The sequence below is a fragment of the Suncus etruscus genome, chromosome 1, assembly GCF_024139225.1.
Source record: "Suncus etruscus isolate mSunEtr1 chromosome 1, mSunEtr1.pri.cur, whole genome shotgun sequence".
In the NCBI taxonomy this organism is placed as follows: Eukaryota; Metazoa; Chordata; class Mammalia; order Eulipotyphla; family Soricidae; genus Suncus; species Suncus etruscus.
In genome coordinates this window covers 178,420,883-178,699,732 of record NC_064848.1, presented here as the reverse complement: position 1 = coordinate 178,699,732, position 278,850 = coordinate 178,420,883, and the positions used below count along the sequence as shown (strand labels likewise).

Below are 278,850 nucleotides of genomic sequence, written 5' to 3'. Positions count from 1 at the left end.
ATTTATAAACTAATTTCTAAGCTTTTGACTCACAAGTCACTGAGATTTCAGAACTAATTTTGTTATTCCATATGACCTCCTCTCCTTACTAGTCCTGTTAAATATATAATTCATGGAAATATTTACAAAAATCCCCATCTTGGGAGTAACTCCTGAGGACAGCTGGTCATGGGCAAAGAAACAAAAGTACAATCCATCAGAATTACATTCTTTTTAGAAACCAATAGTCATTGATATGACACCACATTTTGTATTATTAAATTTTGACTGTACATTCATCCATTATTGGACACTTGTGTTGCTTCCGGGGGGAGGGGGCCATCATGGAAATGCTGTTATGAATGTAAATATACAAATACCACTAAGGCTCTGAATTCCATTTTGGGCAGTAAACATCCAGAAATGGAGTTGCAAGATCATATTATAATTCTATTATACATTTTTTAAGAAACTGTCACACTTTTCCATAATGACTCTACTCTTTTACGTATTTATCAGCAGTATACAAAAGTCCTAATATCTTCACATTCTCTCCAAACACTTATTATTTTCTGGGATTTTTTTTTAAGATTATAGTTATTATAATGGATTTGAAGTGGATTCTTACTGCAGTTTTAATTTTCTTTTAATGATGACAAATATATTTTTACATATTTATGAATCACTTGCATATTTTCTTTGAAGAAAACTATATTTAAATGTTTTTATCAAGTTCTTTCCGTTGGTTGTTGAATTGCCTACATGGTCGTTAATGCCTAACTTGCAGGAAATAGCTTTCTTAAGCTTTTCCTTTGAAATTCATTTAAACCAAATTCTTCTCCCCAGAGATGAATGTTAAGTAAAGCCAATTTTCTTAGCTTTGCTTCTTATATGCAGCTAAATCTGGGAATGTTTTTATTTACTTAATGTGGAGAGTAAAGTAAAATATAAAAAGATGAAGGGTCAGAGAGATAACACAGGGAGTAAAAGGCCTTTGCCTTGCATATAGCTAGCCCAGATTCCCTTTCTGACAATGAACATTGCCATGCTTGACCTCTGAGCATAGACCCACGAGTAAGACTAAAACTGTCCCACCACCCACCCAAAAACAAATAAATATAAAAGATAAATACTATTCTTGAAAAAATGGGGCTCTGAGTATATAATAATATGTTAATTCATACAAAAAACCAGGAAGGGCCAAATCAAAATATGAGTATCAATAGTAAAAAATGAGACAAGATCAATCCTAAACTTCATTGTTATGACACTGTTAAAAGATTGGTCCAAAGAAAGACAAATAAGTTGTGCATACCCTATTTTCCACAGACTGAAAATCTTTGAGTACATGTCAGGAAATAAATAAAAATTGTATCAATTTAGAGAATTAAGTGTGTACTGAGGTTTGAGTGTGAATAGTTAGTGTACCACTCTCATTTCTGAAAATTTTGAGCTTCACTCCACATAACTATGTATAGTTATGAACGATCCACTTCACTCCACATAACTACATATAGGCATGGGAACAACTTTCTTGAACTATACAGTTATCACAAGTACCAAGGTTCTACCTTCTTCTTCTAGGTCTCCATTCTGTTTTTCTGTAAATTTACAAAGACTTTGGTAGCCCAAAAGGTAGAGCAAGGTTCCAGGTGGTTCACCTGAGAGGTTGGATAAGACAAGACTGTTTTCAGGTTTAGAAAACATCTGCCAGTTGAGTGATCAAAGGTTATGTGCTAATGACTGATGATGAAAAGTCTTCTGAATACAAAGGAATCTAGCATCTTCTCTAGGCAAGAAGATACACCAAAGGTCACTTTCCTTCTCTCCCTGAGTCCCCCTCCCAATAGTGATCAAGGCTTTCTCCTGGGTCTGTCTGTACTCAGGGATCAATTCTGGAGAGCTTGAAGGACCATAGAGGTTCCCAGTAATGGAACCTGGGTAAACTGAGCGTCTTATCCAATATACTATCTCTTGGCTCCTGAAAAAAATCATTTTATGTTGAGGAAGAGGAAATGCCTTAATGCTTATCATGTTTTTTTCTAATATTCTAAATACTAAAAAGGACCTTTTCATGACTCTTAGAATCTAAATCATGCATCTGCTTTTACATCTTTACCTTACTAAAAAAGAAAACAAAGGGAAAAGCCCATATAGCCAGAACAGTGACAATAGACTATATATGTCAAGAAAAGTCATAGTTCATACAGGCAATTCCACGAGTACTTCTATTATTCATATCTCAATTCACACTCGAAGTTTTGCTAGTTAACTTAGGAATTAGCAGAAATGTGTCTACAACTGAAATGTATGGCATATTAAGTAGTGAGATGAATGGTAGATATGGAAATATCTTTGAAAAAAATGATAGTATTTAATATCACTGGGTTGGCTCTAATATTTTAGAGATATCTCCCACTATTTTAAGAATAAGGTAAGAGAATTTGAGTAGTATTCTCATTTTCTTTAAGAGACTTGACTTGATCCCTAAAGGATCTTCTATGAAGTTTTATTTAATTTGGCTTATTTTATTTGATTGAATCCAACCATAAGAAAAACAGAATTCTGCCTCTAAAACAATGCATCTGTATATCTAAGTGCTGAAGTACTGACAGAATACCCCCAAAATACAATAAGAGGTGACTTGGTGGAACTTACAGAAAGAGATTATGTAATCTGTTTTGTGTTTTCTTTATTAAAAAAATTTTGGTGTGTGGTTTAATTTGACCTAAGATGTTCTTGGAAAAAAAATATGTCAGAGAGATTAGAGGACATATCCAATTAATCGATCCAATCTCTTAAAATATTATTTAGGAAGCTATGCAAATATCTTAAGCGGTGGATACTGCATGAGGAAAAAGGAGTGGCATTCCTGTATGTTCTCTAGACCTTTTAGAGACATGGAGTTTTCCCTTTGGCCACATATATAAAGCTTTACAAGAAAGGTGATATTATAAAAAATAAAGGTAATGAAAATTTCAAAAGAGAATATGCCATAACAGTACCATGGCAAAACTGAAAGAACTTACCAAATTTACCCAACATTACTGTTGACATTGTTATATACAAACAAGTAAAGGGCAAGATTCCTACCAAAAGAATTAATGTTGTATTAAAGTACTTTAAAAGTTAAGAGGGCTTCCTGTAACATGTAAAAGAAATGACCAGAAAATAAATGGAAGCCAAAGAAAACAATACTTGGGTTTCAGTGAAGCACCAAAACTGCCTCCCCTCAAAGAAGTACACTTTGTGAATACCAACGCAAAGACATGAGAACACATTTCCCATGAATCTATGGCATGATAGCCATTTCTTAAATAAAGGTTGAGTGATAGTGTACCAAGAAGGGCACATGCCTAGCATACAGGACTCACCCAGGTTCAATCCTTGGCACAACAAGTGGTTCCCAACCCTGTCAGGATTGATTTCTGAGCAACAAGAGTAATCCCTGAGTAGGTGTGGTCCAAGAAAACAAACAAAAAACTATAAAAATGACCCTAGACTATAAATTTTTTCTCTTCAGTAAAATGTCTATTCTCCAAATATATATTTAAAGCAAACTCTGAGTTGTGTCCAATTTTTTTTTAAATCTCAATGTTGATCATGACTAAATTATCCAAGAATAATAATGCAGAATTCTGGCTGCAGAAAATTTTTACTCATAAAGTAAGCACCAGGTGATGACTTAGTTCTATATTCAGCAAAGAGTGGCACCAAGAACAAAAAGTTCTAGAAAGCATACACATGAACTCAAAAGTTAAAAGCTTATTTAAGATTGGTTCTGATGAGGTTGTCAGAAATTCTCCTGGGTCTTTGGGAGAATTTTGGTATAAATTTACTCATGGAAAAACAAAGGCAGGAAGTAAATTTGAAAATGATAATATTGAAGTGTTGTAGACATGCAGGAAGATGTTTTTATGGGGATGTGGGGTTAAGGTAAAGTATTTTGGAGAAAACATTGTCTGAGACCTAAATCAGCTGAAAGGCATAAAAGCCTTTGTCATAAAAGATCCTTTTGAGGCTAGGATAAGCCTATGTTGATCTGACTTGTTTCCCAATGTATACGTTTTTTTCCCAACCAAATTCTTTTGCATTTAGTAGTTTCTGTCATTTTCAGGTGACAACCTCCAAACTACTGTGCTCATAGATGAAGCACCTCACTGCTGGCCTACTGCTCATTGGTGATAAACCAGGTAGCACAAGTGGTAAGCTTTAGAATCTTTCTTCCCAAAAGAAACTCAACTCCCTTTCTTCTCTGATGTTTTGCAGTATTTCTGAGATTCTTACTTTGGAAGTAGCACAAAGAGGTTTCATACATACTTGTCTATGTGTATGCCTTCTGCCAGCCAAATTAGCCCAAGAAGGTCATCAAAGAGAATTACAATTACCTCTCTAACTCTGCCTTGTTAGTGAAGCAGGCAGGTAAGAAGGCAGGCAGAGAGGAAAGGGACCCCCAGGGCAATGAATTCTTGATATATAATAAAACCCAGTGACAGGATTGAGTTGCATCATCATTGATGAGTCTCACCTGGCACTACTAACAGACCCCATAGAAAACTGGACTGCCAGAAGCACTGACAGAAACAAACGGCAGAAAGAAATATCAAAAATGATCATTGACTCTCCCCCATTCCCAGTCACACTAACCACAGGAATCATTCCTAGAAGGAGAAAGGGGACCTGCAGGTTGAGAAATCAAAACCTGTAAAAGTCAACTTGTAGCAAAGGAAGGAGCACAAAATGGTGTCTTCAAAGACATTGTCCACATCTCCAACTCTCTTGACATATAGACTTTCATACTTTTAACTCTGGGTTCTCTCTGACTTTGCAGAAGCCTGTGCTCTCCCTTGAGCACATTATTCTGTCTTTCTTTTCTTCTCCCTTCTCTTCCTCAGTACCCCTAAATAAAAAATATTTTTATTTTATGCTCAGTCTCCTCCAGAAATTTTTTTCTGTAGTGAAAGTGATGAACCAAACCCAAAAGGCCTGGATAAGTTCTAAAACTGACTTTTTTTTTCCTGCAAAGAGCAATTCTTTGTCCCAACTGAGTCTATAACTCCCTGAGTAATCAGGTAGTAAGGATTAAGTCCTATACTATTTGGAATAAGTAGACATAATGTATGGCTTGATGACTGTCTAATGGGTCGGGTAGGATTTGGTGCCCTGGCCACTAAAGACTTTATCAGTTCTAGATCTATCCAGTTGCTCCCAAAGTGACAGAAGTGGGGTTAGAGAAAATGGTAGGCTCCCTTCTAGAGTCTTCTTCCCTCCCCACTTCACATAAATCACCCCAGGGACCTTAACCGGCATTATCAGGAATCTTAATATCTAAAGCCATGTTTGCTCAGACTTTGAACCTCTCAACCTATGAATGTCCAGCGGGCCTCATGGCCTTATTCCCAGCCCTGACTTACCTTGCTCTCTTCCCTCTCTTCCAACTCTATTGTTCCCTTTGAAAAAATTCAAGTTTTTCTTGACTTTCTTATTTATTCCTATAAATAAGTGCCAATGATCTCACTACCAGATGAAAAACAAGAATGATAAACAATTCTTAGATTAAAAACAACAGCAATTAAAACTATTCTGAAAATATCAAACCTTTTGATTGCTCTTTTGTTTTTTGAAATTTGTATTAAGATGTGATTTTCTGTAGATAACTTCAAATTTGGGGCAGGAAATACTTGAATTTTCTATTTAAATAAAAAAAATACTATGCCAGAATTTACTACAGTCAGTAGATATTCCTATAATTTCACAGGTCCTTCTTTTTTTACCTAGGAGGTGACTGGTACATCATCTGTCTCTAAATGAGAAAAGTTAACCTTCCTACACTCTCTGGGTTTACTGTTGGAAGCCTTATTGTCTGTCCCTTGTTTCCTGATTTGCAAATGAGAGAGCTGAGTATTATCTCACAACTCATGTAAATTAGATGCCAAGAAAGCTTTTGCAAATGGAAGATGGTATCATCTGTTTTACAAGGGCATTATTCAGATTGACAACCCCACATTTAACCTCCTCTTTTCCTTCTTATGAATTAATAACTCAGCTCACCCTTCTTAAGAAGGCATCTGCTTCATTACAATCAAATTTACACTACACTGGAGGAGAGTCACTGGATTATTTGAGGAAGTTTTTTTGTGGTAACTGGTAAACAGGGACAGGGTAGAAAATATAAACTTTCTTCTGATTTTTGGATACCTAAACATTTATACCTACACACAAAGGCAGTCCTGCAGAACAAGCATGATGCCCACATTTTTCATAATATCCAAGAAATAATACAAGTGAACAGATTTATCAATATGCATCCTAATACATGATGGCAGCCCAAGCTTATGATTTATTCCACCCACTCTTTGAAAATATGAGTGTCTGAGAAATTGCAGGCATCATTTGTTTTGATATATTCTGATGGGCCTATAATGAGGGTCAAACTCTCTCATTGAGAAACACATATGTTTACGACAAGAACATAATAAAGAAGCATGCCTAGATAAAAATTGTTTATTCAACAAGTATTTACTGAACAACTACTGTGTCTTCAAAACTACTCTAAGTGGGGCTGGGTGGTATAGCGGTAGTGCATTTGCCTTACACATGGCTGACCTAGGACAGACCTAGGGTCAATCCTTGATGTCCCATATGATCTCCCAAGCCAGGAGCAATTTCTGAGCACATAGCCAGGAGTAATCCCTGAGTGCCACCAGGTGTGGCCCAAAAACAAACAAAAAAAAAAAAATAGAGGAAATTCAGAAAAAGTGAGGTCGTGTTTACCCCTAAATAGCTCATAATGAAAAGTAAGACAGAAGATACTATGAAACCAAAACAAGCAATTCACTGATTTCAACTGGAGGTAAATGGCATAAGGAAAACAAAGAAAAGATGAGTTGAGGGTAGTAAATGCCAGGGAGGACTTGCTTTTTGAAGGTGATCAGAAAAGTCCTCTTGAAGAGATGACATGGGAAGTGAGAGAGGAATGATAAACAGAAGACAAATATTCAACTAACAGGTTCAAAATTCTAAAATACAATTATTTTAGGACATCCTGAGAGACCAATGTACCTAGAGACTTAAATGTACCTGATGACGTAAAGTCACTGAAAGCACCCAAATTCATAAGAACTTGTAGAAAGACTTTGTAGAGTTTTCAGCTAGAGTTGGTATCATTTAAGTTTTGAAACATTATTAAACTATATGTCAAATAACCAATTTTTCTGTTGGGTAAAAATTGGATAATGGTGAGTTGAGTAAGGTATTCTACTAAGGTAGCAACAATGCAATTTAGATGCGCAATCGTCACAGAATAGAGTGTTTGAAAAAAATAAGATGTTTTGATTTTGAATTAGTAACATCAAAATCAATTCTTGAATCTAAAAGTAATAGAAGCTGGGAGAAACAAAGAACTATTTTCTCCACACTCAGAAATGTTCAAAGTAGCATAAATAATTGGGGAGGGGGGGAGGACAAAAAGTGAAAAAAAAAAAAAAAGAAAATCCATGATATAATTTGCAACATAAAGAAAAGCAATCAGGGCGAGCCAAAGAGATAGCACAGCAGTAGGGCATTTACCTTGCAAGCTGCCAACCCAAGAAGGATAGTGGTTTGAATCCCAGCAGCCTGTATGGTCCCCTGAGCCTGCCAGGGGCGATTTTTGAGCACAGAGCCAGGAGTAAACCTTGAGCATCACCAGGTGTGACCCCAAAAACAAAAAAAAAAGAAAAGAAAAAAAGAAAAGCAATCATAGAAGACTAAAGAGATAGCACAAAGGTTAAGAAGCTAGTCTTGCTGTTAACTGACTGCAGTTCAATCCCTAGCATCACATGGTCCTGAGCATCATCACCAATTGCACCCTTGGATGCCTCAGAGTATCACTGAAGTGAACCAGTTGGTAATCTTGGGCACCAATTTCTTAAAACCACATATAGAATCCCAGTCCTAGTTAGCAAAAATCACCAGAGAGCACCCAGGAGGAGTTCCCAGGACTTCTGGTCACTACTTAAGAATCTTTCTAAAGAAAAGTTACTTTTTAGTATCCAATACTATTTTATTGTTTCATGATTCTACCTACTTTTTTTTTTTTTTCAAGAAAAGAGATCAAAGGCTACACTGCAAGTGCTTAAAGGCAAACTTAATCAAAAAGGAAGTCCACCACTTGAGACAGGAAGAAAAATATATTTAAAATTAGCCTAATGGGGTTCACCTTCAACTTAATTAATTGGCTAATACAAACTTCTATTTAGTTTTAGTATTTTTTATCAGGTCAGACTAAAGGCTTTCATGAACAGTACCTCATCTATATAAACAAAATAGCCACAATGGCTACTACTGCAGGACTTTTGATTTTGGTTTTCCCTTTTGCATCAAGTTGGGAAGAACAGGTTTTTATCATAGTTCAAACTCCACAAAGGTTACCAAAGGTGGCACAAAGAAGATAGATAAAAAACAAAAATATAAGGCCAATGAGGTTTTGGCAAAAGAATAGATTTCTTCAACCCTCGTTGAAGAAAAGGAAAGAATCAAGGTAGACTATATCTTTATGAAAGAAAAAGTTATTAGAAATCTTAGGAACTAAGAACTCAACTTCTTGAAAACCAGAGGTTTGAAAAGTTTGGTTCTCTGTGGTTTAATAGAGTCTAAGCCTCTTAAAACACATGTGCCTGCTTATGCTCAGTAACTAAATTACTGAATATAAAGATGTTTAGATTATTGGATAATCAAGTCTAAATAGAAAATTGCATTAATGACTTTATGGTGTGGATAAATTAAAGGCCTTCAAAATAAACTGCCTACCATGGCTAAAAAGCCAATTACTAATAAGATTAATGATTATCATGAAAATCACTAGTAATTCAGTAATTCAGTATAACATCTTTTAAGTATTCTTTTTTTAATTTATCTCCATAGAACCCTATGGATTAGATCATATTTTACTCATGTTAGAGATAAGGAAACTATGAAAGAAGGTATCCAAATTTGTTCAGTCACAGTTAAGTGGCAGATCCCAAATTTGAGCTCAAAACTATTTCTTGCCATGTTTGATTTAATCAAGAAAGTCTGTGGAGATGGCCAAAAGGCACACACACACACACACACACACACACACACACACACACACACACACACACACAAATGCTCCAGGTCATTAGCCATTAGGGAGATGCAAATTGAAACAACAATGAGATATAATCTCACACCACAGAGACTGGCACACATAAAAAGGAAAAGAATAATCAGTGCTTGCTCTTGCAGGGAGAAAGGGACTCTCATCCACTGCTAGTGATAACATCAACTGATCCAACCCTTCTGAAAAACAATATGGACATTTCTTTTAAAAACTAGAAATTGAGCTCCCACATAATCCACTCCTGGGAATATACTCTAAGGGCCCAAAAATACAATTTAGAAAAGGCACTTGCACTCTTTATTCAATGTAGCACTATTCATAATAGCCAGAATCTGGAAACAACCCAAGTGCCCAAGAATAGATGCATTAATAAAGAAATTAGTATATCGACACACAATGGAATATCTGCAGCTGTTAGAAAATATGAAGTCAAGGCCAGAGAGATAGCATGAAGGTAGTGTGTTTGCCTTGCATGCAGAAGGATGGTGGTTTGGATCCCAGAATCCCATATGGTCCCCCGTGCCTGCCAGGGGCAATTTCTGAGCGTAGAGCCACACCTTGAGCACTGCTGGGTGTGACCCAAAAATTAATAAAAAAGAAAAAAGAAAATATGAAGTCATAAAATTTGCTTATAAATGGATGAATGGGAAGAGTATTGTGTTCAGTTAAATAAGTCAGAGGAAAAGGAAAAGACATAAAATGATAACAATCATTTGTGGGATATAAAAGAAAGATCCTGGCCTGATTTATATACCAGCTTATGTTGCATTCAAGAAATACTACTAGTGGAGTCTGGGGACCATACAGAGTTTCAGAGATCAAACCCAGGTAGGTCTTATGAAAGGCAAGCTTGTTGCCTATTATACTATATAAACCTGGCACAAAAGTTTACATACTTCTTAGGTGATTTATCCTATCTACATATTTTGCACATGCCTTATTATTTTAAAATCTTATTTGATGAAATAAGATTTTGAGGAATGCAAATGTCATGTTTTATCATGTTGATAAAACATGTTATTCATATTTATCATATTGTGCCTATATAACACACACAATGCAGATTTTTTGCTGATGCTATAAAACTAGTTGGGCCTTAGAGAATCAGTGAAGCTATGTAGGTCCTCCTAGAAGATTCTACAACATAAGCTGGTATATAAATCAAGCCAGGGTCTTTCTTTTATATTCCATAAATTATTGTTATCATTCTATGTCTTTTCCTCTGACTTATTTAACTGAACATAATACTTTCCCTATTCATCCATTTATAAGCAAATTTTATGACTGTATTTCCTAACAGCTGCAGGTATTTCATTGTGTAGATATACCAGTTTCATTATCTATAATATAATAGACAACAAGCTTGCCTTTCACAAGACCTACCTGAGTTTGATCCCTTGAACTCTATATGGTCCCCCAGACCCCACTTGGAGAGTTCCTTGAATGCAAATCCATAAGTAACTCCTGAGCATCACCAGGTATGGCCCAAAAAAGATAAACAAAAATTTGTGTTAACTTGTAAGCCATGCTTACAATATTGATAACAATATTAGAGTCTCAGGGAATAACCTAAAAAATAAAATAAAACAAAACAAGGAAATAGAATTGGATAATACTCAGGTACATATTAAAATATGCAGCATCAGGACTGGACCAAGAGCAATACAGTGGATAGAGTGGTGGGCTTGCATGTGGCCAATCTAGATTTGATCCTTAATGTCTTGTATGGTTCCTGAACCTTATCAGGAGTGATTCCTGAGTGCAGAGCAGAAGTAAGCCCTGAGCAGCACAGGGTGTGATCAAAAAACAAAGAAAATTAAATTAAAAAATATAATAAAATACAATGTGGACTCATGGAGACCTGAGTGTCACCACCTGCACTCCTCTTCCAATCCAGAAAGCTATAAAAGCATGCTTCAGGATTTGATAAACTGCCTTGATGATTTTGTTATTGGTCTAGGCTTCTCCCACATGAGGTTTTATTTCCCTCTTGGCTTAGAAAAATAACCCTCCTTTTTGTGAGTGTCCAGCTTTGAGGCATAATTCTTTTTATATCGAAGGGCAAGAGCCTACCAATTGTGGGATTTTTCTACTCATATGCTTACTTATTGTATATTGACTAATTCATTTTATAAAAAATGGTTTCTATCAGGACAAATGTTGTTGTGACTTTCTATTTGACACTCTCCTTTTTCTCAGGTTACTTTAAAAAAAAGAAACAGTAATGTGAATGTAGTCACCAAACCACAAATTCTGCTATTTAATTAGAGGTTGCAAAGGCAGATCAGCGCTCATAGGGAACCAGCCTAATAGTAGACTTGGGGCAATCCACACCAGCAGCTTCGAGAAGAAGTTTATAACACACTGTTTCAGGAGCAACATAAACACACTATAGAAATTCAGTGGGATTTTCTAAACCTTCAACTTCACTGGGAAAGGTTGGGGATGGGGGTTGATATTGGGAGAAGTGAATTAAGAAGAAATGACAATGAAGTGTTCATGAGAACCATGAAGAAAAGGTGTTAGAAGCAGTGTGGCATTGAATGTGTTAATACTGTTGAAGGATCAAATCCCAGGATCTGACAACAGAAAATATTGTTTTGCTTAACAAGAGTAGTCACAGTGGAGCGATGGAGATACAGCCTGAACAGAGTGAACCTGAAGGAGAATATGCTGGGAAGAAGAGCAAAGACAACATTATAAAGTGCTAAATAATGTGGACATTGGGCTTTACTGTAAGCCTCACAGTGTGTCACCACATCTCTGTGATTATTGGTTATTGGGTGAGAGAGACCTTCAATAATGTTATGCTTTACTTCGAAGAAGGAGTAAAGGGGCACTAGGTAATCAAATCATTATAATTTGCCGTTTTAGATCTTACTAACATGAGAGGTGAAGAGTTAATAATAATAATAATAATAATAATAATAATAATAATAATAATAATAGCAGCTAAGGAATTGGAATAAAACCCTTAAAAGAAGAACTCATGTTAGAGAATTCTCTTGAACTCTTTGCTAATGTCTGGATAGACTGCTGCCCTTTCTTGGTACTCATTTGTGCCCAGGTACACAGAAGAAAAACAGAAGCTTTCACCCACATGGCCTGAGAACAAAGAGAAGTCAAAAGGACAAAGCTTTGTGGGGCTATGATCCTTGACAAGTAGACCTCTGAGCCCTAGCCACAGACTACAGAGCATCAGAAACATACCATGGAGACTGTGATGGACTTGGAGAAACAGAACCAGTAAGAGACCAATGTGGACTTGGAATAGAATCAGTAAAAGAGAAAAGTAGACCAAGGATTGTATACTTGGGAACCAACAAGGAACCATTGTGAGGGTTGGACATAGAACAGGGAGCCAAAACTACCTTCTTAAAGCAGTTAAATAAATGACCACAGCTTCATAAGCATCTGGCATTTTGTGTGCTAATTTTACTCACAAAATGCAAAGACCCACTTAGGATTTAAACCAGTAACAGATAATAGAACAGCAAGTGGGCAAGGCTGTGCAGCAATAAAATTTTATTGGTGGGCAATGAAATTGAAATTTTATATGGTTTCACATTCCTTGAAATATTATTCTTTATTTGACTTTTTTTTTTCCTAACCACTCACAAATGTGGCATGCATGCTTAGCTTTTGAACTGTAGGAAAATAGCTGTTAGGTGAATTTAGACTACAAGCATTGGTATGCTAATGCCTACAATAGAATACCCTTTGGAAAAAGTGATCTGTTGATGGTGGTGAGTAGATGACATGACATCATGACATCAAATCTCCAGATTCAATAGGAATACAAAATTTATGCAGGAGAAAAATATTTTTCTCCCTTGTTTTCTAACTTATAACACTGAACTTAGTGTCTAATAAATGCTTATCAAAAGGTGTGAAAAATAAATAAATTCATTTTAACCTACATTGACTACTAAGTCTCTCTATACTCTAATTCATTCCAGTGCCACATAAACCTACAGATAGTTAAATTAGTATTTACAAAAGTTCTCAGCAGATAATAGAGTAATCACTGGTTTGTGTGCTAGTGTGCTTCCATGCCCTATGGACCAGGAATCAGATATGTGCCTGCATACCCACCTTGCCTGGAACCTGCTGATGCAGACATTTGCCTATATGCTCAAACTTTAGCCTGAAAATCATTTGAGGCTACATATCTAGTTCTTTACAAATAGCCCTTGCTGAGTAAAGAAATTGCCCACCTGAATTGAAAATCAGTTTTCTTTTATTGAAGATCCCCTTCTTAATAAAGACACCTGGCTAGATGATATAAATCCACCCCACAATAAAATAGGTCGATATAAAAGTATGTTTATATATAGGTATATATGCATATACATATGCATAGACAAATATGTATGAACATATACAATCACATACCTATATTATTTTCTCTGTCCTATCATTTCCCACCCCAGAGGCCTACTATCTTGTCTCTTTTTTTTTCCAAGTTTCTGAGCTCCTTTGCTTGATAAGCCCATGAATGGGTAAGCCTTTTCACAATCCTCCAGTGTCTCTGGCAGCTGAAGGAACAGATAACCCTGAGTTTGAGGAATGACAGAATTTCCTTGATCCACAAGCTGACTTGCTAAGCTTTCCGCAACACACAGATCCAGGGGGCTGCATTATCAAAGATCACTCAGGGAGACAGAGCCAGGAAGAGTCACTGTCAGCATAGAATTTCCTGTACAAAAAAAATGACTCAAGGAGCAAATGCTCACAAGGCTTTTTCCCTGCTCTGAACTCACATCACTTACGGTATAAGCCACTTAGAATTTAATCACATACTGGGCTAGCATTAAAGCCCTCCACTTACCTTTTCAGTCTTATCATTCATTGCACACTCTTTTTGATCCTCCACAGCTTATATACGAGTCATATGAATCCCATAACATTTTTAACAACCCTCTTTCTCCTACTTCATTCATTCACTCACTTTATAGTCTACAATCTATGTCTCTCACACTTGTCAACTTTCATCTTCTTTTCTTAAAATCCACTGGTTCTTCTAGACAACTCTGATTACCTTTTCAAAGAAGATTTCCCAGATAACCACGTTGGAATTCAAAGCTCAAGCCCTATCCTTTTTACTTCGTTTCTTCCTTTATGATGATGCAATATCTGTCACACAGAGTGGCATTTCAATGGCAACAGTGCTTCTCAGTCAGATATGGTGCAAATATCTCTGCCAATAATGCAGGAAGAGAAATTAGTGAAGTCCGTTGACTTCTCTGAACTTCTATTTTCTCAGTAACAAAATGCTTAAATATCTCCAACTTTGTTCAAGTGGCAAATAAGACAAATGGAAAGTAACCTGCACAGGTGATCAACACAAGATCATTTCCAGTCAACTCCATTATCCCATTTTATTCTATAAAGAATGACTTAATCTACACAACTTCCTTTTTTGTTCCTACCCAAGTATTTTATATATGGTACCTGATCTGTTGAGTGGAAATCAATTAAACAAGCCTCCTACAATCCAGATTCAAGTTAAACAAAATTAGAATCAGAGAACCATGGAGTAGATGAGTGCCTTGAAAGGCATTTTGTTCCCTTATCTTTCTTCAAACAAATTTCTCACTCCTAATAGCCATACATGTCCTGTGTATGGATCAACATAACCGAATATTAACCATTATTTGATACTAATGTTCCAGGTTCACATAACTGATTTGGCAAAAGATCTTCTCTAGTTTATATGTTTTAATGTGTTAACTATACTTATACTCTGGACCATACTACCTCGGTATATAAATAGAAAAGAAATAGCAATTTTAAAAGGACTTACTATACTTTTCTTAAATTCCTCTATTACTAATTTGTTCTAATTTATAACATCTTTTTGAGAGATGTCATAGAATTTATGACACCTCCCCAGAGAGGGAAGTTTGTGGGAGAGAGGGCACATCCAGAAGTGCTCATAGGCTATCCCTGGATCTGTGCTCAAGAGTAACTTGGTGGTGCCTTAGGACTATATGTAGTTCTTGGGGGTTCAACCAAGTCAGCTGCATGCAAGTCTTACCCTTACTCTTCACCTTAACTTTAACCTTAACCTTAACCCTTTTATCTTTCTAGTCTCTGATCTCATATTTTTTTATTTAAAAATAACTTATTTTTTTGTTTTTGGGCCACACATGGTGATACTCAGGGATTACTCCTGGCTATAAGCTCATAAATTGCTCCTTTGTTTGAGGGGCCATATGGGACACCAGGGGATCAAACCTCGGTCCATTCTAGGTTAGCCTGTGCAAGGCAAATGCTCTATAGCTTGCATCACCACTCCGGCCCCTTTAGATCTCATTTTTAAAAATTCTCTAGTGACTTTAAAAATACAGTTGAAAGTGATGTTTTTTTAAAGTGATGCACCTCCTCTCACATTAAAAAATGTCACATTTAAAAAATAAAACTGTATTGGCACTACAGACAATGACCTGGATTGGACAAACTAGTTTGCCTGGAGCCTAGAGTTGGTCTTATGCCAGGAAACTTCAGGGGTAGGGTCTCCTTGTATTTAGGCCAAGGCTTTTCCTTTCCATGTCCCCCAGATTTTGGTGGGCCTATGTAAACGATAATTGCCACCCTAACACCGTTTTTACTGTGCTCCCTTGACTCTAAACCTTAAAAAAAAAAAAAAACACTTAAATTTTTGAGGTTAACTTGGACTAATATGCATGTGCATGGAAATGTAGGGAGCTACTATGCCTTCAAGTTTGAAAAGTTGCATAAATTGTATGGCTTTGGATTGCTTGGTGTACTGCTAGGAAATGTTATAATGTACTGCAATCTGGGGGCTTGAGGGACAAAGTAATAGTACATGGGTTCTGTTTTATTTTTCTTAATGTTCATTGACTGTAAGTTCAAAATTAAGGTTTTAGCAGGGGGAATTCTTCTGAGAACTCTGTTTTTGGGTGATTGTCCTTCCACTGTATCTTTACTTTGTCCTCTTTCTTTGCATCATTGTTCACATAATTAAAAAAAATCCCATTCATAAAATAATGTCATATTTAGAATCAGTACTAGAAGGACAATGAGGCAAAGTTGCTATGATCTCCCTCCTGTGACCAGTAAGAAGGGAACCTGATCAAAAGAGAAAGAAGATAACTCAAGCGTGACCTATGGTCATCATTCTCAGAACATGTATGACCTTCAACAGAGTGCTCTGGAATGACACTAAAAATGAAGTACTTAGTGTAGGATAGTTTCAATTTGTGAGGAAAGGCAAACAAGGACAAGAGGAGCAAGGCAGGAATTGACAGTCCCACAACTGAACAAATGCTTTCAAAACAGGAAATTACCCAAGAAAATGATCGTATTGAAAAATAGAATCTCCTCAGGCAAAGCAAACTATATGTCAGTAAAGGTCAGTTATTCCTCCTGGATCAGGGTTGTTGCAATGAATTATTTGTTTTAAAAGTGAGTTCCTTAATGTTTGTGTTTATAGATCCTGTTTTCTGCTGAGACTAGGCTGTCTCCTGTGGAGGGAGATTACTGAAGGAAAAAAAAAGTCTAAAAGCAGAAGAAGCATTTCCTTTGACCCAGGCCTGGGAATATTAAATGGTTATTTATATATGCTGTTGATGCTAAGCTTAAAGTGCAGTATCCTACATTTTAACTGATTTTAAAATACTCAGCCAAATGCTTAGTGTCCTGTAAACTATGCTGAAGTTAAGTGTAATAATTTAATGTTTTAAAGAGTAATGGTAGGGTCAGAATTTTTTCACTGACTCTTAAGTTAACCCTTGGTCATCTAGTATGAAGAGAATTATGCCAAATATCGTTATTGAGTTGGGAAGGCATCATTAAATAGTGAACAATAAATATTACAGACTACATAGGTGATATTCTATAGAAGTGTTGAGATATTTTGACATAACGAACAAAAGATTAAGGGACAAACTTCCTGACTAAGATGACAAAAGAGCCCTTTCTAGTTGGAACCCAGAGGGACAATTAATTCTCACTTGAGGAGCATCAAATTCTGGGACAGAAATATCTAGGAAATTGGCATTTGATAAGGAAGAACATCCTGGAAGAAAAGGTGAAAATAAACAACAAATTAAAAGGCATTAATAAAACACAAATCCAGTTGAGAGGATATCAGATTATTTTATTTATTTATTTATACAGTTATTTATACAGTTATTTATTTAGTTTTTGGGCCACACACAGGGGTTATTCCTGGCTCTGCACTCAGAATTACTTTTGACAGGCTCCACAGAACCATAAAGAAACCCAAGCAAATGTAAACAAAAGCAAACAAAAACAACACTCATATTCTAATTACAGGAAGTGAGAAGATGGGGTTGAAAGGAAATAGGGGTCCAATAAGCTATTGTTTTAGGAATACCATTATTAGCAGTTGTTGTGGTCAGGTAAGTGACAAATTGAAGAGATCTGTGATATTGTACACTGAAACATACAAAATGTTATAAGCCAACTTTACCTCAATTTTTAAACTTCTGGTGAGAAGGCCAGACCAATAGTACCATGAGTAGGATAATTACCTTGTACATAGCTGACCTGAATTTGATCCCATATATCTCTGGGCACTGCCAGGAGTGCTTCTTGAGTGCAGAGACAGGAGTAAACCCTGAGTATTACCAAATTGGCCCAAAACAAACAAAAAATCCCCAAAATTCCAGATAATACCTTTATCCTGTCAAATTCTACAATAGTGGTTTTACATATCTAATGCTATGTAATTTTTATTATTTCAAGAGAGATTATTTTAAGGTTTTCTCAAAAATAAGATTGAGGCTTGAGGGACCTTAAATTTTTTGAAGGAACACAATTTTTAAGTGGGAGAGGTGCATTTTGGACTATTTGTCTCAAGCCCAAAACCCAGGGAGTCAGAGACAGGGAAATTAAAGATTTATGTGAGATCAAATTTGTCAAAGTCAAGGAAATAATAAATATATGTATTTCTCATTGACCTTTAAATATTACATGTAACCATACAAATGAATTTATCAAGGAAAAGGTAATGGAAGTGGATAGAAAGGGGCCTTAGGACTTTGGTAAAAGAAAGTGAATACCCTGGCAATGTATGTGGTCTAGGAACATTGTATGCATAAAACTCTACCATTAACTGCGTTCTAAACCACAGTGCCTCAATATAATTGGGGGCCAAAAAAGTAAAAAGGTGGAATCTAACAATTTCCCATGGCTAGCCAATGCACTTACTTTTCTATGCTGCTTTGTGCTCCATTTAGTTTTATCTGTATTGCCTAGCTTTAAGTAGAAATTTCTCCTTTTTATAATAAGTCCAGGAACAAATGATATCTGCATTGGTAATATTATGAGTAGTATATTATTCTAAATATTCAAGCCAAAAGCAACAAAAATGGAATAAAAAATGTAACTTTAATTATCTAACCTTAAAGTGTGCCTGATATACTAGCAGGCCAGGGCCTAGGTATGGAGGGGAACATTGGGGAGAGGGAGGTGAACATTGGTGGTGGGATTGGACCTGATTTATTGTAGGTTTGAAACCCACTATGAAGAACTTTGTAAATTGCAATGCTTTTAATAAAAAAAATAAAAAATAATCAACAATTTTCGTATAATTTAAGGTCTTAGCATCGCTAGCTAACAAAGTTAATCTCATCCACCAGTGAATTAGTGCCACTATAAGACAAATCAACTTTACCAACATTAATTGGAAACTTGAACACACAGGCAAACCCCTGTGATGCTTTCATCTGTTGCACTTTAGCTTCAAACTTCTCCTCAGCATTGGTGTAAAATTAATATTTCTGAGACCGTTTGTAAAAAGTGGAAGAAGAGACTTAAAACATTCCAATAATAATGATAATAATTCTAATAATATATAAATATATTACATATACATGTACATGTAAATATATAAATATATAAATAATTCTAATAATGATGATGATAATAATGAGTCAGTCTAATGAATTCAAAATGCCCTTGTCCACCACCTCTTTGTTGTTGTTACAAAAGAGGCCATGGATTAGCCTGCTCAGACATTCATGGCATTCTATATGGCTGACAAATTATAAAAAGCAGAAATATTATGCTGAGTGAAATAAGTCAAAGGGAGGAGATAGACACAGAATGGTCTCACTCATCTATGGGTTTTGAGAAAAATAAAAAAAACATTTATGTAATAATTCTCAGAAACAAAACAGAGGAGGACTAGGAGGTCCAGCTCCCGACATGAAGCTCACTACAGAGATTGCTGGGTGCAGTCACAGAAATAATTACACTGAGAACTATCATAACAAAATGTGATTGAATGAGGGAAGTAGAAAGCCTGTCTAGAGTACAGGCCAGTGTGGAGTGGGGATAATGGTGATGGAAATGTTGCACTGGTGAAGGATTACATATATATATATATATATATATATATATATATATATATATATATATATATATATATATATATATATATAAAGGCAGAAACTAGGGCCGAAGTGGTGGTGCAAGTGGTAGGACATTTACCTTACACACACAAAGCTATGATGGACCATGGTTCAATCCCCTGGTGTCCCATATGGTCCTCCAAGCCAGGAGCAATTTTGAGCACATAGTCAGGAGTAACCCCTGAGCGTCACCAGGTGTGGCCCAAAAAGCAAAATAAATAAATAAATAAATAAATAAAAGCAGAAATTCTTTTCAGATATTCAATGTTGAGTGAACATGTACACTTGTGGAATTTTTTTTTAATTTTGTCCTAACATACAATCACTTCTTGGGTTCTGTTTCTTGATTTTGTATTTGCACCCAAACCTTCCTTTTAACTAAGCTACCTAGGTTACTTTGGCTATCCCCTAATTCCACATTTGATTCAGAAAGCACTTTATTGGAGATTTTAATACTAATTTCTTTCCTCTCCATTATTACCTAAAATCTATAATCTCATCACGTTTCTCCCTTTTAATGTTTAATGCTGTGATGACTGTTACTGATTTGGACTAAATTTTACCCCAGGATGCCCAGGGAATAAATGTTTTTATTAAGAGTATAAGAGAAAGAAAGCCATTCTGAAAAATAGCAAAGATTCCTATGATTTCCCTCTTGAGACTCATTGAACGGAGAGCTGAGCTGGCTTGTGGTTATTATTTGATCAGCTAGAGCTAATCTGTGTTGATGCCTGCTGCCAAGTCCTGCCATTTGTGTGTGATTTCTCTTCTACTAATACATAATGTATAGATTTGTATATAGGCAAATCACTCCTTCTGCTTCAAGGAAGCAAAGCCAAACCAACAAAAATCTTAGCTTCACTACAGAAAAATTAAGAAATGGAAATATATGTTTTTGTAAGAGTAAGGACCTAGGGAAAGAAGTTCAGAGAGCAAAGAAAAAAAGAAAATAAGGGACAAGGATAATTGGAGGCTAAAATTACCTGGTTGCTATGTGTAGAGAACATCTGAACAGAACAAAACGGATTCACATAAAGCAATACTCAGAGGATTCCAGGATCTTGGCATTCTCATTTAAAATTATCTGATGCAATAAGATATGTATTTGGCTCTATTGATCCAAACTAAAGTTTGGCATGAACATACACTGGAAAAATTATAAGTAACAGGCTGTTCTGAAGAAGATTGTTTCAGCCTTGCTTGAATTCTTCAGTTCACAAGAGATCTGAAAATTGATAGCACAGACACAATGTCTTAATATCCATAGGGGGTTAGCGGATGTGAAATTGGAAAGGGTTGGGGGTACCCTTAAAGGCTGGCTAAGAGAAACTTCTTGAAACTTGTATACTAGTTTATATCTTCCTCTCTCTAGATATTATTATTTTAAAACATATACTATTCCCTTCAGTTATTTACATGTCAAAATGTTACTGCATGTATTATTATTTTTCATAAAATACAATTTTATAGGTGAACTTAGTCTAGAATATTATTTATTAAGATACTCCTAAGAAGCAAATTTGTATTTCTCTAAGAATTCCTAGGTCTAAGTAAACTTATTAACTCCCAGGTCCTAAGTAAACAACATATGTCTAAATGGAAAATGGATAACTGGTTGGATGAACAAATATGTTCTTAAAGAATATTCTGTGCTTTTGGAAACCAAATTATGGACCTCACATATGTGTGCATGTACCACTGAACTACATTCTCAACAAAATAGCAAGTGATTCAATGAATTAAAAAGGACATACAGGGACCGAAGAGATAGCATGGAGGGAAGGCATTTGCCTTTCATGCAGAAGGACAGTGGTTTGAATCCCGGCATCCCATATGGTCCCCCGAGCCTGCCAGGGAAGATTTCTGAGCGTAGAGCCAGGAGTAACCCCTGAGTGCTGCCGGGTGTGACCCCCCAAAAAAAAACAAAAAACAAAAAAAGGACATATATTCAGTGAGAATATTTTCTATGCATGTGGTATAAGCTAATGTTAGCTTTTTTTTTTTCGGCCACACCCATTTGATGCTCAGGGGCTACTCCTGGCTAAGTGCTCAGAAATCGCCCCTGGCTTGGGGGGACCATATGGGTCACCAGGGGATCGAAACGCGGTCCTTCCTTGGCTAGTGCTTGCAAGGCAGACACCTTACTTCTAGCGCCACCTCACCAGCCCCTGATGTTAGCGTTTGAAACTATTAAAATTAGAAGAAAAGTTTTTACAAAATATTTAAGTGAATATAACAACTTTCCAGTATTTAGTGTGAGCTCTTCTTTTTCTGAACAAAGCAAAGCAAAACCCAATGAGATACTTTTTATTTAGCAAAATAAATGAATGACTATATGAATAAAACATTTTAAATTATTTTTTGCAAAATAGTATCTTTGCAAACAGATTGTAGTTGGGTTTTAGTCATAAAAAGAACACCCCTTCACCAGTGCAACATTCCCACCACCAATGTCCCCTCTCCCTCCTTCTTCACCCTGCCTGTATTTGAGATTCTTGAACTTATATGAATATACAGAAAAAAAGGAAACTATAAACATTAGAGTTGACACGATGACATGAAATTCTGCTAAATTACTCTATTTAGAAGATATAATTTATGAAAACTTTAATAGAGAACTAGCATTATAAAACAGTCATTACTGGTTTGTCTTGCACATGGCCAACCTGAATTCTATCCACAGCAACTGACAAGGTCCCCCCAAGATTATGGAATAAACCCTGAGCACACCCCAATGTGCCAAATATATTCTAATGCCAATGTACTCTGATGATGAGAAGAAAAACAACTTTTAGCTTATAAAAATCAAACTTTCATAAGATAAAATACTATGATGATATGACATAACAGAGAAATATATTTGCTAGGAACAAAGCTCAGTATAAGAGAACATGTCACTCAAGTATAAGGCCCTGGGCTCAATTCCAAACACCACATGTACATTAAAACAGAGATACGTTTTGATGCTTCATCTACTAGCAACTTCTAGGTATTAAATATTTTTGCTATATACTTTGTGTGACTCATTTAACATTTAAAAACAGCCCTAAGTTGAATATAATTATCACCATTTTTAAATTGTAAAAAGAGCTGACGATACAGTACAGGAGAGTAAAGCACTTGTTTTATATGCATTTGATGAAGATTTGATTCCCTGAATCACATCTAACCCCTAGCAGGAATCAAAGAACACAGGGCTATTAATAATCTCTAAAAATAGCTAGTTTAAAGCAAGCCACTAAAGTCCCCTAAAAGTAAAAACAAAATAAACACTTATAATGGGGGTGAAAGTACCAACCAAAACTGAAGTATTTTTCTAAAGTAATATAGCCAAGGTGACAAAACTGAGACTTGAATCCAAGTCCATCTAACTCCCAAAGCTGGCTAAAAGAAGCTTCTTCAAACTTGTAAACTACTTTATATCGTCCTCTCTGAAGATTATTATTTTAAAGCATATATTATTCCAAGCTTTTGAGTTGAAAGTACCAAATGGAGTATGTTTCCAGAAGTACAAGTGAATATAGAAAATTAATGTTTTGCTTCCTTACACTAACCCAGACATCAATTTAATATTTAGTTCCATATCCCAAATGACTGTGTAAAGGTCATATGGTGAGTACTAGGGGTAAAATGGAGAGAAAAATCTTTAGTCCTGTCCTCAAGAAATTTACCATCTAGCCTAAGAGTTAGGCCTAGAAGCACAACAAAAAGTAATATAGAGGTCAAGGCAATACTGGTGCTATAACTGAGAAAATAACTGCCTGTGTATAAAATAAAATATTACATACATTAAATAAGCAAAATAAAAAAGAAAATAATAAACAATTTTCTCATGGAACCAAAAAGTCACTGGGGACTCCTATTGGAAATATATAAAAGCAAAACTAAACAAACGGGAGCTGAACCTCAAATTGAAAACCTTTGGTAGAGTAAAAGAAATCACCACAAAACTGAAACAACAACTTATTCACTAAGAGATTGTTTACAACATAAATAAGACAAGACACTAATATCTGAAGTATATAAAGAATTAAGACAACTCAAAAAAAAAAAAACACATAATCTCATAAAAAACATGGGCAGAAAGATTTGAATAGCTAGTTCTCCTAGAAGATGCTCAGGGGAACATGAAAAAGAATCTGGAGTTCTTTTTTTTTTTTTTTTTTGGGCCACACCCAGCAGTGCTCAGGGGTTACCCCTGGCTGTGGCAGGCACGGGGAGACCATATGGAACACCGGGATTTGAACCAACCCAACGCCTTTAGTCCTGGATCGGCTGCTTGCAAGGCAAACGCCACTGTGCTATCTCTCCGGGCCTTTTTTTTTTTTTTTTTTTTGGTTTTTGGTTTTTGGGTCACGCCCGGCTCAGGGGTTACTCCTGGCTCTATGCTCAGAAATCACTCCTGGCAGGCTCGGAGAACCATATGTGATGCCGGGATTCGAACCACCGACCTTCTGCATGCAAGGCGAACGCATTACCTCCATGCTATCTCTCCGGCCCCTTTTTTAAAAAAAATTTTTTTTTTTTTTGGAGTTCATTTCTTAATGGGAAAATGCAAATCAAAACCACAATGACAAGATTCTCTACCAAGATGAATGGAAACACTTGTTAGTATTTGAGTAGTTAGAGGGTTGGAACAAAAGGAACTCTGGGACTTTGTTGATAGGAATATTAACAGTGCTTACAGTATGGAAAATGGAATGGCAATTCCTTAAGAAACTAAATAATGGGGCCGGAGAGATAGCATGGAGGTAAGGCATTTACCTTTCATGCAGAAGGTCATCGGTTCGAATCCCGGCGTCCCATATGGTCCCCCGTGCATGCCAGGAGCAATTTCTGAGCGCAGAGCCAGGAAAAAAACCCTGAGCACTGCCGGGTGTGACCCAAAAACCACAAAAAAAAAAAAAAAAGAAACTAAATAATACAAGAAAACTCAGCTGTACCATCCTGGGTATTTATCCATAGAAAAACAAACACTGATTCAAAAATATATATGCATCCCTATACGAGTACCCCCTTATTCATAATATCCAAAACATAGAAACAACCTAAATGCCCATCCACAGATGAGTAGGTAAAGAAGTTTTGGTCTATACACTCAATGGAGTATTACATAGTTTTCATAACAATGAAATTGTCCTTGTGCAACAAGATGGATCAATTTAAGGCAATTATGCCAAGTGAAATAATTCAGAAAATGAAAGAAAAAAATGATGGTTTCTTTTATATGTATCATCATAAAGTAGCCAAAGCAAATAAATAAATCAAGAACAACAAAAATTAATCAGATTCTTTGCAAAATAAAAATAGTAGAAAGGGAAAGGAAGGCTGAGAGGAAAATGTAAAGAGATCAACATAATCATAGGAAGAGTACTAGAATATTAGTGGTGGGTTTCCAGTCCTCAGAGGGGACTTTGGTTTCAGAGGCCAAGCAGGCAGGACTCTGACAAGATACTTCAAGCTTTTTTTTAATTATTTTTATTAATTAATTAATTAATTTTTTTGTTTTGGGGGCCACACCCGGTGACTCTCAGGGGTTACTCCTGGCTCTACATTCAGAAATCACTCCTGGCTTGGGAGACCATATGGGATGCTGGGGATCCAACTGAGGTCTGTCCTAGGTTAGTGCATGTTAGACAAATGCTCTACCACTTGCACCACCGCTCTGGCCCCACTTCAAGCCTTTTTTAATAAAGAAGGACAAGAATGAGTGTAGTGAAGCCTTGATATACAGAGGTGCAAAACAAGAATCCGGAAACTTATGACGTAGTCTTGTAAACCAATGATAAATCAATAAAACGTTAGTTAAAATGTACTCCAAGTTGTAGATTTCCTTTGAAGGTTATAAAAGCTGAAGGTTATAAAACATTGATATTTGAAGCAAATGGACTTTCCCAGTTATATTTTGTTCACAGAAAGATCGAAATATTAATTAATATGCATGAGTACCCTTTATGTATTTCTTAATATTAAGGATTATTTCAGCTCTCATGCAGGATGTATTGGCTCTGGTCATTAGCACATTCTCTAGTGAGCAGATTTTACAAGGGAGTCATGCTTTCAATGGGGAGCCTGCTGAATAACTCCCACAAACGCACTCACATAAAGTCTGACATCCACCAGATGATTCCAGTTCACTGTGTGCAATCTGAAATTCAGCAATTGCCTCCAACTGAGAAAGAGTATAACTTTCCATTATTGTTTCTGTGCTTTCTGAAGCAGGGTATTGGGCCTGTCATATGATAGATAAACTTCTCTCTTCATTTATTTTCATCTCATTGTATGGAATATTTCCTATAGAGGTCTCATGAGGGGAATGCAGGAAGCTGCTACAGGCACTGATCATTTGATTCTTTTGCTGAGAGCTCAAAGAGGGTCTCATTGCAATGGAAGAACTACAGCTACCCTCCAGAGTAACTGACACTTAGCATGGCACTACAATGACACATTCATACATCTTAATAAAGTACCAGACATTAATCTATTAGTAGCAACTCAAAGAAATACTCCAGTGGCCAAAGGAGTCTGGGTATGTGGTAAAGACTAACAAGATGGACCGGAGAGAGTATAACAAAGAAGTTTAGTAATAACATTTTCAACCCCACAAGCAAAGAATTCTTTATCTTTGAAATTAAGAAGAATGGTTTATACTAAAATAATTGCTTTTAGAAGAATCAGTGGAATGTAGTGAGAGTTGAAGGATGGGAAGTTGCTTATAAACCAAATGTGCATTAAAATATTTCTCCCCTTCAATACTTGAAGAGACAGTGCAAACAACAATATCCCAGCATCTTAGAATATCAACAATAAAAAATGAAGATAACATTATTTTAATGAAATTTTATATTTTAATTTAAAAAATAGGGGAAGACACATGGCAGTTTCTTTGAGGCCTAAATTTAAATCTATTTCTATATAATGGATAAATTCAAGTGAAGGGTAGACCAGTGATTTAATAGCAAGAACTTAAAATTGGAATTGAAAGATCTTTATTTATTTATTTATTTTTTGGTTTTTATGCCACACCCGTTTGACGCTCAGGGGTTACTCCTGACTATGCACTCAGAAATCGCACCTGGCTTGGGGGGACCATATGGGACGCCGGGGGATCGAACCGCTGTCCGTCCTATGCAAGCGCTTGCAAGGCAGACACCTTACCTCTAGCGCCACCTTCCCGGCCCCGAAAGATCTTTATTTAAATCTCCTTCTTTGCTTTTGCTAATAGCATGACCTTTGACAAATAACTAATTCTTTCTGAAATTAAATGAAATAATAGATATTAAAATTAATGCATGGATGGATAGATGGATGGGAGATCGAATGGAACTAATAGTCTCTAAGTAGCATATTGATTGATCTGTTTATCTATTATTGATATGTCAATATATGCATCTCAGTTTCACATAATGAACTTTTCTTCCTAAACTTTTTTGTATAAACAGCTTATTGATAAAGGACTTATCAAGTGTTTATCTTCCCTGCTGGAGTGATGGCACAGTTGGGAGGGCATTTGCCTTGCATGTGGCTGACCTGGGTTTGATCCGAGCATCCCACATGGTTGCCTGAGCCTGCCAGCAGTGATTCCTGAATGCAGAGCCAGGAGTAACCCCTGAGCACCACCAGGTGTGGCCCCAAACCCATAAATAAATAAATAAATAAATAAAATAAATAAATAAATAAGTGTTTACCTTTCCAGAATAAAACCACCTGAGTGGGGTCATTCTTTTCCTTGAAGCCCCCTAATCACTTTATATATGTATGTATATATACATTATATATATACATATATATATACTCTGTGTTCTGTATATATTACTTTGCAAACATTTTTACATCTATTCATTTGTGCAAGTCTCTTATACTCTATTAGAATTATTGACTTGTGAGGGGTCTAGTGATAGTATAGTGGATAGAGCATTTCTCTTACATGCATCTGACCCAGGTTCAATGCCCAGCAGCCTACAAGGTCTCCCAAGCACCAGTAGGAGTAATTCCTGAGTTGAAAGCCAAGAGTAAAACCAGAGTATATTTGAGTATAACCCAAAAACACAAGAAGAAAAATTTATTGATTCACACAGCATTTACGGGAAGATTTCAGACTAAATTCTTCATTGTACAAGTGAGAAATTCAAGGTTCAGAGAAGTCTGATGATTTTCCTCAAGTCATGCATCAAAATGGTGATTGAACTGGTATTAGAACCAAGGTTCCTCTTCTTTCCCAAATAATGCTTCTCTCTCTCACATTCTCATCATAAACTATTCTTCAAATAAGCATCCAAGGATAAGAACAGGTTTTGCCATTCATGCTGTTTATCTCTAAGATTCTGTGCATTGCCCTGCTACCTAAATGACAAAAGGCATTTGAAACAGTCAGTGTTTATAAATTGTCACATTCAGAAGTTTGAGAAAATATTCCTGATGATTAATTCACCTTGTAAATCTATTCTTTCTTTATTTTTTACTGTCAGAGATGCAGTTACATACTCTATAAACTACTTTTACATCCATTGCACACCAGATCAGTCTGGAACCCCTTTGGAAGAAACTAAGTAGAAGACTAGTACTGTTACTGGTCTAAAAGAATCAAGCAAAGGCTTAGTAGCTATTGTGCCAATATTGTGGCATTAACTTCTGAGAAAATAGTTTTATGTGTTGACCAGCAAGGATACAGAGGCATTTACTCAAATTTGTCTCCCCAGAATTGGAATTAGAAGTGAGATATAGGGTAAAAGATAGTAAAGCAAATATGAGTAAGTTTTCTTTGCAAAAGCTAATTGGAGGAACTTTGAGCAGGGCAAGAAAAGTCTTTAGGAGCTGGAGTGGTATCACAGAAGTAGGGCATTTTCCTTGCATGTGGTTGACCCAGGAGGGATGCAGGTTTGATCCCTGGCATCCCGTATGGTCACCCAAGCTAGAAGCAATTTCTGAGTGCAGAGCCAGAAGTAACTCCTGAGCACCACTGGGTGTGGCCAAAAAAGGGGGAGGACTTTAGTAGATATTTTCTATGGGATTTTTGCTTCGAAAAGTCATCCCACCACTCCATATTTTTGCAAAGTTACTGTTTTAGGTAAGCATCTCCTCATCTATGCATATGCAGTTCTGTTGTTCACCTGAAGCACACAATCCTATTATCTTCATATGGGCTCACAAAATAACATATAAAGATTTTTTTGAGAATGTACAATTTACTGATTTTGAAAAAGAACATGTGAAATAGTTATTAGTTTCTGCTTCAATTAGCTTTAGTCTATTCAGTTGGGAGGTAAAGTGTCAGTTTTACCTCATATCACAGTTTGAATAAATGGAGTGTCAGAAAGGTTAAATAATATTTTAACCACACATAAGTACTTATTTTTATAGCTAGTGCACCACTCATGTTTTTTTGACTGAATAATTTTGTATGCTCCCACTGCACTAAATGCATCATAGTCAAAGGTACACTTTAATAAAATATTAATATTGAACATATGTACTGTTTGGTCAGAGTTCCATAATTCAAAAGTGCCTAAAACCTATCCAAAAAAAAACTTTAAAATATTTTAAAGGTAGGGAATGTAAAATTCCTTGTCTCAGATTAATAAGCCATAGGCAAAGTATAGGAAAAGAAGCCTTAAAAATAGTCTGGGTCAAGGATTTTTTCCCGTTTTCTCCACATTTTGCTGGGCCTATGCAAACAACGGTGATTGCCACTTTCACACCTTTACTACTGTATTTTGTAATACATATCCTTTAAGAAAGAAAAAAAAACAGCTTAATGAACTTAAAAAAAAAGTAACTGTAGTAAAGCACCTGTGTCAAATAGAGGCAGGGGATGGGAAGGAGGTGGGGGACTTAGGGGTCGAAATGTTGCACTGGTGAAGGGGCGGGGTGTGCATTTGTGACTAAAACCCAACTATAATCATGTTTGTAATCATGGTGCTTAAATAAAAAATGAAAAAATATTTAAAAAATAGTCTGGCACCGGAGAGTAGCATGGAGTTAAGGCATTTGTCTTGCATGCAGAAGGTTGGTGGTTTGAATTCTGGCATCCCATATGGTCCCCTGAACCTGCCAGGAGCAATTTCTGAGCATAGAGCCAGGAGTAACCCCTGAGCGCTGCCAGGTGTGACCTAAAAACCAAAAAAAAAAAAAAAAAAAGTCTGAGGTTTAAGAAATTTTCATTCTAATCACCTGGAAGATGGAGATCCCCAGTCTCCTTTGAAAATCCTAAGAAATCACCCTAAAGCAATTCACGTTAATTTGTGTTAACTAGTTATTCCTTAATGCCCTCAACCAATCAGTCTCTAGAATTAATTATAAGAAACTTGGCATGGAAAAACTAGGCAGTAAACTCACTACTTTTTTTGTGACATCAATGTACAGATAACAACATAACAAGTGGCTTTCTGGAAAACCAGTGAAACAAATATCAAAGTGTAGTATTTACTGACTTCTATATTGCAATAACACTCCCACTTTAGCCAATTGATTTCAAGCTACCAACGTGATACCAGTCAGATTGTAAAATATCCCTAAATTTAACATTTAATTCTTACAACTCAACATACTACTGCTAGGTAGCTCTGGTTCACACTTCTCAGCCCTGCACAAGTTTGGTAGGACAAAAAAGTCACTATTCAGAGTAAGTGGTTCTTCCAGTCCTGAAAAACAGATAATTGCATCCCAGAATTTTTAAAAGTTTGGTCAGTGAACTTGCCAACATAAAGATAAAAATGTATACCTTCCCTCAAGAATTTTTAAATTATAAAGATAATTTAAAGAGAAAATGATGTGAGATAAAAATATAAATATTAATTGATTTTTTCATAACTATTATGACATATGTATGAGGTGCTAAGCAGTATGATTACAGTCAAGTGAGAAAGCTGGATGGATTTATTCAAGTTTTACATGAGGGAAAAAATTTCGCAGTAGAAGGAACATAGAAAGAGTTGAGTAAGAAGAGTAAGCTCGGAGTAGTGTGAAACAGTGATTCGAAATCCCTTCAAATTAGAAAATCACTTCAAATCAGTATCACATGGAAATAAGTTAGCTTCTAATACAGGGATGGTAATTTGGTCAATGATGAATATATTATTAATGATGCAGCAAAAACTTCAGAATCATTATATTTAGCTTCAATTACATTCCAGAGAATAATAACAAATACTGAAGTTTGGTTTGGGAAAGGGGTTAGGGAACCATACCTTGTGGTATTCAGGCTTTAAGTTCAGAAATCATTCCTGGTTATATTTGAAGGAACATGAGTAGGAAGGATCTAACTGGGATTGGTTACATGCCGTCAATCACCTAAATCTTTGTGCTGTCTCTCTAGTTCTAACATATGGGTTCTAAAATACTTAGATTTTTGTTCTCCATATTTATGAACAACCAAAAAATTAGATATATGTGAGGAGAGATGACAAGAAAGAGGAAAAGGTGGAAATCTAAAAGAAAGGAAAAATGTATTATGCATCAATTAATTTATTGCATGATAATCTTTGTTGAGTTGGCTTGACATCCATAACTGTTGTCCAGTCTTGTTGACAACCCTTTATTTCCATGCTAACTGAAAAACACTTGATACTTGTATGATAAAAAATTACCTATAACCCCTTCTTAGAAATTCTCTTGATGAATCTACTTCCTCCCCCAAATAAACAAATGGAAACAGATTATGTTCCTTCCATAGTTGGCTAAGAATTATTTTTCAAGAGTCTTAGCAGAAGGGTGAGTGGAGTGGAAGAAAGAATTTTCATCCATTCAAAGAGCCTCTAAGCCATGAGACAAAAAGAGGTCATTTTGTACCATGGTTTCCAACTCTAGCTATAGATATAAATACCAGAAGGAGCTTTTTTTTTTTAAATGTAGAGCTCATAGAGTTTTAACTATGATGAGCTGATATGCAGGTAAGAAGTTACAGTGAGTACAGAAGACACCAGCTGGTGTTGTTGTACAGTCAATTGCAGAAATCACAACTCTAAAGCAGACAGTCTCTTTATTATTTATGTTTTCTTAACATGGTTTGTCTAGAATAAAATTGAAAAGTTAGAGAATACTCTTTGGATGGTAAGGACAAGAAAAATTATAAAGGGATTTCTGAGAACTCACAATGCCAGGAGGAAAATAAAAATCATTCTCTCATCCACACATTATGGTAAAATTATTTTCTTGGTCCAAAGCATCTGCAATGTTGGAGAGACTCTGAATTTTGAAATGCAATGACAGTAAAGACAAGAGTAAATAAGATTGTCAGATCATGAGGAAAGGACATTTTCTTTGATAAATATAAATGATGTAACCTCTCAGTCATATTTTTTAATTACATGTTTTGCTTCTTAGAAATATCCCCATCGCAGAACATTTTCAGGAATATATCAATTGTATATTTTAAATGTTTTTAAACATTGTAAGAACATTGTAAATGCACTATGCATGCTACAATTAAACATTGGAGGTATCTTATTCTGCCAGAGGATGAGGGAGTAGCTTAAACTATTGTTAAGAAGAATGTTGAAAAGCTAAGGAATATATTGTCACTACCAGCAAAGGTATGTCTCCATTTATTAAGGAAGCATGCACCAATCGTGGCTTTTGGCTTTCCTGGTGCAGTGCCTAATTTTCCTCCCAAGAAATATATGCCAGAAGGCCCATTGGAGAACTCAATCATTGCCCCTTGTGTGGATCACTGGCAATATTTCTGTCATACTTCTTACATGGTAGTGACTTAACATTTTCCCTTTAATTTGTTTCTGCTATACTACAGAAATTCAGCCATAAGTATCCTGCAGTCATTATAGGAATTTCAGTACCAAAGAAAACTGCTAGAAGTTCCCTGCTGGCTTAGTATATTTGCAACTCAAAGTCCAGCCAGCTACCTCTCTTGAAGGCCAAGTCAAAACAGCATCTTCAAGACAATGGTCTTCTTTCCTTGCCTTTGAGCATAACAGCAAATGATTTCTGTCCCAGGGACTTTCCCTGTCACTTTGAATACCTGTTTACAAACAGGTTTGGTTAGTGTAGAATTGGGCTATTTTACTAGGTATAATTATGTACCCCTTTCTTTAGTGTTATTCTCTATTACTAGATCATAGGAAGTGGATCTTAGCCCCTAGCTAGAATACTATTTCCATCAGGTTAAGAATATTTGGTATCAGGAGTAAACCAGGATTCCTGCTATCCCTTAATTTACATCAGTAATGACACCTAGGGCCAGGAACTTCTTTGATATGTAAGAATTTAGTCTTCCTTTTATCCTAACTCCTAACTGAAACCTATTCTATTCTAAGGTTACAAAACACCTAAAGCTATGTGTATTTGTTCTAAACAATGTACATTGCATTCCTTTCATGTTATGACTGCCTCTTTTTCCCTTTATATACTCCCTTGCCTGAAGATTAAATTTGTTGCACTCTTGTCAGAAATGTGTTGACCCCACACATACTGCATGTGGTATCATTATTTCATATTTCATATTCGTCCATTTCGTGTACCCGCTTCCCCCAGTGAGGATTAACGGACCCCACTAAGTTCTTGCTTAGGGACGCAGCACATCTGCAGCAATATATCTTTAACTAATTATGGCATTTGTTGACCTTTAACTTTTAGAGGTTAAAGAGACTTTCAAGTATCTTTGTTTACACTAAAATCTCACTACTTTACTAATTAGAAAGTTCTTGAACTTAAATTCCCTTTTCATGAAGCAACAATTCATTCCCAAGAGGGGTTTTTGTTGGCAGAAACCCTGCCATAGTACTTGGATGGTTCAATTTCCTAAAGAGACAAATATTGACCTCTACTTGTATCTCAAGGCTCCTTCCTTCTCCCTTGCCTCATTCTCATTCTCCAGGAAAAAGTGAGCCAGGCTTCAGAGAAGGAATTGCTAAGGGACGTTCAACATCCCTTAACAATTAAGAGCCTGACCTCTCTTAAGTCCCTTTCCCCGGGGGAACCAGGAACATTGTGGATTTCTTCCAAGTGGGCAGGTGCTGCATAGCTCTCACTTCTGGGTCCCTTTTCTCAATGCCAGGCCAGAGAAAAACCATAAATCAAGGTATCTTGGTCTCAGGGCTAAAGAACTCTTTACACAGAAGGTCTGTTAGTATTACTTTTCCTATTAGCATTGGGAATTGTGGAATTGGCAGTGGCTTTAGGGCAAAAAATGCTTAGTAATTCTGCACTTTCAAGGCTCTTAATTCAGACAAATGGAATCTGTATTTTCACTGTTTATTTCCTTCTTATTTCCAAAGAGCAACTTGCTCTTTGAGTCCATTACTGAAAAGTTTTAAGGACTGTCTCCCCAGCATCTGCCTATTACTTTGCTATGACCAACCTATAACATCTGTCATCTCTTCCCATGAATTAATAGGTCTGTAATTAAAAATTCAACAGAGAGCTCACAAATTAATTAGGGCAAGAAACAGCTAGGTGAGCAGCATGGAGCATAGATTTGCCGAAAGAAAAACAAACTTCATGTAAGACAAGTGAAACAGCAGGTCTTTGTCCATTTCTGCATCTTCTGGACCCTGAACTGCATTTTTCAAATCTATAACCACTTTGTGATGGTGGTTCATCGAAGACTACCATGGACTGACATCAATACTGTGCATTGATGTTTAATTTGTTACGTAAAATGCAATTCAGAGGAGCTTATATCTCCTGCTTAGTGAAATAAAAAAAGAAATTTAGAGAGATCAAAGTAACTTGTGGTTCACATATGGGTTTTCTTTATAGCTACATACTCTGTACATAGAAAATTCTTTCATGTTTTCTGGAGTTGGAGCTCATAGGCATAATGCATGGAGACAGGCCAGTGCCGTGATCACAAACAAAAGAATTACATGTAGCTCTCACTAGCCATCAGACATTGGACAAGTCACTGATACTTTATTTACACTTTGGTATCTAATACATGATAAACTTTTAACTTGTAGGTATATTATTAATTCAGTTTTACCTAAACAATTATAATAGTGAGGTCTATTTTTGTCTCAAAGGGGGTAATTAAAGGTTTTAGATTAACATTAAAGTACACTGGGATTTATCAAAATGTTTCCTAAACCAAGTGCCAGGTTTTGTGCAGATTTTGCCAACTGACAATGTTTTTAAAGAAAGGGAACATCAGAGATCAAATATCCTTCAGCATAAATGTAAAAGATGTATTAGAAAATCCAAGAATTCATCCCTTTGAAAATAAAACCTTTCCATTTAACTAGCTACAAAGCTGCATTTTCTTTCCCATAATGTGGAAGAAAAGAACAAAATTTTCCTCCAGAAATCTGTTATTTTAAGATTGGCAGAGGAGAAGGGGACCATAAAACACTGTCAGACATGACAAGGATTGAATTAAATCCCAGGGACTGTTACGAGCCATGTGAAGGGCATCTGTGGCCAGGGATAACTGGACATAAAAGCATATTGATTAATAACATAACCTTCCTTTTAACTTGTTCCCAGGCAGCCCAGAATCCTTCACTGCATTCAGGTGAGAAATATGAAAAGGTTTCCCCCTAGATCCTCAATAGAAGCAACAACTAGTATAAACTATACTTGTCATGGAACAATTTTCACCATATGGAGCCCTGATGCCTCACTGAGCAGCACTGAAGGGCCGGAAGGGGATACACAATCCTGTTTGTTTCTCATTGAAAGCCCTCAGAGAAAATGTGCATTTTCAAGAGAAATTTACTTGGACTTATTCAATCTATACAAAGACAAGACAAAAAGTATTAATGGATGGTTAACAAAGAAATCTTCTTAACATCATCAATATTTGTTGATGAATATTTGATGTCCAACTCGGATCCCCAACTCCAGGCAGAGAGAGCCAGGCAGACTCTGTGGAGTTGTTAGAACTAGCAATTCATTTAAGTTACTGCTAGCAAAGGGAAATCAGCTGTGAAGTTACATATAGAAAATAAGAATAGAAAGCTTCTGGGAACCAGTAATAGCTAGGCTACATCTGGGAGGTAGTATACAAACTAAGGCTTTGTAATGAAGAGATAGTTCACAGATTAAAGATCTTGTATAGAGCCCCCCTGAGAACCACAGGACTGATCCCTGAGCACAGTCTAAACTAAAAACTAAGGTGTTGAGTTTTTTTTTAGGACACAAATTTCTTAATATTGTTTGTGCTATCAGGACTTCAACCTCAAAACTTGCGACCCTACTTTCCCCTACTCAAATGTGAAAATGGAGGTCATCAAAACTAGGGTAGCAAAATGAGCATAAAAAGACCTTCACATAAAGAACATAGGATGGGACATATGCTAAGTTACAGCTATAACTTCTATAGAAATAAAATGGCACTTCAAGTACCATTTCTCTGTATAAAAGATCCAGAGTTGTGAAGCCTAGATTTAACCAGAGTTTTCTTTGCTTCCCTATCATTGTGTTACTTGTTCTCACAGGTACACACACAGACCTGGCTTTAACCTTCTGCTATGAGAACCTTTCACTCACACCTAAACCCAATCTTCTATGCAACGTTAATTCCCATTTTATATTCTCTTGACACTGTATCCCCACACTAATTTACCACTTCGATTGAATGTTACTATCATTTACCAGTCAGTTTCACTGACTTGAACGTTAATTAATTCTTTATATAAAATTTAATACTGTATAAGTGAAGAAAGGAAAGAATATATAATTTGATAAAGATACAAAAGGAAGGTCTTTCTCCTCACCTGTCTCCCTGGTCATCTGTTAATGACCTACTTCCTTGATTAGATCTACCTTCCACCTCAGCCGGTGGTTCTGAGGTGAAATGGCGGGTAAACAGCTCGCAGACAGTCAGGCTTGTGGAAATATTAGCTTTATTCGGTGGACAAGACTGAAGTCCAAAGTCTCAGCATCAGTTCCAGCCAAAAAGCCCCTCGCCTTCCATAGACCCTTGCTTTTATCCCCCAGAATCAGGTACCACCCAATGGTGGGATCAGATACCACCCAATGGTGGAAGCAGAATCAGGTACCACCCTAGGGTGGGGGCAGAATGCCAGGTCACACCCTAGGGTAGGGCACAATCACCGATCAGGGTAGGATCAGTAATATCATAATCCTATAAAATGTTTAAATACACAACTATCATCATCAAAGTGTAGCCTCCCCAGGGCATTCTCTGTCTAAATGTCAAAGTTTACCCAACTCTAGATATATTATATTCATCAGGAGTTTAGACTTGACTTTTCTTTTTCTTTTTTTACTTTAGACTATGCCATCTTGCAGTCACCTAATTCCTAGTTTATGTCCATTGTTCTAAATGACCATCTTCCATAGACCCCGGCACCACCATCACCACACATACACTTCCTTTTTAAAGACCACTGCCAAAATAAGACCTAGGAAGAAAAAAAGATATATCAGTGAGCTGCAGTAATGTGATTCTTTCTGGAGAAGCTAGCTTAGGAGACAGAATTCTTAGAGCCCTACCTCCCACTCCACAAAGGCCTTCCAGACTGGCCAGCAAAGCTTTCGGGAGATTTTGATAAATTAAACAAGACTGCCCTCTTATGGTTAAAAAAAATTACCACTATGGAATGCTTTCTATTTCTCCACACATAGCTATTGAAATATTAGTGATTCATATAACACTTTACTTTTTAATTTTTTTCATTTTTACTTTGCTTTTTTTATTTTTTTATGTTACATTTTATATATATATATAATTTTTATTTTGACCAAAGTGGCTTACATATCTTTCACAGTAATATTTTAGGTACATATTAACATTGAATCAGGGGAATTCCCATCACCAAATTTGTCCTCCCTCCACTCTCGTTCTTATCTTGCATCCCATATCCCCTACCCTTACCCCCCGGGTTGCTAGAATAAGTGGTCCCCTCTGTGACTAGCTTACTACTTAGTGATCATACAACTGTTTGGTCTTGGTGCCCTCCAGCTATTTTATTTTTTCACTTTAATAAAAAATAAAGTCTAACTTTTTAAGTTAAAATAAGTAAGTAAATTATGATTTAAAAACTATTCACAATAGAAAATGATTCAACATTGATTTATAATTGTCCTCAAGAATTTGTGATGGTTCCAGAATTTATTGTTTGTTTGTTTATTTATTTATTTATTTATTTATTTATTTTTGGTTTGGCGACCACACCCGACAGCACTCAGGGGTTACTCCTGGCTCTGTGCTCAGAAGTCACTCCTGGCTGGCTTCAGGACAATATGGAATGCTGGGAATTAAATCCGGGTCTGTCCAGAGTTGGTCATGTGCAAGTCAAATACCCTACCACTGTGCTATTTCTCTGATTGGTTCCAGAATTTATAGGCAGTTGAAATAATCCTTTAATCCAGTGTTTCTTTTTGTTTCTATATATAAACATATTTATTTTAAGATATGTTAAATAATAGACATACATATACTATAATATTCATTATTTTTGTATTTTTCCTATATTGAGTCAAGCAAAAGTAAGAAAACTTTTTCTTTCTTTTAGTTTTTGGGCCACACCTGGTGATGCTCAGAGGTTTCTCCTGGCTATGCGCTAAGAAATCGCTCCTGGGTTGGGGGACCATATGGGACATCAGGGCATCGAGCCAGGGTCCGTCCTAGGCTAGCGCTGGCAAGGCAGACACCTTACCACTTCATGCCACCGCTCTGGCCCCAAAAAGTAAAAAAAACTTTTATAACAGTACAGAAAATTCACTTTTTTTTACAGTATGTCAAAATTATTTTAATAATAATTTAAGCAACGTGGTTACAGAAATGTTCATAGTTGAACTTCAGTCATAGAATGTACACCACCCTTCACCTCCAGTATTCCCCATTTCCCTACCATCCCCAACCCCTGCCTGTTTCTGGAGCAGGCATTCTGCTTCTTTCTCTCTGTCTCTCTCTGTCTCTTTCTATCTCTGTCTCTCTGTCTCTCTGTCTCTCTGTCTCTCTCTCTCTCTCTCTCTGTATCTCTCTCTCTTCCCACCCCTTAATGGCATTATCCTTTTACACTATTGCCAATGAAGGGTATCATGCATTTCATTTTATCCCCTCTCAGCACCCAGTTCTTATCCAGAATGATCAGTTCCAACTATCATTGTCATAGTATTTTTCAATGCAGTTTCTCTAACTGCACTCACCACTCTTGTGGCAAGCTTCAGATCCTGAGCTGGGTCTCCCAGCCCTCATTTCTATTGTCTTTGGATATTATTCATCTGTGGGGTATAAGAAAAATAAAAGACAGTGTGGTCATAATAATTAGCATGTTTCATTCAAGGTCATTTATTGTATTTGTCTTACATAGAAGTTTACACTGGTTTCTTCATATATTCATTCATTGAGAGGAGACTTAGAGGAAATTTTGAAAATTCTCTGGTAGTCTTTTTCTCTAACTTTTAAATTTTCTGATGCATTTCACAACTGTGGAGAATTGTAATCGATCTTCAATCAGAGATATAAATATAATTATGAGTGTCAGGCAGGTGTGATGTCTTTTGTTAAATTGCTGGTAGCTGAAGAGATAGTAGCAATTTCTTGTTGTTTCATTTCTCGATGTATTAAAGACCATTTGAGAAAGAAAATGAGTCTGCTCAGTGCCTGATAAACCTTACATTGACACATCCTTGTAAGATCAATAAAGTGCCAACATCAAAACTTGTAAAATGAATTTTAACAATTAGGAGATAATATTGAGAGACAGTAGGGAACACTTCAAGAAATGCTGTATTAGCAGTGGTTCTTGGTGACATTTTATAGAAGAAACACAGGATTATTGTTTCTCTGAATCCAGGAGAGACATAGGATAATTAGAGTTTGTAGGAAAATAACTCATCTGTTTATTAGTTGCATTCATATCCCTCTGCTATACAAATAAAAGTCATGTGTGTAAAAATTACCTAGGTTTAATTAGTCTCAAAGGTTACTTACTTAAATAAACATGCAGTAAAAATTTTGAGTATTGATCAGAAGGCAATGTATCATAGTTTAATTGAAAACTTGTTTAATTTTAGAAGTTCATAAACTAATGAGGTATTTTACAAGAGTTTTAGATTTAATGAACTATGGAACATCCTTGCGGGGCAGCAGTCATTGGCTAATGTAGCAATAATAAAACACCATTCCCTGACCTCTCCAAGCCAGAAGAGGGAGAGACAACTATAAATATGTAAACAAAGAAATAAAGCTATTTCAAATGGAGTAAGAACAATGAGGACAATAAAACAATAATAGGATAAGAGGGCTTGGGCCAGGCAGAAAGGAGACTTGAGATCAGTTCTGTAGAGACAGTTGAGTCAAGAGTGAAGCCTCTCATCATAAAAGAGAAGATAAAAACTGTGTCCCAGAAGAAGTCCGTGTCAACAATGATAAATGGTATGGAGAGGAGAGTAAAATTCAGGTGTCAAGAGGACTGTGCTCAGCATTAGTGAGACAATATCCTGTAAAAGGGTGCAGAGCTGGGTGAAAGTGTGTGGAAGGTCAGAGGAAATGTGTGATTCTGGAAACTTAAATATGCATCTTTGCTGGATAAGCCTGGGCCTAAGATAAACTTTTGCATAGGGCAGGTCTTGTCTAAAGGGCAATAAAGTAATAGAGGCTATTTAGGGCTTATCTAAGGTGATGTAATATCAAGACTTTCAAATGGGAAACAAGTAACCAAATAATTAGTAAGCTAATTTCAGATTATAATCAATGTATAAAGGGCATGAGCAAAAAGATGTGGCAAAAAGTCATCTATTTTAGGCTTTAGAATTATTGATCAGCAGCCAAAGAGTGTCCACATGTTCTTCTACTCTTAATATGGAATTAGTTTGATCCATATAGGTAAGCAAGCAGGTTATGTAAGAATAAATTGCCTGTCAAAAATCACAATGCTGGGCTGGAGTGATGGCACAGTGATAGGGCATTTGCCTTGCACATGCTGACCCAGGACAGACCTCAGTTCAATCCCTGGCATCCCATGTGGTGGTCGCCCCAAATCAGAAACGATTTCTGAGCACATAGGCAGAAGTAACCCTGAGTGTCACTGGCTGTGGCCCAAAAAACAAAACAAAACAAAATCACAGTAATTGAGTGAACATTCAGGGGGTTGAACCAAGTTTGACATCCAAATTAAATGTTGGGTTACCCATCCCAGCCTCAGCTACCCACCTCCTTCAAGGCACCTGCAAAACAAACCTCACAGAGACATTTCACTGGGGCTACTCTTGTCCCACTCCAGCCCAACATTCTATTTCTGGATTTTGCATTTTTCAGAGCCCTATTCCCACAAGATCTTTTCTAGATAATCTGATAGACAAATCATATAATTTTCAAAACCCTGATAGAAACTAAATGTGTTACAGGAAACAATTTGATGCATGTAGGTCCTAATAGGATCTCCTTTGCTCAGTAAACACCTGGATATTTAAATAGTGGCTTTCAAGAAGATAATATTAAGTCTCAAAGACTGTCTTCTGGAGAGCAGAAATTTCAGGTTACATGCTGAAAAACTAGAAGAAAAATTTCCTAGGTATTACTATATGCTAAGGACCATTTTAAAGTGTGATCTATACATTATCTTATTATTTTTCAAAATAACCCAATGAAGCTTTATTATTTGAGAAATGGGTTGTGAAGCCAGATAATCTGACATTCAAATCTGACTAGATTTCCAAGGAAACACAAGAATTAAATAAAATGCCCAAATCAATTGTGAATTGGTGAGAGGCTAACATGATAATACAGTGGGTAGGGCTCTCACACTGCAATTGTTCTTGAAAGGGTTTTATATGGATTTTATCCCCTGTATCCCAAATTGTCTCATGAGCCCTCCTGAGCACAGAGCCAGGAGTTATCCTTTAAATACCACTAGGCATAACTCCAAAACAAAACAAATATATAAGATAAAATAAAAATAAAAAAGACTAACTCCTCCATCCCAAAGTGAACTGGTGAAATGTCAAACCCATAGAGCTAGTCAGCTTAAATCAACATTTTTTACCTGGGTCCATAAGATACTTGAAGACCACCTAAGATATTTCAAGGGCCACAGAAAGGGAAAACCACATTAAATGGGGAGATATTATGAGACTAGATGGATAACAGGCAGGACTGGCTGGTCATGAGAATAGAGGGCATGAGACTGGGAGGGGCAATAAATAAGATAGGGGCATAGGAAGGGAACAAGGTTGAAAGGAAGGAAAATTACAATTATCAGATAAAGACTGAGAAACACTGGTCTAGGTTGTGAAAACATTGATTCCATAGGTCTGTTTTCCAGGTAAGTTTTTGGGTTTTAGGTTTCATAAAAATTCTTTGCAATGACAAACCACAAATGTTTTATTAACTTCTCTTATGATCCTCACACTTAACCTACATCACTGATAACTAGACTGTAATAGCTTTTGTATGGTTTAAAGTTCATGGGTAAATGTTTTTTAAGTCAATCAACAAACTGTTTCTTGGTATTTATTTCTAGAGGAGGAGCTATGGGTTAGATGAAGCAGATACCTCCCTAGAGAGGTGACCAAGTTCTGGGTGCTGTTGAATGATGACATGGTTATGAGCCCAAGTGTTTTAATCAAAGAAACCCTACATTCATCTCCTAATTTGGAAAAATGAAAATGATGATTCTTATTTTAAGGAGTTACTATATGTTGAAGTTACTAGGGCACTTTATCTAGTGATGGCACCTAAGGGAGTCAAAGGATGAGTAAGCTGCCTTCATCCTTTCAGTGAGTTGGCCTCTTGGAACTTTGAATTTAGCAACAATCCATTGAAATAGAACAATCTTTGGATCCTTGGAAAGGAGGGAAGAGAATGTGTGGTGTTTGAGCTGAATTCATGGTAAAAGTGAAGGAAAAAGTATGGGTACCAGAGAATATTGTGGGGATGGTTGCAAAGAATCTCTAGGTATGAACCTACAGAGGAAAAGCCTTATAGTAAAATATGCCAGGCTTATACTGGTTGATGTTTCCATGCTTAAAGCTAGGGAGTCTTGGGACAGAGGCTTTTTTTCTCTGATTGTCACATGTTCTTACCTATAAGATAATAGGGAGAAAGCATATGTGACATGTCCAGATCTGACTATCCCCAACCCTGCAAAAAAGCTAAGATATTCAAATAAGAGGAATCAACTGCTTTAAAGTCTAATGGAGGACAAGTTAATTTTTCAGGCACATCCACTTGACAAGTTCAGTCCTTTATTCTCCAGGCATCATTTATTCATTCATTCATTTCCTAGAACCCACTTTTAAAAAGTGGAAACCAATCCAGGTTTCCTATTATTCAGGGTTCTGCCCTTGACAGGTAGTAAAACTTAAAGGTTACAATCAGTTTTTGGATCAGACAGTTTAATTGCAAGGAGAATGTACAAAAAATGTTTTATTTTGGGGAAAAATATAAATAAAATGGGTGAATAATGGCACTGGTTTCATATATTATGGGATCACATGAGTTATGAATATAAAGTATTTTAGAATATATCTAGAAAGTAGTTCTGATTCAGAAAATATTGACATTCTTAAACAAGTACAGGAGGAAGTTGGGATTTTGTATTAACACAATATATTACTATCCCTATTCTCAATTTTTTCAAGTGATCTCTGGTGACTCAAAGAGCAAATTCACCTAGTGGTAAATGCATTTTTTTAATTAGACAGCTATGATTTAAGCTCTAACCAAACCATTTATTAGTTTTAATTTCTGATTCGCATGTGGTAGTGCTGGGAGGTAGGCTGGGGGTACTTGTTCTGGCTCATTGCATGGGTATATCTCCTGGCTGTGCTCACAGGAACACAGGGCCAGGGATTGAGCCCAGCACTCCTACGTGCAAAGCATGTGCTTCAACCCTTTTGAGCCAGCTTTCTTGTCCTAGCTTTTTCTTTCTTAACCTCACATTGTTTATTATTATTTTTGTTTGTTTGTATTTTGGTTTTTGGGTCACACCCAGCAGCACTCAGGGTTTACTCCTGGTTCTATGCTCAGAAATCGCCCCTGGCAGGCAAAGGGGACCATATGGGATGCCAGGATTCGAACCACTGTCCTTCTGCATGAAAGGCAAACACCTTAGCTCCATGCTATTTCTCCGGCCCCTCACATTGCTTATTTATAAAAATGAGTCAACTGCTGCTACCTTTTTCCAGATCTATGAAGACATTTTAATATCCCTTTTCCAGGCCCTTAAATTAGCCTTTTAAATAAAACCATTTCCTTTCCTTTCACCTAATACTCAAATAAACCTTTTTAGTAAGTGTTCTTAGAATTGGAACTGTGGTAAGGTTATTTTGCTCCTAGTACTCTGAAATTTTACTCTCACTTCTTTCTGGGATTTTGTCCATTCTCAGATCTTCCACCTGCTGTGAATCTTATTGGATTCTGCTCCCAGGCCATGTTAACCTTGACTGAATTAATTTTATTCCAATAGAAGCAAAGCACAGAGAGACAAGGTGACAGCCACAACACTTTCCCAGGCACATAGAAGTCAAAAATGTATCTTAAAGAGCTGAGCAGGCAATTCTCATTAACTGGGTTTTGTTTGTCTAATTATAACATCTGAACACGCTCTCTGGTGCCATGAATTCTATTCTGTGCTTTAATCCTTAAATTTGGGGAAATAAAAATGAAAACATTCTCTCACATATGTAGCAGAACTTGGGGCTCGAGTGATATTAAGTACAGTAGGTAAGATGCTTGCCTTGTATTAAGCTGGCACAGGTTCGATCCCTAACATTCCATATGGCCCTGCAAACACCAGTAAAAGTAATTCCTGAGTGCAGAACCAGGAGTAGCCCCTGAGCATCTGAGAGTGCCTCAAAGAAGGGGGGGCAGGAGGAAGAGGAGGGGGAAGAAGAAAAGGGAAAGGCGAGATGAAAAGGAGGAGAGGGGAGGAGAAACAAGAGGAAGAAGAAAAGGAAAAGAAGGAATAGAAAGAAGAGGAAGAGGAAAAAGAAAGAGCAGGACGAAGAAAAAAAGTATAGGAGGAAGAGAAGAAAGAGGGACTGTGTTAAAAATCTGACACTGGTGAAGGGAAGTGTTCTTTACATGACTGAAACCCAACTACAATCATATTTGTAATCAAGGTGTTTAAATATACCACCAAAGTCAGGAGTAAGCCCTGAGCATCGCCATATGTGGATCCCCCACTCACACCCCTAAAATTGCCTGAACAGTTTTTTCCTCATTCCCTGATGGAAAGCTACTTAACTGCCTAAGCTAAAATGGATTTTCATTTCAAAGTCTTGTGACTGTACAAGAAAGCAAAATATCTAGCTGCAATCTACCAAAGAGGTCAAGTTTCAGAAGTTTTTACTAAGACAGCACGGAATGTAATGGTGACTAAGGACTTTGGTGAATGGCCCAATCTGAACTAGTTACTCCTGCTGGGTAAACAGATGAACACACTTAGTTACAGGTAGGCCTAGATCCTCTGAAAGACAAAAGCCATCACAACACAAAGTGCTTTGTTCTAGAATTTTAGAATTCTAGCATTAGTTTCTAGAAAACATAGAAATAACAATGGGGGGGGCAGGGAATCCTTTGACCTGGGTTTTGGTTTTTATCTAAAAATACTTAAAGTCAAGGATATAAATCAGTAGACCCCTTTTATCTCTCTCCTCACCGTTTCCAGGGCCACACCAGCAACCAGCTGACTGCCCAGGAACAGATGCTGAGACACCAGGTGGCCCTCAGAAAGGCTAACTGGCATTACCTGGTGACTTTGCAAACTCCGGCCTTGATCAGTGGCTGTTAAGCCTAGCTAATCAAATGTTAATCAAATGCACGAGGAAAGGAAATAGATTCTGCCTCTGAAAGCGCTCTTGGAAAGAGGTAGACTTGCTCCAGCTCGGATTTACCTTCCAAAGAGCCCTGAGGCGAAACGTCCTTCCTGCCAGCACCAAAGGAAAGCCTATATTCTCCTTGCATGGGTGGAAAAAAACACAGCTCCCAGGAGGGAGAACCAGGAACGAGTGTTTGCAAGGCAGAGCCAGGGTGAGAGATGAGGGGGAAGGAGGGTGTCTCTCGGGGAAACAGGGACGTACTCTAAGGGCGCCAGCTCCCAGGAGGCCCCTAAACCCGAAGTCAAAGTAGTCTCCATCCCCCCCAGGAGCTTGCCAGGGCCACTAGTCTTGTCTCCCTTCCTCCGGATCACTGGGGGCGAGAGCATGGTGCAGGGGAACGATTTCGAGTGCAATCATTTGGCTTTTAAATATCTTGCAAATGTCACACCCGGACCTAAGAAGTCGACGTCTTTAAGGCGAGGGTCTCTAAGTCCTGCAGTGGCCCCCAAACCACTGGGTCGACGTCTTTAAGGCGAGGCCCCCAAACCACTGGGTCGGGGAGGGCGAGAAGTCCTCCGGGATTCCTAACCTCCTAGGAACCTAGCGGAGTGCGGAGGCGCGTGGCGCGCTGCAGGTGCCTCGGGCGCCCCGGAGTCCCCGCCCCGACGCCCCCATCGCTCGGTTGCCGGGCGCCCCGCGGCGGCGGGGTAGGACGTACCGCCTCCGCTCGGCCCCGGGAAGGCTCGGGAGAAGAGGAGGAGCCAAGGGCCCCGAGCGAGCGAGCCAGCGAGCGAGCGATCCAGCGAGCGTGCGGGTGGAGCCCCGAGCCGTGCGCGCTGCGGGTGCCGGCAGACTTCCTGGGCCCGGTTCACCGGGGGCCACGATGGCGTTTGGGAAGAGCCACCGGGACCCTTATGCCACCTCGGTGGGCCAGCTCATCGGTAAGGAGGTGCGGTGGGCGGGCTGCGGGGATCCGAGGGACCCAGCCAGCGCCCCTTCTTCTGATCCGCGAGAGACGGAGTTGGAGTCAAGTTGGAGCAAAACCTTCCCCCCACTTTCCGCAGCTTTCCCAGCCCCCGTCTTTTCCCCCCAGCTTTCAAGAAGCGGGTTTGAACCCTTTCTTGGCTGCCCCTTTTTTAGAGACACCCTCCCCCTTTATTTTAGCAAAAGGTCTCCTCTTGGAGAGGGGATCCCAACAGGTGGCCTTGCAGAGGGCGTGGTAGGGCGTGTTGGGGCGTTTCCCTTTAGAGACGCCCCAAGTCCTGGGCTGGCTCTTCGTAAAGCGCTTGCACTTCTGGGCGCTCGGTTCATTTTGAAGGGGAAAGATAAGGGCTGGGAGGTTGAGTGGTGTGATCACCCTGATAGGCTGGGCTCAGGCCAAACCAGTTTTCTTTGGCGCAGAGCCCTTGCAACCTGTTACTTTTTTTTCTGCAGTAAACAAAAGGAATGGAAATGTACAGTGTTGGGAGTGCAAGGACTGGGAGAGCTGTGGGATATTTGGGGGGTCACCAGAAGCTGCTTACAGCCCTAAGGGAGGAACTACCAAGGTTCCTGGCCCCCACGCATCTCACTCGCTTCTGGCTGTTTATCCACACAGATGTCATTGACTGCACTGTCTGTCCTACCAGTCCCAGCTCCCCATTTTCTTTCTCTGTTTTCTTCCCTTGGGAATCGGGTGTGGCAGGAGTATAATGATGCTAGGAGATGCCTGATAATGTCTGCTGGGAACTTAGTGGGGTGAGGAAATCGTGGGAACCTGGTAATTATAGACCGAGACGCAGATTTGGAAAGTTTGGGCTGCAGCTCAATTCATTGCTTGTGTGGCCTGAAAGTCATCACTTGACACAAGCCTTAGTTCGCAGGTTATCTATAAAATGATCAGATTTATATCTATCCTATTGGAAAGACATTGGAATCTACTGATAGCTTTGTCAATAGAGGGTCTTTTAAATGAGCCCGGAGCTGAAGTGGATTCAGATTGCATTTTCTTAAAATGGGTTAAATCTTGAAACATTTAACTGGTTCAAAGGTACAAGACAAAGGTGATGTTAACCTTAAAAAAAAAAAAAAAAACTCAGGAGTAACCCCTGAGCGTTACCGGGTGTGGCCCAAAAACCAAAAAAAAAAAAAAAAAAAAAAAAAAAAAAACTCACAAATTTGTAGTAGAGAAAAACATACAATTTTGTATTACCTTTGCAATACAACAAAATATTAAACACCTAAAATTGGGCCCGGAGAGATAGCACAGCGGCGTTTGCCTTGCAAGCAGCCTATCCAGGACCAAAGGTGGTTGGTTCGAATCCCGGTGTCCCATATGGTCCCCCATGCCTGCCAGGAGCTATTTCTGAGCAGACAGCCAGGAGTAACTCCTGAACAACGCCGGGTGTGGCCCCCAAAAAACCAAAACAAACAAACAAACAAACAAAAAACACCTAAAATTATGAAAAGTGAGACATTTATTTGCACCACACACTGCCTTTGTAAGTTTGGTTTGGGGCCAACTCCCAGTCATACTCCTATGATCACTGGCTTCTGGGAAGCAAACCTGGACCTTCTGCTCTCTTTGAACTATCTTCCTGACACTCTGCCATGGTTTTTGAAGGCTGAATAAGAGTTTCCTAGGAATCTAGGAGGGAGGAAGTAATTATGTGCCAAACCCATACAAGGTTAGTCAGCTTTGTTCATTGACATGCCAGATTCAAATTCCTAGGGGTTGGGAAGCAGGCTAGCTTTGGGGGTTCTCCCAGCCCCATTATTATTCTTTTCCTCTCTTCACTGCCAAAGCTTTTTAATCTTGTTCTCTTAACTCCCCCTAAAACCATAAGTTTTCATAGCCAGAGAGCTCTTATAGGAAACACATTTAACTCAGTCTCGAAGAGTGGATTATTCTTGAGGGTGACAGCTGTTTATTTTGAGAGAAAAAAATTTCCGTACTTGTGATTTTTTTTTTCTCAAGAAGAATACCAATAAGTTAGAAAAAAAATCTGGGGTCAGACAACGCAGATATTGAATACTGGTTGTACCTGGTAGCAGTTATTAGCTTTGGACGATTTCCTTCATTTCTCTGAATTTCTGTCCGTCATTTCTTATAGTAGGTTAAGTGAAATTACATAAGATAAACTACTTGACTTGGTTTGTTTCAGTAAGTTATCTGCCCTCTGAAAGGTTGGCAGGCAAACGGAGATTTACCCAGTCTGGCTTGGCCCTGCAGCCAGGCATTGTGCCCACAGCTTTTATTAATAGGTAACTCATTTCTGTTGCACTAGCAGCATTCTCAGTGTGAGTTCTGATTGGTTTCTGAATTACTGGTTGTTTTTCAGAAAAGAAAAACGCACGGCGCCCTATAAACTTAATTGTAATTTCCCAGTGAACCCTAGACAGATTACTTCAGGAAAACCAGGCTTAGTTTTTGTTTTTGTTTTCAGTTTTACTGTGCTCAGACAGCTTTTCCTTTGCAGAAAAGGCTACATTTGCTGGCGTTCAGACTGAAGATTGGGGCCAGTTCATGCACATCTGTGATATAATTAATACTACTGGTGATGGGTGAGTACCAAAGTGGGAAAAGGGCAAGTGTCATGCATTTGCCACTGAAAAGAAGAATAAAAACTACCAAGCATTGTCCTCTCCCTGGTTTTCTTGTTGAGTATTTTTTTTTAATCATCCATTATGTACTCATTGTCTTTTAAAAGATGTCAGGTTGAAATATTAGAGTATTTCAAGTTGAAGTATTGGCTTGTTTCAGCATGTAGATCTCACAGTCCTTTCTTTATTTTTTCTGTTTTTTTCTTCATTGCTTCAAATTATGACTCTGACCTCCAAATTCTTTGAAGTTTTTTTTCAAGCAACTTCTTTTTAAGGATTCATCTAGTCCTAATTGGTAATATTTTATTTTTAAGAAATATAAAAATATTAAAAAAAACCCTAAATTCCTGATAGTGATCTGTTTCTGGGTTATTATCAGTATTGACCAGGAAAAAAATATAGCATTTTTTTTCTGTCTCCCTATCACAAGACCACATTTTATTTTTTATTCAAATGCTATCTTGTCATGTTCCTGCCATATTTTTAAATGGCATATCTTTTTTATATACTTTTATTGAGATCAATGTGAATTACAAGTCTATCACAGTTATATTTAAGGTACAGTGACAATAATACATCAGGGCAATTCCCACCACAGTGTTGACCTCCATTCACCCCTGTTCTCAGCATGCATCCCATCCATCCATCCATCCTTAGCCCCCTGGACTGCTAGTGTAACAGGTCCCTTTTGTGTATAGCTTGTTGTAGTTTGGGTCTCTTGATTCTATTGTCATTAACTTTGGGTTGGGTATTTAGGTCTAATTATTTTTTTATTTCCACTCAATGTTTGGGAGACTGCTTGCCCCTGATACCATCCACTGTTTTTCTTCTTCTTTCCTCTTTTTCTTCAACATATGAGGTTGAACAAGATGATTCATTTTCTATGGTTCTGTTAAAAAAAGGTGTGGAGGAATCCCTGTCTAGAAGCTATAAATATGAATTTAAAAGAAGAGAGATAGAGAAAGAAAAACCCAAACAAAACTAAACCACAACAACAACAAACAACAAAAATAAAAGAAGGAAGGGGAGATGGTATGGCAAGGGTTTTGTTTGTTTGTTTGTTTGTTTTTGCATAGGCATAGTTAAGTATTGGAAAAATTAGAGAGGAAATTCCCTTTTCTGTTTTTTAATATAAATTATTTAAGCACCATAATTACGAACATGACTGTAGTTGGATTTCAGTCATAAACAGAACACCCCCCTTCACCAGTGCAACATTCCCACCACCAATGCCCCCCTCCCTCCTTCCCATCCCCTGCCTGTATTTGAAACAGGCATTTTACTACAGTTATTTTAAGTTTAGTAAGCTGTTTTTGTTTCTTTCTTTCTTAAATGATAAGTGTTAAAATATACAGTAGTAACAATGAGAAAGTGGCAATCGCCATTGTTTGCATAGGCCCAGCAAAATATGGGGAAAATGGAAAAAAAGCTTTGGCCTATTTACAAGAAGGCCTCACCCCTGAAGTTTTCTGGCATAAGACTGACTCTGGGCTCCAGGCATACCAGGCTGCCCAACCCCTGAGTCATTCTCCATGTCCCGGTGAAACTTTTCCAGAAATTTCCTTTTCTAAAAGATACAGGGTTTCTTCACCCTTAAAGCATACTGTCATGGGGTCAACTATAGGCTCCAGATATGTATATGGTATATCTTATGTTACACTTTTAAAATACTGTATCTTATGTTGCAGTTTTAAAATTTAGATAATAAAACTTTTCAAAAATACTCCTTTAGCCCACTAAGTTGTGATCTAGTCTGAATTAAGAAATACAGCACTGGGCTGGAGAGATAGCACAGTGGTAGGGCGATTGCCTTGCAGGCAGACAATCCAGGTTTGATGGTGTTTCTAATCCCATATGGTGCCCCAGCCTGCCAGAAGCGATTTCTGAGTGCAGAGCCAGGAGTAACCCCTGAGCGCCGTCAGGTGTGGCCCAAAAAACAACAACAACAACAACAACAAAAGCCCAAAATAACAGTGTTGTTCATTTTCTTATATTTATTAAACTAATAAGTGACAGGATAGTACAAGATATTTACTCAATGTGATGAAAATATACTTTCTCATAAATTAATAGGAATTAGAAATCCTTCTGGTTAGTATCTTTAGTTTTACAGTATTTTCCCTGTAATATTGTTTCTTAGACTTGTTTTCCTCTGTGATACTTTTCTTCATTGACATTTCTTTCTTTGACTATACAAGAAATAACATAATATTTTTCTTTTAAAACAGTATTGTTGTTCTCATTAACGTTTTCAGGCATCTAAACCAAGATTTTATATAGCAATAATCAATGTTGTAGGTAGTATATTTCTAGAATTAGAGTGCATATAGTTCTAATACCTACATAAACAGAACTTTATATAATAAATATTCTATGGATGCAATATAACTAACATTTGGAAGGTAATATGTAAGAAAGAATTTATGTCTTTTCAGTAGGCTGTCTTTGGGGGAAGATAATATATATAAAACATGTATATATACATGTATTGGGAAATTATATCCATACTAAGTAAACATTAATTGCCTGATATAATTGCAAATAATTTCTTATGATAAGTAACTGGAAGTCTGTACCTTTTTGTTGACATTCTCTACAGTAAATTTTAACTCTTGATTTAGTCAACCTTTTAAAATAAATTTGTAATATGTCAGAAGCTTACCTACTATAATTTACCCTACATTTCTTTGTTCACAGTTTGTGAAACTAATAATTTTGAATAAAATGGGTTACCATTATTTTTGTAAAATACATTGCTTATAATCTGTTATGTATTGATAGAGGGAGGTAGGTGTGAACATATTTCTTCCTTTAAGTAATACTCACATAGTTATGTAAATATTTAATTCTTTCAAGGAACCCAGTGATATTATCTACCTCAGAGATATGATGAGACAGGTGTAAGAAGTGATCTACCCAGGTCACATAGCAGAACAAGGACCTTGATTTCTCCTTTGCCCATTCCTTGCTCATAATGTATTCTGCTTTTCAGAAATTGTGTTCAACAGTGCTTAAGCTTATGATATCTTTATTTCCCTAGGCCAAAAGATGCAGTAAAAGCTTTGAAGAAAAGAATTTCCAAAAATTATAATCATAAAGAAATCCAACTGACATTGTCAGTAAGTACTTTAATAATATATAAGATCTAGATTTGGGCCATAGTTGACAGTACAGTGAATAGCATACCTTTGCACACAACAAACCCATGTTTGTTCTGTGGCACCAGCAGGAGTTATTCCTTACTTCAGAGCCAGGGGTAACCCCTGAGCATTGCCAAGGGTGGCCCAAACACCAGGAAAAAAAAAAAGACCTACAATTTCCCAAACTATAGTTTTTTTAGTTCTGGTTTTAAAAATGTTTATTTATGGGTATGTATATTCTGAGAACAGTTTAGCTAAAAATTTGTTTTTAAAGTCGAAACTTTTTTTAATGAATGACATTTCACTGAGACTTGGAAAGTTTGAGTGTTTACTTGATTTTAATAGTATTTATTTTGTGGTAATAAATTTGTTATGTAAAAAAAAAGTAAATACTATTTTTCCTGGTAAGAGAATAGAAACTATTGTTTAAAAACTAATGGTTACTGAACTGGTCAAGTTTGTGTGTGAGAATGGAAGTCTTAATAAGATTTGTCCTTGATAAGATGTAGCTCACTGCTGCATTTGAATAGCTGGGTGGAATTCTGAGGGATTTGTAACTAACTTAATGACATTTTTAACCAAGTTGAATTGGTTGGTATAATTTGGAGAATGTTCTTTGATTGAAGCATTTGTCCTGTGTGAGTTATGTCATCTGTTTCTATGTCCCCCAATCCTTGGCCATAGGACCTTGCCAGTCATCTTGGTGAGTTATTCTTTTCCTTTCAGTGCTCTGCAAGCCTTGCCTGTTTCATGAGAGTGCTTGACTTTCGACTTTCTTTTGCATGCCTTTGTTTCTCTCCTCAGACCCAAGCCCATGCTGGGTTATGGTTATGGAACTCACAGCCACCATCCCACCTATCCCACTGCTTAAAGGCTTTGGCAGAGCCAGAGAAGCTTTGGGCTGATGAAACCACAACTCCTATGTTCTGATTTCACAGGGGAGAAAAATTATTTTATTTGAAGAAGTGCTGAATGGGAAGAAATTACTTAAATGGTTTTGAGTAAATCATTGAAGAAATCCTTCCAGTTGGTCTCTGAATGTATTATAGAGGTGTTTGCACATTTTTTTTTCGATTGTTCCGTTGTTCTCAGGACTTCATGTGGAGGAAACTCAGAAGTCAGGCAAAACAATAAATATGGTAGTGGATCAATGATGGAAATAAACCTTTGCCTGGTTCCTGAGTGATGCTTTCAAAAACCCTGTGAAGTGATTATGTTATTAGCTCCATTTATGGAGGCAAAAACTGGGTCTGAGGTTAACTGATTTCCTTCATCTTCACATAAGATCTAAGTAACATAGGGAAGATGGCAGCCTTATCCTGGTATCAGAGCAAATCAAGCTTCTTGAAATGTCCAACTACTGTTTTATTTTTGTTTTTGTTTTTGTTTTGTTTTGGGGGGCCACACCATGACACTCAGGGATTACTCCTGACTATGCGCTCAGAAATTTCTCCTGGCTTGGGGGACCATATGGGACACAGGAATTGAACTGAGGTCTGTCCTAGGTTAGCTGTGTGCAAAGCAAACGCCCTGCCCTACCCTACCTCTTGAGCCACCACTCAGGCCCCTGTTTTTTATTTGAATCTTCAACTTCATGCATGTTGCAGGACCCATGGTTGATGTGATTGACTATAGGCTGAATGATAAAATGCCTCCCCGCACCTACCTATTCTTCTAGTACCCATAAAGACTTAAAAGCTATCAGAAAACAGTGTAGAATTGAGGTAAAAAGATAGAGAGTTGTGGAATGAAGTAGACTTGGGACATCTTAAGACTATTGAGGGTTAGCTAGCATACAGCAGTGGTAGTAAGGAAGGTAAGAACAGAAGATTAACCTAGTTCTCCTATATTTCACTCAGATAATTATTAGTTCTTCTTAGAGTGTTTTACTCTATGGATTTCCCTCTTTCTCTAGTACTCTTAGCCTCTTTGTCATTTTGGTGGTTGTTCCAGTCCCTCTTCCCTCCTCCACTACCATAGGCAATGAGCTTGACTGTCTCTCATAGAACCAGAGGTATTTTAGGGTATTGTCACCCTTTCTCACTCTGCTCTCTAGATTCATTCTCTTCCTTCCCTTCAAATATTTTGACCTCTAAAACCTTGCTATCATCCAGCTGTTTATTCCCATTACTTGTTCACCCCAGGTAATTGTACATCTTCTGCTTTAGCAGAACAAAAAAACCTAAACACTTAGTTAAAATAAAGGGGAGAGTCATAAGTTGTGGGCTGGAAGATAATCCCCTAGAATGGGCAATAGGTTTATAAGTTCCAGAAAGATTGCCTAAAGACTATATATATATTGGTTTTTGGGCCACACCCAGCGGTGCTCAGGGGCTACTCCTGGCTGTCTGCTCAGAAATAGCTCCTGGCAGGCACAGGGGACCATATGGGACACCGGGATTTGAACCAACCACCTTTGGTCCTGGATCGGCTGCTTGCAAGGCAAACGCCACTGTGCTATCTCTCCGGGCCCAGACCATATATATTTTTAAGGCCATACAATTTGAATTTGATCCCCAGCACCACATGTCCCCATAGCATCACTGGAGTAACAGTGGGTGGCCTGCAGCATATCTGTGCCTAGGCATTAAGCCACTTAGCATGGTTGTCATCGGGAGTGGTCTCCCCAGGCCTCCTGAGTTTTGCAGATGAGTATTTAAGATGCCAGATTGATTTTAATATTAACTCAAACCAGACAAGGAGATATTTAGCAAGAATATTCCAAAGTCTGTCAAAGTTATATAGTTATGTCTTCTTTACAGTTACTAAATGATTCCCTGTTATTGGCATTTCTCTCTTACTACCTTTAAGGGAAGAGAAATGACCAGCATGTTCTTTGAATTATCTTTCATTTGGGATCCTCCAATGTCTCATTAGACTGGATTCAAGCTTTGGTGGAATCATTGTGTGATTTTCTACCGTCCTTGGTCAGTAGAACAGTCCTGTTGAGAAGCCATAGTCAGTATTTTATTACCATGTTTCTCTGCAGCAAGCTTAGTCTTGAATGAGTTCATGGGCTAAATCTCAGCCAGGCTCTGCTCCATTCCAGAAAGTTGATAAACAGGTTTCTAGGAATTCGTGGAGCACCACTGAGATGGTGAGTTTATAGGGATTTTCAAAATTTCAAATGTGCTTTGGACTTCATTGTATCCTTTATTTCTGGGATAATGAGCTCATATCTTGGTGTGATCTTTGACTCTAATGGTCCCTAAACCTGGTTTTCTGGGTTTGGTTTATTAATAACAGTGAGAAGTAGAACTGTGATCAGTTCTCACATTATCTCATAGACAAGTACACAAAACTGAGTTTAGACATAATGATATGACGCAATCTGGTTTCTCATTGGTTGAATGACGTACACAAGTCATCCCTTATTAGCATAGGCCAGGAGTGAGTCCTGAGCACCACTGAATGTAACCATCAAACCAAATCAAAACTAAACAAAGCAAGACTCAAACCCTTCTGATTTTGAATCATAACTTACTAATTTTGAATAATGACATTCATTTTTCAGCATGCTGATTCAGAGTAGAGGATGGGCAGAGCCTTTCCCAGCAGCCCAACACAAAGTAAAATCTCCCCCTAGATACAGCTGCCCCATGCCGGGGAATCCAAAATACATGTCTTTGGGATATGAGAGGAAACTGGAACATGTGCATTCTGTCCAAATTCTAGCCCCAGTAAAAATGGATTTTTTCCATAATCATTATATACAAGTGATTCTGAACAAATTACCAAAAGTTTTTCAAAAGCCTTTCCAAAAAGAATACTTTAATTGGCAAATCAGCTTGTTCACTACTGATAGGAATTTATCTATGAAACATAATGATCGAATAAGTTACCAGTTAGGAATACCTTGCTATGTGCCGAAGGGTGTATATATTTATTTCATTAAAACTGTCAAAATTAGCTTCCAAAGGGAGACAGTATATCCACTGAGTGGATGGACTATTCTCTATTCTAAGACTTGTTAAAGATATACAATTTTTCCTGGTCAAGTTCAAATAGGGGATTGGTGAAACTTAACATTTTTAACTTCTTTTTAGTATCTTTTGGTCTTTGTTAAGTTTTTTTTTTTTTTATTCTGACGGATCATGGTTTCATGGTTGTCTTATTTTAGAGTTAGATTATTTGAATGTAGAAATTGCACCAAAACCCAGTTTCAAAATGTGTAAAAGCTCTATATTTAATTTCTCCTACCTGCCACTGTAGGCTTTAATGTTTTTGTTTTGTTTTGTTTTTTTCTCAGTAGGGTGGTGGGTGGCAGTTAAAGAGGTACTGGGATATAATGAAATAAATGATAGAGAAGTAATGCATCCTGACATTCTAGATTCCAGTGGGGGGACAACGAAAATGCTCTAGTGTTCTACCCATGTTAACTTTTCAGCATTTTATATTGAATTTGTGATTTTATGCAGGTTACCTCCTGGGAAGATTACCTACTGTCATAAAATTTGAAGCTCTAAAGAAAAAAAGATTGGTTTTGGGAATATGTAGTAAGAATGTCACTTTTCATTAGATTGGTTAGGGTAAGTGAGACTTGATGGCTGTGTATCTTTTCATACTGCAAAACCATTTGAATGAAACATCACTTTTAAGTTCCCTTTGAAATAGAGGCACTTTTCCTCTCAATATTTTACTAATAAGAACTTATAAGGATTGAAGGGATAGTTGAGTCTGGAGGCATTTGTCTTGCACACACTGAGCCAGGTTCAATCTCCTGCCTCATATATGATCCCCCAAGCAAACCCAGGCAAACCCAAAAGTGATCCCAGGATGGAGGGCTGAGATTAAGCCCTGAATACTTCCAGGTGTGCCCCTCCCCCAAAATAGTAAATACAAAACCTTAGTGTATTAAGCAAAATGACATTGTTGAGCATGTAATATAGGGCCAGTGATGGAAAGTCTTTAGCCCTTTGGTGGTGGTGGTGGTTGGGTGCAGTAACTTTATCATAAAATGCAGTAACTATCATAAACTTAATCATTAATACTATTGTAACCATATTACCTAAGATAGTATTTTTTTTTTTTTTTGGTTTGTTGGGCCATACTCATTTGATGCTCAGGGGTTACTCCTGGCTATGCACTCAAAAATCGCCCCTGGCTTAGACGCCAGGAAATCGAACAGCAGTCCATCTACTTAGCAACCACTTAGCATGGTTGTCATCGGGAGTGGTCTCCCCAGCTTGTAAGGTAGACGCCTTACCTCTAGCACCACCTCTCTAGCACCAGAATTTTTTATTTTTATTAATATCTTTATTTAAACACCGTGATTACAAATATGACTGTGCTTGGGTTTCAGTCATGTAAAGAACACCCCCCCCTTCCTTGATGCAATATTCCCACCACCAATGTCCCAAATCTCCCTCCTCCTTACCCCACCCCACCTGTACTCTAGACAGGCTTTCCACTTCCCTCATTTGTTCACATGGTTATAATAGTTCTGAGTGTAGTTATTTCTCTAACTGCACTCACCACTTTTTGTGGTGAGTTTTATGTTGTGAGCTGGACCTTCCAGCCCTCTTCTCTTTGTCTCTGAGAATTATTGCAAAAATGCTTTCTTAAAAATTATTTTCTTAGGGGCCGGGCAGTGGCGCTAGAGGTAAGGTGCCTGCCTTGCCTGCGCTAGCCTTGGATGGACCGCGGTTCGATCCCCCGGTTTCCTATATGGTCCCCCAAGCCAGGAGCGACTTCTGAGCGCATAGCCAGGAGTAACCCCTGAGTGTCACCGGGTGTGGCCCAAAAACAAAACAAAACAAAAAAAATTATTTTCTTAAAAATATTTTTCTTTATGGAAAGCAATATGGAAATTCCTCCAAAACCTGGAAATTGAGCTCCATATGATCCAGCTATACCACTCCTAGGGATATACCCTAGGAACACAAAAACACAATACAAAAATCCCTTCCTCACACCTATATTCATTGCAGCACTATTTACAATAGCCAGACTCTGGAAACAACCAAGATGCCCTTCAACAGATGAATGACTAAAGAAACTGTGGTAGGAGAGATGAAGTCATGAAATTTTTCTATACATGGATGTACAGAATTTTTTTAATTTAATTTAAAAAATAAGAGGAAGGCCAGAGCAGGTAGGGAGCTTGTCTTGTACACTTGCAGACCTGGATTCAATACTGGCATCTCATATGATCTTTTAGAAACTGCCAAGAACAATTCTTGATTGCAGAGCAAGGAATAACCCCTGACATCACAAGGTATGGCCCCAAAACAAAATAAATGAATGAAAATAAGAGGAAGTATGGTATATAATATCTGTCAATAAAATTAATATTGAAACCTATTTAAAAAGGGATTCATCTGAGTATTTTGGATTTTAATTCTTTTTCCCCTACTGTATGTGCCCTACTTTTGTGTGTTCTAATTGCCTTCTTAGTCATATTGTTAAGACTAAAATTTTCACTCTTCTTTGTATTGTCATTGAAATGACACAACACAACATGGTGTAAGGACAGATTTCCAGGATTGGTCATCTATGGTTTCTCCAGTCTCTGATCCAAGGTGGGAGCGTGTAAAGGAGGGATATGCTTTTATTTTTCATCACTTCTAGATATTTGTTTTCTGTCTGCAATTCTTCACCATCAGCTTATCTAGGATTATTCATTTATTGACTAGATTTCTCATGTTTCTTTATATAAATATTTTCTATATAAGGTAACCAATAATCAGTTACTGATTAGTCTTTCCTGTTTGATATCCTATCCTCCTGGGAATGGTTGGTTACAAACATTCAGTTTTGTTGACTGGCCTTCAGTCACCTTTATTGAGTTCTCTTTTATGACCTACATAGCAGGCAAACTCCATTAGTTTAGCCATTCCTTTTTCTGCTTATCATAAGTACCCTTGATTACTTACTTTTGATCAACTTGTACATGTTTACTCTGAGCTAAGAGCTCTACTTAAATTTTTTTTGAGTTATCTTGGTTTGCTAAAACATAGTGCCATATACTGTGGGGCTTACACAATAAGCATCAATTGCTTTGCTATGGACAAGGTTTGAAGTCCAAGGTAAAGAAAGGTGTCAGAATCTTGGACTATTGAGGGTCAGTTCTCAGGCTTGACCTTCACCTTCACATGATGAAGAGAAAAGATTCTCATTCCCCTCTTCCCTCTTTTCCCCACCACACCTTAAAAAGAAAAGCAGGACTATTGGCATGAAAACAGCTTATTTTGGAAAAGCTGTTCACATAATACCAGCTAGTCTTGAGACATTTTTATATTTATTTAAACGCTGTTATTACAATGTTCATAATACAGATGTTTTTTGCTTTTTAGTTACAAAAATGAGTTCAGGACTTGAGTTTCAGCCATACAATACACAACACCCTTCACAGTGCACTTTTCCTATCACCAATGTCCCTAGTTTGCCTCCTGTCCTTTCCCCTACCCTCTCCCCTGCCTGCCTCTTTCTTGGCAGTTATTTTTCTTCTCTTTCTCCCACTGTCTCAAACACTCTATTTCTCTCTCTCTCTTCCTTTTTTGCTTTTAGACACTGTGTTTTGCAATATTGTTAGTGAAGGGGTAACATGCATGTCACTTTATCACCTTTCAATACCTAGTTCCTGTCTGGACTGATCATTTTCAACTATCATTTCATAGTGCTTTCTTCTCTATCCTAACTGCACTACCCTGCTATTTGTGCAAGTTTCCTACCAGGAACTGTTCCTCCTGGCCCTTGTCTTCATTGTATCTGGATATTATTTCCATACTATCTTAGTTTTATATCCCACAAATAGGTGCAATCATACGATGTCTACCCCTCTCCCTCTGATTCATTTCGCTAAGCATAATACTCCATATTCATCCATATAGAAATAAATTTTATGACTTCATTTTTAATGACAGCTATGTCATATTCTGTTGTGTAGATGTACCAGTTTCTTTATCCACTCTTCCATTCTTGGGCAGTTGGGTTGTTTCTAGACTCTGGCTATTGTGTATAGTGCTGTGATCAACATAGGAATGCATAGGGCTTATCTGCATTGTGATTTTTGAGCTTCTAAGGTATATTTCCTAGGAGTGGTATTGCTGGATCATATGGAATCTCAATTCTTAGTATTTTGAGGAATATCCATATTGTTTTCCAGAAAGACTGGGCCAGTTGACATTCCCACCAGCAGTGAATGAGAGTCCCTTTCTCTTGTTATTCTTGTTCTTTGTGATGTGTGACTTGTTTCATTTTTAAAGACATTAGTGTCACTCTGAGGAGTATATATTCATGTATTTAAGATCTTGCAGAGTACTATCACAGTATTTTGTGATAGAGCTCCCAGTTACTATCAGTAAGGATTAGGATTTTACCATGTGGTTTGGGGGGAGGTAGAAGTACTGAATAACACTGTCAAACTTGCAATAGATAAATATTAACCTATTATTTTCCATTCTGACCCAGTACCACTTCTCCCCATATACATTTCCATTTGAGGTGCTGTCATGTAGAAGAATGGAAATTCTTATTATCATCCTAGTTTCTGTAATCAAGTTGTTGCAAGTGATCTTCCATGAACCAATCTCATCCTAATATAGGCCTTTTAACATCAGACCTATATAAGCGGATCTCTACTAGAGCTTTCCTTTATTCCAGTAACATGGGCTATCCAGATCCCTTTGTAGAGCATTGTTTGAAAATCTTTCCTGTTTGTGCCTTTGTGCACATTGTCTTTCAAGATCAAGATAACGATAAGGGGGGAAAACTGCCTACTTTGTAGTGGCTTCTTTGTACCTTTAAGATAATATGAATGGGTCAGAGCAACAGTATAGCATGTACACTGCCTTGAATGCAGTCAGCTTGGGTTTGATCTCTAGCACCCCATATGGTCCCCAAAATTGCTCTAGGAGTGATACCTGAGGACAGAGCCAACAATAACACAAGCACAGCTAGATGTGCCATCCCTCCAGAAAAGGAAACATTGAAAATAAAGTTTCTTTAATAACTGAATGTTACTGCTCCAGACTTTGTCCTACCTGCTCAATGTACCCAATTTGCCTACATAAAGGTTTGTAACCAAGTACATAATTTCTTCCTCATAGTTCATGTGCTTTGTTATGTGCATATTTATGTATATTATACTATCATATATTATATCTATTATATCATGTCATGTGCACATATATGTGTATATTAATGTATTATACTATCATATATGAAATTATATTGCTTCATACTTATTTGTACTTAGAGTTGGGTTTTTTTTGGTTTTGTTTTTGGGCCACTCCTGTGATGCTCAGGGGTTACTCCTGGCTTTATTCTCAGAAATCGCTCCTGGCTGGGGGATCAGATGGGATGCTTGAGTACCCTACTGCTTGTGCCACCACTCTGGCTCATGTACTTAAAGTTTTTTTTTTTTTTTTAAACAAAAGTGATGTTAAATTGCCTGGCCTAAATTATCACCACTTCTGATAAAATGCTGGTTACACTATAACATGTTATCACCAACAGTTGTTAGGTGACCATAATATATTTGTCTGAACCAACCAGGGCATTTTTGAAAGTGAAAGGTGGTATTGTCATTAGTAAGATAAGGACAATGGGACTATTCCTGGACTATCAAGTATGTACTAGGAAAAGCTGGGACAAATATCTCCTTTCTTTTTTGTTTGTTTTTCTTATTTGATCCTTGGCCTCTTCACCCTCATCTTGCTTCAATCCTTCTTTTGGGTCCTGACTCCCAAAGAAGTTTAACCTCGGAGTAACTATGTTGTGTACTTCCTCATGTACCCCAAACCCAAGGTTTTATAATATCTTATAGTAGGTATTGAGTTTTCTTAGCTAGTTAGAATGTTGTGAAAATTATTTCTCAGCAGGTTTTTTAAAAATATGTACAGGGTGGTTTTTCCTGAGATAATGTTTAATTTTTCTTTCTAATTAGCTTATTGACATGTGCATGCAGAACTGTGGTCCACGTTTCCAGTCTCTGATTGTGAAGAAGGAATTCATTAAAGATAATTTAGTTAAGCTGCTGAATCCCAGATACACCCTACCATTAGACATTCAGAATAGAATCTTAAGTTTCATTAAGGTAAGTCCATGGTATGTTTATGAGTTGGATGATATACACGAAAGATTAGAGATCTAATTACATATATCCCAGTTGGCTCAATGATCCTTTACAAACACAAAAGCAAGCCAGAAAGTGTTATTATACCATGTGATAATAATCATTTCTTAGCATTGGATGGTGAGCTTTTTCTGAAGAATTTGCAGACATTTTTTCCTGCTTTTTTCTGGGTTTTCATTTGAATCTTTGTCAAGTGGGAAAGTCAGTGATATGTGTATTTGTTTCACAAGCATGGAAACTATGTACTGGAGTAGAGGACTGTTTTTACATTTATTTAGCTACGGCTGTTATTTTACAATCTGGCTATGAAGATTAAATTTAGTACATGTCTCCCTCCCAAAATCCTTAGTATCCCTTCCATAGTGTTAATAGAATATTAAAGCATAAGAATTTGGTAATTATAAAAACCCTATATTGATTGTTTTTAAAGATATGCATTTGGTTCATGACATTCAAAGGTAGCTTTTTCTGTCGGAGTAAGGTATATGCCAGTTTCAGAATTAAATTTTGTTTTTTATGTGTTTTTTTTTTTTTAACTTTGGCACCTTCTCTTGAATTCAGAATTGGTCCCAGGGCTTCCCAGGAGGTGTGGATGTAAGTGAAGTGAAAGAGGTATACCTTGATCTACTTAAGAAAGGTGTTCAGTTTCCTCCTTCAGATGATGAGAATAAAATAAGGCAAGAGGTAGGTATTTTTTGGACTCACTTAGACTAAGATACTATATTACCATAAGTTCTTTTCCATCAAAAGGGTCAACCCTAGTTCTATTCAACTTAAGTAAAAAGGTGAATTTGAAGGATGTTTTATTGTCTCATAGACAATATCCAAAATAAACATAAAATGTTGATTATTACCTGGGTCTTTGGAACAACAAATGAAGTTTAGCCTGATGGCTTCTTATTATTAGATTCATTCACTCTTCTAACAGACCAGCCTTTATTCATTTCATAGGAAGTATAACTTCCTAAATTTTACTCCATAATTTAGCTATCCCAGACCAATACCAGACACCTGAGAGAAGTGTTTCACTTGAGTCAGTCCAAGTCAGTTTTTCATGCATGCGAATATCCCCTGAGATTTTAAAAGAAAATCACAGCTTCAAATGGAAATTATATATGAGTGATAGCATAGAGGGTGTTTGCCTTACATGCGGCTGTCCCAGGTTCAATCCCCAGCATCCCATATGTTCCCCTGAGACTGCCAGGAGATATTTCTCAGTGCAGAGCCATGAGTAATTCTTGAGCACAGGTGTGTTTAAAAAAACAAAACAAATAAATAAAAATAGTAGAGGATATGTGTCCTATAAAGAATAATAATAAGGGAACAAAAGAAATATCTAAAGGCAATAGAATTAGGGAGATAGGGGCCTGAGCAATAGCACAGCAGTAGGGTGTTTCTCTTGCACATAGTGGATCCAGGACGAACCTTGGTTTGATCTTCAGTGTCCCATATGGTCCCCCGAGCCAGGAGAGATTTCTGAGCACATAGCTAGAAGTAACCTCTGAGTGTCACTGGGTGTAGCCCAAAAAGAAAAAAAAAAGAATTAGGGAGATAGTCCACAGCATTGAGTTTCCCTGGAGGAGATAAGAGGAAGGAAAATGGGGGCTGGTCCTTGGGATGTTAATGGAGGAAAGCAGACACTGATGGGGTTGTGGTATTGGAACAAGCTATGTTTGAAACTATCATTAACTATATTTTTAAGTGTCTGAGTACAAAGGGGCAGGGGTGTTAGAGGAGGGGTCCATTTTCAAAAGAGAAGGTTGCTTTCAAAAGAGGTGCTGGATAAGCAAGGGTGTCCACTGTATGGAAGCATGTTTATTATGTGTATCCTGCACTTGGGAGAGATGTTAGATGTTCACCCATATTTATTCTCGAGTTGCAAATACTTCTTAAGAATTCCTATCTGTGACACTTTGAATAGCCGATTATAATTCAGCTCGTCTCTAATTACTGTAGCGTGGAAATAATAAGTTCTCACCTGTAGATCAGCGAGTCCAGACATGGTGAGGTATACAATTCAGATGAATGCCTCTTCCTGGAGGCTTTATCCTGAAAGCTCACCCTTCTACTGCTCCTAGTCCTGCTCTATCCTTTAATCTGTCTATCAGCCTCTTCATGATACCCTTCTTCCTCAGAGGCACTACATATATGGTAGTGGCAAGAGACTCCTCAGAAATATTATTTAAGGGTCCTAAGCACTAGTACAGAGGGTAGGGCACTTGTCTTATATGTCTCTAATGCAGATTTGATCCCCAGTATCCCATATGGTCTCCTGAACTCTGCCAGGAGTTATTGCTGAGTACAGAGCCAGAAGTAAGCCCTGATCATTGCCAGTCAAAAAAAATTATATATATATATATATATATATATATATATATATATATATATATGTATTTAAGGTATAATCTGGGAGCTCATTAGATATACGTTATCTTATACTAGAATCCTCATATTTATTAGATCTTTAGATGACATCTTCAATGCACTACTGCCCAGAAATTTTGACCTAGAGTTCCATGCTTTAGACCACCCTCTACCAAGACTTGGAAAATGATATTGATTATGGAAATCATTCCTTTGCAGAGGTGGTATCTTGCATAGGTGGCTTAAAAGGATTTGATGTGAATTTATCAGTGATTTTTAAGAACCAAAAGGGATTTATTTATTTGTAATTTTTTAATAATTATAGTCATATCTTGTTGAATGCTTGCTTTTCTATGGTCATATTAGTTTCTTTAGCTATTTTCTCAAAATATTGTGCAGGGATTTATTGTTGTGCACTGGATTTATTTTGGCTTATCCTTTACCCAGGGTTTTGAAAGAGTAATTTTTCCATCAGAATGGACAGAAATGAGCTGATGTTGCTATGTTAATTCAACTAATTATTTTTCTATATTTTGTATTGTTAGACTAATAAGAGCTCATCAGCCTCATCAACTTCTGTTCCAAGTGCACCAGTTCTTCCTTCTGTCGTTGTTCCCAAGAACTCAACAATTACACTTGTCCCAGAACAGGTAACAGCACCAACGTTTATATTCATTAATGACTTTTCCACATTCTAAACTCTTCACATGCAGTTTATGTATTCTTCTTAACATGAGGTAGAGGTACAGTATTACCCTTATTTTACAGAGGGTAATGTGAGTATACTCATTGATAATATGGAACTTTATCAAAATGAATAAAGTCCATGGATTCTGTCTGTTTTAAAGTATGAGGGTTTTTTTTTAATTTTGTCTTTGCTTGTTATTTTGATTTTGAGCCATACCTGGTTGAGCTTAGGAGCTTACTCCTGACTCTGTGCTCAGGAATTATTTCTGGCAGGGTTCAAGGGATCACCTAGTTGAACAGGATTCAACCTAGGCCTGCCTTATGCAAGGCTAACCCCCTCCCTGCTGTTCTATTGCTCTGGCTCCTAAAGCTTAAGTTCCTAACATAATCAACTAGTGGCTTTTGTGACTTTGTGGTACTGAATTGTGGACTGGACCTGGTGTCAGCCAGATGATTCGTATTGCTCTGTCCTATTGTTTCAGAGAGCTTCATTAGGGCTATGCTCATTATTTATATTCATTATGCTAACTGAATTACATTTACTTGTTTGTTTCTGTTTATCCAAAGTTCAGATGAGCAGTGATTACAAGAAGCTCAAGTCTATTTCACTAGGAGGGGACTGTCACTGAATACTTTGTATTATTGTTATTTAGTATTTCTCATCTTAAATCCATGTGATTAATTCCTCTTAGCATTTAATTTAAGATAAAAAGTATCTATCTCTTAATCCTTAATCCTCTTAATCTCTTAATCCTTCCCTAATGCCATGAGATTTGAAAATTTTTATTTTTTAAAAATTTTCCTATTTTTTTGCCAAGAAATGCAGCTTAAAATTCTGGGTTTTTTGTTTTTTGGTTGTTTGTTTATTTTTATTCTGGTTGCTAGTATTCTTTCCCCTTTTCTAGTTCTTATGATTTCCCCTTGTAACTACCAACAGCATGATTTTTTTCATCTATTAATAGATATTTAAGTCTCCTAGAAGATGACATATTGTACATATTTAAAACAATTGTGTTAAAAATAAGTTTTGAAAGAGCATTTTATTTTCTAGCGATGCCTCCCGGGGGAAGGGAACAAAGTATTCATTCTTCATGTGTCACACTCACTCATGATTATATTGTTCTTTACAGATAGGAAAACTGCACAGTGAATTGGATATGGTGAAAATGAATGTGAGAGTGATGTCTGCAATATTGATGGAGAATGTTCCTGGATCCGAAAACAGTGATGATATTGAGCTCCTGCAGGTGTAGTATAATTTTAAGGTCAATCCCTTAGGTTATTCTTTTCTTTTCTTATTTTAATTTTAATTTTCCAGAGTGTGCTGGTGCACTGCAAGGCTCCCCAGTCTTAGGTTATTCTTTAAACTTAAATCTTAAGGCACTTTACCATTGACTAGCCTGCTGGAATTTAGCCATCAGTCCTTAGACTGATAGGGGTCTACAGAAATTTCTACTAGTCTGCAAAACAACTATTGCCATATAACACATGGTCTGTCTGGACATAATAGAGTGGAGCAAGATAACATTGCCCACAGTGACAAGTACAAGTGGTAGTGTGTATACATTGTATATGTACACCTTTTTGCTAGTCTACTAGATATTTTTCCTTTTACTAACAGCAGATGTTGGAAGTCACTGATTTGTTTCATCTTCCTGCATCTTAGCAGGTCACCATTGTGCTCTTTTATATTAGAAATGTAATGGTAACTTAGACATGCTCCTTAACCATTTATAATAGTTTCCCCTCATTTAATTACCATTTTTAATAATCATCTGGCCTCAGTTTCTAATGGTCTTTAAGTGATTATAACTTACCTCTAATTCAGTCCATTAAATAATTCTGAGTAGCTACAATATAAAATTAATAATAAAGAAGATTGATGTGAGACTCTCCTAATCTTAAAAAGTTCCTTTTTTTTCTAGTGATAAAGATTGTTTAGTTAAGCATTATATGGGTCCTACATGAAAATCTATACAGTGGAATAAAAGTTTACTATTACTGGACAATGACCAGTTTTTCTATGTCTGTTTTTCTATGTCTATATGTTCATATATTCTTTCCTTCAGATAGTTACTTATCAATTTTAAATTTAATATGAATTTTAACACTAGTTTTAGGAGTAGTTATAAAAAAATTGGTTTCTAAGTCTTTTTCTTCCCCCCCCCACTAAATTCAGAACTTTACATGTTTTTCTCTTTCAGATTTCCATCACCTAGGGCTTTATCCTTTCTTTGTTAGTAACATTTTTCTTGATCATTGTTTACTTGGGAAAGAATAAATCATAAATATTTCCTTGTTCAATGCATTTTCCTGTAATCCCTTTTTGACTTAACTAGCTCCTTGAATCTTATACTAGTGGAGTTTTTATATCCATTACTCTCCTTTTGCTTATGTTCTAATAGTTTTCTAAATATAAATTTTGCAGGTACAAATTATTTTTCCACTTATTCTTTGAAAGATACTGCACTAATGTTCTCTTGTATCTAGTGATGCTAGTAAGTAGGTTTCTGACACGTTTGAGTTTTTTGTGGCTTTTAATCATTTATTTTTCTGGCTACAATTTCTTTTACCTTAATATTAACTCTACAGTCATGTATTAATAACGAAGCTATGTTAGGAAAAAATTGTGTTGTACAAGTGTCATAGAGTATAATTACACAAAATAGAATACTATAAATGACTATGCCCCTATGCTTTATAGTATAGCCTATTATGGTTGTTAATGGTATAAATCATTCATCCTGAACTGATACTTTTTTTGAACAACTTATAACTATACAGTGTCTAAGGCTGAGTATATATGCATTTCCCATAAGAATACTGCTTGGGGTTGGAGCCATATGCCTTGCCTGTGCAGGGACACACACCAGTTCTACACAACCCCCATTCATTGCTGGATTATATCCCTGGCGGCTCCTGATCACTACTGGCATTACCTTGGTAGCCCAAGAAACACTGGGCCTGTATACTGAAGAATCAGACCCAGTTGGCCAAGAATTGCCAGGAGTGGCCCCCAGAATCCCTGAGCACTGCATGGGAAGCACTCTCTAAAAGGAAACAATACGCTCTATCCTTCAGAGGCTTTTTTAACCCTCTCAACTTATGTGTATTTTAATTCTGGGGAGTATCCAGCTCTTCAAATATTTATTTTCTATCATTATATCTCTATGCAATGTTTTAAAGAAAAACCTTACAGTTATATTGTTCTTTACCTTAACATTTGGTTACACTTGGCATTTCATCATTGTGTATGTATGTAGGAATATTTCTTTGTGTCATATTTTTCTGAAAGCAGGTTGTCTCTTGAGCCCTTCTAATGAAAGTTTTATCTTAATAGTTGTATTCATCTAGAAATCTATTTGGATTTTTGTATTGGTGGGTTTTTTTTATGACTGTACTTTTCTCATTTTATCTTCTCTAGGATGCAGTTATTTTTTAAATAACTTCTTCATTTTCTACATAGTTTCTCTTTTTTGTTGTTGTTCATTGATACTTTAGCTTGCATTCCACAAATAGTCTGGCTGAATTACTGATAATAATCTTATTTTTGTGCAAGATTCCTGGCAGTTGTACTGTGCCCTAGCTTACTGATGCCAAAGAAAGGATAAAATTGCTACAGTTATTAGCATGGGGTGAGGCTGGAGAGATAAATTGGTAGCTGGATCCCTGAATTATGTGCCTTCTATTTTTTCCTGACTACTTCCAGCATCTAGAAATAATGTCTGTGTATTCATTTGTACCTAGCATTGCTCTCACCTGAAAAAAAATGTCTAGTTTCAGTTGTTTGGTCTAAAATACAGAGATGGGTATGAAAAGGGGTTTTATTACCTGATTATGTCACCATTAGACCTCAACCAAATCTTTATCTCACCTTATTTGGAAGCTTTTAGCACAGAGAAGTTTTCATTGTACTCATATTCCTGGTGTACTTTACTGTGAATTATCTGAAATGTCCTGAAATGTGCTTTTCTCTAGTCTAGTGCTTGAATCAGCTTAGATCATTTTTTTGTGCTGTGCAGGAACTCGATGATTTTCATTGGATTCTTGAGAATATGAGAGTTGTTTCTTTTTTAAAATTTTTTAAATTTTTTTTGGTTTTTAAGGTCACACCAGCAGTGCTCAGGGGTTACTCCTGGCTCTATGCTCAGAAGTCACTCCTGGCAGACTCGGGGGACCATATGGGATTTTGGGATTTGAACCACCATCCTTCCTAGATCGTCTGTATGCAAGGCAAATCCCTACCACTGTGCTATCTCTCTGGCCCCTAGCCACAGTTCTTAAGGAATTTCTAACCACTCTTTACCTACCAGTAATGACTGATTTTGTTAGTATCTCTTGGGCTCATAGGGTTAGAAAATGATTTAAAAACCAGAGTTTAGCCATAGATCTGAGCTTGCTAGGGTCCCTATGGTTGCCTACAGGGTGTGGATGCCCATACTTAAGATCCTGCTTCTCCAGATCCTGAGAGATCACTGGGTCAAGGATTATACTTGACTGTACAGATTGCTATAGGCCTTACTATGGCCTAACAGAGAGGGTGAAACTCAGAAGACAGAATGGAAGACTACAAAAGGGATATAAGTGAAGGACTATGTATAGAAGTGAAATTACAGAAGGTATCACTGGTTATATTGGGATGGCAAGACAAAAGACAAAGTTCTAGGCAACAGTTAAAGTGAGAATTTCTCATTGATCTTCTGCCATCGACTATGGTGGTGGGAGGTAGGAGTAGAGGAGAGAGGACCAGCTGTGTTTATGTTGCAAAATCAGTTGTCTACTTCATTTTCTTTTGGCAATAGATAAATCCACTAGGATAGTAAAGCCTCTAATAGTCTTTGTTTAAATCATAATTTAAAAACTTTAATCAATGAGTGACCATCTATTGGTTCACTATCATGGAAAATTGGAGTAAGATGCCTAGAAAAACAAATGTTTTGTGTTTATAGCTTCTGGAGAATTATATTCGGACTATTGTACCTAAGAACATTATTATATACTATTTTGCATAGGATTCTTTTTGTTTTGTCTTGTATTAAGCCACAACTAGCAATGCTGGCTTACTCATGGCTTTATACTCAGTAATTTCTTCTGCAATATACTGAGCTCTATGGGCTCAAAGGACTATATGGGACACCAAAGTTTGAGTCTGGATCTCCCACGTAGAAGACAAATATCTTCTCACTGCCTTATCATTCTGGCCCAGGAATCATGTCCTCTAGAAACTTATTTGCTATCATTTATATGTATAAAACATTAAAAACATTAATCAGGAGAGTTTCTATATTGTAAAAAATTACACCATTAGAAGATTTTACATATATAAAATTTCTGATATAAGATAGTAACAGGTATGCTGATACATAATATAAAAGTTAAATTAAAAATATTAAATCAAACTTCCCCTAGTGAAAGCATATGAGGTATCATTTATTAGTGGTATGATATTTTTTAAATGGCCACAGAATTATTTCTAATATTGTACAGCCTTTCTAATCTTTTCCAGGACTCTAAAATGAAATGACTTAAGACTTCTTTCTGTTTCAATTAGAAATCTGACTGCAGTTAGATATATTATGCATCTTGAAAAATCCTGAAATCTTGTTTTGTCAGTCTCTGGGTGTAATGTTTGTTTGTTTCTTTTCAATTTGATACCAGTTTGTTGACTGCTGTTTTGGTGCCAAAGTGCAAGTCTATGTGTTGCCTTGAATAGTTAAGATAGTTGGATTATAAGTCAACATTAGAATGAACACTACTCATGTCCATTTCAAGTTGAATGAGTACTGGCATTGGATCAGTTTGAATTTTGGACCTATTAAGATCATTATTACTCATTCTGTGCCTTTCTTGGAAAGTCCACTTCTCAAATCACAACATTGGTTCTTCTAGAGTCTTTTTTTTTAAATCTCATTTCAATTTTAGGCATAGTTGAAAAGGATTTATTATCAAAAGCCAAAGAGATCCCGCTAAAAGAAAATTCTAAGAGCTTTCATAATTATGTATATCACACACCTTTTCAGATTGTTTATGTGTTTGGAGTGGGTTGGCACCTAGAACTGGAATAGCTGGGTCACAAGGGAACTCTGATCTTACATTTTTTTTTCCAGAAAATCTCCAAACTGCTTTCTGTAGAGGCTGAGCTAGACAGCATACCTATTTACAGTGACTGAGAGTGAGGCCTCTTATATACTGTATGTTCTCACTGCCTCCCATTTGGTTTAGTCCATGTGCCAGAGCAATTTACAGAATTTAGGGAAGTACTTATAATAACTGGTTGATTATAAAGATTGTTATAAAGGATCTGTTGAGAGCATCACATCCTCTGTTAATGAATCTTAACAGTCATTCCTTTATAATTTGTTAAGGGAGATCTTATTCTCTAATATTTGGTAAAGGTTTTCTACATTTATAGACTCCATCCCCCCTAATTTTTATAAATTATTATTATTCATCACCCTTTCTGCTTATAATTCTTAATTTTGGGAGGGGGTTGAAGGGCACACCCAGCAATATTCAGGGGTTACTTCTAGTTCTGCACTCAAAAACACTCTTGGCTTTGCTCAGGGGACCACATGGGATGTCAAGAATCGAACCCAGGTCAGTTGTTTGTAGGCAAATGTCTCAACCACTCCAATTTATTCAACACTGTAGTAGTTCTAAGTATGCAAATGGTAATATGCAAATTGAAACCTTTTTCTCTAGCACCTTAGGGTAATGTAAATATTGTAATCCATCTGAATTTTCTCCACTCTTGCTCATATAAATTCTGGAGTTTCTGGAGAATATGGTACATTCTGTTCTGTTCCTATATAAGACAAAGAATAACCTATACAAATGACATTTTCAACTTAAAAAGGATCCAGAGGAAGAGAAACAGCTGAAGAGAGACATGGAATGGTGAATATGAAGGGCAATTTGAAGGGCAAAAGGAAGTTGTTTAGCATATTAGTCTCTGCACAGCTCATGGCTTTGCAGACCACTACATCAGTGGTCACAGTCTCGCTAAATTTGCTAATGTTAGAATCAGCCTCTGCACTTGGAATCACTTTCTGTCATGTCTGTTGGTGCTATACTTTCCACCAGTTAGTCTGTGTTTATGGAGCCATTCACATCTGCATCTTCCATCTAAAATACTGTATACTGAATTTGGCATCCCCGAATTTTTCTTCCAAACCGCAGTGGAGATTTAGATTCTACTCATTAACTGCCCTTGTTCTTTCTTTTCTCAGGCAGCAACAGTATTTTGTTTAGAAGCTCCCTTTCCCCATGACAGAATTCCTTTCATTTGTAAGAGTTTACAAAGATTCTGAAATTGCATCCAGTCTAGTGAGAACTCTGATGAGTGAAGACGATCCGATCACAGGAATGAAATGTGGCTATGCAGGTTTCTGCCTGAACTTTCTTGGCACTGTGCTTGGCATTGCCCGAGGAGCAGATTCTGCTGGCCTCTCCCTTTTCTATCTGGGTTTGCCCCACCTGGTAAGACAGTGAAAGAAAAGAGTAGTCTTATCCAGAACAAAGTGAGCTTTGAGTTTGGAAATAGAATTTGAGGAGGGTTTAAATTCTGAGAGAAATTTGAAATCACGAAAGTCTAGAATTTCAGACTGAGGATAATTTATAATACATTTAAAGGAGAACCTGAGAGTAAAATAAAATGCCATTTTGTCTTCACTGTTCCTACTTCACCTTTCAGAAATGTGAATAAAGTGAAAAAAACTGTCTCCTCTCTTCCTTTCTAGATGAGGCTGCAGATTCAGAAAGGGGATGAGAGCTGGAGAGATAATATAAAGGTTAAGGTATTTGGCCTGCATGTAGCAAACTCAGTTTTATCCTCAGCACCACATGAAGTTCCTTGAACACTACCAGGAATGATCCAGGAGCATAACTAGGTGTTACCCAAACCCTCTGTATTCCACCAACACCCCCCCCCCAAACACAAGGGATCTTGTTCTCTTGAGCTCACATTCTATCCAGCTACCCAGCTAATTTTTCGTGTTGAATCCCAAAATGACTTTCTAATATAGATGTCTTAGTGAAATTTCTTGGGGTCATGGACTACTTTCTAGTTCTCTAGCTAAGAGGATAGCAACTTAAAGGCAGTAACCCAAGTCAGTATTTCTTACAACTAATGCATTTTTAGAGTATGAGCTTGGTCTCTTGAATGATTTCATTATAATTTGTTGAATGCAATAGACTGTTTCTCTGATGAATTAATTGAATGTAAGGTTATGAAAGAAAAAGCTTTGGGGAAACAAAGTATTGACCTTATTGGGAGAAAGAGAAGGAAGAGTCCTGTGGCGTTCATGATCTACTTGAGGATAATCTTGACTATTGATTGGACATTCAGCTGGAATCTGTGATGGAAATGATCCTGTAATCAAATTGGGCTGGGAGGTCTTTAGCATTAGGGCGAGCAGACATATTTTTAATTTTGAGCGGCTAGGTGAAAATTGCTAACAGCTTGGTAGGTCTCTTGCTGTCTGGGTGTGGACTCTTGGCTGGGGAAAATATGTTCTGGGCTGATAATAGGAGCATTGCCATGCAGATAATGTTTCAAGAAACACTATTCAAGCAGACATATTTCTTCCAGTTTATTTTATTGTTGTTGACCAAGAGTGGTGGAGAATGTGGAATGAGTTGAAGTTGGATTTAAAAGTGCAGAGCAGTCTTCTTTCTTAATTCCTATGTGCTCAGGGGACGAGTAGCAGCCATCTGGAAATCAGAAGAGAAATCTCTTAATGAGCATCAGTTTTACTTGGCTATGAAGATTGTGAGCTGACTGTTTAACTCGATTTGACTTAAAGAAGCCTGCCTGGGTTTGGAAAGGGTATAAAGGCGAGGAGGCGGGCAGTTCCTGGACTTGTGTGCTGCATGTCTGCACCACCAGCTGTTGGCCTGTGTTTGACATGCCCCCACAGTCCCAGTCCTGCCACTGCCTGCTGCGGGAAACTTCTGACCCGTTCTTTTGGTCTGGGATGCTTGATCTTCGCACTGTTTCCAGGTGGCTTGGCTGTCCTCTGAGACAGACATCAATTGTGAGGATCACAGTGGGCTAGCATTTGAAGAGGCGTTTCAAGCCCTGTTCTCTAAGCCTGCTGAGAGATGTGCTGCTCCTTTCATGTTTCCATTCTGTCTGCCCCTTGAGTGGGCCTTGGGAAGATCTTCACGTGATCAAGTTTCTATTGATCTTGGCCACAAAGCATTGCAAATTAATTTCTGCATTTTTGGGGGGGTTACAGGCATCTAAAAGCCATTGTATTTCCTTGATCTTGACATTGCTTTTGCAAGGCTATCAGTAAGAAGGAGGGATATTTTTGGTGCCTTTGTTAAGGCCAGAACAGAGGAAGAGTTTCCATTGATAGGGGGTTAGGTTTGATGCTTATGCATATTCTTTGTATTATATTGGGCTCTGAGGAAAGGTGCCAGTATTAAAAGATAATATTAGCTATCTAATTAAGTGTCTAGCAATACCTATCCTTAGGCATCTATAGTACATGCATTGAGTACCTACTACATGCAAAATATACCTGAGGGGTTTCTCAGCTTTGCCATTTCCTTTTTTCTAAGCTGTGCCATTTCTCAGCTTTGCCCTTTTCTATTCTCTAAGGAAATGCTCATTTCCTATTGTAAAGAAAGAAAAAATACTGAGGCTAAAATTTAACTAAAACCCATATCAAGTATGCATAGGGAGGGGCTCTTTGCTCTGGATATCTACAGTCTGCCCTTTGCACTTTAGTAAAAGGCTATAAGGAGTTGGTTGTGAGAGAGAAAGAGACCAAAACATTTCAGAAGATATTTAATGTTTATCTGCCCCTTTCAGAAAAAGGTTGCTCTACTTTCTCTGCTCCTGGCCAAGTTAGGACAGTTTTGGGGGCTGCATTTTGTAAGAGTCAGCCATTAATGTGCTTGTCTCATTTTATTCCCCTTCCCTTTTCCTTTTGTCTTCCAAATACTTTTGTTATGATTTTGTGCAGGTGTAGCAGCTTTTCCCTCTGAGTCTAAATGCCACCTAGTAATAGTTTGATTTATTTATTTAGAGATTTCCTGTCAGGAGTTTTGTAATACATTGCTTGTGATTCTAAATGGTTTTGTGAAGTGTGAATTTTTCAACAGGTATTTCTTGAAGGGGTTGAGAGTTGGGGAAAACATAATAATGTGATGATTTAGCAAGTTCTGATGCTTTTACTTTGAAAGGAAGATTTTGTCCCTGTTTGTTAGTTTGTTTGTTTTTGTCCACTTAGGCTAAGGTAGATTCATTCTAATCAAGGTGAATTTAAAATATAGATATATAAATATCATCTTTATGCTGCTCAAGCTTATTGAATGTTTGCCAAAGAGGAAAAAATATTGTAAAGCAGGGGCCGGAGAGATAGCATGGAGGAAAGGCATTTGCCTTTCATGCAGAAGGTCTTTGGTTCAAATCCCGGCATCCCATATGGTCCCCAAAAGCCTGCCAGGAACGATTTCTGAGCATAGAACCAGGAGCAACCCCTAAGCGCTGCAGGGTGTGACCCAAAACAAACAAAAACAAACAAAAATATTGTAAAGCAGCACTTTTCAAATTTTAGTGTACTTAAACATTTGTGGGGGTGAGTGCTGGAGAGATAGTACAGTAGGTATGTTGCCTGCTTTGCATGTGGCCAACCTTGATTGGAACTCTGACACCTCATATGTTCCCCTGAGCCTCATGACAAGTGATCCTTGAGTGCAGAGCCAGAAGTAAACTATGAGCACTGTCAGGTGTGTCTCCAAAGAAGTTATTTTGAGATCTTGGTTTTTTATATTTATTTGTTTATTTTTAAGGGGATTTTTTTTAGTTTTTCATAGATGATTTTTATTTTATTTTTAAAAATATGATTATTTAAGCACTGTGGCTACAAAATAGCTTGATGGAGTTTCAGTCATAAAACATACACCACCCTTTACCAGTGCACGTTTCCTATCACGTGTGTATCTAATTTCCCTCCTACACAACCTCCCCTGCCTGCCTCTGGGGAAGGCATTTTACTTTTCTTTCTCTCTGTCTTACTCTGTCTCTCTCTCTTCTTTTTTTTAACAATTTGGTTTGCAATATTGCTAATGAAAGGGTACCATGCATATCACTTTATCCTCTTTCAATACCCATTTCTTATCTAGAGTGATCAATTCCGACTAACATTGTCACAGTGAACTGTTCACTACTCTAACTGCATTCACTTTGTGGCAGGTTTTTTTCATGGACTGGTCCACTTGATCTTCATCTCTATTATTTCTGAGTATTATTACCATACTAACTTCTGTTTTTATTATATCCCGCAGATGAGTGAGATTATTCTATCTAACCTTCTCCCTCTGACTCATTTCACTCAGCCCAATAATCTCCATGCATAAGTATAAGCTAATTTCTTGACTTCATTATTCCTAACAGGTGCATAGTATTCCATAGTGTAAGTATACCACAGTTTCTTTAGCCACTCATCTGTTGTTGGGCATCTGGGTTGTTTCCAGTTATGGCTATTGTAAATAGTGCTGTGATGAACATGGGACTGCTTTTCTGCATGGTGATTTTGAGTTTCTAGGAGTGATATTGCTGGATCATATGGAAGCTCAATTTCTAGGTTTGTTTTTTTTTTTTTTTTTCTGGTTTTTGGGCCACACCCGGCAGTGCTCAGGGGTTACTCCTGGCTGTCTGCTCAGAAATAGCTCCTGGCAGGCACAGGGGACCATATGCAATGCCGGGATTCGAACCAACCACCTTAGGTCCTGGATCAGCTGCTTGCAAGGCAAACACCGTTGTGCTATCTCTCCGGCCACAATTTCTAGGTTTTTTTTTTAGGAATATATTTATTGTTTTCTAAAAAGCTGAATCCCTCTACATTCCTATCAGCAGTGAAAGAGTCCCTTTCTTCCCTCATCGTGCCAGCACTGGTGGTTCTTTTTCTTTTTATGTGTGTCAATCTCTGTGGTATGAGATAATATCTCATTGTTTTGATTTGTATCTCCCTGATGATTAGTTATATGGAGCATTTTTTTTATGTGTCTTTTGGCCATCTGCATTTCTTCTTTGAGAAAAAAATATCTGTTTATTTTTTCTCCCCATTTTGGATGGGGTTAGATTTTTTTTTCTTCTTTCTAAATTCTATCAGGCCCTTGTATATCTTAAATATTAAACCCTTATCTGATGGGTTTTGAGTGAATAGTTTCTCTCATTCAAAAGGGAAGTTTTTATTATCCTAATCATTGTTTTCTTTGAAGTGCAGAAACTACTAAGTTTAATGTAGTCTCATTTGTTTATCTTTTCTTTCACCTGCTGAATCATTGGTGTTTTATCATTGAGGATGCCATTAGCTTCAGTGTCATGAATTGGTCTGTCTGAATTTTCCTCTTTGTACCTATGGCTTTATGTCTAATGTCAGGATCTTTAATCCATTTAGATTTGACCTTTATTCATGGTGTTAAAGAGAGACCAGAGTTCACTTTTTTTGCATATAGTTGACAACTTACTCCAACACCACTTGCTGAAGAGGTTTACCTTCCTTCACTTTATATTTCTTGCTATTTTATCAAAGATTAATTGATCATATAACAGGGTGTCAGTCTCAGAATATTCAAGTCTATTTCCATGATATCAGGGTTTTTCTTTATTCCAAGATCATGCTATAAAGTGGATTTTCACTCTGAACCCTCGAGATCTATAGTGTTTGCATTTGATTATGAAAAGGCTAGTGTGGGCCCGGAGAGATAGCACAGTGGCGTTTGCCTGCAAACAGCCGATCCAGGACCAAAGGTGGTTGGTTCAAATCCCGGTGTCCCATATGGTCCCCCGTGCCTGCCAGGAGCTATTTCTGAGCACACAGCCAGGAGTAACCCCTGAGCACTGCCGGGTGTGACCCAAAAAAAAAAAAAACAAAAAAAAAAGAAAAGAAAAGAAAAGAAAAGAAAAGAAAAGAAAAGAAAAGAAAAGAAAAGAAAAGGCTAGTGTGAAGAGAGTTGTCAAGATACTTAAGGCAGTTTTTGGGATGGGACTTTACCGCTACCAGATCTGACCCCACAGTGTGGAAAAGGTATTTTTATAAGTCATAGAACACTAATATCCTACTTCATTCAGTTTGGGGCAGTGGTTTCCAGTCACAGGTTTATGAGGTTGATGTGGATCCACAGGTTAGAAGGTGCAGAACCACTATTCTGGATAGTGGTCCAGAATAGACTATAGCCATAAGAAGTTTTTAAAGCCTGGCTCAGTTTATCTTTGAACATATTCACCTGCGGTAGCTATAAAGTTTAAATATTTAAGTAAAACATAGTGGGAAGATTATGTTGCTGTAAATGTGTGAACAACTTTGGTCTTCTACTGACACTAATAATAGTGTTTTTATGTTTTATATAAGTTTTTTGTTTTTTATGTTTTATATAAGTGCTTTACAGTTGCACAATTCCTCATAATATAGTTTATTTGATTTTTATGCCAGTCCAGAAGGGAGATGTAGCAAGCAGTATAATTTTCGTTTATCAAATTTGGAAACAGACTTGGGTTTTTATTTCCTCATGGCACTTTCCCAAATACCTGGAATTCCCCCATACTTAATCTCTAATCTAACATTACTTTCAGGGCATTGTGTTGTCCTTATGGTACATATTTTTATTTGCATTTAAAATAATATTTAAAAATATTTTGGATTTTGGACCATACTGAATGGTACTCAGGACTTACTCCTCTCTCTGACCTCAGATATCACTCCTGGTATTGCTTGAAGATTGTATTCTAGTCAGTCATATGCAAACAAGCATCATACCTGCTGTAGTATCTTTGTATCTCTCTTTATGTGATTTTTAAATGAAAATATAATTGTATTTCACTCCTGATGAGGGAAGAAGCTACCACAGTTAAATACTTGGTATTTCTCATAGGTGATTCAAGCATGTACATTAACTCGGGTATACACAGAGTAGCTAATAAGCTGTCCTTACAGATCATTTCTAACATGGAAAATGAAATCTTTCTCTTTGACAGAAACTTTATAAGACAGGTCGAGAGATGCAGGAGAGGATCATGGATCTCCTTGTGTTTGTGGAGAATGAAGATGTAACTGTTGAGCTGATTCAAGTGAACGAGGATCTGAATAATGCCATCCTTGGTTATGAGAGGTGAGCTGATGCTGCCCTTTGGCCAACCTTCCTCCGATTTTGTCTTCACCAGTATTTACAAATTGACTGTAAAGCAAACACTGGACAATCTAGAAAATATTTAGCACAAGGCTGTCTTCCTCATAGCATAGGAAATCCTGAGCCCATACTTTTGTGGTCTTTGTGATAAGACTTTCAAGTTGGAGAGTGCCTGAGTCATGAGCATTCTTGAGTCCTCTTGGGCAGTGTCAACAGGGTGCATATATGACAGTGAACATTGCTGTGTCATGCTCACCTCTCTTTCTCTGCACTTGGTCTCATTGAAAGCACTCAAACAGATGACTAACATAAAGTATCTTTGCAAAAGGGAAGTTGGCTCTCAGCTTGATATGAAGAACACTGGAAAGTAATGAGAAGAGGAGGCAATATTTTAACTAGTTTTCTATAAAAAACTAAAGCAGTTCTGGAAGAATTACTATGTGTGGATATGTTTTTTAAATTTTAAACACTGTGGTTTACAAAATTGTCTATAATGCAATTGCTTTTTTATCAACATTTATAAAGTTATTCATGATTGAGTTTCACCCTTAATTTGTGCATGTTTCCTACCATCAGTTTTCCTCCTGCCATCTTCCCTGTCCCCTGCTTTTGGGACAGCTGTTCTCTCTCTCTCTCTCTTCTCTCTCTCTCTCTCCTCTCTCTCTCTCTCTCCACTCTTTCTCTCTCTCTTTCTCCACTCTTTCTCTTTCTCTCCCCTCTCTCTCACCCTATCAGTTTTAGACAATTGTTTGCAATATTGATATTCAAGATATCATGCATATCACTTTATCTCCTTTCAGCACCCAGTTCTTTTTTTTTTTTCGGGTGGTGGTGGTGGTTGGGTCAGACCCTGGTGTTACACAGGGGCCATTCCTGGCTCTGCACTCAGAAATTGCTCCTGGTATGCTCAGGGGACCATATGGGATGCTGGGGATCAAACCCATGTTTGTTCCGGGTCAGCCACATGCAAGGCAAAAATATCCTATGAGGGGCCAGGCAGTGGCGCTAGAGGTAAGGTGCCTGCCTTGCCTGCGCTAGTCTTGGACGGACCTCGGTTCGATCCCCCGGCGTCCCATATGGTCCCCCAAGCTAGGAGCAACTTCTGAGCGCATAGCCAGGAGTAACCCCTGAGCGTCACAGGGTGTGGCCCAAAAACCAAAAAAAAAAAAAAAAAAAATATCCTATGACTGTTCTATTGCTTCGGCTTTCACCCATTTCTTGTCCACAGTGATTATTACTGTCATTGTCATAATAGTCCCTTCTCTGCCCTAACTCTACTTCCCCACTATTTGTGGCAAGTTTCTTACCATGAACTGGTACTCCTGGCCCACCTGTCTTTTGTCTCTGGATATTATTACCATACTCTCCTTTTTTCCATTGTTCTGGCCTCAAACCACTATCTTTTATTTAATATTATTTTTAAGAAGATTTTCATTTAAAAGTACAAAGAGGCTGGAGATGTCACCCAGAAGTACTAGTACCTGCCTATATATGGCAAGGCCCCAAATTAAATATATATAGATATATACATAGAAATATTTATATATTTTAAATTTTCATATTTTTGTCACATTTTAATAATTTATACTTTTATAGTGGTAGTTAATATAAAGAAGTTGTACTTTTGTTTAGTTCTTGACTTTTACTCACTGTATTATTAGTATGTGTCATGTGTCATGTGTTTTCTAATGTTTTTGGAAATCATTATTTTTAATAACTGCATAATTATTATATTATACTCATAGCTTACTCAGGAATTGAACTTGTTTCTAATTCATTTATTCATTCATAAATATAATAGTCTTAGAATCTATTATAATTGGCAACTCTTGTCATTAAGAAAGCACTCTAAGTCATATATGTAAAGTACCCACTTGGAAATGGAAAGAGATGCAGTGAAACAGATGTCTAAGAGGCCTGTTCATTGCGAATGCCAGTGGGACCTCATCCAGGTATAAGAGGAAAAAAGGGTTCTATAAGGAGGTGCCACTTAAAAAGAGCTCTGCAGGCTGAGTCAGAAACTAGGATCAGAGACAGTACAAGGCCAGACTGTATTTTATCATGTAGCTGTTGCTACTATATATTGTCCCACCCTGTTTTTAAGTAATACTGGTACAATTTTGAACATAAGAGCTGGGCCAGAGAGCTAGCAAAGGATAGGACTCTTGAGTTGGGTCACTTAAAACAAATATAGTTTCTGTAGTTTTACAGGGTCATACCTGATGATGCTTAGGCTTATACCTGGCTCTGCATTCAGAGAATATTCCTGCAAAAAACTGAACATTATGATCATACCCCATTTTTTTTCTGCACACAATCTGTGCTGATAATGAGGTGCTACAATGTATACCACAAAGTCCAGCCAGTGGCCATAGTCTTAGATCGACAAGTGTCTATTCATGCTGTCTCCAGTTCCATTTTTTTTTCTGTAGACCTCATTATTATAGAAATGAATGAACTTCTAAAATTACCCCAATTTTTTTCTAATAACACTAAGACTTGACATGGGATCATTTACACTTGTGTGGCTCCTGCAAGGAATGTCCCTCCTATGTGTGGTCGTATTTTAGATGAAACAAACCTGTTGGGAACTACTGGAAATGTGAAATTACATTGTGACTGTGTTTCTAATCAGCGGATGAGAAATGAATCCAATTCTGACAGAAGGGAAAAAATTGGTGAACAGACCTGAATTCTACAGATTATATTTCAGACCAAGTTTTCTTTTCTTCTATAGAGGAATCATAGATTGGTGAAAGTGATTTTTTAATGAGAATCACTTAGATAAGTAAGTACTCAGCAGAGTGTGAGGACTTTAATATATTAAATATACTTCATTGTCCTCTCCATCCATGTCCCATTGAGCCTTTTAATTTACTGAAATTTTTTCACTCAAGATCATAATTGAACCAAACAGTAGGTGAAATCATAGTGATAGGTTTGAGGTGATAAGTTCTTCCATTCACTCACATATTTACTGCCTGAGCTACAGTGATTGCTCCTGTGAAATATATTTTAGGCATTGGGTATAGCAAGCATGTCTGGAAACTTGTCCCCTCTGAGCACTAACAGACACATAGTCCTTGCTCTTTCTTTCCTGTGGTAAGAAATTTTTGGAAGTGAAGAAATATCCATGGAAAAATGATATAGTTTCAGTCAAGCGCTCTGCCTTCTGGTTTTAATTTTTGGAAACTTTCTTACATACCACAATTCCACTGACTAAATATTTTCTGAGAAAGGGGGAATGTGTGTTTATTTGATCTAGCTATGGAGAGATTCAGTTACATATGTGAAAGGCTCATTCTGATTCCACTGTGGACTGCTGTGTCCCAAGCAGTTTCAGGAAATTGTGAGATTAAAAACATTTAATGATTCAGACAGAAATTCTTGCTTTCAGGAAGATACTAGTATGGTGTATTCATTTTCTAAGATTTCTGTAACAAATTACCATAAACCTAGCTACATAGAGCAACAACAAATGATCGTGCTATTTTGTTAGCATTTGAAATAGTTCTCATGGAGCTAAAACCAAAGTATCCACAGGAGCGCTCTTTATGTGACTCCAAATGAAAATTGGTTTCCTTTTGCTATGCCTAGAAACTGCTTGGCTTACTTTCCTTGGCTTATTACCCTTTGATTATCACAGCAACAGGATCTGCTTGATTCTTTCTCATTATGTGTCTCTTTGCTCTTCTGCCTCTTTTTTCTACACTTCATGTCTTTGATGATTGTATCAAACTCATTTAGACTAAGATAACCTTCCTATCAGAAGACAGCTCATGGGCCAGAAAGATAGGACAAACACAAGCCACTGGACTTGTACAGAGCTGACTCCAGTTTGATACCTGGCACTGCATATGGGCCCTTATTTCCAGGAATAAGCCATGAGCATATTTGGATGATCCAACTGTGAGGCAGTCAAATTTAAATGTGTTGAAATTTTTATGAAAATATTAAAATGATAAAATTGAATGCATTTAAATATTTAAGATTAATAAAGGTGAGGCACATGCATGCATTGCACACAGCAGATCCAGATTTGAGCCAATGCTATCCTTTGAGCATCTCTGAGTGTGATCTTGGAAACCCATGAGTACTGACTGCAAGGCATGGCCCTAGGTATTCCTGAGTCCTCCCAAACTGGCCTAGGTAACCCTTTATTTCATGCCAGCACTGCAGGCCTGAGCAACACTACCACCGAGGGCCCTCACATTCAACCTTAGACTAGGAAAGTGCTTTTATGTACTTGAATTAGGTTACAAAAGTACATAAAGTAAAATTTTAGAGCTGTAGTGATAGTGATAGTGGTTAAGGCTGTTGCCTAGCATTTGGCATATGGCTGATCCAAGTTTGAACCTTGGCACCCATAAGGTCTTTCAAATATCAGTTGTGGATTAAAATATGTAATTTTAAAAATATACATGAAAGGCTTATTTCAACTAAGCTTAAAATATATTAAAGAAAAACAGGAGGTTCATGCATCATAATGTTATTAAGAAACATTTCTAAATGATGATTCATTAACTTTAAACTGTTAGCCATAGTTTTTCTAAAGATATTTACCTGCAAACTGTAAAAACAAAAAATTAAATTATTGTATGGAGCTCTGGGCTTAGTCATGATAAGAAAAATATTAAGTTATTTATCATTGAATGTTTGCTTAGAAGGAGAAAAATATCAGGGTCAGAACGATGGCACAAGCGGTAGGGCGTTTGTCTTTCATGCGCTAACCTAGGATGAACCACCGTTTGATCCCTGGTGTCCCATATAGTACCCCAAGCCAGAAGTGATTTCTGAGTGCATAGCCAGGAGTAACCCCTGAGTGTCACCGGGTGTGGCCTAAAAAAAGGCAACAACAACCAAAAAAAAAAAAGGAGGGGAAATATTTCAACCTATATACATGTTCCTATATGCTTATAATCTTGGAAATGTTTAGGTTCTTAGAATTATGTTTTCTTGTAGTAGTGTTTCTAAAATGACTTCATTGGTAAAGAATTTTATCATCTATATCTTGCCCCTGAGATAATCTTTCTGAGATTATCTTACAAACTCTTTTCTTAGAAGACTGAGGATCAGGAAGTCCTATTATTCGATAATAATGCTAAGGCTTGAAACTTGAATTTCTGCCTCTAACCTCACTATTCTTTCAAACTTACTCTCGTATATGACTTTCTCCTAGGCTTCTAGGGTATGGGCAGTAAAATTACATCAAAGTTTGTTCATTTTCAGTGATTGTACTAAGTATCAAGTTAATGGTCTTTGTCTTTAAATAGTTGAATGAGGGCCGGAGAGATAGCACAACCATAGGGCGTTTGCCTTGCACGTGGTTGACCCAAAACGGACTTATGGTGGTTCGAATCCCAGCATTCCATATGCTCCCTAGAGCCTGCTAGGGGCAAATTCTGAGCATAGAACCAGGAGTGACCCCGAGCACCGCCCAGTGTGACTCCAAAACCAAAAATAAAAAGAATTGAATGAAAATAATTTGCTAAATACTATAGCATTTTATAATTTGTTTTTATTTATATTTTTCTAATAAGAGGTTTTATTTACTTATTTTTGTTTTGTTTTGGTTTTTGGACCACACCAGGTAACGCTCAGGGGTTAGTCCTGACTATGTGCTCATAAATCGCTCTTGGCTTGGAGGACCATCTGGGACACTGGGGAATCAAACCATGGTCCGTCCTAAGTTAGCCGGTGCAAGGCAAATGCCCTACTGCTGTGCCACCACTCTGGCCCCTTATTTATTTTTTTTTTATAAAAGTTTTTTTTTTTTGGGCCACACCCGGCGATGCTCAGAGGTTACTCCTGGCCGTCTGCTCAGAAATGGCTCCTGGCAGACACGGGGGACCATATGGGACACCAGGATTCGAACCAACCACCTTTGGTCCTGGATCGGCTGCTTGCAAGGCAAACGCCGCTGTGCTATCTCTCCGGGCCCAGTTTTTTTTTTTTTTTTTTTTTTTATAAAAGTTTTATTTAAGCAAGATGATTACAAGCATGATTGTTTTTGTTTTTAATTCTGACATTTTACTTATACAAATAGGTTTGCTCGAAATCAACAAAGAATTTTGGAGCAAAATATAAACCAGAGAGAAAATGCCAATGTAAGTGAATGAAAGTTTTTTAAATATGCCATTGAAAAGTTTATGGATTTTACTTAGAAAGAAGACTTACTTAACACAACACTTAATTATTTTATTTAAGCACTTGTTTATAAAATTGTTTATAGTAGGATTTTATTCATAGAATGTATGCACCACCCTTCTCTAATGCACCCTTCCTGCCATCATTGTCCCCTGTTTGCCCCACCCTTACCCCTCATTTCTGGGGTAGGCATTTTGCTTCTTTCTCTCTTTCTTTCTTTCTTTCTTTCTTTCTTTCTTTCTTTCTTTCTTTCTTTCTTTCTTTCTTTCTTTCTTTCTTTCTGTCTTTCTTTCTTTTCTTTCTTTCTTTCTTTCTTCTTTCTTTCTTTCTTTTTCTTCTTTCTTTCTTTCTTTCTTTCTTTCTTTCTTTCTTTCTTTCTTTCTTTCTTTCTTTCTTTCTCTATTTCTTTACTTTTTGACACTGTGGTTTGCACTATTGTTATGTGGCTTATTTCCTTTTAGCAGCAACTTCTTGCTCAGTGATCAGTTCCATCTATCATTGCCATAGTAGCTCTTTCTCTACTTTAACTGCACTCTACTCTTTGTGGCAAGGTTCCTACTATGAACTAGTCCTCCTGATCCTCATCTCTGGTGTCTCTGGATATTATTACTATATTGTCTTTTATTTTTCTTATATACCACAAATGAGTGATATTATTCTATATCTATCCCTCTCCTCTGACTCATTTCACTTAGCACAATAACCTCCATATCCATTCAAGTATAAGAAAATTTCATGACTTCATTTTTCCTAATGGGTGCAAAATATTCTATTGTGTAAATGTACCACAGTTTTTTAAGACACTCATCTGTTGTTGGGTACCTGGGTTGTTTACAGGTTTTGTCTATTGTAAATAGTGTTGCAATTAACATAGGAGTGCAGACAAAAACACAGTACTTTAAAAAGAGAAATTAGTTAACAATTTGGAATCATTTTGTAATAGCATATTTTCATAATTTGACATTAGGTTACTAATAAGAAGTCATGGCACCCATGTAGCTGGTGTGATATGATTTGTGTGAGTGTTGTCTATGGTGAGATGAATTTAATGTCTCAACTGCATCCAAATGAGAATCTTTCTCCAAAGTAAAAGTTCAAGGAAAAAGACAGGAGAAGATGCTTAACACGTGTTTTCTGAATTTTGATTTTCTTTGCTTTGTTTTCAGACTACCAGTGAACCTTCTGCCCCATCCTCTGATCTCCTTGACCTAAGTCCTAGCCCTCCCATGTCTCGGGCTTATCTGGGGGACCAGGACACTGTGAATGCTCAACTTTCCAACTTAAGTAAATAAGCCCTTGGTCCTTCTTAGACCAACAGAAGAGCTTGATGTGAAATAGTTGGTTTCATGATTAAATGAAACCTGAGAAGGAATGAAGTAATTTGACTATCAGGAAATATAATTCATGCAATTGTTTGGGTCAAACCCAGTTCAAGAATGGGATGTGTCTGGGGGAGGAAGTTTTTAAGACTCATCCCAGTGACTTAGTATCTCTTGGAATTCACATGGCCTGCTTTTTAAAGATTGTTCAACTCCTTGGCCAATCCTTAAATCTACTCTGAACTCACACACTTTTATCTTTGGGTTTTCCTACTATACTACAGCAAAAGGTAAGGGAATGTTTGATGCAAATGGATAAATTCAGAAACATAGTCCATAGTGTTGAAGTGTAAAGAGCACAGGCTTTTGCATCAGAACTTCTGTTCTTTCATTGCTTAGCCAGACCACCTTTCAAACTTGTCTACTTAGAAACTGAGAATGACAGTTGTGGGAGAGATAGCACAATGTACTGAATTGCATCCTTTCATGCATGTCAGCCTATGTTCAGGGTGTCACTCTAGTAACCCAGCACTATTGGGTCTAGAACAGTATCACATTGTCAGGCCCTAGTATTACCCCATCAGACTTGTACTGACTGCTTTTTTCCCCTTGTATCAGACCTGCACTAACTGTCCCTTCCCCACTCCATTTGTTTTTTAATTTAAAACAAAATAAGGGGTTGTAGAGATAAGTTCATTTGTTACCATGTTTGCTTTGAATCCTACCAACCCTGGTTTGATTGCCTGGCACTATACATGGTCCCCCAAACACTGCCTGCCAGGAGACACTCCTGTGCAGAGTCAGGAATAGCTCATGAGCACATCTGCTGTGGCCCTCATAAATACAGTGCAAAATTTAAGAACAATGTATGTGAAATAATGCTTACATGTTGCATGTCTCAGTCTGTTTTACTTGTTAACCTACTGTCCTTTATCCCAAAAATATTTGGGTAAATTACAAATTAAGATGGGAAGTTGAAAAACTATTTTTTTTCTTTTTCCCCATTTTTAAAATATTTTTCTAGTTAAAATATTCCATTTGACTGAATTTGTGTATTCTAATTTTTATTTATAGTTCAATCTCATGTGAAGTGTTACATTCAAGTGTTGTAAGATTCTATTTGACATTTTCAGATGGGTAGGAGTAATTATTCCTTTTGTGTGTCTCACTTAGGATTATGAGAACAGTTTGGAAAGGTGGGGAACATATATACACATATATAGTATCTTATAAATACATAGATATGTACATATCTATATATTTTAATCTCTTTTTTTGTTCTTAGCTGAACAATATGTAAAATTCTTTCCATTCTGAACCAGCTGGGAATTTTAGAGAAATCAATAAACTCCAACTGCCCCCCACAGCAACTTTTTATGTGTGGGGATGCAGGAAATTTATTTTTCAGTTACCCTGACTAGTACTTTTAAATTTCTGTTTGAGGAAATCACATGATTTTATAAAGATAGAAATATCTTAATTTCTGTATTTTGGTGGTTTTCATAGTTTTTTTTTCCCCAAAACTATGGGGAAAATAATCTAACAATGGATAAAATCTTTTAAAAGTGAACAACAAATTAATTTTGTGTTCTAGACTTTAGCTCTCCGAGACACGTTGTTACCTCCTTGAAACCCAGTCTTCATACACAGGATGATTTGCTTGCCTTGGACAACACAGAAACTCCCCTGTAAGTATATCAGGGATACTCCAGAGTTATGCAATTCTATTCTTAATCTTCAGAGACGAGCGAGAACATGACATCCTAGAAAGAGAGAAAACTTAGGAACCAGGGATTCATGGATTAAAAGTCTCAGCACTGTTTTCCACTAGCTCTATAATCCCCTAATTTGGATATTTACCCTTCCTTTATCTTCTAAGAATACTTTGGTGGATTGTCCAAAGTATGAACTGTGGGATGCTATAGGTATGTCTTCATACAGCACTTAATATTGAATAAACCTGCACTGTTTATTGTCTTTATATTTATTGTTTTTATAGTGGTAACAGAAGATAGGGGGAATATAATGAAAGGAGGGGGAGAAGAGAAATGAGCTCCAAAATTGGTATATAGTGAAGCTCACTAAAAGAAAAAGAAAAAAAATTATTTTTTTGGGGGGGGGGGTTGAGCCACACCCGGCGGTGCTCAGGCATTACTTCTGGCTGTCTGCTCAGAAATAGCTCCTGGCAGGCACGGCGGACCATATGGGACACCGGGATTCGAACCAACCACCTTTGGTCCTTGATCGGCTGCTTGCAAGGCAAACGCCACTGTGCTATCTCTCCGGGCCCAAGAAAAATTTTATGTTAGTGTATAGACGTTCTAATTCTGTAGTGTTTACAATTTTTTTATAATTATTTTATCTGTGCAAAAGATATTAGGCCAGTGTTGTTATCACAGTTCTTCACTTTCAGAAGAAAAGACTTAAGGGATAGATCTTTTCCAAATTCATGTAGCTACTAACTACCAGATTTGGTGAATGTATATAATTTATTTACCAAAAGAAAAAGAATTCAGAAAACACATAGAATGATGTTCAGCTTTATAGCTATAGAAATAGGAGCTATACTAAAAATAATTGTTGACTGCACAGATGGGCAAAAGTTAAAATCTTGGATGAAACATTGCCTGTAGAAAGTGAGATATGATTACCAAATTGACAGTTCTTGGGAAGCATAAATGGCCATATCTGTTAAAATCATTAATGCATTTACCTTTGAATGTGCATTCTCATTTATAAGAAATTATGCTCAAGCACAATTTTACTTAAGCAAAATGCTGGTAACACTTTTTATAACGTTTGGGCAATAGCTAATTCTTGGAAGCAACTCAAATAGCTATCCATTAGGGATGGTCAATAAACATGACTACAATATGTTACCAACTCCCCAGTAGAAAAAAGTAAGCTTTCTCCTGGGAAGCAAATATGGGTGGGTGGGAAGCAGTGAAAAAAGTTGTTTTTACCTAATTGCCTTTGAGTGTAAGGAATTGGGAAATAAAAAATAAAAAAATACTCTGCATAGAGAAACCTAAGAATGTAGCATGCTTACCTAAAATCAAGGACAGGTTGGAATAGCTGGAGTCAAAATTAGATAATAGTGGGATTTGCTGTATATAAAAACCTATATTCTTTTTTCCCCTTTAAAAATATCTATATTTTGAGACTGGAGAGAAAGAGCACAGCTGTAAGGGTGTTGCACACAACTGACCCTGGACAGAACCGGGTTCGATTACCAGCATTCCATATGGTCTCCTGAGCCTGCCAGCAGTGACTTCTGAGTGCAGAGCCAGGTGTGTGTGACTCCAAAACCAAAATAAGTAAATAAGAATATTGATATTTTATGTCAGGCATTTCTGTGATTCACTTATCACACAATATTAAAAGAAGTAACAAGACAAATCTAATCTCATCCCTCCCCTTCCTAGCTCATCCTGTCCCCATCTTGGTCACCACCATGTTGCAGTGTTAGTTTATTTATTCCAAAGTACATTTAGGTAAATCTTTTTTTTTTTTTTTTTTTTTTTTGGTTTTTGGGTCACACCTGGCAGTGCTCAGGGGTTATTCCTGGCTCCAGGCTCAGAAATTGCTCCTGGCAGGCACAGGGGACCATATGGGGCGCCGGGATTCGAACCGATGACCTCCTGCATGAAAGGCAAACGCCTTACCTCCATGCTATCTCTCCGGCCCACATTTAGGTAAATCTTGATGTTTTCTTTACTAAGTCAGAAACAGCATGTTATGCCATTTTAATCTCTTTTCAATTTTTTCAGCAATATGTCTTGGCACAATATGATATAAAAACAAGATGTTTTTATTTTTCAGTGTTTATATCTATGTAAATATAGATTTTTTTTAAGTTGTCCTTGTTTTATTTAAAATGTATGTTTGTCTTATTGAATTATTTTCTGTATTAAAAATACAGAGATGGGGCCAGAGCGATAGCATAGTGGGCAGGGCATTTGCCTTGCAGCTGACGTTGGTTCGATCCCCAGCATCCCATATGGTTCCCTGAGCCTGCCAGGATCAACTTCAGAACACAGAGCCAGGAGTAAGCCCTGAGCACTGCCAGCTGTGGCTCAGAAAATGAAAAAAAAATACAGATGTGGAGAGATAGTATAGATTGATGCAGGTTAGATCCCTTGGATTCCCAAGCAGAGCCAGGAGTGATCCTTGAGATACACACACACACACACACACACACACACACACACACACACACACACACACACACACACACATTACACCTTCCCAAATAGGAACGTAAAACCAGCACCAAAAAGGGATTAGGGATGGAGGAAGGAGAATGAGAAAGGATAATCAAACTGGGAAGGAATGGAGCATAAACTATAAGGGAAGAGGAGAAATAAGCTGGAGTGGATTGTACATCAATGGTTATGTACAGCTAATGTGCATTGTAGTTCCTTGGTTAAACTTATAATCTGTTATACCATACCATAACAGTTGTCTTGGAGGTAAATCTCTATTGAAATTGCTTAGAAAGTGGTCTAAAGTAGTTGATTTTTTTTCTTTATCTTTCATTGAGTAACATGATGCAGAGTGACTGCATAGATGGAATACCCTATGGCATCTCTAAAACTTATAAAAAAAGGTTGTCCTTGATCATTGCAAAGCCCCAAGGCTGCCAGGGCCCAGTAATGCAAGGCTCACAGGGGCCCACCCAGAAACATCAACATGTAACAACTGCCTGCCTAAGATAGAGAAGAGAGGAGAGAAAGAGAAACAAGTATGCTTTTTATTCCTCCTAGAGTCTGAGGTGGGGGGGGGGAGGGAGGAAGAGAGGGAGAGGTGGGGGGGATGAGGGGAGGAGAAGAGAGGAGAGGGGGGGTGAGGGGAAGAGAAGAGAGGAGAGGAGAGGAGAGGAGAGGAAAAGAGAGGAGAGGAAAAGGAGAGGGGAGAGAGAGAGAGGAGAGAGAGAGAGAGATAGAGAGAGATGGAAATTCACTGCTCAGAGGTGGACATGGGAGGCCTTGTTACAAAAGGAATAGATACAAATAGATACAGGCAGCATTTCTCTCATGCTTTATTTCTGCCTTCCCCCCTACACACACCAGTCTGCTTTTGTCATTATCCTGCCCCCCCAACAATCCAAGTTTTTCTCTTTATACCCAGCATGACAGGGGTGTGTCCAGATTCAACAGTCATTATAGTGGTGGTGTCCAAGGGGCGTGTCCAAGTCCAACTGCTATACTTGCAACAGTTGGTAATTTTAATTATGTAAATAAATCTCATGGATTTCATACTCAATGTGTACAAAACTCATTTGGGTAACTATTTTAAAAGCCAAATTGATTGCTGGGGGCTCTCCTCTACGTTTTGGTACATGAGAGACTACCTTGTACCAGGGATAAAACACGGAGTCCGTTGTGTACCAGGAGTACCTTCAAGTTATTTCACTGTTTTTTGCCACTTGAATTAAGATATTGGAATCTTGTCACAATATAAATACCTGTTTTAAATTATGATCATATATATAACATCTGTATATATTGTTGGGGGTATAAATGTCACTGTGAATGATTTTTGCATGAAATCTTTAAATATAGTTTGAGAAATAGACTATTATATCTACTCAATATATATTCATGTATATAGTCATAATATTTATTCAGTAGACTCTTGTCTATTATTTTATTCACATGTTTTGGGAGTGTGGTTCTTTATTATTGAATTTTTTGGGGTTGGGGCCATACCCAGCAGTGCTAATGGCTTACCCTGGCTCTCTGTGCCTAGAAATTACTCCTGGCAGTGTTCTATGAACATGGGGTACTGAAGATAAAATCTGATTGGCTACATGTTAGCCCCTCTTACATTTTATTATGCTCTTATTTCCTTCTAATATAATTTTCTTTTCTGAAGAGTTTTCTTTATCTTTTCTCTTAGGCAGTATATTGACAATGTAAATTTTTCAATATATCATCCTGGTCATATATCATCATGAGATATATGCGAATGTCTTCATTTCATCTTTGTTATTAAGGATACTTTAGTATATATGAAATTCAGGATTGATAACCCTTTCAGTAATTTTTCTACGTTATTCCTTTACTGACCTCAAAGGTTTCTGAGGAGAAATCTACATTCATTCAGAGGATTGCTTTTCTAAAGATTTGTGCTGGTTTCTCTGGCTGCACATTTGATTTAGGGGGTTTTTCCTTTTTTTTTTCCCCAATTATGATCATGTTAATTGCGACGTGTCTGGACATAGGTTTCTTTTTATTGTCTCGATTTTTCAATTTTATTATTAGTTTTTTGTTTTTGGTTCACACTGGTGGCGCTTAGGGGTTGGGTTACTCCTGGCTCTGCATTCAGAAATTGCTCCTGGCAGGCTCAGGGAACAATATAGGATGCCAGGGACTGAACCTAGGTCATTCCTAAGTTGTCTGTGTGCAAGGTAAAAGCCCTACCTGGCCCCTGTCTAAAGTTTTCTGGATGTGTTAGTCTCCTGCGGTTGCTATAAAACTAATTACCATACACAAAATTATAGAAAACCACAGGTATACATTTCCTTATGGGGCAGGATGCTTTAAGTTTGAAATTTACTGCAGCCCTGTGAGAAGAGCAGATTCTCGAGCTTGTTAGTGTCCCAGGATTCCTGAGCTGGTGGCTAATTGCTTCACTTTGTTCCATGTTCACATCTTTTCTCTCTTGTGAGTCTTGAATATCTCTCTGCTTCCTCCACTTTTCTTTTGTAAGATCACATCGTTGTATGGATCATGGCAGGTTGGGGCCTGGAAGGGAGACTTGGGACAGTAGTAGAGCTGATACTGGTGGTCAAAGTTTGAATTGCATGCCCAAAACTCTATTTTTAATATCATGGTACATCACAATGCCTAAATAAATGAGAGGTAGAAAGGGGGCTAGAGGGAATAAAGGGAAGAGAAAAGAGAGGGTAGAGAAAGAACAAAACATGTGCATGCAAGCACTTTGAGAGAGAAAGAGAGAGAGAAATATGTCCAAGATTATTGGATTTAGGGCCCTTGTATAAGACAGGACAGTGTTCCCATCTCCAGAGCCTTAATCACATTTATAAAGACTTTCCAAAAGAAATAAGTAAGCTTACTTGGTGCTCTGTGCTCTGAGATCACTCCTGGCCGTATTGGTGGCATTAGGAATTTAACCTGAGTTGACCGTAAGTGTCTTCCTCACAATATTATTTCTCTAGGCCAAAGATTGAGTAATTTCTTTTGATCTATATTCAGGTTCACTATTTTCTACATTTTCATTTTCTATTGAACTCTTCTGTAAGTTCTAAAAAAAATCCAATTACTGTATTTTTTTTTCTAAAATTACCATAAAATTTCTGTGGCTACTTCTTTTCATATAATTTCTTTTTCTTTTTTTCTTTTTTTTTTTTTTTTTGGTTTTTGGGCCACACCCGGCGGTGCTCAGGGGTTACTCCTGGCTGTCTGCTCAGAAATAGCTCCTGGCAGGCACGGGGGACCATATGAGACACCGGGATTTGAACCAACCACATTAGGTCCTGGATCGGCTGCTTGCAAGGCAAACACCGCTGTGCTATCTCTCTGGGCACTCATATAATTTCTTCACTAAGACTTTGTGCTTCCATTTCCCCCACCAGAGCATTTGCAGTTACTTGAAATGTTTGTATAGTAACTTCTTTAAAGTCTCTTGAGAGAATTTTTGCATCTGTGCATCCTTGACATCAATGTTTGTTGATTGTGTTTTCTCTTAAAAATTAGAATTTTCATTTCTTCCTATACCTAATGGTTTTGAATTGTATCTTGGGCACTTTCAAAGTTATGAGAGAGCATCTCTTAAATCCTGTTGATTGTCACCTTGATGTTAATAGACAAACAGCCTCGTTAGGTTCATGCTATTTTAACCTGCCTTTTGTGTGCCCTGGTTCTAGTTAAATTGTCAAAACCCTGTCAGACCGTTCAAATTTTCCTCACATGTGCACCACCTAATGTTCACTTTAAGTTCCTGCAGTAGCATTGTGTTCTGGACTCTTGTGTCCAGCATCTTATTAGGTTCACAGAGACATGGGGTTGAGCCCAGAATCCCATAAACAACTTTGAGGGCCTCTGCCCATATTACTCCCTCTTTGTGATTTACCCTTTAATTTCTTGGAGTGCCTCTTTTTTGAATCTTCAGTAAAAATACTGAAGCTGGACTAGAGAGAGATTTCTGTGGGCTGAGCATTTGCTTTCATACAGGAGGCCTGAGGCTGACCCCAGCACTACCATGAGTCTGGGAGTCACACCTAAGCACTGCCAGGTGTGGCCCAAAGCCAGAAGTCAAAAGTTGAAGCTTTACTCTCCTATGTAATTCAGGCCTTTGATTTTGTGGATTGGCCTGAATTGTGCTTTGAGATCTGGGTGTGCAAATAGTAAGAGGAGAGAGACCAAAGGATTAATTTCCCCACTCTGGACATTGATAGTTCCCTTTTCTGATCTTTGTGAGCCAAAGGCCTTCTCTTGAAGCTTGTGTCTAACTGAGTTTCACCTTTTGGATGTCTAGACTCATAGCATTGAGCCCAAGGGTACTAATAACTCCTATAATAGTTAAGTTTTGACAATGTTAACATTGACAAAAGTTTTAAGATGGTCAAATTCCAGTTCTTTCTCTGTCAGTCTGTAATAATATGCTTTTCAGTTCTCAGATATCTGCCCTTCATATCCTATTCAAGTTTAATAGTTTTGTTTGGTGGGAGAGAGTAAGTGTATTGACTTCATCTGACCCGGAAATTGCTCCTAAGGTTATAACCTTAGCTCTGTTACCTAGTGCCCTTCAGGAATGGATGGAGTGGCAGCTACTCTGATGGAAATACCCTTTATCGGTTGTGTTACTGTGAGGCAGTTACCACTGCCCAGGTCTCTCCTCTTTTTGGCATTTGGGCATTTTGAGCTACTGGACACTAAAAATCAATGGCAAATGGTACGTGAAGAGTCATTTGGTGGAGTCTGAAGATACATTTTGGATTTTGTTTGACCATCTTATTTTCAAGATTTATGTTCTTACCATAGGGTAATCACACTGTTATCACACTATCCTAGGTTTCCCCAGAGGACCAGCCAAAACCCTGCCCCAGATTCTACCTATGAGAATGTAAGTAATGAAATCTTTCCCTGGCAGTGCACCATCAACTGATTATCATGTTCAGAGTGGAGCTTCCATCATGAATACTGTGTTCTGCCCAATATTTAAATATTTATGAAGTGTTGAAGTATCCCTTACAAAACTTTGCCTTGTCATCTTTTGAATCTTTTAAGATGGACAAGTTGAGAATCTCCCTTAGCATGTTAGAAGGATGGTACAAGAACACAGCTCCTTGAAAATAGTTTGTATTTTCACTTTCTACTTCTTTCCTGACTCCTCTTTGAGACTTGAGACAGGCTCTCAGTCCTGCCACTTTATTGGCATAGTTCTTATCACAGCCATGATGAGGAACATGTGACAAAATTTAGTCTTGTCATTCTTTGCCTGTCCTTACTAGTCTAGCAGTAACAAGTGACATTGTTTGGTTTCATTTTCCCTGTTCATTTTGTTTGGGGGTGGGGGGTATACCCGTAGTACTTGGAAACCACTCCTAGAGGTGGTTTGGGGGTCATGCTATGCCAGTGATTAAACCTGGGGCTTCATTATGCTAAGCATGTACCCCAATCCTTTAAACCATCTCTCTGTCCTGGAACCCCCACTCATTTTTAACTTACCTCATTCCATTTCTTCTCTGCCTCCTTTGCTAATCCCTTCCCACTGCTGCTTTTGGTATTGAAGCCTCAAAACTCAGACTTGACTGTTTACATTCATTCCTCTTTGCTTCCTAGGTCTTGTGTCTGGAAATATATCCAAATTTCCAGATTATTATTATTGTTGTTGATTTTGGGGCAACTCATGGCAGTCATCAATGATTGCTCCTGGCTGTGGATTGTGCTCAGGGATCCCTCAGGGAACTATACAGTAGAAGAGATTGAACCCATTGGCTGTGTACACAACTGCCTTACCCACTGTTTTGTCTTTTTAGTCCCAACCATTTAGATTCAGATAAATCACAAGTGCTGCAGCCCATACTCTTCTAAAACTTAGAACTCTGATCTTCCTTTTAACATTTATACTCGATTTCTTTCCAACCCTACTTTTCCTACAGTATAGCTCACACCAATAAATAGCCTCTCTCAGGTCTGTGGACCCTCCCAGGGATGTCAGAATGTAGCAACCTGGCCCAGTAGCTAGAGAGCAGCCAGAGTGAGAAGAGTAGAAACACCATTGCCTTTTATTTGTGCACATCTCCAGAAGTCAGCCTGGGGGTGGGGGTGGGGAAGGAGGGAGGAGAAAGAGGAGAAAGAGAGGAAAGAAGAGCAGAGGAGAGGAGAGGAGGGGAGGGGAGGAAAAAGCCAGCTAGAGAGCTTGGAGGAAAGGCCTGTAGGGTGGGAGGGGGAGATGTGGGGGAGAGGTAGAGAGAGGAGAGGGATAAAGGCAGAGGTAGCTGCAGAGCAGCATCTGTTCCTCCACTCCCAACTGCCAGGCTTTATTTACCTTTTTATACTTACATTTTTATATACAGTACATACTATAGATATATTTTATATATTAAATATATATTTATAGAGCATATTATAAATATATAAACAATGTAAACATATATTTAAATTGTTTATAAATATTTATATACAGTATATATACATATATAGTAGCTTTTCATAGTTATAGGTGGCATGTCCAGTCCAATTGCCATTACAGGGGAAGAGTGTCAACGTCTCTTAAAGATTCATTGACTAATTCCTTTAAATTCATCAACAAGATCAATTACCTTAGAAAATTATGCTTGGTTTTCCTTTCTTTCTTTTGACTTATATATCTTTAGCCAGGACTTCCTACTCCCTCCAGTTACCCTTTTTTAGCTTGTGTCTCCATCTAATCCGCCCATGCCTCTGTTTATTCTCCAAACTGAAACCAGAAGAATCTTTTTTTTTTTTTTTAAGTAAAATTACATTACTCATCTGCTTTTATCCCTCCTAGGAGTTTTTTTTATTCCTTGCTCCAATTTACTTAGGAGTGTATGGGGGTGGGGGGAAGGAGCGCTTGCTATGCTGATCTGATTATTTTGTTTGTAGCCCCTCCCCTCTCCTTTGGGCTCCTGGTTTCAGAAACTTCAGAGCAAAGACCTTGGCCCTGCCCCCTCTAAGAGCTCCAAGGCTTTTCCAGAGTCAAGGTTGGGTTCAAGGTTCCCTTAGTAAGGAGGCCAAGATTGCTGAATTTGCCCTTACAAGTTTGTTTTCTTACAGCATTGCCATCTTAACATTGATTCCGTCGTGAAAGTGGGAATGTCAATATTAATTATATCATGGAAATGAATATTGCCATAGAAGTGTGGATATTTACAGGTTCATGTTTGAATTATAAGAGATGGTTTGTTGGCTAAAATGTGCTGGGCAGCAAGCAGCTAGATCTATGTAGGATGTGATAGTACAGCAGGAAGGCAATTTACCTTGCACATGGCCAACCTAGGTTCAATCCTCGGCATCCCCTGTGGTCTCCTGAGCAATATTAGGAATGATTCCTGTGTGTATGCTGAGGCAGGAGTTCTGCAGTATTTCCTTCCCCCTCCACCAAAACAAAACCTGTGAGCATGCATTCACTTCTCATTTTGTGGATGTTGTTTTTGAAATGTTTACATTTATTGATCATCTGTCCCCAGGTAGGCTGGGAACTTATGTTGTCCATAAGTGCTGGGAACTTATGTTGTCCAGGTAATATTTGTGAAATAAATGAAGATAACTGGAAGGAAAAATATTTTTAATAGACTAATCTTTACCAGTCCTTACTTGATGTCCCCACCTTGTCTTTCCGTAGTGTTAATTTTCTTATTTAAAAAACTGAAATTTTAAGCATCAAACAGAAGCTGGGCTGAGTCATATATTCTGATTTTAAACACTTTAAAAAATGTATTTTATATGGGAAATTAGGTGCAGTAGGCATGAAACAAGTTTTCATAAATAGTTATGAAAAAGCTAAAGATATAGTTGATAATTACTAATTGTATAAATCTTGGAATAGTGCCACTTGGAAGTGTAGGAGTCTAATAAAGTTTAATGTGGATTATTTATTGGAACACGTGCTATGCTTTCTTCAGTTTCTGGAACATTCGAATTCAGTATTACTCCAGCCTGTTAGTCAACCAAACATTTCAGCAACATCAAATGAAAGACTGCCACCCTTGCCTGGCAATCATCCAGGTAGGTAATTAAGACCTTATTTTCATCTAATATTGAAATTTGTAGGGATAATTGGGTCTGCCAGAGATAGACTGAAATTGAAAATAGATATACTGAAAGTAAAACTTAAAGTTCATTTGCATTTTAAAGCAACATGAAGTAAATGCATGGCAGATATCAGTATGACCAACAGTCAGAGGTAGTAAAGAATGTCTTATATGGCAACGAACATAAATGTCAGGATGAATGAGCCTTTAGTTGAAGTTAGGATATCTTTTTGTAACATATATCTTCGTTATCCTTGAAAGGAGTTTTAGGACACCAGTACATTTGTTGCTAGTTGTCAGTGTTGGACTTTTATATTTGAAATCTAAATCATAAGACTATTAAGTATGACTTTTCAAAAAGACATCTTGTGTATTTATTGGTGTTGTTTTTGCCTAAAGCAATGACAAAAAATGATCTTCAACCACCCAATTACTACGAAGTAATGGAGTTTGATCCCTTAGCTCCTGCTGCCACTACAGAGTAAGTCATTCACAAGATTCTTCTTTGCCTTGGTTCCCTTTGGTAACAGAATGAACAGCGCTAAGTTTTAGTTAGGTTTGTTTAGATTTTGGCATAAATTGATGTCCTTATTAAAAATGACTTATGACAAGGCTGGAGAGATAGTACAGCGGTAGGACGTCTGCCTTGTACTAAGTCAACTCAGGACAGACGGTGGTTCAAATCCCGGCATCCCATATGGCCCCCCGAGCCTGCCAAGAGCGATTTCTGAGCACAGAACCAGGAGTAACCCCAGAGTGCTGCCAAGTGTGACCCAAAATAATAAAAAAAAAAAAAACTTATGAGGTTTTATGAAGGCTTATTAGCTTTTATGAATGGTCTTGTTTTTGGTCTTGTCACTAAAAAATAAAAATGATGGGATCACCCATTAAGAAATAACTGGATTTTTCAGATTCAGTTATAGTCTTCATGGGTGCCTTAGCAGAAAGTTTTTGTCCAGTTTCAGAGTGAGTACTTTTCACCGACTAACAAGTATACCATCATGAACTATAAAGATTATAGTTCTTTGACCACTAATGCCCTCATAAAACTTATATAAAAATTCTGTATCTTCATTACCTATGGGAAAAAATGTGCTTAAAAATGAATGCAAAAAATGTTTGTGTAAAGATTTCTCTTTACTTGAAATTCTTATAGCCAGCATTATTTTTACATAGGCTGAGTGTACATAAATATTTATGGGATAATAGGTACACTAGAGCTTTAATATACTTTGAAGGTTACTCCCGTAATTGTTAAAAATGATGAAAGCAAGCTTATGGAAATCATTGCTTAGAAACCAAAAGTGTGCAGATTGTATCTTGCTTGCAGCTGTGCTTTGGTCTATGCAGAATTTAAAGGAGCATTTAAAAATTAATAGCCAACAGTTAACTATTGGGATAGTTAAAAAGATGTATGGATCTTTGAGTCTTTCTGGATGCTAGAGTAGTACTTTCCGTACATTTTCACATACTAGCTTAGTAGCGGTTGCCATTTACACCCATTCTTTCTCTCTGATAGGTATGAATAGATATTTGCTTTGAAATTCTCATTGCAATAATTCATTCTGAAATTAGTGAATAAATATGTCATTCAAAGTTTATTATTTTTCTTAAATTAAGACTATGAAATTTCCCTATTTCAATAGTTTCCAACTGCTAGTTCACAAGTTACTGCTGCTTAATGCATAGTATACTTGGATCATGTAGTAATGAAGACTTTTATACATACTGATATATTAAAAATAAAGGTTTCCATTTGATTTAGTGATCCACAGAAATATTTTTCACTGATCTATAAATGTAGATTGATTGAATTCTGCTTGATAATGTGTTTCTGCTTCCACATAGGAAGTTAGAAAGCTTATTGTGTTCTAGTTAGTCAATATACCGTGAACAGGTATTAAAGGTTAGAATAGTTAAAAGATACAGTGGTGAATTTTTTAATGTTCTGCCATTGATATTCTTTTGGAGGGGAACAATTTTTGATTTCTCTGAAAGTTGCATGAAGCCAAGCAAACTTCTAAGGAAAAGTATAATCTACTATGATGCCTTGTTTCAGAACTATTTACGAGGAAATCGACAATCTTCACTTAAAAGAAACTCAAGCACATACTGGACACTGAGGTAAAGACAAGCCTTTCCAAGTTCAGTCTGTAAGGTAATTTAACAGAATTATCAGTATATTTAAACTTTGTGCCACACCCACAGCAGTGGTCCTCAAACTAATGCTCCCAGGCCATATATTGTATGTGTTCCAGTTTTGTTTCTTCACTTCAAAGTAAGATATGTGCAGTGTGCACAGGAATTTGTTCATAGTTTTTGTTTTCACTATATAGTCCAGTCCTCCCAACAGTCTGAGGGACAGTGAACTGGCCCTGTTTAAAAAGTTTGAGGACTTAAAAAGTTTCAAAGTTTTAAAAGTTTGTAGTACTGTTTGGGGCCGGTGCAAGCCTTAAGGTGTCTGCCTTGCGCGCACTAGCCTAGGAGCACTAGCCTAGGAGGGTCCACGGTTCAATCCTCTGGTGTCCCACGTGATTCCCCAAGCCAGGACCAATTTCTGAGCACATAGCCAGGAGTGACCCTTAAGCATCACCGGGTGTATTGTGGCCTACAGCTCCATGCTCAAAGACTACGTGGTGCTGGAACTGTACTATGTCTCCTGTATATGAAGCATACTTTCCCTCTGAGCCCTCTCTCTGGTGATTAAAATATGATGTTCAATATTTACATATTGAACATGACACAGTAATCATATTTGCTAACTAGATAAATTTTGCACACACTGAATTTTACATATTTAATATGTAAATACTATTATTCTCCTCTGTATTAAACTTTTTGTTTGGAGCAAGCAGTGCTGAGGCCAATGTGATGCTGGGGATTAAATCCAATTTGTGCATGGCAATTATTTTATCTAGTGTTCTATTTTTCTGACCCTTGTATTTACATTTTTGGAGGGGACCACATCATTTGACGCTCAGGGATTACTCCTGGCTATGCGCTCAGAAATCGCTCCTTGCTTGGGTGGACCATATGGGATGCTGGGGATCTAACCATAGTCCGTCCTGAGCAAGCCTTACAGCTAGTGCCACTGCTCTGGCCCTGATATTTACATTTTTAAAAGCTTATTTCTGACACTTGGACTTTGGTAAGCTAACTAGTACTACACAAGTTTCTTAAATCATTTAATTCTAATAAACTATTCACTAATAAAAATATAAAGTCCATTCTTCATAACCTAAGTATTGGGAATACAGAAGTTAAGTTTTAGTATAGAAATATGGCTAACAAGGGCCAGAGAAATAGCATAGCGGTAGGGCATTTGCCTTGCACACAGCAGATTCGAACAGACAGTAGTTTGAATTCCAGCCTGCCAAGGATGATTTCTTGTCCAGAGCCAGGAATAACCCCTGAGCGCTGCCAGGTGTGACCCCATCAAAAGTAGATGAACAGCAGAAATTTAGCACTGAAGTCAAGGGTTACCTTTTATGTACAGAGAATACATGTTGGGATGAAGAGAAGAACCTATTCTCTTCTAACTAAACGAAGTCTGAATTCTTTCTACTTGCTGTACTAGTCACCTCCATGGTTTATTAATGAATACATGAACACCAGCACCTAGTAACCATATTTATTCCCCTTATTCCCTCACCAAGAGTCTGTTCTTACTTTTCCTATACTGGACTGTAACTAGTTATCAAAGAACTGAAAAAAGAGAAGAATGAAGGTGATTATTATCTTCTTTCTATTGTAGGTGAAAGTGGAAGACCAGCTCACTACCCGCATTAGGAATACCAACACTGTCAAACTGGTAGATCCTCTACAGCTTTCCTGCCCAGAAGACAAGGCCTACCAGCAGTGTATCAACTGTGGTAGAACTCTTCTCCTCTGCAATTTATGGAATAAGAACAGTTCCAGAGTAACATTTTTGGTTCCTAACAACAGCGAAGGCCTTTGAGCTTGAGAACTTTTTGTAACACATATTCCCTTAAAATTTCAGAAGAAAAATTCACTGTATTGAGGCCAAGGAGTTTAATTGCAGCGTTTGTTTCACAGGCCGTCATATAGCTAAATGAGTAGATGAAGAACATTAAAAATAATTCTGAATAGATAGGCATGGAACATAAGAAATTAAAAATTCAGGAAAAATACTGAGTGCCTTCATTTAACTAGAATGTAATCTTAAGAGTCAATTTGCACACATCTTTACAAGTAGTACTCTTTTGTTTAATTTATGTCAGGTACTCTAAAAAGGTAACTGGCCTATATACTGAACTGCCTTTATATGAGTCTTGATGTTTCTAATGTTTCTTATTTTTTTTAAACTGCAGTTTTTCTCTTTGGAACAAAGACTACTGGAAAACATTAAATTGTGAACTCATTTACATGTTGTAAATTACAATAAAAATAAATTACTATTAAAATAAGTTAACAATTTTTTTACAGTTTGTTCACAGAACTTCTGTCAGTTAATCTTTGCAAACTCACACTTACATATTTTAACATTAAAATTAAAACTGTCTCAGGAAATGCTAGACATCTAGTAGATACACATTCTATTTACATTTTATGACATTAAATTTTATAATACTAGAAATTCAGTGATATAAATATAAAATTTTAGCTTGGATTGTAAAAGAAAAAATACAGTTAAATTTTGAAATCATAGTATCAACTGAAGGGCTTAGTGGTTCCTCTTCCATCTTGAACTTATTTAAGTAGTTATTAATAAAAGATAAGAGTAAAAAATTATTTTAGAAATAATCATCAAAAGCTCTGACATAGAGCCTAAAATAAATATCTTTGGTATGGGAGGAAAAAACAAACCCACTTTCTAAGCAAGACTTAAAATATGACAGACTACAGTTATTTAACATCAAGTTTATATATATACACACACATTTCAAAAATTTTTAATCCTATTTACCAAACTTAATATAATCTTTTAAACAGTAATACATTCTTATAGGCATGTAGATTCTTATGATTAAAAACTGAAGCTTTATTCTCAGTTTTAGGTAAACTAGTTGGGGAAACCGTTAATATTTTAAATAAGTGTTCACATAATTGTAGAATATTTCTCCTCTGAGAGAAAACAAGATACATGATTTTTCAAAAATCACAAATTTGAAGCATGTCTTAGTTGTTAACTTCAATTATATCCTGGAACTGGCATGTGCCCCTCCTTTGCTTCAAAAAATGTGTAAGAAAGAGTGATGAAATCAACATTCACCATTTTGGGATCTTCAGCAAATTCAGGATCAATGTAGAAAAATACTGGCATATCTACTTCCTCTTGTGGATTAAGCCTTTGTTCTTCAAAACAGAAGCACTAGAAATTATAGAAAAGTATTTTAGTAATATTCCCATTAGATTACCTGTAATAGAAACCAGTTCCAGGTTTAAAATGGCCTATTCATCATTCTATGACGAATAGCACATTATTTCATTTTAGATCAAGTTTTATTTTTGAGAATTGAGAAATGAGGGCCAGAGCAATAGCACAGCTGTAGGGTGTTTGCCTTGCACATGGCAGATCCCGGATGGACCTTGGTTTGATCCCCAGCATTCCATATGTTCCCCAAGCTAGGAGTGATTTCTGAGCGCATAGCCAGGAGTAACCCCTGAGCATAACCACGTGTGCCCCCCCCAAAAAAAGAATTGAGAAATGAATTCCAATCTCAAACACAGGTTTAGTTTTCTACCTATCATAGCTGGTATAACCAACGAAAAGAGTGCCTGAGTTTTCAAAATTAGTACCCACTACAGACACTGCAATGTATTTAGTACCAAATAATTTTATAGAGTTCTTTTTGATTTTTGGGCTACATTACATGGTGCTCAGAGCTTACTCCTAGCTCTGCTCAGAAACAATGAAACATATCAGGAATCAAATCAGGGTCTTCCCAAGCACCTTAGTCCCCTCTACTATCTTTCTGATCCAGTTTCATGAACTAGCATTTTATAGAGTTTGCATTTTATACCTGTATTTTATTAAAATACTGTCCAGCTTCAAATGGTACAACATTGTAAGTTGAAATTCCAATTATTGGTTTGTCGGTTGGATTCTTTGCTCTGTAAAAAGCCAGTGCAGTCTCTCCTGGCATGACCTGTTTTAAAGAAAATATGTATATTTAGTAGTTCCCTTCTATACCAAATTAATCCTATCTTTTCCATTAGAACAGAACTAATTCAATGTTAAGACTTAACAAAATAAACTGAATTATACTTGCAAATAACTGATCTTCAAATTTTGCATAGATGAGTGAAAAACTAAAGGTCTATTATGTTTAGGTACAGTATCCTCTTGAATATGTAAAGCCTTAAAAACAATCTGCAATTAATGTATTCAAAAATATGTTAATCAGGGGCCAGAGCGATAGCATTTGCCTTGCATGTGGCAGATTTAGGATGGACCACAGTTCGATCCCCCAGTGTCCTATATGGTCCCCCAAGCCAGGAGCGATTTTTGAGCGCATAGCCAGGAATAACCCCTGACATCACAAGGTGTGGCCCAAAAAGCAAAAAAAAAAAAGTCAATCATATCATAATCTAAACCTAATACTTACACCTGAATTTCATTACTAACAATTCTGTTTAAAGAGTTATCAACATTAAGCTCAGAATAAATTTTTTCACCTGAGTAATATTCTGATTGAAAATTACATTTATCCAAACACTTAAGTTATATTTAACTTTTAAGTTATATATTTAACATTTAGTATTGTTTTGGAAAACATAGCAAATAAAGACTTTATGAACAATCTAGGGCCCGGAGAGATAGCACAGCGGCGTTTGCCTCGCAAGCAGCCGATCCAGGACCAAAGGTGGTTGGTTCCAATCCCGGTGTCCCATATGGTCCCCCGTGCCTGCCAGGAGCTATTTCTGAGCAGACAGCCAGGAGTAACCCCTGAGCACCGCCGGGTGTGGCCCAAAAACCAAAAACAAACAAACAAAAAAAAAACCTGAGCGTCATGGGGTATGGCCCCAAAACAAAGAACAATCTATAGGATATTCTGCTACTCTTACAGATAGTAATTTAGTACTTTCTATATGCTGTACTTGGAAGTAATAATTTTATTATCTATAAAGACCTCAATTATTGAAGAAATACAGTAATGTTTACTAATCCAGGAAAACACTAATAGGTTTCCTATAAGATTATGACTGAGCTTTTCTATTTCATCAGGTCAAGAAATAATTTCAATTAAGTCCTCCAGGACTTTTATACTCTTTCTGAGGTAGAACACGAATACTTAATATGATTATTTCAAAACTCAGCATCTTTTAAACAAAGAGATATATGTTCAATGTAAATCAATAAATACTTTTCAATGTTATCAGGAATTTTTCTATCTTCTATCATCCAACTCTGAAGAAATTCACAATAGCTTGCTCATAAACTCTATTAGATCAGAGAACTACTTAAATGAGTTTACATAATTAAAAATGTGACTTTAAACTGATTTTTAATATAATTAACTTAACATATATTCTGTTGCAGTAACTATCAATTAGTAGCTATGGGGGAGGTGGCTTGTCCCTTCAGTGCACACCTCAAAGGGTCACACAGAGAAGCCCCAGTACTGGTGTGGCATCTGAAGACTACGGCCACCACAATGAACAAAAAAGGGAGTGGTAAAAACAGAGTATCAGTATTTTGAAATGGAGTTTACTAGAGTGTTTGCTAAACTGTGAAAGTCTGATCAAATAAAGTTTAAGTCAAAAAGTATTTTATGACTGCATTCATCACTTACATATATTTCTGTTTGCTGAGGTCTAAAGTTCCACTGGAGACTTGCATGAACATCTGCATTAAAGGTGACTTTAATAATGCGATCCTTCACAGGCACCATATTTTCAATCTGGTCTGATGAATGACCTGCTACTGCTGATCCGCCAAGTCCAGTAGTCTAAGAAAAATATTAAAGTCTAATAATGTTAAAGAATACTTTTACCTACTGATTTATTGAAGAAAACATTTAAAACATTTTCACTTTATATTATTATAGTAGCAGTTTTCTATGTCAAGTGATCTGACCACTGCAGAGGCTTCAAGAACCCGTTTATATATGTTTGTAGAAACCTCTTAGTTCTTTGGAATAAGAGTCGATTGGGGGGCCAGAGAGACAGAACAATGATAGGGCATTTGCCTTGCAAGCAGCCTATCCAGTCAGGATGGATGGTGGTTCGAATCCCAGCATCCCATATGGTCTCCTGTGCCTCCAAGGAGCGATTTTTGAGTGCAGAGCCAGGAGTAACCCCTGAGTACCACTAAGTGTGACCCCCCACAAAAAATACAATTTACCCAGTATCATATTTTATGAAACAAATTCTAGTGAACATCTTTCTAAAAAAACTTCCAAAAATTCCATTTCTCACATTCCTGCCTGGACTTTTTCCATATCATAACTCTTATTCTGATAAAAATTAAATTTCTAGCTTCCATCACATATTCTGCTTCATATCATATGCACACAATTTAAAAAAAATATTTTTATGTATTTTGTATAGTTTTTACTCTATATTGATAACTTTGGTTAATGAATCAACTAATAATTGTAAGGCATGAATGAGGATAACCAATGTCTTGACAGATTTTCTCCATCTTCACTACCATTATTTATCAGATGCTTTATGAAATTTCCTACTTCCAGGTCACCACTCTTCTGATTCTTGAGATTGTCAGAATTCTGGTTTTTGGATAAATAGTCTTTACTAGGAAAAAAATAACACGTTTCACAAGTGATCTAGCTTCACTCAACTGCTCTTATGTGAGGGCAATTCTTTACACTTGTTTAATACTAATATGAAAAAAATATTCATAATGATTTAATCTGAAGATGTAACCCGTTATCCTGAAAAACCTGTCACTTTATTTAAAACATCCCTTGATCAATTAGAATATTCTCCCTGGCATCCCATTTTTGAATATAAATTTTTTTTCAATTTCTAAGTGTGATGATTGGGAGAAATTAAAGAGTACTGGAAAAAACAAGTGCTGGGTTCAATAATTAAGTTCTTCAATTTACACTTTACATAATCATAAAATAAGATCACTGTATAAAGTGGTTTGTATAATCTCGTTTTTGTTGTTGGCTTTATGAGTAAAGATGCTTTTGGAAATGTCATTCTTTAATAGCCAATTTAAGTTTAAGATTACAAGTTACAATTATTTTTATTTTCCTGTCCTGGGGCACCCAGCCTGGAATAGAACCTGTGCTCTAAGAAGTGTAACACAAAACAAAAACAAAGCTACCAGATGAAGGCCACAAATCTATAAAGTTGGGGGCAGGTAAATAAAAACAGCAGAAGGGAGACGACAAAACAACAACAACAACAACAAAAACAGCTGGAGCAACTGAGTCCCAAATAGAATCCCTCGCAAAATCACATAGATTGTAAAGTCTGATGATCTCCCATCTCTGCCAGGTGTGGTCCCAAGGGCCCTTAGCACCTCTGGGCTGGGACAGCACCGCTGTGGTTGAGATCATTGATAAAACTAACAAAACCTGATAGGACTCAGTTTCTAATCTAAAACAGAGCCCAGGGTAAGCCAATTACATTACATATTCATGAGGCGGATGGGGGAAAAATGGTCAAAAACCATATCCCCAGCTTAAGAAATGCACATTTCCACTTGGCACAGAAACCAAGGGGGTCACAAAATAACAGAGGTCTTCATATAAATGACAACTGTCGGGAGAAGACAGGTAGGTGTCAAGAGATCAAACCTGGGGCCAGACACTTGTAAAGCAAATGCTCTACCTCTAATCCACATCTACCCTTGACCCATAAACACACGTGTAAAAACAAACAAACCAAAAAAGGCAGGCACGTTTGAGAACTTTAGAGAGTAAGGCAGCTATTGCTGGATGCCGGCTTGAAACCTTTTTTACTTTTCCTTTTCTGATCAATGAGGATCCGAGACACGTGGCTGTCACCCTGCAGTGTGATTTGCACCAACAGGACCCGCTGTCCAGGGCCTGATTTCTTGCTTGCTGGCCTCTCTAACTTGCAGCTCACTCATGATGACCTCCTGGAGCTCCCTACCGATCCAGAGAGCCCAGCAGGCTCGACGACCATGCAACCAAGCTCCTTCCCGACGGAGAGCATCGGGCAGCAGCAGCCGGGCCCCTACCTGGCAGTAGAGCCGATACAGGGGCACCGCGGCGTAGGAGGCGCCCAGCATGCCCACGGCCGCCGCGGCCATGTACGTGAGCACCGTCTTGTTGCGCCGCCGCCAGTCCTTCTCCTGCGCATGCGTGAACGGGTTGGTGCTCTTGGAGCGCCGGGGCCCCAGGTCCCGGGACATGCTCCGGCGGTTCCATGTCCCGAATTGCCTCAGCCCCTTCTCAGTCGCACCTCCTCCATTCCCCCCGGCACGGAGGCTCGGCTCGATGTTCTTCTCGGCCCCCCTGGCCTGAGCGCCGGCCTGAACAGGGTTCCAGGAATAGCCACCACGGAAAGCGACCTGCCGGCATCCCGCCCGCCAGAGGACGAGCCCTCCCATGGCTTCCGGAAAGAGCTCCCGCCCGTCCGGGGCTCCGGAGAGCGGATCTCGCGAGACTTTCTGCGCTCTCGCGAGATCCGCCGTTGCCAGGGCAACCCGGCGCTCTACGGAGCTCTACGCGCTTCTCGCAGTGGCTACGGAGGCCGGGTTGCCAGGCTTGGGGGTAAGTTGGCGTTTGCTTTTTTTTTTTTTTTTTTTATAACTAACTGTTCCTCCCACTTGACTTTTGGGCTCCGCGCCTTCCTGATTTTCTTTTCTTTTTTTAAGAAAACGCCTCGCCTTTCGCGGCGGGCGAGTTTCTAGCAGCCTTAAACCTGGTCACCAGCCTTTGTCTTGATTTTGGAATGCACCCGCGATCCCCTCTCTCTCTTTCTCTAGGGATTGTGATCACCCCAGATCTCGCGATTGCCACTCAATGCCCACCTGGATTTGGGGGCTCTTAAGCATCGCTTCTTCTCCCTGGCAGCCTTCCTAAGTCTTAGCACATGATCCCTCTTCCCCAATACTTGCAACTTTTTCAACTCCTGGGAATAGAGGTGTAGCTCTGCTTGCACCCTTTTGCACCCCATGTCCAGTGAAAATGACCGCTGTGACTTGGAAGAAAAGTTTGCTTAGGGGAAAGACTTGGATCTAAGGGTTATTTAAGGAGGGCATGGAAGAAGTGGGGGTGTTCATCTTGGAAAAGAAAGACCCTTCTCTCATTCTATTAAAGGAACGATGATATCTAGGAGGGCTCCCCTCAAAGCAAGAGCCTGGGCTCTGTCATGGATGGGAGAGCCAAGGTTCGAATTCCAAACTTTGTCTTCACTTGAGCCTGTGTCCTGACACTTCTCTAAGATGCGGTGGTTTGCTTTGTTGAAGGATAATCATGCTAGTGCGTGGGATCATTCATGCCTGTCAAGTGGTTTGCACACTGCCTGAAAGCAAAATTTCAAAAAAATGTTAGACTTTTATTTCTAAAGTCCAGCACAAGCTGATTAGCACTTTACAGATGAAGATCCTGAGGGTTTGAGAAAATAGATGACTAAATGCTTCAATATTTATGTCATGCACTGTTGCTAGAGTCAGGTGCTGATCATATCGCTAGGGGCAGATAGAGCACAGGGCAACTCTAAAGGACTTTTGTTATTCCAGTACTTTCTAATGGAGGGACACAGGAGATAAGCATGTGATTGATACTATATAAGGAAGGGGATTTTAGTTAATTAGCACGATGAAAGCAATCGGAATGGATACTGTGATTAAAAAAGGGAAGGAGGGACAGACAGTGAAAGAAGTTAGGTGACATCTGATTTCTTTTTGCGGGGAGGGAGAATCATACTCAGCTGTGCTCAGTATTTACTGCTGATTCTGTGCTCAGATATCACTCCTGGCAAGCTCAGGGACCATATGAGGTGCTGGGGTGCCTGCACCCTCGTGTGTCTATTTGCTGAAAGATTGATTATTTAGCGCCAAATTAGGTGACATTTGAGCCTGAAGATTCAAGTAGTTGTGATATTTGAGTTATGGCTCCTCCATATTGACCATCTAAAGCCAAGGAATGAGGTTGAGGCAAGGAAATATTAGAGATATCATTAAAGGAGGAAAAGGAGGCCAGTACCCTCCCAGCAGGATAAAGGTGTAAAGAGGATCAGAACACTAGATAGCTGACAGTCTTTTGACAAGCTGACAAGTCCTTGACTTGGGTTTTGATTCAAGTTGCAATAGGAAGCTCTTGGAAAGTTTCGAAGACTCAAAGGAAAATATTAGGGTTTCACATTTAGTAATTAGGTTTGAATTGAAGGGATGGCTTCATACACTGAAACAGAAGAGTTAGACCATTGCAATGTGGCAACAAAGTGATAATGGTCACCTTGATTGAGTAATTGATTAACTTGTGATCACAGGTCCAGAAATAAGCTTGGATATTGTCTTATGAGAATGTTTGAAAATCTTTTTCATCTTCATCTGCTTCATTTCTGTCTGTGTCTATATTGTGAGTATTTATCAGGACAAGACTTGTCTCTCTCTTTAAAAAATATAAAGCAAACAAGTCTATGTTCTTTTCCACTTACAAGCCTTGCACTTAAATGTTCATTTCACCCTCACCGCAATCCTGTAATGGGGACAGCACAGATAGTGCTCTCCTTATTTAGCAGGTGAGAAAAGCAAATCTCAGCAGTTAATTGATGAGTTCTTGAGTTTGTGATTTGTATATATATATATATATATATATATATATATATATATATATATATATATATATATACACACACACACACATACATATATGTATGTTGTATTGGTTTTTGGGTCACACCTGGCAATGCTCAGGGGTTACTCCTTGCTCTGTGCACAGAAATTGCTCCTGGCAGGCTCAGGGGACCATATGGGATGCTGGGATTCAAACCACAGTCTGTCTTCGATGGACTGCATGCAAAGCAAACGCCCTACAGCTGTGCTATCTCTCCTGCCCCTGTATTATTATTTTTTAATTTATCTTTTAAAGACTGATTTACAGAGTTGTTAATACTATAAATGTTTCAGGCTTCCAGTGATGCAGCATCAGTCCCATCATCAGTGTGCCCTTCCCTCCACCAACACAGCCTGCTCCCTTGGCAGAAATATAACAAATGCATTTCATATTGCTTGCTCCAACAAAATTTAAAGAAATTAAATAGAAGTTATGAGAAAATAATTCCATAAAAGTCAGTTTTTGATGATAAGTATATGATTTTAACCTATGTAAATAAAGAAATTAAAATAATTTAATACAGTGTAGTGACTATTCTCATTTATGTAAATACGTTCCCAACCCTGGAATCTAAAATATATTGCATTAAGTTTTGCTTTGTACTTGGATATTATTATGGTAAGTCTCATGTTTTCTCTGTCATAAACAAAAAAAATTGTGACATGAGCCTTACATTCTCTTCCAGCTAGTGTAAAAAAAAATTAGAATTTTGTATTGCTGGGTTCAGAGAGCAGGTATGAAACTTACCTTCCACAGGGCTGATCCAGGCTTTATCCCTGGCATCAATTGTGGTCCTCAAAGCACCACTGGGAATAATTACTGAGTTCAGAACCAAGATAACCCCTGAGCATTGCCAGGCATGGCTCCAGAATAAACAAACAGAATTTTATATTACTTCTGTTGGGTGTTCAGAGACTCAACTAAACAAATTAGGGGAACTGTTGTGTGATTCCTTTTAAAGTTATGTAAATGACAATCTGGGTAACTGCTATTATAGTGAACTGAAAAAACAACACATAAAAGTCAAGTTGCAGCTAGTACCCACTGAAGCACAGCATAGAGCAAGGCAGCATGATCAGATAGGGCATGATGACAAGGAAGAAAATTGTGGTCACAGAGTTCAATTTGGCATATACAGCCAAGGAAAGTAGTGGCAGAAAAAAGTTATGAGTTAAAGAAACCAACAGAAGGTTCCTGGAAGTCCTTACAAAAGCATTTTATGTCACACATCTCTAGTGCCAACAAAAGCAAACTTTTCACTTTACAGAATGTACCGGTGTTTATATCCTAAACCTAAACTAAATCAAGGAGTACTTTCTTAGTAAATTTATTTGGCTAAACACAATCAATTCCAGCATTACTCTCCAAACTAATAAACAGAGGTTGTTTTGTTCATTTGTTCGTTTGTATCTGGCATATCTGGCAGTTCTCAGGACTTATTCTTGGCTCTACACTCACAAATCACCTATGGCAGGGCTCAAGGGAAGGTATATGTGTGTGTCTGGAATTGAACCCAGTCAGGCTCATACAAGGCAAGTGCCTTGTCTGAAACACTGTTTCTTTGGCTTAATCAAAGTATCTTTTAAGGTAAGGAATTAGATGATCATGTTAACTGTTTTAGGATTTCTTTTACTTTTTCTCTGCTTTTAAGACTCCAAAAAAGTTGTATTGTGTTTTTATTAGATGTCCAAAGGATATACTTATAGAAATTAGTGTGACTGGTGAATTAACATATTAAAAGAGTTTTATAGCATCCATTCAGATAAGCTTACATACTCTGCACTAGCTTTTAAAGTGTGATTGCAACTCCATATGTGGTCATGTACTGAAAATGAGAGTCAGATAACATAACTTCTTAATGGTTACTAAGTGATTTGCATACCTATCTTACAAATCTACATTTTTGGTGTCTCATCAATATTTCTCATGTAAAAGGGAAAACTCTCTCAAGTGGAAAACTTTAAGAACTCCTACAGTACAAAAATTCAAGCTAAGCAAAACTATTTTTTAGTGTATTCACGGAAAATAATTCCTGACAGGCATGCTTTCTCTGAGATGGTTTTTAATGAAATAACTTTGTTTTTAGTTTCTTCATTCTATAGTAGCTTCTTATTTCTCTTCAATTTCTAGGCATAGCATTTCTGGATTTTCTTGGGTGATTTATTATTTATTTACTTATTTATTTATTGGTTTTTGGGCCACATCCGGCAGCACTCAGGGGTTACTCCTAACTCTACACTCAGAAATCGCTCCTGACTCTGGGGACCATATGGGATGCCCATATGGAACCCAGGTCTGTCCTGAGTCGGCCTTGCACAAAGCAAATGCCCTTCCACTGTGATATCTCTCCAGCACCAATGGTAGTGATATTTTTAAAAAATCCCAAGCATTGTTAGGTTTCTCTGATACTTTACCTATCTTGGTTAGCCTATCTTGTACCTCAGCTTCTCCAAATATCTCCAGGACTGCTTTAAGAACTGTGATTTTGCCAGTGGTAGCCATGACAGTGGCACCCAAAATCATGACTTGTGGATTCTAATACAAGTCATAGTTTTAACTTCCCATTTATGTACTCCACTCACATACAAATGTGAATGGCATTCAATAATACATTCCTTCCCACCATCCGTTGTTTCCAAGCAACCTTTTCATTTAGCACTGGGTAGCAGCATAGTTAAGTCAGAAATAGTTGTAGACTCTTTTATTTTGTTTTACAATTGCAAATTATAATTTTCAAAGTATAATAATCTTGACAGCAGTAAAGAAGTATTGGTTGCATATGTATGCTTGTGAGATTACATAAATCATTATGCTAACTAATGCTTTGTAATGGGGTTTTACCATGAACGAAATGAAGCACCTCCAGGCATAGCAAGTATAATCCCATTCTTGGAGACTTGTTTATTACTTACCTATAATATCAAACATTAGATTTATATTTCAGAGTTGGTACCATTTGTAAATATACTTTACCAATAAGTGATTAAGATCTATGAACATTTTTTGTCTAATTTTACAGAAGAGGTGAAATGGGTTATTTTTCATGGGAACCATTTGGAGGTTGAGAGTGATCAAAATGGGTGAGAATGTGAAAGAACATAACAGTGGGGGGGGCAATTCTTCAGTAACATGTTTTCTGGCTTTGAGAAGATTTGGAAAGTAAAAGATGTATTATTTTTTAATATGGTTTGTAATTAATTATGTTTTTAGTGTGTTTAATACATAATATAGTTTAGGAAATTGCATCTTATATATTAGTAACTGGGCTATATTTCTTAGCTGTCTGTGTAGTAAAGCTACTGGATCCATTTGGCAATGTGAAGTATCAAACAATTATTCTAACAGTATTAACTATTTATTTGATAGCTATTTGTAACAATTCTTTTATCTGAAAGAGAAAAGTCATGCAATGGAACCAATAGTAAGCTAGTGCAGTGTAGTTTTCTTGAGAAAATGCTGGATAACTACTATTTTCTAACAAGCATACAAAATAGCAAAGTTGACCTAGTATATTTTGATTTAATGTTTCATCTTTCCTGGCATCTTACCTTACTATAAGCCACATCCTTAAGTAATTGTTTCACTTAAAGATGCTTAGTAAGTTTATATTATGGACAGTAAGGTAACTCAAAGCAGTTTCTTAGCATTTATGGTTTGCAAGTAACATTTACCAAGATCAGGATGGCTTCATGAAACTGAGATCTGCGGACTCCATCATCCAGCCCTGTACTTAATTAAAGTTTTGCTGTCACTGTCTTGAAATTTCTAGTAATTTCTTAATAGGGATAATAAGGGTCTTCCATCTTTATTTTGTATTGGCCCACAACATATATAGCCTGATTGTTCTGACATAGCTATAGGTAAATATAAAGAATACCTTTAGCCTGGATTATATCAGAAAGAGAGAGAGAGATACAGAAAGAGAGACAGATAGAATGTGTGTATCCCACATGAACTAACATTTTACATAATTCAGATTCAAGCATTGTCAACCTATTACTAAGCAGTTCAAGTCAAAGACAGAAAACCACCAGTATTCGAAGAGCCAAACTGTAAGGTGATAGGTAAAGAATCAGGGCAAAAGGCAAATTCAGGTCATCTGAGAATAGTCAGATGATTGTGTGAAATAAAATTAAGCTAAAATCCAAACAATGACTTAGAAAATCCTGGGTAATTTAGACCAGGGCTTAAACTTCTATTCTGACCCATTTTTACCTAAGAAATTAAACACTGGTGAATGCTGACAGAAATACTGTAGATTCAATAGATGTTTGATTTTTAATTAATTTTTGATCCATGCAAGTCCAGAAACCTTTCACTGTTGCCAAGCTTTTCATGATCCCTCTTGGGAGTGTGACCCATGGTATAAGGCTAATTCTAGACACTTTTGGAACTTTATATCCATTCTCTTTTTCTCAGTTCACTATGCTTATGCAACTCTTTGTTCTGATCCATAGCATCCCACATTTATCTTGTGCTACCTTGAAACATTTTTTCTGCGTGAAGTATTTTGTCCTTTTGCCTCCTGGCTGACCTATTATTTGGCTACTAGCTAGAACACTTCGCTGTCCTAATTAGCCTTCCTCTGTGATGTCACATGTGATGATACTGCGTTTTGAGTATATGAAATCTAGACCATTTTGTTACCTTTTTAAAATTATTTTTCTCTCAACAGTAAAATGTAAACCATTGTTCACTGTAATATCCAAAGCACATAGCAGAATCTGCACAGAATTATATGAGTAAATGTGCAGTTGAAGAGGTTGCGAATAAAACAAACTAAAGGCAGTTAAGTAGTATAGGGAAAGTTCTTGAAAGCAAGACGTTGCTCCTTGTAGGTCTTCTATTTTTAGAAACCTAGAGCTCCTTTTTGTTTTTGGTTGGGGGGGGACAGTTTTGTTTTATTTTGTTTTCTCAAAGATATGCTTTATTTCAGGCATGTGCTATATTTCCACTTCAAAGGCAGATGAACTGAATTCCTGAAGGGTTTTGACTAATTTTGCGCTCACTTCCCTTCTTGTTTTTGCAATGACCAAGGCTCAAAGACAGTTGTTTATATATCTGGCTGCAAGACTCACACACTTGGTTGTGGTGCTTGTTAAGGGTTGTATATTTGGTTATGCTTTCAGGGGTTTCTGCCCTTCAGCTGTGAACCATGTGCCCATTTTGTTGTACTTCTTACCAGGGCTCACATCCTTGGTGGTGATGCTCTCATACACATAGTTGTGGTGCCTGGACACCCCAACCATGCCTTGTAGTAGAGCCCACTCCAGGGAGATGCTGGAGGTCAAATTTGCAGCTTCACCTAGCTAACAGTTTCAAGCCAGTCTCTCTGCCACTCAGCCATGCCACAGGCCTTAATTTTCATTCATTAAAAAAATAGAAAGAAGAAAAGAAAATAACTCCTTCATGATCTTTTAAACCTTCATTTCCTGAAATCGCTCCTCATTTAAAAAAGACTGCTTACTGACTGCCAGAGAAGGGATTTATTCCTGATTTTGCTAATGTTCTTAAAACTACCCTAGGATGTAGTAAACAGAAGAGTCTCTATTGTAATAAGGTATAAAACAACTTGCCAAACTTTGTAACTACTGTTTTTTCCCTCTCAAGTGTAATGCTAAAACTGTAATTTAATTTTACAATAAGAGATATTTACTCTTTAATAATAAATTTCAAGTAATCTGCAATAAGGATTTCTAACTTAAGGGTCTTGGAATCTAAATTTTTAGACTGTTTATCCAGTACCTTCATTCCTTTATCCTCTCTTGAAATGACCTTAATGTAAAGTTTTAGTACAGAAACACAGTTTGTATTCCTTCTAACTCTTCCCAAAAGGCCTATCCGCAAGGTACTTCATCCTGTTTCAGCACAAAACTGATCTTAAAAGTATCATGAACATCTTTCAAAGAAAGCTTTTGCCTCAAGTTACATTTGGGGACTCAATACATTCCTAAACCTGGGAACGAATTTTCAATTCTTAGAACTAAGAGAGATCTTGTAAATATTATTTTACTGATAATCAAAAGAGGAAGAAACTGTGGCTAAGAGTAATTAATTGGCTAGGTGGCTGCTCAGCTTCAAGGCAAGTTAGTAGACATAACATGCCAGACCAGAGACCAATACACTTCTCAGACAGCACACTTTTATTTTTTTTTTTATTTTGATCATAGTGGCTTACATACTGTTGACAATAATATTTTAGGTACATATTTACATAAAATCAGGGGGGATTCCCATCACCAAATTGTCCTCCCTACACCTCCGTTTCTGTCCTACCTCCCATTTCCTTTTCCCTCACCCCAGGGCGGCTAGAATATGTGGTCCCCTCTGTATCCAACCCACTACTTAGTAGTCTTGCACCTGTTTGGTCTTGATGCCTTCCTTATTTCCCCCTCTAACTGGAGGCAGGACTAGCTAGTTCAAGTTGCGTGGTTTTGTTTGAAAAAGAGAAAAGTGATAAACTGGGGTAAGAGTCTAATACCCCGAAAATGGGCGGAGTCCTTCTAAAGGCTCTTATCATCAATTTGGGAGATGGAGAAAAAGAAGGTAAAACACTCCACTAGTACCAAAAGAAGTATCAAATATCCAGTGAGGGCTCCAGCTATATCGATAAGCACCTCAAAGAACAGACAAAACAAACAAACCAACAAAAACAAAAACAGACAAACAAAAATCACGCCATGGTCTTGAATTGAGAAACATGGCATAGCACATAACGAAAAAGAAAAAAGGAAGAGAGAAAAAAAAGTAAGTATAATTGGGGACAACACTTTCAATAATCGCACCCAAACAGAGAAATCGACCAAAATAGATAGGTAAATCAAAAATAATAATAACAATAATAAATGAAGGTAATATATATATTTATATAAAAAATAACCAAGGTTTTGTGCTTTTTTTAAATATAAAGCCATTGACTAGGAGAATTATACAATGAAGTCTTTTAAAGCAGACTACAGACAGTTCATTTCAGACTAAATTAACATCCAAAGCTGTACCCCTAGCATAGACTTCAAGTAGTTTAATGATTTAAAAATGAAATTCTTACAGAACTAGAAGAATATATGCACACATTCTTTATAACTTCACTGTGAACAAGTTGATTTCCATTGGACTTGAAACCTGAAATTCATAAACATTGTAAATGTAACTGCATAGTTTTACAGACCAGAAATAACAAAAATACATAGCTAAGTACAGAAAGTGGAAAATAGACAACTGTTCATGGAATGCTGAAATTCTGTGTATCTGGAAAACTAGTTCATCTCCGAATCTCTCTGACCTCTTGAATCAAGGATAGTGCAGCGCACAGCCTGAGCTTTTGTCCTCTGTAGGTCATTGTCAAAACAAAAGTCAAGCAATCAAAATATTTTCCTATTTATTACTCAGGAATACAGAGCTAAAAGGAATGATAAGAAATGGGAATACTGGGTACCTGAATTTATTATACCCACACATATGTATAGTGTAATGTATTTACTGCAATGTTTTAACTACCCCAAAATTAATATACTAGCTAATGTATGTCATTATGATAATTTCTTCAAGTTAATATTACTGTAATTTCTGTCAGACGATTACCAGTTTCATTTTCTCTATATTTTTGTTTGTTTTTAGACCACACCACCCGGTGGTGCTCAGGGATTTCTCCAGGCTCTGTGCTCAGAAATCATGCCTCTAGGGCTCTAGGGGACTATATGGGATGCTGGGGATCAAATCCTGGTCTGCACATGCAAGAAAAACACCCTACCCACTGTACTACTGCTGTGGCCCCAATGTTTTCTCTCTCTCTCTCTCTTTTTTTTTTTATCTTAGTGGAAGCTATCTGTAGAAAGTATTAAAATTAATTTCTCTGAGAAAATAAGCAAAAAACTAAATTGCTTTATTTTCCCAGAGACAGTTAGCTCTGGGATCTTTTTATTCTCCTTTTGCAAGAAACAATCCTCCTATATTTCTTGGCAGCTATTTCCTAGACCAGCATTTTCCTGTCAATCAGTTCCCAGTGTGCTGAGTTGCTGATTGCCCTTCAGCTTTTTAGGGATAGCAAGTGAGATGTTTACACCAGTACACCATACTCTTGCAATAATTTTCTGTATGTGTACTTAAATTTAATAGTAGTATAGAGGCCTTTTTTTCCTAGCTTTTACCTGCAGTCTTCCTTTATCAATTATTACTGTGCCATTTATTTTTATCATTCAGAATTGTTTGAAAATTTTTATTTGTTGGCTCATTCTTTTACTCTTTGCACTTGTGTTATTTCTGTATTCTTTGGAGGGAAAGAGGATAACTGTCACTTCAAGGTCCCATTTAAAATTGAGAATCATATTTTTTTTTAATGCCACAACTGGTTTTGCTCCTGACTGCACTCAGAATTTACTTCTGGTGATGCTTGGGAGACAATATGGGATGCTGGAGATGAAACATGTTCGCTACATGCAAGACAAATGTGCTACTCTTTATACTTTTGCACAGGATATAAGAATCAGATTTTTAAAGATTAACTTTATTTTGGTATGACTAGTTTTTGTTTGTTTGTTTGTTTTTGGTTTTTGGGTCATACCTGGCAGCACTCAGGGGTTACTCCTAGCTCTATGCTTAGAAATTGCTCCTGGCAGGTTTTGGGGACCATATGGGATGCCAGGATTTGAACCACCATCCTTCTTCATGCAAGGCAAATGCCTTACCTCCATGCTATCTCTCCGACCCCTGATATGACTAATTTTTTCACCAGGCAGGACAATTTAAAATAAGACCTTTTGGTAGATTTCCTCATGTTTATTCTTTTGTAAAAACCATCAGAATAATCAAGGTATACCTACTGTATAGAGCAATCTCTCTGAATATTATTTCTTTTAAATAAACTCCTGCTACATTATCTGAATTATTTTTCAACTAAATTTTTGAACTTTATTCATGTGTTGTTTTTTATTTATTTCTGAGGTGTTAAATTTCCATAAAGACAATGCAAGTCTTTTTTAGAGTAGAGCTATCTGAGACTATGAGATTTGGCTATCATAATTTTCTTTCTTCTAGGAAAGGAAGAGATTAGTGGAGTAATGTGAGTCAATGTAACAGAGTATCTGCAGGAATCCCACAAGATATATGGTAAGACATTGGGCATTTCTGTTTTGTTCAGAAATTCTTATTTATTTAACATATAATCTATATACAGTGATCTGTCTTTGTAATCATAAGGTATTTTCTCAATCATTTGTTATGTGGGTAATAACACTTTAGCCAGAAAATGTAGATTTTATATATAGAGAGAGATGGACAGTGATATACATAGGACCCTGTAGTTAACACTCTCTCTTCCTCACTTTCATCTTTCATTTCTCAGATATTAAGCAGTGACTAAAGAACCACATTCCAAAATATGTATTATATATACCTAATCTCTCTAGACAGTCAACTATTGTTTATGTGCCAAATTTAAGTATAATTCTTTCAGGTAAAGTTGATATCAAATATGATTGACACAACCATTTATTTTTTACTTTTACATTCTTAGGAAAATAAGAATTCCTAGAGTCTTCATACAAGATCTTCATTTACACAGCTGTTAAATCCAAGACTACTGTGGTGAAGCCATGAATAAAGATGCATCTGTGATATCATCTGATCTGCTTCAAAAGTAATTTTCTAAAAGTAGGGGGTAGAGTGGGACATCCTAGACAGTGCTCAGGAGTAATGAAGTGCTGTTTTAGGGGCTAGTGGTGCTCAGGGGCCACCAGAGTCATCCAAGCAGTGCTGAAGTTGGGGTAAGGGATGAGGAGGTTTTGTGGTACTAGGGACTGAATAGGCCTTCTCCTGCCAGACATATGCTCTAACCCTTTGAGCTTTATCACCCCGCCACTTGAAAAATAGTTTCTTAATTTAGGATGTAAGAACTATCATCACTTGAAACATGTATGATATTAATGAACTTTCGGTTGAAATTTTTATGTAGCTCAACTGTGGTTCAAGCTAGCAGTGATGAGAAAATTGATCAGAAATTACCTTTCTTAATAAAGCATTTAGGATAAATTTCACTTTAGCATTTTTTCAGAGATTGTTTTTCTTAATGTAGCTCTGTGCACAGAAATTACTCCTGGCAAGTTTGGGGGGACCATATAGGATGTTGAGAATCGAACCTGGTTTGGCCACAAACAAGGCAAATACCCCCTACCCACTGTGCTATCACTCTAGCCTGAAATGTGGTCTGATTTTTTAATATATAAGATATTTTATGATTTCAGTATAAAATTGTATAATGTAAGGTTAGTCTTTCAGTAACAAACCATCCCAAAGAGCCTCAAGTCAGCATTCATTCTTCCTTAGGATTCTGTGAGTTGACAAAATTGTTCCTTACATCTGCATTAGATGATATAGAAAACTTCATTTACATATCCTGGGCCCTGAATCTGGAAGACTTGATGGGAGCTCTCTTTTGATCTTTTCCCTAATCCAAGAGTCTTACTCAGGTTGAATGGTTCCTAGTCACAGACACAGTGTTTTTCAAATTTCTCTTTCTTTCATGCTTGCCGATGTATTAGCTGAAGCAATGCACATACCTTAGTCCAAATTAAAAAAATAGCGATGCTATCTTTTAAAAAATATATTTTATTATATATATTTTATAACGATGCATATTTATATATTATTTATATATAATATATTGATATAATATTACATATAACATGTAATATGCTATATAATATATTTTCATATAATATAATGTATATTACAAAAATAATATATATAATAATAAATATATATATGTATACTTGGGGGCCTCCATGTCAGGTGCTGACTGGGTGCTTGAGTTGAGAGTCAAAGGACCATATAACACCAAGAATAGAATCTGGGCTTCTTGCATGTAAAGCATGTATTCCAGCCATTGAACTTCTTCTCCCGACATTATGTTTTGATGGGAGCAACACTAAAGTAACATGCCTAGGAAGTGTATATGAAAGGAAAGAACTGGTGGTATTTTGCAAACATGTAAAACACATACAGTGAGGTTTTCTTTTTGATTTTTGTTTTTTGGGCCACACCCGGTGTTGCTCAGGAGTTACTCCTGGCTGTCTGCTCAGAAATAGCTCCTGGCAGGCACGGGGGACCATATGGGACACCGGGATTCGAACCAACCACCTTTGATTCTGGATTGGCTGCTTGTAAGGCAAATGTCGTTGTGCTATCTCTCCAGGCCCACAGTGAGGTTTTCTTATACTTTGCTCAGAACCCTCTTTTCTCCTATAAATAACTGTTTTGATCTTGATTACTTTTTGTTTTTTATATAAGTAAATACATAAACATGAGAATATGCATTTATTCAAATATGCATGCTTTTATATATATACATATGATGATTATATATTTCACAGATTTTATTTTATACAAGCATTCATTGTACTGTTGGCATTCTTCTATTCTCTCATAAGCAATAAACTAGTATATATCAGCTCTTTGTATTCAACTCACAGATCTTTCCTTGAGAAGGATGTCAGGCTAGTTAACCTCATTGCTTCTTTCTAGAAACACTGGAAAGCTCCCATCTCCCAGGTACCCAAGTCTGGCTTGCTTGTTGTTGCATTCAAATAGCTAGCTACATGTACAGAGCTCTCTGCGTTGGTGTTAAATAGCTGTAATCTCTGACATAGTATTGAGTTTTCTGTAGTTACTAAGAAAAAAGATCAATTCCATCAGAAAGAATCATAATTGAAGCAAGAGTCTCCCAACAGCAAGGTTCCAGCTACTAGGCTCCATCTTTATTTCCTTTTACACACTGCTTTGAAGTACTTTTACTGAAGGGGTTTTATGCATATTACTTTACTTCCTTTCAACTCCTAGTACAGAACTGTTTTTGATAGCAAAAAAAAAGTGTTGTCATTTTTTAAATTGCAATAATTTTTATAATTGTAGACTTAAATATTTTAGGCATGAATTTTATATTTTGACGCATATATGCATGATGTCATGATCACCACCAAAAGTCTAGGTTCTGTCCATTACCATGTAATTAATCCCTTTGCCCATTTTACCTACAAGTTTACCTACAAGTTAGGTGCTAACCATTTAAGTCACATCCCTGGGCATTTACAATTTAAGTTTTAAAGATAATTTTTTTTCTTAAAGATATAGCTGGAATTTTCATGGTAGAAGCTAAGGAAGATTTTTCTAAAAACTATTATCATATGAAAGACATGAAATCACTTTTAAACTGTATTTATTCTTGTTTATATCTTAGTGGTTTTGTTTATATATCCTGGCATTGTGCTTAGGGATCACTTCTAGCAAGGCTTGGGGGAGCACATATATGACCCTAGAAAGTGAACCTGGGTCAGCTGCATGCAAGGCAAGTAAATTTTTTAACAGCAGTTTCAGTTATTTGATATGTTTGAAGATAGCTGGAAGCCTGTATTGAACTCTCATTTAAAACACAAATGAGGTAGATCTCAAACCACATTTGCCTCTGAAATAAAACATACTGTATTCATGTTGTTATTTTTGAGCTTTGTGACCTTCGGTCACCATATTAATATTCTCTGACTTTGGTCCTTTAAGAAAAAGGTTTTAGAGATTTTTCAAATATTAAATTTAATTGCATCATGTATGTTTATTCTTCAGTACAACATTCAGCACAGTAGATATAAGCAAATAGTTTAAGACTTTATTTCAAACTTTATTCAAAGTTGTCTTTGATCAGAAAAAGTCCCTGTTCTGACTAGAGTATTCAGAAGTACAACTTATGAGGATATATACATTTTGCAGAGTTTTTTTGACAATTTCTTTATTCCTAGTGGCATTACTTTTATGTCTGGCAGATGATATAGTCAGAACAAAGACTTTAATTTAAAAAAATTTTTGGTGGGTGTTTGTTTTGTTTTGAGCTATACCTGGCATTACACAGAGCTTATATGTGGCTCTGTGCTCAAAGGTCATTCCTGGTGATGCTCAGTGGTGTTGGAGATTAATTCAGATCAGATGTGCAATGTCCTCTCGCTATACTATCTATCTAGTTCCAGAGAGCAGGCCTTTGTTTCAGAGAAAATTTCTAAATTAAAAGATTAATGTTTTTTTTTATTATTATTATTCAATTGGAAGTGGTGCTTATTTTTCTTTAAGTGGCTGTCTTAAAAAATACATACATACAACCAGACAGGTTGGTTGCTAGTACCCAGCTGTATAGCATGGCTGGGACCCATCAGTATGAGGGGCTGTCAGAACCATGCAAGTGGTGCTTAGGGCCCACTGGGCTCAAATTCAGCTGGGATGGGATGTAGGGAAAGAAATAAAAGCCAGGGATCAAGCTTAAATCTTTGTGCTTGCAAGGCATGCTCTCCTAACTCTAAGGTATGTCCTTTACCTCTAAATTAATTTAATAATTTAAAGCAATGTTTAAAGTAATATTGATGTGACTGTTAATATATAAATGCTATTATTTATAAACTCCTTTATGGGTTAGTTATTAAGTAGAAAAAATTAAAAGTACACTTAAAAATCTGATTGCTTTTGTCTCACTTACTTTTTGAAATGTTGTTGCTAGTATGTACGGAGTATTTTGTGATATGTAGACCTAAGAATAAGATTTAGTGTTTAATTTAAAGAAAAATAGGTACTGGTGTCTAAGTTAATCTGTATGTGATAATTTACTTTACTTAGGAATCCTGCTTTTCATATGATTACAATTGCCAGGAAAGCTGACCTTGGTCTGAAGATCCTGGGAGGAATTAATCAAAATGAAGGTCCCTTTGTATATATTCAAGAAATAATTCCTGGAGGAGACTGTCATAAGGTAAAAATGAAAATAAAAAATAACTCCTTATCAATAAATGGTCTGTAAAGAAGTCAATAGAAATGTTTGTTTTCCTGATTCATCAGTTAATTTTTAGTATTGACTGAATGACTGTGATCCTTCCTTAGTTTAAGATGAAGGACTTGTAGATCCTTAAAGAGTATTAGCCTACGAAAGGATAAGAAATGAACACTAAATAAGTATCAAAAATAAGATTTTGCTTATAACTAAAGGCTATATATTTTATATATGCTATTCCACTCTCATCCTAAATATGGCTGAGAGACATATTTGAATGCCTATCACCCATTCCTTACTTTGCTTTTGCATTAAGTTAGACTACTTATAGTTGAACTCTATTTAATGCAGTGGTTATCAAACATTCATGATTTCCACTCTGTTTTCAGGAAAAACTATTGGTAGTCTTCTTCAATTCCATCTGAAGCTGCCACTGCCCATTGGGAGTTTGTATTGCCCATTTAAAAAAAAAACCCATTTAACTGCTCCCACAGGCAAGGCAAATTAAACAAAATAAAAACTTGGTTAGTAAAATCCACTCATTTCTTTTTTTTTAAATATCTTTAAATTTTGGGGCGGAGAGATAGCATTGGACGTCAAGGCATTTGTCTTTCACGCAGAAGGATGGTGGTTCGAATCCCGGCATCCCATATGGTCCCCTGTGCCTGCCAGGGGCAATTTCTGAACATAGAGCCAGGAGTAACCCCTGAGTGCTGCTGGTTGTATATGTATATGTATATGTATATGTATATGTATATGTATATGTATATAATATTTTTATTTAAAGAAAATGCATCTAACATAGATGACATAACTAATCCTAATACATTTGTTTTAAGATAAAGGAAAGCAAAGTTATTGAGAAAAATAGAAAGAAAATAGAAAAATAAAAAATAAAATGAAAGAGAAGAAAAAAGAAGAGAAAGCTTAATAGCAAGTATATTTAGAGATAAAAAGTACAAAAAAAGGTGTGTGTATTGCTGTTGTTGTTTGCATAGGATTTCTAAATAATTTTTCTTGAGTTTGTAATTCTCTTGAGTGTTAATTTTATCACTTAATAGTTACCCACATAAATATTATATGCATAACTGTATGAGAAATTACATTGATTAAGACCAGAAAAAAAATATTTGGTAGAACTGTGGGGAGGTGGAATTATCATTTGGCTATGCTCAGGACTTACTCTTAACTCTGATCAGGGATCTCTCCTGCCACTGCTCAAGAAACAATATATGGTGTCACAGATTGCACTTTTAGTCCCTGTACTCTCTCTGACCCTCAGAAAATATTTTTTAAGAATTAGAGAGTTACTTTCTTCTTCGGTGTAAGAAATGTGTATCTGGTAAGTTTCTTTTGCTTTTCTTGCTAGTAACTTTAGATCCAAATTTAAAGTTTAATATAAAAAATCTTACTTGGACACTATACTTACATATTTATCTTATACTTTATTTGTTATTTATGTTTTTACTAATTTTATCAGATATGTCTTTTGTCACAATTACACTAGTCATTTCTGAAGAGAAATAGAAAGTATTAAACTCTTTTATTAATATTTAACCAAATAGAATGAAAACAAATTCCATTATCATTTAATTTGTTTTTATTGTACCTATTCTAATTGTGTTGCTAAATAAGTAGTAAATAAGTAGTTGTTCTTATTTAACCTTGTCACCCTTAAAACTTGTGAACCTAACCATTATTCCTAACCCTTACTCCTAACGCTAAATGGCTTTTTCATTCAACTATATTCTTTTTTCTTACTAGGAAAAAATTAAGTATCAGTATCCTTTAAAATAATAGAAATATTTTAATTCTTTCTGGTTTGTTGATTGGATAAGGAACTTTCTAAAAATCCATACCATGTTATAGAGATGTTACAATAATACAAAGTTTTGACTATTGACTTTAAATTACTAACCAAATTAGCACATGTTTAAGCTAAACTTAAACTCAAATAAAATAACATTTTTCTCTTTTAAGACGTGAGAAGTTTAGCATTTCTCTAGTTTTAAAGCTGAGAACTATATCTGTTTGTATATGTTGTTTTCAGTGTAGCTGAGATATTTTTAAAATTAGAGTTGCTATATTGCAATAAGTAGATCACAGTAGCTATAACATTTATTTTTATGGCAACACCATTTATACTTTTATACTCACATGAATAGTATTTTTAGTTTAAATAATAAATTGGTAGGATGTTGCTGAGTGACATGTCATCTGTGTTATCACTTATAGCAGACTTTTAAATTATACCCATAGGCTATCCTTTGTATTGCTGGCTTTCTTAGAATGGCACTTTTTAAAAGGCTACTAAAAAGAAAAACCCAAAGGTAAAGATAGAATATTGAAAAGCAATATGATCAAAAAGGAACTTCCATACAAAGGAAAGCTCAAGATTTACCTTAGATCCATCAAATGAGACTATACAAGCTAGAAGAGGAGGAAGGAGGGATATAATATAAAAACTCAAAGAACTGGGGCCGGAGTAATAGCACAGTGGTAGGGCATTTGCCTTACATGCTGCTGACCCAGGACAGACCCAGGATGGCATCCCATATAATCACCAAGCCAGGAGCAATTTCTGAATGCATTGCCAGGAGTAACCCTGAGCGTCACCTGGTGTGGCTCAGAAAGCAAAAATAAATAAATAAAATAAAATAAAAACTCAATGAACTGAACATGTAATCAGGTATATTCTTTCCAGCTAGACTGTCATTCATATTTGAAGGAATGATAGAGAGCCTCAGGGATGGGTAGTAGCTTAGGAAACTAAAAGCCTTGAAGCCAGTCTTGTAAGAAGCATTAAATCTTTGTAAAAAGCAAGACAAACTCTTCAGCACTTGGCCATGAGTGTATCATTCACTCATGGCACTTATGGTTGCCTTCTACTAGATTAAAAGTTTACGGCCGGGAAGGTGGTGCTAGAGGTAAGGTGTCTGCCTTGCAAGGGGACAGACGCGGTTCTATCCCCAGTGTCCCATATGGTCCCCCTAGCCAGGGGCGATTTCTGAGCGCATAGCCAGGAGTAACCCCTGAGCATCAAACGGGTGTGGCCCAAAAACAAAAACAAAAACAAAAAACAAGTTTACTAAGGGATTTTATGCGTTTTCAATAATGACTTAACATTTTATTTATATCAAATATTATATATCTGATCATGTGTTATTTACATCCACAGAGATTTTATTATAATCCTTTACTTATTAATGCAGATATTTAAGCAGTGTCCATAACATAGTATTTTCTTACATAAGGCCAGTATTTCCTTTCTCAAAATACTTTTATACTTTTATAGGCCTTTTCAGAGTCTTTCCTTAAATTTTTCTTATCTTCACTCTTACTAAATTTAATATTTGTAAGATTTTGGGGGGAGGTGGGTTTGGGTTTGTGAGCCAGATCTGGAGACGTTCATGGGTTACTCCTGGCCTTTCGATCAGAAATCACTCCTGGCAAGCTCGGGGGAACATACTGAGGATCAAACTCAGGTTCATCCCGGGTCATTCATATGTAAGGCAAATATCCTACCACTATGCTATCGCTCCAGCCTTCAGTAGTATTTTTTCTATTTTATATAAATCCAAAAATTCATTAATAAGAACTATTCATGTATTAATTTTTAATTTGCATTCCTATTAAAGAGCTTTTTAAAAATGTTACCTTAATCAATTTATTATTTATTAAAAATTATATAGAATTCCAGTTTAGCTTAATTCACCTATGTTTGTAGTTATCACCACCACCACAATTAGAAAAAGAGATTTATCCCATTTAGGAGATTAAAAAAGAAACATAATAAGAGAATAACAAATTTTCAAGGTAATTAGAATTGAATATTTTGTCTGGAGGACTGCATATACCAAGCAAAAGTACAGAGGGATACTTGGGCCACTGTGGAGGGTAGTGAGCTCTTAATTTTTTTTTTTTTAATAAAAAGTAAACCATGAAGTAAATTAATATTTTAAATGGACACTAGAGAGCAGCACAGAGTTATAAATGGTTCTTGATTATTCCTGGTTGTTAAACAGAAGAAAAATAGCCAAATAGATGAAAGTGTATACAGAAGAATCCAGACATTTTTAGTACTTATATTTATTTACATGTGAGAATTGTATGAATATTCAGTATATATAGTTACTTGCATATTTACTCTGTAAATACAAAATGGTTGTAATTTTATTTTATATGCTTTAATTTTATTTTGAATTAAAAGTGTTTCAAATTTAGTATTTTTGTCTTCTGAGTGCTTATTCATCTTCATAAAGTTCTAATATTCACAAAAGACTTAATATATATATTTTTTTGGGGGGTCACACCTAGCAGCGCTCTGGGGTTACTCCTGGCTCTATGCTCAGATATTGCTCCTGGCAGGCTCGGCGGTCCATATGGGATACTGAGATTCGAACCACCATCCTTTTGCATGCAAGGCGACTTAATATATTTTAGCATGGAATTGGAGAAAGGTTCATACATTTCTTTTCCTCACTAAATTGTTGAACTGAACTGCTATTAATATTTTTGAAATATTTTAAGTGCTTTCATGGCTATAATTTTAGTATTATTGTATTCAGGACTAACAATACAGGAATTCTCAAGTTTATAAATGTATTAAATTTTATGTATGTTCTTAGACTTCATGTGTTTAGCTGCACCCCCATAGACTGTCAGATACCCTCATGAGACTTCTTTCATGGCAAGGACATCTCTCCTTCCATCTGGGTGCTCTCCTTTTATCCATTTCTGTGACTCTGATGAACAAAGCTGTATTCATTTCTTTCATGTCAGTTTCTCTGTAGCTTGATCCAAGATTTGGTATAGATTTGTTTTAATCACAGGAGTAGAGCCGGTTCTCCCTGTTAGCTATCTTAACCCTGCTTTCAAATAGATTTTCTTCAAGACTGATGCATTTCGTTTAGCTGATTCTAAGATACATATTAAAACACACAGGTATTGTAAACACACATACATGCATACATAGAACAAATGGTCAGAGCTAAAGTTGAGATAGACAAAATCAGTCTCTTACTGTAATGGGCAACATTTTTTACTAGTGTGTGTAATAGCACTAAGGTATGAAAGATTGTGTCTGGTATGCTGTTGCACACACTAATTTCTGTCTAGAATACCACCACCCACCATGCCACTTCACTATCTAATGAACTCTCAAATTCACAGCCAAATTCAAACGTCATGTCTTCTATAGTTTACCCCAACTACCTACATAGATTTTGTTTTCGTTGTTGTTTTTGTTTGAGTTTTGGGCCACACACAGTGCCAAGGCATTACTCCTGACCCTGTACTCAGGGATCACTCCTAGCAGGCTCAGGGGACCATATGGAATGTCAAGGATTGAACCCAGGTTGTCGCATGCAATGCAAATGCCCTACCAACTATTACTCTGGCCCCTACTTACATCATATTAATTGTTTCTTATTCTTTGCTCCAAAAGCATTTCAACTCACTTAAATCATCACACTGATTTTTTTTTCCTGATAGAGTATATTAATTTAGCCACTCCCAAGTCAATACTACTGATTCATTTGTCCAAAAAGTGACTTTCTATAGTTGTTGGGGTTAAATTTGCTATCAGTGTGAATAAATGCCTGTAACAAATGAATAGTGGTTCCCATTGGCTTTCTTTAATATTTATACTATGCTGGGAGTATTTTTAATGATTACTCCTCCTTCCCTTCTCTTTCTTGCTGTATTATTTCAGTGTCTGTTGTGCTTACCTTGGGCTGTACTTATTTAGTTGTAGTATTTATGCACAGTGTGGTTTTTGTGCTCACTGAGTGCTGCTGGGGAGCTCACACACAGGCTTCCTGTGACTACACTCCTCACATTCCTCACATTTCTTACATCTCTTCAGTTTCAGTACTCGAGGTGGTTGCTCACCCTGTCCAGATGCAGTGCTCACAAGCACCTTGATTGTGCTCTGAAGGTTGCACATTTTATTGTGTAGCACCCATACAACAGTTGGAACCATGGGTGGCCCCATGGATCACTTTGGGTTTTGGCTTATAGGGCAGGTGTTTTTATTTTGTTTGACTTTGTTTTTATTTGGGGGCACACCTGAGTCTGCTCAGGGATTACTTCTGTCTCTGCTGAGTAGAGAGGTTCCTTTAGCTAATTCTCTATGTTAGAAGTTTTTTTTTTATATCTAGTTGGTTTTTATGGCAATATTGTGTGATACTTGTCCCTACTTTACAACTGAGGAAATGGAGTCCTTTTTTTGTTATTTGTTTGCTTGTTTTGGGTCATATCCAGTGGTGCTCAGAGGTTACTCATTACTCTGATATGAGGGATCACTCCTGGTGGTGCTCAGGGTCTATCTGTGATGCTGAGAATCAAACTTTGAACAGCGATGTATAGGCAAAGGCCCTTTCTGTCATACTAACACTCTGGTCTGGAAATGGAGTCTTATGGAATTAATCTGCATAAATTTTAGTTATTATTAATCAGTACTAAAGAAGGATACCTCTCTTGACAGTTATTCAACGTATGGGAAAGGACTCTGAAAGCTTGCAGAAAGCTTCCATAGTATTTCAGAGTAACAGGTTGGTTAAAACAGTCAAACTATATAAATGGTTTCTGGCAACATAATACTTTATTTAGAAAACTATGTAATGGTTATTATAATCTGAAGTAAACAGTGCTGGTAGTTTTTACAGACATGTTTAATGGTCAGCGAAGCTTGTGTTTCAGCATCTTTATAAATGTCAGTGTGAAAGATTTCAGACTCTGAATTTGGGCATGTGAAAGTTCTGGCACGATGCCTGCCGTGCTGTAGAGTTGCTCACTAACTGCTGAATCAGAATGTAGACCCTGTGGAAGATTTCTCTAAATATCCCTGAAGTTAGTTTCTTCATATATACATTAATCTAGCGGGGACAGGATTAACTGGTTTTGAATGCCAGCCTTTTACAAAAATAGTTATGTTTTAGTTTGCAGGTTCTGACTTTCAAACAGGTTCAGAATTCACATGATCAGTTAAGATCTTATTCTAAGAAGCGAAGAAAAAAATTGCTGTGAACACTTTTTTAGAAAAATCTATGTAAATACCAGAAGTCACAGTCAGAAGGCATTAATCTCCATCTCCTCTCTGACTTGTCTTACTGGAAACTGCTATTTCAGTGTACATTACTATGTAAAATAGCCTTCCCAGAGAGCTTTTCCCTCTGCTGCCTGAAATGTAAAAATGTAGAAGGTTGACCTCACTGCTACCACCTACCTACCTCTACTTTTATGTACTTTTCTTTACACCTGTACTCACCAAAGATTTTTTTTTATAAAATAAATAGGTAAATATCCTCTCTTTCTCTTTCTCTCTCACTCTTTGTCACTACCATTTTGAACCCTTAGTTTAATTTCTAAATAATTTTATATGTCAGAAAGATGTAGGGTGATTGTGAATTTACATGATGATATCTCTTATACAGTGTTTGAGAAAGACTGTTTTTATAAAAATTTTTGTATATATTTTATGTTATTTATTTTCCTATGTTCGTAGTGTCCACTGGAAGAAATAATAGGAAATGCCTTTAAAACACAAAAAATAGGGGGGAATGGGGATATGATTTTGTGATTCGAAGTATGCCTTGCATGAGTATGACCATGGGTTTAATCCCCAGCACCAAAAATACAAATTGTAATTCAGTGATTATGTATAAAATCACAGTCCAAAGATCAGTTATCCAAAGGGTCACATGTTAGTAAATAATATTTGAAGTAAGATATTTCCTTGTTTTTTATGAAGTTTACTTAAATTCAGATGATGGTCTAGTTTTTAATTCTTTTTCATTTTGAAATTTTTATTCTATATATTTTTTCTTCTTTTCTTTTCTTTTTTAGTCTTTCTTGTTGTTCACTGCTTTTATTCATTTTTTTATACCTGCTCAATATATTCTGATCTGACAAGTACTCAGATGACAAAGCTTTTTCTTTATACTTTTTGCTTTTTATGTTGAGTCCTTGATGTCCTTTTATTTCTCAATTGCATCCTTTGACTGTCTTCTTTCTCAGTTTTAAACTGTCCTTGCTGTCTAATTTAGTTCCTGACATGGAACATTTTAGAAGATTTATGTGAATAGCTTGCTTTTCTCCCTTTTTCCTTATCCTCCTGTTCAGAATCTGAAGATCTTCAGGGAGAACTAGAGTTTGATGAAGTAAAAGATAAATCATTTTCTTTTTTCTTTCCTTTTTTCTTTTTTGGAGAAGAGGGGGTATGTTCTCACTTCAAAGAGCATTTTCTTCTCAACTTTTGTAGTTTTTACTTTTAGTCTTATTTAGTTTTATTACAAATTTAGTCAGTGCCTTGAGCCTTTCTTTTCCTTTCCTTTCTTTTTTCTTTTTCTTCTTTTATTTGCGAAATTGGTCATTTTTTCACTCTTTTCCAAATAGGTGTTGAGTCAGCTTAACTTGACTCATTGATCCTGTAGACCAGGGGTCTCAAACTCAATTTACCTGGGGGCCGCAGGAGGCAAAATCGGGGTGATCCTTGAATGCAAAGTCAGTAGTAAGCCTTGAAAATTGGGGGGTGTGACCCAAACAACTAAAACAAAACAAAACAAAAAAAGATTCCTCTAGGGCAGGGGCACAAAGTGTTGTACAGAGGGCCGCAAACGGCCTGTGGTCCTCGAGTTTGAGACCCCTGCTGTAGACTGATTTGGATATCTTAATCTGGCCATGGTATTGAATTTACATAGGCTGCTCAGTTGTCCTGTTTCCACATTGTGCTACACTGAGCACATAGTTATGAAAGCCAGACCAGAAATATGATTTTACTTCTTTTTTTAGTCTTCAGTTATCTTTATTTTTTCTTAAATATTATAAGAAAGTCTTCATTAGTTTCACTATAAATTTTACTGTTTTTATTAGGATGGACATTTGAGACCAGGAGATCAACTTGTCTCTATAAACAAGGAGTCTATGATTGGTGTATCTTTTGAAGAAGCCAAAGACATAATTTCCAGAGCCAAGTTGAGGTAACTGTTCTGTCCATAAGAAAGAATGAATCGGGCCCGGAGAGATAGCACAGTGGCGTTTGCCTTGCAAGCAGCCGATCCAGGACCAAAGGTGGTTGGTTCGAATCCCGGTGTCCCATATGGTCCCCTGTGCCTGCCAGGAGCTATTTCTGAGCAGACAGCCAGGAGTAACCCCTGAGCACCGCCGGGTGTGGCCCAAAAACAAAACAAAACAAAACAAGAAAGAATGAATCATTTAGCATGTCTCCTTAAAAATAGTTATTTAATTTGTCTTTAGAATTTTTTGGTTTTGTTTGTTTGTTTTGCTGAGAGATTATTTCTGATGGACTGTGGTATCATATAGGCTATAGGAAATTGAACTTGGGTTGGCCACATGCAAGGCAAGCACCTTCCTTACCTGCTATGCTCAGCTACCTAAAAAGAAAATATTTCTAATGATATTTGAAACTTTTTTTTTTTGCTATTTTGGGCCACACCTAGTGACACTCAGGGGAGTTACTCCTGGCTTTGTGCTCAGAAATTGTTCTGGCTTGGGGGGACCATATGGGATGTCAAGGGTCGAACCTAGGTCTGTTCTGGGTCAGTTACATGCAAGGCAAACTCCCTACTGCTGCACTATTCCTTAGGCCCTGATATTTGAAACTTTATCTTAGAATTAGACTGTACTATGCTCATAAGGTTTTCATTAATTGACTTCTTTTTTATTGCTAGGTCAGAATCTACATGGGAGATAGCATTCATAAGGCAAAAATCTGGCAACAGTTATCCAGAGACTCCATCATGTACTTCTCCCATACAAACTTCAGGAGAATATGGACCTCAAAACTTAACATTGAATCTTCTTTCTTCATCTCCTAAAAACCTGATTCCAAAGACCTCATCCACTCCCAAAGATACTACCAATGTCATTTTACCTTCAATTAAGATTAATCAGGTAAACTTAAATAGGTGAATTTATGAAGCCTTCTCTTAGTCTCATATATGCTGGGTTTTTGTTTTTGTCTTGTGTTTTGGGCTGCATTGTGGTGCTCAGGGGTTACATCTGGCTCTGTAATTAGGAATTACTCTTAGAAGTGCTCAGAAACATATGGGAATATTGGGGATCAAACTTGGGTTTGCTGTATGCCACTGTTGCATGCTCTACCCGCTGCACTATCACTCCACCTCTTATCCCATATGTGCTTTATGCTTATCATCTTTATTCTTAAAATTTTATCATTATAACATTGTAAAAGTTATTTTATAATATTAGATCATTGTAAAATAGTATTTATACATTTAATTTAAAAATTAAATGAATTAGGGAAGGAGGTAGGGCATTTGTCTTCCACACGGTCAACCCAGGTTCAATCCCCGAAATCCCATATGGTCCCCCAATCCTGCCAGGAGTTACCCTGAGTGCTACAGAGTGACTCAAAACCCTCTTCAGGAAAAAGTATATGACATTATAGTACAGTTTGCTAATACAATGATATTTTCTTAGAAGCTTTTATTCCTGTTTTTTTTTCAATTTATATTATTTTATTTTTTAATTATCTAAGATACTTTAAACAAAACTGAAGAACAATTGTTCTTCATTATTGTTCTTTAATTTATTTTAATGAAGTTTTATTTATTTGTTTATTGCTTTATTTCTGGGCCACACCCAGCCGTACTCAGAACATACTCCTGGCTCTACACTTAAGGATGACTATTGGTGGGTTTGGGGGACAGAGTGCTAGGGATCAAACCCAGGTGGGTCAAGACAAATGCCCTACCTGTTATATTAATAATATCCTTCTTCAAGTATTGTCCTGTGACTCCAAAAATTAATTAGACATTTTCAAGATATAATAATAACATCACAAAGATGTCAACATACCACTTAAGGTCATCAGAATTTATTATTGAAAATAAATTTGTGTTCAGATAGGCAGTACTGTGATTCAGTTAGTTTATTTTTATTTCTGGTTTCTAATCACTAAAAGTAAGCAAACATCCTTTTTGTTCCTTTGCTTCTTTCCTACACAGTGAGATTATTTCTGACTATCTTATGTAGGTAGATTTTGTTTTCTCATGCAGATGTGCTAAAATATAATTCACAATACTGAATTTATGCAAAAGAAAAAAGTTTCTACTTCAGTCATATCACTGATTTCTAATTGCTACTTTGCCCTAAACAAATCAAAGTTATAAAATAAAGCATATAGTCTTTAAATCAATATCAGCAATAAAATAAGAAAATGAAATAGGAAAGCTAAGTACATAGTCTTCATCAGCATAGTAGCTTATCCAAAGTAACTTCAGTTTGAAGGATATACTCATTAACCACAAAGTAATCATTTTCTATTAGCCCTTATATATACTCAGAGTTAAAATACCTTTTATACGACTGGTATTTTATACGACTTTTTATTTTATTGTCCTTGAACAATATCAGTTGCTATCTTTAAGTCTGAATTGTTTTGTTTATAGACAAGTAGGCCAAAATTATTGATGTTTGATAAATTTTGAAATACTTTTCATTTCTTTAACTATTCTTCCTATGTTAATGTGAGATTGTAGTCTGGTCTTTGACCAACTTTAGAAAATGATAATTCATGTTCCTCTTTTTCTTTCATCCATAAAAATGGAATACAAGAAAACAGAACAGTTTCCAATTACATCTTTGAACAACACCCCTACTGATATTTCTAATACAGGTAAATGTATATTTAATTCATATTTATTACTATGGTTTTCAGTTACTCTTTAAATGGAGTATGTAATTTTATTTAGTAGACTTTAAAGAAGGATACATTATGCCTCTTTTTCATAAATAAAAATTAAAATAAATGTATTGTGCAGTGGTCCTATTGGATCATACCTTTTGGGGGGGTTGGGCCATACCCAGTGAGTTACTCCTGGCTATGCACTCAGAAATCACTCCCAGCTTGGGTGACAATATTGGGACACCAGGGATTGAATCCAGGTTCATTCTGGGTCAGCTGCATGCAAGGCAAATGCCCTACCTCTGTGCTATCACTCTGGCCCCTGGATCATGACTTCTATTAAAATTTTCTCTTAACGAAAAGTTGAAATATTAAAAAAATTGTTGTCATAACAGTACCTATGAAGTTCTATAGTCAATGAACTATTGAAAGAGAGTTTCTATAATTCAAGATATAAAATTTTTATAACTTAAGATTTCCTCTTAATGAATTACTGATATGGTATAGCAAATGCAATATCAGAAATGTTATGGAAGGGAGTATAGTTTAAGAAAAAAAAATGGATGGGTATTTTTGAGAGATAAACTCTAGCATCATTCTTAATTTTAAATGAATAAAGCACTAACTATATAGATTACCAATAAGTATAATTTTTTATAAATCTTTAACATGTTTACTCAAATACTAATTTTTAGTTTGTTTATTTTGGGGCCACACCTTGTGTGGCTCAGGAGATCATATGTGATGTCAGGGACTAAATCCAGATCAACTGCAAGCAAGGCAAGCCTCTTACCTCCCATACTTTCTCTCTAGCCCTCAAATATCATATGTTAAGTAAAATATTCTCTTAAATTGCCTTCAAAAGTTAAATACAACATTCAAAAAACTATATAGAAAGGACATGTGTCGGGCCCGGAGAGATAGCACAGTAGCGTTTGCCTTGCAAGCAGCCGATCCAGGACCAAAGGTGATTGGTTCGAATCCCGGTGTCCCATATGGTCCCCCGTGCCTGCCAGGAGCTATTTCTGAGCAGACATCCAGGAGTAACCACTGAGCAATGCTGCGTGTGGCCCAAAAACAACAACAACAACAAAAATAAATGAATAAATAAAAGAGATGTGTCTACATAATAGTAACAATTGTTATATATTTAAATTTTTAATAGCATTAGCTCTAGACCATGATTCAGAATAAGGAAGTGATGTAGAATTCACACTGCATATTAGTCTATTCTGGCCACTAATAGAATATTATATAATACTGGGGCCGGAGATATAGCACAGCAGTAGGATGTTTCTCTTGCATGCAGACAACCCAGGATGGATGGTGGTTCGAATTCTGGCATCCCATATGGTCCCCTGAGCCTGCCAGGAGCTATTTCGGAGCGCAGAGCCAGGAGTAATCCTGGAGCTCTGCTAGGTGTGAGCCCCTTCAAAACAAACAAACAAACAAACAACAACCAAAAAAGGAATTTCATAGAATACTCTACTAGAATACCACAGATTGGGTAGTTTAGAGACAACTAACATTTCTCATTTTATCCCAAGGATTGTGGTGTCAGGATAGTACAGGTGAGAGCCCTCTTCTAGTATCAGACTCTTCTTTGCATGGTAAGAATTAAAGAGATAATAGAACTGGGGCTCTCTCCTAACTGATCCCAGTAATGAAATAGTTACTTCCCAAGGACCCCACCTCTGAATCTCCTGTTAGGATTTTAACACAGGGATTTGGGAAAAAAGTAAGCACACAGCCTATAACAAAGAACTTCTGGGGATCAAAGGACCACATGTTTGTGGTTCCAGGGATTAAATCCAGGTCATCTGCAAGCAAGGGAAGTGCCATAGCTGCAATATTAGTTCTCTGTGCCTACAGTGCTCTATGTTAATTAAAATAGAAGTGGTTTTAGTAGCCTAAAGAGCACACAGGCTTGTACCAATAATATTAAGAACAAGGTGTTCCCATTTTATTAGCTCTAACCTTGAGTTAGTCACCTTGTGACTTTTATGTATATCATATAAGATCGTGCTAATCAGCCAGAATGATAGTACAGTAGGTAGGGCATTTGCTGTGGACATAGCTGACCTGGTTTTGACCACTGATACCCTATGTGATCCCCTAAGCCCGACCAGGAGTGATCCCTTGAACTCAGAGCCAGAAGTAAGTTCTAAGCCAGGGGTTTCAAGCTCACTTTACCTGGGGGATGCAGGAGGCATAGTCGAGGTGAGGCAGGGCCGCATAAGGGATTTCACTTACCGAATATTCGCAATAAAAAATCGCATTAGTAAGAAAAAAAATCGCAAAAAATCACATTAAACATTTGCATACCCTGAACGGAACTGCTCGGGGTATGCGAATATTTAATGTGATTTTTTTTCTTACTAATGCAATTTTTATTGCGATTATTCGGTAAGCAAATAATCGTGAATACTGCGGTATTTGAAGGCTGGCCGCGGGCCACAAAACGTTGTATGGAGGGCTGCGAGTTTGCGACCCCTGCTCTAAGCACAGCTAGGTGTGCTCCTCTAATAATAAAGTCATTCCAAATCGAGTTAGCATTACAATTCATAGATAATATATGTTTAACAAATTTAGTTGTGATGATTATTTACAGAACCTGCAGGCTAGAAGAGTATCCCAGAATATGTTAAAGAAGTGAAAGTTTCCCAGTGATTCCATTCTGCATCTCCCCTCACCCTGCTCTACTCTTTTTTTTTTTTTACCCTGCTCCACTCTTAAAGCTAGTGTATAGTAAAGGACTTGTTACAATATGCAAAAATCAATAAAGAAAATATTTTTGGAAAAAATAAGTGACATCTATATCTTGAAGACAGGTAAACATCAATTGGTAGGTAGGTAGGTAGACCAATAACGTAGATCATTTTATAATAGAAAAGTAACTTAGTGAAGAATATGATTAAGCAAACTATATGAAGTAAATACTAAAATAAAGTCAAAAACAGCATTGATTTAGTTTTATTTTCTTTCTTCCACATAAATGTAGAAGGCAAGATGTTAGAAATTTGAGGGACTGGCGGAAAGATCAACTCTAAAATTATTTCTAGTTTAACATTTTATTTTTTCTTTAAGCACTTTGTTATAATTTTTCCTTATAATAGACTCTTGAGCATTAATTTTAAACTCCTTTAGCCAGGTGGTGTTTATTAAAAATATAAACAAGATATATAATGTTAACATTATCAAACAAATTTCATGAGGTAGATCTATACATTGATGTCTCAGTGTCATTCAATGTATAAATGTGGTTAGAATTTTTAAAACCCACACTATTCTGATATATGTATCTTTACTCTGAATGTAGAGACATTTACTATTGCCATTAGCAAAATACTGCATTCACTGTAAGTGAAGTACAAGAATGCTAAGGAAATTCCCAGAGAAACATACTTTATAATTAAAGACTATAGTTACTTTAACCTTAGCACAAGCTTTTCACTGTCCTATACTAAGGACAATTCGTACCAGGGAACCATAATACCATTCTATACTAAGACTTTTGAAACTGAAAGAAGTGATAGAGAAAACTACATCTGGAAGAACCATCTATTAAACAAATGATATTGATCCTGCCATTTTAAAATGTTTTCTCTCTTTTTTTCCTAAAGAAAGAGGAATAAGAACTGAGGATCTAATCAGAAGAAGCCCATGTTCTCTCTTGAATATATATGCCTCTTTCTTTCTCTTCCTTCATGTTTTTCTTAGTAATTTTCTTTAAATGAAACCATTTTACTTCACAAAAGAAAGAAAGAGAAAATAGGAAAGAACTGAAGATCCAAGTTCTAATAAGCTATTTTTCAAAAAGTCTTGTCTTCTCTGAATGGAACAGATAAATAGCTTGAGGCTAGAATTGAAAGATGCCATTGGCATGAGAAAGGCTGTCTTTGAGAACCTTTTTAGGGGAAATTACTCTTGAGTTACCAAGTCATGCTGGATTTGTCCTTTAACAGGTTGGGATCAAAAATGAAGGTTTTGCAGAAAAAGTGTCTAAAAGAAAGTGAAATTTTTAGCTATGGTTATATTTTGTTAGGTAAAGGAGTTATTTTTTTATATTCAATTTTTATATTGAACTAGTTCCTTTATAGACTTATTAGAGTCTAAAACCTTATACTTTAAAATAATAGTTTTATAGAATCTAAAACTTTATACTATAAAATGTTATGCTTTAATAGAATTTTTTTATGATTTTTTTATATTTTACCTTTACAACTTTGATGGTGGTTTGTTTTATTCTTCCTCTTGGGCAAATGAGAAAACTGGTGATGGATGATACTGGCACATTTAAGACATTGGCTTCAGGAGTTCCCTCAAAATAAAATCCTAACATAGTCACCAACTAGTTGATTCTAATATGATGACCAACATTGTGATCTAGGACTAAATTTTTTTTACCATTTGGAGCCAGGTTTGTTCATCTTTGGGAATGGCACTAGTAACATCTACATTTCATCATTTAATCATTGCAGATTACATACCAAATTTTTCCCCAAAATGTGGTATGACCATATGAAGATTAAAAAAAGAAACCCTGCTGTTATTACTTAAAAACAGGGTGGGGGATTCCTCAGTAAACTTGGAATTGAGTTGCCATATGACCCAACAGTTCTACATTTGGATACCACTGGGACTTAAAAAAATTTTATTCAAAAGGATAGATTTATACCATTATTCATTGCTGCCTGAATACAATAGCTAAGATATGGGATCAACCTAGGTGTCCAAGATGAATTAATTCTGAAGGTGTGCTATATATTCACAATAGGATATGATGCAGCTGTAAGGAATGATGATTATGCAGTTTGCTACAACCTGGTTGGAACTGGAAGATATGTTGAGTGAAGTAAGTCAGTAGAAGAAAGACAGGGTAATCTCAGTTTTCTGTGTTATATAGAATAGCTACATGAGGAAATGTCCTGTAGTAAAGGGGGATGTCTAGACCATCCTTTAAGAGCTTACGAAGGAAAAAGAAAAGGAATCAATGTGGGAAGAAAGAAGATGAGAAAGGGAAGTAATGGGGGAACAGAAATCAGGGTTTCTACTATTTTGGTGATATGGGAGAGTGTTATAGCAATAAACCTGAAGCACCGACTCAACAACTTTGAAAACTTGAGATTTAAGCTGCAGCTACTTGGCTGGAGTGATAGTGTAGTAGTAGGGCACTTGTCTTGCATGCAGCTGATCCAGGACCGACTTGAGTCCGATCCCTGGCATCTCATATCATCCCTCAAGCCAGGAGCACTTTCTGAGCACATAGCCAAGAGTAACCCCTGAGCGTCACACGGTGTGACCCAAATCCAAAAAGGAAAAAAAAAAAAGCTGCAGCCACTAAACTTTGTAATGTACCTGTCCAGGAGCAAGGTAGCAAGCAAGGGGTGGAAGGAAAGCAAAGATTGAGTGAATGTGGGAGTTGACATTGGTGATAGGGTTGGTTTTGAAATATATGCTGAAATGCAACTATCAGTTACTTTGTAAATCATAGTTCTTTAAATAAAAATTGTAATAATGGTGATGGGTGATCCTGTGGTGAACTATGAAAGGTTACTGTAATGGTGGTAAAAAAAAATATTGAGCTTAGGTATACAGTGTACTTCCTGGTTAAAAGTAAGTATAAGTAAAAGCTAATCTCTTATACCTTTATATAATAAATCTTTATATTTACATGTAGAAAACATAAGTGAGAGCATATGGCTTGGTATATATAGGTATTGCATATAATTCTTCTCTGTCTCCACTATTATCCCTCTCCATCCATTCTGCCCTAAAACTTGACTAATTTGTACCCAGGGTTAGCCATGGTCTAAAACAATAACTAGGTTAACTTAGGATCCTCCTAGAATTAGTGCTCCTTAATTGTACATGTAGCACCATACTAGAAATACTGTTAATCCTAATATTCCAAACCTCAGAAATAGAAAGTAGTGCCTTATCTGTTTGCTAGTCTTCTCTACCACTCCGCTACACGCTATTCTTTTATTTCAGGCTTTATGGGTTTGACATCACATTTCTTTTTATTAAGTCACCCTGAGACACAGAGTTAAAAAGTCATTGATTGTTGAATTTCAATCATAAAATGTTCCAATATCCAAACCCCATTTCTTTAGTAGTGCAATTTCCCACAATCAATTTTCCCAAATTTCTCTCCAGTTCTCTAGTTCTCCCCTGCCCCATCCTGCCTACTTCTATTTTTCTCTCCTCCCCCCTTTTTTCCTTTTAGGCACCTTGTTTTATAATACTGTTATAGAAGGGACAACATGCATATTACTTTACTTCCTTTCAGCACCCAGTTCTTGCTCAGAGTGGTCATTTCTAACTATTTTTGTCATAGTGGTCCTTTTTCTCTCCTAACTTCATTTCCTCAGACCATTTATATTGTGTTCAGGTATTATTGTCATACTAATTTTTTACTTTTCACAGATTATCACCCTGTGTCTGTCCCTCTTCCTTTGACTCATTTCTCTCAGCATGATACACTCCATGTCTATTCATGTATAAGCAAATTTCATGACTTTATTTTTTCTAACAACTGCATACTACTCCATCAAGTAGTTGTGTCATAGTCTCCTTATCCACTCATGTGTTCTCAATTACTTGGGCAGTTTTCTGATTCTGGCTATTGTGAATAGTACTGCAATGAACAAGGAGGGCAGATGTCTTTTCTGCATTGACACATCTTAAGTGAGGAAAATATCTCTATATTTTTTAATTCCAGGCACAATAATTATGTGTCAGAATAATAAAGTAAACTTTCTTAGTATTTATCAGAGTTATGAAATTTTTGTTATGCTAGAATCAGTGTTTTTCAAGGTTTGAAGCCAGAAGTCAGTAACCAGTTTTCTTTTTTTAATGATCTTGACACCTATAAGCTATATTCACAATTTTATATAGACTGTTAGGGATGTGTTAAAGGTTTAGAGGAAGACTATTTTCATATGCACTTCTTATGTTAAGAGAATGCAAATCATTTTGTACTTAGAGACAGATGCTCAGAGAGATAAAAAAAATTAAGACACTGCATAAAGATGTGACATTTTAAAAAGCTTTTTCTCTTTCTCTAATTTCTATGTAGATCTGGTAAATACCATTTAAGAGTGTACTTAGAATAGTGACAATTTAGATAAAAAGGATTAACATGAATTACCCCAAAAAATTGTTTTCACAAACTATGGCATCTGATCTCTGTTTTATGCAAGACCAAAGGCTCTTATAGATATAATGAAAGTATACAGAGAATGTAGTTGAAAATAGGTGGAAGATATTTGAACATCATCTCTTGGAAGCCTACTAAATTAAAATATTACCCTCCTGTTTAATAAAAAAATAGCATATATAGGGCTGGAACAGTGGCACAAGCGGCCGGGTGTTAGGCTTGCACCCAGCTGATCCAGGACAGACCTTGGTCTGATCCCTGGAGTCCCATATGGTCCCCCAAGGCAGGAGCGATTTCTGAGCACATAGCCAGGAGTAACCCCTGAGCGTCACCAGGTGTGGCCCCAACAACCCCCCCAAAAAAGCATACATAGATCAAGAAATACTAAGTCTATATCATTATATGTGTATAAACTTTAAATAATTTATATTCATGAATGTTTTCCAGAGTATGTCCAGAAGTTATATAACAAAACCATTGTTACCAAAGAAATCTTACCATCTTTTTGAATCTTTAATATGATCTTATTTATTTGGGGAGAAAAATAAGAGTTATGAAGCAAGTTATGAAGTATTGGGATCTATGTTTATATTTATTTATCTGTGGGACTTAATCATAATTATCCTTTTTTTGTTTTATATCTTTAGGACTAAAATGAAGCTATAATATATGATGCATTTTAGATAGGAAGAAAACAGGATTTGCCAACTGATTAGCCAGAATTATTTCTAAACAAAAGGAGCACAGTATATAGATCCTATCAGATTAAAAGATCTATTCTTATTAATGTACATTCTGTTGTCTCTTAGATGTTGTCCCTGCCAGGACTGGTAATTATGGACCACAAGGAGAAAAGATTTCTTTAAATCCATCTGTTCGCATTAAGGCAGAGAAACTAGAAATGGTAAATTCTTTAAAATTTTATTTTCTTTCCATACAAGACTAAGGAAAATTGTTATACTTAGAAATCATTAGTTTCTTTGCAATTAAATGAATACAGGTTATACTTGAATTATTTAATTCTTGTATAAATAGAGTAATTTTAAAATAAAATGAAGTAATCCAAAGGGACAAAAATAGTGAAATGCCTACAAATATAAAGACGATAATAGACACAAAAAATTGGTAAGTCCTCGAACTATTAAAACAGTAATGGCTTCTGTGAATAAGAGAATTTTCAACTGAGTTAAAAAGTAAAGGAAAAAGTAAAATATCAATAAAAATTGTTTTCCTATAAAGGTGCCCTAAGAGCTGATAGGAAATATGTGCCATGATGTTTTTCTCTTTTTTTTTTTTCTCTATAAAATGAACATATTACTGAAGATCCAGTTTCTATCCTATCAGATTTTCTGGATAATGATTTTTTTCAATTTTGGGAAGAGCATGAGAAGATGAAACTAGAATAAAACAGACTTGGCTCCTCCCCCCCATAATTATAGTTTTGTATATTTTTTAACAGTACATTTTTCATTGCCACTATAAACTTTACCTATGGTTCAAATTCAGAATCATTTCTAACTCCTTCATCCAGACTATGCTATTATAATATATGCCAACTTCCCTTATTTTGCACACCTGTAGTAATGAACATTAATTCATAGTTTCCTTATAGTGTTTTATATATCTTAACTCCTAAGTTAAATAAATCTTCTTTATAACAGTATCCAATGTACAGTTTACACTCAAGAAAACTTTCTAGAACACTGTATGCTTGAGATTTCTTTTTTTTTAAATGCTGAGAAACCTTTGCTAACATGTATTTTTTGTTTTTTTGGAAAATATAAATTCTACTTAATGTAGTTTACAGTGCAATTATTGACATTTTCTAAAAGTAGAATAAGGTATAAAGATTATTCAATTCTAAAATGAATAATTACTGTTCTTTAATAATATTGCATTAATCTATATTTTCAACATTCAAGATTTAAAACATTTCTTAAATTAAAGAGAATATTATATTGCTAATATATGAACTTACCTGAAAACCTTTGTTCTTTGACTCCTTACATTTTTCCAGAGTTTTTTTTTTAATCTTTTGAATTTTCTTAGAGGTAAGAAAGCATCTTAATTTGTGTTGATTCTGAAAAATATAAATTGCATGATTGCTGGATCAGTATTTCAGTTTTTGGTTCTCTTTTTAACCTAAGCAAATTGGTTGTTTTGTAAAAAAATAAAAGAAGTATTTATTTTGTTTGTTTTTGTTTTGGGGCCACACCTGATAGTATTCAGGGGTTTCTCCTGGCTCTGATCAAGAATCACTTCTAGCAGAGTGCCCAGGATCGTATGGGATGCCAGAGATCAAACCTGGGTCTGCCACTCACTTCAGTCCCCAAAGAAATTGTTTTATAGCAAAGAAAATTCCTGTTTTTTTGAAAATTCTTTTGTGCTGGCTTTTTTTGGGGGGGGGGGGGATTTTTTGGTTTTTGGATCACACCTGGCAGTGCTCAGGGATTTCTCCTGGCAGGCTTAGGGCACCATGTGGTATGCTGGGATTGGAACCACCATCCATCCTGTGTTGGCTGCATGCAAGGCAAATGCCCTACCACTGTGTTACTGCTCCGGCCCCTGCTTTGCTGTTTTTATTCAAAATATAGAGACTTATTTAATACAGCACTTTTTGCTTTTAGAATTTTCACTTAACAATTTTATTTTCTAAAATCCAAACTAGTTTTTCTCCCCCCACATATTTTAAGCTACTCCTTGATTTTTGAATAATCATATATTAAGTACATAATTGATATACTATTGAGTCACTTGCTTTTAAAATAGCTATCTATTGTATTTGCTGTTTATACATTAGATTCAGTTTTATCTATTATTTTAAACAATAAGGTTGATTTGATCAATTTTTTATTTGGGATCGGAAGGTATTTCACCCAGACCCCCTTAATGCTCAGGAACTACCCAGTTCTGTGCTCAGAGCTCACTCTTGGCATTGGTCAAGTATTTAAAATGATATTAGGATTTATCTTTTTTATTTTCTATAATTATATTGCATGTGACATCTAGAAAATTTGTTTCAAATTTTCTTTTGAAATCAACAATTTCAGAAAGAAAGAACTTTGATTATGTATGATGTCATTGAGTGCATAGCCTGCTTAGTAACAGTTTTAGGAAAGGCAGAGAGATTAAGGATTGATGAAGGGTAAGTCAGAGAGATAATAGTGCAGTAAGGTGCTTGTCTTGCTCATAGCCAGGTTCAATCCCCAACATATATGTATATGTTATATATATATATATATATGTATATATATGTATCTGCCATTAATGAAATTGTCTTTCTAGTCTCTGTGGGCCAATTCATATCAAGATGTACCAAGTATTTTCTAATACTGTATTTGTTATTAGTTAAGCCTTTGTCTATAAATTAATTTCTTCTTTCTGTCAATTCTTTAAGAATTCACTGTACTTATTTGTACTAATAGGTTTTTTTTCAAAGTGTTTTTGTGATTGTATCTCATGATCCCTGCATTTAAATTATAAGTAGGCATGCAAAACACAACAAATAGGGATATAGTTTATAAGTTGGCTCATAATTTAAAGATTATAATGCTTTCATGCTTTGTATTTTTCTACCTGAGAAAATGCTTTGGGAAACAGATGCCATTTCACTGATATTTACTTTACCACTTGACATTTCTGTAACATTTGAAGAAAGATTAGCGAGCAGTGGCATAACCTATGTCTGATTATAGTTAATGAGATGTTCTTTGTATTAGGTTGAGAAGTATGTGACCAACATTGTAAAATAACATTATTTAAATTTATCAATCACACATCAGAAAAGTTTTGGCTATTTATCTGTCCAGTTAGCAAGTTTGTATTTTGTTTCAAGCTAAAAGATGATGTTAATATTCAAGAAATTATTGGAGCATACATTTTAATTTAAAAATAAAAATTTGGGGGCCGGTGAGGTGGCGCTAAAGGTAAGGTGTCTGCGTTGCAAGCTCTAGCCAAGGAAGGGCCGCGGTTCTATCCCCCAGCGTCCCATATGGTCCCCCCAAGCCAGGGGCAATTTCTGAGCGCTTAGCCAGGAGTAACCCCTGAGCATCCAACGGGTGTGGCCCCCAAAACCAAAAATAAATAAATAAATAAATAAATAAAAATTTACTTCCAATTTATTTTGAGCTTATCTGACTAGCATCCCACATTCACATTGAGTAAATTTTACTTTCTACAAAAACTTTCACTTAATACTTTGTTAATTGCATTTGAATATTTTATAAATCACTTAATGGAATCCTCATTTTATGAGTGCCAACTGTTGTGACAGGCATTTTATTGTTGACTTTTGTAAAATTGCTTTTCTTTATATGCAAATATTTGTATAAAATTAATTTAAATCAAATATAACACTGAATTTGGGGGGGGGGGTGTTTGGGCTATACCTGGTGATGCTCATGGGTTACTCCTGGCTATGTGCTCAGAAATTGCTCCTGGCTTGGACCATATGGGTTGCCTGCTAGGGGTCGAACCGTGGTCAGTCCTAGGTTAGCGCAGGCAAGGCAGATGCCTTACTGCTGTGCCACTGCTCCAGCCTCAACACTGATTATTATTTTAAAAATACACCATATTTTTAAAATTGTTATTATTTTGTTGTTTTGAAGTCACACCAGGTGATGCTCAAGGCTTACTCCTGCACATGGATCAGGAATCACACCTGATTTTGCTAGGTGCTGGGGATCAAATTGAGATGAGCCACATGCAAGGCTAGCATCTTAAGCCCCGTACTATCTTTCTGGCTCTAATTTATGTGTTTTTAATAGAATCGTAGTTATAGGGGAAAAATAAACCTAAAATGCTCTATATTACACTTTTTGTTGTTGTTGTTTTTTGGATCACACCTGGCAGCACTCAGGGAATTGAACCACCGTCAGTCCTGGGTTGGCAACATGCAAGGCAAATGCCTTACCACTGTAATATCCCTCTGGCCCCTCTATATTACACTTTTATTACAATTTTAATAATTAACAAATATAGGGCTATAGAGAGCATGGAGGTATGAAAGGCGTTTGCCTTTCATGCAGAAGGTCGGTGGTTTGAATCCTGGCATCCCATATGGTCCCCCGAGCCTGCCAGGAGCGATTTCTGAGCGTTGAGCCAGGAGTAACCTGTGAGTGATACCAGATATAACCCAAAAACAAACAAACAAACAAAAAATTAACAAATACATTTGTTCTGTGACACTGATTCCAAAGAATGGGGGTGGTTTACCTTAGTGGACATTACAGTATCTGCAAGCATTTTGGTTATCACAATTGGAAGAATTCCAGCAAAATGGAGATTACAAAATATAAATTTTAAATTTTTTGTGTATTAAAAGTAAATGCAGGGGGCCGGAGAGATAGCATGGAGGTAGAGCATTTGCCTTGCATGCAGAAGGATGGTGGTTCGAATCCTGGTATCCCATATGGTTTCCTGAGCCTGCCGTAGTGATTTCTGAGTGTAGAGCCAGGAGGAACCCTTGAGTGCTGCCGGGTGTGACCTAAAAACCAAAAAAAAAAAAAAAAAAAAAAGTAAATTCATGACTAAGTACTTTGAATTAGAACATTAACAAATAAGCATTCAAATTTTTTGCTCATAGGAAGAATTAAATATAAATAATGTACTATTTCACATCCAACACAATCACAATACAATCACAAAAAATTTAAAATAGTAAATTGTCTTAAGAATACAGATAAATAGGGGCCAGAGTGGTGGCACAAGTGGTAGGGTGTTTGCCTTGCGTGCGCTGACCTAGGACGGACCTCGGTTTGATCCCCTGTCATTCCATATGGTCCCCCAAGTCAGGAGTGATTTCTGAGCACATAGCCAGGAATAACCCCTGAGTGTCAATGGGTGTGGCCCAAAAACCAAAAAAAAAAAGGAATACAGAAAAGTAAGAATGATTATAATCTAGTATTATGTATAAATTGAAAAGAATTTTGGAGAGTTTTATTATATATATATATAATAAAGTTTAATATATGTAGTCTGAGTTAGTATTTCTTAGTATATATGTGTGTTATATATTGTTTTATATATGTTATATATATATATATATATATATATATATATATATATATATATATATATATAGTCTGATTTAGTATTTCTGAAATTTCCACACAGATCTATGTAAAGTCCTATGTATAATGTTTTGAAATAAACATCAGATTGGAGTAATCTTAAATGCCCATCACTCAGGAAATATATATTAGAAATGGATTGAACTAGTTTCACTGATAAAATCATCGAGCCATTATGAAATCTTTTTTTTTTTTTTTGGTTTTTGGGCCACACCCGGTAACGCTCAGGGGTTACTCCTGGCTATGCGCTCAGAAGTCGCTCCTGGCTTGGGGGACCATATGGGACGCCGGGGGATCGAACCTCGGTCCGTCTCCTAGGCTAGCGCAGGTAAGGCAGGCACCTTACCTCCAGCGCCACCGCCCGGCCCCCATTATGAAATCTTAACATTTAGTTAATAATAAAAATAAATTGGGAGTTAGTGAGATAGTACAACAGGTAAGGTGGTTGGCCTTGCATGTGCCTGACTGAATTCTACCCCAGTATCCTATTCCTATATGTACCCCAGTCCCTCCAGGAATAACTCCAAACCAGGAGTAGCTCTGAGCACATCAGATATGTCTTCCTACCCAAAAGAAACAAAAAACAAACAAAAAAAGTAATTAGAATGGTTAACTATTTGTTTATACCAGTCATGTAGTGTTTTTTTTGTTTGTTTGTTTTTTTGCTTTTTGGGCCACACCCGTTTGACGCTCAGGAATTACTCCTGGCTATGCACTCAGAAATCACCCCTGGCTTGAGGGGACCATATGGGATGCCGGTGGATCGAACCGGGGTCTGTCCTACACTAGTGCTTGTAAGGCAGACACCTTACCTCTAGCGCCACCTTCCCGGCCCCCGAAGATAACATTCTTATGTAATGGAATAATATCAGACAGGAAGGAAACACTAACCTAGGGTAGTGGTTACTGCTGAGGAAATGGAGGAATCTTTTTAACAGATACTGAAATTTTTATTTCTTAAAAATACAAACAAATTTCAAGCCAATGTGATCTTTTAATGAAACAATACATGGATATTTTTTGTTTCTCTCTCTCCTTTTTTTTGTCGTGCTCTCACTCATAAGGATATTTAGAACTGATAGGAAAATGATCCGCACAGTTAAAATTTATTATTATACATTATGCTAGGCAAATATCTTACTACATAGATAGCACAAAAAATGTTGCTTTTCTAAACTTTAGAGATACTTTGTCTGTTTTTGCTTTTTGGATCATACCTAGTAGTGTTCAGGGCTTACTCTTGGCTTCGCTTTAATTTGGGAGACCATATGGGGACTGAACCTGGGTTAGCTATGTGTACTCCAAATGCCCTATCCTCTGTTCTATTGTTCTGGCACCATCAGAACACTTTTGAAGAAACTTTTTCCTGCTGTTCTTCCTTCCTCATGTCTCCACTCAGTGTCACAAGACTGTATAATGTATACACTTCTATTGAATTTGTTGCTATTATTATATTTGCTTATTTTTCTTACTCAAAAGACTCATTCTTTGAGAGAGAGAGAATTGGAATTCATCTTGTTTTTGTTTCCCCTTGCATAGTTTAGTGCCTGACATATACTAATTAGATAAATATTGGGTGAATGAAATGATGGCTAGTTAAGCAGATTTCAAAGCATGAAGAAATGAATACAGGATAATCACTAAACTTTCCTTCTATTTTTTTATGTGACTGACACTGTATAAATTCTTGTTAGAGTCCAGGCCCAATATCTAGAGTTAGGCTTTGGTATATATAACTAGAATTCATCAAATAATAGAAGCTTTTTATTGTAAAAATATTTCTTTTACACCTAGAGGAAGCCTAAAAGAAGATAATAAATTTGTACCACAGTGCTGGGCACCCACTCTACATCTTATGTTTCTGCTCGTTGAAGTACTTCATGAACTAAGATGATTACTTACATTCTTTTTTGTTTGTTTTTTATTTTTTGATTACTTGCATTCTACTTGTTTCCTGTCTCTATATATCTTCTCTCTTCCTTTCCTCTTTTTCTTTTCTTTGTTATTCTAATTAAGCCAAAAATCACAAGGAAAATGAGTAAGAAATTCTTACACTAAATTTTTAAGATTTCTCATAAGTTTTTCTTTGCAGTTTTGCCTTCTTGTATATATATATGTATATATATATATATATATATATATATATATATATATATATATTCTCACATGGCCTCATCAAGCCTCAAAGTGACTTGGAAATATTTCTTATCTGTATGTAATGGTTCTGGTTAAAACTGTGGTTTTGCTACTTTATGAAAATTGAAAATTATCTTTGGAGTATAACTAGTCTTCTCAAAACATTAAATCAGCTAAAAATATGGTTCAAAAGAATAAATTAGAAAGAAGTAGGTCCCAAAGAACCTACTTTTCAGTTTACTATTTGCTGAAACCTGCATTAACTCAAGTAGTTGCATAGGTGTGGCGGGGGGAGGGGGGCTTATAGAAAATTCACTGTCAGTCAACTTTACTTAGGCACGTCATTATCTTACTCTTTCTGATATTGATTCTCTTCACTAACTTGTAAAGGAAAGTTATAAGGGAAAATTTTGTTCTTTGGAGAGTTAAAAATTTATGAGTGTTTTTTTTTTCCAGGCTCTTAATTATCTTGGTATTCAGCCCACAAAGGAACAACATCAAGCTCTGAAACAGCAAGTACAAGTAGATGCAAAGGGAACAGTATACTTTGGAGGTAATATTAAGTTCATTGTGTAATTTTAAATTCATCACAGATGCTTGGTAGAATTATTAGGACTCATTTTCATTAAAAGTGCCTCTTTAGAAAGCATTGGGGAAATAACACAAACATTTGCAATTATGGTAACCAATGCTCTAAAAACAGCTAGACTACTGACATCACTGATTAGCAAAGAGAAGTTTCTGAGAATTTTTTAGATCTAAAATATTCTATTGAAATCTTAACTTTTTTAGTATATAACGTTGCTTTAATGACTAGGGAATACAGAAGTCTAATTCCACTATTATATTTTCAGTTAATATGATGCAATAAATAATTGTATGATGCTACATATTTATTTTTATTAAACATAGCATAATGTTGACTTATGTGAAATACATTAGACTCAAGCTTTTCTACTACTGTGAATTTTGGTGGCATCTCTGTAGCTGGTATTATAAATAATTTTATATTAAATATAATAGTTTTTTAATAGGATAAATGCCTACAACTAATTTGGACTTTTAATATATAGTAAACTTATTTTCAGATAAAATATAAACACATACTGGTTCTCTATTTTATAATGTTTAATTACGTTTGTTGTTTGACCTGTTTTGGATGCCACATCTGGTAGTTAGTGCTCAGGCATTACTCCAAGGTCTGTGCTCAAGGATGATTCCTGATAGAACTCAAGGAACCATATGTATACTTGGGATTGAACTCAGGTCAGCTGCATACAAGCTATCTTTCTATCCCCATAAGGTTTTTTTTTTTTTATTCTTCATGATATTAGATACTTTTCCAAAAAATAGTAGATTAAACATTCTGTAATTTAATTTTGTGCCTGCTCCAGCAAACATTCTTTAATTTTAATAGAATTAATTGCTATAAAAGAAGAAATTTACCCTTTGGTTCTGAAGTGTATGTATGTGTGTGTATATATATATATATATATATATATATATATATATATATATATACACACATACATACATACATACATATTCCCCATTAAATACAGAGTCAAAGGAAAAAGAACAAGCAACAAAAATGCATGTATAACTAGATCCACAATATATGAGGACAAAGTAGATAATGAAAGTAAAGGATTTAATCAGTAAAGGAAAGTATAAAGCCCAGTGTTTGAAGAGATAGGGAAGTCACAATGGGAAACAAGTTGATTTGTCTCTCAAAGGGCAAAATAATTGAAAACATCAGGTACTTTTGAAAGCTTGGTATAGGAAATTTTCAAATAGAATTATTTAAATCTAGTACTTTGAGGTAATTATATATGTTGTTCTTTCAAGCAATCTACCATCTACCATTCTTACACCTTCAGTGTAAAATAAGTATACTTTCTTGAGAAGTTGAGTAAGAGATTTTCTAGCTTTATAGTTGTCGATAGCAATGGAAGTTGGGGAAGTAGATGACAAGCCATCTCATAACATATCCTCATATTGCTCGGTGAAAATAGCAGCCATGGGGCCCGGAGAGATAGCACAGCGGCATTTGCCTTGCAAGCAGCCGATTCAGAACCAAAGGTGGTTGGTTTGAATCCCGGTGTCCCATATGGTCCCCCGTGCCTGCCAGGAGCTATTTCTGAGCAGACAGCCAGGAGTAACTAACCCCTGAGCACCGCCGGGTGTGGCCCAAAAACCAAAAAAAAAAAAAAAAAGAAAAAAAAATAGCAGCCATGGTTATATGCTATAAGCAAGAGATTGTAGTATTCCTTCTGAAGAAACTAAAGGAAAGGGTCTGAAAATAGTAGAGGGGTATGTCTCTTGCTTTGCATGTTGAGGACCCAGCATCCTATATGGACCCCTGAGAATGGAACCAGATGTAAGACCTGAGTACAACCAAATGATAGAAAATGAAGAAAAACAATATACTTGCTGGATCTTTAGAGAAACCAGTCAGAGGCAAATTATGTACATTAAATTTCCAATCAGTTTTAATGTTTGATTCTTCTTCAACATGAACCCATACCCAAGAGTGACCACAGAGTTGATAGCCTAAATGTAGAGGCCAATATTATCAAGTACTTTTAAAAACTCAGATAAATAAAAATACAATAATGTTCTTACATTATACAATGTAATTAAAATATTTTTAAAAGATGAGAAAATAATAATTTAAGAAATGATAACACTCATGAAATATGAGTAGAATATTATAAATGAGAAAAATCAAAATATATTGAGTCCTTGTAAATTATAAATATAATAATAAACATAAAAATGAAAGGTGTATATAGATGAATGGGTTACATATACCATAAGCCACAGTACTAGTGGTTAATGTTCATGTAAAGAGTCTTGAATCCAACATTAAATGGAACCTTGCTCAGCTACTTATTTTTCAGGTGACTTTAAAAAGTTTATGAAGGTTTACTTGTCTTAACCAAAATCTGTAAAATAAAGAGGAAAAGACCTACCTCTGGGGGTCAGAGTGATAGTACATTGAGTAGAATTTTGCCGTGATTTTGCCATGTGACTGATCCAGATTTGATCCACGACATCCCATATGGTCCCCTGAGCACCATCAGGAGTAATTCCTTAGTGTAGAGCCAGGAGTAAGTGTGATTAAAGAAAAAGTATGATTATAAAAAAAAAAAAGACTTACCTTAGATTTATTGTGAGGATCAAATTGTAGAGCATTGTGTCTCCCATAGACCAGGCTATTACATATCATTAACTGCTGCTATTATTATTAATAATGATATTATTATTACTGTTACTTTGGGTTCTTCCATATAAATAGTAGTATCATAATATTGTCTTATATTCAGAAAAAGATGTTCATACTAAAATGTGTTCAATTTCAGATTTTGTCCAGGTTGCTAAAAACTTATTTAGCTTGCAGTTGGATGAAGTAAATATTGGTTCACATGAAATTTCAGACATATTAGATTCACAGGTATGGTATACATATAGATTACATTTATATTATAAGTCTCAAATGTTCTATGGTATATGTAGGATTTAGTTGTTGTTTTCAGTATGAAAATGCCAAGTGCTTCTTAGATAAATATATAAAGTACAGGTTAATTTAAAATTTGTCTTTGGGGCTGGAGCGGTGGCGCAAGAGGTAGGGCATTTGCCTTGCATGCGCTAACCTAGGACGGACTGCAGTTGGATCCCTGGTATCCCATATGGTTCCCCAAGCCAGGAGCGATTCTGAGCACATAACCACCGAGCTTCACCGGGTGTGGCCCACAAAACTAATAAATAAGTAAATAAACAAATAAAATTAGTCTTTGTGAGACTGGACTAAGAAGGCAATAAGATGCCTGCCTTCCACACAGCTTACCCTGGCAGGTTTAATCTCAAGCAATCTATACGGTCCCCCTGAGCCTACTAGAAATATTTTCTGAGCACATATCTAGGAGTAATTCTGAGAGTACCACTAGTTGTGGCCCCAAAGCAAAACAAACAAAAATCATGTGTGAGACCCTGTGTTTGATTTTGGCACTACACAAATAATATTAGTGATAATAAAATTCATCTTTATCTCATCCATCTTCTTTTCACTATCCTCTCTTGCTGCTTCCTTTCATAAACTTACTCCAGAAAAAGTATTCATATAGTAAATGTGTATATTCTGAAGTTTCACAATCTGAAACATTTCATGTAAACTGAAGCCTGTTATTCTTCTACTCCTGTGTTTATTTCTAGCTATTGTACTCTCACTCTTCCTATTCAAGATAACCATTATTTTTACCTTCTAAAATAAATTAATTTTGCATATTTTTATATTTTATGTAAAATGGAATTGTGAAGTCTTTTAACTATTTTTACTTAAAGAGAATGCATCACATAGTTGACATAGTTGACCATTATACATTTGTTTCCAGCTAGGTAAAAAACCATGTTATTGAAAAAATAGTAGAAAGAAAAAAAGTTAAAAAGAAAAAGGAGGAGAAGAAGCCAGAGAGATAGAATGGAGATAGGGCATTTGCCTTGCATGCAGAACGACAGTGGTTCAAATCCAAGCATCCCACTTGATCCCCCGAGCCTGCCAGGAGCGATTTCTGAGCATATAGCCAGGAGTAACCCCTGAGTGCTGCTGGGTGTGATCCAAAAACCAAAAAAAAAAAAAAAAAAGAACATGAAGAAAAGAAAATTTTTTTAAAAAAAATAAAGGAAAGAAAGGAAAAAAGTGCAGCTGCACGTACATTTGTGAAAATTGTATCTCCAATGAAGTCATTAATAGAGTGGCAGGTTTAGTTGCTCTTGTGTTCTAGCCATTCTGTTAAACATCATGATTTACAAAGTTGTTCATAATATGGTTGTTTCAAGTATTCAATATTTCAACACCAATCAATGTGGCCCTAGTTTCACCAAAGTCTCTAGTTTTTCCCTTACCCTTAAGACTGCCTCCCAGAAGGTATAAAATAACTTTATTGTGCTTGTACAATACACACTAAAACATAAAACTAAAACATAAAATTACTCTTGCATGAATAATTCCCTTTTAGGTGGGTTTGCTGATAGGACTGACTGGTTGCATATATTTGTGCTGGTTGTACATTCATTCTGGCTCTGAAACTGAACACGTATGCTGGCTTATGAAGTTGCATATATATATTCTCATTCACTTTTAATATACCAAAAAATTAATATTTTCTCTTAATATATCCTTCCTGAAGTTATAAATTTTAGAGTTTTTGTTTGTTTGGGGTCATGCGAAGCATTACCTAGAGTTACTCCTAGCTCTGGATCACTTCTGATCACTCAAGGATCCCTTCTCGTAGGATTCAGAGATCCTATGGAATGCCAACGGTTGAACCCCAGTCATCCTTATGCAAAACAAGTGCCCTACTCTGGCCCAAATTCTTTCAATCTTTTACATGCTTTTTTAATAAGTTCAATATAAATAGCATTGCCCACGTATAGAATAAATGTTACCCACACATGAAATAAATGTTATATAGTTTAGTTTTCCTGCAATGTTAGAAATTAAAATTGCAATTTTATTTCAAGATTATCCCAATAATTTCACTTTATTGTTATTTGTTTAGGCACCACACCTGGTGATGCATAGGAGTTACTCTTGGTTACTCAGAAATTACTCCTCACAAAACTTGGAAAACCATATGGAATGCCAGGGATCAAACCTGGGTCAGCCCTGTGAAGGCAAGCACCCTACTCAGCATACTATGGTTCTGGTTTCATTATTTCACTTTTTTTTAATTTTTATTGTGGCCAAAGTGAATTACAAATCTTACACTGTGATATTTAAGGTACACAGTGACAATAAATGAGGGCCTTTCCACCACCAATGTTGTCCTCCCTTCATCCCTGTTCCCAAGCATATATCCCTCATCTCCCTCTTTTATCCCCCAGAATGCTAGTGTAACTAAAAGCATATATGATAACACTAATGTAAACTTTAAAACTGTTATTTTCACTTCTTACTGATAGGAAGTTTGAGTGATGTTTTTTTTATTAAAATAGTTTCAGAAATAAAAGATATTTTTATAACTTTATTGATCACACTATGTTTGATCTTCGCAAAAAATATATGTAACTTTTAAAAGTAGTTTATATCCTATTCTATATGATGAAAAAAAGTTCTTTATTTTTATGCCTATTACCCTTTGCAGTCACCTAAAAATCTAGTCTGAGAACTTTCAGATTATGCAGTTCTTCCAGAATTGAAACATCAATTTACCAGAATTTATTTTGCAGCATTTAGAGTGGGAAAATCGAAACTATAAGAGCATGGATTTTTTTCACTAACTTGGTTATTATATAGTTATCTACATAACATGTACAACAAAGCATTCTTTTCTTACTGCTCTTCAGTTCTCGAATCTATTTACAAACTTTTGATGCAAACAGAAATATTTGATGGATGATCTACCACAGAAGGGAATTGGAGAATTCTGAGTACTTTGAGCATATAAAGTTTTGACTTTTTTGATTGTTTTGTTTTGTTTTGTTTTTGTTTCTATGCAACATCTGGCTGTGCTCAGAGTTACTCCTGGCTCTGTGCTCAGAAATCACTCCTGGCAGGCTCGATGGGGACCATATGGGATGCCAGGGATCAAATCTGGGTGGTTTTTTGCAAGGCAAATGCCCACCCACTGTGCTATCGTTCCAGCCCCAAGTTTTCTTAATAACTGCAAAGAAGCACTCATACTCAAAATTAGTAATTTATGTTCTTCTTACCAATGTTATTTTAGGACAGCTAAGAATGTATTCTTTTGGGGCTGGAGAGATAATACAGCAGTAGCACGTTTGCCTTGCATGCAGCTGATCCAGCACAGATGGTGGTTCGAATTCCAGCATCCCAAATGGTTCCCCTAACCAGCCAGGAGTGATTTCTGAGTGCAGAACCAGGAGTAACCCCTGAGCACCGCTGGGTGTGACCCAAAAACAAACAAACAAAACGAATTTATTCTTTGATACTTTGACAGGAAGAGCAAAGTACTTATGCCAATTGTGCATGATCTTCTATAAGTAATTTTTCTTTATGCCCTCATATCAAAATGTTGTGCAATAATTATTAGAGCATTGTACAAGATTTTCTTCTTTGTATTTGTTAGGGCAAATCAATAGTACATTGGTTAGGATGCATTCCTAGAATGCCTAACTGGGGTTCAATTCTGGCACTATATGGACCCCAGAGGATCACCCACTGTAGCCTTCGATGTTGCTGAGTACCTTCAGGTAAGGGTGTAGAGAATTCATTGACATAGCCTAGGTATCTATGACACTGAAAACAGATGCAACATTACATCTTCAGGCCCTTGGCATTGAACCACCTGCCTAGTTGTCTTAGAACCTCTGTTTGCTCTTGGATCACTTCAACACTATTTAGAAGCTATACCAGAAAAAGAAAAGCATAATCTCACAGGATACTCACTGAGAAACATAAAATCATTTTTATATATAGTTCCAATCTTTTTTGAGTTTAAAACTATAAGTGACTCATCTGAAATGATATTTCTTAATCTGTGGTTGAAGATACAGTCTAAGGCGGTAGGGAAATTCCACTGTGGTTATCCCACAACTAGCTCATTGCATAAACAAGGTCTTGTTCTATAATTCATCTGCTAGATGGATGCTTGATTTTATTCATATTTCTCTTTTTTGATTGTTAAAGATTATTTAATTATTTTGCCTAAATTTAAAAAACAGGCTTTTTTCTGTCATGTAATGAACTCACAAAGTACAATACAAAAATCTCCAGTAATGATTTTTATCACATGTATAAATATTTCTCATAATCATCACTCAACAGGCTCTTTCCAGGTGCCAATTTCCCAGGCAACTATAACTCCTACCTTTATACTGTTCTGATTTATATTTGCACAGACTGTGTTTGCATGTTCTTGAACTTACTTAGAATGTACTTAGAATGTATATACTCTTTTGTAACTAGTTCCTTTTATTCATCAGTTTGTCTGGCTCACAATTTCTTGATATGCTTTCTTTTAATGAGGAATTGCTGAGTCATTAAAGGTTAGCCCTGCTTTGGTTTAGCTAGCAAAGAAAGCTTTTCATTTTGGAAGACTATGGCAGGACTGAAAAATATAGTTATATACCTGTGATACTAATCATCATTGCTACCAAAAAAAAATCACACAGTGCTATATTGGCTGCTGATACAAGTTTGTACACAGAAAAGTTAAAGCTTGAATCTACATATAATCTAATAGCACTCTAAACTTTAGTAACAGTATACTATTGTTTTCCTAATATGAAAGCTTTGTCACACTGATCAATTGTGAGCAGAGGCACTTAAAATTACAAGAAGGCACAGGTTCTCTAATAGTGCCTTTTTCCAAATTGTTTTCTTGTGTAATCAGTTTCACAACCACCATTTTCACAAGTGAAATGGAATTGAGAGGAAATATAAAAAGTAAAACTGTGATAATTATGAATAATGTTTCACTTATATTAGGTCATGAAATAAATCACATCTACCCATATGTGTAGCCGTCATTACTTAAAGCCACCTCATTATACACATATTGTGAAAAATGTGTATTACATAAATCTATGTATATTGGATTATGTTAGTGCTGTGTTATATTAGTAAGATAAATTCAGGACTATCCTCCAAGCAACTTAATGTAAGAAAAGTCAGGTATCTGTATAATATAGTTTAAAAATACAATGTGTGTCAGGCCATTAATAGAATGTAGGAAATTCAGAGAAGATTCATCAAAGAGTTAGCATTTTTTTGGGGGGGGGGGTCACACCCAGTAGCGCTCAGTGGTTACTTTTGGCTCTATGCTCAGAAATCATTCTTGGCAGGCTCGGGAGACCATATGGGATGCTGGGATTTGAACCACGTCCTTCTCCATGCAAGGCAAATGCCTTACCTTCATGCTATCTCTCTAGCCCCCAAAGGGTTAGCATTTGAGTTTTCAATGACAAATGAGATTTTTGTTTGCTTGATAAGTCAACAGTTTAAAAGTGATATTTTAGGATTGTCTCAGATCTTCAAAACTGTCATTTCATTATATACCATTTCGTTTATTTATAAAGTTAATGAAAAAGATCAATTCTGGGCAGGGGCTACTGTCTGTAGAATTTTCACATTCACCCCAAGTCTGTGTAGGTTTTCTGCCAGTTTATTTCTATACCCCAGAAGATCTGTATGTTAGGTTCATTGATATACCTCAGTTGTCCCAGTTTATGTGTGTATATGTGTGTGCAGGTGCGTATGTGTGTGCAGGTGCTTGCACCCTCCCTGCAACTATAAGAGAGACCTCTCCAGGCTGATTCCTGTTTATGCCCTAAGATGTAGGGGTATACTCTAGAAAACTACAAGCCTGTGGGTTGGGAAAAACTATTAACAAATAAAAGTTATGTATTATTTATTTTTGTTTTTAACAGTACTCAGGTCTTATGCCTATCTATGTGCTCAGGGATCATTTCCAGTGGGCTCCAAAGACTTTAGTAAGGATGCCAGGGTGTCAACACATGTGCAAAGAAAATATCCTCCCTAAACACTATGCTATCTATCCAGCTCCCAAATGATTTTAATATTAAAATATTTTGTGTCTTCACTTAATAGTTTAGCAATGTTTTGTGACCAGAAAGATGCTGTAGTAATTTAAGTCTTATTTATATAAATGTAGCTGAGGGTAAAATTGGTTTTACTTAAAGTTGCAGTTGATATCTTAACTGTGGAACATTATAAATTGTTTCTATAAAGGAACAAAAAAGGCCAAATATATAAAATGAGGAAATATACAATTGAGTATAGGTAGAATAGAAAAGAATGTAGAGATGTTGGATATTTATTTAAACATAGTAACAAAAAGTGTGTCATCTAGAAGACTTGCATTTGGAGACCAAAAAAAGATAGTACAGGAGTGTAAGTACTTGACTTGTATTCCACTAACCTTGAATGGAATCCTTGGCACCATATATGATCCTTGAGCACTGTTGGGTGTCACTCATGAGCACAGAGCTTGAAATACTCTCTGAGCATGGCACTCAAACACCTCTTCCTCATAAAAAGGAAGGCGAAGACTTGTATTTGAATGAACCAAAGGGAAAGTTAAAGATAACTTCAAAGTATTGTTTAGGTTGACGACATTATTAATAGACTAAAGAAATAAAGGTGAAGGGGATGATGGGTAACATCTTAGTAACTGGGATGACAAGTATAAATAACTAAAAGGCCATTTAACATAAAATTGTAGACATCAGGAAAGGGATAGGATGATGACTTAGAGGTTTATAACTGAAGCAATCAGTGAATGAGATCACTAGAGCAGGATTTATAGAGAACAATGCGAGAAAAGAATAAACTCTGGGGCTCCGAGGAATAAACCTGTCAAAGATAGAGGTGAAAACTTCTATTTTGAAGATTGTAATACATTGTTAACACACACACACACACACACACACACACACACACACACACACACACACACACACACACACACACGCGAGCGCGCCGGAAAGATAGCATGGAGGTAAGGAGTTTGGCTTGCATGCAGTGGTTCAAATCCCAACATCCAATATGGTCCCCCAAGCCTGCCAGGAGTGATTTCTGAGCATAGAGCCAGGAGTAACCCCTGAGCACTGCTGGGTATGACCCAAAAACAAAACATAACAAAACAAAATAAAAAATACACACATAAAATTGAAACAATATAGCGTGCTCATGGGTTCAAAATTAACATTTTTTAAAAAATACCACAGTACTCAAAGCTGTGTTCCAGAGGTGATCCCTTTCAAAATTCTGGTGCCATTCTTCAAGAACTATGACAAACAGGGCTGGAGTAATAGTACAGTGGGTGGGGCACACGCCTTCATTTGGCCAACTCAGGTTCAATCCCTACCATCTCAGATGGTCCTTTGAGCTTGCCAGAATGATCCCTGATTTGAAATAACCCATGAGCACTACCAGGAATGGCCCCAAAAACTAAAAAAATATTTGTAGTGTAGAATAAACATTGCTGAAATTGATACAGTACCTCAAAGGAATCCTCATAGTCAAATCTATTCTATAAAAAAATAATAATAGACGCTACATTTTCCTCAACCTCTGCTAAAAAGATTTAGTAATATGTGCAGATCAATGAATAGAATTGAGACCCCAGAAATAAATCTTCACAGTTAATTTAAGACAAAAGAATCCAAAGCATACAATGGAGAAGGTAATAAATCTGGAAGGAAGAAAGGAAGGGTAGAGGGATAGAGGAGGGTAGGAAGATAGAAGGAAACTGCCAAAATACGTTGACCTAAATATCCTGGAGTCATATAGTTAGGAAACAAAAGTGAAACTAAGCAAATAGAACTACACCAATTCAACAGGACTCTGTACAGCAAAAGAAGCTACCATTGAAAACATGCTTTCTCTTTCTTCAAGTCCATGTTCTCCCTTGAATACATATTTTGCTTTGTTTCTTTGCTTGACTGTTTCCACTCTAGAGTAGCCTTTTATCTCTTTAAACATACCTCTCTCATTCTCTTTTCTCACATCTTTCTAAGTAAGTTTTTTTTTAATATAAATTTTTATTTTGATCATAGTGGCTTACATATTGTTGACAATAATATTTTAGGTACATATTTACATAAAATCAGGGGGGATTCCCATCGCCAAATTGTCATCCCTACGCCTCCGTTTCTATCCTACCTCCCTTTTCCTTTTCCCTCACCCCAGGGCGGCTAGAATATGTGGTCCCCTCTGTATCTAACCCACTACTTAGTAGTCTTGCACCTGTTTGGTCCTGATGCCTCCCTTATTTCCCCCTCTATCTGGAGTCAGGACTAGCTAGTTCAAGTTGCGTGGTTTTGTTTGAAGGAGAAAAAAGCAATAAACTGGGGTAAGAGTCTAATACCCCGAAAATGGGCGGAGTCCTTCTAAAGGCTCTCATCATCAATCTGGGAGATGGAGAAAAAGTAGGTGAAACACTCCACTAGTACCAAAAGAAGTGTCAAATATCCAGTGAGGGCTCCAGCTATATCGATAAGCACCACACAGAGCAGACAAAACAAACAAACAAACAAGTAGAAAAAAAAATAAAACAAAAACAGACAAACAAAAATCACGCCATGGTCTTGAATTAAGAAACATGGCATAGCACATAACGAAAGAGAAGAAAGGAAGAGAAAAAAAAAATAAATAAATAAAAAAAATAAGTATAATTGGGGACTACACTTTCAATAATCACACCCAAACAGAGAAATCGACCAAAATAGATTGGTAAATCAAAAATAATAATAACAATAATAAATGAAGGTAATATATATATTTATATCAAAAAAATAACCAAGGTTTTGTGCTTTTTGTATTTTTGTTTTTTTTCCCTCCTGCACTGGCACAGTAAATATTGGGGTCATTCGAAAAAGAATTCACTTGGCCTAAGAGATATGGGATTTCTCCGTCCTTGGAGCATACTGTCATGGGATCAACTCTAGACATTGCTCAGGATCCTTTACTTTCCCGGTGGTGTTTGTTTTTTTTTTTTTTTTTTCTTGTTTTTTTTTCCTTTGGTGTGTGGAAGACTTCTGCTCTGTGCTTAGAGGTCTCAGTATCTGTACAGATCCTGAGGTGGGACTTATGATGAAGTCAGTCTTTGTGGTTCTAGAGGTTCTGTTACCTCAGTGTCATTTTAACCCATCTTCTGTGGTTGATGATCTTGGTCTTTGCACTGAGCCTAGGGTGGCACCTAGGATAGCGTCTTTCTTTGTGCTCCCAAAAGCCCCATTCCGTTACAATTGTCTCTGCCGGATCTTTGGGGCTGGGGATCATGATTCTTGTGCAGGTCATAGTTCAAACCCTAAACTAGGGCTTATTTATTGGTCCCAAGATGTATACAGTCTGGTCGTGGATCAAGCAGCCAGTCATCTGTAAATCCCGATCTTGGGTTTTTGTCCTACCAAAGGGAGCCAAGACTTCTGGTTTTGTCTTGTCGTTAGTTGGTAAGGTAGGCTAATCTGCTCTAAGGTCAAGATGATCGCATTTTCCCCGTTGTCAGGATATCATGTTAGAGCTGGGCCTTGTTGTTGGTCTCGTCGTATTAAGGCTGTCCTGGATGGAGTTTGTTTCCTGCAGCTGTTGTGGAGAGCTGTGCCGTTTCTATGTCGGAGATCCAGGGTTCAAGGCTGGATGAATGGTATCTAATCACCTGAGGTCTAATTTGATTCCACATGACATATTTTCAAGGCAGGAGATATCCCTATATTTTAAATAACTATGAGTTCCTATCTCTAGTAGATAAGAGCTCTCTTTTATTTTTTTTTTAAATGTAAAATTTCCCCTTTACTTAGTGTGCCTTTGTAGGGGGAAGTGGTTCTACATTATAATGTCTGTTTATTCGTGGGTGGACTGATGGGATAACAGTCACAGGTCACCTACCAAAAAACGAAGAAAGAAAAAAAAAGGGGGGGGGGGATTGAAACTGTATGTGCTCACAAATATATATGAAGGACAAACATTTAAAAAAAAAAGATAAATAAATAAATTAAAAAAAAAAGAAATAAAATGAGTTAGCGAAATTTTTATGGGACCAAAGTGGTGCAAAAGACTACCTTACATTTGGGGGAGGGCAGGTAAAGAGGTGGTGTATTACAGGTCTTATGCCTATGTTGGAAGTACAGTTTTTCCCATTGTCTTTTGGGTTTTTCTTGTGGTGTGTGGGTTCCCAGGCATCTTCCTAACCCACCCCCTGACCTTCTTCAGATTGGTAAATATTTGCGGCAGGGGGGTCTTGGAAGAGTTCTTGCATTGGGGATACTTTTGGATCTAGGCCCGGTTTCAAGGAGCAGTTCACGTTAGGGGGAGTTGGTCGGGAGGGCCTCGCAGCATGAGTCCATAGGGGAGTTGGCTGTCTTCTCTAAATTTCTGAATTATGTTATTCTATTTAGGGAGTCATGTTATAATAAGTTCATCTGAACATTGAATAGTAGTACTTTCCAGAATGTGTTTTATAGACATTAGTCCCATGAGATACTTGTAAAAGAAATAAATTGGTGCTAGTGAGGTGGCGCTAGAGGTAAGGTGTCTGCCTTGCAAGTGCTAGCCAAGGAAGGACTGTGGTTCGATACCCCGGTGTCCCATATGGTCTCCCCAAGCCAGGGGCAATTTCTGAGCACTTAGCCAGGAGTAACCCCTGCATCAAATGGGTATGGCCCAAAAAACCAAAAAAAAAGAATAAAAAGAAAGAAATTAAAGAAGTAGGTGTAATATAGTCATATAAACTTAGGGAAATACATATTCTTTACTTGTATTTCTTCCTTTTAGCAATTTGGTATATTTATTAGCATAATACGGTTGATGAAAGTAGGTTCTACTACTGCCATTTCTCAGTTTTGTTTTTGCCCAAAAATATTTTATACCTTTTGAAACACAATTTGGGAAATTAAATTATTATTTGAGTGTGTGTTAAGTAATGAAAGTTTAGATTAAGGGACAAATAAAGTATATAAAATAAATTATGAACAATGACCACATATAGCCCAAAATAAAACCCAAAAATTTAAGAACAGCATTTCCTAAAATTTGAGAAAAAATGAGACATCCTCTCTGATAATCTATTTCTGTTTGTCTCCTTCTGTTTTCTGTTGTGTGTTTATCATACCCATTCACCATAACTTTTAATTGAGTAGTGAATAAAATCACAGATTTAATGTCAGGCTTCTGTAGAAATGTTGAAATGACAGCTGTTAAAATGTGGGAATGTTTATAACCTTTTAATCTCATTTTCTCATCTTTAAAATTAAGAAAAAATACAGTAAAGGTATAATATTGAAAATATACAGATTGTAGCAAAGTATCTATTCCTAATGGTTACTATTACTTGTACTATCTTTTTCTACACTTTATCACCTCTCCTAGGTGAAGGGGTCTGTTTTAAGTACATATTACACAATTTTTCTTTACTTAGTTCTTTAGATTAATATTTTTATAATTTTTAAACTGTTATAACTTCTACACTGAAGTTGGATATAATGAGACTTGGAATTTTACCTTTTATAAAATTGTCTTGGTTTTTACCTTGTAACGAACTGTTGAAGGAATAATGTAGAAGTAGGAGAAAATTGTGACCTTTGCCACTTTTGTTGTTATTCCTTTATGCATGAATTATTAATATTCAATCTACAGTTTCTGTGCAGGAATCTTGATTGTTATTTTATATTTTATTTATTTAAACAAGACAAAATCAAAGGGGAATGCAGCAGGAAGGCACTTGCAGTGTACATGGCTGGTGCAAATGCAATTCCTAGCATCCAACATGCCTATCCTGAGCACACAGTAATAAACCTAAGAACTGCCAACTTTGGCCCCAAAATCAAAATAAGTATATATGTATATGTTATTATGTAAACTAATATCATTTAATTCTATTTTACTAATAACAATATTTAAATGAACTATGTTATTCCAGATTGCTTTAATATTCTTTTTAACGTGATCTATTGACTGCAAGCTTTAAAAAAAAAGAATTTTTTAATAAGAATGCAAAGTTCTAAAACTATTAAAAACAATTGTTAGGCATTTTTAATATTTTTTCTAATATCTAGATTTTTTCCTTACATTTTAATTTAACAGTGTCTACACTATGATTCCTCAGAAACAGATGAAATGGAAAGACTTAAGCATCAAAGAAATTATGCCCTGAAAGAAGTAAATAGACTTAAGGTAATCTCGAATTTAGCTTCCTTTTAAAAAAATATGATCTTAAATTATCATATATTTTATCTTAATTTTAATTTTAAAGAATAGTAGTGTCAAATAACTATAAATTTAGATTAATATTACATTTTGTGATATTTCTTTTCTGAGTTGACTTTTATGGTTAGTATTTTAATGAACACAATTATTTATATTTTAAAAGTTCATAAATTTCACTGTTAATAATTTTGCTCATATTATATGGTCTAGCTCAGGGGTCTCAAACTATTCTTTGAAAATAGAATATAAAAACCTTACTAAAGGCCCTCTGTACAACATTTTGTGGCCCACGGCCAGCCTTCAAATATCTCAGTATTCGCGATTATTCGCTTACTGAATAATCGCAATAAAAATCGCATTAGTAAGAAAAAATCGTATTAAACATTCGCATACCCCGAGCAGTTCCGTTCGGGGTATGCAAATGTTTAATGCTATTTTTTGCGATTTTTTTTTTATTAATGCGATTTTTTATTGCGAATATTCGGTAAGCGAAATCCCTTATGTGGTCCTGCCTCACCCCGACTTTGCCTCCTGCGGCCCCCAGGTAAATTGAGTTTGAGACCCCTGATTTAGCTGCTTCGTGTCCCCCCTCCTTTTTTTCCCCCTCTTAGATTGGTTGGAAGGATAAGAAAGATCCTATGGGAGTCAAAAAGCAATACAATACATTTTAAGATCCTTAGAAGTTCACTGAGGGAATACATTTTCTCTTGGAGAAAGCTCTTGTTAATTTCTCCCTCAACTTTTAATGTAGTTTTGTAAGGTAGAATATTCTTGCCTAGACATCTGGGACTGGAGAGATATCATGGAGGTAAGGTATTTGCCTTGCATGCAGAAGGACGGTCATTCGAATCCCAGCATCTCATATGGTCCCTCAAGCCTGCCAGGAACGATTTCTGAGTATAGAGTCAGGAGTAACCCCTGAGCACTGCCAGGTCTGACACCCCCCCCAAAAGAAAAACAACAAAACAACAACAATAAAAAGAAATCTAAAAGGTTGGGTTTGTTAGTTTTTGGTTTTTATTTAGTTTTTAGATTTGTAACTGTCATTCATCTCTTTTCTGTTGAGAAATCTGATAATAGCCTGATGAGGGTATTTTTTATGTTATATAAAGTAACATAGAAGTAATATGGGAAATATGTTTTGTTTAATAAAGAAATTGATAATAATTTCTGTATATTCCCTTATAAGATTTTCTGATGTTTAATAGAAAGGTAGCATTTTTATGTAATCTGTAATAACCACTAAATCCTGCAGTTATCAATTTTCAGACTCTTAGATCTTTTTCATTTCTCCAATATTTAATATTGCTAAAATTGATATATATGGTTTTATACTTATATCATCATTTTAAATTTATGTTTTAGTCATGTAATATTTAACAAGGTTTTACTGAGGAACTATTCAATAAATAAGGTTTCATATTTAATCTGTAGTTTATTCAATTAAAGCATAACAATATATCCTAATATAACAAAACATAAGAGCTTGATTAAGACATATTATTTTCCTAGAAGCATAAATCAGCTTGTTTGTTTAAATATGTTAAAAATATATAAAGCAGTATACATTTCTTTTTAATGTTTCTATTTTTAGTTTTTCTCCTTGAATATATACATACACATAGCAGATATTGTGAAATGAAGTTCAGAGTGTTTGAATAATTTCCCATCCTTTATTATATTGTCCAGGTTTATTTTTCACATCTTAATTGAGAGACAAACAAAAATGGAATCAAGAAAATTTGGTGCCATTGGCTAATTTTTATTGAATAAGTATGCTTTCTCAAAGGTGCTGATTTATATTAGTAAAATTAAGATCTTTCTGCAGTTACAATGCAATTGCTTTGCAAGCTGAATGAAAATAGAGTTTTCATTTACAAATGCAGAAAATCAGGACCAAAAAGTAAAAGTTGAGTTTCTAGGTCATAAAAGCATGAATTCTAGCAGTTTCTTTAATCTATGGTTACATTTGTTAGAATGCTCTATTATATTCAGTTTCATATACTTCATTTTATCTTATGCAGAAATGAACTTAAATACAACAAAAACAATTGTTTTTTAATAAGCATGTCAATATTGTCATTCAAGTTTCCCAATCAACGAGATAAAGAACTAGTACAGCGGGGCGGGAAGGTGGCGCTAGAGATAAGGTGTCTGCCTTGCAAGCGCTAGCCAAGGAAGGACAGTGGTTTGATCCCCCGGCATCCCATATTGTCCCCCCAAGACAGGGGTGATTTCTGAGCGCATAGCCAGGAGTAACCCCTGAGCATCAAATGGGTGTGGCCCCAAAACCAAAAAAAAAAAAAAAAAAAAGAAGAAGAAATAGTACAGCTAGTAGGGTGTTTGCCTTGCACACAGCCAACCTGTTTTTATTGATTTATTTATTTATTTTTGGGTTTTGGGTCACACCCAGCAGCGCTCAGGGGTTACTCCTGGCTCTGTGCTCAGAAATCGCTCCTGGAAGGCATGGAAGGGCCATATGGGATGCCAGGATTCGAACCACTGTCCTGCATGCAAGGCAAACACCCTACCTCTATGCTATCTCTCCAGCCCCTCCCCACCTGTTTTTAAACCTCAGCACCACAGATGTTCCCTGACTATCACCATGAGAGAATCTTGAGGACAGACCATGACTAAGTCCTAAGTACTATCAGATATGACCCAAAAGCAGAAAGAGAGAATTCCTGTTTTTAATCAACTATTCAAGCTTGTATTAAGTGCTTCTTAAATTATTCTTATTAATTTTATTTTTTACTTTATTTAAAGAAAATGTATCACATATTTGACACAATTGATCATAATACATTTGTTTCCAAATAAATAAGAGCAAGTTATTTTAAAAAAGAATAGAAGGGCCAGAGAGATAGCATGGAGGTAGGGTGTTTGCCTTGTATGCAGAAGGATGGTGGTTTGAATCCAGGCATCCCATATGGTCCCTCGAGCCTTCCAGGAGCGATTTCTGAGCATAAAGCCAGGAATAACCCCTGAGTGCTGCCGGGTGTGACCCAAAAACCAAAAAAAAAAAAAGAAGAAAGAAAAAGGAAGGAAGGAAGGAAGGAAGGGAGGGAGGGAGGGAGGGAGGGAGGGAGGGAGGGAGGAAGGAAGGAAGGAAAAGAAAAAAGAGAAGAAAGTTATTTTTAAAAAAGAAATATAAGTACAGTAGCAAGTCTGTTTTTGAAGATTATTCCATTTCCATTGAAGTCCTTAGTACAATAGCAGAAGTTTTAGTTAGTTCTTGTTAAATGTCCATTCTGTATCAAATAAATGAAGTTTTCCAGCAATCCAAAACACTATTAGTAATAATGCAGCTTTTGTGAGTGTGTTTTCAGCTACCAGGCCTCTTGGGAAAAAGGAAGGCGCGGGGAGAGTGCTCAACAGGGGTGGCGAACAAGTTCGACACAAAGAGCCAAAATTTTAAACTGTGAGAGTCAGAGCCACACCAGCAGTGACCTGCCAAAACAGACACTCACACTAAAGCATATAATTTTAACAATAATATATTAAACACATATTGCATTTTGCCATTTTGAGTGACGGTCAAAATCCTGTTTGCCACCCCTCCGACTAGTAGCTAAAAGCCCTGGTGATATCAGCTCCCACCTAGTTTGCCTGAAGCTTGGTCAGATTGGTGTCCTTGAAGGGAATTGTAGAAGGACAGTAAGGTGGAGCCAGGAAAAAAGTGATTCTGGGTGATGGAGGCAGGAGATATGATTTTGGTGGTGGAGAGGTTGAACCCACCCTCTTTTCCAAAGATTGACAGCTTTTTCTGCATGGCCCATGAATCCATGATTGTTCAGAGCTTGGGTTACATCTTTTTCCAGAAAAGACCAAGTCTGTGGAGCTAGCCTGGTTCAAACATGGCAACTGCATTTGTGGGCGTGGTTACAGCTCCCAGGCTTTCAGGAAGAAGAAGGATATAGGTATAGGGTAACTGTGCTCACTCCAAAAAGCCCTTGTGAAATCAGCAAAAACCAGTGTACCTGAAGTTTAGTCAGATTGATGTCCCTAAACATATTTATAGAAGGGTGGTAAGGTGGGACCATCAGCAAAATGGTGATTCAAGTGATGGATACAGCAGGACCGTGGCTTGGTCTGCCCTCTCATCCACTCTATACCTATGATTTCTCACTGCTTGAGTCTATGAAGTTAGTTTGACACAAACATGGTGACTTCATTTTTGGGCATTAAATTATTACTTCAGGTGTGATCAATCATACATGAATTTATTTCTGATAAATTTAGTTAAATAAAATGCATAATTATATCATATTTTGATTACACCAATCATATCTTCAGTTGTTAGATAATCCTCCAAGATCAAGTTAGGAAAATAATTGTCAGTTTCATATATTATCTTTAGTAAGGTTTTTATATTCTATTTTCAAATAATAGTGTTTTCTTTCTTGGAAGCTCTTTGGTAATAGTTAATATTTTCCCAAATTTAATTACTATTACACATTTTGTTTCTAACTTTGAGCCAAAGATTTTGATATTTTATAAAATGGCTAATTAAAAATGATAAGATATATTCTTGCCACAATTATATAGCAAATAAATAATAGTAAATAATATAGTAAATATAAATATAGTAAATAACTAATTTTAGATGGTATATACCCAGCCATAAAATTGACTGGGAGTTATATTTTTATATTGTAGCACTTTGATTCTTGGGGAATTTATGATCTTTGAAACAAGGCACTAAAAGTAATACTAATTGATACCTTTATAATTAGTTATTAATTCAGTGGTTTCTGAATATAGGAAAAATTATTTGAATCAGAAAGAGAAAGGAAGCAGTTGTCAGAAGAACTCCAGATTGTGAAACAAGTAAGTGCTTATTGTAGATCTGTGTTTTGTGTGCATATGTTTAAGCATTTGAGATATAATTCAATGATGCCATCATATTTATATATGTAAAAAATGTAACATGATATGGATTTTAAAAGCAATCACTTTCAGAGCCAGGACTTGTGCTAAAGTCCTGATATTATTGCTCAAAGCAATGATAACTCTTCTTTAAGGTTGTTTTCAATGTATCAATTGACTAAAATAATCAATTTCAATACTTTTCTATTAGTTTTTTCTCTTTTTAATATTTTTACCCTTAATTTCTCCTTTCCTCACCCCCTCTTACCTCATTTGATTAAAAAGGGGGCAGAAAATAAAAAAGTTTTTCCAAGGCAAATACTTAATAAAAAAATCTATTTTTATTCTTTTTTAAATTTTAACTGATCTCAAGCAGTTTACAATGAATACAGTGACATAATGAACTTGGAATACAAGTAACAAAGACAGAAAGTTAGGAGACCCTTCTTAGAAATATATAATTGCCTGTTTTATTCTTCCCCTTTATTGTCTCCAATGAAAGCATATAATCTGCCAAGAAGTCATGTAAAACCTATAGGATCCATATGTATCTTATATGACTATATTGCATCACCTTCAATATACATATAAATAGAGTTTTTAGAGTTCCTACAACTTGCATGCTACTAGGATACAAAGAGCAGAGGAGGTAAGTCTTATTAATGGTCTCTGGGTAAAAAAAAATAAGGGAAACACAGTATTATATCCAATACAAATAAAATCATCCTCAGGGAAAACACAAAAACTAATGCCAGAACTAAACACAGGCCAGGAAATCTGTGGTTCTCGACACCTGAAAATATGCCATATAAGTAGCAGCCTTGGAGAGAATCATTGCTTCTTGGGAAATTTTAAATAAATAGAAAAGTGGGAGGTGTTATCTCCTGAATGCTAGAGAAAAAAGGAGAGGGGAGGGGCGAATTAAGGGTGGGTTGGGATCTTTTCTTTTTTTGCCCCCCCAATTAGGATCTTAAAGAGAAACAAGTCCTAACAGTCCTCTTCATCTATGCCTTGATCTACTACAACCTTCAACAACATGAAACCATAAAAGAAATTGCACAGAAGAGGGTGCTGTTGAACTAAGGAACTCTTTCCCTGAAAGAAAATGGTGTTTAAAAAAAAAATGTTATCTTTATGAAATAAGTGTAAAACAAAAAATTAAACTATATAAATTAAAACATTCTTCCTTATAAAAATCCTCTCAAATAATTCAACCAAAAAGATGAAGAAAACTAATACAACAATCTAAGCTAATTTAATACACACAAACAAGCATTTAGTGCTATCAAAAATAAAATAAATCTTGAGCAGGCAATTAAAAATCTTGAAAGTTAAATTGGCAGCAAAAGGGCAAAACTGAAATGAGAATTGATAAAAGGAAACATATAGAACAAAAAGAATCATATCTTAAATAAAAACTCAGTTACAAGGAAGAAATACTATTGTCCGAGGAAGACTCTTAAGTGAAATGAAATGAGAATATCCCCTTCATTTTGAATACTTCTCTATTTTCAGTGTAAGAGATACCAGGCTCATCTGCTTACCCTCTCCTAGCCCTTAAGAAAGTTAATTCTCTAAAGTGGATAGTTTTCTTTTTTGGTGAGGAATGGTAGGTACTTAGATATACAATGTTATCATGTGTCACTTGACTAATTTTTAGCTGATAAGAATTGGTATATACAACTGTGTGTTTATACACACACATATGGTCCAGAGAGATAGTATTGTGAATAAGATGCTTACCTTGTATCTGGGTGACCTGGCTTCAGTCTCCTGTACCCTATGTTTCCCCTACCACCATTGGGAGTGATCACTAACTACAGAACTAGGCGTAAGCCCTGAGCACCACTAAGTATAGCCGCAAAACCTAATCTGTATACATTCATATGTATGCACATATAATTTAGAAATAAAAATGTGTTCACAACTATCCCTCCTATTCTAGTCTATTCCACAGAACTCTTTCTTGACCTCCTTCATTCTGTCTGTGTGCTCTCAATAACCAACAATACATTGGTGAGACCTATCGTAAATCTAGAAAATTATTTCAGCATTGTTTTGATCAGAACCCCAAATCAATAAGAAAAAATGCACTGAAAGGACTTAGGGTTTGCTTGCAGTTTTTTTCTCCCAACTTAATGTCAACTTGTCCTGTCAAACACATAAAGAAAAGACTGTGTTCTTAATATACTTAAATAACTTATTTATTTTCTTTGTATGAACACGTCATTAATTTGAAATACAATTTGGCTTGCTTTCAGTTTGCTGCACTTGTAAATTTATTGTCTCTTTCCAATCTCAGTTATATGTAATTTTTAGTATGTATAACAGTAAGGAAAAAGTCCTATTAAACGTCACTTTTAGGGGGTGCCACTGCCTTCTTTATTTATCCACCCAGTTTTTATTCACATTGCAATAACCTGTTTCAATGCTGCATAGTTTATTCTTTTTTGTGTGAAGAATAACATGTATTTATCTTGTTGTTTATAAAAGATATCACTATACTAAGCTATTTCATACTTTGCTTTTGGGGAAGGACTTGATAATATTTCCTAGAAATAATTACCTATAATTTTATAGATATCATTCTTATTCTTTCTTGCAGCAAAATAGTATTCCTTAGTGTATATATATATATATGTATATGTATGTACTCTACCATTGTTTAATCACTTACATTTAAAGAGTAAGATAGTTCCCAGTACTAGCTGATCACAAATAAACTCCTTTCGTTATTGTGCATGTATATTTAAATATTATCAGTTGTACATCTTCATGGTAAATTCCTAAATATTTAGCATGATTTTGCCAAATTGAAAGATAAACAAATAACTAAGTTTGTTTAAATTATCAAATTTTGTTTCAGAGGGGTGTTGTTTTGCTTTACAGTAGCAATGTGTCAGAATTTATATTTGGAAACAACTTTGCCAATAGTATAATCCAAGCACTTGCTTTTCTTGTTAATGAGAAATGGTATTGATGGGTTGTGATATTGTTTATGTGTTTGCCTATATGAAAACCCTGAGCTTCAATCCCAGCACTGCATAAACCCCCTATCTTTTACACTAATTGGAGTAGCCCCAGAGCTCCAGCACCAGAGTGAGATAGACAGTTTTAAAGAAAAATATTAGATTTGGTTGTGTTAGAATTGCAGATAGTAAACTTTACTAATTTTAGGAACTCTTTAAATTTAGCTCTTTGAATTTCTTTGATTTTCTCTTGTTTCTTTGAGATTTTTTCAAACCTTGATGTTTGCCATTTTAACCATATTATGTCTTGAGGGGGTTGTTTTGTTTAGAAATCTTAAAGCTTCTAGGTTTAGATAGATGTCTGACTCCTCTCTGTTTGACAAAATTTTTTTGTTATCATTTCTTCAAATAAAAATTATGTCACTTTTCTTCTTCTGGAACTCTGTGTTGCAGATATTATTCCTCTGATATAGCCCCTATCTATAGGTATTATCTATTTTCATTGCTTTTAGTTCTTTTTTTTTTCTTTTTTTTTTTTTTTATTTGCTGATCAGTGAACAAAACTAATTCACCTTTGAGTTCCCTGATTCAGTTTTTGGTTTCTTCTATTTTGTTTTTGAGACCATCTGTTGTGTTTAAAAGTTTTAGCTCTATGACTCCTTTGTGGACTTTTCTAGACTTTCTAATTTATTTTGTCTTAGTTGAAGTTCTTCATTGAGCTCACTTTACTGAATAGCAATAGGATTGTTGCATTGAAGTCTTCTCCAGCATTTTGCATTGCAATATTAGAGGTTCTTTCCAACCTTATATATTGAGTTATTGGTATAAGTAACTTCTTCAATCTTCCCAATATGTTTGATGCTACATAAAGGATCTTGGGGGGAACTGGGGGCCTATGTTCAAGCAGACCTGTTTGGCAATTATGGAACTTGCAGTCTTAAGTATAAAGTACTATCAGACTTGGGTGTTGACCAAACATTTGAGCTCACAAATGTGTTATACAAGCTGTAATGTCACATCGAGTATGCTTAGGGACAATCCAAGGAATCACAGTCTCTAAGTGTGACACCGAATGGTATGGCACATACTCTGGGTCTGGCATTCACTAATTGACATGTGAACACAGAATGCAATGGAGTTTTCTGGATAACTTGCTATGCCTGTAGACTGATAGGATAAATGTATTTCTTGCTAAGAATAAACTCTCTTGATAATAAATAATAACTCTCTTTCCCCAGCTAGCTTAGGTATTTGCTAAGAAATGGTGGGTTCTCCACTTTGGAATTATCATTTAATATTTATTACTACAGAGAATGAATACCAGAGGACATCCACTAGCTCTATTTTAGGCAAGGTTGTGAGGTCATAAAACAGTATCTACCAAGAGACTTCAATCACTGTTTCTACCCTATAGTGTTTGGCCTCCCATTCCAGTGTTGTAAATATAGGATCATATAATTGGAGAGCCAAGTGTTCAATGCGATACTCCCCTGTATCCTAGTGTAAATTTTGGCATTTTAGAAATCTCCAGAACATGTTGCAATACAGTGGAATATCTTCTTGATGCAAGCTTCTCTGTGTCTTCAGTGTTTCTAGGGGTTGGGGTGGTGGTCTCCTTTTACCTTTGCTGTGAAAGCTTTACTTGTTGGGATTTCAGGTTAGTTTCTGTGTAAATCATGCAAAGTCTTACTGTAGCTTTGCCTTGACTGTGAGGACAAGTTCTTCCTATTTGGTAATGTTGGCCCTGTCCCCTTTCTCCAACTTTAGAATCTATTAGTTTTATTAATAGTTTTACTTTATTAGAAGTGATTTACAATGACAGTACTCTCTTTCCAATAATAGATTTGGGTCTTTTTTTATTTCTGAACTAAATGTCTGAGCATTACTGTTGTTCAATATTTTTTTATTTTTCTTTAAGAAATGCTTTTAAGGGCCAGAGAGATAGCATGGAGGTAGGGCATTTGCCTTGCATGCAGAAGGACGTGGTTAGAATCCCAGACTCCCATATGGTCTCCCGAGCCTGCCAGTAGCGATTTCTGAGCTTAGAGCCAGGATTTAATTGTATAAAATGCTTTTTTGAAAGTTTTTTTTTAACTTTTTTAAATTTCTGTAGTTCAATGCTTGCAACCATTTCTATGGCCAAATCTTTGAGAATCCTTCTACATCCTGAAATTTTACATTTATAAGTCTTTGTCATTTTTTATATAAAGTAATCTAGAGGATAGGGTTTTCCTATATTTAATTAAAATTTTATAAAGCCTACAAACATAAAAGCAAATATACTTGATATATAATTATATTAAGTGTAAAGAAAAGGTTTGTTTTTTATTTAGCAGTACCTATATTTTTCCACATGAGGCTCCCCTCCCTATTTCTCTGAATGGACTAGTTTTTCTTAAGGAAGTCATGCCTGCATAGATGAATATTCTAGTAATAATATCAAAACATAAATAAATAGTAGGAAAAAATGGGACATAGATTTAACAAGTAAGCAGGATAATAAATCTGATATTGATAAATGGTGCACTGATATAATGAGCAGTAGAGTTAGATCATGTTTATACCTTCAACTTGTTTCTATATTGCTTTTGATGGTGAGTAAACTAATTTATCTTTTCAAGCTTCAGTCTCCTCATTTGTAAAATGAAGTTGATAATAGAATTCTTCAGAAGAGTGTAAGAAGTATCAATTAAGATTGTGTAGTGCTTGAGTACGTTTTTGAAAAAACTTAAGTCTAATGATTATTTTTATCAATAATAAGTATTGAAGAAATAATAGATATGATAAAGAGGTGGAAACTGTTTTAACCATTTCATGTAAAGGAGAAAAACTAAATCCTGGCCAAGAAGATAGGAAACTTGAACTTTTTATAGATGGTGACAATAGAACTGTAGACCTCTTTTGTACCAACTTTATTGTAATTTGTCTCTATTTGTCTTTTGTCTAAAAATGTAATAACAATGTATATCTTATAATTTGTTCTTAAACTTAACAGCTTAAGTTTTTAGACAGATAATAAATTCTTTAAAATGAATAGCTCTGTTCAGATCATCACCATCATTAAAGACTCAGGTAGATTAACCTGGACAGAGAAAAGTGATAGTACAGTGAGTAGGGCATTTGACTTGCACACAGCCAACTCAGCTTTGATCCCTGCACCTCATATGGTTCCCTAATTCCGACAGGAGTGATTCCTAAGCGCAGAGCCAGGAATGAGCCCTGAGGACTGCCAGGTATGACCCAAAAACAAGAAACAAAAACAAACAAGATTAATTTCACAGAAGTTGGGATGAAACTAAAGACGTGAGATGAAGTTTGTGAGACCAGTACTGACCAACATATTGTTAACTTAATAAACATACTAACTAGAAAAGACTTTTTTAAAAAATATAAATTATTTCAATTATAGTTAATATAATATAAAATATTTTAATAATATAAAATTTAATTAGGGTTCTATGTTTGCATTTATACTAAATTTTTGAAATCACAAATGTTTTGTAAACTTATTATACCCTTTTATTTGTGCACAAAATTTTCATTCAAAATGCTGTTTCTGTTTAGATTTAACAATGTTTACATTTGAAAAGCCAAATTCATATATCATATTCCAGACACACTTAAACTGTTTATAGGGTCCACCAGAGTTTTACCAGGGTTTAGATGCTTGCCTTGCATTCTGGCAACTTTGGTTCAAAACCCCAGCACGATATGATTCTCTGAGCACAGTCAGGGCTCACTCCTGAGTACAGAGTCAGGAACAACACCTGAACACTTAAATACTGTAAGGCACGCCGAAAAAGTAAAAATATCTCCAGTAACTGAACTGAATATCAAACAACTTTTTTTTAAATATATTTTCATTCATAGTGACAAAACTATTTTGTGTTTTTGAAGGGGATAGACGTGGGCCATATCAAGAAGTGTTCAAAATTTACTCCTAGTTCTATGCTCAAGGATCACTCCTGACGATGATTAGGGGATCACATGAAGAGCTTGGGGATCAAACCTGGCCAACTTCATGCTTTATGAGTATCTTACCCTCTCCACTGTACTATTTTCCTAGCGCCTATTCTGTCTTTGAAGCAAAATCATTTCAAAACTACATTTTTTAAGTGAAGAAGAGAATCAATTTATTTTTCAAAACTATTGAAGAACCTAAGAATTTGCACAAACATACTAAATAATATTAACAAATGTTTCCATAAAGTTCTTTATATAATTTTCTTCAGAAAACTGAACACATATTTTTCAATTTAATTAAACAATAAAAAATGCATCTCTCAATTGTCAGTGAATTAAAAATTTTGTTCAGTCAGCTAGGGCACCAACTGTTATAATAAAAAAATGTTATCTAGCTGAAATTCATTTTTACACAAGTAAAAATGTAAAAATTGATATCTGCATCAAAAGTTTGAGTTCGTAGGCTGAAGATCTTCAGCATATTCTATGGGCATACTTTAAGATAATAAATACCCAAAATATAAATAGATCGTGGCTCTTAATATCAAATGACACAGCTAAGAGTGAAGGATGTTGCTTATAGTTTTTCATTGTTTGAAATCAATTTATCATAGAAACTGTTACATTGTTCTTATATTCCTTGAGCATTTATTTTGTGACATAATGAAGACCTTTAATTTTTTGTAAAATATCTTCTACTTTTTTATCTTCTGAAATTGCCACTTTTCTTTGTGTAAAAAAATAGTCTATGTCATTTTATAGTGGTTTAATATTAGATTCCTGATATCCAATACTTATTTTATTGGTTCTCATTGAGAAAATTTCTTAACAAATATACCACAAAGTTACTAAAATGTTTTTATATTACTTGCTATATGTTTAAAAACATTTTTGTGTTGCAGTTTTTTTAATAGAAATTAATTGCAATCACTGTCTATTTTGTAGTAATACCTTCTTCTAGTCTATGTATATTGTTCTGGTATACAAACTATGTCCTCTCTATTCTTTATCAGTAATATGTCTTCATTTTTAACTAAAAAGAATTTAAGGAAGCAGGGATGTGTTTTAATAGTACAGTACATGCCTTAAAAAAGTAAGGTGTTGTCTCAAATACCCAAGAACAATGTATAAAGTGTATAAAGAGTGACTAAAGAAACTGTGGTACATAAACACAGTAGAATACTATACAGCTATTAGGAAAAGTGAAGTCATGAAATTTACTTATATATAAATGGATATGAAAAGTATTATGCTGAGTGAAATGAGTCAGAGGGATAATCATAGAATGATCACATTCATTTTTGGGTCATAAAAGAGATGGTGTGGTTATAATACCCAAAGACAGTAGAAGGTAGGGCCAAGCAGACTGGTCCATGATGGGAAGCTTGCTGCAAAAAGCAGGGTGTGTTTTTAGGGAAGAGATTGGACCACTATGACCCTGATAGTTAGAAATGATAGAAATAGATAGAAATGATCATTTTAGCTAGACATGACCTGGATGCTAAAGCGATATGCATGATACCCTTTCAGTTAAAATACTGTAAACTACTGGGCCAAAAAGGCAAAAAGAGAGATACTAGGTGTATGCCATAAAATTTGAGAAGCTTGTCCAGGTAATTGGTTAATAAATTAGATACTGGCACTGTAAATATACTCCAGTATATTAAAGGGATCTTTGTTAAAGATACTGTGAGAATAAAATCAACCAATGGAATAATGTGTAGTAATGGTTGTGACAACTTTGTAATTTGGCAATTGAAAGACTGAAATGATGCATTTAACAAAATAGGATAAATGAGATTTAATGTAATATTATTTGAATATTTAATATTTTATTCACTTTAACAAAAATTTAGAGTATGCATTTGGCTATACAAAGTCACTTATCCAGACATAGCTATTAATTTCAGAAACATTTGCAATTAAATATACTATATCCCATTTGGCCAAAGCAATAGTATAGCAGGTAGAGTGTTTGCTTTGTGCGGGGCCAATCCATATTTGATCCCAAGCACCCTATATGGTTCCCAAGCCTTTAGGAGTGATCCCTGAGCACAGAGCCAAGAAGAAGCAATGACTATAGCCAGATCTGACTGACTCAAAACAAAACAAAACAATACTACCCCAAATCAATAAAAAAATAAAATATATACATAAAATTTTTATGTACTCATGCATATTCTTTATCTTCTCTTAAGTATGTTTAAGAGGATTTCAGTGATAAAACTTATAGTTCACAGAAGAGTTCTTATGCTTTAATAAAATGATTTTGAATTTCCCAAATATTAATTTAATTTTTGTATTTAGCAAGGGTTCCCTAAAAGTTAATAGAAAAGGAGCAATATGTTCATTTTTAACTTTTAAAATGCAGAAACTTAAAATATGGCATTATCTCCCTGTCCCCTTATTTTTAGTTTTTGGTATCTTTTGATGATTTTGTCTCCTATAGGGTATGGGAATTGAAGATGGGCCAGGTGTGTACAAGGCAAGTGCCCTACCCACTATTCTGTCTCTCCAGCCTCTCCTTTTAAAGATCTTGACATTAAATGAGTTTGCTACTAACAATAATCATGAATATAGCCTATAGATACATAAGGTAACCTGTGGTCTTAGAAACACTACTAAATTTATTTTTAATTTGTGTTGCCTGTTGCTTCTATAGAGACGTGAGAACATATTGGATAACCTTTGTTTCAATCAGTTTATAAAACTGAATTGAATTATCATACTGTGTCCAGATCCTAAAATCCAAATAATATCCTTCTTTGGAGATACATTAACTGCATTAAAATCTGAAAGTTTTCCTTAGTTTTATTTATCATTCTTCAATATAACAATCAAGAATGGGAAGAGGGGGCTGGAGAGATAGCATGGAGGTTAGCTGCATTTGCCTTGCATGCAGAAGGATGGAGGTTTCGAATCAGTCATCCTCATAGGTTCGAATCACGGCATCCCATATGGTTCTTTCGAAGCTGCAGAGAAGGGGGGGGAGAGAGAGGAGAGAGAGAGGAGAGGAGGACTGAGAGAGACAAGGAGACAGAGGAGAGAGAGTGGAGAGAGAGGACTGAGAGAGAGGAGACAGAGGAGAGAGAGAGAGAGAGAAGAGAGAGAGGACTGAGAGAGAGGAGACAGAGGAGAGAGAGAGAGAGAGAGAGAGGAGAGAGAGGACTGAGAGAGAGGAGACAGAGGAGAGAGAGAGAGAGGAGAGAGGAGAGAGAGGAGTGAGAGAGGAGAGAGAGGAGTGAGAGAGGAGACAGAGGAGAGAGAGAGAGAGAGAGAGAGAGAGAGAGAGAGAGAGAGAGAGAGAGAGAGACTGGTGTTGCTCTGAGATACTCCCACAGCTTTGTTCTGGAGGTCACCTCTGGTAGTGCTCACAAGGCCATGTGGTGCTGGGGATACAACCTGCACCTCCTACATGCAAAGCCTGTGCTCAGCCCTTTGAGTTCTCTCTGTTTCTAGTCCTGGATTATTTTTCACTAGAAGAATAGTGTGTGTTTGGTCAACCAAAGATAGCAATCAGAAAACATGCATTTTTGTAAAGAATTTAATTATGCTAGCCTCTAAAAATCTAAGTATTTTTATTGAGTCTTTGTGCTGTCTAGAGTAATCCGTGAGTAAATCTTGAGTATGGTTTCCAAAAAATTATATTTCTTGTTATTTTTTTTCTTCAAGTTCTAACAACTTTTAACAGGCATGGACCATTCTTCTAGCAGCTTTCTTTGATCAACAACTTTCTCAAACTTACCCTAAAGTTGTTTTTAAAGTTTCTTTCAGCAGTGTTATGACCTAAGGCAGCAATGAATTGAGTGAACAGTGTGAAGCCAAAATATTTAGCCTGCTCTGAACCAGTCCAGTGCCCTAAGGAAAACATGGGAAATAATTTATTTGGCAAACTTCTCTAAATTCAGATAAGCCCAATTGTACTTGGCCTCACCTGTACTAAGGTTGAATTTAATGTTTGAGAGGGTCATAAAGGCCTGTGGCAGAAATAAATAGAAATGCAAATAAGCCCAGGTTTCTCTGTAGACAACTGAGCTAGTACATGAACTTAGTTATGAGCACATTTGGTCCATGAGCTTTATTGGTTTATATATCAGGCAAGAAAGGAAATGCAACAGATTAAATGTTTCTCTATAAGAAACACAGTTATGTGTGTTTGCTAAAGACTGTATATTTCACACTTTCAGAGATTGTCATATTTTGTTCATTTATTAAAAGAACAGTAAATTATTGAATTTTAATATTTGGTATACGTTCCCACTCATGTCACATTTTCTTTTGCATTCTGAAATACTACAAATATTACAGTACTTCACTATTTTACAGTATTTCTGCAGAGCATAAACAGATATACCAATCTTGTTTTTATAGGGAAAAATAGTTAAATTTGATTTGTCAATCTTTTCTGTTCTAAAAAAAAGTAAAATGTTCTGTTTTCTTTTCACAGTTTTATGTGACTTTATGATGTAAATTTTTATTGTCTAAAAAGAGCCCCCTCTCAAGGACCCCTCATAGCTATAGTCAGTCTCATATCTATAGCTACCTCCTTTCTAGCTTTCTTTCATAATACCTGGCAACCACTAACCTGTACTCTATTTCTATAAGTTTATTTCAAGAAATTTTTATATTAAAATTATCATAGAGTATATGCCTCAGTTGGGAATTTTTTCATCATACACAATTCCCTTGGTTGTTCATCCAGGTTATTGTAGATAGTTATAGAATTTCCCTTATTATTGAGCTTATATTAATTCTCTGAAATTTATTATGCTTGGTAGACTAGTTGTGATATTCTTCTCTTGCAGAGGTTCCCAAATTTAACTTGGCCTACCACTTCATTGTCAGGAAAAAAAATCACTCAGCTAGCAGGCCCCTGGAAATCTACCTTTACTAAGTGAACAAACAGTCAGTATCCCCCAGTTTTACCCCAAGCTATTACAATCCTCCCCTGAATAAATCTGATGCCTCTGAGAGTGATATTGTCATTTGGGAGACAGTACTATAAAAATGCAAGATGCAGTCACTGGAAAACTGGACAGTACAGAGACCTCTTGTATAATTTCTTACGATTTTGTGTAATTTCCAATTATCTTAAAATGTTTTTATGGGATGAAGAAGTGATACAGCTGGTAAAACATTTTGCCTTGTATGCTTCCAACCTGAGTTCAATCCCTGGCACCCAGTATGGCTTCCCAAACCTCACCAGGAGTGATCTTTAAGCATAAGCCAAGAGTAAGCCCTGATTATAGCCAGATTTCACACACACACAGAGAGAGAGGGGGGGGGGGAACAAAAGAAAAAATGTCTTTTTAAGAGGAGAAAAAAATCACTTTGAAAACAACTACTATGGTTTTTGTAATAATACAATTCTGAGTAGAGAAATTTAATGAACAAAATTAGTTGATTTTCTTTTTCATCAATTAATTCAAAACCTAATGTATTCAGCATTAAAATTTTCCCTCCAGAAACTGCCTAAGTCAAAGACAGCTTTGCTTGGAAAAAGGAACACAAAAATAGCCCAGTTAGCATTCTTGTTTGCAGAGACAATACCCATGTGTGGTGAGTCACTGGAGGTGAATGCAGTCTTCTACTCAAACACCTGCAAACAAAGATTCTGTTGTAGAATCTATTTCAGAAGTTGGGGCTTCCATATAGTTCCTTATATTTAATGTAAAAATGCCTTAACATCTTAAAATTTCCGAGTTTTATTGTCCTGTTGATAAAGTTAAATAAACCCATTTTATTAATATGAGATTATTTAGAAAAATACCTATTAAAGAAATTCGCTGTCAGGAGAGATGAAGTCATGAAATTCTCCTATACATGGACGTACATGGAATCTATTATGCTGAGTGAAATAAGTCAGAGAGAGAGAGAAAAACGCAGAATGGTCTCACTCATCTATGGGTTTTAAGAAAACATTTTTGCAATAATAATTTTCAGGCACAAAAGAGAAAAAAGCTGGAAGTTCCAGCTCACCTCAGGAAGCTCACCACAAAGTGTGATGAGTTTAGTTAGAGAAATAACTACATTTTGAACTGTCCTAATAATGAGAATGTATGAGGGAAATGGAAAGCCTGTCTAGAGTACAGGCAGGGGTCGGGTGGGGAGGAGGCAGATTTGGGACATTGATGATGGGAATGTTGCACTGGTGATGGGTGGTGTTCTTTACATGACTGAAACCCAAATACAATCATGTATGTAATAAAGTTTGTTAAAAAATAAAAAAAAATTGAAAAAAAAATTGAAAGGGAATTGATCTTATTTGTTCTACAAAAGAAACCTGCAATTGATTCAAATCTATAGGTGGATTGTCTTATTTAGAGTTCTGAGTTCGTGGAACATATTGTGAATCAGCTGTTTTCTAGTTGTTTATATTCCACATTCAGCACTTTTTAATCAGTTGTTCACATATGACTGCAATAATTTATGTGAAGTGAGATTCGACAAAGATAATGAACATTGAATAAACTTTCATTTTTATGACTTATGTGAGTTAGTCTTACTCTCTACAAATACCTCTTATAGTAAAAAAAATAATAAGACAAACTCACTTTCGAGAAAATAGTTCACAATAGATGTCCTATAGGTTGGGAGTTTTCAGAGTCATACTTACATATCAATGTAGTCATTACTCTCTACAACTTAATTACAACTAAAGAAATACATGATTCTATAATTCTATTGGTCTCTCTTGCAAGAGAGCACTTTCTGTTATATTATTTTAAACATTTATGTAGATGTAAAGCTGTGTATGTTTCTTAATGTTAGAGCAATAAATATTATTTTGGCTGACAAACTAGTAAATCTTAGCCAAGGAGGAAGTAGCGATAAGGCAGTGGGTATTATAACATTCTTATCTTGGCAGATTACTATGTGACAAACACTTTCAGTAATCTCATTTCAATATGAAACTCATGACATTGTGTTACATGATTTATTCACAAACTATTTTAGGATTGAAAACAGTCTTTTCTAAGTCATACCTAGCCCTACATAAATAAATTATCCTCTTTGAAAATACAGTACTTTGATTCGTTGTTTTTTTGTTTGTTTGTTTTGGTTTTTGGTTTTTGGGGCACACCCAGCAGCACTCAGAGGTTACTTCTGGCTCTACACTCAGAAATTGCTCCTGACAGGAACGGGGGACCATATGGGATGCCAGGATTCAAACTGCCGTCCTTCTGCATGCAAGACAGATGCCTTACCTCCATGCTATCTCTCCAGCCCCATCATTGTTATTCTTAATAAATAGAAAAGATTGCCTGGGCTAAATTTGTAATTAAATTGGGATACCATCACAGTTGCTCAGTATTGATGGCCACAGAGATCCTGGTATAATTGCTTTGAAGTTTTGCTTCTCCTAACAGTATGTCTCTTTTGTTTCCTGTACCTCTTTTTCACCCTTATTTTTTCTCATTTCTCATGTATTATTAAATTGCTATCCCCCATTTTAATCATATCATTGTATAAGGACTCTTTACACTGTAGTTATTTACCTTCTTTGTACTTATCCATCGCAAATATTTTTCTTTACTTTCATATCACCAAATTTTTCAAGATTTTTTAATTTTACCAAACAGATATTTTTTAGTTTTATCAAACATTTGTCTTTGTTTTTCCCTGCCTTATAAAAATAGCTTTCTGGAGGACCTTCCATTTGGTTTTCAAGAGATTCTTACCCAACTAGCCCAGTGACTTAGTGCAAGAATCCAAGGAAGAGATGTCTCAGGCCTTGTAGTGTCCAGGGTACCCAGGCCACATCCTAGTGGGAATATCCTAGATATGCATCTTACAGCTGTACTCTTCCTCCATCTATAAAATAACTTTTTTTGTTTGGTTTGATTTTGTAATGCCACAGTACTGTAACCCCAGCTATGCTCAGGAGTTACTTACTCCTGGCTCTGCACTCTGGAATTGCTCTTAACTGTGTTCAAGGGACCATATGGGATCAAACCAAGGTCAGCTTCATGAAAAGAAAATGCCCTACCTTCTTTCCTTTTCTTCCTTCTTTCCTTCTCCTTTCTTTTTTTTATTTTGCTTGCCAATTTCAGATTATATTCTTACTCTTTAATCAGCAAAAGAGTCTCATTACTTAAATCTTATATATGAATTAAAATTAGAATTCTTGGTCAAGTTTTCTCCAAAACAAAAAATTTGACAAAATTTTTGTAATTGAATTAAATCTAAGGTTTAACATGGGATGCTTTTTTTAAAAGACAGATTCCTTCTACCCCCAAACTTCAGGTGAATTCTAATGTTTAGTACTGAAAAATTAGGCTTGGTATTTTAATTCTCAACTGTGAACATATTTTCTAGGGGCTGAAGAGATAGCACAGCGGTAGGGCATTTGCCTTGCATGCCACTGCCCAGGATGAACCTGAGTTCGATTCCTGGTGTCCCATATGATCCCCTGAGCCTGCCAGGAGCAATTTCTGAGCACAAATTCAGGATAAACCCTGAGCACCGCTCGGGTGTGACCCTCCCAAAATTTTTTTACATTACTATAAATGTTTGCTTTTGGGGCCGGAGAGATAGCATGGAGGTAAAGCATTTGCCTTTCATGTAGGAGGTCATTAGCTCAAATCCCTGCGTCCCATATGGTTCCCTGTGCCTGCCAGGAGCAATTTCTGAGCCTAGAGCCAGGAATAACCCCTGAGCACTGCCAGGTGTGACCCAAAAACCACAAAAAAAAAAAAAATAAATAAATAAATAAATGTTTGCTTTTGTCATACATGCAACTAAAACTAGAAAAATAGAATTTTTTTAATTTTGTCACTTTTTGCTAACCAAAAATAAATGTTATTAAAAACATTGTCAAACAGATTTTAAGTAATTAAAATTTATATTGTGAACAAGTTCATATGGTGAGATTTATCAGATAGGTTCATTTGTGCATCAAATCAGTCTTTGATTAGGTACTTCTATTTATAAACAGACTGAAAATTTGTTTCTATGATTTTCATTGATGTTCAGAGACAGAAATCAATTTTGCACTTTTTAGGGAATGAGACTGCTGCTAGTACGGAAGTTGACAACTCCTGGGAGGGTTCATTAAAGCTAAATATAATTTAATTGACCTGCTTTTCTTCCCAAAAGAATATTAACTAACTCTTCCTTGAAAAGTGAGGATTTTTGTATTTTTCAAACACTCTAAAGAAAATTCTTACTTTTGTATTTTCAGATATCTATCAATTTTACACACTTTACAAAGAATTGACACTATATCAATTGTAGGATCAGGGAAAAGAGTGGGTTTTGAAAAGACTCACAAGATTACTGAGTTCTTGAAGTCATGCATTTTACTATCATGCCGGCAAAATGTAATTTTTCTTTTAAATTAAATAAATTAATAAAATTTAATTTTATTTCAGATTAAATCAAATTTAATCTGAAAAGATTAGAGAAAGCAAAATCTGAAGTTGATCAATAAGGATCCATGAAACTGCATGATGCAAGAAGGGGGCAAAATGGCAGGGAGTGTATATGGTCCTGCAGAAGCAATCATGTAATTCAGAGTATCTTGGAGATAGGAGAATAAACTCTGGGAAATGTGGTTAATTAAGGTATCTGGGCCTAGTAATCCTGAGAGAATAGAATATACTAATGGTGGATTTGAAAAAAGTAGTGGAAAGTCTTGAATTATGGAGATTAAGGCTATATTTTATTATGTGTCATATACAGAGGTTTGTTCTTCAGGGTTAAACTAAGAAATATATTAGGAAAATATATCTATCAGAAGCATGCAGAATATATTGCAATGAAGAAAAAAAGTGGTCAGGGTGATGATCACTTAGTGATTTTCACAGTCCCATTAATGAGGGGGATAAAGACAATGACTCAGTAAAGAGGTGGTAAGAATGGAAATGAAAGAGTAGTTTACAGATTAGAATTGAAGACTATGATTCTTAACAACTACTTAGATAAGGAAGAGGTGGGTAGTGAGCTGTATATGTGCGTGCATGGAGGTGGAAAATGGGGAAAGGAAAGAGCATATATCAAAAATATCTATAGACTCACTGGTGTGAACTCATTTTCTCTCTGCTGTATTCATGCTTAAAAAATGATTTGTAAGCTGGGTTGTTATCTCAGTGATGGAGCACTTGTCTTACATGTGTGAGATCCTAGATTCAATATTCCTTCATCCCTGGCACTGCCAAAAAGAGTTTTAATAGAGAGAGTTGCAGAGATTATTTAATGAGAGAATTATAAATATATCCATAATATATGTTAGTAAATCCAATATTCAATTAAAGCAACTAGCTATAGCTTGGTTTTAAGTGCTTTTCCCTCAATAGCCTTCTTGCTGCAGTAACCCTTCATTTTTTTTTTTTCACACGTTTCAGTGGAACTAAGACCAAGAACAGGATGTAGGGAACTGATAAGAAAAAAATTTTTTTCTTTTTCTTTTTTTCGTTTTTTTGTTTTTTTGTTTTGTTTTGTTTTTTCGGGGGCTACAATTCGTTTGATGCTCAGGGTTTACTACTGGCCTAAGCACTCAGAAATTTCCCCTGGCATGGGGGACCATATGGGAAACTGGGGGGTTAGGACCGCGGTCCTTCCTTAGCTAGCACTTGCAAGGCAGACACCTTACCTCTAGTGCCACCTTGCCGGCCCCAAGAAAATATTCTTTTGGACTTGCTAACATGTATATCTGTTTGCAGTCTTCTTTTTCTCTTGTCAGCTATTGACATTTTGAAAGATTTATTGATAGTATAAAAATTATAGAACATCTAAGGTTACTATGGATAATGCTAGCCTAATTACAAATGTAAAATGGCTAGTCAGTGCGTTTTCCTTCTACTTTAGGGAGCTGTTAAGATTCAAGTCTACGAAGAAAAGGCTTTACATAAAAAAAAGATGTGCACATTTATTCCATACAACTTTTCTAAAGTTCAGTAGCCATCAGCACTAATTGAGTAGATCAAGAAAGGCCTATAATAAGTTACCTTGCCTCTGAAATGACTAGATGATAGGATATTTTCCAAAGTCAGTAAAGACGAAAGAAAACTAACAAGATAGAGTCTAGTTTTTTTAGTCCTCTCAGTGACATGTTTTGATTATAAAATATAGGCCTCATTACTTCTCATTACACAAGTAAAAGAAACTGAACCCTAGAAAATTACACAGTCAGAAAATGAAAGGAAAAAAATCACAGACACCATGTTTTTTTTTCTTGGTTTTGTTGTTATGGTTGTGGTAGATTGTTTTGCTGTATATAGGGAAATGTTTACTGTATTGTCTCTAGTCAATAGTCAATGTTCAGGTTGCCCTTTGTTTTAACATTTTTATTAATATTTTATTAATAATAAATATTATTAATATTTGTTTTAATATTGTTTTAACATTGCTAAGATCAGTGTTTGTAGCCTTCAAAGGTTTTCATTGCTTTGAATCTTCCCTGAAGATTCACTGTGAAATATGAGGTAGAGAATCCTCATTTTATAATGGGATAGTATTCAAAGCATTTCCTATTCTGTCTATCTGTCTCTCTGCCTGTCTCTCTCTCACACACAGACACACACATGCACAAAGTTTGTCAGAGATATGACTATGTGAATAAGGTAATTCCTTGACATGCTTCTTGGTTTTAAAAAGCATAATGTTTTTTATTGAGCTTTAAATTTTATTTTTTTCATTGATTTATTTTTAATTTGATTTTGTATTAATATCTCCTTTTATTATATAAGTCTCTGATAAATTAAATCTATAGCTCTACCTAATAAAAGTAAATAAACTGCAGTGTTCAACTTTCTGGGATTTCAGGTTTATAGGAAAGCCTGGGGAAATTTTGACTGTTACTGATAAAGGAGGCTTTACAATTAGAAAACAGGGAAAACAGAGAGACTGTATTTTAGTGATTCTACATTACTAAACATGGCACATTACTGCTACTTTTTCTTCATTGCTTCCTCTAAAAATCAATTCACTGTACTGGTCTATGAAACAGCCATTCCTGTGGGAATTGGGCTAGAACTTTGCTGTGGGGTCACATTTACCAACCCTATAGACATTTACAAAAGAAATAACACGAATTTATTCAACATCAAAATGTCTGTATCTTTTACCACCTAACTACATTTTACACTATATTACCATCAGTGTTCTCTAATGTCTGTATAACTTCCATCAAGGTTATTTAATTAACTAGTATTCTTTGAACAAAAAAGAAAAATGCTGCTTTTATAGAGGAATAAAAGCTGCATGGGAGTGACTGTAAAAGTGAGACATCAGATTAGTTGTTCTTGATTGCAGCAACAAGCAATGCTCTGCCCCTTCCTCTTTCTCCTTGGTCACATTTCCCTTCTAACTTGACTGAATGGAAAATAGGGAACTGTATAGCAGCCTCAGCTGTGTAATGAGTATTTGAGTATATTTTAATGGCCAACATTACAATTATAATTATTACATCCTAAAACACCTGCAGGGCTAGGCACTGATTATATTTTCATCTCCATGCTACTGTTATTAGTAATAGTATTACTCATATTTTACTTTTTATGGAATGGAAGAGTTACAGTATAGCATAATATCTGACAGCACTAACTTTGTGACTAGACTGCCTTTAAATCCTAGCTGGGCAATTTGGGGGAAGAAGAGAGGGTGTTTGAATCAAATCCAGCAGTATTCAGGGCTTTCTACTGAATCTGTGTTCAGAGATTACTCCTGACCCTGCTGGTGGACCACATGCATCCAGGGATTGGATTGGGTATGGCCATATACAAGGCAAGCACTTTACCCCTGTCCTATTATTTAGCCCCAGGGCTACTTTTTTGATTTGCAATTCTGAGCTTAACATTTCTGTGCTTCAATTTTCTATCTGTTGAGTGAACAGAATCATAGGCATACAACACACAGTAATGGGTGGTCTGAGGTGCACACTAAGCCATTGACTCCTGTATGTATCACAGTAGTCTAAAGTGAAGTTGCTATCATAGACACTTCCTCTTTTTATCCCTAGATGTTTTTTTTTCTAAGCTACCTGTTTCATAAATAATGCTGCAATGAACATAGAAGTGCAGAGGGCATTATTGTATTGTGTTTTTGTGGTCCTAGGATATATCCCTATTAGTGGTATTGCTACATCATATGGAAACTCATGTCCTATATTTTTTGGTCCTATTTTTTAAGAAATATCCCTATTGTTTTCCAGAAAGACTGGACTAGGCATGATTCCCACCAGCAGTGAATGAGAGTTGCTTTCTCCCCACATACATGCCAGCCGTGGTTGTTCATGTTCTTTGTGATGTGTGATGTGTGCCAGTCTCTCTGTTGTGAAATGATATCTCGTTGTTTTCATTTGTATCTCCCTGATTATTAGTATAGTGGAGCATTTTGTATGTGCCTTTTGGCTATCTGTATTCCTTCTTTAAGGAAGTGTCTGTTCATTTATTCTCCTTATTTTTTGATGGGGTTAGATTTTTTTTTCTTGTTTTGTCAGTACCTTTTATATCTTCAATTAGCCCCTTATCTGCTGAGTATTGGGTGAATAGTTTTCTCCCATTCTGTGGGTGACCTTTTTATCCTCATCTCTGTTTCTTTTAAGTCCTGAAATTTACCACAAAGAGTGGTAAGCGCAGGTTGAGAAATAACTAAACTAACAACTACTATGACAATGATAGAAAAATAGAATGCCTGTCTCCAAGAGAGGAAGTGATTGGGGAGAAGGGAAATGGGGAACTTTTGGTGGCAGGAAAGTTGCACTGCTGGAATGGGGGTATGCATTTTATGGCTGAAACCCAATCATGAACATAGAACTTAAATAAATTATTAGAAAAGAAAAATCCTTATCCCAAGATTAGAATGAGAAAGATAGCAGCTAAATAATATATATATAATATACTGCCTTTATCACATAGGGCACCCTTGCCTATAACAAAACAGTATTTTCTAAAACTACTAAAAATGACAGTTCATTAAACATCCCCCCCTTTTTATAAGACAATTACTTTAAAAAAAAATTCCATCAAATTTAACACAGAGAAGGCATTGGATGGTTACATCTTTCTTGCCTATGCCCAGCTGCCAGACCTTGAGTTATAAAGCATAGTTTGCTAATTATCAAGTTAAGCTCAAAAGGCTTCAATACTTGCCCCAGATAAAAGATCCTTTGTCTCCTTTGTCCATTTCTCTCAGAGGGTGGGCCTTTGTTCCCCCTCTCCCTGTCCCTTTTTATTCATTGCTCTTCTGTAGGAAACATCTACTCCAGTTAAAATTAATCTAGAATCATTTCTCAAGCATGGGACTTTTTCATTTTTATTCACATTGTTGGTCTAACATTGCCCTGCTCTCTTCCTCCATTTATCTAATATGCTGCTAATATTAGAGCCAGAAAAGGGAAGAGCATAAATATATATATTTGTTGGAGCAGTGGGCTCTCATATGCAAGACAGGTTCTTTACAATTAAGCTATATGTCTCTTTTTCATTCTCTTTCCATATACACACATATATACATAATTATATATATATAATATTATATATTGTATATATAATTTAATAATATAATATATACATATATACACATTTAATTTATGATGTGATTATTCTTGGTTATGGCAATTGTGAAATTAAGACTATTAATGAGGACAACCCCGGTTCACTTTTAAAACTTTTTCAAAAAGTATCATCACACCACTGTACACCATCTTCTTCCCCAATCACTTTAGGCACAAGGCATATCATCTCTGCCTTTTTCCTTTCTCCTTTTCTTCCTACTCCATATTTGACCAACTCTTCCCCCTTCCCAGTTGACTCCCAACATATTAGTTTAATCCATGTAAATTTAATCAGATCTTATTATGTCTTATCTCAAAAACCGCTCCCAATCTCTCTCATATCACCCAGAATAAAGCCCAAAATTTTCTGTAACCTATACAGCATCTCTTAAAATCTATCCGTTCTTCCGGGACCCCTGCCTGCCCTCAATCCATTTACCACTTTTTTCTCACATCCTGCTACTCTCCTCTACTCCTATGCACCTGGTCTCCTTGTTGGCTCTCTATATTTTCAAAGCAGAGTTAGGGCTTTGAAGAAACTAATCCTTCTCACCTAAAAAAAAAAAAAAAAAACTCTCTCTGGGAACTCTTCATGTTCCATTCTTTCAGTTTAGCTCTGAGCAAGGGCCTTTACATTAAGATCATCACTTATCTTCCCCTAATCTACTCTCTTTCTCTAAACAAGAGTCTAACTTTTTTCAGGGTGGTAAAACTTTTTTTCAGAACTCTGTTTTCAAATATCTGAAACATAAATCTCACAAATACAGAGGTATCTAATATAGTGAGTGAAACATTAACATTTAGAATATTGTCCATACCCATCTCCCTCCATTAGTTTCAAAAGTATTCTAGATTCAAGCAAAAGCAAAATGGTCTTATAATAATTCGAGAAGTTAAAATAGCAAGCATTGAATATTAGCCTTGGCAATTGGAGCATAAAAACTTCCATTATGGAGAAAAGATGTCTGCAACCTAGTAAAGCAAAAAGAAAAACCAGTTCACTTTATAGTAACTGCCCTGTTAAATTAGATTGGTATCCTGATGTGGTGCTATCGTTTATTCAACATTAAAGCACATTTTGAAACAAGGAGTTTTGGCCACCCCTGTGCTCTTTCTCAGGTGGGGAATGTACATAGTATAAAGTCTTTCTTATCATCTATTAGCAGAGTAAATAGTAAAATGAGCTTTAATGTTCAAGCCAGACATCAAACCCTGAGTTAAACCCTGACTCTCTTAGGTATTCTTGAACAGATTATATAATGTCTTTGAATTTTTTGATGATGTTCATAATGGTATTAATGAAGGTTTCCGGGCCCGGAGAGATAGCACAGCTGCGTGTTTGCCTTGCAAGCCAGCCGATCCAGGAGCCAAAGGTGGTTGGTTCGAATCCCGGTGTCCCATATGAGTCCCCCTGTGCCTGCCAGGAGCTATTTCTGAGCAGACAGCCAGGAGTAACCCCTGAGCAATGCCGGGTGTGGCCCAAAAACCAAAAAAAAAAAAAAAAAAAAAAAAAAAAATAATGAAGGTTTCCACTTATTCTTAATATTTAAATGAGCAAAGACACTTGAGTTATGAGAAATGTTTTAATAAATTTAATAGCTTGTGAGCATTGCATCCTATGAAAGTAGTTATATATTTTGATACTGAATTCTACCTTTTGGATTAATGAAAAGGAAAATGTAATTTTTAGATTAGTGTTTAAAAAATTAACTTTAATTTCTCAGTCCTGCATAAACAGAGAAGGAAGCTCCACAACACTAAGTCTCATCAATAGCTGACAAAAATGCAATGACCATCCTGGTTTCATGAGCACATCTGTATTATTATTATTATTATTATTATTATTATTATTATTATTATCAGTTCTCTTTCCTTCTTGTTCTCAAGATCTTCTGGTAGGCTAGCTGAAGTTGGAGATTCCATACTGAAAATTATCCATGAAACCTCAACAAAGAAAAAATTAGTCTCAGGCAGCTGCTATACATGATAGAAGTCATGAATTTTAATTTTCAGATTGAGATGTGAAGATCATATACATATTGGTTAAATATGTGGATAGTAAGTTAGAGAGAAGAAAATATTATTCTATGCCATGAAACTACTCATTGTATATTTATTTTTTATGACATTTGATTTTGAAATCTCAAGGAAGCCAAAGCTGTAGTTGAAGAAACAAAAGCCCTTCGAAGTCGAATCCATCTTGCTGAAGCTGCACAGAGGCAGGCACCATGGGCATGGAAATGGACCTATGAGAAGTGATCCGTCTGTTAGAGGCTGAGAAATACAGAGCTAAAGGCTCAGCTTGCTGATTATTCCGACCAAAATAAAGTAAGCAACACAGTCCTCTTCTAGTTACCATGTTTCCTTGCCGTTGGTCATGTATTCTGTTTTCATTTTCTTTTCATCTGCACTTCTAAACTAGGTCAGTATTTATCTTCTCTTAGTCAAATGATAGGGATGATGTGTTGTGATTGGGGAGAGGGCTTTCTGCAAAGAAAAATTGTAATCTTCTATTTGGACCAGATAGCTTGGGATGGAAACGCATGTGGCTCAACTTTATGTGCATTATTGGCCAACACAGTACCTTAGTTCCTATGTCCTGGAACTATTGCCATTTCATTGGCTACATTCATTTTCTCCTTTAGTTTCTAAAGTCGCTAATTTGTCTTACGGGAATGAGAACAGAGGAGTCTAGGGACAGTTTTGCTTTTTGATTACTCAAAGAAGTGAGAAAGTTAAATAATTTTTGCCGAAGGCTTAAGATAATTAATGGGAAGAAACTGAGTTTGAATTTCATTTCCTTTTAATGTAAGATGTTCTGAATTAGACTGGCAATTTTTAATACCAAAATGCTTTTCAGAAAACAATGTGGACAGCTTTTGTTTTAAATAAAGTTGTTTTGTTTCTTATTGCTGTTATTTTGCAGTAGTGTATATATTTTTAATATTTTAGGGATACAGTGTTACCATACTACACCCATCACCAAAGTGTTAGTATCCCTCCACACAGCTCATCCAGTCTCTTTATAGAACCCTTCAACCCACTCTCCTCTTCTTTCATTGGAATCGTTGGGTTTGTTTTATTGGACATTGCGTACTCTCTTGTTTGATTTCTTTGTGCCCTCCATAGAGTGAGAGAATCCAGTAGTTGTTTTGCTCCTTCTGACTCATTTTGCTTAGTATGATATCCTCCAGGTGTTTCTATTTTGTAGCCAAAAGTTGATTGTATTCTTTTCTTAGAATTGAGTAAGTATTTTTCTTTCCACCTCAACCATTATTGTGCTTAGGTTGTTTCTAGATCTTGGTTATCCCTGAGTAACACTACAATGTCTAAATAGCACGACAATAAACTATATTGTTTCAAAAGTAGTGTTTTTTTACTTCTTTGGCTAGATGCCTAGGAGGTGAAATTGCTATATTATATATGGTAATTCTATATTTAATATATTGAGAACTCTCTATACTGTTTTTCATAAAAGTGTAAAGGCTGAACCAGAGAACAGTCTCACCAAAAATGAATGAGGGTTCCTCTATCTCCAGAATATTCCCAGCAACACTTGTTCTTTTTGTCGTTTGTTGATATAAGCCCATTCTCGCTGGGTATAACAAATTTCATTATCACTTTTATTTCTCTAGTGGTGAGCTTTTTTTCATGCGTCTTTTGGCCATCTTCATCTTTTGGAGAAGTGCCTTTTCTGCTCTTGTTCCCATGTTTTGATAGTGTTGCTTGTGATGGTTATTGCTAAGTTTTTGTGTTCTTTATATATGTGAATAATAATCATTTTTCAGACGTATGGTGTGAATATGTTCTCTCATTTAATTGAATGACTTTCTTTTAGTGATAGTTGGTTTTTGGTTCTGTGTGTGGTGCCAGGGATTAAACTCATTAGCTCACATACATAAGGCAAGCACTTTACCTGAAGCTAGATCATGACCCTTGTGATAATTTCTTTCTTAGTACTGATGCTTAGGAATAGGGCCCCACTTTTTTATCCTGTTTTCGTTTTACTTGCCTGTAGAACTGAATTAGTGATGGCACCATAAAGCCAGTATCTTGGAGTTTTTCCTGTCTTTTCTTTATATATTATAAATGTGACTCTCACATATTTAATCTCTATTTATTTAGTTGCTGTCTATGTATGGTATGAAATGGTGTTACAATTTTACTCCACTGCAAGTAGCTAACCAATTTCCCCAGCTCCATTTGTTAGAAACTTTTCTTTCTTCATTTAATGCTCTTTAATCCTTTATGGTGAATTAACTATCTATGCTTTACTTCTGGGCTTTTAATTCTATTCCATTGGTCGGAATGTCTGCTATTATTCCAGTATTACAAACCCTCATGGTTTTCATTACTATAGTTGGATTTTAAGTTGGGAAGTGTAAAACATAATGCTTTCCATCACTTTTTCTCTGAATTGCTTTGGTTATTGGGTGTGGTTATTAAGGGAGGAGCAGTGCGCATCATGAATATGTTAGTAATATTTTGCTTCATGTCCTTGAAAAACGCCCTTTGGGATTTTGATAAAGATTGAATTGAATCTATGTGATGTTTGGATAGGATAATCTTTTCATCAATGTTAATGGACTCTTTTCCATCTTCCATGTGTTTTCTATTTCTTTTGATAGTTTTCGTGTATGCCTTTTATCTCCTTTGTTAAATAGATTCTTAGGTACTGCTTTTTTTAATGCAGTTTTTGTAAAATGAATTATTTCTTCTACCTAATTATTTTGCATATAGAAATGCAAAAATAGTTGTAGTTGATTTTATATATTATTACTTTAATATCTGAGATTATTTCTAATAGTTTTTTATAATTTTCTATATATACTGTTTTACTGTCTGCTGGTAGTGATCATTTACATTCTTTTCTGTTTTTAGATTCTTTTTTACTTTTCTCTCATTTCTTAATCCTAATTGCTGTGACTAGGACTTTAAATACTATGTTGAATAATGGTAATGAGGCTGGACACCCATGTCTCTGGTGGAATTAAAACTTGCAGGTTTTTATCACCACAGATGTCAAATCTGTGTTTGTTGTGGATCGCCATTACTATGTTTGGTTTCTTATATTCTTATTTTGCTGGAAGTTTTTATCATAAGTATATCAAATCTGGCTGCAGATGCAGCAAGTTTTGCCTTGTATCTGTGAGGCCCTGTATTTAATCCCCCTAGTACTAAAATAGCCAGAACCTAAATAAAGCAATTTAAGAGGGAAGCTAACTATTATAAAAGCTGTCTGAGATTCTAATGACATAATAATATGATTTTATCTTTCCTTTTGTTGCCGTCTGTGTTCCATTCATTTTCCTGTGTTGAACTGTTCTTGCCTCACTGAAATGAATCTCATATGTATTGTTGTATTTGGTTCACTAAGTTCTTGTTGATGAGTTTTACATTTATGTATTTAGGGTATTGGTTTGTAGTTTTCTTTTTTGTTGTATCTTTATCTGCTTTTGGCATAAGGATAATGTTTGACTCATTGAAACTCTGGAAAATTTTTCATTTCTTAAGATTTTTGGAACAGCCTGATAAGTTAGATAATCATATTTGTAGGATTATTAAAACTCACTGGTCAACCCATCTTATCTAAAAGTTTTGTTTTGGTACAATATTCTAATTATTATTTTTATTTCCTTGCTATATGTGACATATATGTAACATGTTTTCTATTTTCTTCTGATTGGCTAGTAGGACATTATCTAATTCTTTTACGTTTTCCAATTTAGTAGAATAAGGTTGTTCATGGAAGTCTTTTATTATCATTTATATTTCATTGGTAAGTGTGGTATCTTCTTTTTATTTCTAATCCTATTAATTTTTTTTTCCTTTTTTCCAAGAGTCTAGCTAGCTAAAATGTATTGACTATTACATATTTACAGTAAATATTGGTATTTCTTACCATACCTAGTTCTTTTTCTTTAAACAATATGAAAGAAAAAATGTAAAAGCTGTTTGATCTTATATGTATAAATGTGTATATATATTATAATATATATTATCCGAGCTACTAAAAAGAATCTGATCTATTACTAAAATATATTAAGTAGGTTATTTTGTGAAGAACTGTATTTAAATTAGCCTTAACTTATACACAATATCACAATACAGACAAGTTAGCTGTATTGTTATAAGAGGATCTAATATGTAAGATTGCAACTGCAATATTTGTTGGCAGTCAACATATTACAAATATTCAAAGTGTCCTCAAAAAAGAATTCTGCAGTAACTTTATGTGTTTTATAAAATCTACTAAATCAGATTTATTAACTATGGGGGCATGTGTCCGATCCAGGATGGACCTTACTTCGATCCCCAGCATCCCATATGATACCCGAGCCAGGAGCACTTGCTAAGTGCAGAGCCAGGAGTTACCCCTGAGTGTCAGAGGATGTGACCCACAAAGAAAAAAAAAAGATTTATTAACTGTGATTTCAGGCCATATAACATTTTTTTTTATCAGTGGTTCATTTTAAAATCTCCTTTGTTGGGATGCTAGTACATCAGGTAGGGCATTGAAGACAACCCATGTTCGATCCTCAGCATCTCATATAGTTCCCAAAAACTGCCAAGAATATTCTCTAAGCATTGCTGGGTGTTCTTCCCACCAAAAAAAAACCCCAAAATTTAAAAAGCAAATAAATTCTATTTTGTGGTTTAATTTTTTTTGAAGTTATATACTTTGAAGTGATGCTTTTACTGAATACAAGCTTAGAATTATATTATTATTCTTTTATGAAAATGTTATCCATCATCTCTAGCTTTCTTTTGTTATTTACCTATTTCTTCCATCTTTTACTTTAAACTTTTTATTATCCTCAAGACTGTGATGTGCATATGATGGTGTAATTCGATTTGTCTCATCTTACTAATTTTTACCATTGGTAGTAAATATATTATATTTACACTCTTTAATTTGCTAATGACTTGGCTTCATGTCTACCTACTTATGTGTTTTGTTTTATTTTTTCTAGTAATTTTTGGATTTATTATAGTTTTGTTTGTTTGTTTGGGTGCTGTGGGTGCTGCTCAGTGGTGCTAGAGGCTTATTCCTGACACTCTTCAGAGGTCACTCTTGGTGTAGTGCCAGAGATAAGGTGGTTGTGTACAGACAAGCACTTTAACCACTGTACTATATCTCTGTCCATCTAGTAGTTCATTTCTTCTCTTTTATTTTCTTCTGCATCCCCTGCTATCACTCCATTTATTTCACACTGCTAGCTTAGAAGTTACATTTTGTTTCTAATTGTTAATGTTTATCTTAGAAATTCATAGCATCCTATTTTAACCTAGATTATAAAAACAATCACTAGTTTTTCTCCTCCTCTAGATGTTAATAGCATATCAACACAGAAATCCAATCACTGTCTTTTAACAGTACAAATTAGACACAATTACAGTTTATTATGCCTGTTCTTTGTTCAGATAAACCCCTTATGTTTACCATATTCTTTATTCAATCTTCTTTCTTACATCTCAGGTCTTCTTCCTAATTCATTTTTAAAATTTATTTTAACTTTATTTAAACACTGTAACTTACAAAGTTGTTCATAATGCAGTTGTTTCAGGCATTCAATGTTCCAGTCTCACCACCATTGTGATGACCTCTTCACCATTGTCCTTACTTTCCTACCCATGTGTCCCACAAGTTTACCTCCTCCTTAATAGGCACAAAATAATTTATTTTATATAGATAGCTAAAACAAAATGGTTAATGAAATTATGGAAAAATACTTGAGTAAAAGAAAATTTGCGAAAATTGTTATATCTCATAATGGCATTCTGAGGTATTAAAGGCATTATCTGGGAGTTTGTTGCTTGTTGAGTTTTTGTGCTCTTGCTTTTCTTTATTGAGTTTAGTTTACTTCTATGCTACTTCCAATCTAATTCAATGTGCTACAACTGGGCTGTCAGTATTGTAGAATTTGGAGGTGTCATTTCTGGAGCTTAAAGAACTGTACAACTAGGACCATTCTTAGCATCCCCCTCCCAGGGAGCCCCAAAGTTTTCAGCCCAAAGACTGGGTTATCCATGAATTTCTGTAGCTTGACTTGCTTCTCTTCTAAGATTAGTTGTCAAACTGGGCCACTAATTATATGATTATGGCTGTGGGATGTCATGTGAGGCTGCTCACTCTCATCCTGAGAAAACCTCAGAACTTTCAGTCCCAAAAATCATAGTACCCTGATTCTTTTTTTAATTTATTTAAAGAAAATGTATCATCATATAGTTGACATAAGTAATTATAATACATTTGCTTCAGGATGACAGAAAGAGAAGTTATTAAAAAATAGAAAGAAAATAGAGAATTTAAAAAAATTGGAAAGTTCATTAGCAGTTATATTCATGAAAATTGTTATATCACCAATAAAGTCATTAATACAATAGCTGAAGGTTTCGTACGCTCCTTTTTTTTTTCTTTAGGGATGAGAGATACACTAAAATAATAGATGTGTGTGGCAGTTGTTGCTTACATAGGCACAGCAAAATATGGAAGAAATTGGGAAAAAAATAAACCTTTGGCCTAAAAACAGGAAGATCTTACCCACGAAGTATTTTGGCATCAGACCAACTCAAGGCTCCAGGCGTACTAGGTTGTCCAACTAGTCATTCTCGGTGATCCCTGTATCAGTTCTTCACTATCACAGTTGTTGCTGTCAGGTTTCTGTTCTTATAGATCCTCATTTCTATACAGGTCCTATGTCAAAGTCTGGGTGGTGTGTAGTGTCTTCTGGTTTTGTCTCATCATTAGTTAGCATTGCAGAAGATCCTGTCCTAAAAGCAGACTGTTGCCTTTGCCTTGTTGTCAGGCATAGCACTGTCTTTGGAGTAAGTCAGTGCCATGGCGACAGTGGGGCCTTCCTTGATAGAATTTATATTCCTGGTGCTGGTGTAGGAAACCATGTTTGTTTCTGTAGATGGTATCCATGGTTCAGGGGTGAATGGTCAATGTCCAGTCAACAGAAGTTTAAGCTAAGTCACTATGTCAAGTGTTTAGGGTATAAGATCCCACTACAGTATAAAAATTATGTGTTCCTATCTCTATTATATAAGAACTTGTTTGCATCTGTTAATTTTCCCATTTTAATGTGCCTATGCGAAAAGGGACAATGCCACAAGGTATTACTAATGCATGGAGGGGGGGACGAGTTATTAAGGCCAACATTCTCCAGAACCTTTTGCTTATATGAACTCTAAACAGAGACTTGTCTACTAGTATTCCATACTGAATACATCCCGAAGATAGGGGAAATTTAGATACATTTCTTTAAGAGGCATTATCAAATATCTTTTTATGCACCAGGAATTTTTTATCAGCTTGGTTTCTCTGCAGATAAGACATTAAACAGTGAAGTTGGGCCATTTTCATGGCCGCAACTGTGAGGTGTAGGTGCAGCTACAGGGCTTCTGCAGGGCAGGGACTCAGTCTGCTCCACTCCCAAAGATGGCCCAGAGTTTTCAGTCTGAAAATTAGTGTACCCATGAGCTTCAGCATCTTGGCTTGCATCTCTTCCAAGATTAGGCGTGAATCTGTGGAGCTGGACTGTTATTTACATGGCTGTGACTGGGCTGTCACTTCTCTTTTTATTTTTAAGCACATCTTTTAGAAGTTCATTTGGTGAGAAGCTGTTGAAGATAAGATCTCTTCATTTTGTTTGTCTAAAAACATTTATCTCTTGCTCTTTAAATATATTTTACTGCATTCTTTTAGAATGTGAAGTTATTATTTAATTTATTTCAGTGTTTTTATTCAATGTTGTGATATCTGTTGTCAATCTGTCATTTATTTCCAATCTGTTGTTTATTTCCAAACAATTTTATAGTCTTTGTATCTTTAATATTCATCAGTTAGAGTATGATGAGTCACCTATTGTCTTATTTTTATTTATATTGTTTGACTATAACTGAGCTTCCTGATATAAAGAACAGTGTCTTTCATCATGCCCAGAAAGCCCTAAGTTTTATTTGGATCTATTTATCTTTCATTCTTCTGGCCCATTTTATCTATTTCAGAAAAGATATTAGATCTTGATTTGACTATTTTTTCCCAACTCATCTCTCATTTTATGTCTTAATATTTCTTCATTATAAGAATATTCTTGGGCGGTGGGACACAAAAAAAAAGAATATTCTTTACTCTGTCTTCCAATTTACCTGTTCTATTTTCAGTTGTATCTAATTCAGTATTAAATTCATAAATTGAGTCTAACTTTTAAATTTGATTGCATTTTTAAAAAACAATTTTAATTGAATCAGTATTGTAATTGAAGCACCCACTTACAAAGCTGTTCATCATGAGTTTCAGTCATACAATATTCAATTTCCATCCCTTCACCAGTACACATTTCCTACCACCAATATCTCATATATCTCATTCATTTCTCTCTCCACTTACCACCACCACCATCATTTTTCTTCTCTCTGTCTCTCTCTCCATCTCTCTCTGTCTCTGTCTCTCTGTCTCTGTCTCTGTCTCTCTGTCTCTCTCTGTCTCTCTCTCTGTCTCTCTCTCTCTGTCTCTCTCTCTCTCTGTCTGTCTGTCTCTCTCTCGGCATAATATGGACCCCAATTTCTGTCACAAATGATCCCTGAATACAGATCCAAGTATACACCCTGAGCATTAGTGAGGCCCAAACCCCCCTCTAAAAATATAAATCATCCAGAGAAACCATTTTTACCCACCCACCAGAGCCAAAATCAATGACATATTTACCTCTGTGAAGATTTTTTCTTTCTATTTCACCCATCAAATATTACCATTTGTCATTTGTCCCTCATAAAAGGTGCCTATCAGATTTTATTATTATTATTTTTTATTTTTTTTGGCCATCAGATTTTAAGTAGCACTGTATCCTTGGCCTAATCTCTGGACCTTTCATCCAGTTGGCTGAGTATCCCTGAGAATTTACTCCTAAGCTCTGCTTGGGAGACCTAAAAATATACAAACAAGGGCTGGAGCAGAGCTATAGCACAGCAGTACGGCATTTGCCTTGCATGTGATTGATCCAGTGTGGACCTTGGTTCAATCTCCAGCATCCCAGATGGTCCCCCAAGGCAGAAGCAATTTCTGAACGCATAGTCAGGAGTACCCCTTGAGTGTCACCAGGTGTGCCCCCCAAAATATACAAACAAAATGCATTTTACTATAACAATATAATCAGCCACATTGAATTTCACAAAAGTTTCATTTTTATGCAGTTTGAAAATTAAACATAAATATTTGAGTGTCCTTCCCCAATCAAATATATACAGTAAGAGAGACAATAAGTGATATTGTAATGTTTTATATTAGTTAATGAAGCAAAATGAGTCCTACGATTATAGAAATCAAAGAACTGTTTAAAATCCTTTTTTTTGATATCTCTATCCAGGAAAATATTCAGGAATTAAGAAAGAGAATCACAGTACTAGACTGCCAATTGAGAAAATCAGAAATGGCCCGAAAAACTTTTGAGGCATCTACTGAAAAACTGCTTCATTTTGTAGAGGTTGGTAAATTATCCTGTTCCATTATTTTATTTCCCTTCTTTAAAAGTGTACAGGAAACAAGCATAGATAAGCATTATGGTGTCTGGAGGTTAATAAAACTTTCTTTGTGCTCAAAATAGCAATGCTCATTTACAGTCATATTTTAAATTACCTAGATAATGAAAATACTAGCTAACATAATGATTACTATGAGACATCATTGAGACAAGGTTTATGGTTTATCAATGATTTATACATAACTATTTTAATAAACAGTTTTCTAAACATTATTTGATAAATTTTTGCCCTATAAATTATTATTTCTATGTAAAAATCCCTCTTATATTATAGAGACACCTTTGTCATGAGTAGTAGGGAATGAAGTTAGGAAAGTAATAAATACTATCAAAAAAGGTAGTAAAAAAATGATCAAACTTACATACCTCCTTCACTGTCTTGTTTGTCACTAGGCTATTCAAGAATTATTTTCTGATCATCCTGCTTTATCAAATTTAAGGTAAGATTATTTAAGTGCTTCCTACAAAGTATGACAGCACATTTTTCACCTGGAAATAGTAAAAAAAATAACTAATATCTGTTAGATGTAAGATATTGCATAACTCTTTTTGGGTGCCATTCTTGAATGTCTCTTGGAAAAAAAATACAAGGACGGATTGTTTCCATTTCCATCTATATCAAACAAAATTTCTAGAGTATTTAGTCAGAAATTATAATGTAGTATTAGTAATTCATGCTTTTTGAAAGTGAAGTTGTATACTCCTACTTTGAATCAAAAACCTACATTAGAACACTTTCAAAAAATTTAAAGGAACTCCAGAGATTTTTACAGCAAAAGATGAAAAGCAGAAATAATGTTTTGATTTTGTTTTCAACAAATATTCTAGAGGCAGTGTGTATTCCTGTTAGCAAGAGTGGCACCTACCACCTCTTACCTTGGGACATATTTCATGCAGGCTGTGGTATCATTCCTGTTTTTACTATGTGTTAGTGTTATTAGCTATGTCTTCTGTGTTATTTAGTTGTTTTATTATTCACAGTTTGTTTCAGTTAAATTTTTATTAGGATGTGCAAAAATATTAATTATATTTATTTATTTCAGGAACTAGAGATAAAAAAAAATACAGGGGATAAGGCCCTTGCTTGCATCCAGCTAATTCCATTTCAACCTCTGGCACAAAATATGGTTCCCTTAACATTGTCTGGGGTGATACTTGAACACTAAGCCAAGAATAGCTCCTCCCTGGGGGGAGGGGGGGAGAAATTCCCCCTGGGGGGAGGGGGGGAGAAATTCCTCCCTAGGCATCCAAAAACTACAGAGGCTCTGCTGGGCTCAGAACACTCCACATGCCAGGATCTCGTGTGCCTTTGACTGGTATGATGGGGGCTCTGGGCAGGACAGCTAGCCATAGGACCCCTGGGCTGACCACTTAGTCCAGGCGAGCATGACTTCCCCCACACCAGGCGGGTCTTCAGGGCCACACCTGGTTAATCAGGCCCTGGGGGGAGGGGGTGAGAAATTCCTCCCTAGGCATCCAAAAACTACAGAACCGTGCAGGGGCTCACGCCCCCGCGCGTACTTCATGTATTCAGAATATTCCTTATTCTTAAGTTATGTTTTGCGTATACAGAATGTTGATTTTGTATTCTGCCCTTTGCCACACCCCTATCAGCAAGGGGACTTCTGAGAATTATGTTATGGGTGATTGTCCTTCCACTGTAACTTTACCTTGTCCTCTTTCTTTGCATCCTTGTTCTCATAATTAAAAATAAAAATTAAAAAAAAAAAAAAAGAATAGCTCCTAACCATACCTGCAGGTGTGATCTCAAGCACCCCATCCCCCGAAAGATTTATTCATTTAAAACTAAAAATTTATAGCTGGTTTGTTATATATGATGAAAAGCATATGCTAAAGATTCCTATTTATAACTTTCCAAAGCAATATTTTCCTTAGTATATAATAACTGTCATTAGCAATGTCACTCTACATCTAACAATATATGCTTATAGAGAAGGACACTGCCTGAAACTATGAAAGACACATCCTAATAAATCAAAATGATTTCCTGTATTATCATTACTTTATTTTTTCTGGTTTGAGACCACACTTGGCATTACTCAGGGGACCATATACAGTGTTAAGGACTGAGCCAGGATTGAGGTCAAAATGTCCAAATATTTGGCAAGCATCTTATACTTGTAATATCTCTCTACACTTATCATTACATTTCATTTTCACATAGTGTTTTTTTGAATTTAGAAAATATCTGTGGTTGTATACATTCTATTTATTTTTGTTGTATGTACCATACCAAGTGGTATTCAGAGCTTATTTCTGGCTCTTTGCTGAGGATCACTCCTGGTTATGCATATGGTGCCAAATATCTAACCCCAGTTGACTGACTGGAAGGCAAGTGCTTTACCCGCTATACTATCTGGTGCTAACCTCATTTTCATGTAATAGTTTTATTTCTTCTAATGAATGAACCCACATCTTTTATTGCTGTCCATGTTGTTTATGATACAAGATAATTCTGTTAAGACCATAATGATTATTTCTAGTAAGGGCATAAAAATTCTCAACAGATTTCCTTCGTATGGATAAGGAGTGCCCTTAACTAATATTGTGACATTGAATACTAATTAAAAAGTTTGCATATTAAAATGAATTTAAGATGGGCATGAGTAAGAATATAGTGGTTAGGAAGCTTGCCTTGCACTTAGCCGATTGCATCCCTATGGTCCCTCAAGCACCTCCAGGAGTAATTTCTGAGTAGAGACCTAGGAGCAGCCTCTGAGCATTGCCAGGTATGGCCCCAAAACAACAACAAAAAATGAACTTAAGAGATCAGAAAGATAGTATAGTAGGCATAGAGCCTGCTTGCTTGTAGCAAACCTGAATTTGATCCTTAATACTCCATATGGTCCTTCATGCATGCCAGGAATGATTTCTGAACACAAAGCCCTGCACTACCAAGTATAGCCTCAGAACCAAATAAATAAAATGAAGTTTAGAATTTACTATTTACTAAGGACTGGAGAGAGAGCATGGATAGGTGTGCTTGCCTTGCGTGCAACCAACCAGAGTTCCATTCCCAGCATCTCATATGTCCCACCACATCTTGTTGTCATGAGTGAACCTTAAACATAGATACACTATAATAAACCTGGTCACCACCAGGTATGACCCAAAACAGAAAATGAGAAGCAAGAAGGGAGAATGAGATGTGAATGTAGACCTGTTCTGTACCCTCTTTTTTATCATGAGTTTGAGCTATGGTCACTCAACACAGAATTTGATTATCAATGATTTTCTTTCTTCTTGTGTATTAGTAGCCATCATTTGTATAAGAAAATGGATTCTAGGCAATTATAGCTTACTATTAATCTTTCCAGAAAAGCTTTGAGGCCAGAGCAATAGAACAGCAGGTACGGTTGTTTGCTTTACATGCTGCTTACCCTACTTCAAATTTTGGCATCCCATATGGTCCCCAAACCACCAGGAGTAATTCCTGAAAGCAGAGCCAGGAGCAACATTGCCCAGTAACTTAATTTAAAAAATAAAGCATTAATCATGATGAGATTTATAGTAAATTAAAAAATTTAATTATAATACATTTGTTCTTTTTTGCTAATATTTGCATTTTTAATCAATGAAATAGGGGCTTAAAAGAGTACTGTACAGTAAATAGGGCACTTGCTTTGCATGCAGGCAACCTGGGTTGATCCCCTAAACCTCAAGCACTGCCAGGAGTAAACCCTGATTACTACTAGATATGGGCCAAAATATAAGAACAAAAACTGAAATAATTGCCCTAGAATTTCTAATTTAAAACATCAATTAATGAACTTAAATTTCAGAAGCTTATCAAATTTGTATTGAATATCACTAGTGAATAATAAATTACTTTTTGTTAATAAATTCATGTTTTGGCTTTTTTATTTGTTTGGATGGTTTGATTTGATTTGGGGTCAGAGCCAGCTGTTCTCAGACCTTATTTCTTTTCTGTGCTCAGAGATCATTCCTGGCAGGCACAGGAAACCATATGTGGTACCAGAGTTGTATACTTTGGTTGGCTGCATGCAAGACAAGTGCCTTATCTGCTATTCTGCCTACCTGCTACACTATCTCTCCAGAACTATAAACTTATGTTTTAATTTTGATTTTTATATAATTAAAAAATGCAACAATATAAACACAGAAATTTATATCTTCCTATTTTTGCCTAATATATGAATTCAAACTATTTTTAATATGTGCTTTTACCATGTATATCAAGGAACTAATATTGAAGTATTATTTTGCATGAAGAGCTTCACCCTTCATAAGTGAAGGATCGTAAGAATGCAATGTCTCCAGAATAACAAATATTTTGTACAAGTTTATAATTACTAAGAATTTATATTTAGCAGAAATAGATATTACTTACTTAATGATTAAGATCCATTTTATTTTATTGCCCTTATAGGGAAAGGAGAGCTGTTTTAGTTCCACAGAATTGCCTCATACCACTGGGAAAAAATGGACATAATACCGTAGCAACCCTGGCACTTGAATCTAAGGAGCTTGTTAAATCAGTTCGTGCCATACTGGATATGGATTGTAAGTTTTCTACATTTATTTTACTTTCAAAAATGTAAGTTTTGTAACAAAACAAAAGAGAAAATTTTAAGTACAAATGTTATTTATGCTGTTTTGACTTGCTTATAATAAAATTTATTTAAAGACCTATTTATGGTAGGGATAGAATATTTGCTTCATTTGAAGTGCTGAAGTGGTTTAGAACAGACAATAACAGATAAAGATGTATTCTACTTTCATCTAAAACCTCTTTGAAATGGAGGAATAAATATAAAAATAAATCCACAATAGTACTGTAATATTGGATGGATAGAATCTACATTAAAATGGTTTGAAGGGCCAGACAATAGCACAGCAGGTAGAGCATTTGCTTTCAACACAGGCTACAGGGGTTTGATTCCCTGTATCCCATATGTCCCCCAAGTCTGGCTGGAGTAACTTCTCACTACAGAGCCAGGAGTAACCCCTGAGTGCTGCCGGGTGTGATCCAAAATCAAAACAAATAAACAAACAAAGGTTTTGAATAATGTACAGCAGATGGAATAAATTGAAGGAATAGCCCAGATAGAAAAAGACCCCCAAAATGCAATGATAATGAAAGACTAGACTGCTGAAACAGTGAGTTGAGTAGCACTGTGGAAAAATCCCCAGGATCACAGATGGGAAATCTAGGAACAGACCCTGGGGCAGTCAGCAGGGTAATTAATGAAATGACTCTGGAAGAGCTGAACCAGTTCCCTATTCTTCACAGCTGCTGGCTCAGGCATTTACTCTCAAACTAGGACCAGGAGAATACCTGTCTCAAGAGCTGCCTAACCTGTCACTGAATAGCCCAGGAGTCAGCGTTGGGCTAGGGAAAAAAAAAAAAAACAGATGGGTGGTGGAGGGGGATGGCTTAAAGGAATGGAGCCTAGTTTGCATGCTGGGGACCCAAATCCAAGCCTTAGCACCACACCCAAACTCCAATTTGTGTCATCCTTCTTTATCTTCCCTAAGGTAGGGGCCAAATATATAAAAATGTAGTGAAATACTGATAAAATTCTGTGTTAATTAAATATCAAAATAATAGGTCTTTTTTTGGTGAAGTCTTGAGTTACAAATGACTTGGCTTAGTGTAAGTAATACTCAAAGACCCTTTGAGTAATTTTTAACTTAAAAAACTATATACAGGGTTGGAATTTATGCCATTATGAGAACAGCTCAATGTCTGCAGTGGATATATCTTTTCAATTCTGTATTGCCTATTTTAGTTTTTAAAGACAATATTTTTAAAACTTCGAAAACTTCTCTATATAAGGAAATTCTATGAGTTTCAGAAGGAATGAATACTCATCCTTATGTATTATATGTAAGCTCAGGCATTTCTGAGTCAGGGTAGGAACTGTGGAGGGAAACACCTGCATAGGCATAGACCCATGGACAATTGCCATCATTAATTTTAATTACCTTGCCAACATTGACCTTTCTATTTGTCAAACATGATTATTCAAAGGAAATATTTGAAATTCAGCAGAACTTCTTTAGAAGAAAAGTGAAAAAATTCCATCTGCACTTTTTATTCATTTTATTTGCTTTTTATTCATAGCCATAAGATCATAGCTATCCTGCTATTTAAGACTTGTAAATAGTTTTTAATATATTTTATTTATAAATATAATCACTCATGCTTACATTTTTCCAGTATTTTTATGAACTTTCTATGCCTTATCTTTTTATTTTACTTATAAAAATGACTTTATTTTTTCTTAACAGCTATACAGTATTTTATTTTATAGATATATAACAGTGGAGATAAAGTTAAACACATGGTAATCCTTCACTTACAGTAGTGCAAATCACAGTAACTAACAGGAAAAAAGAGAGACAGAATGAGAGAGAGGAGTAAAATGCCTGCCTCAAAATCAGGCAGAGGAGAGGCTGGAGGAAAACTGGGAACATTGATCGGAGGAAATGTTCATGGGTAAAGGGTGATATACATTGAAAGACTAAAATTCAGTCATGCAATCATGAACAACTTTGAAACCACAGTGTTTAAATGAAAGAAAAAATAAATTTCCTATAAGCAAGGTTGAATTCTGCTTCCAGATACTCTGGATGCTGTATATCATGTTATGTGATTAACCTCAACAGAATGATTAAGTGATATAAAGAGATTTATTGCTGTACCTCTACGATGAGTTTGGTTGCTTTTCCCATTTGCCATTTCCTTTTTTTTTTTTTAATTTTTATTTTGATCATAATGGCTTACATAACTTTCACAGTAGTATTTTAGGTGCATATCCACATTGAATCAGGGGAATACCCATCACCAAATTTGTCCTTCCCCCCATACCAGTTCCCCTTCTGCAACCCATATACCCCACCATCACCCACCGGACTGCTAGAGTAGGTGGTCCCCTCTTTGTCCAGCTCACGATTAGTGATGATATATCTGTTTGGTCCTGGTACCCTCCCCTGACTCCCCCTCTATTTAAGAAGTGGAGCTAGATAAATCGAGTTATGTGGCTTTGTTTGAAGGAAAGGAAAGCAATAGATTGGGGTACAAAATAAAAGAGAAAAAAAAATAAGTCAAATATGCTGAAATTAGGCGGAGTCCTTCCAGAGGATTTCAACCTCAGTTTGAGAGAGGGTGTGAAAAAGGCAATTGAAACACCACCACAATACAGAAAGAGATATCAAATTAAATATCCAGTGAGCACCACAGCAATAAAGACAAGCACCACACAACAGTCTCAGTTCTGAAATCAACTCATGCCGGAGTGCAAAAAGAAAGAGAAAGATAAAATAAAATAATATTGGAGACATCAACTTCAGTCTCTACACTAATATAAAGATGTCCAAAAATATTGATCAATTGATAAATAAATATGTGGAAAAATGGGGCCGGCGAGGTGGCGCTAGAGGTAAGGTGTCTGCTTTGCAAGCGCGAGCCATGGAAAGGACCACAGTTTGATCCCCCAGCGTCCCATATGGTCCCCTAAGCCAGGGGCAATTTCTGAGCCAGGAATAACACCTGAGCATCAAAGAGGTGTGGCCCAAAAAACAAAACAAAAAAAAATGTGGAAAAATGATTGTTTTGTGCTTTTTTTTTTTCTTTTTCCCCCTGCGTAGGCACAGTAACTATTAGGGATATTATAGAGGGAATTCCCTTGGCCTGGGAGATACAGGGTTTCTTCCCCGCTGAAGTATACTCTCATGGGATTAACTATAGACTTCTTGATGATTGTTTCCTCTCCCCTCGGTGTTTTCGTGTTGTATTGAAGACTTCTGCTTCATCATGGATAGTAAAATCAGACCTCTGTATCTAGAGATCTTGGTGACTGTGCAGCTAAAGGAATGGAGCTTATGATGAAGTCTTTCTTTGTGGTTCTAGCAGTTCTGTTTCTTCAGTGTCGTTTTTATCCTTCTTAGGTAGTTGGTAGTCTTGGTCATTATGTTGCTCCTAGGATGGAGCATGGGAAAAGTCTTTTGTTATGTTTCCGGAAGACCAGCTCAGTTGCTGTTGTCTCAGTCAGACCTCTGGAATTGGAGCTCTTGTTTGTTGAATAGATCGTAGACCAAAAGCTAACTATGCCTTATCTTTTTAAGTTTGGTAATTCATATAACCTTAGCTTATTTTTCTTTTTAAGGAGACCATTTTCTTTATATAATAAAAAGCAGGAAATTACTTCAAGGGAGATATAATTTAGTCATAGCCTCTACTTCATTTCCTTTGCCATAGCTATTTAGTTATTTCAAGGTATAATTGGAATTTTTTAGTTACATAGTTGCTTCAACCTTTTACTTGATAAAGAAACATTCTAGTACAGCAGATGGTGTAAGTTGAAGAGATAACTCAGTTAGTAAAAGACCCCCAAAATGAAATAAAGATGAAAAATTTGACTACTGAATGAGTTGAGTAGCATTTACTCCCAGGAATATTTTACTCTCTAAACATTTGCTACAGGATTTCCTCAGCAATAAGACTAGAATTTCTTGGACTATTTATTTAGTCTAAAACAGGCTCTACAGAGAATCCAGGAGACTAATCTGAACCATTTTCTTTTTGGAAAAAATGGATGCCAGTAGATTACTTATGCACATGTTTGCCCATTTTAAGAGTGTCTATGAATGCCAATTTAAGAGCCTCAGATGTAGATCACAAAGAAACTAATATTTTATATCAAAGAACATAGTATAATAAGATATAATTGCAGGCCACTCAGCCTTTGTCAGACAATCTCCAGAGGCAAAGAGTAAAAGGCAGCATCAAGTGGAGCTGCAATTTGAATTCTTTTGTAAGATTTAGTACTCCTAAATTTTTCTGATGTACCTTGGAGATGCCCCAGAGAGTTCCTCAGGTGCTCATGCAACTAGACTGCATAAATTATTTAACATCCATACCTTTTTCCTCATATAAAAGAAGGATCATGATAGCTAGAGGCAGGATTGGAGAATTAAATGAGATGCAAGCAAAGTACTTAATAGAGCACCTGGTTTTATAAGATAGTCCATAAATAGATTTGCTCCCACTGTTAATGCTGGTGCTGTATTATAATACTAATATTTAACAATATTAAAATCTTTTGATTTAGATATTTATATTATATTCAGTAATAACAAAAGTTCCTTTGATAAATTTGAAAAAGTAACAGCTTTAAATTAAAAAATAGCATCTAATGTTATTGGTTTGAATTAGAATTTAATCATTAGAAGGAACTATAGTTAAGTGTGAATTAGAATCTGATCTTTCAGTTTTTTATTGTTACCTCTGAAGAAACTTTGACCTTGAGTGTTGTGCTAATTCCAGTGAACTCTATGTAGACAGAATAGGCAATTCACTGAACATCAAAACTTGGGCATCAATACTTGCTTATGTAGATCATCATCAGTGTTTATGTGGGTCATATTATAAAGCTTTAATAATTCATTTGAAATAAATACTTAGTGTAAACTATAAAATTTGTTTGATTGCCATCTAGACTGGCAACTTTTTAAAGAAAAGGCAATTTTACTTTAAATATGCCCAATAATGAAGTTACTTGCCAGATACTCTGTAGGAAGTCATTATTGAAAAGAGAATTAATCAATCCCTGAAAGACTGGAGCATATACACAGGATCTACCTTTCTCCAAGATTACCATGGAAATGATAATGGAACATAGTCAGAAGGTAAAAATTTTCAAAATCATGGGCTTTAGAATTAAAACAAATGTTAAGGTACTTGCCTTGCACACATAACACTTTAGTTTGTTTGTTTGGTTTTTTTTTACTGTATATGTTTTCCCCAAGTACCACAGAGCTAAGCTTACACCCTGAGCATTACTATTTGTAACACAAAACCAAAATCTTCTGAACACTGGCAGTTATGAGGCAGATTCCCAAATCTTTGATAGGTGTGACAATAGAGAAGAAAAGCACAAATGACTATTTGTTAGTCTTTCTGAGCAATTAAGGAGTAAGTGGAGAAAGTGTGACAGAACACCCCTTAATTCTAATTTGAAGGAAGTAGCTGAACTCCTATAATTCATTATCTTGATGAGTCCATGCATTTGTAGAAATTCTTAGGCTTCATCCATAGTCTGTGTCAGGCTGATGACCAAATGGGGATTGATCTATAAGTAACACAGAGATACTTAATACCTGACACACGTCAGGGCACACAGGAAGATTTAAATGAGTGACTTCTGTACCTCCTGTGACCACTGACATCTGGTCCTGGCTCGCCTCTTTCCCCTCAAAATGCAGCATTATCTTTATTCTCACACCACAAGTGTACATAGCTAACCTCATCTGACCTTTCATTGGAAAACTTAGACAACAACTTGAATGTGCAATCAACATCAACAGAGGCTAGATATTGACTTTCAAAGGTCAACAAACAGTTTCTGAGTAGAGGATTTCTTATATTAAAATGCTTCTAAAAGGAAATAAATGTGAGTGTATGCATACACTTTATTCAAATTCTTATAAGCAAGTTTATGCACTTGCATTGTAAATGTGATTTTGAAAAAGTACACAGTACTAAAGCAAGAAAACATAGCTGTCAAAATTAAAACTAGACCTCAAGATTCAGATGGCAAATGGATCTCATTATAAAACATCTCCATTCCGCTCTTACCTTTAGAAATAATATCTAAAATTATGTGTATTTCAAAGAGGAGAACAAAATTGAAACATCTCCTGTACCAAAAGTACTGTTAAACTGGAATGATAAATGGGGCAATAAGCCTTAGAGGTTCATGAAATGGAGCAACTATATTTAGATTTACAAAAACCCAAATGATGTTTGAATAAACAAAGTAAGGAGCAGGATTATTTTGTTCAGAGAATGCCCTTGGTTTTCTTAAATTACTCATATATTAGACATTTTAATATCCCTGCAATTTAGGAGCCATTTGAGTCTGCTACTAATTAAAATTGAAAATAAATGTTCTTATCTGCTACAGGTAGGAATATAAATTGGCACAAATTCTTAGGAATCAGTCTTTCAGTATATAATGAGAACTTTTAAACTATCATTTTGAAGGGGTTTTTTGAAAGTTAAAAATATTTTGAGAGCTTCCGAGGATCTGAGGAGATGAGGGAAAATTAAAAATATTTAAATAGTTATATATTTTTAGTTCTATAATTTTTTACTTTAGGCACTATGACTTATTAGGCATCCAATGCTTCAACACTAATCCTGTCATCACTCTGACCTTCCCTTCAAGAATGTCTTCAAGATCCCTCCCGCTCTTCAACCTGTTTCCTTGGCAAGCACATTTTTCAGTCTAGTTATTATAGTTTGAGTCTCTTTCTTACAGTCTTGTTGGCTCTGTGTTTTAGACATATATTTTAACCCACTAATCCTACCAGTTGGGATTTTACCAAGGAAATAATGAGAGATATGCCTGAAAATGTCCATCTGTAAGTATCTTCACCACAACATTTCTTATAATAGAAATATGAATGTTTACCTATTACAAATTGGCTGAATAATTATGCAACCTTTACTAAGTCAGTTGAAAATGTGGATGAACTTCTCTCTTCTTAGCAATAGCCATCTGATTGCATGTCTGTGTGAGCCTCCTGCATTGAATCAGGTGTGCCTGTCTAAAACGGTAATGTTTTAACTTTAAAATTAGGATGTCAGTAATAACTAATTTTAATCCTTATAATCTGAAACTAATTAGAGGTTACTTGAGCATATGGGAAAAGGTTTTATGAGAAAAGGAGAAAATGCAGTACTGCAACATTTAAAGCATTCATAATGTTCTTTCAAATCCAAACTTTAGACTTGATATAGCAATGTCTTACTGCACTTATTCTAGGCCCTAAACTCTTACTATTGCTTTTTTTTTCCCTCAGCTCACATTTTTATTAACATAGATTTATCAAAGGAAAATCCATGTATTTTTAGTGATTGTTAACTGTACTATTTAGAACACGTGTTACTCTATTTTTTTCTAGGAGTCATCACGTTATTTCTATATATCCCTTCTCCTAGAATTGGAGATGATGTTTTAAACATAAAGGAGGAGAGCAGATTGTGTAATTCTGATGCCATTTGAGAGAAAATTCTCAACTGCTTTTTGTAAGGCAAGCATGTTCTCTAGTGACTTGATTTTTCATAACCAGATAATAGCTGCTATACATATTTGTAGAAATATCAGCATTCAAAGACAATAGTAAAATCATTCCTTCAAATTGTTGCAAATTGAAAGTGGGTCACTTCATAATGTTTCATTAAGAAAAATACATCAAATTTAATCTTAGATAATTTCTGGAAAATAAATTATGACCAGGTTATTTAATTTTGTATCAAATAGGCAAATTATTGTTAGCATCAAGAGAATAAGTAATTTTTTCCAGACATAATTGTATTTGCATGGTGGAAAGTAAAATGAAAACATAGTATTTTCAAAGAGATAATTATTTAGGGCCTAAGAAATAGCACAAGGTGATAAGGCACTTACCTTGCATGCGGCTAACTGAACAGGTTTGATCTCCAGCACAGTTTAGGGATCCCCGAATACTGCCAGGAGGAACTTATAAATACAGACACAAGCATAGCCTCTGAGCGCCACCGGTGTGGCCCATACCTCACATCAAGAAAAGATAATTATTTTGTCTATTATTTTACTCTTTCATGACCTATTTGTTATCTGCATTGGGCAAGATCCTGAATTAGGCACAAGGATAACATAATAAACATCAGAAGCAAGGCCCTTGCTCTCAAGCTGCTTTAAGTAAATTGTAGTAATCAGAAATGGACAAATAAGTCATCAGAGAATTCACAATTTTAGAGAGTCATGCGTGAACTAAGGAAGATGTTGTAGGTAATAGCACCACATGTCTCTAAAAGGGTGACATGTGAACTATGAACCAGTGAAGAGAGAATGTAAGGAAAGCTTTTCAGGCCAATGCAGAAAGCCTTAAACAATTTTGACCACTTTGAGGGGACAGAAAAAAAAAATCCAAGAATCTGATTCAAATGTGCAAACAAGAGAATAGCATGGGAAAAGGGGAAAAACCAGATGATGTAGAGTTTTTGAACACCATACTAAGAGGCTGGGTTTTAGCTTATTATTTTTGAGGAGTTTGTGCACACCCAACATTGTTTAGGGATCCATATGAGATGCTTAAAGATCTAGCAGAAGCCAGCTGTGTGCAAGGCAAGTGCCTTCACTTCTGTACTATATATCTCTAGCCCTAGGTTTTATTTATGTAAATCACAGGAGACATTGGTAGTTTTTTTTTGTTTGTTTGTTGCTATTGATTTGGGGGGAAGAGAGGCACACCCTGCAGTGCTCAGGGCTTACTCCCAACTCTGTGCTCAGGAATCATTCCTGAAAGTCTCAGGGCATCATATGATGTACAGGGGGTTGAAACCAGGTTGCCTACATGCAAGGCAAGTGCCTTACTTACTTATAATGTACTATCACTTCTGTTCTGCCATTGACTGCAAAAAAAGAAATATAGTCTGATATATTTTAAAAAATTATTCAGGGAATTGTTTAAAACTGGACAGTAAGTATATCAGAATGGGACTGGGGTGATAATACAATGCCTTCCATGTGACCAACCTGTGTTTAATCCCTGTCACCCCATATAGTTTCCTGAGAGTGCCAGGAATAAGCCCTGAGTAACACTGGACATTGTCCAGAAAGTAAAATAATAAAATAAAAAAAATAATGTAGCAGGAGTGAAGAGCTCAAGGGGATTTATTGGAATGTTTTAACAAATGATGTAGAAGACAATGGTAGCTGGGACTCCATTTGAAGTATTAAGTTGTAGGTAAGGCACAGGGTGCTTGCCTTGCATGCGGCTGACCCAGGACTGACCCAGGTTTAATACACGGCATCCCAGATGGTCTCCCAGCCTGCCAGGAGTGATTTCTGAGTGCAGAGCTAGGAGTAATCCCTGACCAGTACCTGGGTGTGGCCCCAACCTCCTCCCCCACAAAAAGCCAGTATTAGTAGTCTCTGAGTGTGGGTGGCTAAAGCACAAAGGCATTTTACTCCTGGAGACAGAAGTAATGCCTTTAAAATAAAAGAAATATAAATAAGTAATAATGTAATAAAAAGCTTATTTTCATGTGCATATTAATTGGGTTCTTATCTTGGATCTTAAATTATTTTATGTTTTCTATTTTTTCTTTCCATACAGTAATAACTAATTGCTCCTTCTAAACAAACTTTTCTATCAAACAAATTCCTAAGTATTGAGGTGAATTTATTTAATAACATTAAATCTAGGAATTGGACAGGAATTCAGTCAGTAGGGTACTTGCTTTGCACTTAGTACTGCCGACCTAGTATGGGTATCAAACATCTGGTTCCCATGAGCCTCAACAGGAGTAAGCCCTGAGCACTACAAGGTGTGTCCCAAATTCCTAATAACAGTAGTAGTAGAAGTAATAGTCATCGTCATCATCATAGTAGTAGTCGTAGTCATAGTCATAAGTAATAAGTAGTAATAGAGTCATAGTAGTAATATCAATATCAAATATAGAAATACCATGTATTGTTCTCTATTGTTAGTTAGGAAGCAAATATAATACAGATTATCAGTCATAAGAATCAGGAAGCAATTGTGATTCTAGTATTTAGTTTACACAAATACCTGGTGTAACTCAAATCTAGAATATGCCATAGAATATATATTTTCTGCTTCTAAGAACATATTTCAGATATGTGCTTGAATCACACACACTGACAACAGATTGTAAGGAATAATGACATGGTTAGTCCAGCAAAATTTAATCTCTCCCAAGAGTCAGGAATATATATAGTAGTCAAGGCAATTGCATGATGTACAATATTAGGAATTTATGCATTAATAAGCTCCTTTATGCATGAGTATAAACTAATATAATATGTTGTCTTATACTAGGATAGAGCAAAATACAAAACCTGATATAGTAAAGTATAATACATTACCAATTTTTAATGCATGAAACCACTTTTTTCACAATTAGAACTGACTGTAATAAAGCAATACCTGAAAGTATGGTTAGTAGCTTAGCCCTGTACTTGGAAAAGTAAAATGTAAATTATAACAGAAAGAAATATCTTCCCACAAGGCCTCACGTGTCCTCATCCAAAGTGAATGAATTATTTTTGTTTAATAGACTAGGTGTTCTCCAGAATTCATCTAAGTATAGAGTAATAACCCCATTTCAGAAAAGATAGCAGTACTAACAGTGGCATGCAGGAATAGCTTTAATAATTACTTAACATAAAAGAATATTTCAGTATATATCCAAAAGTTCCTATCTTCAACAACAGCATATTGACATTTCTATTACAGATAACAGTTATAACTAATACCATGGATACAGACTTCTTAAGTTTTATAGTTTAAAAGGACTGTTTTACTCCAATATGTTCCCACAGCAACTGTGTGAGATAGGTAATATTCTTTCTGATTTTCAAAATTTAGAATTTTTTAAATATGGAAAGACTGAGTCTCAGAGCATGTGTATGATTTACTGAAGTCATACCTGGAATGCCAGAACCCAAGTGTCTAATATTTAGCCTTGAGTCTCCAGGGGTGTATTAGTTAAATTATTATTTCACAAGCAGATTGACAAATTTTATTTGTTTGTTTTTTCTCTTTGGCGCATGTAAAATGACAGGGTTTTTTTTTTCACTTTGAATTTGATAAAATATGACTCAGAAATTGAGGCACTTCTTCCTATTCCTAAAGTTGGCATTGCAATATTCACTAGATTGTTCCGGGGTCTAAATAAACTAGTATGAAAGTTCTTTTTAAAATGTAAAGAACTATACAAATAGATTATTTGAGAATTCATTTTTATTTAATTAGAATTTTGACCTAATTTACCCAATTTTAACTAATTTTCATAACATAAATATTCAGAATCAAGCAACAGATTACAAATGGTTCTGAAATTTTAATAATAGCCTATCAGGTATAGAATACCTAACTCATTGATATACTAGATTACTCAGGAGTTCACACTGAGAGAATATTCAAAATTTTTATCAGAAATTTTTGCATTCTTTGATTTGGTTTTGTTTTTTAATTTATGCATTTGTTAATTCTAAAATTCAAAGTATCTTTTTAAAAAATGTTCTTACACTCACTCTAAGAAATAAAAGCTTGAACTGGGAAGATAGTACAGCAGGTAGACACTTGCTTTAAATACAGCTTACAGGGATTTGATTGCCAAAACCATTAATGGTCCCTTGAGCAGAGCCAGGAATGATCCCTGAGCATAGAGCCAGGAGTAAACCATGAGCACAGCCGACTGTCGCCCCAAACCTGAATAAATAAATAAAAATAAAAGTTTTCTTTGGAATAAATTATGAAACAAGACAGATGGATTTGCCTTGGTAAAGATTTATTTTGTTTTATTATTGCTGTTTTTAATTTTTTGTGAGATTTTTGGACAGTAATCAGCCCTGTTTGGGGGACTTTATGCAGTGCTGGAGATCAAATCAAGGTAAGCTGCATACAAAACAAATACCTTAGCTCCTGCATTATCTTTCTAACTTTACCTAAAAATTTCAAAACCCAAGATATAAGATCAAGAACTAAATAGTTACCAAAAATACGGCCAACATCCAGCCAAAGCCACCAACTGGATTAAAAAGGATTTTGCCATACTATTGATATTTCTAACTTCTTTTATAATAACCTTCATATGCTAAGAAAAATTCAAATCACGGTTTGTAAGAGAATATTGAGAGAGATAAAGCCTGGCTCTTAGGCACAGTCCTTTAAAACTAGGAAAATTGCTTGATCTCACTTTTGCTCCCTGCCTAGAGAGCATGAAAAGTTAAGATACTGTGGGGTTCTATCTAATTCTGCCACAGAATTTCTTTGTGGTTTTGCAGCTTCAAAATCTTATTGTTTTCTTCCTCTATGAAAATAGAAATGTTACCAACTTATAGGGTTGTTGTAAGAATAAGAAATACTGTACCTGATAAAGAGGCTTATAAAGTGGCTCACACATTGCAATTTATGTATATATATGTATTATTTATGATTATCATCATCCTTATTCATTGTCCTTATTTAAAAGAAATATTTTATCCTTACAACCCAATCTAATACAATACTCTTCCCCTCTCATATTTTTTTGAAAGACTGAAAAACCTTGCAAGGTGGTGAAAGATATCTACTCATGTCAGTAATCTGTCATATTTTAAGTACTTGGCTAGTGGCATCTATGAAGCCATGTGCTAATAAAACCCCTGAAAACAATTGCAAAGTGGTATTTCATTCCTTAAAGCAGCAATAAAATAGAGGAAACCCAACTCCAATATCATGGGCATAAAGTATGGAGTAATAAAGACGTTTAAGCCTAACATAAATGGCAGCCTCAAAGCACTTATATTTAAGACAGTCCTTGTATATGGAGGTGGAGACCTTGCTAAATGTCTGCAAAGAATAGAAATTTGTAACATTTCCCAGGGATGGTTCAAGTTCTTGAAGTAGACTTTCAGAGACATTTCACCCATATGAGGTTGGAGTGAGTCATGTCTGGTGGAAGTACATTCAGAGAGTAAGGGCAAAGGCTCTGAGTAAAGAGGTGCCTGGTTTGCTTGAAAAAAAAAAAATAAGGGAATAAAATTCCTTTATTTTAGGAGATGCCTAGTTCATTGTATCATACACACCACAGCTTGCAAGTCTGCTTTCAGAATAGCCTTTCCTAACCACCTGTATCTAAGGCTAGCTTTCACACTTCTTTCACTTTTCTACTTACTCGCCAATTATTTCTCTGCCTGTGTATCATCCATCTCCTTGATTAAAATATGATTTCTTGGAAAACAAGGAGCTTATACCTGAGTGTATTTGCTCACCACAATTTAATTAATGACTAGGAAAGTCCCTGGCATAGTAGAAGTTCATGAGGTATTCACACTTTATTATTGTGATATGTTAATAATAATATAATATAGATTATTAACATATTTTAATATTTAATAAAAATAAACTTAAAGGGCACGTTTATATACCAGAAGTCTTTTTTTTTTTTTTTTTTGGTTTTTGGGTCACACCCGGCAGTGCTCAGGGGTTATTCCTGGCTCCAGGCTCAGAAATTGCTCCTGGCAGGCACAGGGGACCATATGGGGCGCCGGGATTCGAACCAATGACCTCCTGCATGAAAGGCAAATGCCTTACCTCCATGCTATCTCTCCGGCCCCCAGAAGTCTATTTTTAACAATGATTATAAATACTTAAGGACATTGGCACACTCACACGGTAGATATTCATTAAATTTAGCTCCTTTTTTTGTTTGGTTTTTTTTGTTTGTTTTTTGGACCACACCCAGTGACACTCAGGGGTTACTAGTGGCTATGCGCTCAGAAATCATTCCTGGCTTGGGGGACTATATCAAACCGTGGTCCGTCCTAGGTTTGCACGTACCAGACAAATGCCCTAACGCTTGCTCCAGACCTTTTTGTTTTGTTTTGTTTTTAATTATTTAAGCACTGTGGCTCACAAAGTTTTTCATAATACAGTTGTATCTGGTCTTCAGTGTTTGAACACCAGTTCCACACCAGTGTAACATTTCCTCCACCATTGAATCCTGTTTCCCAAACACCTTCCAGCCTGCCCCATTAGCAGGCAAAATATAATTTATTGTATATTGCCTATCACAACTAAATTACAACTAAATAGAATTATCAAAAATATCTCCAGTAACAGGAAATTTGTGAAAATTGTTATATTCACAATAGGGTGATTAAATCATTGTCTGAAGTTTTACTAAGTTGTGTGTTGCTAGTTGTGCATTCTGTGTTGTTTTGTTGAGCTTAGGTGGCTTCTATACTAACTTTCCCATCTAACTTGGTGTGTTCTTACTGGGATGTCAGTATGGAGGAACTTGGAGGTGATGCTTGGCTGTACTCCAGGAATTCCAGGATTTGTGGACTGATGAGTTTATCTGAAGGCAGCTGTGAGTTGTGGCTGTGGCTACTGGAGCTTCCAGAAGCATAAAGGAGTGGAGGGCAGCTTACCACCTCCACAGTTAGAACAGTTAAAAAGTTGATCAAGATTGAGTTTCAGTCATTTAATATCCAACACCTGTCCCCTCATTAGTGCACATTTCCAGCTACCAATGTCCCTAGTTTCCCTCCTGAACCACCCCCTAGACTGCCTGCCTGCCTGCCTGCCTCTCTCTCTCTTTCTCATTCTCTTTTCTCTCTACTCTTTTTCTTTTTTCTCTTTCTCTCTCTCTCTCTTCCTATTTTCCTTTTAGGCATTGTGGTTTGCATTGATTATCTAGAAAGATGCAAATCAAAAACAACAATGAGAGATATCATCGCACACCCACAGATATCACATATCAAAAAGAACAACCAGTTGCTGTTGGCCTGGATGTGAAGAGAAAGGAACTTCTTATTAAGCTAGTGGAAATGTAGACTGGTCTAGCCTTTTTGGAAAACAACCATGTACATTCCTCATAAAAGTAAAATTGACCTCTCCCACTATGACCCAAGCAGTACAGTTACCCTGGGTATATGCCCTGGGAAACCCCGAAACACCTTGCAAAAAAGGCACCTGCAATCATATGTTCATTGCAGCAATAAGCCTAGAGTCTTTTATTTTCATCTCTGCAGAGATTAATGGTGAAACAGTAAAGGTGGCAACTGCTGGAGTCTAGGTGCAGCTGCTGGAGCTTTGGCAGGGAAGGGACATGGATCCAACCTCTCCCAAGAATACTCTAGAATTTTCAGAGAATCCATGACTTTTTTGTGGCACTTGGCTTGCCTCTCTTCTTAGAATTAGTGAGTCTATGTAGCTGGTCGTGAGCTAGCATGGCAATAGATATCGAGATATACTTGTGACTCAGTTCAGCTCTTTTGGAATCTTTTTTATTTATATTTTCAGGGCACCTCTTATACATAAGTAAGTACCACTTAATATGACATGAATTTGATATTTAAGAACATCTACTTTCGGTCCAGAGAGAAGCATGGACGGTAAGTATTTGACTTTACATGCAGAAGGTTGGTGGTTCAAATCCCAGCATCCCATTGGTCCCCGAGCATGCCAGTAGTGATTTCTGAGCATCGAGCCAGGAGTAACCCCTGAGCGCTGCCAGATGTGACCCAATAAAACCAAAAGAAAAAGAACATCCACTTTCAAAAAATGTCAAATAATCAATCCTTTACACAAATATTTGTTGAACACCAATGCATTGAGACACTGAGGCTTATTATGCTATACTGAGGATGGCCTAAAAGTAACAATAAAGATTTGTAGTTCCAGCCTTGAAGTAGTAAGAAACAAAGTTAACTCTTCTCTCCTGAATGTCTGTACTCATGTTCAAATACAAACCATCAATTGGGACTTTATAATAATTATATTTCTATAAATTGCCACACTCTTTGAAGAAGCAACTGAAACTGATGGAAGAGGAATAAGACAGGCAGTTTCCTCTACAGGGTGCTATGGAAGTAAGTGAAAAGGAGGCACCATAAAATAGACCATTAAAGACAAAAAGAAAAGAGCCAAAGTTAAAGATCAATGAGTAGACCACAAAGAGCCTAGACCAAAAAAGAATATAAGTTATTCTTGATCAAACATATATCATTAATTAATACATGTCAGTTTGCTATAATAAAGAAATACTCCAGATGTAACTTCTGCTAGAATTGTAGCACAACAATAAAAATATGAAGAGGATGTTATTACATGTGTTCATATCTAGACATATACAGATTCCATTAAAGTTTTTTGTTTTGTCTTGCCTATTTTATTTTGCTTTACATTGGATATGATGGGTTCTATTTTCATGTATAAAGATCAGCAAAGAAGCCTTCTTGTGAAGTACCAAATTATATAATATAAACCTTACATATAAAATCACTTACAGTCCCAATAGAAAAAAAAGAGGGAAGCACACATTAAGAAAAGTTTCATAGAGCATTTGAAAAACGTATGCTTAAACAGTTATACAAAAACTGAATGAAAAAAGCAACCCAGTTCTAACAGGATTCTTAATAATAGTTGCAGGGTATTAAATAAAGGATTAACTTAAGACCCTTATGAAAAAATTAAAATTGAGAAAAGCTATATTTGATACAGTAATAAAAAAGAAGTTTTTTTATGTGTAAAAATTGGCAGAGAAGTAAAGTGTAAGTACCATGATGGATAGACTCTGCTTCCGAAAGCACATGTTTTTTGTGTGACCCCCCTTCACTGGTGCTTTTGCAAGGGCCTATGATCTACTTGTAAGCAATAGAATGCAGCAAGCTGACAGTGTGTGTGTGTGTATATGTATATACATATATATGTGTGTGTATGTATATGTATATAATAGTAATATTGCATGAGGATGAGCTGCTATGTTGGGAGATCCCACATGACAAAAAAACTAAGAAAATACTCTGTCTAGTAGCCTGGGAAGTTGAGATTTTCATTCCTATTATCTCAAGGACTTGAATTCTATTGACAGTTGCAAAAACCTGCTCCAGTTAAGCCCTCAGGTAGACCAGATCATGTTGACTATTATGTTGACTATATCCTTGTAAAACCCAAAAACAAAAGACATAGGTAAACTATGCTGATATTCCTGACCTATATAAATTTTGTCATAGTACATGTGTTATTTTAAGCTGTTAAAATTGTGGCAGTTTGTTACCTACCAATAAATATTTAATGGAACTATTGTCAGTCTTCTGGTTGCAAAATGATCTTCAAAGTGGCAGAACTGAATACTCCAGGGAATAAAAAATTTTCATTTATTAGAATCAGATACTAATCTCATTCCTGGGGCTTAAGTCAACTGTCAGAATCCAAAGGAACTGATCTTTCTCTGTCTGTCCATTTGTCCATTTTTTTATTCATTCCTATCAAAGGATAGCTGAGGGAAATAGAATATTCCTTTACAACTAATTAGCTTCCAAAGCAGATAGCTTGTTACAATAAAAATGAAGTCACAGTGGGTGGGAGGGATAATTCAAGCAGGTTAGAGTGCATGCTTTACATATAGGGGGCCCAATTTTTGTTCTCTGCACCACAGAACAAAATGAAGCAAGGAGTAGCCCTTGAACAATGCTAGGTGTATCCCCCAAAAGGAAAAGAAAGAAAGAAAGAAAGAAAGAAAGAAAGAAAGAAAGAAAGAAAGAAAGAAGAAAGAAAGAAGAAGAAAGAAAGAAAGAAGAAAGAAAGAAAGAAGAAAGAAGAAAGAAAGAAAAGAAAGAAAGAAAGAAGAAGAAAGAGAAGAGAAGGAAGGAAGGAAGGAAGGAAGGAAGGAAGGAAGGAAGGAAGGAAGGAAGGAAGGAAGGAAGGAAGGAAGGAAGGAAGGAAGGAAGGAGACAAGAAGGAAGGAAGTAAGGAAAGAAGGAAGGAAAGGAAGGAAGGAAGGAAGGAAGGAAGGAAGGAGAAAGAAGGAAGAAGGAAGGAAGGAAGGAAGGAAGGAAGGAAGGAAGGAAGGAAGGAAGGAAGGAAGGAAGGAAGGAAGGAAGGAAGAAAAAGAAAGAAAATTTGTTTAAATTCCCCTAAGAGAAAAAGCTTCTCTTTATGGTGTTTTATTAAGTTTTTGCATTTCTGATATCTCCTAGAGTGCTTGGACATATAGTTGATGTTCAGTGACTGTTTGATAATGAACACCAATGTTATGTTACCCTCAGGCATAAATCCATTGAGTAAGAGGAAAGGCCCAAAAGGCCATTTATTTGTGTGCAGAGAAACAAAATGGTCTTCCTTTCAGATCTTCACTATATCTATTCTTTCACTTTACTCAAGTCTGTATTCTAATTCTCACTAATGAGAATACTAAAAAGAATACTTTTTTTTTTTTTTTTGGGTGTTTGGGTCACACCAAGAGCACTCATGGGTTACTCCTGGCTCTCTGCTTACAAATCACTCCTGGCAGGCTCGGGACCATATGGGATGCTGGAATTCGAACCATCAAACAACTGTCCTTCTGCATGCTAGACAAACTCCCTACCTCTCTATCTCTCTATCTCTGCTATCTCTTCGGCCCCAAAGAGAGTACTTTTTTTTTATATAAATAATGTCAGTTCTGAGTTTTGCAGCTTACTGAGCTGTGTTTAGTTTTAACTGAGGCATTATCCATATTGGTAAATGCTAAAACCTCAATTCTATGTTTCCAAGTGATACCTAATGATTTATGTGTCTTTAGTCTCTACCTTTGCACGTAAAAATAAAATAAAATTTCTATGCCCTGACAATTTTTGAAGTCCTATTTTATTCATTGTTTCAGTCTTTTTTATAGGCCCCTAATGGAAACAAGTTTAACATTTCTAATTTATATTTGGTGCATTGATAGCACATTGTATTATGTTGCAAACAAATTTGTGAATTCCTTATAACTGCTTTCATTTAGCTCATTTATATTTTTAAAGACCACCAGCCATGCTGGGAACCATGGTGCTACACAATACTGTGGTTTGGATGCTTATAGTGCCAGAGCTTAAACCTGAGACCTTGTATATTCTAGGCATGTATCCAATCACTTGAGCCAATATTCCTGTTCCCAGTTATTCATTTCCTAACTGCGTTAATTGGACATTATATATGAGAAAATTTCCAAAATATTTAGATAAATAAAAGAATATCTATGCCTATTGAACATATTCAATATTCCCCATTGTTTTTCATTTTCTATTTAGAAATAGAAATTTCCATATTGAAAAATTTCAGTATACACTAAGGACATGAAAGTATTTGAAAGCATAATAACAATTATTTATGAGTTTGGAAATTCCAGACTTGTTAAATTTAAAACTTCATTTCTTTTTTTAGTAATTACCAATGATCATATGAACTACCTAGAAATATAGTTAATCAAAAATTTGGCAAGTGCTTCTCCACAACAGTCTATTCTCTGATGGTATCTAATGCTATCCATTACACCAAATCATTCCCCAAAACAAAATCTCTAAAATACTTTCTATGTCCTTAGCATAAGATCTAAATTTCTTGGGTTTTTAAGGTATTTTATTTCTTTTTCTTTTTATTGGGGGGGGTGTTGGGTGACACCTGGCGGCACTCAGGGGTTACTCCTGGCTCTGCACTCAGAAGTCACTCTTGGCAGGTGTGGGGACCATATGGGATGCCTGGATTGAACCTGGGGCCGTCCTGGGTCAGCAGCATGCAAGGCAAATGCCCTACCACTATGCTATTGCTCCAGCTCCAGGTTTTTTGTTTCTAATCATAACTATATGATTAAACATATTGTCTAGTCTATTTTAAATGTAGCAGCTAATGTATTTCTTTCCCACATGACTGTATGTGGTCATTATTACCACACCCACCACCAGTATTAATATCCTTCCACCTTTTTCAACTGGATTCTCTTAACTCACTCCCCTCATTCCACTTTAATATGCCTTGGCATTTGCTATTCAACTTCATGGAATGGTCCTATAGATCTTCACAATACTCATTCTTTTACTTCACTCATGTCTGTGTCCTAGTGTTATCTATTGAAAGAGACTTTCTGGCCACTCTGGCTAAAGACTTTTTCTTACTACTGTCATTACTGTCAATCAATTAAAATCCCTCTACTTGCATTTGTTTTTCTTAGTGTGTGTGCGTGCATGTGCGTGCGTGCGTGCATGCCTGCGCGCGTGTGTGTGTGTGTGTGTGTGTGTGTGTGTGTGTGTGTGTGTTTTGGGCCACGTTCGGGGGCGCTCAGGGGTTACTCCTAGCTCTGCTCTCAGAAATCACTTCTGGCAGGCTCAGGGGGCCATATGGGATGCCGAGAATCAAACATGGGTCCATCACGGGCTGCCTCCTGCAAGGCAAATGCCCCACTGCTATTGCTCCAACTCAGACAGCAGTTATTCAACAAAATTTATTTGTTTGTTTTGGGGCTTTACCCGGTGTCGCACAGGGGTTACTCCTGGCTTTGCGCTCAGAAATCGCTCCTGGCTTGGGGGATCATGTGGGACACGGCTGGTAAAAGCGAGGTCTGTCCTAGGTCAGCCGCGTGCAAGGCAAACTCACTACCGCTGTACCACCACTCCGGCCCTATTCAACAAAATGTAATTAAATAATTGAATGAATGCAATCAAAGCACAGGCATGAAGGACGAAACACTTGATGAAAAAAATAAAAAGAAGTAAAAATAACATTAAATTTTGGGGCCTGGATTATTGATAGTTTGGTAGTACTAAAAGTCACAAGAAACTCAGAGGAGATTGAGAAGAGAAGAAAGAAAGGTTCAAGGTTAAGCATTAAAAATGCTGATGGACAATTAGAGAGAGATAGGAATAATTGTCACTGTTAAATATCTTTCATAGGGAATATTCACGTAGTTCTTATAGCAAAAGCCCTAATATTTTAGAGAAACGGAAAGAAAAAGGAAAAGTTTTCTGGAGAAAGAAGATCCCATGGGAGCAGTCAGGATAATCACAGTATAAATGAAAAGTAGAATGGTAGGGAAGTTTAAAATAAAGGGGGGCAAGGAATAGAGATTTTAAAAGAGAATGATAAATTGTGATAAATATTAATAGTAGGAGCTCATTCGAGAAATAGATTGGCTATAACTTTAAGCACTTGAGACCTTTAAAAAGAAGCTTCAGTGGCTACGTGAGGACAGAAATAACATTTTGTACCAATGCTGTCCTGAATGTCAGTTTGATCTTTCAGTGACAAGGCATTGCAGTATCTCTTGGTCCTCTGCGAACATAACTATTATTTAAAATGTATAGGATTAAAGGTCAAATGCATAGGAAATTGAACTGAATCTATACTGATTGTTCAACATCTGTTAGAAACTTCTTCACTAAAACAAATTTCTGCCTGTGCTCAGGTTTCTGTGACTTTCTAGTGAGGGCTTCACAGTGTTCTGATAGCTGCCAATAGTGTCACTTCAATGTGCGCATAGTTTTTCTAAATTGAGAAGTGTTAAGATAAAAGGAAAAATGTTACTTAGGCCAGCAATATTTTTATTTTATAGTTGCTGACATAAAAAATGTGTTAAACTTTATTTTTATTGTTTTGAAAAGCTCTGAAGAAAATGAATCAGCAGGAAAAATTGCTCATGATCCATCACCAAGAGGCTATCATTATTTACATTTTAGCATAATTACTTTCAGTCATCCCCCCACCCCATCTTTTAAAAACATCTAACACTTTTACTGGTTAATGGCATGGCCTGGAGAACTGGAGCAAGTTCAAATCTATCTGCTGTATCTTCTGGCCCAGATGATTTTGACCAGCTTTCTAGCCTTTCTGCACCTTAATTTTCTCACCTATAGATATAGGAACAAATCATTCTCCATAAGCAAATTCAACTTTTCTGTTTTCTCCTTCTTTTTTTTGCTCCTAGGTCACTGGCACTTATTTGGAAGATTTCCCATCTTTTTGTCATTTTATCTGTCATTCTCCCAATGTTGTATATTTTTATCATTTGCTTTGATTTCATTTGTGAAATTTGTAAAAAAATTTTCTTGGCAAATACAATCTGGATCGGACACCACCTCGGCTTCTTGAGCTTGAGCCAATGTAAGAAACTGAGGGACCCTGTCAAGAATTATGCTCTCATATGTAACCTTCACGTTGAACTGCATTTCACTCTCTTTAAAGTCAGATATAGCCTGGTTCAGTCCTGAGATTTTAAAGAAAAAGGATGATAAACTAATTAAAGCATTTGATTCTCTGTATCAGAGTTATTATCCTAAAAAGCCATTAACCATACAATGATAATCAAATGACTGGATGGGCCGTTAACAGTAATATGCCCCTTAGGGCACCACATCAGGACTGTGTGTGCTATGCGCAGACAATTGTGACAGAAATGTTTCCAAGACTAGGCTTAATGTGAACTATTAAAGTAATAGAGAACCCAAAGGAAAACACTTCATCTTTTTGTTTACTTTAGAAAGAAATAGCATTTGTTTTAAATATTTTTAAAGGAAAAAAAAAAGAAGGTTAAGAAAAATGGCCTTTGGTTAAAATAATTGGTCAAATCGAATCAAGGCAGAACATGGCCACACAAAGGGCAACTTCCTTTTCTCTGCGACTTGATTTCTTTTTTTTTTAATCGAATTGCCATGAATTACAGAGTTATTTCTGATTGAGTTTCAGGCGTAAAATGTCCCAGCACCAATACCTCCCTTCATCACTTCTTGATTTTATATAAAACTAAGCCCCCAACTTCTCTCCACTTGAACTCAGTAGGTCTTTTGGGAATGGTGGTCGTAGTGCTCATCTTCCAGATGAGATGCTAACCTTGATTTTGAATGTTTGTGTGTCTTTTCAATTATTCTCAAAATTGATTCCGAAAAAAATAGCTGAAATACCTGTAATATCCTTTCTCTATGAGAAAGGGTTTTGTAACCCTTAGCCTTTGCTGAGGAACCTCACTCTTTGTTCAGTCCCTCTTGTTGTAAAGCAGATTGTTATCTAAAGGTGGATCTGTCTTTATTGATAAGGCACTGACTCGGTTCTTTGCTGTGCTTTGGGCTGGAGAATTTCTACACAACAAAAGCTTCTGTTTTATGGCTTGAGAAGATGATGAAGTGACATTAACTTCAGGAAACAGACTGGTCTGCAGGTTTATCTATGTATCTTGCAGTAAATCAACCTTCAAAGACTTCCTTAGGAAACACATTGCCCCCCCTTTTTTTTCAGAACAAATGCAATACATTAATGTAGCTCTTAAGACTCCTGACTTTTTCCAGTTCAAAACTATGAAAAATATATCACTGTGTAAAATCATGAAGAACAACAAGCTTAGATGGTATCTAGTAGAGGTGTTCATTTCATGGTCCATTGTTTTCATTACTGAATTCACCAAAAGGAATGACCTATTTGTAGTGATCTTGTATCATCTCATCATCTTGAAATTTTCCTTTAAAGAATAGCTCTTCAAGCAAAGAGATAGTACAGTGGGTAAGACACTTACCTTTTTACGGCCAACTCCTTACAATCCCCCAGCCCTACTTCCAAAGCACTGCTAGATATACCCCAATTTTTTAATAAAGAGTAGTTATTTGTATATTTCTGCCCAAAAGGAAGTACAAATTTTGGCCATGTATTTTCTGAACTTTTAACGACGCTGTATTTTTATCCTTTGGAATACACAATTGTTTGTTTCTTCCTTTTTTTTTGGGGGGGGCCCACACCCCGCGGTGCTCAGGGCTTACTCCTGGCTGTCTGCTCAGAAATAGCTCCTGGCAGGCACAGGGGACCATATGGGACACCGGGATTCGAACCAACCACCTTTGGTCCTGGATCTGCTGCTTGCAAGGCAAACACCGCTGTGCTATATCTCCGGGCCGTTTGTTTCTTCCTTAATGAAATGTGGTGAAACTAGTGGATTGTTAGTAATAATTTTGCAGTCATTTTAATTATTGAGGCACTTGGATGTGACTCAACAGTAGAACACTTGCCTTGCAGTTGTAAGGCTTTGGGTTCAATCCCTGGCGCTGCAATGGAAAAAAAGTAGAATAAGCCATTAGCTAGAATATTTGAACTTGAATTTCTAGCCCAGTAACAATTTAGAATCATAATTTCTCAGCAGAGTTATGTCAGCAGTGAATCTGAAACTGAGTTCTGAAACTATTGCACAAGGAAGCATATCTAAATAATATAATGGAACCATTTTTTTTTAGAATATAAAGGTGTCATCTTCCAACCACAAAAGATTATTTTTTTTCATTTATAAATCATGGATTAAATATGAATTAAATGCAAATAATTAGAGTAATTCATATGCTAGGTTTATCCTTGGTGGTAAATAACAGAGGAGGACTTACTAAACTTTTAATAAAGATATAGTTTGTTTTAGAGTCTTCTGTTAGCCACGCTAGTCCAATATAGGAGTATGGATATACTTAATAATAACAATAATAATAATGTCTTTTTGATTGTTTAAATTAGAACCTCTGAACTACTTTCTTATATATCAAAAACTAAAATATTTAATGAAATATACATATTTATAAACTTGTTTTAATGCTCAAAACAGATACTGACATTTCTGAATGACCTAATAAAAATGTACTCAATGGCCTGGAGAGATAATGCAGAGTTAAGGCACTTGCCTTCCACACAACTGACCCTGCTGCAATTCCTAACTCTGTAAATAGTGCCCCAGGCACCTCGAGGAGTGAGTGATCCCTGGGCATAAAGCTAGGAGAAAGTCTTGAGCATCATTGCATGTGACTGAATCCCCCCTTCTACAAATATATTTTAAATAGTGAAGTATACTTGTATTTCATTATTTTATTGTCAGAATATGTTGAAAATGTTTTTTGTTTGTTTGTTTGTTTGTTTGTTTTGGTTTTGGGGCCACACCCGACGGTGCTCAGGGGTTACTCCTGGCTGTCTGCTCAGAAATAGCTCCTGGCAGGCACGGGGGACCATATGGGACACCGGGATTTGAACCAACCACCTTTGGTCCTGGATCGGCTGCTTGCAAGGCAAATGCCGCTGTGCTATCTCTCCAGGCCCGAAAGTGTTTTTTTATTATTCAAATAACCATCAGTTACACAGTAATATATCACATTTAGAATATCAGGAAGCAAGCAGACCCACTTAAAATGTCCAAACAGACAATAAGCTCTTTGCTATCGAGTTGTTGCCTTGTGATTTGCCCATTCACATTTTCCCACCTTAACTTTACTGTTTAATGTTACCACAGAAACTTATTTGCTATTTTTTAAAGTTTTGAGAATGACAAGTATGAGGTTTTATGAAAACATAAATTTTATTATTTTATTTTCTATCTAGTGGTGGTTCTTGTACCACACACTAAATATAAAACCTCCTCAATTATGAAAGTAACAAGGTTGTTACTTTGTTCATGTTGTTACATGAAAGTAACATGATTGTTACAAGGTCAATAAAGGTCAATAATTAAGGTCATTGCAGCATAATGATCATGTAAGTTGAATAAGTGTAGTTAGTTGCACAACATTTATTGGTTAACTTTTATTTTAATGCAAATTTCTTATTTGAATATAAGTCAAAAAGAAATGAGACATAGAGAATGAAGATGACAATTCTGAGGACCAGATAATGACTGAACAACTAATCAACCTCTCAGATAAGGACTTTAGACTAGCAATATGGAAGGTGCTCAACAGACTCCAAGAAACCATGGATCGAGTTGAACAGAACACTAATAAGAACCAAGAAAATATGAAGGCAGAAATGACAAAACTCCAAACTGAAATAACATGTCAACTAACAGGACTGAAAAAGTCAGTAAACGAAGTGAATGACAAAATGGATAAGCTCTGGGACAGGGTATCAGAAGCTGAGAATAGACTTGGTGCTGTGGAAGATGAGATACATAACAATTCCATACAGCAGGAGAGATTGGACAAAAAACTTAAAGCAAATGAGCAGACAATGGAAAAATTAGTCAAAGAATGGGAACAGACGAAAATAGAAGTCTATGATAAGATCAACAGAAACAACTTAAGAATCATTGGAGTCCCAGAGACCCAGGAAGAAAATTTCCAGGAAGAATCAATGGTCAAGAACATCATTAAAGAGAAACTTCCAGAGCTAAAGAATATATGTGATCAAATCCTGCATGCCCGAAGAGTACCAACCAAAAGAGACCCCAGAAAAACCACCCCAAGACACATCCTAGTCACAATGACAAATCCCACAGATAGAGACAGAATTCTGAAAACAGCAAGATCAAAAGGGGAAATCATGTTCAAGCAAGCTTCCCTGAGATTTACAGCAGACCTGTCACCAGAAACGCTCAATGCCAGAAAGCAGTGGTGGGATATTGTGACAAGACTGAATGAAATGAATGCTTCACCCAGAATACTATACCCAGCAAAACTCACTTTCCGGTTTGATGGAAGAATACATGGTTTCACAGACAAAAAACAGCTCAGAAACTTCAGAGACACAAAACCAGTCTTAAGAGAAAAACTGAAAGACCTAATCTAAGACAAGACTACCCAAAAGACACACCAAATTTTGAAATAAAGATGGCGTTAAATCCCAGGACAATTCTTTCTCTCAACGTCAATGGACTAAATGCACCAGTTAAGAGACACAGAGTGGCTAAATGGATCAAAAAACTCAATCCAACCTTCTGCTGCCTACAAGAAACGCACCTGAATAGTCAGAACAAACATAGACTCAAAATAAAAGGCTGGAGAAAAGTTATCCAAGCAAACAACACCCATAAAAAAGCTGGAGTGGCCATACTAATATCAGATAATGCAAACTTTATACTCAGGAAGGTTGTAAGGGACAAAGACGGACATTTTATATTAATCAAGGGGTACGTAGAGCAGGAAGAATTCACTCTCCTAAACATATATGCACCGAATGAGGGGCCAGCAAAATATTTAATACAACTGTTGACAAATCTGAAAAATAATATCAACAACAACACAATAATTGTGGGGGACCTTAACACGGCTTTGTCAACACTGGACAGGTCAACCAGACTGAAACCCAACAAGAATATACTAGACCTGAGGAGAGAAATGGAAGAAAGAGGCCTAGTGGATATATATAGGACACTCCATCCCCAGAAACCTGGATACACATTCTTCTCCAATGTACATGGGACATTCTCCAGGATAGACTACATGCTGGCACATAAAACATACCTCCATAAGATCAAGAGGATAGAAATTTTGCAGACTACCTTCGCTGACCACAAGGCTCTGAAATTATTTGTGAACTCCAAAGGGACTCAGAAGAAACACTTTAACACCTGGAAGTTAAACAGCCTCATGCTCAATAACCAGTGGGTCCGAGATGAAATCAAGGAGGAAATCAAAAGGTTCCTGGAAACAAATGACAATAAAGACACAAACTCTCAGAACTTATGGGACACAGCAAAAGCAGTACTGAGAGGAAAATTTATAGCTTTGCAAGCACACATCAGGAAGGAAGAAGGAGCTTACCTGAGTAGCTTAATGACACAGCTAATAGAACTAGAAAATGCTCAACAAAAGGACCCAAGAATAGGAAGACAGAAGGAAATAACAAAGCTGAGAGCAGAAATCAACGAAGTGGAAACTCAAAAAACAATCCGAAAGATCAACGAAAGCAGAAGTTGGTTCTTTGAAAAAATAAACAAGATTGATAGGCCACTGGCAAACCTAACAAAGAAAGAGAGAGAGAGAAACTTGATAACTCGTATCAGGAATGAAAAAGGAGAGATCACTACTGATATGACAGAGATTCAAAGGGTAATCAGAAACTACTTTGAAAAACTCTACGCCACTAAAAATGAGAACCTGGAAGAAATGGATAAATTCTTGGACTCTTATAATCTTCCACGGTTGAAGGAAGAGGATGTAGCATATCTAAACACCCCCATCACCATTGATGAAATTAAAACAGTAATCAAATGTCTGCCGAAAAACAAAAGCCCAGGTCCAGATGGATTCACTAATGAATTCTATCAAACTTTCCAAGAGGAACTACTGCCAATCTTGGCAAGACTCTTTCATGAAATTGAACAAACAGAAACACTTCCAAATAGCTTTTATGAAGCCAACATCACCTTGATACCTAAACCAGACAGAGACGCTACCAAAAAAGAAAATTACAGACCAATATCACTGATGAATGCAGATGCAAAGATCCTCAACAAAATCCTGGCAAATAGGATTCAATGCCTCGTTAAGAAGATCATCCACTACGATCAAGTAGGTTTCATCCCAGGAATACAAGGCTGGTTTAACATCCGTAAATCTATCAACATAATACACAACATCAATAACAAGAAAAATAAAAACCACATGATCATATCAATAGATGCAGAGAAAGCATTTGATAAGGTCCAACACCCATTCTTGATCAAAACTCTCAGCAAGATGGGAATGGAGGGAACCTTTCTCAATATAGTGAAGGCCATCTACCACAAGCCAGTGGCAAATATTATCCTCAATGGAGAAAAACTGAAAGCCTTCCCTCTAAATTCTGGCACAAGACAAGGCTGTCCTCTCTCACCACTCCTATTCAACATAGCACTGGAAGTACTTGCTATAGCGATTAGGCAAGAAAAGGATATCAAGGGAATCCAGATAGGAAAGGAAGTAGTCAAGCTCTCACTGTTTGCAGATGACATGATACTCTACTTAGAAAACCCTAAAGACTCTATCAAAAAGCTTCTAGAAACAATAGACTCATATAGCAAGGTGGCAGGCTACAAAATTAACACACAAAAATCAATGGCCTTTCTATATACCAATAGTAATAAGGATGAAATGGACATTAAGAAAACAACCCCATTCACAATAGTACCACACAAACTCAAATATCTTGGAATCAACTTGACTAAATATGTGAAGGACCTATACAAAGAAAACTATAAAACTCTGCTCCAAGAAATAAGAGAGGACACACGGAAATGGAAACACATACCCTGCTCATGGATTGGCAGGATTAACATCATCAAAATGTCAATACTCCCCAAGGCATTATACAGATTTAATGCCATCCCTCTAAAGATACCCATGACATTCTTCAAAGAAGTGGATCAGACACTTTTGAAATTCATTTGGAACAATAAACACCCTCGAATAGCTAAAGCAATCATTGGGAAAAAGAATATGGGAGGAATTACTTTTCCCAACTTTAAACTGTACTACAAAGCAACAATTATCAAAACAGCATGGTATTGGAATAAGGATAGGTCCTCAGATCAGTGGAATAGGCTTGAATACTCAGAAAATGTTCCCCAGAGATACAACCATCTAATTTTTGATAAAGGAGCAGGAAATCCTAAATGGAGCAGGGAAAGCCTCTTCAACAAGTGGTGTTGGCACAATTGGATAGCCACTTGCAAAAAATTAAACTTAGACCCCCAGCTAACATCATGTACGAAGGTAAAATCCAAATGGATTAAAGACCTCGATATCAGCCCCAAAACCAGAAGATATATAGAACAGCACATAGGCAAAACACTCCAGGACATTACAGGCATCTTCAAGGAGGAAACTGCACTCTCCAAGCAAGTGAAAGCAGAGATTAACAGATGGGAATATATTAAGCTGAGAAGCTTCTGCACCTCAAAGGAAATAGTGCCCAGGATACAAGAGCCACCCACTGAGTGGGAGAAACTATTCACCCAATACCCATCAGATAAGGGGCTAATCTCCAAAATATACAAGGCACTGACAGAACTTTACAAGAAAAAAACATCTAACCCCATCAAAAAATGGGGAGAAGAAATGAACAGACACTTTGACAAAGAAGAAATACGCATGGCCAAAAGACACATGAAAAAATGTTCCACATCACTAATCATCAGGGAGATGCAAATCAAAACAACGATGAGATACCACCTCACACCCCAGAGAATGGCACACATCACAAAGAATGAGAATAAACAGTGTTGGCGGGGATGTGGAGAGAAAGGAACTCTTATCCACTGCTGGTGGGAATGCTGTCTAGTTCAACCTTTATGGAAAGCGATATGGAGATTCCTCCAAAAACTGGAAATCGAGCTCCCATACGATCCAGCTATACCACTCCTAGGAATATACCCTAGGAACACAAAAATACAATACAAAAACCCCTTCCTTACACCTATATTCATTGCAGCTCTATTTACCATAGCAAGACTCTGGAAACAACCAAGATGCCCTTCAACAGACGAATGGCTAAAGAAACTGTGGTACATATACACAATGGAATATTATGCAGCTGTCAGGAGAGATGAAGTCATGAAATTTTCCTATACATGGATGTACATGGAATCTATTATGCTGAGTGAAATAAGTCAGAGAGAGAGAGAAAAACGCAGAATGGTCTCACTCATCTATGGGTTTTAAGAAAAATGAAAGACACCCTTGTAATAATAATTTTCAGACACAAAAGAGAAAAGAGCTGGAAGTTCCAGCTCACCTCAGGAAGCTCACCACAAAGAGTGAAGAGTTTAGTTAGAGAAATAACTACATTTTGAACTGTCCTAATATTGAGAATGTATGAGGGAAATGTAGAGCCTGTTTAGGGTACAGGCGGGGGTTGGGGGGGAGGAGGGAGATTTGGGACTTGGGTGATGGGAATGTTGCACTGGTGATGGGTGGTGTTCCTTTTATGACTGAAACCCAAACACAATCATGTATGTAATCAAGGTGTTTAAATAAAAAAAAAAATTAAAAAAAAAAAAAGAAATGAGGCCTTTATGCTCTCCTGTTCACACAATGCTCTGTTATATGACCTAGATTTCAAATCTCTGTAGTATTTCCTGTAGAAAAACCAATGTATTCCCTCTCTGTACACCTACCTCTAATAAAATAAAATATGAGTCAACTACATAGAGGCACTATCATGTACAGTTTTTAATCAAAACCTTTTATTAATGAAAAACAAATGCATTGGGTTATAATAATGTAGCATAGCTAATAAACTAAGTATAATTAAGAATCTTTCTAGAGGGATATTTCTCAGGAGGTAAATACTTATTGTTAAGTTTTTTAATAATATGCTTTTTTATATACTTAGAGAAGTATCTTGTTTCTATCTCTGATTTTAATCTTGGGCTCTTAGCAGGCAGGAAGTCTTAGTTTTTAAAAAAGTTGATATTGTATTAAACTGATTTGTAATCTATTCAATGAACCTTTTCTACTATTACAATCTATTATCATTAATCTCACTCTCATTTAAAACAACTATTCAGGGGGTAGAACGATTGTACACTAGATAAAGTGCTTGCTTTGCATCCAGCCAACCCAGGTTTAATCGTCAGCATCCCATATGGTCTCCTGAACATCTCCAGGAGTAATTCTTGAGAGCAAAGCCAAGAATAACTCCCCTAAGCATCACCTGGCATGGCCCAAAAACCAAAATAATTTAGAAATAAAACAGCTATTCACATGTTCCATTAAATAAGATGGCAGGCATCAGCCACTGTATCAGTCTACTCTTGGCTTAGCCCTTAGTATATGATAAACTGGAATAACTGTGAAATTTTCTCTTTCTAGCTCACTTAGCTTTTAATGATGACTAAAGGTGTCTGGTGCCCTTTATGCTATTGGTACTAGGAAATCGGACAAATTCCAAGTTATTTTATTGAATGTACATCACATAGTCCTTTTTCCCAAATTCTAGCTTTGATCAAATAGTATAACACTCACTTATTAATTATGTGCCTTAAGTAAACAAAGTCTTGTCCAAATTACTACACTAATAGTCATAAATCCATAGAATGAACGATAATTTTAGATCTATCTAAATAGCTTTGTTGGGTCTGATGCTAGAGGGCCCAGAACCTCTGGGAATAGCAACAACAATGATAATTGAAACAAATGATTAAAGAAATATATCAATAACTTTAGCTACCTGTATTACAAGTGAAATATTGACTTATTTAGTAATCTGGAATTAGGATAAATCAAGATAAGTTCTAGGGTAAGAACTTAAAAAAATTAAAAAGGAATTTAAGAATACAAATTTAGAGGTGTAAAGAAAAAGGAAACAATTTTAAAAAAAGAAATTGGAGTCTAGTGGTAGAGCATTTGTCTTACATGGGTGAAATTCTAGGTTCAATCCTTAGCATTGCAAAAAAAATTATAAGAAATAAAAAAAGAGAAAATGGAAAATAATATAAATGCAGTATTGTAGAAACCAAGGAAAAACTGAGTGGTTTTTTGTGTTTTTTTAATAGTTAAATAATTGTTGTGGATAGTTAAAATAATGTTTAATTCTTCTCATAAACTTTAAAAGGCTTCATAGTCACTTATATTACCTATGTATTTATGTTTCGACTCACTTTCTTCAACAGGTAGAAATCATTTTAACCCAGTGAATCAACTTACTTTATTATCTACGTTATCTACATTGACTCATTCTGAGGCCTATGTGTGAAGTCTGCTCCTATCTAATAGGCCTATCTCTGTTCTGCTTTAAATTGAACTTCAGCTGTTAACAATTAAAATATGTGTCAAGGAAGCTAAAGAGAAAGTATAGAAGGTTTGGCACTAGCTTTGCATGAGCCTGTTCAGACTTCAATCTTCATCAGATTCCCTGGCACTACATCTGGCCCTTTGCGAACTGCCAGGGGTCACTAATGTACCAGAGCCAGTAACAGACCTTGAACACTGCCAGCAGTGGCCCAACTCTCCAAACTTGGTTGTGTTTTACTCTAAAATAATTAATACCAGTTCTATTTTGCTATCACAAACTAGTAGTAAAATTCTTATTTAGGGAAATATCAATGTGGAAAGAAAAAGATTTTATAGAATCTAAATCAAATGCTTTAGAAAGATTGAGTAATGATGCCATTGAGTTTATAAGGAGCCATCTGTATAAAAGAGAGAGAGATTTATAGATTTCTAGAAGGATTCATTCTTGGATTATTGTATTAACTGTTCTTAATTCTCAGTCCTCTAAAGAAACCAGAACTAAATGACAGTTACATCCTAGGTGTGGTTTATTCAGAAACATAGAACCCCAGTCAGAGAAGAAATCAACAAAGAGTTTGGCCCAAGAAATCTTAGTACAAATATATTTATGTATGTATGTATATATATATATATACATATTAACAAATATGTATAAGTACACATATATTTATTTTAACTTTAGTGTTAAAATAATTTACATAAATATCTTCTATAACTGATGGTTAATATTTGTATTTTAGTCAGTACAGAGATAAGTTTCTTAAGCATTAATTTATTTCCAAAATGTTTTAATAAATCATTAGTAATAATAGAACATTACAGAATAAGTTTATTATTCCTTTTCTTTCATGGTTTTGATATTCAGATACTTTTTGCTAGACAACAAAAATTTGGGGTATTTTGAACTTTCTAAGCTTATGCATTTTGTATTTCTATATATAGCCTTTGTGATTTTTATCTTTTGGGTGGGAAGAGGTATCACAGCCAGTGGTGTCAGAGGTTATTTGTGGTTCTGTGCTCTGAAGTCATTCCTAGCAGAGCTTGGAAGACTGTATGAGTTACTGGAAATCACACCCTGATCTCCAAAGCTAGACAAACAACATGCCCATTGTATTGTCACTCCAGGCCCAGCCTTTTTGTATTTCTGTGCTTTAATCATATTGACCTCTTTTTTTTATTGATACCATTGTGATTTACAAAGTCCTTCATAGTTGGGTTTCAGACATACAATGTGAATCAGGGTCAATTTCACCACCACTGTTGATCTCACTCCACCAATGTTCTCCAAGTAAATACCATTACCACCCTTGCCCCCCCTTAAACTGTCAGTATAACAGGCCCATTTTAAGTTTAGATTGTTAAAGTTTGGGTCTCTTGATTCCATTGTGTTGCCTTTGGCTTGAATGTTTAGTTCTGTCCTTTTTTAATACTACCAATACACCTGAGACTGCTTGGCCCCTGGCCCCCATCCTTTTATATTTGTGTATTTTCCTCTTCTACTCAGTTTCTTTCCTTCTCCTCGCTACACTCCCTAGTCAAGGGTGTACTAGACAATTCCCATTTGGACCATTGTGTTTCTACATGCAGTTATTCTAAATACCACATGTAACTGACATCATTCTGTATTTATCCTTCTTTTGTCTTATTTTATTTAACATAATATCTTCCATTTCCATCATGTTATAGCAAACTGCATGACCATATCATTCCTTACAACTATGTAGTATTCCATTGTATAGAAGCACTACATCTTCATGCTGCACTCATCTTTTGTTGGACATCTAGGTTTATCCCAAGTTTTAGTTATTGTACTGAGTGCTGCAATGAATGGCGGTATGCATACATCTTTTTGGATATGCATGCATCTTTTCTGTCCTGGGAATAGATACCCAACAAAGGAATTGCTGTGTTATATGCAGTTTAATTTTAACTTTACTGAGAGCCCTCCATACTGTTTCCATAGAGGTTGTACTACGCAGCAATCTCAACAACAGTGGTTGAGCTTTCCTTCCTCATCACATCCCCACCAATAGATTGTTCCAGTATTTTTGATATGTGCCATTTTCACTGTGTAAGATGATATCTCATTATTGTCTTGATTTGGATTTCTGTAATAATAAATGATGAGTATATTTTCCTGTGTCTGTTGGCCATCTGGTAGTCTTCCTCAAAGAATTGTCTATTTCCTCTCCCCATTTTTTGAGGGGGGGTTTAGCTTTTGTAGGTTAACCTTTGTGAGTACTTTGTATATCCTAGATATCAAACATTTACTGATGTTTTGAATGCAAAAATTTTCAGTTATCTGTCCTCTAATTTTAGCCTGTGTTTCTTTTGTCATACAGAAACTTCTTAGTTTGATGTAGTCTCATTTATTCAGGTTTGATACGATAGCCCTTGCCATTGGCATCCTATCATCAAAGACTTCTTTGAGGTCCAAGTCTTGGAGTCTTCTGCCTAAATCTTCCTCAGTAAACTGGATTCAGGTGTAATCTTAAAGTCTTTAAACCACTTTTAATACACTTTTGTTTAAGGTGTCAGATATGGATCAATCTTTAATTCTTACATATTGACCATTTTGAAGAATGTATTTGATTACTCGCTAATTCATACTAATCTAATAATTTCACTTTTATTTTTAATGCATAACGATGATTAATGTTACTAAAGCATACATTTGAAATAGAAAATAGAATTAATTAGTCCCCCCCCTTATTCTCTAAAGTTCTCTTTACAAGTAACTTTATAACTTCGCTAAGATTCTCTAAGGTTATAAAAAAACAATTTTTATTACTGCTTCATTTTAAATATAATTTCCCCTGTTCTCCACACTTATAGAATTCAAATTTGTATTATAACAATATTTCACATTAAAATTTCATATTTAATAGATCAGTGAATGATGGAGGATGGCAAGTGATTAAAGTGATAATAAAATCAACTCACAGTCAGTCTCAGCAGAGACCCTATTTTTGTACTATTTAGTTTCCCTTATTTTTTCTATTAACATAAAAGGTCAAACTAAACAAATGAAAGGAAATTAGTTCAATATTTGCAGAGAATATTATCTTTAGAGACTGGCATGCCTGAGGAGACTCAGAACCTCCAAGGAGTTAGCATTCTACAGGAGGATACCAACAAAATTATCAATATGAGGTAGTGAGGGTATTAAGTATTTTATAAATGGTACACAGTGTTCATAGCTCAAAAGGATAATGATGGAAATTATTTAAAAAATCAGAAAAGCATATATAAAGATTTGGCTCTGAAAAATGTCAAATGGCAGCAATGGAACCGAAAGGAAGTTGGGGTGAGTGGGAGAGAAAGGAAAGTTATCATAATTTAAAAGCACCGAAAGAATCATGAGATGCAAGATTGAAACAGATCGCTCATTACTTATGGTACTCGAAGCAACTGTTCCTGAGAAAGTGTCTCAGCATGAATTATTAACTGCCCACTTGTACTGATGCTCTGGGGTTCCCACAGTCTCAAGCACATTCATTCTGACAAACCTGGTACTTCTATGACTTAATTAACTGTAATGCACTCTCCTGTTATCTTTTTCGCTTTTGTTTTTGTCACTATGGTAGTTCTGTGTGTGCACTATCCAGTCTGTCACATTAGAAACTGTTAAGTCAGACACTTGTTTTCTCAGCTTCCTGCAGCTGAGGGTAACCACATAACCCAGTTCTGGCCAAGGAGATAGGGAAAAGAATCTGCTCAGGATCTTCTAAGGAAACATTTAATTAACAAAGGACAGATGGAGCTTGGGTCACCTCTTTCCTCCTTTCTTCCTGCCATCAACTATGGTGACATTGCCTGTAGTTTAGAAAACTTACAAACACGAGGTTAAAAGCATGTGGAGGAGCCCAGTCTACTCACTAAAAATGTAAGGGTGGAAAATAGAAAGAATCTGGGGCCTGGATGTTATTATTGAGTCATATACTGACTCGTTAAAAATAAATCGCCTATGCCTGAGATGTAGTACAAAGGTTGAGATGCTTCCCTAGCATGTAGCTATGACCAAGACACTGGTTCAAATCCTGATACCACCTATGGACCCTCAAGCACCACCAGGAGTAGCCCCTAACTACAGAGCCCAGTTGTGGCTGCTGAGTGCTTAATAAATAAATTTCTGGTTGTATGCCTAGGTAGTTGGGTTGCCTGACATTTCTAATATGTGACATTTTTTCTAAAGCTCTCAGGAAATTATTGCTCTTTAAAAGTTTGAAGAGATGTTTTACTTCTGGGAATACAAATACTCAAGAAACCATTGTCGAACATTCATTGTACTTCCGAGACTCTTCTGGTTACCCAGGGTGTTGCCGGTATAAATAAAACATGCTCATTTCCCTCAAAGAATTGGCATTTTACATGAAAGAGTGATTAGTACTGTGTTAAAAATCAGTACAAATCACAGCTGTACCATAAAGAAGGGGAAATGCGCTCTGCAAAGAAATTGGAGAGGAAGATGCACTAAGGAGTACCCATTTAGCTGGTTCTGGATCAACAAATAGTTTACAAGGCAGGACATAAAGTTGTTAACAATAGGCAGAACTAATAACCTTTGTTAAAGCAGAGATGAGTGAAGGAGCATAAGCTATATTGCAAAAAAATAAAAAGTTGGGTGTGTTTGAACATTTCATATCTATTTTTCTGGGCTGGTAGTTTTATAAATGAAAGCATATTTTACTTCATGCAGCTACTTTTAAAAATAGTTTATTGTTTTAGTCACTGTGATTTATAATTGTCCAATATTGTGAATTTTAAGAGTTTTATTTCTATAAAATTTCAACAGTAGATCCCCAACAGGAGTGTCTTTCCCTCTCCCATTGTCTCAAAGATACCCTTTCTTCCTCTGCACTACTATGGAAAGAGATTTGGGGCCCATGGAGTAGATGATGAGAAGTGGAATTTACTGGGTAATATGGAAGCTAAATAATTATTTTTGAGAAGTGTCGAAAGAGGTTGATACAGTCAACATTCCCACTAGTAGGGCCAGTGATAGAACAATGGTAAGGCATTTACTTTGCATGCTGCCGACCTGGGACAGACCCAGGTTCGATCTCTGGCATCCCAGATGGTCTCAACTGAGCCTGCCAGAGTGATTTCTGAGCACAGAGTCAGGAGTATACCCTTCTTGCCGCCAAATGTGACCCAAATATTAAAAACAAAAACAAAAACATTCCGCAGGTAGTGGGTGAGGGTCCCTTTGTGCCCACATATGCTCCAACACTTTTTATTCTTTTGCACAGGTGCCAGTTTAACTGGTCCAAGGTGATTTCTCATTGCTTTTTTAATTTTCATTTTCCTGATAAGTGAGACAGAACATTTTTTTATTTATGTATTGGCTATTTGTGTGTATTCTGAGGAAGTTTATGTTCATTTCTTCTTCTCATTTTTGATAGGGTTGACTTTTTTGTGTTAAATTGTTCCCGCCCCTTTTGTGTTAAATTTTACAAGTGCTTTTTTTTTTTATATCTTGGCTGTTAACCATTTTTCAGTTAAGTGGTGGAAAAAAATTTGTTCCCCATCTGTGGGTTGTCTTTTTATTCTGGTCATCAATTATTTTGAAGAGCACAGACTTCTTAAATTGAGATAATCTCATTTACTTATCTTTGTTTTTATTGGCTTGACCAATGGCATAGAATCATTGAAGATGCCGGTAGATTCAATGTCATAAAAGTTTTTAATCTCTTATATTTTTAATCTATGTGATATTTGTATGAAATAGAGGTCTAAGATCATTTTTTCTTTTTTTTTCTTTATATGTGGTTGACCGATTTCCCCAATATTATTTGTTGAAGAGGCTTCCCTTGCTCCTTTGTCAAAGATTAGCTGACCATATATATTCCTGAGGATCTCTCAATTTTAGCTTTTCATATATATGTATATATTCCATATACAGGCTATTCTAGTATGGGTCATTCTAATGAAAATTCATTCTATGCCAAGTCACCATATGTAGATACTGAGGGGTTGAATAAGAAGGGAAGTGAGGCCTTGTAAAAGTAATAGTATCTGATAATGCTAAGTGTTTTAAGTGGGCAACTGAGTGATGGGGACTGAGTGATGGTAGGCTGTAAAAACATGTTTGCAGAGAGAAAAAAAGTCAGGAAACTGAGTCTGCAAATGTGTTCAAACCTTATTTTTACAGCACCTGTTTACATGCTTTTTGTTTATTATTTTTCTGGTAGCTACTTTCAGGGACTATAACAACTTCAATGATCTTAAGGCTTGGTGCATGACTATTGCAAACTGTTTTCTAGATTTCTGCCAAGACAAACAAATAAGCAAATGTAGTTATTGGCTTCTTATATGCTATTTGAAAAGGTATGAACTCTGATGCTTCTTAATAGTTACATAAATTGTTTAAAAATTAAGATAAAGAAAACAGTAGATGACATTGTTTTAGAATCACTTGTTTTTTTCTTCATTATCACAACAGATATATTTAAAGTTTAATTCTTTTCTTTTGGGCACTGATGAGAAGGGGATATTCTCTTGTGTCTCTTCTTCAAAGGAAAAAAATTCTATGAGGTCAAAGTACCATTGTGGCATCATTTAACTGTGATTACTTTTGTTGATGCACCAGTTATCAAATGTAGTTTACCTGGGAGATTAGGACTTCAGCACATGAATTTTGTGGAAACACAAATTCTCAGTCCGTAGCAATAGCAAGTGGTTATATAGGAAATACATAATAGAATTAGTACACTATTAAATTTGAAATAGAAGTCTGAGTGCTGTATTGTGTGCTCTACACAGAAGCTGACTCTTCGTGTTTGTTTCTTCTTTTAATCATTGCAATGCCATAGTGGATGATTAATAGATAGGTACTTACATTACTGTCTTTCCTTGTAGTTGACGCTACAATATAGCACTCAGACTTCTATTTCAAATTTAATAGTGTACTAACTGTATTATGTACTTCCTATATAACCACTTGCTATTGCTACGGACTGAGAATTTGTATCTCCACAAAATTCATGGGCTGAAGTCCTAATCTCCCAGGTAAACTACATTTGACCTATTTTGGTGTTGGTCTCTAATCTTTAACATCATGCAATTGAATAAATGATTTCTAAGAACTCTTTTCAACCAAAAGTTTGAGTCTGAGAGTTCCACTTCAAATAGGATGGAAAACGTTTCTGAGAGAATCCAGTGACAAACTCTAGAATCTATTAAAGACCAACCACCTGAAGACTACTGAGTAAATAACATCAGGAAAATTCTAGAGATTAGTAAGAACCTGGAAAAATAAACCAGCATTGGGTATTTTATATTCAACTTTTAGGTTTAAAACAGGACTCCAAAGTGGTAGTTGGTGATGGAAGCAAGGTAGAATGATTCTTTCAAAATTTACTTTTTGATTTATTGAACCACCACTATATTCAAAGTTTCACAGTTGTTTATAATTGAATCTCAGTCATATAATGTCTGAGCAACCATTACTTCACCAGTGTCCACTTCTCTCCACCAGTTTCTCTCCTGCTCCTCAACCTGCTTCTGTGATAGACACTTTTTTTTTTTCATTTTTCTTTTTAGGAACTTTGGTTTTCAATACTGTTACTGAAAACTAGCAAGCGTATCACTTTCCCTCCTTTAAGCACCCAGTTCTTGTCCAGTATAATCTTCTCACTGTCATTGTCATAGTGTTCCCTTCTCTGACCTAATTGCCTCTCCTCATTGTGACATGCTTTCTACTAAGAACCAGTCCTCCTTGTCTTCATTTCTATTGTCTTTTATTTTCCTCAAGGTTTCTTTATATCCCGCAAATGAGTGCAATAATTCTATGTCTGTCCCTTCCTCTAACCATCTCACTGTGCATTATATGCTCCATTTTCATCCAGGTATCAGGATATTTCGTGTCTTCATTTTTTTCTAATAGCTGTACATAACTTTTTAATCTATTTGTCTGTTCTCTGGGTTGTTTCCAGATATTGACTATTGTGAATAGAATTACAATGAGCATGGAAGTGCAGATGCCTTTCCTGCATTGTGTTTGGGGGTTGTTAGAGTATATTCCCAAGATTTCTGTGTTGTATGAAAGCTCAGTTCCTAGGTATTTTTTTTTTATAAATGCCCATATTGTTTTCCAAAAAAGCTAAACAAGTCAATATTCCCACCAGTGGTAAAAGGGACTTACCCAGTGAATGAGGGTACCTTCCTCTCACCTCTGCAGTCATGCCAACACTGGTTCTTCTTACTCTTTGTGATAAATGCCCGTTCTCGTGAATATGAGATGGTATCTCATTTTCATTATATTTCTTCTAAGATTAGTGATAAAGAACATTTTTTCATATTCCTTTTGACCATTCAGATAATTTCTTTGAAAAAGTTTCTGTTCATCCTTTCTCCCCATATTTTGATAGGGTTGGATTGTTTTCTTGTAGTCTTCTACCAGTGCTTTTTGTATCTCAGATATTAATCCTTTATTGGATGAATGGTAAGCAGATACTTTCTCCAAGTCTGTAGGTTGTATTTATATTTTGGTCTTCATTTCCTTTGAGTTGTGAAATCTTCTTAATTTAATATAGCCATGATAATGTTTGCTTAGATTTGCTTGGTCAGTTGCATTTCATCTTTAAAGATACCTCTAATTCCAGTGTCATGGAGAGATCTGCCTATGTTTTCACCCATGAACCTTAGATATTAAGGTCTTTAGTCCATTTTTATTTTATTTTTGTGTATGGCATAAGAAAGAGATCTAAGTTCATTTATTTTGCATTTGGCCAACCAGTTTTCCATCACCACTTATTGAAGAGATATTCTTTTCCCAACTTCATATTTTTTGCTCCATTATAATAAATGAATTGATCATATAACTGAGAGTCTGCCAGTGATTTTCAGTTCAGCTCCACTTATTGGATGGTCAGTCTTTATTCCAGTACCATACTGTTTTAGTTACTACTGCTTTGTAGTACTGTTTGAAGTTGAGAAAAGTTATACTTCCCCTCTTCTTTTTCCAAAAGATTACTTTGGTTATTTTAGAGGACGGTTTACTGTTCCATATGAATTTCAGAAGTGTTTGATATATTCTTGGAAGAATGTCATAGATATGCTACCTGACTTTTAAGGTACTGACTAGGCACTTGCATGAACCTCAAGTCAAGTACTATACCTCTTTAATTTTGCACTAAGAACATCTACTCAGAATACCAGTAGCAAAATTTTAATATCCTATAGTCTTTATGACTGTAGAACTGGAATATAAAGTTTATGGTTGAAAACTACTATTGATGGAGGGTTCAAAGCAATAGTACAGTGATTAGGGCATTTGCTTTGCACAGATTGACCTAGGTTCTATATCTGGCACCACAGATGGCTTCCTGAGCCCACCAGGAGTGATCCCTGATCACAGAGCCAGGAATAAGTCCTGAACAATGCCAAGTGTGGCCAATAAACTATTATTAGAAAATTAATTAATTAGAAAATCCCAAAGAGGAATATATACATAGAGAGAGAGAGAAATAGAGAGAGAAAGAGAGAGAGATGCCCAGGTTTTGTGTATTTACTTAGTCCAAGTCTTGTAAGATCACAGAATTATACAGACATTGGGAATAATGCAATACCACACCAAGAGTAAAAGGAGATGGAGGCAAAAACTGAACTAAAACTTGAGCCTCTACCCAAGAGATTAAAGCTTGTCATTTTTTTTATTCCAAAAGAATTAGATGTTGGAATAGGAATTTTAAAGCAATGAAGTAAATTAAAATACATTACAATGAAGCAAAGGAAAATTACTCATAGCTAAGTTAAAGACAGAATATCTAAGATAAAGGCAAAAATATATTAAAGCAATAGAATAATGGCCCAAAAGTTATATTTTAAATAGTAAAACACGTGTGTTGTATGTACACAGTCCTAAGTATTATCCCCAGTACTACACAGTTCCCCAAACATCTCCAGGAAACGCTCCCATAATTTAAAAAATAATAGAACAACGCAGTTTCTGGGGAAATAATAGTAAGAACATTGTGAAGAAAGTTTTCTCAGGTCATGATAATGTTGTATAACTTAGAGCTTGAGAGGACACAGGTATAGAAATCTGTTGAAGTGCAACAGATATTTGGGTGAGATCTTTCTAGTGAAATCTTCCAAATGAAAGATGAGCACTTTCATTGTGTATATGCATAATTCAATTGAGTCTGACCATTGTATAAATTGTCTAACACCACCATAAACATGTTCTAGAAATTTGGTTTTTGGTTCTCAGGTGGTGCTCAGGAGTTACTCCTGGCTCTCCACTAGAAATCAGTCCTGGCAGGCTTGGGGGACCATATGGGAAGCTGGTGATCAAACCTGGGTCCTTCCTAGATTGGCCACATGGAAAGAAAATGCCCTATTGCTGTGATATTACTCCAGCCATAAGAATATTTTTATTATTCTAAAACTTTCTAGCTTCTGGTATAATCAATCCCTTTCAGCCCTTTTGATCCCAGGCAGCTACAAACCTCTTTCTTTTTGCAGCTATAATTTTGCCTTTTCTCCGATTTATTTAAGTAAACGATGTTTAAGTATGTAGCATCTTCCAGTTAGTATAGTATTTTGACATTCATCTATGGTGTGTGTATATCAATTGCATCAACATTGTCAAATAAAAATTTATTATATTAATCTTCCACAGTTTATTTATCCAGTAACCAATTGATAAAACTTTTAAATTGCTTTTAATAAAACACTCTGAACATTCAAGTGCCTGCCCCTCTATTGATGTATGTTTTGAAAGGGACTTGCCTGTCATGCTTTGGATTTATCTCTTCAATTTAGGTTGTAATATATAGTGAGAAATAATAATATTTGCAAAGATAAAAAGCAAAGTTTAAATCACTTTTATATGAATTTAAACCTCTTTAATGTAATCAATATTGAGCTTATCTTACTACTCAAAAGCTATTGAAAGTTTACCCATACTTCTAGGGTATCTTTATTGCTGTTTTTAAAATATTTTAGATTCATTATTTCAGAAATGTTAAGCAGATCTTCTCTACTGCTGATAATTGAATGTTTTGTTTTATTATTCTTTCTAATTGTTCCTGAAAATACTATAAGATTTTCAGACTAGCACACTTGTTTTAAGTTTAAGAACTAGGATGTCAGCAGTAAATTGAACTATTTTTTTCAGGATAAATATCTAAAAGTATCTTGACTTCATTTTATCTAGTTTGTGATAGTTTCTAAAACTGCATGTCTGTTGGTCCTCTACTATCCTATTGTCAAAATCCACAAATAACAGTTGTGCAAATATTTGCGTGAAAGTTTCCCTGGTGAGTACAAAGCCCTTATGACAACAATAAAATTTCAAATATGTGCAGGCTCATTTGAACTATCATGCTTATATGGAATCCAAATTTCTGCAGTCAACAATATTCCTGAAGCATCTGCTGTATACCTGTGAGGCAATACTCTTAATATTCTAGGTCTTGTAAAGTAAGCACTGAACAAATGTGAGAAAATTTATATTATGAAAGAAGATCCTGTATCTTGGGAACTAAAGAGCTAGAGGAAGCTCTGAAAATGTTCAAGAGGTTTCCATACTGGGCAAATGTCAGGGAGATTTTCAAATGCATGACCAAGGATATGAATGGAATAACCAAGGATAGTCTGAGTGAGGTTCCAAATTAGATCAAGGGAAGAGATGTGAAGATTTATAATCATTATCTCAAAACCTACACTTTCCCTGACCAACTTTTCCTGAATTTAATCTAATTAAAATATATATTTTCTTTTTTTTAATTATTTTCTCTCCATCACCATGAATAAAAATCAGGGTGTTTTTTGTTTGTTTGTTTGTTTGTTTGTTTTTAGGTTTTTAGTTTTCTGGATTTACTGGTGAAAATGTCCTATAAAAATTTAAATTATAAATTAATTTGAGCTTTTATACATTCTTGAGGCTACCAGGAATAACCTTCCCCATGGTGCTGAAGCTGGTGGAGGGGGAAAAGTCAATACCAGGAACCAAGCCTAGGGCCTTGCATATTATACATCTCCTTTTGACAGAAAATTAATCAAAAACTCCAGGTAAGGGGCCCGAGCAGTGGTGCAAGCTGTAAAACATCTGCCTTGCCCACGCTAGCCTAGGATAGACCATGGTGCAATCTCCTCAGCATCCCATATGGTTCCCCAAACTAGGGGCGATTTCTGAGCACATAGCCAGGAATAACCCCTGAGTGTCACTGGGTGTGGCCCAAACAAAACAAAACAAAACAAAAACCCTCCAGATAAAAACATAATTTCAGCTGATACTTGGAATCAGCCTTATACCATGATCAGAGAACCTGGGCATATCAAGCCAAACTTCCATTTTGCAAAATAGTAAGCTTATAGATATTGTCTTAAGCACCATTTTTGGATACTGTTTTGTGCAAGAGTAGAAAACTAATACAGACCTGATCTGATGATATTTTGTCTCCTTGAAACCTAATTTTCAAAAAGCTAAATTTTGTAATAGTGGTAAGGGGTATTTTTATGTCATAGTATTATAATTAAGATAATGACCTTCTTTAGAGAAATTCATAAAAATCATTTAAAGATATACTAATTTATCTGTTAGTTTGAATCTCACATCTTGATCTACTGAACAGGGTGTGGTTCCTATTTTCTTAGGTCAAATTTCTTAGATCAAATTTCTCAGGCAACCCGTAAGCTGTTGTGGTAGAAAATGTATATTAAACTCACTAAAATTGCTGTTTCTATTAACTAATTGAAATAAAATCTGATTAATAGAAATACTGTAACTTCTAATCATTAAATCAGCTTTCTTGAATTGACTACAAAGGATATTTAAATTTTTTTCAGATTTTAATTTATCTATTCCTGTTCAACAGCTATTGATGCCTTAATGTCACGGTCATTATCATTATCGCAGTGCTCTAAAGAAATGCTATTTATCACTACACCATAGGAGAACTAGGAAATAATATACATACATATCCATTCATGAATTTCTATATGTGAACAATATCAAGTGAATGGCAAATCATTTAAATATTTGAGGATATTATTTTGGAGCCTCACCTTCAATACTCATTAATTTAACAGCCTCTCAACACCTTATTTTAAAGAACTCTTCCAATTTTTACATTTTATTATGTGATTTAATTGTGAAAGCTATTTGGCACAGAAATATTGATTTCTTAATTCCGCAAACAGCAATTAAGAACGTACTATGTACCACAGTAGTGCTCCCAGTGGAGCAATGAGCAAAATGTGCCTCCTGGTGGAATATGCAGCCTAGTGAAATAAGAGAAAGGAAAGCAGGTTGAGTGGGGGAGATAATGAGTGCTAGAAGTTAGAGGAGAGAGAAACTTGCCCTAAGATAACTTTATCAGAGAAGCATACTGACCTCATGACATCTTAGCTCAAGTGTAAGGTCAGTGAGGAAGTGATCAAAGTAAGGGAACAGCTTTCCTGCAGAGGAACTCTGAAGTACAAAGATCCGGGCCTCGTGCTCCCTCTCAAGGAAAAGGTCATTAAACTAAAAGAAAGAGCTAACCAGTGAAATTCTGAGAAATGGTAACTTGGAATCTGGTCATGTACAAGACAGATGAGCCTATCTTTTTTTTTTTATTATGAGGTAGATAATTTAAGCATTTATGAGGTAGTCTATAATTAAATCTATTTCTTATTTCTTAATTTAATATTTTTTACAATTTTAGCATTATATTTGTATTATAATAAATAATGAACATGGTCTTTTTTTAGAATCACAGTTGCCTCTAAATAGTAAATATCCCATAAAATACTTAGGAAATATAAGTAAAGTTTTAGAAATAAACTTAAAAATTATTGTTATTGGGGCCGGGCGGTGGCGCTGGAGGTAAGGTGCCTGCCTTACCTGCGCTAGCCTAGGAGACGGACCGCGGTTCGATCCCCCGGCGTCCCATATGGTCCCCCAAGCCAGGAGCGACTTCTGAGCGCATAGCCAGGAGTAACCCCTGAGCGTTACCGGGTGTGGCCCAAAAAACCAAAAAAAAAAAAAAAAAATTATTGTTATTTATTAAAAACCATGGTTTACATAGTTTATTTTGGTCAAATAATTTAAAGACTAATCCCACTACCAGTGTCAATTCCCTTTACTGTTTCTTTTTTTTTTTTCATCTACATAGTGGAAATATTATTGTTTCAATTTTTTATAGAAGAATAGATATTCTACCATGTACACATTATTTTTTTTCAAACAGAAAAAGCCATTTTAATCACACATATACATTCATAGGACTTTAAACAAAATGTAATATAAAATATAAAAAAAACCAAAACCCCACCACAAAAAAAAATTGCATTTACTTGTAAACTGCTTAACAGCTGGTGGGTTGGCTGACAGGGCTGCCCAAGAAAAGCAAAAGCAGATATAATGAGGTACATTTTCAATGAATAACCACCACAGATCATGTGAACTGCTCTAGCAGCCCAGTCACCTGTTCCCCAATCTCGCCTCCTTAGAGACAAACCAGGGCAGTCCTCCCATGAATTGAGGGCTCCAGCTATATTGAAAAGCACCTCAAAGAACAGACAAAACAAACAAACCAACAACAAAAAAAAACAAAAACAAAAACAAAAACTAAAACAAACAAACAAAAATCACGCCATGGTCTTGAATTAAGAAACATGGTATAGCACATAACGAAAGAGAAGAAAGGAAGAAAGAAAAAATAAATAAATATAATTGGGGACAACACTTTCAATAATCGCACCCAAACAGAAAAATCAACCAAAATAGATAAATAAATCAAAAATAATAATAACAATAATAAATAAAGGTAATATATATATTTATATAAAAAATAACCAAGATTTTGTGCTTTTTGTATTTGTTTTTTCCCTCCTGCCCTGGCACAGTAAATATTGGGGTCATTCGAAAAGGAATTCACTTGGCCTAAGAGATATGGGGTTTCTCTGTCCTTGGAGCATACTGTCATGGGATCAACTCTAGACTTGGGCTTTTGGAAGCACAAAGAAAGACGCTATCCTAGGTGCCACCCTAGGTTCAGTGCAAAGACCAAGATCACCAACCACAGAAGATGGATTAAAATGACACTGAGGTAACAGAACCTCTAGAACCACAAAGACTGACTTCATCATAAGTCCCACCTCACGATCTGTGCAGATACTGAGACCTCTAAACATAGAGCAGAAGTCTTCCACACACCAAAAAAAAAAACAAAAACAAAAACAAAAACAAAAAAAACACCATCGGGAAAGTAAAGGATCCTGATCATGAGCCTATCTTTTAAAAAAAAATTATTTTTCTAAAAAAATGTATGTTAGTTTGAGAGTAACCTCTAATCGGTAGGGATGCCAAAGCAGAAACAGATATCTATTAGGGTATCCTAATTGTTGCCTAGGTATGAAAGTAATGGGCAATTTAATAAACATAGAAGTGGTCACATTCTGTATAGCTACCACCCCACATCATGGATTTGATGCAAGTGTAGTGGAATGAGAAGGGCCAAGAATAGCTTCTTCCTCTGAGTCAGGAGGACAGAGCTGCCCTTAACTTGAAGAGGGGGACTTGGGGAAGAGAACAGTGGGAGAACAGTTGGGAGAGTCCGGAGATCAATAATAGACTTTTCTCATTTAAAAGTGAGTTAAACTTTAGGCAGAATGAAGAGAAGAGCAGCTTTCGGCTGAGTTTATAAATTTGGCATTTAGGAAAGAAATCTAGGCTAAGAATATTATAGTCTTGGTCATCAAAGTACAAGTGGTGTTTAATTCAAGAGACTGGATGAATCTGCCTGAAACATGAGTATAAGTAGAAAAAAAGAAGGAATTAAAAAGGGAAAATTTCAGGATAGAAGAGGAATGAAAGATCAAATCTCAAGGGTTACTCCCAACTCTATGCTCAGAAATTGCCCCTGGCAGGCACAGGGGACCATATGGGATGCCGGGATTTGAACCACCGTCCTTCTGCATGAAAAACATGGAGGCCTTACCTCCATGCTATCTCTCCAGCCCTGAAAGATCAACTCTTAAAGCAGTCCCTCACTCTGGAGCTTGCTTATGTAGTAAACCAATAAATGCTTTATTGTAGAAATTAGTTGAGCTTAAATTTCACATAGATTGATGATATAAAACTGTCTAAAAATATTGAAACAAGATAAATAATACTGGAAACTATTAAGTAATCTCGAAAAGTTTCATGTTATTCTTTAATGTATTATAGTTTTCAGTCTGCTCAATAATAACTTCTAAGTAAAATTAATTTATGCCTAAGGTTTTGAACAATGAGCTTCTGAATTTGAGATACAAATATAAAACTTAAAATATTTCTATGTATATCATTTTTTATTAACTGATGATACTGAAAGAAATCATGTCACAAGTCTAGAATTATGTGTTAATGCCAAATATGCTGAATGTCTAATTTGAAGGAAAATTTAAGGCATAATTTGGGAAATCTATTTCATATTTAAGAAATTAATTCCTGGGGCCCGGAGAGATAGCACAGCGGCGTTTGCCGATCCAGGACCAAAGGTGGTTGGTTCGAATCCCGGTGTCCCATATGGCCCCCCGTGCCGGCCAGGAGCTATTTCTGAGCAGACAGCCAGGAGTAATCCCTGAGCACTGCCGGGTGTGACCCAAAAACCAAAAAAAAAGAAAGAAAGCAAGAAAGCAAGAAAGCAAGAAGGAAAGAAGGAAGGAAGGAAGGAAGGAAGGAAGGAAGGAAGGAGGGAGGGAGGGAGGGAGGGAGGGAGGGAGGGAGGGAGGGAGGGAGGGAGGGAGGGAGGGAGGGAGGGAGGAAGGAAGGAAGGAAGGAAGGAAGGAAGGAAGGAAGAGAGAGAGAGAGAGAGAGAGAGAGAGAGAGAGAGAGAGAGAAGAAAGAAAGAAAGAAAGAAAGAAAGAAAGAAAGAAAGAAAGAAAGAAAGAAAGAAAGAAAGAAAGAAAGAAAGAAAGAAAGAAAGAAAGAAAGAAAGAAAGAAAGAAAGAAAGAAAGAAAGAAAGAAAGAAAGAAAGAAAGAAAGAAAGAATTCCTTGGAAATTATTTTATATTTAAAATGCTATATTATTTGGTTATTTATAGGTTACAACCATCTCAGTATAAAAGATACCTTTTTCATATGAAAATTAATTAGTAGTTAGTTCTTTTCAAATTGGCACTGCATTGTAGACCTACAAATTAACTTGTACAATCATAAATTTAACATAAAATGTCTTTAAAATAGACTGCTTTGTGTTCAAGTCTAAAAATTATTTCAGTTCCTTTTAAAATAACACATTTCTGGATAACAATGCAGAAATTGAGGTGTTAGGGTTTGTTTTCTTTCTTGTTGTTGTTCTTCGAAGAGCTAGGCAAAAATATTACTTGACCATTTAAAAACATTGACAATTAGGAGGGCAAACAAGAGTTAAAGAAGTGGAAGCAGACCAAAAGTGATTAAAAGCATAAGCTATAACATCTGATTTCTTGGGTTCAAATAGTGACTGTACCATTTATCAGCCCCGTGACCAAGGACAAGTTACTTAAACCTCTTTTTTCCTGAACATCTCTGTAATAGAAGAGTAATAATCCTGTCTGCCTCCACTCCTGAGAAAAAGAGCTGTTTCTGAACCTCATTGCAGAGTTCCCAAGGATTATATCATGTGAGCCAATATAGCCCAGGCTATATGTGTATGTGTTTTATACACCTTCTTTTCCACTTTCATGGAAACACTTCTTTTTTGCTATGTTCTGCTCACTACCAGGGCTTTCTCACTTTTTGGAATTCACCTGAACATCAACTCAGAAGAACTCAGTCTCTCGGGATATGTTTATCTATCTATTTTTAACATTTATGAAGATACATAAATATATGTGTATATATGTGTGTATATAAATGTATATATGTATGTAGACATACACATAATGTGCAGCTTTTCCCCACATGTGGTGAGAGCAACATTCTTTTTGCTCTTATCACCTTAAGAAGTAGATCTTCTGCTTCCTTTAAAAAAAATTATTTTAAAAATAGGAGGTTGTTTGGTTTAGGGGACTTGGGGGAGATCTTGGGTGTAGGACACACAACCAGTGGTACTTAGACCTTATTTCTGCTTCTGTGCTCTGTAATCATTCCTGGTGGTACTCGGGGAATGAGATAGGGTGCTGAAAATCAAACCTGGAACAGTCCATGCAAGTCAAGCTTCCTACCCACTGCACTGTCTCTCCAGCCCTCCTGCTTTCTTTTTAATGTTTGAATAGTTTTAACATGGCTCACACAGAATTCTCTCTGCCTCTGTCTTCAACCAAATATTATTCTCTTTTATTCCTTTATCCTATGCTCCAGTAACAGTGATCTTTCATTTCTCTTATCTGTCGAGTGTTTCTCATTCCAGAGCCTTTGCAAATGTTCTTCCTATACCTGTGCCAAGATAGTTCTAACTCTTCTTCTGAGCGTTTCTTGTTACTATAGTTCATTATTTCCTACGTTATCTTTATTTTTCCCCCACTGGTGGCTTTGTATGATGTATATTGTTCCCAGTCTTTGGTTTTTATAATAATCTTGTCTATAGCATCTCTATAGGATAAATTCCTAGAAGAATTTCTAGATTAGTTAATACATGGGTACAGTTCAAGAATGAGTGTGGACTCTACTACCTATCATGCATAGAATTTTTGCCAAGTGATTTAACCTTTCCATGGCTCCAGTCCCTTATTTGTGAAATGGCAATAATAATGGCACCTCCCTTGGTATTGTAGGGCTTAGTGAGTTGGCACATCTGTAGTATTTGGAACTCAATTAATGTTAACTTATTATTAGCATTTAAGATTTGAATAGATATTGACAAGTTTCTGTCCACTGCTCTTTAAATTCTCAACACAGTGCCTTATGAAACTACTTTTCATTCTTTGCTAACACAGTAGACATGGCATTCTTTATTGTTTTAATTTTTATTCTATTAAAAGTTTATTAAGCATATTTTCATATGCTTAAGTGCATTTGTGTTTCTTGTATCCTTTATGTCTCTTGTTGTTCACATTTTTCCTATTGATCTGTTTCTTCATGAATTAGTGAGTTTGGTCATTGCCTGTGCTCTGCTTACTCTTTCCTAGTAGTGACCACTTTCACTTCATAATACTTATTTTTATCTTTAATAATGTCTATTTATGATTATTTTTAAAGTTATTTAAAAACAAAATTTATGGTTCTTTAATCCTTGGTTTATATTAAGCACCGTGTGAAATGCTCAACACAAATTAATAATAAATATTTAATGAAGAGGCTAAATATGACAAATCTCAGGATTTAAATAGACTAGGAAATTGGAAAGAAACTGTTTTATATGGAAATATGATTATTTCAGTTTGGAATATGTTGAGTCTTCAGTGACAGCCCATATTCACATTTTATATGTGTAATACTCTTTGTTTGGAAAGATACTTAGAACAATCTTGGGAACATTATTAGAAAGAATTTCATGTGAGGGTATATTGACAAACACTTCTGGTCAGAAACAATTTCAGGTCATTAAAATATATCATAAAGGTTTTTAAATAAAGATGAAAAGGGGAAATGGAAAAATTATTTGTTTGAAAGTATGCAGAAGTAAAGGATATAGACAAAATTTGATGCTTTGGAACAATAAGTTTTATTTATGTTTATTAAAAAGAACTTGTTATAATTACACCCAAATTGCTAATTTGTGAAGAAATGAAATTTTTACTAATGGAAAAACAGCCACCATGCTCATATAAGCTTGTAAAATCAAAAATACTGGCTTACTTTTACATAAAGTAAGCTATTCTTTTTATCAGCATATATAGTTATCTGTTTACCAGTGTGTGTGTGTGTATACATACATATATATATATATATGTATATATATATGTTTTCTCCTCTTATTTGGACAGTGATTGTCCTTTTAGTTTCTGAACTATCAGCTTTATCTCAGAGTCTATTGTGTTTTTTTAAAGATTTCATTAAGCACCTCAAGAATAAAAATTAGTTTATTTTCCTAAGTGTTTGTTTCAAAACAGATCATCTATTTTAAAATAAGTAACTTATAATACTCAATAATATCTTTAGTCATTGATTAATCACCATTTTAAGTGGGTATGACTTATTACTTTTAATGAGCCTATTGTGATGTTATAGTTTTTATTGAATAAGAATTTATTAAATAATTGTAGAAATTATTCAGGACAGGAATTTTGTTCTTTTGGCACTGATATAGGGTTTTGATATATTGGCAGTTGGACTTGAACACACCCCCTTGGACATGCCCTCTGTCATGCTGGGTATAAAAAGAAAATCATGGGGGGGCTCAGGTTAGTGACCAGTTCATTGCCAGCCAGTCCAGTCAGTGGGGGGCCAGAGATAAAGCATTGGCAAGATGTTTCCTGCTTTATATCTATTCCTCTCTCTCTCACTCTTTCTCTCTCTCTCTCGCTCGCTCGCTCACTCGCTCGCTCCCCTCTCTTTTCCCCCTCTCTCTCAGCTCCAGATGGCTGCTACAATAGGGGAGGTACCCCAATATTTGTCTGTTTTTAAGTGATCCTGTGAGTGAAAAAGATGCATATTAAAGTAGACATTTTTAACTCTACATGAAGACTATAGTTTTTTTCTCCTTATCATCAAATATCTGTGAAGTAAGAAATTATAGTATGACTAGAATTGTGCTAAATAAGTCATTTAGAATGACTTTCTACCTGACTTTTAGCTGTCTTTGCCATATTGATCAGAAGTCCTGATATTTCTGAGCACTTTTGTCATGAATGCACGGTTTTTCTGTAGAGTCATCACATTCTTCCCTGCAGGTGAGGGACTTGTCAGTGATGAATGAAGTGATCGGTATCAAAAGCCCAGAATGTGTGAACAAAGAAAATAAATCTACTTAACCAAAGCCATAGCAGCAGTTTATCACGACCCATCTGACTTGAACTGTGCTTGCTGTGGCTAGAGAGGAGACAAATGTGGTGTCACTTCATGGGCTTTGAAGATGTCCATTCTTTGCTAATGTTTCCAGAAGTGCCTTTTAAAAAAAATCTTAACTTCAAATAGATGCATTTACTGACTAAGAGGCAAAAAGAAATTCGTGGGTGATCTGTGTTCATCTACAAAGGAAATAATGAAATGTTTTCAAAGTTTGGAACTGAAGTCTTAAACAAGCTCTGTAGAAAGACTGAAAATCAATATAAAATAAAGCCTGTTTTATTTTTATTTATTTTAATGTAATGAAAGCAGCATCCTCAGAACTGACCCTACAGACTGTTTTCTAAGAAACAAATGGTAATAGAGTACCGTTGATTTCATTTCTTTTCCTGCATTTTAGTTTTGTCTGCTGGTAGAGACTTGGAAGAATAGGAGTCAATGATTTGTAGTTACTGTTAACTTACTTTCCAAAGTGGTGCCTCCAAGGTGACCTGAGCCTTGGAGTCTGCTCTTCGGTGTATTTAAAAAAATCAGGGTGACCCAAGAAACCAGCATCAAATGTCTAATGCAGAGGGTCTATTAAAATCCTTAGTAATAATCAGGTAAGGAGCAGCAGAGCACAGGGGTAAAAGGGGTGAAGGACAAGAGCAATAACACCCAGAACTTGAATTATAGGAGAATGTGACTGCTCCCAATTGGGTCTGCACTCTTGGTGTGATGAGGGAAAAAATATAGTCTCTTTCAGAAATCTGGCCAAATAATTGCTTGCTTACAATTGTTGCAGTCTTCATCTCGTTACTGCTAGCTAACTACTCTCCATCCTATTTCAGAAGCAGAAGCTAAGTTTAGCAAACTGGTCATTTATGTTTAGTGCACAAAATTCTTAATTAACAAAATAAAATAGCACAATTCATTGTAAATCACTTCGCTAAACTTTCAAACTTCATAAGAAATTTTGTCTTCTCCAAAAGCTCCTTCCAACCCTCTGCTGATGTGGCACTCATGCACTGCATCCCTGTGGAGCTGAGTGAAAGAATTTTAAGGAAACCAATTAAAGGAACTTGGAGCCAGAGTAACAAAGCCCAGGCCATCTTGTCCATCCTTCTGCCTTGAGGCAGAAGCCATCCCCTGCACCAAAACTGTTTGCTTGAATCCTGCTGACAAAAATGCTCACCCCATGTAAATGACAAGTCATAATCCAGATAATGCAACTAAAGCAGATTGTTAACTGTTGAAAACTTATTTATTATGTTCTAAAGTTGCTGATTATGAAAGCTCATCTGAATTGTTTTATATCCTCCTTTCCTAGAAAATTATTTTCTGTAAGAAATATGCTCAAATAATTGTGAAGATATGGGAAGCTTGTGTCCAGGAAATAAAGTTATCTTTATCATCCTATTAAATGTATTTTTGGTTTCCTTTCACTTCAGGTCTACCTTATGGGTGGGAGGAAGCTTACACAGCAGATGGAATCAAGTACTTCATCAAGTAAGTACAAGCATCTCAACAAAGTAAGCAATTTTCTTCACATCTGGAGACAACCTGGAAGTTGCAGAATAATCAGCAAAACCAGGAAACTCTCTTGGAGGTTATAAAAATTAGAAGTAAGAAATGAAGCCACAACATTTTCATTTCATGTGATTTAAACACTAATATCAGGTATCATTTAGGGGAAAAAAACACCTAGTAATTATTTTAAGAGAACCCATAAAACTGGAACAAGACTTTCCTTTGATCATTAATGTTGACTACCCAAATTCACTTCTGGCTAAAAATGCAAATATTTATGAAAAGTTAATGTGTAACCAAATATCTACCTTGATGGTCCTTCCCCCCACCTTGATTATCTTAATGCATATTTCTAGTGCATATAATATTTCATTCTGCCAATATTTTTGAGTATTATTTCCATACATATATGTATGTATTGTTTACTCTGTTTTACAGAGGAAGAAAACAAGTGCTAGGTGAGAAGTAAAAAGGGGGAAAGCCACAACCACTAAATTATCAGTTAGAATTGAATCAAGTTCACTACCTAAAGGATTCTTCTTGTGTACAGATGATTACTAGGAGAGAACCTATCTTGGGAATGCATAATAGGAAGACATTTTTCTAGCTGCTCAGCAAGTTTGTTTTACTCTAGACTAATCAGTCTGTCATAATCCTATTATTTGGGGTTACTTCCTATCATGCCAGAGTCATTATTATCAGAACACAAAGGTTAATCCTAAAAGATTCCCTTATATTTTTTTAAAGAAAAGGCAGATTCTGCTTGTTACTCATTTACAAAAGGAAAGAGAGATATGTCCTTGTTGGCTTTTCAAATATACAAATACTTTCCTAAGCAATATATATTTTTTGGAGTTCTGCAACTTTATAACAGATACCTGCACCTCAATAAATATCATAAAATAAACATCATAAAATAAGGGTGATGGTATCTGCTTTATAAAGTTTTAAATAGTAAACACTTAAAATAGAGTAGATGCTTAATAAAGAATTTTCTTTAATTCATTACTAAATAAAAAGTCTCTCATGGTGAGAAAAAAGGGCATGAGAAAAATCATATAACCATTAAAATACTAATAATCAAATGTTTTTATTTGAAATGATTTAATAAAAAAACTAAGGATAGGGGCTGGGAAGGTGGCGCTAGAGGTAAGGTGTCTGCCTTGCCAGCGCTAGCATAGGACGGACCGCGGTTCGATCCCCCGGCGTCCCATATGGTCCCCCCAAGCCAGGGGCGATTTCTGAGCACATAGCCAGGAGTAACCCCTGAGCGTCAAACGGGTGTGGCCCAAAAACCAAAACCAAAACCAAAAAAAAAAAAAAAAACTAAGGATAAATCTTTAAAATATCATCATATTATATATTGTTCCTTGTGATTTCTAGCAAAAAATAAAGAATTAGTTTACAATGTGTGAAGGAGAAAGTTTTCTTTGGGACAGAGGACCTAGGAATTCCATGCACAGATCACATTTAATACCATACATACAATTCACTTTCAGAATTGTAGCTTCTGGAAAAAATGTTGTACCCAGGTAATATATGTTGAATATATATAGTTCCTGGAAGATTAGAATCACTTCACTGTAGGGGGTAACAGGAAATGGGGGGAAAAAGTTCATTTGCATTGGGTTTTTCTGTTTTGTTGTTGTTGTTGTTATTGGTGGTGGTGGTGGTGGTGGTGGTGGTGGTGGTGGTGGTGGTGGTGGTGGTGGTGGTGGTGGTTTTTGGGTCACATCCTGCGACGCTCAGGTCACTCCTGGCTATGTGCTCAGAAATTGCTCTTGACTCGGGGAACCATATGGGACACCAGGGGATCAAATCGCAGTCCGTCCTAGGCTAGCACAGACAAGGCAGAAGCCTTACCACTTGCGCCACCACTCCAGCCCTGGTTTCTCTCTTATATTAGCTCCTTATGTATAAGAATAAGAAATGAAGAAGGAAAATTAGGTCCTGTTGAATACTAACTGGTGCTCAATGACCAGGCACGCATTATTTGGGGTTTTGTTGTTTTGTATTTTTTAGTTTTTTATTTTATTTTAGCTAACATGGTTTACAGTTTATAATGCTATCAATGGAAGAGTTTTAGGCGATATTTTTATACAATATTCCAACAATAGACCAACCACTATATTGCCCATTCCCTCCACTGTTGTCTCCCCTTACTCCAACACCTATTCTCACCCAAATCCTCTACAGACGAGTTATTAAATTCTGTTGCTTTGGACCATTTTTTTGTTACCTTTTTGTGAGTTTTCCATTCTACGTATGGAGGAGATAATTCTTTATCCATCTCTTTCAGACTGACTTTGAGCAATATGATACCCTCCAGATCCATACACATAGCAGCAAATTGCATGATTTCATCTTTTCTGATAGCTGTGTAGTGTTCCATTGTGTGTATGTTCCATAAGTTCTTTATCCAGTCATCAGTTCTAGATAACTTAGCTGTTTCCAGATTTGGATATTGTGAATAGTGCTGTATTGAATATAGGACCAGAGATATCTATTCTGAACAGAAATGCAATTGGGGTAGGTGACCAGAAGTAGAATTGCTGGTTATATAGAAACTCAATTTAATTTTGTGAGTAGTATCTATATTTTCCAAAGAGATTGAACCAGTTAACATTCTGACCAGCAAGAAATGTGTATTCCTTGTCTCCCACATTGACACCAACACTGACTGTTTTTCTTCATTTTACGTGTACAAGTATGTGTATTTGTATGAATGTGATTTGTTCATTTTCTCAATGTACTATGCATGCATTTTATATGCATTTTACAAGTGTATGTATAATAGTACTTTCAAAGGAAAGCTTTCTTCTTTTCTTTCTATGGAAAGAGTCACGACATTCTTAAATTTAATTTTAAAGAATGTTGTTTATCTTGTTGGTGCTATAATAAAATTATATAAATTATAAATTAAATAATTACATAATTTAACCAATTTTAGTATAATTTTGGGATCACATCTGATGGTTCCCTGGAAGGTACTCCATCTCAGTGCGCATCTCAGTGCACTCTCAACTCTGTGTTTAGGGATCACTCCTGGTCATACTCAGGAAAAGGTATGCAGTGCCAGGGATCAAACCCACAAATCAAGTGCTTTAAGCCCTTTACTATCTCTCCAATCCCAGCTTTAACATTTTATTCTAAAATAAACTTTCTGATTTTCTGTCAGTAAATATTTAACTGATTTGTAACTTACGTATGTATTTATATATTGTGATATATAAATATATATTCGGGTTGCATAAAAATTTGGAGGGAGAAGAAAGTTTGCAATGGGCAAAGTGTAAGATGCCCCTGTACTAGTGCATAGTGCTAATGTCAGAACTCTGTCAGGATGAGTAGTAATAATATAGTCATCTAGAATAGAAAACAGTGACAGCGTCTACCGCCCAAATTCATATCAAGATATTTAGTATTTAAGTACTTTGCTTTTATGACTCTAAAGCAATGACTTTAACCATTTTTATGCCTATGTATTAACACCACTTTTCAGAGTGATATTTGTTGAAAACCCATTTTCTATTCTAAAGGATCCCTGATTTTTGGTAGATGAGGTTTTAATAACTTCTATTTAGTGAGAGCTCATAACTGATGGTAAAACCTGAGCTAAGGCATCCATCTTCTCCACTTGTGCCCAGATAGTAAAGAATATGCACTATAGCCTGTCAAATGAATAAAATTTGTCATCTTCAACCAATTTAAGATTGAAGGCTAAGACTTAGTGGTCTAAATTTTTTTTGTTGTCTCATTTATAAAATGTGTAAAATGTTGAAAAAAAAAAGAGGGGGAAATGTGGATTTGTTTCCTTTGTCCCCAAACTTTATCTGGCACATAATCTCTCTTAGGTAACTGTAATGTAATAAGAAGTTAGAGATATTGGAAAAGGCAGAATACAAAAGGATTGCTTCTAGATTGCAAGTAAAATGCTAGTAATTTGGACTTTTCCTAAATCCTCAGCAGGTCAATTTAGCTCTATTTTAGTGAAGCTATAGGACATGGTCCCTTTTCATAACCTCAATTGGACAATTTACTTTGAGGACTGCTTTGTTCATTGTCAGGGAGTTAAGATATACTCATCACCAGATTAGGAAAACCTTAAGGTTTTCATATCAAGATATTTAGTATTTAACTTAACACCTCATCAAGTGAGGTGTTACCTCACATTGCTTAGAAGCAGTGTTTCATTGAACTAACAAATACTTAAGTCCATGTATATGTGGATTTAACAGTATGTGTATTTGTATAAAATAAATCAGGAGAATGCATGTAGACTCTGCACTGTTTTTTGGGTGTGTAAGAATTTTAAGCATTGTACCCTTACAGTGATTAGAATGAAGAAACAAAAAGAGTAATTTAAGGAAATAATAAGGGCCTTCTTAAATATTTTGTCCCCAAATAATTTTAGCTATAAATTCATATATAAGTTATTGAGTTTATAGTAGTTTGGAAGTAACTGTGATGACTACAGTACATAGTATATGTGGAGACTAAATAAACTATTTATCTAATGGATGAAAACTGTCCTTGGTAATTTGGCATTATTTGATATGAAAAATATGAGTCTCAATATTTGTATCACCACTTTTAACTGTCACAAAAATGGTGATATTTTGATATGATTATCTTATTTCTATTTCCTGAAGCAAAAATCCTCAGACTTATTTGGCCCTACTATTCCCTTTTCAGGAGAAAAATGATCCCTTCATCTTGGAATCTTCCATTTTTAAGCAAAACAAATTACTCCCAATAGTACCTGAGAATAATAACACCCCTTGGATCCTTCTAGCAAATCCCAAGAGGGTTGTATCACCCAGTATGGGGAAGACTTTTCTATAGTATGTAGGAAAGTGTGTGTGTGTGTATATATGTATATATAGTATGCATATATGTGTATATATCATATATACTGTTATTTATAAATTAGTTCTTTAATTGAATCACTATAAGATACACAGTTACAAAGTTGTTAATGGTTGAATTTTAGTCACACAATGTCCAATACCCTTCACCAATGCACATTTCCCACCAACAGTGTTCCCAGTTTTTCTCCCACCTTGCCCATGCCTGTTTCTTGTGGTAGACATTTTTTCATTTCTCTCTTCCTGTGGTTTGTCATATTGTTATTGAAGGGATATCGTGCATATCCCTTTATCTCCTTTCAGTGATCATTTCCAGCTATCATTGTCTTAGTGGTACCTTCTCTGTCCTAACTCCACTGCTATTTGTGGCAAGCTTCCTACTGTGGACTATTTCTCATCTCTACTGTCTTTGGATATTATTACTTATATGTCTTTTTCTTTTCCCAAACAAGGACAGGTTGGAGATGTGGTAGAGTACCTGGTACTATGAAACAAAACATATGGATTATTTAAAAAAAAAAAAAAACACAAGACTAGTAATTTACATCTCATCTCCCAGGATTGTTTTAAGAATTATATAAAATAAGGAATAATATAAAACCCTTCACAAGTATCTGGCACATGGTGAGAGTTTTTAACAGATGTTAGTTCCCCTGTTTCCTCATTTTATATTATTGCAATTTGCCAATGGAGAGGTTTTAGATAACAACATATTCACAGCTGCAAATAGAATCCAAGAACCAAAACCTACATTTAGGCCTATCCCTGACTATTCGGAAGCCCTGTGACAGGAGCCGAGAGGTTTCATTGCTTAAGAGTCCAAGGAGCTTGCTCTGGATTTTCTATAAATATCTAGGAAAGGGTGTAGCAATATGAAACACTGTGAGAAACAGTCATTTAAAGGAAAGGCCAGCCAGCTGACTTAGTTACTCAGAATGGCAGAGCTGCGAAAATGAATATAATGTCTCTATCTAAACAGCCAACACAAAGCTTCATCTCCCTCACCCCACTTAATTGATAACCATACAATTGAGACATGAAGCTTGTTTTTAAACATTTTATTAGAGGTAATATAAACAAACCCTCTGCGATTATATCAGATACTTGAAAATTCAATATCTTTCTGGCTTTATATATTTTTGTCAGATGTGGGATTCTTTCTGCCTCTAAGACTCTTTATTTAAATTTATTAGGGAAACTTTTTTTTGGAGGGGTGCCAACAGGTTCCCTTCCAAAAGGAAGGATTTGTTGAGTTGACTCGGGCTGCCAGAATAAAATACCACAAACTGGGTGGCTTAAATAAACAACCAAAATGTATTTTCTCACAGTTCTGGAGACCTGAAGTCCAAGATCAAGTTGTCAGAATTTATTTCTAATGAAATGTCTTTTCCTCACATGTAGTCAGCTCCTTTGTTTGTGTCCTAATGTGACTTTTCTGTGGCTTCACAGAGAGAGATGTCTGTGGTCTTTCTTATAAGAATAGAGTCCCATTGGGCCAGACCCCAATCTCCAGGACTACACCTAACACTCAGCAGCTCCCCCAAAAGGCCTGGGCAGGAAATAGGTACATGTTAACATAAGAATACATACGAGGGGCAGCTGTGAAGGGCTTGGGTGGCTTCCTCTGGTAACAAATCTGGACTAACAAAATGTAAAATTTTGTTCGATGAAGCCAAAAGGTTTGTGAAAATATAACTACAAAATTCAATGTGACTGTCTATTATTACCAAATAGTTCAATTTAATAGATTCCAAAGAAAGAGTTTTTTGAGGTAGGCCTTCTATATTCTTTATATGATCAATACCAAAAATATCATCAATTTTGAATTACCAAGATCTATAATCTATGAGTATCTAACATTTTCCTTGAAATGAATTAGCATACCTATCCTGGATTGTTTTAGTGCTACATAATAACTCTGGAAAGTTTTGCTTCTATATAAGAACTTCCAGCTGTTATATCACTTAAGCCTATGTGTATCATTTGAAAAGGTAGAATTATATTTTTCTCTCTAAGGGGGAATTTCATTTCCATTGCTCATTTTCAACAAGTCTACTGACATAGCAAATTTTACAACAGTATGCATACATAATATTTCTATAGCCTTAAATTTTTACAATGTAATTTTATATCTGAGTCCAGAAAAACTTTTGTCTTATTTTAAGGCCACATGGAACAGTGCTGGTGGGTAACAGAATGTTTCTATTCAAGGGTCTCTCCTAAAGATATGGAGACTCTGGTGTTAGAGATCAAACTGGGCTGCCTGAATTGAGCTATGTGGCTCAGCCCATTGAGGTATCTCCCCAGCCCCTAAAGATATCATCAAGTATGATTCATACCTTCCCTCCAAAATTAAAATAAAAATAAATAAATAAAATTACAAAAAATTTTAAAATATTTTTTAAAAATTTAAATAATACAAGGTTAAGGGAATTGTTTAAAGGTTAAGGCATATCTCTTGCTTTTGGCTGACCCTTACTCAATCTCTGGCACCATATAGTCCCCTGGCATCATTTGGTGCAGCTTCGAAGGCCCAGGAGCACCGGAGAATGTCTGAAACAGCACTGCATCCTTGAACTTTCTCACTAAACTACTGACCAGTGTGAGCTGAGAATTGTAGGGAGTACCCCACATGTCCCCTGAGCACCACTTGGTAGACCCCCTCCCCTTCAAAAAAATAACAATCAACTGAATTTTAAAAAACAAACCTTCTGGTTTGTTTCTTACTGGAACTTGTTTTGTTTTTAATATAAAATGGATCATATTTCTACTCCAACAGAATGAATGATTTTGATAGCCATGTACACAAAATTAAGAACTTTATGGGGCAAAAAAAATCAAAACTAAATATACAAGACTAATTTTGGTTTGTTTTTTTTTTAATTTATTTGTTTTTTGCTTTTTGGGCTACACCCTGTGATGCTCAGGGGTTTGTTCTTGGCTATGTGCTCAGAAATTGTTCCTGGCTTGAGGGACCATACAGGATTGAACCATGGTCTGTCCTAGGTCAGCCATGTGCTAGGCAAACACCCTACCTCTGTGCTATTGCCTCAGCCCCAAGACTAATATGGTATACCTCTTTGTTGGTGGTGGTGATTTGGGGGTCACATCAGGGCTTATTCTGGCTCTGTGCTCAGGAATTACTCTTAGCAGTGCTCAGTGCTATATATGGTGCTAGAGAGTAAATCCACATTGGCTGCATACAAGCCAAGTACCTTACCCACAGTACTATCCATCTGGCCATGTTTTTAAATATGAAATATATATTGTTATTACTATTAACATGACTAGTATATAAAATTTTCCAGTGATTCAAGTTATTTATTTGCCTTGGTTTTCTGATTCATATAAATACTATATATGTAAAATCATCTCTCCCCTTATGACATTGGAAATTAATTACTTTGTCTCATTAACCAGAAGCTTTATCTTAAACATCATGAAATAATACATGTAATCTTGCTAACTTTGTAATATATAAATAGTACCATCTACAATGGAATATGAACAAAGAAATCCTTTTCATCACACAATTATAAGAATGAATTTCAACAAAAGTAGTTCACTTTTTTGTCTTTAAACCTCATTTCTCTTAACAGACTGTCCTAAATTTTTATTTTGAAAAAAAAATGTATTTTGTATGCTAGAAGGAAGGTATGCTAGAAACATAAGGAAGGTAATTATAATGGGATTTAAATAATTCAATTCCATTTCTTTGCCAATAAGACTTGTTCTCTTAGGTTTCTTTTATAAGTTCTAAGATATGTGTTTTAATTATGAATATTGTAGAAGAATAAAAACCCAATACTTTCATCTTCCCAAATCGAATGCTGCTGTTTTCGTAATACAGATTTGGCAACCATTCAGATGCAAGTTGTGTTATTATTTTAAATTTTTCAATTATATCTGGACTTCTATTAATTATTCTTCAAATCAGGTCAGATACCTTCTTTGCAATAACAATTACTAGAAATAAGTGTGGTCAAAGGGAAGATTCTTGTGTTTTTTAGTCAGCTTTGTTTATTATTAGACCTAAATTTTTCATACTGGATAACAGTATCTTACTTTATAAATCATGGAACCTTTATTAATTAAAGTCAACAGTGCTGATATATTTTCTCCTCACAGCTAAATTATCAAGTACTTAAGTAAAAAAGAAACCACTTCCAATTTTAGGATGATCTCCAAGCTCTTAAATCTGGAATTATTTCAGCCTACTGATTATATCCGAGCTCTTTAGTCACAATATTCACTAACACATAAAATTGAAAATGTACACAAATGTCTTCATTCCAGCATCCAGGGGAGAATTATATCTTTTTCCCACAATGATCAAAAAAGCCCTCATTCATCAATTAAATAACCATGATTCTTTGTATTAACTGAGCTTTAGAAGAGTTTGTTCCAGGTGTTTTTACCAAAGACCCAGGTTCATGAATAGAATTTATCTCAGTTGCTTATTTTCTTATTTCCTAGATGTAATAATTGTATATTTGCTGTTTTAGTGTGCATATAAGATAAGTAAGTTAAGGTTTTATGCAATTACTTTTGTATTTGAAATAAGATCAGATAATGATTTGTTGAGGAAAGATGCTTAATAAGAGTTGCTGGTAGGAAAGACTTTCTGGTGGATCTTTTTAATATTCATTGTTCATTGTCTTAACTTTTTTTACTTGGATATTTTGCTTTTTCAGATTTAATTTTTTCAAATATAATGGAAACAAGCTTACTACTATTTTTTAAAGTTAGATTGGAATGCATTCACTTAAACTTACCACTTAGATAACTATTTGTTCTTATTTTTCTTCTTTCCTCCTTTCTCAATCCAGAAAAATTATATATATATATAGTTTTGGTCCACACTCTGTGGTGCTCAGGGAGTACTCCTGGCTCTAATCTCAGGGGTCATTTTAGGGGGTGTTCAGGGGGCCTGGATCCTGGGGATTGAACCCTAGTCAGCCTCATGCAAGGCAAATACCCTACTCATGTCCTACTCATTGTGCTATTGCTCCAGCTCCTGTTTCTAATACTTTAAAGCCCCTTATCTAACTTGATAAATATTAGGTAACCAACATTTAAACATTTTTCAAAATGGCATTATTAATCACTTTCTTTTTAATTTTAAGTAGGTACTTTGGACAAGACATTGTGTCCTCATTTCACCTTACATTGGTATTCTAGTCCTCTTAGATTACATTCATTAGTATTTATTTAAAACCTCTTTAAACTTCGGCAGCTTACCAGCTTTATAAATGCCTTAAAATAAAATTAAGTTCTTCATAATCAACTGCCTCAGTAAGTTTAGCCTCCATAATAAGAAATTCCATTAGACAATTTTAAAGAGATAATAGTAATGTGGATTACTGTCAAGAGAATAATGATTCTTTGTACCACTTAACCACACTCTAGGGTTTTAAAACTATGGAGATGTCTCAGCTTTTCACCTTTATCTTGATTTTAAAGCAACTTAAATCTTTTAACACATAGTAAAACTATCTATAATCTTTCTCCACAGGAAGATGCGTTTTTAATTTTTAAGAAAATAATAATTTTAAGATATTATATAAATAAATGTTATAATCTAGGTTTGAAAACAAATCACATCATTACTAACAATGAAACTGACCTTCTACATATACTAAACCCAAATTTTTCTGTAATTGTCATTAATAGACAATAAAATAAATGTGTTTTGTGGTAGCTCCCAAACAGTACTCTGTGGAATAGTCTGTATTCTAAGAACCTGCTAATTTGTGTAATATTTGCAAACTCTTGGAGAATTGTCATAGTGTGTTTGAGGCTCTGAGAAGTGGCACAGTAAAGAAGCCTATGTAACTAAGTATTTGTATATCTAAACTTATCCATAAAGTATTTTTTTTCACACAATATTTTTAAAAGCCATTGAAGTATTCTTTGGGAAATATCCTTCTGTAATACAGAAGAACTTTCAGATCTGTGATCTCATTTGATCTTCAAAATATTAGGTAACCCTCAAAGAGACCTGATTTAAGAAATAACATGCCTTCTGAGTTGAGTTTTGGTAAAATAAGGATGGTGGAAACTAACCTAGACTGGATGAAGGCAGTGGCTAACGGAGAGAAAGAGTGTTTAAGGAAAAGAAACAAGTCATTTTAATTCCCGCAGCTGTCCAAAATTCAGAATCTGGGCAGATAGTGGTGGATCTAAGAGATACATTCAGCAGATGATGAGAACATGAATACTAGGCTTGAAAAAGATCAACCACCTAGTAGCAGCATGCTTTATGGTGGTATTTGTCCACTCTCTTCACATTCCTTTTGCTCATTCTCCTTGCCTTTGCATGTCTTCTTCCCTGTAGTGCCTAGTCATTTGTTCTGTAACCTGTGTTACACCATAAACTCAGAATTTATTGTGCCTAATACATATTTTTCTCTCCGAGGAGTACCATATGCAGAGTGTCTAAAAATTAAACAGGCACATAGAACTTCGTGTAGTAAAAGAGAAAACAAAGGGCCCAGTTTAGAGGAATCTAGAGGTAGATTTGCTTCTCTGGGATTAGTATGAGGTAACTTCACAAGCAAGCCAGAAGAGAGAAATGATGCGGCAGAGAAAAAAGTATTGTTGAGGTTGTTAGAAGCCGGTTTTTCCTACTATAAAGTAAGCATGGAATCCATAAGGCATCAATTGGCATTGCATTCTTAACAGGTGAGCAATAGTGTAGGTTTTGTTGTTTAGAAACATCTCTTGGCTGGAGAAAAGAAAGCATTAGAAAAGAACCAACTAGAACAGAGGCAGAGAGATACCAGCTATTTCGGTGATCCAGTCTGCAGCATTAGAAAAGGATAGGAAAGAAAAGATTCCCAAGATGCTGCCAAAATGATCATGAGATGTGCTGAGTGAGTAAAATGCCTGCTTGGGAGAAGCAAGGAGTCAGAGAAGAGGCATTTTCCTGTGCTCCTTTTTCACCATAGAAGGTCTTTTTTCCTGGGCTTAAAAATATGTCTGAAATCTTTGAGAGCTATCAGGTCCAGTCCCCATGGCTTCCTCTTGCCAGGAACGGGCACAGGGTGGGAGCAGCATCAATCAGGTCCAAGCTGGCCCCAATGAGCACTTTCAGATTCTAATTGCATTCCTCCTTTTTCCCCAAGTCATGTCACCCAGACCACATCCTGGCTCCACCCCGTGATGAGCGCTCTTAACCTGTCCTGCTCAGAGGAGAATGAAGAGGACTGTTTGGGAGAACTTCCAAAGTGCAAGAGTTAAAGGCTTTCTGGAAGAAGCTGAGCTCTACCGTCTATCACCTTCGTTCCTGTGGACACTCTCAGACTCAACAGTCCAAAATAGGATTAAAACGCACTCTACTCACTGAAGTCGTGAAATGGAATCTCTGGACTGAGGCTATTTTAATAAAACATTCTCGTGTGAATGTGTATATTTGCAATATCCATTGCCACACCACTCATTCCTTAAGGAGAACCTAGCACATATTTTTGAAATTATCTGTAATTAGATTCTGTAATCTGTGTGCTCTTTTCATGTCTAACTAGATCTCTGCAATTTTATATGCAGTTCTTTATATAGTGTCATATAATGGTTTTTATAATTATGCCTTACACTGGAAATTTTTTTGAACATAGTGAAACACTACTTTTATTTGATAATTCACGAAACTTTCAGATTTGTATTGTGAGGGAGTTGAGCGAGCATTTGGGATTTTCTTTATCTGATGTTGGGATCAAGCCCAGGGCCACATCGTGTGAGGTGTATGTTTGATGACAAATTTAGACAGGTATCGAATACAGTTTATACATGTATGGGACTTTCGCACTTAGAAAAATGCCTTTTAACCCATTTTATTGAAGCCACCCGTATAATGCAGATTCAGAGGTTATTTTTTTATTCTTATTTTTAAATTAGGGGAATAGTGTTTCAGAGGTGTGAAGCACCTTGTCTCTGAGTTGAGACTCACATCCAAGTCTTCCAACTCCATGTCCAACTCTTTTCATCACCCCCTGCAAGGGGAGGTCATGGGCAGGCACACAGCAGCCGGGGTTCTGTTGATGCAGCTGAACTCCACAGCTGTTTGCTCTGCAGATGCAGGAGGCACTTCTGGAGTTAAACATGACCCCTGCATAACCCCACCAATCCTTTCCCAAACCCAACCCCTTAGAGGTACAACTTTGTGATGTCTTTCAGCTGCCTTCTTGTCAAGTCAAGACACAGGTTGCCCTTGCCAGAGGGAGTTTTGGAGGCAAGTAGAGGAAAGAGGGCTTCTGGAGTCTCCTTTGCTCTCAGCAATAGTCCTTGAACTACTTCTTTCTGCTGAGCTCAAAATTGGCTTCACTGTCACTGATATCACCCTCCATACTGATTATACTTTTTATCTTATTTAAGAAAGATACTAGACAGGTTTTGGAAGGAATTGAGTTGGATTGTTAAAATATTTTTTCTCAGTTTAGTGCCGTAAAAAAACAGGAGCTGGGAAATGGAGGTAAGGGGGGAGGAAGTCATTTTTAATAACTTTGGGCATTAGAGACCAGCTAAAGAATAATAACAAGGTTCTTAACTTTTACCTAATATTATTGCATTTTAGGAATACACTTAAGAATAAAATAAGAATCATAGGGCCCGGAGAGATAGCACAGCGGCGTTTGCCTTTCTAGCAGTTGATCCAGGACCTAAAGTGGTTGGTTCGAATCCCGGTGTCTCATATGGTTCCCTGTGCCTGCCAGGAGCTATTTCTGAGCAGATAGCCAGGAGTAATCCCTGAGCACCACCGGGTGTGCCCCCCCCCAAAAAAAAAAATAAGAATCATCATCAGTTCGTCGGAATAGCCTGTTTCC

General features: G+C 36.1%; 3 protein-coding genes and 1 long non-coding RNA gene across 4 annotated transcripts; 3 read left to right on the top strand and 1 right to left on the bottom strand.

Annotated features, from left to right (window-relative positions):
• Positions 1-45,935: 45,935 nt before the first annotated feature.
• On the top strand, positions 45,936-103,325 carry TOM1L1 (target of myb1 like 1 membrane trafficking protein). Its single transcript, XM_049771970.1, has 16 exons — positions 45,936-46,136; positions 48,654-48,738; positions 51,818-51,896; positions 61,807-61,956; positions 62,557-62,679; positions 64,905-65,009; positions 66,177-66,293; positions 79,037-79,170; positions 85,235-85,295; positions 86,502-86,619; positions 88,249-88,342; positions 95,693-95,744; positions 98,770-98,872; positions 99,298-99,379; positions 100,958-101,056; positions 102,653-103,325. Exons 1-15 carry the CDS (start codon positions 46,079-46,081, stop codon positions 101,019-101,021), a joined length of 1,425 nt encoding a protein of 474 aa, XP_049627927.1. The 5' UTR covers positions 45,936-46,078; the 3' UTR covers positions 101,022-101,056; positions 102,653-103,325.
• Positions 103,326-103,804: 479 nt separating this feature from the next.
• On the bottom strand, positions 103,805-109,414 carry LOC126007028 (cytochrome c oxidase assembly protein COX11, mitochondrial). Its single transcript, XM_049772550.1, has 4 exons — positions 109,040-109,414; positions 106,656-106,811; positions 104,883-105,008; positions 103,805-104,230 (listed from the first exon to the last, which is right to left on the bottom strand). The coding sequence occupies exons 1-4, from the start codon at positions 109,409-109,411 to the stop codon at positions 104,051-104,053; spliced, it is 834 nt and encodes a 277-aa protein (XP_049628507.1). The 5' UTR covers positions 109,412-109,414; the 3' UTR covers positions 103,805-104,050.
• A 114-nt stretch (positions 109,415-109,528) lies between these two features.
• On the top strand, positions 109,529-210,682 carry STXBP4 (syntaxin binding protein 4). Its single transcript, XM_049772783.1, is given in 17 exon segments — positions 109,529-109,567; positions 121,148-121,278; positions 125,289-125,421; positions 134,314-134,420; positions 135,132-135,354; positions 137,041-137,101; positions 145,082-145,176; positions 152,936-153,032; positions 155,845-155,936; positions 168,048-168,137; positions 172,935-173,000; positions 196,617-196,694; positions 196,697-196,747; positions 196,749-196,796; positions 205,841-205,957; positions 206,408-206,454; positions 210,426-210,682. Coding segments are annotated over 16 exon segments (1,521 nt in total). The 5' UTR covers positions 109,529-109,567; positions 121,148-121,234; the 3' UTR covers positions 210,598-210,682.
• Positions 210,683-265,104: 54,422 nt separating this feature from the next.
• On the top strand, positions 265,105-277,437 carry LOC126008132 (uncharacterized). The gene is made up of 2 exons (XR_007495523.1): positions 265,105-265,139; positions 277,156-277,437. It is a non-coding gene; the product is annotated as an uncharacterized LOC126008132 (long non-coding RNA).
• The last annotated feature ends 1,413 nt before the right edge of the window (positions 277,438-278,850 follow it).

Excerpts from the sequence above, each read along its gene's own strand:
- TOM1L1 (XM_049771970.1), top strand. The coding sequence starts at position 46,079 with ATGGCGTTTGGGAAGAGCCACCGGGACCCTTATGCCACCTCGGTGGGC. Across the intron at positions 65,010-66,176 it reads TTACACTTGTCCCAGAACAG|ATAGGAAAACTGCACAGTGA; the intron begins GTAACAGCACCA and ends TGTTCTTTACAG. Across the intron at positions 66,294-79,036 it reads ATGATATTGAGCTCCTGCAG|AAACTTTATAAGACAGGTCG; the intron begins GTGTAGTATAAT and ends TCTCTTTGACAG.
- LOC126007028 (XM_049772550.1), bottom strand. The coding sequence starts at position 109,411 with ATGGGAGGGCTCGTCCTCTGGCGGGCGGGATGCCGGCAGGTCGCTTTC. Across the intron at positions 105,009-106,655 it reads CTCAGCAAACAGAAATATAT|GTCATGCCAGGAGAGACTGC; the intron begins GTAAGTGATGAA and ends TCTTTAAAACAG. Across the intron at positions 104,231-104,882 it reads AGTATTTTAATAAAATACAG|TGCTTCTGTTTTGAAGAACA; the intron begins GTATAAAATGCA and ends TATAATTTCTAG.